Source organism: Oncorhynchus kisutch, linkage group LG18 (assembly GCF_002021735.2).
Source record: "Oncorhynchus kisutch isolate 150728-3 linkage group LG18, Okis_V2, whole genome shotgun sequence".
NCBI classification, from domain to species: Eukaryota; Metazoa; Chordata; class Actinopteri; order Salmoniformes; family Salmonidae; genus Oncorhynchus; species Oncorhynchus kisutch.
This window is the reverse complement of record NC_034191.2, coordinates 25383776-25622986: the sequence shown is the minus strand read 5'-3', so window position 1 is coordinate 25622986 and position 239211 is coordinate 25383776. Positions and strand designations below refer to the sequence as shown.

Here is a 239211-nt window from a genome sequence, read left to right as displayed (position 1 = left end):
TCCACATGTGTAATGATAAAGATGATGCTCATGATGGGTTGAAAAGGGTTGATCATTTTGGAGATGAAATGCATAATGATGATTTATTGATCTTTCACTTTTCCAGTGACGAATGGGAGAGAGGGAGACAAGGGGAATGCAGCTATAAGCACCAAATCACCAAACAGCCCCCAATCTTCCCTCTCTCCTTTCGTCCTCTCTCTCCTTTCGTCCTCTCTCTCCTTTCCCCTCTCTCTCTCCTTTCCTCCCTCTCTCCTCTCACTCTAGCCCCTTCAGCGCCCTAGTTTAGCACGTCAAGGTTGGCTACAGATATGCTGCTCCGTGCCTTGGGGCTAGCAAATGGAAGGCAGGCTGTGGTTGCGGTATCAGGGTGGGGCATTGGTATTGTGGATTGGTACCGGATTGCTCGGGGAGTAGAGGTAGGGGGGTGGATAACTGCTCTCTATGGATGAAGGGGAATGGGTGACAAGTCATAGAGGGAGAAAGACAATGGAATGCATGTGTTTGTAAACCAAATACATATGTTTCTATTGTCTATATTTGTGATTTGTTTATGCAAAATGCTTTTCTTATTGATCCTGTACTACTGTTTTCAACGGTTGCCATGTTATTTTTCTCTTGACCAAAATAAAACCACGGCTCATTTTTCCAAGCTCTCTCATGTAGACTGTGCACGTGTGTTGATATTGACTGATGCAAGTGTTCATCTCCCTTGAGAGTGATATATGGTTGGTAACAGAACACCATCATGTGTTGTCTTCAAGTGTCACACCATTCTACCTCAGCCAACTTGGAACTCTACACATTGTTATTTGGAGCCACATGCACAGTTTGTCCCCTATCAGCATCATTGTTTTAGGCAACAAAGGGGATCATTTACTGGTGCTGTGGGCAGTTCTATTCTGAGCTAATGGGTTGCATAGTGAGAGGGAACCTGATCCTCCTTTGGGTGACTTGGAAAAGGGCCGCCTGACATTTTGCTGATGATAGGTAAGTCTGTGTTTTGTTGTAAGAGACACCCGGCTTCAGAGAAGTTGTCAAAACAAGAATGCTGTTCCTGGGCGATTACCCCTGATCCACCGTCTGCAGCACACACGCCATGGAACGGCCAGGGGAATGTTGATGGGAGAGAGAGTGGATGTGCAGACTGGATAAAGGCAGCAGAAATAATGAGTTCATTAGATCTCTCAGATCTCTCAGATGGAAATAAAATAGAAATAAAGAAATAGGCCTTCACCCTCATGTCTTTTTACAAAAAATATGAAAATTTTTAAGTAACTGAAAATACTGTAAAAGTGTTAGTATATTGTTGCATGACCACAGTTTGTGTTGGCTATGATGACACAGAAGAAACGTCAGCAACACAACAATTCAACCCATTTTGTGAAAGCAATGTGTGTATTTCTAGGGAGTGTGTGTTTATGGGGAGTCATGACCTTCAATATAGAGACCTTTCTTCTCAGTTCCATTATTGTCCCACACGAACCCACAGCAAGGGCAAGGCTGCAGTAGCCCATGGGCCTCATTGTCAGATGTATTTACCAGTATTTGAACAACTTGCTGGGAGGCTAAATTACACCCCACCCCCACCTAACCCCACGCCATATTCAACATGTAATAAAAGAAGTCCTCCTATTATCTGTGTATACAGTACATATGAAATACATTTACACTGTTAAACCTGCATTGGAGTGGCTACTTCTTTACTGAAAACTAACCATCTATGCTTACTTAGCCTTACTTCATTAACAGCTAGTACATTGTGAACAGTCAGTGGTCCACTGCTCTGGGAGTGTGAATGACAGTATTGTGTTTCACAATGTAAGTAAAGCCGCAGAGATTGAACAGCTGTCACTGCAGTGAAGTGATAAATTAAAGCACCTGTTATCCATAAAGAATTGAGGGTTACTGTAACATTTGATATATGCGTATCACCTACTCACAAAATTCCCTCATTGAGTGTGACATTTTTAAAGACGGCAGAGATGTATGACATTATTCTCATAATTATAGCCCATAATGTAAAAGGGCACTTTACCTCTTGCTGCCTACAGATGTAGGATCTTAATTTTAGCCAGTTTGCTACAGCAGGAAAATAATCCTGCAGCAACAGGAAATGTGGATTATAATTAATGGACATTTTTGTAGGGGAAGTGGAAATTTCAAACTTCAGAAACCTTTTTAAACCTCAAATACATTACAAGTTTTAAATGTCCTGCATTGCAGGAAAGTACTCCTGCAACAGGGTGATTAAGATCCTATTGTATACATTGGCTGAAAATCTGTTTTATGACAGTGGTATTGTATAATTGTTTTATTTTAGATGTCCATTAACGCAAAACTCCTTGATACAAACATGTGAAGTACCTTATTATTTAGGTCTACTAGCTTTATAGGCAGTTCACTGAAGGTTACTAGATCCCCTTTGATGCTATCTGGTATGTTTATTTGCCACCAAACACACAAGAAACCAAGTGTGAAGGAAGAGCATAATGATGATATGAAAATATTGTAGGTCACCTACTCAAGAGATTCTTGACCTCGGATAACTATTTTACATTCTATTATTCATAGCTATTTATTCTCCCTTGTTTCACTTTTATGTAACTTGAATATCAACAACAAGCAGTACCAATGTCATCACTGGATTTAGATACAGTATGCACTTTGCTGAATGGTGACCATAAAGACATGAGAGACTCACTCGAAATTACCTGAGACCACAACAATTAGAGAAGGTGTCATTGGTGAGATTCACAAGGACATGCCGTTCTGTAGAAAGGGCTTACATGGGATTTCTGGCCCCATCCCTTCCTGTTCCTGCCAAGAGAAGGAGCCATTTTTCCACTGACAGATGGAGGATTGGTACCTTCAGAGAGAGGTTGGCCTGAAAATGAATCCTGTCGGTGACAGGATAACAATGATGCATTGTTATTACACCCGTATTATTTATGTAGTAACATAAGTATTACACAAATGTATCACTTGTGGTGACACATTATGTTTGTGATGATACTTTAACTAAATAACCACTACACTATCAAAGGGATACATACAACTGCAGTAGTTCATGTCCAAACTATGAAGTACTTCCAGTTTTTTAATAAGGATCTCTATAATTGGCTTGATGACAGATATCGTTAACATACTCAAATTAAAATCAGTTTTAGTTGTTTCTTGTCTAGTCTCTAATTGGTATGGAGCTTATTGGCTTACAGTGCCTTCAAAAAGTATTTTCTGTGTTAGTCTGAATTAAAAATGGATGAAATAGATCATTTTTCTCAACCATCCACAATATGACAAAGTGAAAACGTGTTTTTAGAAATGTTTGCAATTGTATTGAAAATGACAAACTGAAATATATAATTTACACCCCTGAGTCAATGCTGTGTAGAAGCACCTTTGGTGGTGATTACAGCTTTCAGTTGTCTTAGGTTTATTTATTTATTTTTATTTTACCTTTATTTAACCAGGTAGGCAAGTTGAGAACAAGTTCTCATTTACAATTGCGACCTGGCCAAGATAAAGCAAAGCAGTTCGACAGATAAAACGACACAGAGTTACACATGGAGTAAAAACAAACATACAGTCAATAATACAGTATAAACAAGTCTATATACAATGTGAGCAAATGAGGTGAGAAGGGAGGTAAAGGCAAAAAAGGCCATGATGGCAGAGTAAATACAATATAGCAAGTAAAATACTGGAATGGTAGTTTTGCAATGGAAGAATGTGCAAAGTAGAAATAAAAATAATGGGGTGCAAAGGAGCAAAATAAATAAATAAATAAAAATTAAATACAGTTGGGAAAGAGGTAGTTGTTTGGGCTAAATTATAGGTGGGCTATGTACAGGTGCAGTAATCTGTGAGCTGCTCTGACAGTTGGTGCTTAAAGCTAGTGAGGGAGATAAGTGTTTCCAGTTTCAGAGATTTTTGTAATTCGTTCCAGTCATTGGCAGCAGAGAACTGGAAGGAGAGGCGGCCAAAGAAAGAATTGGTTTTGGGGGTGACTAGAGAGATATACCTGCTGGAGCGTGTGCTACAGGTGGAAGATGCTATGGTGACCAGCGAGCTGAGATAAGGGGGGACTTTACCTAGCAGGGTCTTGTAGATGACATGGAGCCAGTGGGTTTGGCGACGAGTATGAAGCGAGGGCCAGCCAACGAGAGCGTACAGGTCACAATGGTGGGTAGTATATGGGGCTTTGGTGATAAAACGGATTGCACTGTGATAGACTGCATCCAATTTGTTGAGTAGGGTATTGGAGGCTATTTTGTAAATGACATCGCCAAAGTCGAGGATTGGTAGGATGGTCAGTTTTACAAGGGTATGTTTGGCAGCATGAGTGAAGGATGCTTTGTTGCGAAATAGGAAGCCAATTCTAGATTTAACTTTGGATTGGAGATGTTTGATATGGGTCTGGAAGGAGAGTTTACGGTCTAACCAGACACCTAAGTATTTGTAGTTGTCCACGTATTCTAAGTCAGAGCCGTCCAGAGTAGTGATGTTGGACAGGCGGGTAGGTGCAGGTAGCGATCGGTTGAAGAGCATGCATTTAGTTTTACTTGTATTTAAGAGCAATTGGAGGCCACGGAAGGAGAGTTGTATGGCATTGAAGCTTGCCTGGAGGGTTGTTAACACAGTGTCCAAAGAAGGGCCGGAAGTATACAGAATGGTGTCGTCTGCGTAGAGGTGGATCAGGGACTCACCAGTAGCAAGAGCGACCTCATTGATGTATACAGAGAAGAGAGTCGGTCCAAGAATTGAACCCTGTGGCACCCCCATAGAGACTGCCAGAGGTCCGGACAGCAGACCCTCCGATTTGACACACTGAACTCTATCAGAGAAGTAGTTGGTGAACCAGGCGAGGCAATCATTTGAGAAACCAAGGCTGTCGAGTCTGCCGATGAGGATATGGTGATTGACAGAGTCGAAAGCCTTGGCCAGATCAATGAATACGGCTGCACAGTAATGTTTCTTATCGATGGCGGTTAAGATATCGTTTAGGACCTTGAGCGTGGCTGAGGTGCACCCATGACCAGCTCTGAAACCAGATTGCATAGCAGAGAAGGTATGGTGAGATTCGAAATGGTCGGTAATCTGTTTGTTGACTTGGCTTTCGAAGACCTTAGAAAGGCACGGTAGGATAGATATAGGTCTGTAGCAGTTTGGGTCAAGAGTGTCCCCCCCTTTGAAGAGGGGGATGACCGCAGCTGCTTTCCAATCTTTGGGAATCTCAGACGACACGAAAGAGAGGTTGAACAGGCTAGTAATAGGGGTGGCAACAATTTCGGCAGATAATTTTAGAAAGAAAGGGTCCAGATTGTCTAGCCCGGCTGATTTGTAGGGGTCCAGATTTTGCAGCTCTTTCAGAACATCAGCTGAATGGATTTGGGAGAAGGAGAAATGGGGAAGGCTTGGGCGAGTTGCTGTTGGGGGTGCAGTGCTGTTGTCCGGGGTAGGAGTAGCCAGGTGGAAAGCATGGCCAGCCGTAGAAAAATGCTTATTGAAATTCTCAATTATGGTGGATTTATCAGTGGTGACAGTGTTTCCTATCTTCAGTGCAGTGGGCAGCTGGGAGGAGGTGTTCTTATTCTCCATGGACTTTACAGTGTCCCAGAACTTTTTTGAGTTAGTGTTGCAGGAAGCAAATTTCTGCTTGAAAAAGCTAGCCTTGGCTTTTCTAACTGCCTGTGTATAATGGTTTCTAGCTTCCCTGAACAGCTGCATATCACGGGGGCTGTTCGATGCTAATGCAGAACGCCATAGGATGTTTTTGTGTTGGTTAAGGGCAGTCAGGTCTGGGGAGAACCAAGGGCTATATCTGTTCCTGGTTCTAAATTTCTTGAATGGGGCATGTTTATTTAAGATGGTTAGGAAGGCATTTAAAAAAAATATCCAGGCATCCTCTACTGACGGGATGAGATCAATATCCTTCCAGGATACCCCGGCCAGGTCGATTAGAAAGGCCTGCTCGCAGAAGTGTTTCAGGGAGCGTTTTACAGTGATGAGTGGAGGTCGTTTGACCGCTGACCCATTACGGATGCAGGCAATGAGGCAGTGATCGCTGAGATCTTGGTTGAAGACAGCAGAGGTGTATTTAGAGGGGAAGTTGGTTAGGATGATATCTATGAGGGTGCCCGTGTTTAAGGCTTTGGGGAGGTACCTGGTAGGTTCATTGATAATTTGTGTGAGATTGAGGGCATCAAGTTTAGATTGTAGGATGGCTGGGGTGTTAAGCATGTTCCAGTTTAGGTCGCCTAGCAGCACGAACTCTGAAGATAGATGGGGGGCAATCAGTTCACATATGGTGTCCAGAGCACAGCTGGGGGCAGAGGGTGGTCTATAGCAGGCGGCAACGGTGAGAGACTTGTTTTTAGAGAGGTGGATTTTTAAAAGTAGAAGTTCAAATTGTTTGGGTACATGTTAGTATAACCTTTGCACATCTGAATTTAGGGATATTCTTCCTTGAAGATTTTCTCAAGCTCTCTTAAATTAGATGGGGAGCGGTGGTGAAATAGCAAACTCCAAGTCTTTCCACAGATTTTCAATGGGATTCAAGTCTGGACATTGGCTGGGCCACTCAAGGACTTTAACATTCTTGTTTTGAAGTAATTTCAGCATTGCTTTGGCTGTATGCTTGGGGTCACTGTCCCGTTAGGAACGTAAATCTTTACCCCTCAGTCTAAGGTTGTTTGCACTCAGAAGCAGGTTCTCATCAAGGATCTTCCTGTATTTGGCTCCATTCATTGTTTTTGTCTCATCAGACCACATACTCTTTTGCCTTATGCTCTGGGTCTTTCAAGTGCCTTTTTGCAAACTCCAGGTATGCTGTCATGTGCATTTTTCTCAGGAGTGGCTTCCGTCTAATAAAGTGACCAGACCCCTCCTCTACTCTGTCCATCCCCTGTCTAAACTACTGTATGTAGCAGAAAAAAACAAATATTGCTAGATTAACAACCGGCATCATTAACAGGTTCAAAAGAAATTAGTGCAGAGCAGCCATGGCAGGCCCATTGAGCAGCCTGGTTGATAATGAGAAGGAGCTGGAGTAGACGAGCCCCTCAGGTGGTCTACTAACAGGATTGCTTCTCATCATCTGTAGGAAACAGAGGTCGCATCCACAGGCCATCTCTGTCTCGGACATCACATCAGCAATAAGCACCAGTAAACAGCCAAAGCCACTGAACAGGCAGCCTCACAAAGCTACATTCCTTTTCCTTGGGACTGGGTCAATTGTACTACTACAAATGAACAAGCTTTCAAACATATGCACATAGTTCCATACTAGAGCAGACTATTCTAAATCCAATGTAAGTGGCCTGCAGGTATGTTGACCCACAGGCCTAACTCCTCTTCCTATCCTTCCCTGATCTCACTTTAATGGAGTACTCATATGATACAAAAATAAATAGTGTACTAAATTAAATGAAAGCTAGACCATTTTAATTGGATTAAATCTCTTCTTTCGTCTCGAGAACAGTCTAGTGTAAGTAGCTGTTACTGAACAAAGGAATGCTGTTGACGAGAAATGCTGGAACAGTGTGTTGTGAGTGAATGAGAGAGACTGCACTTCCAGGAAGAGGACACGTCTTCCTACAGCACCGTCCTCCTCACCAAGTTGAGAGACAGAGATAAAAACTATCAACAGAAAATCTGACCCGCATTCATCCTTTTAAAATCCCTGATTTTAAGTAAATTATTCAACAATGTCCACCAGAACATATCCTGCTCCTTTTCAGTAGCTAGGATTTTATTAGGATCCCCATTAGCTGTTACTCTTCATGGTGTCCTCATGAAACAGGACATAATACAGAACAGTAATGGACAAAACAGCTCAAGGACAGAGGTACAGTTTAAGTGGGAAGTTTACATACACCTTTGCCAAATACATTTAAACTCAGTTTTTCACAATTCCTGACATTTAATCAGAGAACAAATTCCCTGTCTTAGGTCAGATAGGATCACCACTTTATTTAAAAAATGTGAAATGTCTGAATGTTAGTAGAGAGAATGATTTATTTCAGCTTTTATTTATTTCATCACATTCCCAGTAGGTCAGAAGTTTACATACACTCAATTAGTATTTGGTAGCATTGCCTTTAAATTATTTAACTTGGTTCAAACGTTTCGGGTAGCCTTCCACAAGCTTCCCACAATAAGTTGGGTGAATTTTGGCCCATTCCTCCTGACAGAGCTGGTGTAATCAAGTCAGGTTTGTAGGCTTCCTTGCTCGCACACACTTTTTCAGTTCTGCCCACAAATGTTCTATAGGATTGAGGTTAGGGCTTTGTGATGGCCACTCCAATACCTTGACTTTGTTGCCATTTTGCCACAACTTTGGAAGTATGCTTGGGGTCATTGTCCTTTCTAAGAACAATTTGCGACCAAGCTTTAACTTCCTGACTGATGTCTTGATATGTTGCTTCAACATATCCACGTAATTTTCCTCCCTCATGAAGCCATCTATTTTGTGAAGTGCACCAGTCCCTCCTGCAGCAAAGCACCCCCACAACATGATGCTGCCACCACCGTGCTTCACGGTTGGGATGGTGTTCTTCGGCTTGCAAGCCTCCCCCTTTTTCCTCCAAACACAACGAAGGTCATTATAGCCAAACATTTATATTTTTCTTTCTTCGGATCAGAGGACATTTCTCCAAAAAGTACGATCTTTGTCCCCATGTGCAGCTGCAAACCGTAGTCTGGCTTTTTAATGTCGGTTTTGGAGCAATGGCTTCTTCCTTGCTAAGTGGCCTTTCAGGTTATGTCAACATAGGACTCGTTTTCCTGTGGATATAGATACTTTTGTACCTGCTTCCTCCAGCATCTTCACAAGGTCCTTTGCTGTTGTTCTGGGATTGATTTTCACTTATCGCACCAAAGTACGCTCATCTCAAGGAGACAGAATGCGTCTCCTTCCTGAGCGGTATGACGGCTGCGTGGTCCCATGGTGTTTATACTTGCATACTATTGTATGTACAGATGAATGTGGTACCTTCAGGCATTTGGAAATTGCTCCCAAGGTTGAACCAGACTTGTGGAGGTCTACAATTTTTTTTCTGAGGTCTTGGCTGATTTCTTTTGATTTTCCCACGATGTCAAGCAAAGAAGCACTGAGTTTGAAGGTAGGCCTTGAAATACATCCACAGGTACACCTCCAATTGACTCAAATTATGTCAATTAGCCTATCAGATGCTTCTAAAGCCATGACATCATTTTCTGGAAATTTCCAAGCTGTTTAAAGGCACAGTCAACTTAGTGTATGTAAACTTCTGACCCACTGGAATTGTGATATAGTGAATTGTAAGTGAAATAATCTGTCTGTAAACCATTTTTGGAAAAATGACTTCTGTCAATTGCACAAAGTAGATGTCCTAACCGATTTGCCAAACTATAGTTTTGGAAGAAATTTGTGGAGTGGTTGAAAAACTAGTTTTAATGACTCCAACCTAAGTGTATGTAAACTTCTGACTTTAACTGTACATACATTTAATTTAGCAGGCTATATGCCTGGAGAGGGATAGGGTGTAAGGGGTGCGTATCTGGTGGCAGGGAAGTCAGACACAGGAGAGCAGAACTTGATCATAGCTGGAGCAGTTTAATAGTAAAACCAATGGCATAAGAAATACAAAGTATGGGTACAATATCCCGACGTGCACCAGTCAAACAAAATGTGCACAAGCACTTACAATAAACAATACCACACAAAGACATGGGGGGGGGGGGGGGGGGGGGACAGAGGCTTAAATACACAACACATAATGAGGGAAATGAGAACCAGGTGTGTGGGAAAACGAGACCCAACAAATGGAAAATTAAAAATGGATCGACGATGGCTAGAAGACAAGTGACGTCGACCGCCGAACACAGCCCGAACAAGGAGAGGCATCGACTTCCGAAGTCGTGACATAGGGGCTGGTACTGAATGTGTGGCTGCAGACAGATGCTGACAGACAGGTCCTCTGTTTGCAGTGAATGGCCTCTTGGGCAGGTCTGATGGTTTTGGAAGCTTATCAGACAGGGCCTACTCCTGGGCAGAGGCTGGGTGGGGAAAGGACCAGAGGCAGGTCAATGTAAAATGCACCAAATCCAGTTAGAATTCCCCATCAAAACACTTGTGATAATAATTGTTGATGTTAGAATTAAATATTGAATGATAGACTATTTCAACAAAATGCCAAAATGTAATGCCATCCCAAAATAGAGTAAAGAACAATTTAGAAAAAATGATTTTTTTCCATTTGTTTCACAAAGATATCATTACATATTTTACATGCATTTTACCAACCTAATGCTAGATGTGTGTATGATTAATTTAAACTCCATTTAAAAATAATGTTTTTTGAAAATTATTTCCCACAAACATATCATTTAAAAAACTCAAGAACCTCGAGTCAAGAACATTTTGAAGGCGTAATCCTGTGTACCTCTAGAAATACGTTTCTAGTCATGTTCCTAGTTTACCTTAATAAAAGTAACACTTATTTACGCACGCAATCTGTGCCTGTTTAACACTGGTGCGTAAAATGTTCTCCTTGTTAACCGGCTCTTCAGGTGCGCCTTCTTTAACTGCAAAATCCCCCTCCTTACTGTAAATGCTCTCACCTAGCGCCTAGGAGGACTGGCTATCTATCGCCTCTGCTCCTTTAAGGCAATGAGGAATTAAAGCGGCTGCAAAGGCAGGGGAGAGGGTTATTCTGTAGTGCTCTGAGGCAGCGAGGGTTAGCGCATGGACCAATGCGATTAAAAGGGCAGTGGGAAGATGCGCGTGCTTGCCTCTTGCTGGACGGAGAGAGGTGGTGAAGATGGTCTGACTTCAGCTCATCCGGATTGGGTTTTCATTCTTATTGAACTGAACATTGACTCTTTATTTTAAGTTATTTTATTTCTCACATTTTGATTTCAAACCTGATTTTATTTTTCAGTTTTCGTTTTAAGATGCGTTTTTGTGGATTCCACATCGTTATTGTTTAGGTGTCCCCGTTTCACACCCGGAGATTTATTTTAGTACCTACGGTTGCCCGCGTGCCACTACCCTGACTCAGCATCACACCTGGGCTGCAGGCGAGCACTGTAGCCCTCTCGAGCATCCCTTTGAAGAGCAGGGAAAGTAGCAATGCACGGAGGGCCAGCGTAGAGCTGCGTAGAGTCGGATATCACAGCTTTAACCAAGACAATCAGAGAGGCACATATCCTCCAAGCTCAAAGAGGGGTCTGAAAAGGGGAGAGGAAGAGTAGGCTACGAGAGCACCAGGGAGGGCGTTATAGAGAAAAAAAGGAGGAGACGGTAAAGACATTATTATCAGCAGAGAGTTGGACTGGTTACTACAAGCTAGTAGCAAATGTTTAACATTACACCTGCCACACAAAACATCATTATAGGAAAGCAGCTGTCAAAGTGTGCGGAGGAAGACGAGAAAGCATAGCTTGGGGGGATTGAACGGAGCAGGGCATGTGGATATTGGCTGTTATCTTTTTCCAGAGCATCTTAAATGGTAAGTTTAATTTGCTAATTTTAATGTTCATTAGTTATGTCAGTAATTCAGTGAGGAATGTAAAGTAGATGAGGGGGGTGGAGGTCACCTGTGTTACACATTTTATGGTTGCCAACAGTGCTAGGGAGAGAGGAACGGGAGTGAAATGTGCTTTAATCTATTTGAACTATACGCCACACCATTGGTCAATATTTGATAGATTCACATAAATTGTGTTAAGGCAATGAAGATATTTTTTATGATGCCTTCATTCTTCAATTGCATTTTTCATTGATTGCTGAGGAAATAAATGTATGTTCGTGAGAGGCTTGATAAAGTAAACGTGACCTTAAGGTTAAAACCTTAATTTTTGTCAGAGGCAATTACTATATCGAATTTAATCATTTTTTACATGCCTGGATGTTTATGCCGGTAGGCTATGTCAGTCAGTAGTAGCATGGGCCTCAATAATGACTGACGTATGTTATATACTGGAAATTTGGTTTAACCCCCTTCCCCTCCCCCATCCAAGCTATTTATTTAGGGTTGTATATTTTCAAATTCAATGTAAGGTATTCAAATTCGAAAGGATATTAGACACTTGTAAAAGCTTGATCATGTAGCCTATAATTTGACTCTATCCTTAGAGATGTATGATATTAGATTAACATAGTACATTGATTTTGAATAAATTCATTACTTTCCAGTAAAGTTTTCATTAAACAATGCGATACATTTCTAGCCCGTTTCACAGGTGTGTAGACAAATGAAGACGTGTAAAGAAACAATAATTGTGTACAAAGGAGATAAGAAAATGTTAAGCCACCAGAACCTGATAATGATGCAAAATGGAAAGGCACCCCTGTAGACACTGCAGACAAATATTTTTGTTGTTGTTGTAATTCCTTATTGAGATAATGCTGGTAAATAGATTTGAAAGAGCTTGCAGTCCATATATCATGTAACAGAAATAAAAAAAAACAATGATATTATAGAATATTACACACAGAATTATACTGTATCCTTTCATGTGATCAATTCATATTGATTTGCAACCTAAAGATTAAAAGGACCAATAAATGATAGAAAGACATTCTCTATGCATTCACTTAAAAGGTATGTGGGTGAGTATGTGTGTGTGTGTGTGTGTGTGTGTGTGTGTGTGTGTGTGTGTGTGTGTGTGTGTGTGTGTGTGTGTGTGTGTGTGTGTGTGTGTGTGTGTATGTGTGTGTGTGCGTGTGTGTGTGTATTTGTGTACTGTGTGTGCTTTCATAAATCTATGAATCTGCAATGTGAAGCTGATCGGTGAAAGCAGTAAATGTATACAATTTATTACTTACACAGGATCAAATAAACCATTATTTACTGGATATAAGGGGGTTATGAAAAGGCTGGGTGTGTATGGAAAGGGGGAGACTGAGAAAACACAGAGGTTGAAGAAGGGGGGGAAACGGAAAGAAAATATATCTTCTTACAAACTGTACAAGCTGACAAGATGGGGGCGTTGCAGATATTTTAAGTAAACAGGGTAGAACCTCTGGTTGTGGTTATGTCGTAGAGGGTCACTGAATTTACCGCATCAGGCAAAAAGGGGGAATTGGAGGTTTGGGATTAACCCATTGTAGCACATTGAGGGACATTCATTTTATACCAACGCAGATGTGACGATGTGAACCCAACCCACTTGACAAGAAAATCAGTGGTTCCTTTCTAGTTCCTTGTTTCACTCCACTCCCCTCCCCCAAAAATAATCTTAAATGATACATATTTGACTATCTTCCCTTTTTCCCTTGTAAGGCTATTCTCAGTCAGCTGCTTATTGACATCCAGGTTAGGCTATTCCATCTCTACTCCACATAAAATGGTATCTCCCTCACTCACACTGGCTTCTGTGGAAACTCATAAAATAACAATAAGGATTCATGATTAATCATTATAATTGTACAGTGACATTACATCAACTGTCAGGCCAGGCTGGATCCATATATAGTCTCCGAAGCCTTATATTGGCAACCTAATATAAGAATAGAATAGAGGGTACATGCAAACATGTATTTTATTATTTGGAAATGGCTTCACCCTTCTGTTTTGTTCTATTGTTATCTATGTTATGCCTTTTTGGACGATGGGTATAGAATGCAATTGGAGCTGGAATCTTGTTTTATTTTGCTGCACTGTATTTCATTGTATTCTGTGGTTGGATTTCTGAAGATAGCGATTATCATGATAATGATGAGGTCTGTATTGACTGAGCTGAGCTGACAATGGCAGAATGACGACCTTGTAGTTAATTGTTGCTTTTTAGAGTTAGGTTTGTCTATGGAGATCCTATTAAATTACTATTCTAAAAACCAAATTCGTATTCTAATTCCTAAATCTACAGGTCTATCACATGTTCACTGGCCTGTCTCTATGGAAACCTCCATTATGGGTGTCAGGAAAGTGTGAGTTTGACTAAATAAGGCCAGACACTGGGTGGGTGACCGGGAATTGCTTGTTAAGGGCCCAGCCACTTCCTGTGCCCTTATATGGCATATTCTGGCATAATGATAATTGAGGGAATTATACCTGAATTACACAATAAAAATACAGCTAAAATATATAATTTTTGAGGGAACTGGGCCAGTAGATTAGTTTTCTCTGTTGTAATTAGCCTCCAAATACAACATTCTACAGGTATGATATTTATAAGCCTGTATTCTGGCCTATTTAGACATTGTGCTCTCATATTAACTCCATTTATACATATTATCCTACGATATTGGGATTTTATTTTGAACCATTAAAGCATTTATAAAACATGAATTAATAATGCAATATGGAAATTACATTTTTTATTTATTTTGTGTACTGTGGGTTACCTTTTATAATTTTTATTCAAATTGAAATGTAATTAAGAGATAAAGTAGGCTATAATAGTTATGTTTAGATGGCTGAGGATTTTGCCCTCTAAAAGATGCCTTAAGGCAAAACCAATCCAAGCTCCAATTCTGTTTTTAAATACATTATGCGGTGAGGCAGCTCACACAGGGCCATTATTCATGTGTTGCACGTTTTGTCACAATTGTTTTGAACATTCATTTCAGGACGGATGCCCGACTGAGCATTCTGCTCAATGCATTGTCAATGAAGATTTAATCAAAAGTGCATTAAAGTGGCTTGGAAATACAATGACATTTCAAAAGGTGCCAAATAATTGGTAGGAAAACCCTTTGTTAGATTGAGTTTAGATGTAGTATAATGCTAGCTAGCTAACTAAGATTGAGGGGAGAGCACCGGATTTTAGCCAACTAACGTTAGCATTACTAGCTATTTTTTTTTTACCAACTTTGCTAGCTAATGATGATATTGCCATCTGTCTAAAGTAAAAATGACAACATGATAATCATGGCGAAGTTGTTTACTACTAAATATTTGCAATGTCAATGTATTTCCAGGCCACTATATTGTAATTTAGACAAAACAGTCATTCGCCTCCGTTCAGAATGACTGGGCAGCTTTTTGGGCACCACTATGGCGGAGGGCTGCTTGAGAATGTTCATAGCAATGGCAATTCTGAACGGAGGCGAATGACTGTTTTGTCTGAGGTGTAAACCATAGATTTCAGCACATTGATTGAGAGACAGACCTGAGCAAGGCCGTTTGAGATGGCCTATACCTTCTTTTGTCTTACACTAAGGTAAATAGGTCATGTACACTTCTCATGTACACATTTCTATCTCAATCAAAATGCCCTTCTTTCTCATTGTCGAGGGATGATTATGTACAAAATCCTTTTCAGAAAAGATAGTCCTCGTAGGGCATCTAAATAGCTGCCAACATCACTTAGCACGCCCAGTTAGCATGACAACACATTAGGACCCTGAGAAGGAAAATGCAATGGAGACTGGGGGCAGATTGATTTGACTTAACTTGGCTGAGAGGAGGAACCTGTGTTTCAGGGGAGTTAATATGCTGGGGGCAATTAAGGCAGCGCACTGATTTAGAGATCCATCTGTTCCAGTATAGTGAGGTGCTCCTCTTGTAAGACTTATGCCCTTGAATCCTCCATATCTATTTAAAGATCTTTAAGACTTACCGTCTTTTGGTAGCAGTGGCCTCATGCTGGCAATTGAGGAGGACTTAGATCTAAATCTAAATCAGTATTATTTGTTTAAACCTATTTCCAGTCAGGGAACAGGGTCGTTCCATTTGCTTTCAATCACTTTTTGACCGCACCGCTTTTCATTTGAACAAAATGTTCAATCCATATTTGGCCATGGTAGAAGTGGTAAGAAAGTGACTTTTCCAACTTGAATGACGTAACATTTATGAGACAGATGTGCAGATCATTTAAAAGCTTACAGACAGTTGTCAAACTATTTTACAATTTCTTGAAAAAAACATTTTCAGCCAAAACATGACACCCACACTAAAGAGTATGCTGTGTCTCAACCGATGGCGGACACAACACAGAGGATGTAAAATAGGGTCTAAACTACATTACCGATGTTAAAGGTTAAAGTTGAAAACAATTTTTACCAAGAAATTATATAACAGTTTGACAATCTTGTTTGTAATTGTATTTATTGAACCTTTATTTTACCAGGTAAGTTGACTGAGAACACATTCACATTTACAGCAACGAGCTGGGGAATAGTCACAGGGGACAGGAGGGGAAATTATAGCAAACTCAACTGTTTATCTTTTCCAGTGATGAAGATATGAGGGTCTCAAGGTTGGGTGGGGTATGCTTTAAGCACACTTACATGTTTGGTCAATCAGGTACAAAAAGTTACTTTCTGAACACTTCTACCATGGGCAAAAATGTATAAAAAGTTCATTTCAAATCAAATGGGGTGCGTTCAAAAAGTGATTGAAATCAAATGGAATGACCCAACAGTCAACTAGGTATCCGAGCAGGTACGGTTGACCTACCTATGAAAATGTGTATAGTAAGGCAATAAAATATAGTCACTCTGTATGCATTGATAGATACATATCTGAGAAGTAGATGTGAGTTCAGTTCAAACATGAATTCAGCACTTGTTTAAGGTCAATTGTTCTCTAGAGTAGTTCCCCTTTGAGAGGGTTTTTGCTGGTGAAAAGTGTGAATGGTTGCATTGTTGTTATTCCTGAGGAACTGTTACTAATGGTAATGTCTGATGATGGATACCCTGATGTGTAGTAATGGATCTCCCAGTTCACACATTCTGACTGCATAATGAAGATGCCTACTAAAGATGTTCAGCAACCGTCTTGCAGTCTAATTAGTAATGGGGCATGGGAGACTCACAGGGGTGGTGGTATGTTTCACTGAATGTAAAATCTAATTACAAATCAGACTCTGTATCCTTAAGGATTCTGCTGAATCAGAACAATATAATTGCATGAGCACCATGTAAATGTCTTTCACATTAATATGTTAACTATACTGTTTAGCATCGGCTGGGGAAAAAAGCTCACACAGATTTACGTGTTTGATCAACCGGGCAAAGACATGACATGTTATTTTATGTAATGTTATTTTAAAAGGCTGAGCACTTAGAAAAGTGGCATGGTGAAGGAACAATGAGACTAAAGCAGTTTTTAGAGAACACTGACAAAATAAATACATGCACTAACATTCTACCTATGTCTAATGCACATACTGTGTGTTGAATTAGGACTACTATATATGCGTGGTGTGTATATAGAGCTCAAGTATGATGTAGTGCAACTCATAAGAGTGCAGTGAACAGGACAGATGTTGGAAGAGTGGTTGATGTGGCTAATCAAATCAAATTGTGTTTGTCACATGCTTTGTAAACAACAGATATAGACTAACAGTGAAATGCTTACTTACGGGCCCTTTCCAACATTGCAGAGAGAAAATAGAAATAATAGAAAAGTAACAGCATGAGGAATAAATATACAAAGAGTAACGATAACTATTCACAAAGTCACAAAGATCACATATCATTTTTGAGGGACAGAACTAATCGGTCACTTAATCTAGAACCCAAATGCTCATGCTTTGAATTACACAGCCATGGGAATTAACTGGATGGATCCCTATATGCCCAATGCACATGTTTGCTCTGGTACTGTATGGATGGATTACCTTGGTGACTCTCACAGTGTGTGTCTGGATCTCTTTGAGCTTGGCAGGTTGCTTACATTCCATCTGCTTCCCTTTGTCTTATTGATCTACACTCTTTTACCTTTCTTAGTGTTGAATCTATGTCCTTATCACAGCTAAACTTCTCAATCAGTCATTCTGTAAGATGCAAATACTGTTTGTGTTCACAATATTCAAACTTCATATCTTGATTTCAGAATGCAGAGAAAGAGACACAAACCACAGTGTATGAATGAGCCTGCATTCAAATGAATTTGGATCCGTCACCAATTTGATGTTTTAATATGCAGAGTTGCACCTTTAAAAAGAGGTGGATCATATTTAAAGAGTCCCCAGGAATCAGTAACTTTGTGAATGTTGGCAAATGTCTCATTAGAGTGTTGCTAGCCTGAGCTTTATTATGTGTTGCTTTCCCTCTCTCTATCAGCCTTTCCCCAGAAGTGATTATGCTAATTGCTGTTTGATCAGATGATTAAATTATAATTCGATTAATCCGGAGTACTAAATGCTCTGAATACATTTGCTACTGCTTGGCTGGCTGGCTTTACAGAGCTAACGTTCCCTGTCACACGGCGAACACACAGGAGAAAGGGACAACCCTAGAGGAGAGAAGGAACATTACATTTTTTGGAGGGATGATGTGTAGTGAGGAAGGGGGATAACAAAGAAAGCAAGGGTAGTGACTGAGAAGAGAGAGGAGGGGGCAGGTTGGCTGTGGGGTTCTTTAGGGAACACATGCTGTGCTCCTTAGTGTTAAATAAATATGTTTGCTTTACGGATTGGATGTGATAAATGTTTAATATTTTTATAAAGATTGTCAAATAGGTCTGGAGTATATAAGTGAGTGTGGCACATAGCATATTTAAAGGGCCCTGGTTATGGTGCAGCTAATAAGATGACAGGAGCCAGCTGTTGTGACATTAGCACTGACACACTTCACAACGCCAGCTGTTCATGACTGAATTCTCTTTGACAACAGTGGAATGTGGATCAATGGAAGTAACAACAATATGTGATGACATCACTTCTGTTGGTTTCTCAATTAGTGTTACATCACTGTCTAACAATAAATGGGGCGTTTGCAACATACTTTACATTTGCTACATGATTTATGATCACCTGGGCATCACCTGTTCACCTATTTTAATTTTCACTAGAATTTCTCCTCTACACTGTAGTATGTGTACATTTGCCACCACTCTGGAAGATCCTGTTCCCATAGCGAGCATGCAGGTTGGCAATTATGTATATATGCATGACAACATCATTGATGTCCCTGCACCTTACTGTTTGGTGACATAATAAGGAGTGTTGACCAGTACATGCTATCCCCAGTATGTGAGGCTGATAATTTCTGACCAACAAGAAACACCTCACGGCCAGACCTGTCGTGTTGTAAGATGGGGACCCATTACAAAATACTATTTGAGTAACTGCTAATACTATCAATAGTGCATCATTTATATTCTGAGATATTGTTATTTTCAAAGTCACTGTTGTGTAGTTCTAAAATGTGGAGAATCAATTGTTTGGAATTGTAACAGTAATTGCTTATCTACCTAGCAACTGCTATGTTCTATTCTGATTGGTCAGATTTAGGTTAATTGTTGGAGGAGAACAGGAAGTAGTTGAGTTCATGGATGGCAGTAACTGTGGTCAGTCCATCATTAATTCTTCAGATGTGTAATCTGTCTCCTTCCAGAGTTTGTCTACATAGACAGTCATCCATCCATCCACCATCTAAATAACCATCAAACTGCACTATCAACAGTATGTAATAAACTTAATGACTCTAACTTTGTGTGAGGAAGCTAAGCAGGGTTGTCTGTCAAAATACTGTTGAGCCCATGTGCTCTTCTTGACCTGGGGATTGTTCAGTTCAGTTTAACGCTTGCTACGTTACGTGACGGTTTGTACTGAACGACACATTTCCCCAAAATGCTGCGTTCTTTAACAGCCTTTGAGGTACACTATATGTACAAATGTATGTTGACACCCCTTCAAATTTGCGGATTTGGCTATTTCAGCCATGCAGCCATGCAATCTCCATAGTCAAACATTGGTGTTAGAATGGCCTTACTGAAGAGCTCAGTGACTTTCAATGTGGCACCGTCATAGTGTGCCACCTTTCCAACAAGTCAGCTGCCCCGGTCAACTGTAAGTGCCGTTAGTGGAAACTTCTAGGAGCAACAACAGCTCAGCCACACAAGCTCAAAGGCCAAACAAGCGCAAAGAACGGGACCGCCAAGTACTGAACCGCATAGAGCGGTAAAATAGTCTGTCCTCAGCTGCAGCACTCACTGCCAAGTTTCAAACGGCCTCTGGAAGCCACGTCAGGACAATGACTGTTCGACAGGAGCTTCATGAAATGGGTTTCATGGCTGAGCAGCCGCACACAAGTATTTTATTTATTTATTTAACCTTTATTTAAATAGGCAAGTCAGGTAAGAACATATTCTTATTTACAATGACGGCCTACCCCGGCCAAACACTAACCCAGACGATGCTGGGCCAATTAGGCACCGACCTAACGGGACTCCCAATCACGGCTGTTTGTGATACAGCCTGGAATCAAACCAGAATCTGTAGTGACGCCTCTAGAACTGAGATGCAGTGCCTTTGACCACTGCACCACTCGGGAGACCGAGTGTCTAAGATCATCATGCGCAAACGTCGGCTGTAGTGGTGTAAAGCTTGCCGCCATTGGACTCTGGAGCATTCTCTGGAGTGATGAATCACCTGGCAGTCCCATGAACAAATCTGGGTTTGGCGGATGCCAGGGAGGCACTACCTGCCCCAATGCACCGTGCCAACTCTTTGGTGGAGGAGAAATAATGGTCTGGGGCTGTTTTTCATGGTTCGGGCTAGGCCCCTTAGTCCCAGTGAAGGAAAATCTTAACTATACAGCATACAATGACATTCTAGATGATTCTGTGCTTCCAACTTTGTTGCAACAGTTTGGGGAAGGCCCTTTCCTGTTTCAGCATGACAATACCCCAGTGCACAAAGCGAGGTCCATACAGAAATGGTTTGTCGCGATCGGTGTGGAAGGACTTGACTGGCCTGCACAGAGTCCTGACCTCAACCCCATCGAACATCTTTGGGATGAATTGGTAAGACAACTGCGAGCCAGGCCAAATCGCCCAACATCAGTGGGCAATTAGGCTGAATGGAAGCAAGTCCTGGCAGCAATGTTCCAACATCAGTCAGCTCTTGTGGCTGAATGGAAACAAGTCCCCGCAGCAATGTTCCAAGAGTGAAACAAGTGGAAAGCCTTCCCAGAAGAGTGGATGCTATTATATCAGCAAAGGGGGGACCAACTCCATATTAATGCCCATGTATTTGGAATGAGCTGTTTGACAAGTAGGTGTCCACATACTTTTGGTCATGTAGTGTGTGTTTGATCCCGTTTGGTCGGTGTGGCGAGGTGTGGCCTGATCAATATGGATGTGACCATTAGAAATGGCAAAAAACCTGCGCAGCACACCATACACAATCACCCTCTGGGCCACCATAATCACGCTGTCTTCAACTGGTTGTACAGTACCATTTCTGGTACAAAGGAATCCGACAAAGGATATAAGAAAGATTCAGCATACTATACTCAAAAGGTTCACAGCTCTTTCTTTATTCAACAGTCCAGTGTGACCATGTCCTTCTCATCTAAAATGTTGCCACCCAGCATTGGTCTACTTGGATGTCATTAATTCAAGATGGTCTAGCATCTTGGCATTATCCCTGTAGGTTTAAGCAGTGGTTTAGTTTAGTCTGCACACATTGACTTCCCCTTGCTCTCCCCTCTGCCGCTCACAGGCTTTGACAAGGGGATTAGCTTCAGCTTGCCATAAATACATCATGTTGTTTTAATTTCTGTTCATTTGTTTGTGGAAAGTCGACCCAATATGAAGAAAATGCTGCACTCGAAATTTCTTGAAAAATGTGCAAAAAAACCTTAGTATTCCCTCATTGGCACAGATAGATTGAATCAACCTAGAAAAGTCTGGGCACTGAGGAGGACAATCATTGAGCAATTTTAAGAACTTGGTATTCTCATAAGAGTAGTTATAACAACAATTGTTTTCTCCCATCCATTTGATTGAATATACAAAAGTGTTTGCTCGGTTAATGCCTGTAGACTACAGCAAAAGAGGACCGTGCAAGCCTTCATTATCATCGACGGGGATGTAGTGGAACAGGTTGAGAGCTTCAAGTTCCTTGGTGTCCACATCACCAACAAACTAACATGGTCCAAGCACACCAAGACAGTCGTGATGAGGGCACGACAAAACCTATTCCCCCTCAGGAGACTGAAAAGATTTGGCATGGGTTGTCAGATCCTACAGCTGCACCATCGAGAGCATCACACTTTTTTGTGAATTAAACTATGAGACACATAAACTGCGAAATACAACGTTATCAGAAGCCTGAACAGTGTTATGCGGATGGTCAGTGGTTGGTTATAAAGATAAAATACTTCATTGACATTTCTGATTAAAGGGAATTACTGTAAGGCTTTTAAGAGTATAGATTAACTGATTACTTTCAAATCCCTTCTTTCTTTACCAATGGTCTAAAAGCAGAAATGACTAATTCAGTTTAACTGGCAAAATTAAAAGATTTAAATAGCACTGGTTGCGTCACTGCCTGGTATGGCTACTGCTCGGCCTCCGACCGCAAGGCACTACAGAGGGTAGTGTGTACGGCCCAGTACATCACTGGGGCTAAGCTTCCTGACATCCAGGAACTCTATAACAGGCGGTGTCAGAGGAAGGCCCTAAAAATGGTCAAAGACTCCAGCCACCCTAGTCATAGACTGTTCTCTCTGCTACCGCACGGCAAGCGGTACCGGAGCGCCAACTCTAAGTCCAAGAGGCTTCTAAAAAGCTTCTACCCCCATGCCATAAGACTCCTGAACATCTAATCAAATGGCTACCCAGACTATTTGCATTGCCCCCCCCCCCTCTTTACACCAGTGCTACTCTCTGTTATTATCTATGCATGGTCACTTAAATAACTCTACCTACATGTACATATTATCTCAATTACCTCGACTAACCGGTTACTCTGTACCTGTACCCCCCTGTATATAGTCTCGCTATTGTTATTTTACTGCTGCTCTTTAATTACTTGTTACTTTTATTCATTTTTCTTATTCGTATTATTATTATTATTTCAACTGCATTGTTGGTTAGGGGCTTGTAAGTAAGCATTTCACTGTAACCTACACCTGTTGTATTTGGCGCATGTGACTAATAAAATGTGATTTGATTTGAAATAAACTCTTTCTCCACCCTCTAGTGTTCATATTGCGCAACGAAACAGTATTATTTTTACCCTGGTACTTTTTACTCAGCTGTAGGAGCAGCAGAGGGAGCTGCTATAGTTTGGTATATACTAGTCATCCCCGATCAGATTCTCTCCCTCCTGTTAGTTCATCAGCAGCATAATTCAGACATCAACGTCTGGAGCGCTGACATTCTCCCTACTGAGATATGCTGCTGCTGCCTCCTCTATTAATGAGACATCCACTCTCACCCGTTTAACGCATGAAAATAAGATCTAGAGGTACACCATGGGGCTACGCTTTACCATATCCTACTCCTCTGACATCATACAATGGATCTGTCTTTGCATATCACCCGTGAGCAGAGCAGAGCAGACAACGGCCCCTTCTGTCATGTCCTGGTTAATATTCATGAAAGCAAATTGGGAGACTGTCATTTGGCAAGTTCCTGTACAAGCCCTGTGTATAGCCTCTGGGCAGAAAGAGGAGAATGCTTACTCACATTGGATAACCCCCCTCATTGCCCCCTACCCTGTTTCCTTTCTTCCCCTGTCTCCTGTCTCTGCTCCTGGTCCCAGGCCACCCCCCAGGCATAGCACAGAGGGCTGCTTTAATTACCAAGGGTTCCTGGCTGACAGAGCCTGTCACAGTGCAGCAGCTGCCCGCCCCGCCCCACTCTGCCCCGTGTGCCTATGCCCACTGGCAGCCCTGACGACAGGCCACTGGCTCACCAGACGTGACATGGGTGCCCTATAAAATACTTGGACCCAGTTGATCAATCCACCCTCCCAGACTCTCTGGATTTCCATATTTTCTCTGTCTCTTTTTCTGCTCTCGATGTCTGTCTGTCAGATGAGCTCATGATAAAACGATGGTAAAATATGGAATAGCACCCATGAATGAAGCACAATTTAAACAGTAAACTTCCAAGCAAATGCACGACATAAACTGTACATGTGGCTGTATTCATTAAAGAAAGAGGCAGTAAGGGGTTAAAGCATGCATGTTGGTGTTTGTCCCATCAGCATCGATTACACGTTGAATTAAACGAAGCGCCTCGGTAGTCCTGAAAGCCCTCTGTGATGGCTGATTACACCTGCCTGTCAGCTGATGAATTCTACTGCCTTTGATTGATCAGCTTCACTCAAAGTGTGAATATTCATATTTATGTTCATTTTCATGGTAAATGTGTTATGTAAACATTTCCACACTGTACCTCTATGTTAATACAAGGGGCTGTTTTGTGTGCAGATAATAATCATGCTCAGCCTTCCATCCAAAAATATTCCATCTTGATGTTCGTCTAATCGCAACACAGCAGTTGCATAATGACAGCGTGATTGAGAGTTATTTTCATATTAAAATGCGAGAGGAGCCATTTGGTGCTATGGAATATTGATGCTAATTGGCATCATTTAAATATGGAAGTAAATGGATAATATAATAGATTACAAATGATTGTTGTTACTCTCAAGTGGTACACTTTCAGATTTACTGCTCAATGATGGTTTTCATTAGATGTTTTCATATTAGCAGTGTTGTTTTATTTTACCAATCTAGTGCTATGATACCACTTATTGAATGGAATGATTAAGATATCATTCTCTGTACATATACATTCATTATTTCATGCACTGCTCTGTTCAGTTGCTTAGGAATTAAACATGCATTTCACAGTAATTGTATACTGAGAATATTCCCAGGTGCATGTAGCTACAGTACAGTAGTTGCTAGATATGTGGACTTAACACCAGGCATCATTTGCCCCTGGCATAAACATTCTCCTTGTTTGTTTTTCATGGTTGGATGCCCATCTCTGGGCTATCTAACATCTACAACGTTTACAAATCTAGGAAATGTAAATCTGTTCGGGGATATGTTTGTGTGTATAAAATGTTCCTGATTTATATTCCCAACTGGAATCCTCCCCCCCTTCTCACTGAAAAAGACAGTGGCAATGAAGTGGCCTTGTCTTTTTTCTTCTCCCTCCAGCTTTGCTGATAGAAACAAAGCTTGGTTAATTATAGATGGATATAATACATTATTGAACAGTGTCACTTCTTTCGTCTTTATGGTTCAGCCCATGAAAAATTATGGCAATTACAAATGACCTCTGTGGTTATTTAGTAAGTGGTTAGGTTTGAGAGAGTTGTTCGGGCATGAGAAGCATGCCCCTTAGTGAGGCCTCTGAGGAGGTTGGATGAACCCTTTGTAGAGTAACTCATGTAGAGCTGCTCCGTTAGGAATGGGTGTAGCAGTGCAGTGACATGGTACTCAGTATGATTAGATCCACAAGGACCTTTGACTTCTCTGCAGTTGGTCTTATCAAAACAATCTTTGTTATGACTACACGGTGCTAAATTGAGTCGCTTTTATGAGATTCAAGTTGAATTAGTCGTGTGTACAGGATACACATGGTATACACCGTCCAACACAATGCTTACTTGCCCGTTCCTTCTTGACAATGTAACAACAATAAGAAATAATAAAATAGAATAAAATGAACATAAAGTAAATAAGGCTCAGTAGAATAGAGGAAATATGCCGGATGTGAAATATGCCATACTGGGCCCACTGTCGCTATTCCCATTTCTTTTCAGTACTCAGAATACAAGCTTTTCAAAATGTCACACTCCTTTGATGTACTTCTCTCCAGGCATTTACTATTGTGGCATTTTCTGCTTTCAGTGTATAGACTGCATGTGCAAAACATTATGAACACGTGCTCAGGTGGACCAGGTGGAAGCTATGATCCCTTATTGATTTCACTTGTTAAATCCACTTCTATCAGTGTAGATGAAGTGGCCAGTATCCCTGAATGGGCCAGTATCCCTGAATGGGCCAGTATCCCTGAATGGGCCAGTATCCCTGTGCAACGCTTTTGAGTCAAATTTAATAGAACGTTTTGTTGTTTGGGAATTGTATTGAACAGTGTTTTTTCTGTATGAAATGACTATAAAGGACTTCTTGTGTCGCTAGTGTTATAAATCTAATGGGTGCTGCATCTGTTTTCGTTCTCAGCAATTGGCTCAGATTGCTCTTGATAAACCGCCAAAGATCTGTAACACTGAAATATTTGAGACAGAGAATTTTAGAAGGCCGTCAAATATTATATTCAACATATCTTACGTTTTATCAATGCAATTGGTATTTTAATGTTTCTAAAATATGAACATCACCACCAATTATTGATTAATTATTTAAGACACCTACACATTGATGATTTCAGAGGATTTTTCATTAAAATGACTTGGCACACCTACAGGTTGGTTTTGATCTCTCCCTCATGTCTGAGGCTGTATTATCAATATGCCACAAGGAAGGGTTCTACTTCAGCCCCAGCTGCAAAAGGGAATGAATTACAATTTGATATGACTTTGATGTATTCTTTTCAATTGAGTCTTTAAAGCAGCTACACACCCACACATAGCAATAAGAATTTCACTCCATTTAAAAAGATTTAAACAGGCACAACCTTGATAGAACTAGTCTTTTTTTCTCTCAATCAATGTTATTTATTTGTTATTGGGCAAATCATGATGGGCTTCAATGTGTAACAGGTGCGTTTGTACTTCGTAACTCTCCTGCGTTGTGTTTTTAAAGAAAGTCCAGCCAGTGGTCCCAGGTGATTGGTGTTTATTCTAACAATAGACACAGGGAAGCCCATTAAATGTGTAGAACAACAATATGTTGATGGCTGTAGATTCATGATTCATCTGTTAGCATGGAAATAACTGTGAATTAGCAGAGAGCTAATCTGACCATTACAATAAGAGCATGCAAGCTAACTCACTCTTTCAACAATAACATAGAAAAGTACATCCCAGCATGCTAGCTAACTCACTCTTACAACAATAACATAGAAAAGTACATCCCAGCATGCTAGCTAACTCACTCTTACAACAATAACACATGTGTATATTATATTAGGAAATGTACACATTGGAAATATGGAAATAGATTACAGTATTTCAGAACGTGACCTACAGCTTGCATGTCAAAATCAGACTGGCAAGAATTGACGTTTCCAATCTCCCCCTTTCTGCAAGCGTAGCCAATGACATTACCACTTATTGACATCTGACTTAAACCAACCAATTAGAATACATAACATTAAATACACATTTCTGCAGTGGCAAGTGGAAACATAATTAACTGTGTTACAAATGGATAAGCCTAGGTCCATCATAGACAACATTCAAACCTTCCTGGAGCTATGTTGCAGATGCTAGTACCACAGAAACAAGCTAGAATCAATCAGAGATAGAGGGAGGGAGCGATAGAGAGAGAGAGAAATCAGTGTCCTGGGTAGACCTCTCTGCTGGAAGTCATGGGCGTCACGCAGCTAGACTCAGGATACCCCTAAGTGTCTGTGAAGCATGTGTGGGTGTGCGTCATGAGTCATCCCTATCGTCTGTCCTCTGTGTGTACGACTGCCATTGACAGATTGATCTATCTGAGGAGGCTAATGCTCAGCTAGCGCCTTCATCACCTACTAAGGAATGAGCTCAGTCACAGCCAGGGATTCTCTCAGGCCGACTCTCTGCCATAGAAATACAGTTATGGATGAGCCACAGGTTATACAGGATTGTGTTTTCTCCCAGTTCGTTCTTTTCGTTAATGCCTTCTACAGTAAATGGGGTCAATTGATAAGTCAGAGTGGCGACCATTTGATACCAACTTACTTCTGGACTGAACAGACTCTCAAATCAGGGTAGATCAATATGGAAGTTTCGATAGAAATGTATAAGTGCTGACAGATAATTAGTTCGTTCTACATGTTGGGATCTTTTGGTGTCTGTAAAATGTATTATGCGAGAAATGGCAGTGGAAATACATTTGTGCACAAATGTTGATATAATAATCATGATATCAAAGTAAACTTGGATGATATGGCGTGTGGTGCTTCCACTACGACTCGGAAAACCATGCAGTTTCTTAGGATACAGATTAAATAAGTTGTGATAAATTTCACAGCGTGGGGCCTCCCGGGTGGCGCAGTCGTTAAGGGCGCTGTACTGCAGTGCCAACTGTGCCATCAGAGACTCTGGGTTCGCGCCCAGGCTCTGTCGTAACCGGCCGCGGCCGTGACCGGGAGGTCCGTGGGGCGACGCACAATTGGCCTAGCGTCGTCCGGGTTAGGGAGGGCTTGGCCGGCAGGGATGTCCTTGTCTCATCGTGCACCAGCGACTCCTGTGGCGGGCCGGGCTCTGTGCGCGCTAACCAAGGTAGCCAGGTGCACGGTGTTTCCTCCGACACATTGGTGCGGCTGGCATCCGGGTTGGATGGCGCTGTGTTAAGACGCAGTACGGCTTGGTTGGGTTGTGTATCGGAGGACGCATGACTTTCAACCTTCGTCTCTCCCGAGTTGTAGCGATAAGACAAGATAGTAGCTACTAAAACAATTGGATACCAATTGGGGTAAAATAAAAAATAAAAACATTCACAGAGTGGTGAATGTTCATGGTGCTGAGGTTTATGCTCCTTTCATATCGAGGGTCATGGCATGATGATCAATGCTTGACTGCTGTTTGACCCCCCCACCCAAAAAATCTTGCTCTTATCCATAATAATATCATCATGTAGACTAGCCTACCTGCACAGCCTGTCCACACTGTATCTGAGAGCTGTTGACTAGAGAGCACGTACCAAGACCAGAGTAGCCACATTTGTGACAAAACTATCGGTAGAGTTGCAAATGTGACAGAACTATCGGTAGAGTTGCAAATGTGACAGAACTATCGGTAGCGTTGCAAATGTGACAGAACTATCGGTAGAGTTGCAAATGTGACAGAACTATCGGTAGAGTTGCAAATGTGACAGAACTATCGGTAGAGTTGCAAATGTGACAGAACTATCGGTAGAGTTGCAAATGTGACAGAACTATCGGTAGAGTTGTAAATGTGACAGAACTATCGGTAGAGTTGCAAATGTGACAGAACTATCGGTAGAGTTGCAAATGAGACAGAACTATCGGTAGAGTTGCAAATGTGACAGAACTATCGGTAGAGTTGCAAATGTGACAGAACTATCGGTAGAGTTGCAAATGAGACAGAACTATCGGTAGAGTTGCAAATGTGACAGAACTATCGGTAGAGTTGCAAATGAGACAGAACTATCGGTAGAGTTGCAAATGTGACAGAACTATCGGTAGAGTTGCAGATGTGACAGAACTATCGGTAGAGTTGCAAATGTGAAAGAACTATTGGTAGAGTTGCAAATGTGACAGAACTATCGGTAGAGTTGTAAATGTGACAGAACTATCGGTAGAGTTGCAAATGTGACAGAACTATCGGTGGAGTTGCAAATGAGACAGAACTATCGGTAGAGTTGCAAATGTGACAGAACTATCGGTAGAGTTGCAAATGTGACAGAACTATCGGTAGAGTTGCAAATGAGACAGAACTATCGGTAGAGTTGCAAATGTGACAGAACTATCGGTAGAGTTGCAAATGTGACAGAACTATCGGTAGAGTTGCAAATGAGACAGAACTATCGGTAGAGTTGCAAATGTGACAGAACTATCGGTAGAGTTGCAAATGTGACAGAACTATCGGTAGCGTTGCAAATGTGACAGAACTATCGGTAGAGTTGCAAATGTGACAGAACTATCGGTAGAGTTGCAAATGTGACAGAACTATCGGTAGAGTTGCAAATGTGACAGAACTATCGGTAGAGTTGTAAATGTGACAGAACTATCGGTAGAGTTGCAAATGTGACAGAACTATCGGTAGAGTTGCAAATGAGACAGAACTATCGGTAGAGTTGCAAATGTGACAGAACTATCGGTAGAGTTGCAAATGTGACAGAACTATCAGTAGAGTTGCAAATGTGACAGAACTATCGGTAGAGTTGCAAATGTGACAGAACTATCGGTAGAGTTGCAAATGAGACAGAACTATCGGTAGAGTTGCAAATGTGACAGAACTATCGGTAGAGTTGCAGATGTGACAGAACTATCGGTAGAGTTGCAAATGTGACAGAACTATCGGTAGAGTTGCAAATGTGACAGAACTATCGGTAGAGTTGTAAATGTGACAGAACTATCGGTAGAGTTGCAAATGTGACAGAACTATCGGTGGAGTTGCAAATGAGACAGAACTATCGGTAGAGTTGCAAATGTGACAGAACTATCGGTAGAGTTGCAAATGTGACAGAACTATCGGTAGAGTTGCAAATGAGACAGAACTATCGGTAGAGTTGCAAATGTGACAGAACTATCGGTAGAGTTGCAAATGTGACAGAACTATCGGTAGAGTTGCAAATGAGACAGAACTATCGGTAGAGTTGCAAATGTGACAGAACTATCGGTAGAGTTGCAAATGAGACAGAACTATCGGTAGAGTTGCAAATGTGACAGAACTATCGGTAGAGTTGCAAATGTGACAGAACTATCGGTAGAGTTGCAAATGAGACAGAACTATCGGTAGAGTTGCAAATGAGACAGGACTATCGGGAGAGTTGCAAATGAGACAGAACTATCGGTAGAGTTGCAAATGTGACAGAACTATCGGTAGAGTTGTAAATGTGACAGAAACACATTGAACGTTTTATTTTTATTAGGGACATGAAAAGTTAAGCCAAAAAGTACATTTTGTGTGCACTACTTGTCATCACATTGATTTGTATCCTCAACAAGTTTGTTTGTTGCGAACACAACACTGGTGGGAAAATGCACATTTTCTTTATGCGGATTTTAGAATATTCACCTGAAAATCTGGCGCCAATTGGATGGAAACCAAGCTATGGACACTGGATTCCCACATAATTACAAAAATTTGAATTGGTAGCCTACTTACACAATTTTCTGTCCGTTTGGTTTTTAGTTTTTATTTGTGTGTGTGTGCGTGCATGGTTGTGTGTTTGAGTGTATCTCTTTGCGGGTCAAAGCCCCTGGAGCAGAGAGAGGGTGGAAACCATTGCGATTTGAAACCTTGTTCGAAATTTATGAAGTGCTAAAATGTTTTATCCACAGGGAGGCCTAGATAGCTGTCACTGGTAAGCCATTTACTGCTAGGCACTGACACCAGACAGAGATCCAGAGGTAGGCAGCAGGCACAGGGCCATGCTCAGCCAGGGGAAATGATACACTGAGTGTACAAAACATTAAGAACACCTTCCTAATATTGAGTTGCACCAAGATTTGCCCTTAGAACAGCCTCAATTCGTCAGGGCATGGGCTCCACAAGGTGTCGAAAGCGTTCCACAGGGATTCTGGCCCATGTTGACTCCAATGCTTTTTCACAGTTGTGTCAAATTGGCTGGATATCCTTTGGGTGGTGGACCATTCTTTATACACATGGGAAACTATTGAGCATGAAAAACCCAGCAACCCTGGCACCTACTACCATACCCAGTTCAAAGGTAAATAAATCTTGACATATATTATTATTTTATCTTGCCCAGTCACCCTCTGTATGGCACACATACAGAATTCATGCCTCAATTGTCTCAAGGCTTAAAATACTTATTTAACATGTCTCCTCCCCTTCATCTACACTGATTGAAGTGGATTTCACAAGTGACATCAATATGTCATGAAAGAGCAGGTGTTCAGAATGTTTTGTACACTCAGTTTATACACCACTCAGAAATCAACCACCTAACGATTAGCACTGAGCCAGCCAACTGATGCTAATTGGTCCCACTTCGTGTTTCTCTCCCTTTCAAGGGAGCTACATAACGACACACACTTTTACATCATCAACACTCCTTTCCCGCTTGTTGCTCTCCTGCTCAACCAAAGCAGCATATATGTTCAATGCTGTGTATGAGCAAATGGCCTCACTTCAGGGCCTGTTAACTATAGATTTAAGAAGAAAGTTAAGCAAAGTTGCTATTCCTCAAAAAGGTTTTTGTTTCTTATGTTTCACCTTAGGCAAAAAGTTGCACAGACAGTGCTGTGGATCCCAACATTTCTGAATGGGAAGCCTTCCCTGCTCTGCTCTGTGTGCTTGGGCCACTGTTCTCTGTCTCTCTGTGACTTACCTGCTTGTGGTCTCAGTCAACCTTTACTGGAGCTCCATGGAATCCTGTCTACCTACAGCAATAGCCAGGCTAATGTCTGTCTGTCATGTTGATCCCACCCCCCTTAGACCACTGCACCACCCGGGAGGCCTTTACTCACAAACTTTATCTGAAAGTTTCAGTATTTATTATTTTAAACCCAAGAACATGTTTTAGAACAGTAATCTCAGTTGGAAATTTGCTAACATGATTGCCATTGCTAGTTAGATAGCTAGGTAAATCAGTTGCCTAGCAACAAACATCTTAAGAAGACATGTAAGAAGATATTTGAGGAGTTCGTAAGAAAATCATGAAATCTTAAGATATTGTTGAGGAATTGCACTTACAAATTATTTGATCAACTTCTTATCTTTTTTCTTAAGCAGCTTCTTAAGTTTTTGCATAAGAAGTGTTTTGTGAATCTGGGCACAGATCCATAACAAAGAATTCACTTGTCACTTCATCATGGCCAAGTAAACAACTACTGTCTTGATGTATTTAGAAGTAAACATACATATGGATCTCAATTTGACAAGTATTGTCGCAGCAAAATAATCCTGCAGCAACAGGATTTGAAAGATTAGTCACAATTGTAATACTGTTAATATAACCGTGTGCTATGAATTCCAAGGTTAGTACACATGGTTTTGAATTTATGTAAATCATGAAGCTCATCTGCATTTTCTCAGCGGGAAAATTATTAGCAACAAAAAAGTGATCAAATTAAGATCCTACTCCTGTAGTATACCCATTCAAGTCAGTTGTCTTGTCATCTAATGTTTTTGTACTCTTTGTTCTTCTCTCTTGCAGTTTTTAGTGAAGATCTACGTTCCAGCTTATATTTTGTCAATGCATCTCTGCAAGAGGTAGTGTTTGCCAGCACCACAGGGACCCTGGTGCCCTGTCCCGCTGCAGGGGTGCCCCCCGCCTCGCTGCGCTGGTACCTGGCCACCGGAGAAGAGATCTACGATGTGCCCGGGATCCGCCACGTGCACCCCAATGGCACCCTCCAGATCTTTAACTTCCTCCCCTCCAGCTTTAGTAAGCTGATCCATGACAATACCTACTATTGCACAGCTGAAAATCCTTCAGGGAAAATAAGAAGCCAAGATGTCCACATTAAGGCCGGTAAGTGTTTATTTTAAATAGTAGCTGTTGTTGTTGTCATTCCTTAATTTCTTCTTGTATGTATTAATTTGCCTTTGCCAAATGCCACCCCTCTTGCTATCCTCAGTATTTCGGGAACCCTACACGGTCCGGGTGGAGGACCAGAAAGCCATGAGAGGCAATGTAGCGGTCTTCAAGTGCATTATCCCTGCCTCCGTGGAGGCTTACGTCACTGTCGTATCGTGGGAGAAAGACACAGTCTCACTATCCTCAGGTAAGACAACATTCGTATATATCTTGGTCAGAATTTTGTTCAATTCCTTGCTTGGACTCTTCAAATCAGCTATTGGATTACAAGTTCAATGGAATGATTCGTAGGTGTAGCTAGCAAAATAAGATTTGTTTACACAGAGTTTACCCAAAGTTTCTGAATGGGAAGCCTTCCCTGCTCTGCTCTGTGTGCTTGGGCCACTGTTCTCTGTCTCTCTGTGACTTACCTGCTTGTGGTCTCAGTCAACCTTTACTGGAGCTCCATGGAATCCTGTCTACCTACAGCAATAGTCAGGCTAATGTCTGTCTGTCATGTTGATCCCACCCACCTCGATTGGAACCATTCATTGCACAGGTTGATATTGTACATTAAACGACAACTCTCCTGTTAGACCATTAACCAACCTCTGGGCAATTTTGCTTTATATTGTGGGACATGTTTTCATGACATTTTAAATGTGTTTGCTCAAGCACAAAGATCCCTTCTGTGATCCATGTCTGTGTGTACTGGTTGCTAGTCGAGGTCTTTACTGTTTCTGCTCCTGTACGGAGATATGATATGGTCTATAATGACTGCACATGAGTTTTGCAGATTCAGACAAGACTAAAAAAGGGTGCTAGCATCTGGGAAACCTAGAAGTCATCACTTTTTACTGTGTAACATGCATGGCCTTGAAAAGTAGTATGGAAAGCGGAATTTGGACTTTTCTCGTTTTAATTATGTGCTTAACTGTATAACACAGGGCAAGTTTATAATAGCTTGTGGGTTTTTAAGTGAGTTTAGGTCATGCAGTATTGTAGTCCTATGGAACCTTTATTTTTTACTACAAAACAGCCAGGGTGTTTTAAAGGTGAATGCGTAGGAGCACTGATGCTTTATCATCACCCAGTTCTTAGGAGTGCTTTTACATGCATTAAAAATCCCCTAGATGGGATTGTTCCCTGTTTATTCCAATAACTATCAAGCCACAGGAGGCTTGTCAGAAGCATCAGTATCATGGTCAGGATCAGTGCTCTTTCCTTGCTAAATATTTGACGATGTTCTGATACATGAGCAAATGCGCACCTTACACAGTTATGGAGAGGGTATGTTTACTGCGTATGTTTACAAAGTGCATTTAAAGTTGTGTGTGTTTTATTTCTTTACCAGGGGTTTGATCCCAGGTTGTGTGTGTGTGTGTGTGTGTGTGTGTGTGTGTGTGTGTGTGTGTGTGTGTGTGTGTGTGTGTGTGTGTGTGTGTGTGCGTGTGCGTGTGTGTGTGTGTTTGTAAATGTGTTAGCATGAGGTTCTCAACCAGGCCTGGAAACAGAGAAGTTTGACCTAACCTATTCTTCTCTGAGGGTTGCCAACCCTGCCCTCTAAATTTTTCATGAAAGAAGACTTTGTCTCGGTGGACACAAAATAAAGCTACCCAACCGCTGTGCTAAATGATTAATCTAAGGTTTTCGTTTGGGAACAGTTACATCAAGCACAGATCCTCAGTCAGACTTTCTATTGGAATTCAAAGACTAAAACACATTCCACACACAACAGATCCACCTCAACCAGGGCCTCTGATGGCAGTTATTATACATGTTGGTTTTTAATGTCATGTTTACAAACATCAGTATTAGCTTCCAAATAATAATAATTATTATAGATTTGGACATTTTATTCACTATACAATCATTTCTTTGTGGTTGTTCAGTCAAATATGTATGTATTTGATAGGTTATTGTATCATATAACCCCTTTAAAGTAGACACCTTAGCATAAGATTTTACCCTATAAATCATACATGTATGTACAAGGGACTGGTTTGCATTGCGTCTCATCTGAAACCTGTACATTTCCATTGATTCATGTCAGGGGAAAGAATATGTATAATTACAGACTAGGGCCGGTCTTAATTAATCAACTGTGATTGAAAAGTTAATTACAATATGAATGACCTCTTAAAAAAAGGACTGCTTAGTAGTCATTTGAAGTGGCCCTATTTTCAATCTGAATGAGCACCGCAACTCACAAGCCCTAATGTTGCCACTAACTTACCATTAACCTGTCATGCATTTTAAAATGTACCTCGCCGTGCGGCTTTTCAAATTCACAGCAGCCGCCTGGCTCCTCTCTGCTTTTGATAAACAATTGACAGAGCTAATAGGGAGATGAAAGAGAACAAAGCAGAGGAGTGGAGCATGCAGCGCGGCTGCCTTTTATATGGGACGCCTAATGCATCTCCAGCTTTTTTATGTATCAAGTGGTGGGGCTGTTGAATACGGGATGGGCTGGACATCTTTTTGTCTTCCGCATCTGCTTTGCCTTTGTCTCTCACCTTTCACATGTGATCCAATTTAATGAGTGGGCCTTGATGGAAAAAGGCTGATCAAAACCACCTCTCTAAGGGATGCATACAACATGTTGTCATACAGGTGTCTATTCCCCTTGGATGGGGTGATTTACAATGCATTTATGAGTCGTATGGTTATACAATAACAACTTCTTCCTCTCTTCTCTCTCACACTCTTCCTCTTTGTTTTGCTGGATGAGGCAGAGGTGGGGTTTGCTGCACAGTGAACCCGTCTCATTCAGACCCCGGCCCTGCATGTCCCTGCATTGGTCCTCTGGGTTTCAGTCTCCTCCAATGATGCTACACTCTGCACCTACTGGGAAACTTGTATTCATCCATGTGAGGTGGGACTTTCTCTTGAGCAAACAGCTTACTGTGTATACAGTATCTTACACATGTTGTTTGCTGGCATTTGCAAAAATATTTAAATGTTAATTTAAGTGTCGGGATGTTGCGATAGTGCTGCTGCATCACATTGCCCCAGACAGACAGAAAGACAGACAGACAGGTACAAGGCCTGTGTATGGGCGAGACGGCCAGTGTCTGCCTACTGCTGCTGGGAGGAAAAGTAGAGACTGGTCCTCTGGTGCCTGGAGATAGTGCTTTCTCATTAGAACAAACACACGTGCCTTTCATCTTTTCAAGCTGAAGATTAAGCTGGAGATGGTGCAAGGGAAGCTTTTCTCAAGCATTAAGGCACAGGCTTACTGCAATGCTGGAGGAGAGGGATGACTGTAAGCCTCTCCCTCCTCTTCTGTATCCTGTGTTTCTCCCTCTCCTTCTTTCTCCTCACTCTTTCTCTCTCTCCTCTCCTCACTCTTTCTCTCTCTCCTCTCTCTCTCATCACTCTTTCTCTCTCTCCTCTCTTTCTCTCTCTCCTCTCTTTCTCATCACCTCTTTCCCTTGCTCACTTATAAGGAATGTTGTTGAAAGATTTTTATTATTATTGGTGAATACATTGCATACTGAGCATCTTTCCTAGTTCCCAGTTTTGGTACAATACCATAATGGTATTACATGCAGTCATATACAGTACCAGTCAAAAGTTTGGACATTCAAGGGTTTTTATTTATTTTTTAAAAACTATTTTCTACATTGTAGAATAATAGTGTAGACATCAAAACTATTAAATAACACATATGGAATCATGTAGGAACCAAAAATGTTACGGCTTTCTTCTATATCCTCCTCTGACGAAGAGGTAGAACAAGGATCGGACCAAAATGCAGCGTGTCGATTGCGATTCATATTTAATGAAACAAAATAACACGAACTTACACGAACAAAACAATAAACGTAATGAAAACCGAAACAGCCTATCTAGTGCAAACTAACAGTGAGTACAAGTAAGACACTAAGGACAATCACCCACGACAAACTCAAAGAATATGGCTGCCTAAATATGGTTCCCAATCAGAGACAACGATAGCACCTGCCTCTAATTGAGAACCACTCCAGACAGCCATAGACCTTGCTAGATAACTCTACTAGCAACAATCCCAATACCACCACCAAAACCCCAAGACAAACACACCACAATTACAAAAACCCCATGCCACACCCTGGCCTGACCAAATACATAAAGATAAACACAAAATACTTTGACCAGGGCGTGACAGAACCCCCCCCCCTAAGGTGCGGACTCCCGAACGCACCTCAAAACAATAGGGAGGGTCCAGGTGGGCGTCTGTCCATGGTGGCGGCTCCGGCGCGGGACGTGGACCCCACTCCTTTAATGTCTTAGTCCCCTCTCCCTTCGTCCCTGGATAGTCCACCCTCGCCGCCGACCATGGCCTAGTAGTCCTCACCCAGAACCCCACTGGACTGAGGAGCAGATCGGGACTGAAGGACAGCTCGGGACTGAGGCAGCTCGGGACTGAGGGGAAGCTCGGGAATGAGAGAAAGCTCAGGAGTGAGAGGAAGCTCAGGCAGGTAGATATATCTACCAGATCCTGGTTGGCTGGCAGATCTGGAAGAGTCTGGTTGACTGGCAGATCTGGAAGAGTCTGGTTGACTGGCAGATCTGGAAGAGTCTGGTTGACTGGCAGATCTGGAAGAGTCTGGTTGACTGGCAGATCTGGAAGAGTCTGGTTGACTGGCAGATCTGGAAGAGTCTGGTTGACTGGCAGATCTGGAAGAGTCTGGTTGACTGGAAGAGTCTGGCTGAATGGCAGATCTGGCGGCGCTGGGCAGACTGGTGGCGCTGGGCAGACTGGCGGCGCTGGGCAGACTGGCGGCGCTGGGCAGACTGGCGGCGCTGGGCAGACTGGCGGCGCTGGGCAGACTGGCGGCGCTGGGCAGACTGGCAACGCTGGGCAGACTGGCGACGCTGGGCAGACTGGCGACGCTGGGCAGACTGGCGACGCTGGGCAGACTGGCGACGCTGGGCAGACTGGCGACGCTGGGCAGACTGGCGACGCTGGGCAGACTGGGGGCACTGGCGGCGCTGGGCAGACTGGCGGCACTGGCTGCTCCATATAGGCTGACAGCTCTGGCGGCTTCTTACAGACTGACAGCTCTGGCGGCTCCGTGCTGACTGGGAGCCCCTTGCAGACTGGCAGCCCCTTGCAGACTGGCAGCTCCTTGCAGACTGACAGCTCCTTGCAGACTGACAGCTCCGTGCAGACTGACAGCTCCGTGCAGACTGACAGCTCCGTGCAGACTGACAGCTCCGTGCAGACTGACAGCTCTGGCTGCTCTATGTAGACCGGCAGCTCCTTGATGACTGGCAGCTCTGGCTGCTCTAGGCAGACTGGCGACGCTGGGCAGACTGGGGGCACTGGCGGCACTGGGCAGACTGGCGGCACTGGCTGCTCCATATAGGCTGACAGCTCTGGCGGCTTCTTACAGACTGACAGCTCTGGCGGCTCCGTGCTGACTGGGAGCCCCTTGCAGACTGGCAGCCCCTTGCAGACTGGCAGCTCCTTGCAGACTGACAGCTCCGTGCAGACTGACAGCTCCGTGCAGACTGACAGCTCCGTGCAGACTGACAGCTCTGGCTGCTCCATGTAGACCGGCAGCTCCTTGATTGCTGGCAGCTCTGGCTGCTCTATGCAGACTGACATTCTGGCTGCTTCATGCAGACTGACAGCTCTGGCTGCTCCATGTAGACTGGCTGCTTCATGCAGACTGGCAGCTCGGGCTCCTTCATGTAGACTGACAGCTCTGGTTGCTCCATGCAGACTGACAGCTCTGGCTGCTCCATGCAGACTGACAGCTCTGGCTGCTTCATGCAGACTGGCTGCTTCATGCAGACTGGCAGCTCGGGCTGCTCCATGCAGACTGACAGCTCCTTGATGACTGGCAGCTCTGGCTGCTCTATGCAGACTGACATCTCTGGCTGCTTCATGCAGACTGACAGCTCTGGCTGCTTCATGCAGACTGGCTGCTCCATGTAGACTGGCTGCTTCATGCAGACTGGCAGCTCGGGCTGCTCCATGCAGACTGACATCTCTGGCTGCTTCATGTAGACTGACAGCTCTGGTTGCTCCATGTAGACTGGCAGCTTCATGCAGACTGGCAGCTCTGGTTGCTCCATGTAGACTGGCAGCTCCTTGCAGACTGGCAGCTCTGTCTGCGCTGAATAGGCGGGAGACTCCGGCAGCGCAGGAGAGGAGGAAGACTCTAACTGCGCTAAACAGGCGGGAGAATCCAGCAGCGCAGGAGAGGAGAGAGACTCTGGTTGCGCTGAACAGGCGAGGCGCACTGAAGGCCTGGTGCGTGGTGCTGGTACTGGTGTTACTGGACCGAGGACACGCACAGGAAGCCTGGTGCGGGGAGCTGCTACCGGAGGACTGGAGTGTGGAGGTGGCACAGGATGGGCTAGACCGTGAAGGCGTACTGGAGATCTTGAGAGCAGTGTTGGCACAGGACGTGCAAGGCTAGGGATGTGTACAGGAGGCCTGGTACGTGAGGCTGGTACCAACTTCACCAGCCGACTAACACGCACCTCAGGACGAGTATGGAGCGATAACCCAGGTGCCATCAAATCCCCGACACGTTCCGTCGGGCGAATTCCATGCAAAAAGCACCAACACAGCAACTCCCTCATTTCTCTCTCCTCCAATTTCCCCATTAACTCCTTCACGGTCTCTGTTTCACTCACCTCCAACACCGGCTCTGGTTCGGGTCTCCTCCTAGGCTCCTCACGATAAACAGGGAGAGTTGGCTCAGGTCTGACTCCTGACTCTGCCACACTCTCCCTGAGCCCCCCCCCCCAAGACATTTTTGGGGCTGATTCTCAGGCTTCCTTCCGAGTCGCCGTGCTGCCTCCTCATTACGGCGCCTCTTTGCTCTCGCCGCCTCCAGTTCCTCTTTGGGGCGGCGATATTCTCCAGGCTGAGCCCAGGGTCCTTCTCCGTTTAGGATTTCCTCCCATGTCCAGAACTCCTAATAGTGCCTCTCCTCTTTGGGCTGCTCCTGCCTGTTGACACGCTGCTTGGTCCGTTGGTGGTGGGTGATTCTGTTTCGGCTTTCTTCTATATCCTCCTCTGACGAAGAGGTAGAACAAGGATCGGACCAAAATGCAGCGTGTCGATTGCGATTCATATTTAATGAAACAAAATAACACGAACTTACACGAACAAAACAATAAACGTAATGAAAACCGAAACAGCCTATCTAGTGCAAACTAACAGAGAGTACAAGTAAGACACTAAGGACAATCACCCACGACAAACTCAAAGAATATGGCTGCCTAAATATGGTTCCCAATCAGAGACAACAATAAGCACCTGCCTCTAATTGAGAACCACTCCAGACAGCCATAGACCTTGCTAGATAACCCTACTAGCAACAATCCCAATACCACCACCAAAACCCCAAGACAAACACACCACAATTACAAAAACCCCATGCCACACCCTGGCCTGACCAAATACATAAAGATAAACACAAAATACTTTGACCAGGGCGTGACAAAAAAGGTGTAATACAAGAGATTCTTCAAAGTAGCCATCTTTTGCACACTCTTGGCATTGTCTCAACCAGCTTCATGAGGTAGTCACCTGGAAAGCATTTAAATTAACAGGTGTGCCTTGTTAAAAGTTAAAAGGTGGAATTTCTTTCCTTCTTAATGCATTTGAGCCAATCAGTTGTGTTGTGACAAGGTAGGGATGGTATACAGAAGACAGCCCTATTTGGTAATAGACCAAGTCCATATTATGGCAAGAACAGCTCAAATAAGCAAAGAGAAATGACAGTCCATCATTACTTTAAGACATGAAGGTCAGTCAATATGGGACATTTCAAGAACTTTGAATGTTTCTTCAAGTGCAGTCGCAAAAACAATCAAGCGCTATGATGAAACTGGCTCACATGAGGACCGCCACAGGAAAGGAAGACCCTGAATTACCTCTGCTGCAGAGGATAAGTTCATTTGCATTACCATGCTCAGAAATTGCAGTCCAAATAAATGCTTCACAGAGTTCAAGTTATATACACATCTCAACATCAACTTTTCAGAGGAGACTGCGTGAATCAGGCTTGAACCTTTATTTAACTAGGCAAGTCAGTTAAGAACAAATTCTTATTTACAATGACGGCCTAGGAACAGTGGGTTAACTGCCTTGTTCAGGGACAGAACGACAGATTTTTACCTTGTCAGCTCGGGGATTTAATCTAGCAACCTTTCGGTTAATGGCCCAACACTCTAACCACTAGGCTACCTGCCGCCCCAATTCATGGTCGAATTGCTGCAAAGAAACCACTACTAAAGGACACAATAAGAGGATGAGACTTGCTTGGGACAAGAAACATGAGCAAAGGACATTAGACCGGTGGAAATCTGTCCTTTGGTCTGATAAGCCGTGTCTTTGTGAGAGACAAGCATGGAGGAGGAGGTGTGATGGTTTGGGGGATGCTTTGCTGGTGACACTGACAGTGATTTATTTAGAATTCAAGGCACACTTAACCAGCATGGCTACCACAGAATTCTGCAGCGACACACCATCCCAACTGGTTTGCGCTTAGTGGGACTATCATTTGTTTTTCAACAGGACAATGACCCAACACATCTCCAGGCTGTGTAAGGGCTATTTGACCAAGAAGGAGAGTGGTGGAGTGCTGCATCAGATGACCTGACCTCAACTTTCACCTAACCTCAATCCAATTGAAATGGTTTGGGATGAGTTGGACTGCAGAGTGAAGGAAAAGTAGCCAACAAGTGCTCAACATATATGGGAACTCCTTCAAGACGAAGGTGAAGCTAGTTGAGAGAATTCCAAGAGTGTGCAAAGCTGTCATCAAGGAAAAGGGTGGCTATTTGAAGAATCTAAAATATATTTTGATTTGTTTAACACTTTTTTTGGTTACTACATGATGCCATATATGTTATTTCATAGTTTTGATGTATTCGCTATTATTCTACAATGTAGAAAATAGTAAAAATAAAGAAAATACTTGAATGAGTAGGTGTTTCCAAACTTTTGACTGGTACTGTATATACTGTATAATCTTCTGGATTTGACCTTCTATAACGGCTCAGGGGTCTTGGTGGTCAGAGAAAGGGGCCTTACAATTCTACTGATGCAGCCTTAAAGTCTCTATCCTGGATGATCAGTGAGTCTTCTTCCTTGACTGCCAGCCTGCCTTCCTCCGTTGCATAACACTTGGCAGAAGGCCCAAGTCAATTCCTGCTGGCTGCAAAACACTGTTTTCTATTTGATTTATGCAAATTTCGTCGTCCAAATGCTCGGAGCATTACCAGAGCCCCTGGATACATTTTTCCGTCACATTTATGTGGGCTGCTTCACAACTGTGTACTTTACACTAACTATTTAAATGCCTCGGCAATCTCTCACACTGCTCTTGACGCCACTCACCCTCATTCAAGGTCTTGAGCAGTGCTAATCAAAGCTTATCAAGGAATATGCCTGCTAATAGCATCAGTGTCTTAACCAGCCCATCTCCATAATGTCTGGGATGCCCTTACATAAACTAGAGTAGGGAAGGAAGGAAGCCATCATCACAGAGCAGGGATTCATCTAGACAGCTTCATGACGCCTCCCCATTTTTCACTGGGATTGACAGAGGGCACCTACAGGCAGGCAGAGACAGGACAGTTAAATCAACTCGGATCCAACCCAAAGTCAGGCCAACCTTGAAAAGAGGGCAGAAATAAGATATCACTGGTTCGCTTGGTCTGCCGAGGGGGAAGAAGAAGATGGAGAGGAGAGTGGGCGAGCCTGAAGCTTTCCTTGGTAAACAAAGGCGTCCACACTGCATTGTATAGGCCACATTGTTATGTCTCTCTCTCACGCTCTCTCTATCTCTCTCTCTCTCTCTCTCTCTCTCTCTCTCTCGCTCTCTCTCAGGAGGATGGAAAGCATGATCTCTATCTAACCACAGAACGATTGCGAGGCAGCCCTGGGCTGGTGTGTTTGTGCGTGTATGCGTGGTGCCTGCGTGTGCTATTCCTCCCACCCTGCAGTAAAGCCTTATGAAACAACACAGCACATAATTTTACTCCTGCTCCACCCAGAGCAGCAGCAACTGAAATGCTGACCCTCATCTTTCACTAGATCCCAGTTCATAGTCTACTCATGCACAGCTGCTGGAAAGCTGGGGAGATGGGGTATTGGGTGTGTGTGTGTATGCACGTCTGTGAGTGTGTGTGTGTGTTGAGAACGATACAATTCAGAAATATCAATACTTGTGTGCATTAATCACATGGCTGCCAGAGAGAATTATGGGAACATGAACTGAAGGATGCATTTGTGCATTTGCAGCATGAATGCTGTGTGAAGGGGAGTTTGGGGAATTGGGGTGAGGGGATAATGGATCCTTTTATATGTGAGTGGAGTGAGCAGAGGAGATGGTCTGGGGTTGGTTGTTGATCTAAATGTACATCACACAGTGCTATATTTGTTATATGGATGGACATGATTTGGAAAGGCACACACCTGTCTATATAATGTTCCACAGTTGTCAGAGCAAAAACCAAGCCATGCAGCCAAGGAAAAATCTGTTGAGCTTGATTGTGTGGAAGGGTGCCAAAAAATGTCTGCATCATTGAAGGTCCCCAAGAACACAGTGGCCTCCATCATTCTTAATTGAAAGAAGTTTGGAACCACCAAGACTCTTCCTAGAGTTGGCCGCCCGGCCAAACGGAGCAATCGGGGGAGAAGGGCGTTGGTCATGGAGGTGACCAAGAACCCAGAATCATTTTGACTGAGCCTCAGAGTTTCTCTGTGGAGATGGGAGCACTCCACCAATCAGGCCTTTATGTTACAGTTGCCAGACAGAAGACACTCTTCAGTAAAAGGCACATGACAGCCCACTTGGAGTTTGCCAAAAGGCACCTAAAGGACTCTCAGATCACGAGGAACAAGATTCTCTGGTCTGATGAAACCGAGATTGAACTCTTTGGACTGAATGCCAAGCATCACGTCTGGAGGAAACCTGGCACCATCCCTACGGTGAAGCATGGTGGTGGCAGCATCATACTTTGGGGATGTTTTTCAGCGGCAGGGACTGGGAGACTAGTCCGGATTGAGGGAAAGATGAACAGAACAAAGTACAGAGAGATCCTTGATGAAGACCTGCTCTAGAGCGCTCAGGATCTCAGACTGGGGCAAAGGTTCATCTTCCAACAGGACAACGACCCTAAGCACACATCCAAGACAATGCAGGAGTGGCTTCGGGACCTGACAAAGCTTGAGAGGTTCTGCAGAGAAGAATGGGAGAAACTCCCCAAATACAGTTGTGCCAAGCTTGTAGCGTCATACCCAAGAAGACTCGAGGCTGTAATTGCTGCCAAAAGTCCTTCAACAAAGTACTGAGTAATGGGTCTGAAAACGTATGTAAATGTGATATTTCCTTTTTTTATTTGTATAAATGTGCAAACATTTCTAATAAACTGTTTTTGCTTTGTCATTCTGGAGTATTGTGTGTATGACCCCAACCATGGCGGGAGGGATATAATTGTTTGTGTATTTTCACATTGTACGATGTGAGTATTTTCTCATTGTATGAGGTGCACCGTATACAGTAAGTAGTCAGAGTATTACTGCAGTATTACGGTTGTATAGCAATTTTCTATTGAGGCGGCCAAGCACCAGATTTCCTGCTGATTCATTACCGCAGTATTACTTCAGTATCATAGCAATTTTCCATTGAGGAGGCCGAGCACCAGATTTCCTGCTGATATGGTGCCTGCCTGCCAACCAGCCTATCAGAGCTATAGAAAACAACAACTGTTGATCACCGTTATAGCTCTGAGCAGGCATTCTTAATCACAGTTTACTGTTAAGTAAAAGCAATATGGCAGCCATTAGGCCGCTTAGGATGAAAATAATTAGGTGGCGATCTGTGGAGCGATAGGTACTAAGCATGGTTTAATCTTTAATACGCAGTGATGGGTTTATGGTATGTTGCAGTTTGGCATCAGTCGTCGGAACAGGAACGGGCCTTTCCAGTGCATTACACTGCTGTACAGGTGGACTGGACCTGGGCCAGCCTACACCATGGCAGCAGGCCAAGAAACAGATTAGTAATAAGCGCGGCGTGAAATAATTAAGGGCGGAACAACCAATTATTTTTTGTTTATAAACCACTCCTAGATTTGGGGTTGTGTTTACCCATAGTGCAGTGGGGCAGGCGTCCCCTGGTCGGGGTGTGTTGGTGGCGAGTTTTGTGGCGTGCACTTCCTATATGGTCTGGAGAACACTGGATAAACACAAAGAAGAGAGGCCAATTGATGTTCAATCAATCTCCTAGAATGCAACAGTCTCTGATCACATCTTAAAAGCCTTGAAAAAAAAGCACTTAAAGACAAAGCACCCACTGACTGACCAAATAGATTTTATTCTCTCTCCTTCATCCTTCCAATCTGAGATGAATGCATCTTCCTCTCAGGGTGGTCAATCTAGAAAATACAGTAAATCACATTTAGTCCTTTTAAATTTTCACACTAAATCTGTGAGCCATTCTGCCCATACTGGGGACCTTAGCGCTGATTGGAAACGCTCAAGACATTAAAGACACTGAAGTAAACTAATCAAGAGGAGTGTCAATGCATCTTGTGCAACAAAGACCTCATCTCAGACAACAAATGGCTTTGCAGTTTGGGTGTTGTTGGTGGATATCTAGATCTTTTTACAATTGCGTTCACTCAAAGCTGAGCTTGAATCATGCATTTTTTGAATATTAGATACAATCAGTTATTAGTGTTACTATACAGTGTGTCTACAGTGTAGCAGTGCTCCTCGTCCACTGCTGCCTGCCAGTATTATTATTTTAAGGCGACCCTCCATCTCTGTCTTGATGGATGAAACATCAGCCTTCATTTTCCCCTTTTCTACTGCCCAATATGGCAAACTCCTTCTTGTCCTTTCCCCCTCTCCCTTCCTCCGTCACACTAACCATAGGAACATGGACAAAGTGCCCCAGTGGCATGTCTTTGACCTCCCCTTCCCCCTTCAGCCTACACCACAGTATGTCTCCCCTGAGTGTGAGTATCAGAACTGCGGTATGTGGTAGGTTTGTGTGCATTGCTATCCATCCATCCATCCATCCATCCATCCATCCATCCATCCATCTATCCATCCATCTATCTATCTATCTATCTATCTATCTATCTATCTATCTATCTATCTATCTATCTATCTATCTATCTATCTATCTATCTATCTATCTATCTATCTATCTATCTATCTATCTATCTATCTATCTATCTATCTATCTATCTATCTATCTATCTATCTATCTATCTATCTATCTATCTATCTATCTATCTATCTATCTATCTATCTATCTATCTATCTATCTATCTATCTATCTATCTATCTATCTATCTATCTATCTATCTATCTATCTATCTATCTATCTATCTATCTATCTATCTATCTATCTATCTATCTATCTATCTATCTATCTATCTATCTATCTATCTATCTATCTATCTATCTATCTATCTATCTATCTATCTATCTATCTATCTATCTATCTACCTACCCACCCACCCACCCACCCATCCATCCATCCATTCATCCAGCCATCTATCTAGGACGGACAGACGGTTCCTCATCAGGAGGAATGGTGATAGCATGGTGATACGGTTTAGGGATTGGGCATTTTGAGTGCTTCTGGTGGCAGCAGGGTGGAGGTGTGGCTCTCTCCTGGCTGTCACAAAGATGCTTATGGTCTAGAAAATGGGTGGCCAACTCTCCTGTATAGCTAACTGGATGTGCAGGTTTTTGTTCCAGCCCTGCACTAATGAAACAAATCTGATTCAGCTTACCTGAAAAAACAAAAGTGAGGCTGGTAAAGTAGGGATGCGATTGATTTTGTGATGCACAGACGTCTGCCTTGGGGTTGGTAGGTGCACCCTTGACATTTTCCATTTTGTGCAAACCGTAGTGAAAGAGGAAGCAATTATCTGTCCCTGTCTTCCTTTGGTATTATGGAGCCTTTCATAGTGTTGTTGACTGTGACGTCACAAGGTGGCGGCCGTGGAGACTGACCTTTTGACAGACGCAGCCTGCAATCTTCACATCCGCGTAGGTGTTCAACCAGCCAATCAGAGCAGCTCCTGCTGCTGCACAGTCTTATCACCTGCCTACAGCTGCTGCTGCCCCTCTGATGGAGCAAGAAGGAGGAGGAGGGGGGGGGAGCAAGGGAGAGAAGGAGAGATGTTACTGCGGTTGAGAATGAGGATGATTTCCTCTGCCTGTACCAGCACATATCCATGTATTTTAAAGCACTGCATTCAAACTGAATGTTCATGGTACATTGCTTGTGTGATATAACTAGTGTGCTTAAACATATTTGAGGCGCTGTTTTTTTTAATACTGTTTGAGAAATGTTCAGTGCCTCAATCATGGTAGTTAAGTATGTCGGTAGAAAAATAGTTAAATTGGGTTTTAGAGCAAAAGCATGCTTTGTAGCCTTAGTAGAAATAATATATAGAAAAAAAGCTCAATCTGAATTGATTTTCCTGGTACTTTCTGCTGTACTTGAGTTACCATGGAAACCTGGTCATGTTCCCCTGGCCTCCTAGGGCAAGTATAATTGTTGTCTGTTTCTCAAAGCCAAATTCTCCAGCTCTCTCAAATGGTTCATCTACCGATGAAATAAAAAACATTCTCAAGGATATATATTTATATTCCTCCTGCTACAGTTGTAGCTTCATGAACCTGCCTACTTAGCATCTAGCCGTCTCTAACACCAAGCTTAGATTGTGTACTATGTGTACCAATGCTAGCAATAAAGTAATGCCTTCGCTTCTCCCATTTTCTATTTGAATATACATTTTTGCCTACTGCAAAGGACTGTTGCATTTATAATGTAAGTAGCTGCTTGTAGGGATGTACAGAAACTGCCATTACCAAGCCTCTCCCATACTGTCTTTACCTCACGCAGGCTTTATATTTCCTACCCAAATGAGAGGGGAGAGAGAGCTCTCGTTTTCCTACAGGAATAATTTGCTGAAATTGGGGCTGCGTCGCTGGGCTGTGAGTATGCTCCCTCAGCAAAAAGGCCTGGGAGGCTTCTAAACTTTTCAACTTTGTATCAAAGGGGACTCTGGGGTCACCTGTTTCCTCAATATTTCAAGTCAGATATTGTCCTGTCACTGTGTTGGACATATCCCAACTTTCTCTTACAGATCAATACTAATTAATAGTCCTAACTAGAGGGATATTGACTGGCCTATCCATGTACGTTATGGTACAGTGATCATATGTTACTCCCCTAGCACTTTGCTGTTTTGATAAAGACATTGTGTACTGTAGAAAAGCATGGGTCTAGTCTTAGCTGGACACCTGGTGTTTACCTGAAGAAAAGCATGGGTCTAGTCTTAGCTGGACACCTGGTGTTTACCTGTAGAAAAGCATGGGTCTAGTCTTAGCTGGACACCTGGTGTTTACCTGTAGAAAAGCATGGGTCTAGTCTTAGCTGGACACCTGGTGTTTACCTGTAGAAAAGCATGGGTCTAGTCTTAGCTGGACACCTGGTGTTTACCTGTAGAAAAGCATGGGTCTAGTCTTAGCTGGACACCTGGTGTTTACCTGTAGAAAAGCATGGGTCTAGTCTTAGCTGGACACCTGGTGTTTACCTGTAGAAAATCATGGGTCTAGTCTTAGCTGGACACCTGGTGTTTACCTGTAGAAAAGCATGGGTCTAGTCTTAGCTGGACACCTGGTGTTTACCTGTAGAAAAGCATGGGTCTAGTCTTAGCTGGACACCTGGTGTTTACCTGTAGAAAAGCATGGGTCTAGTCTTAGCTGGACACCTGGTGTTTACCTGTAGAAAAGCATGGGTCTAGTCTTAGCTGGACACCTGGTGTTTACCTGTAGAAAAGCATGGGTCTAGTCTTAGCTGGACACCTGGTGTTTACCTGTAGAAAAGCATGGGTCTAGTCTTAGCTGGACACCTGGTGTTTACCTGTAGAAAAGCATGGGTCTAGTCTTAGCTGGACACCTGGTGTTTACCTGTAGAAAATCATGGGTCTAGTCTTAGCTGGACACCTGGTGTTTACCTGTAGAAAAGCATGGGTCTAGTCTTAGCTGGACACCTGGTGTTTACCTGTAGAAAAGCATGGGTCTAGTCTTAGCTGGACACCTGGTGTTTACCTGTAGAAAAGCATGGGTCTAGTCTTAGCTGGACACCTGGTGTTTACCTGTAGAAAAGCATGGGTCTAGTCTTAGCTGGACACCTGGTGTTTACCTGTAGAAAAGCATGGGTCTAGTCTTAGCTGGACACCTGGTGTTTACCTGTAGAAAAGCATGGGTCTAGTCTTAGCTGGACACCTGGTGTTTACCTGTAGAAAAGCATGGGTCTAGTCTTAGCTGGACACCTGGTGTTTACCTGTAGAAAAGCATGGGTCTAGTCTTAGCTGGACACCTGGTGTTTACCTGTAGAAAAGCATGGGTCTAGTCTTAGCTGGACACCTGGTGTTTACCTGTAGAAAAGCATGGGTCTAGTCTTAGCTGGACACCTGGTGTTTACCTGTAGAAAAGCACGGGTCTAGTCTTAGCTGGACATCTGGTGTTTCACTGCACACCATCCATCAAAGTCTCCATGGCCAAAATCATATTTTGACAAATGCTCCTTTAAAGATTGAGAGAAAGACTTGCCTAATAATCTTTGATTACTCATATTTTTTTATTTATTGTTGGGGGCAGGCTTTTTGATCATTATTTGTAAAAAAGAAAAAAAGACAAATAATTATATAAAAAGCCTGTTATTATTCTTAAATATATTTCATTTGTCAATAAGCAATTCAGCACATTTTATGTAAAAAAAAAATGTTCTCTCACTGTCAACTGCGTTTATTTTCAGCTAACTTAACATGTTGAAATATTTGTATGAAAACAAGATTCAACAACTGAGACATAAACTGAACATGTTCCACAGACATGTGACTAAAATAAATGAAATACTTTATCCCTGAACAAAGTGGGGGTCACTATCAAAAGTAACAGTCAGTATCTGGTGTGGCCACCAGCTGCATTAAGTACTGCAGTGCATCTTCTCCTCATGGACTGCACCAGATTTGCCCGTTCTTGCTGTGAGATGTTACCCCACTCTTCCACCAAGGCACCTGCAAGTTCCCGGACATTTCTGGGCGGAATGGCCCTAGCCCTCACCCTCCGATCCAACAGGTCAAAGACCTGCTCATTGGGATTGAGATCCGGGCTCTTCACTGGCCATGGCAGAACACTGACATTCTTGTCTTGCAGGAAATCACGCACAGAACAAGCAGTATGGCTGGTGGCATTGTCATGCTGGAGGGTCATATCAGGATGAGCCTGCAGGAAGGGTACCACATGAGGGAGGAGGATGTCTTCCCTGTAACGCGCAGCATTGAGATTGTCTGCAATGACAACAAGCTCAGTCCGATGATGCTGTGACACACCGCCCCAGACCATGACGGACTCTCCACCTCCAAATGGATCCCTCTCCAGAGTACAGGCCTCGTGTAACGCTCATTTCTTCGACGATAAACGCGAATCCGACCATCACCCCTGGTGAGACAAAAGCGCGACTCGTCAGTGGAGAGCACTTTTTGCCAGTCCTGTCTGGTCCAGCGACGGTGGGTTTGTGCCCATAGGCAACATTGTTGCCGGCGATGTCTGGTGTGGACCTGCTTTTCAACAGTCCTACAAGCCCTCATTCCAGCCTCTCTCAGCCTTTCGCGGACAGTCTGAACACTGATGGAGAGATTGTGCGTTCCTGGTGTAACTCGGTCAGTTGTTGTTGCCATCCTGTACCTGTCCCGCAGGTGTGATGTTCGGATGTACCGATCCTGTGCAGCTGTTGTTACACGTGGTCTGCCACTGCGAGGACGATCAGCTGCCCGTAATGTCTCAATGTAGCGCTGTATTAGGCATCTCACTGTACGGACATCGAAATGTATTGCCCTGGCCACATCTGCAGTCCTCATGCCTCCTTGCAGCATGCCTAAGGCACGTTCACGCAGATGAGCAGGGACCCTGGGCATCTTTCTTTTGGTGTTTTTCAGAGTCAATAGAAAGGCATCTTTTGTGTCTTAAGTTTTCATAACTGTGACCTTAATTGCCTACTGTCTGTAAGCTGTTAGTGTCTTAACAACCGTTCCACAGGTTCATGTTCATTCATTGTTTATGGTTCATTGAACAAGCATGGGAAACAGTGTTTAAACCCTTTACAATGAAGATCTGTGGAGTTACTTGGATTTTTACTAATTATCTTTGAAAGACAGGGTCCTGAAAAAGGGACGCTTCTTTTTTTTCTGAGTTTATGTACACTGAGTGTAGGAACACCTTCCTAATATTGAGCTACACCCCCTTTTGCCCCCAGAACAGCCTCAATTATTCGGGAAATGGACTCTACAAGGTGGTGAAAGCGTTCCACAGGGATGCTGGCCCATGTTGACCCCAATGCTTCCTACAGTTGTGTCAAATTGGCTGGATGTCCTTTGGGTGGTGGACCATTCTTGCTAAACATGGGAAACGTGAAAAACCAAGCAGCGTTGCAGTTCTTGACACACAAACCGGTGCGCCTGGCACCTACTACCATACCCTGTTCAAAGGCACTTAAATCTTTTGTCTTGCCCATTCACCCCCTGAATGGCATACATACATAATCCATCTCTCAATTGTCTCAAATTTAAAATTCCTTCTTTAACCTGTCTTCTCCCCTTCATCTATACTGATTGACATCAATAAGGGATCATAGCTTTCACCTTGTCAATCTGTCATGGAAATAGTTCCTAATGTTTTGCACACTCAGTATGTGTTTACCATTTTCTTCTCTTCCCCCTCTCCCTGACTCTATTCCTGTCACCTCTTTCTCTCTCTCCCACTTTCCCTCTGAAATTCACTATTAGAACAAGTAAAAGTGATCCTTTGAAACAACTATTGTGAATGTCTGGCGTACAGATATAGGCTGCATAACTAGCAGTTCTTCTGAAGTGGGAGAAATCTATTTGCTTGTGGAAGCTGCTTGCATAATCCTTTAGTTACACTTGCCAGCTGTGAGCAAAGATATGGCACTTTGGGATTTTGCATGAATATCATTGGGAGGACAAAGAAATGAAAGTGATAAGCATGCGTGCGCAGAGTCCTTTGCATAAACCAGGCTAACCCATAATCTAAGTTCTTTAAAATGACATTGAAATATAAGTGAAAGGAAACATTAATGAGCACATGCTGTTTTAAGACAATTATAGGAAAGTTGGTGACAAGGCTGAAAATAAACCAAGCATTTCAGATATATAAAATAAAACACATTAAAGCTTTCTTTAAATCTAGATTTTGAGCAGCAGTTTTTGAGCAATCAATTTCTATTTAAATTGTGTTATGAATGACACATATGGTCTCGTGTTTTTATTTTATTTTAAGTGGCCCCCTTCGGACGGTTTTACAACAACACATGGATTTGTATATGTGTCTGTATGACCTGTCATTCAATACATCTGTCGGTTTCTCCCCTTTTCTCCTGTGTTTGTTTGCTCAGACTCTTATGCCCTGGCGCCTGTATTCCAAGCCCAGTGTGTGCTCTGTGTGCTTGGGTGTAAGGGACAGATGCTGAAAGCCAGTCCAATATGTAAGCATGCTACATATTCCACATACCAAGACCAGTCATACCAGATGGCTGCAATAAAATTAACCATAGAATATAGTGAGAAATCAAATGTACCCCTAATTTATTTATTTTTACTTTTTGGGGGGACTTCCACATACACGTCCCGTCTTTACAACATGGCTGTCATCCCTGTCTTTGGCCTGTTTCTGTCTGTCAGGCACAAATAACATTAACATTTCATTACCAGTGTGATACAATAGTAATGTATATATAAAAAAAGGGAATTTCAGCATCCTGGAGGGTTGAAATATTCATGCCAGTGTGAGGTAAATGGCTCCAAATCTGAAAGAAGGATGAAAAAAGGAAATGAGATGAAGGAGACAAGAAGAAATTGCTTGCAAAGCTGTGCTCTTAACGTCAGGGGTGCATAATCAATGAAGTGAAGTGTGTGTTGTACCCCAAGCATTGAAACTGCTTCACACAAGCCCATCCTATTTTTACAGGGAAGACTGGTCTGTTGCTATGCTCTTTGAGAAGGTCTCCTGCAGTTTGGAAGAAAAAAAGAGAAGAACATTCGCCGTTGACATCACACCTCGTAGTGGACAGACACCAAGGGAGAGAGCGGTCTAAATTAGAGGCTCTGTGCTGGCTGGAGGTTTTGTTGATAATTGATGATTTGTTCCATTATGCACTCTGAAAATGACAGAGTTGACACCTGCAGAAACAGACTACTGGATTGATTCATTTATATTGTAGCAAAGGTGTTAATGCATAGAAGAGAGCAGAGAAATCAGACATAGCACTATACTGTATTTAAGCAATAGTGTGCCAAGCTTTTAGCGTCATACCCAAGAAGACTCAATGCTGTATTCGCTGCCAAAGGTGCTTCAACAAAGTACTGAATAAAAGGTCTGAAAACTTATGTAAATGTGATATTTCAGCTTTTTTATTTGTAATAAATTTGCAAAACTGTATAAAAGCCTGTTTTTGCTTTGTCATTATGGGGTATTGTGTGTAGATTGATGAGGGGGAAAAAAACTATTTAATACATTATAGAACAAGGCTGTAACGTAACAAAATGTGGAAAAAGCCAAGGGGTCTGAATACTTTCCAAATGCCCTGTAATCTATACAAAGTATTTAAAACATAATCATTTTTTGTTGTTGTGTTTATTCTTAATACAGGATAGTGACCTATTAACAGTGTATATTATATTTGACACTTGTTTACTGTATCAATCAAAATAGTTTGTCAGGATACAATATGCATTTCAGATGGCCAGTTCCAGATGTTGTGCATTACTCCTTGGATTAGAGGCATCATCTTGGATTAGCCAATCCACGGTTGGGTTCTTGAGGTGCAGTAGGAGTAATGAGAATGATTGATGTGCTGCTCTGTTGGATTACTTGATCCCAGTTTAAACCCCAAACCAGGTTGACTTTATGGGAATCAGGGGCGCTGCTGTGGTTGTTCTACCCGAGTTCCATTGTGGCAATGTCATAGAGTGTAGTTGGACTGCACACATAATGTAATCAGTATCCATGCAGTGAAAGATGTACAGTAAACATTGGAATCAAGAAGGTTAAACCTCTTAAGGATCTGCCCCTTTTTTTCAATTTTAGCCTAAAATGACATACCCAAATCTAACTGCCTGTAGTTTAGGCCCTGAAGCAAAAATATGCATATTCTTGTTACCATTTGAGAGGAAACACTTTGAAGTTTGTGGAAATGTGAAAGGAATGTAGGAGAATATAACACAGTAGATCTGGTAAACGATAATACCAAATAAATCCAACCGTTCATTTGTATTTTTTTGTACCATCATCTTTGAAATGCAAGAAAGGCCACAATGTGTTATTCCAGCCCAGTTGCGATTTAGATTTTGGCCACTAGATGGCAGCATTGTATGTGCAAAGTTTTAGACTGATCCAATGAACCATTGCATATGTGTTCAAAATGTTGTATCAAGACTGCCCAAATGTGCCTAATTTGTTTATTAATAACTTTTCATTTTCAAAATTGTGCACTCTCCTCAAACAATAGCATTCTATTATTTCACTGTAACAGCTAGTGTAAATTGGACACTGCAGTTAGATTGACAAGAATTTAAGCTTTCTGCCAATATCAGATATGTCTATGTCCTGGGAAATGTTCTTGTTACTTACAGCCTCATGCTAATCGCATTAGGCTACGTTAGCTCAACCATCCTGTGGAAGGGACACCAATCCCGAAGAAGTTTAATCAAAGTGAACAGAAGTCTGTTGCTAGGATGAATAGTTCTCAATATCCCAACTGTTCAATGCTATACTGTGTAACACAAAAGGCTTGATATGTATATGCATTCATGGCCTATTTACTGTAGGTGCCTGTTGTGTACAACTGTGCATGAATGCTGGTGTGGATGTACACTACCGTTCAAAAGTTTGGGGTCACTTAGAAATGTCATTGTTTTTTGGTCTAAAGGCCAGTTTTATTGCTTCTTTAATCAGAACTACAGTTTTAAACTGTGCTAACATAATTGCAAATGTTTTTTCTAATGATCAATTAGCCTTTTAAAATTATAAACTTGGATTAGCTAACACAATGTGCCATTGGAACACAGGAGTGATGGTTGCTGATATTGGGCCTCTGTTCACCTATGTAGATATTCCATAAAAAAATCTGCAGTTTCCAGCTACAATAATCATTTACAACATTAACAACATATGCATTTTATTTCTGATCAAATTGATGTTATTTTAATGGACAAAAATGTGGTTTTCTTTCAAAACAAGGACATTTCTAAGTGACCCCAAACTTCTGAATATTGAATATTTGTGTGCATGAGAAGTTGGAAGGTAAGAATGTGTGTGCATATGAGAGAAATGAAGGGAGAAAGAAGGAGTTAAACAGTGTGTGTGTACGAGGCAGGTGATCAGGCTCCCAGTACAGACAGCTCCAGCTAGCTGCTGGTAATAATGGTTATTTTCTCATCTAATTTGCTCAGAATTTGTGTTCGGGCCTCTTGCAGATGGTTTGTGGAAGGTTACCACTTTTAATTGGGGAGGCAGGGCGAGGCTGTTGTGGTGTTGCTGTAGTGGTGTTGCTGTAGTGTAGTGGAAGCCTGGGAACAGAACAGCCATGTCTGCTGCTCTGCTCCGGGGCCAGACAGGGAGGCAGGGAGCAGGCAGCTAACCAGGACAGCCAGTCTCTTATCAGCAGAGCTGTTAGGGCCACTGTCAGAATACAAATAGCGTCTAGCGAGGAGGACTATGGATTAGGCTGTTCTATTACACAGTGTTTGTCATGCTGCTTCAGAGGGAGGGGAGGGATGCGGTGTGTCTGTCTGTGTGGAGGGAAGGAAGGCATCAAGCTGCATGTGTTTGACATGCATGGCGGCCCACACCTACACTTACGGGGTTGCAGGTAGCCAAACAGATAGAGCATTGGACCAGTAACTGAAAGGTTGCTGGTTCGAATACCTGAGCCAACAAGGTGAAAAACTGTCAATGTGCCCTTGAGCAAGACACTCAACCCTAATTTGCTCCAAGGGCGCTGTACTACTATGTCTGACCTTGTAAAACAACACATTTCATGTGACTATATATGGTGCATTCAGAAAGTATTCAGACCCCATGACTCTTTCCACATTTTGGAACGTTACAGCCTTGTTCTGAAACGGATTCAGTTGCTTATTTTCCTCATCAATCCCAACACAATACCCCATATTGACACAGCACAAACAGGTCTTTAGACATTTTTGCAAAGATAATACAAAAATAATTGTATAAATTTTAGAGTAAGGCTGTAACGTAATAAAATGTGGAAAAAGTCAAGGGGTCTGAATACTTTAGGAATGCACTGTATATATACACTACAAAGGTATGTGGACACCTGCTCGTCGAACATCTCATTCCAATATCAAGGGCGTTAATATGGAGTTTGTCCCCCCGTTGCTGCTATAACAGCCTCCACTCTTCTGTGAAGGCTTTCCACTAGATGTTGGAACAATGCTATGGGGACTTGCTTCCAGTCAGCCACAAGAGCATTAATTAGGTCCTGCCCTGATGTTTGGCGATTAGGCCTTACTCGCATTCGGCGTTCCAAGGGTTTGCAAAGCTGTCATCAAAACAAAGGGTGGCTACTTGAAAACATTCTCAAATATAAAATATATTTTGATTTGTTTAACACTTTTTTTGGTTACTACATGATTCCATATGTGTTTTTTCATAGTTTTGTTGTCTTCACTATTATTCTACAATGTAGAAGACAGTAAAAATAAAGAAAAACCCTTGGATGAGTAGGTGTGTCCAAACTTTTGACTGGTACTATATATATTATATATTTTTGGGGAGGATCAGCAATGTAAGATGCTATTATAAATGACAGTGTATGATTTTCATATCATGATAACCCTGCAGGATTTATTTCCTAGCCATTTGCATCAGTAGGTTTTTGTCTGTCAGCCATTTGTCTTTTTATGGTAGCAAAGAAAATGATCTGAAAATGAAATATGACATGTCATTTTGGGATGTTGCTGCGTATTTCACAAAGGGTCTCTTGATAGTAGTTTGCAGTGGTGTGTGTGTGTTTTTGTGTGTGTCACTCTCTCTACATGTATTTCTAGTTGCGTTTGTCACTCTTTTCCTGGGGAGGGTGTGTGTCATGTCTGATTATAGTTAACCCCTGTGAAGCGGCTGGTGCATCACTCCCTTCTGTCCCCCATCTCTCCATCCCTCCCACCCTACCTCACTCCTACTGGTTTTCAGACAGGCAGCACAGGAGAATATTCCCCCTCAAGGTATCCCACCCTGGCTCTCCCACGGGTGGCGTCTCCTTGGAAACCGAGTCAGGGTTGACTGTGGAGCACAGATGGATCGCTGCCCTTTATCAGGTTACACCATTGGCCAATTCAAAAATAACCAGCCTGCCTCTGTGATGCTACGACGAACCCCTCTTCCCTTGTCCTACCCACCTGGCACGTGTAGACATTGGGTTGAGCCAGGCTGAACCAGGCAGGTGCTCAGGCTGTGTGGTGCTGAGGATGTGTGTGTGGCTCAGTGATGGAGGAGGATATCTCCTAGTGAATAAGATGGAGTGAAGAGCAAGTCTACTCCAATATCTTCTTCCCTTACTGTGACCTTGGGAGAGAATCAAAATGGAGACCACCATTTTCTCACTCTGTATAAACTGTCTGCTAGATGTAACGGCTACCGTGATAATATCTTACCACTTTAGTACACAATGTACGTGTAACAAGGTAGGTGGTATTCACAGGACACAACCTTCTGTACAGTGCATTGGGAATGTATTCAGAACCTTTGACTTTTTCCACATTTAGTTATCTTACAGCCTTATTATAAAATTGATTAGATCGTTTTTTCCCCTCATCAATCTTCACACAATCCCCCATAATGACAATGCAATAACTGATTTTTAGAAATGTCTGCAAATGTATTAAAAATATAAAACTTAAATATCACATTTACATAAGTATTCAGACACTTTACTCAGAACTTTGTTGAAGCACCTTTGGCAGTGATTTACAGCCTTGAGTCTTCTTGGCTATGATGGTACAAGATTGGCACACCTGTATTTGGGGAGTTTCTCCCATTCTTCTCTGCAGATCCTCTCAAGCTCTGTCAGGTTGGATGGGGAGTGTCGCTGCACAGCTATTTTCACGTCTCTCCAGAGATGTTCGATCGGGTTCAAGTACAGGCTCTGGCTGGGCTACTCAACGACATTCAGAGACTTGTCTTGAAACCACTCCTGCGTTGTCTTGGCTGTGCGCTTAGGGTCGTTGTCCTGTTGGAAGGTGAACCTTCGCCTTAGTCTGAGGTCCTGAGCGCTCTGTAGCAGGTTTTCATCAAAGATCTCTCTGTACTTTGCTTCGTTCTTCTTTCCCTCGATTCTGACTAGACTCTCAGTCCCTGCCGCTGAAAAACATCACCACAGCATGATTCTGCCACCACCATGCCTCACTGTAGGAATGGTGTTTGGTTTCCTCCAGATGTGACACTTATCCATCAAGCCAAAGAGTTCAATCTTGGTTTCATCAGAGCAGATTATCTTGTTTGTCATGGTCAGAGTACTTTAGGCCAGTCTACCATAATGGTCTGATTGGTGGATTGCTGCAGAGATGGTTGTCATTCTGGAAGTTTCTCCCATCTCCACAGAGGAAATATAGACCAAGGCCCTTCTCCCTCGATTGTTCAGTTAGGCTGGGCGGCCAGCTCTAGCAAGAGCCTTGGTGGTTCCAAACTTCTTCCATTTAAGAATGATGGAGGCCACTGGGATCTTGGTGACCTTCAATGCTGCAGAACATTTTTGGTTCCCTTCCCCAGATCTGTGCCTCAACACAATCCTGTCTTAGAAGTGACTATTCCTTCGACCTCATGGCTGGTTTTTGCTCTGATATGCACTGTCAACTGTGGGATCTCATATAGACAGGTGTGTGCCTTTCTAAATCATGTCCAATCAATTGAATTTACCACAGATGGACCCAAATCAAGTTGTAGAAACATCTCAAGGATGATCAATGGAAACAGGATGCAACTGAGCTCAATTTTGAGTCTCATAGCAAATACTTATGTAAATAAGGTATTTCTGTTTATTATTTTTAATATATTTGCTAAAAATAAAAATAAAATGTAATTATGGGGTATTGCGTATAGATTTCTGAGGATTTTTAAAAATGTAATACATTTTAGAATAAGGCTGTAACGTGACAAAATGTGGAAAAATTCAAGGGGTCTGAATACTTTCCGAAGGCACTGTACGTACACACAGTACATACTGTTTACATGTTCACAACTGCCTCATTTGAAATAACTGGTGCCTGAGAGAGAGAATAGATATGTACTACAAACATGTTGTTTTAGAGTAGACCTTAGAAGACTCCCAGAGATCATTATGCAGTTTTTGTCTGTCTGACACACACTGTTTTTGTTACTTTGTGTGACTTGACATCCTGTCCATCATTAAAGGCAAACTGAAAGTGAAGATGAGGCCCTTTTCCTTTGTATTGTCTGTTAACCCAAACGGAACTTTTCTGCATTTCATCCCTACGTCTTCATTAGTATGGTGAGACACCGACTCGGTGGGCCTCACCTCACCCTGACCTCAGTCCTAGGGACCACCACAGCTAGTCAGTTAGAGATTGATGTCTTGGCCTTCAGTCACAGTCAGGCCGTCAGTCAGGCGGACACACACAGTGACAGGCCTCTACAGTAATTACCCCTGTCAGGCCTCATCCACACAGAATGTACTGCCATGTGGTAATCCTGGGAGCATATGGAGACGAGAGGAATTAGCGCTCCACAAGAAAATAAAGAAATTAAAGCGCCCAATAAGGGAACATTAAGGCCTAATTGTCTGACCCGTGTGTGGTGAGTCTTGAAACAGATTCAGCTTTTTACCACCAACGTCTGTTAGCACTCATCTCTAAATCATCTAATAACAACAACAACATCAATAACAACTCAGTTGTTGGTAGAATTAGAGCTGGTATCACCTTTATAGATGTAGTATTCTCAATACCCCAGTGTACCTAAGATGGAAGCCAAGCCATTTGATTGCGGAGGGAAAAAGTCCTCCATACTGTCAGCATCACATCTTAGGTTTGGATTGGCCTACCCCCAGAGAGAATTTGTAAATCGATCAACCAGCCACAGAGCCTGCACTTACAACAATTTTCGTTCCCTGTCGATCCAGTTCTTTCTCCTTTTTTTGGCACCAGGGTATCTTTTCCAGGCGGATTTGCATCAATAAACCTGGGTAAGCAAAGATTTGAATGCCTAATTGGGCTGTAATGAGCTGTCGCATTACGCAGAGTGCTGAGGTTCAAGCTTATTAGTTGCTTGGTTGCCCATAACATTTTCTTTCTTCCTTCAGTTCTCCAATGTTACAAAATTGTCAATGTCAATGAGATTTTTCTCCGTCCCTCCTCTTCATTTAATTTTTTTATTAGTGCTCTAAAAATAGACTTCTATTATCTACAAGGCCTGGGCCCTCTACTCGATTGTGTCAGCAATCAGTATGGTGGACACATGACTCAGATATCACAATAGATTACACGCTAACACTAGCTAGTTTTAGCTAATGCTAGCCCTACAGAGTTGTCCCCTGGTTAACATTAGGGTACGTGCTAGGCGAATTTAGATTGGAGGGAAAGGGTTTTATCTGTGAATAATCACCCATCTCCATACATATTTTTGGTCTTTATACTAAAGTATTATGGTTTGAAGCTGTGAGATTATGCATAAAGCCTGTGTCACTGTCTGGTACTTCAATAGTAGCCTAGCCTAATACTAGCACACAGTGTATTATGCCTGAAGCATCATAATATATTAGTTAACCTGAGGGAAGTATGGAGAAGTCGGGTGGAAGCTGTCCAATTTTCCCTTTTCTTTAATTTAAAAGCCTCTTAATTTGAATGTGCTGCAATTTCGAGGGACTAGGATGAATCATATCCAATTACTATACCAAACAGTGAGATTGGATATATTTTATAAGACGTGATCTACAGAATGTGTACAGGCAACTAGCAGCAATAATATATCAAGCTTAGCCTTGAGCTGATTCCAGGTAATTCAGAGGTTACGACCCCATTCACTTCTCTTGAGAGAAAATGAAAAAATGAGTGAAGACTGAGGATAAAATCCAACAGAGAATATATCCTAAATGTATGTAAGGCTCTGAGTAAGATATTAGGCCTGGATCTTTCCGGTCTCTCTTCCTGGGCCTATGGTTCCTGTACAGTGTTAGATGTGCCAAATGATAACAAAAGGGAAGGCAAATTAGTTCTGGCTGAGAAAAGAGGTACTCATTTAAGCATCTGTTTGTTTTCTCAAAGATTCCAACCAAGAAGCTGAGTCTCTCGGGGCAGCAGCAAGTCCCTCAAGAGGCCAGTAATTAACACTGAAGGGGGAGAGGAGGCGGGGGGCAGTGAAATGCTGCGTTTTATTTTCTAATTGATACACCGTAAAAGACTGTGCCCCGAGGTGACTGTTGACATTGCGTTCCAAGCCGTCGCACTGTAGCACTAGCTCCCCATTATTCTAATGTATTTATATATCACAGCTAAATGGAAGGCCCTGTTACAGATTCATCTACATAAAAGAGTACTGTAGCGCCGGAGGGCATGAACAGATGAGAGCGTTTAGTAAAGCCCCCGTCCCCCTTACCAAACCTTCTCCCCCTGCATAGCCTACCCTCTGCCGACTACTCTGTTAACTTGTCACTTGTCATCGCCAAGAAGCAAGGTACCAAATGCCACGCTGTTTGTGGTTACATACACACGCACACACTTCCCTCTGCAGTAAAATGACAGAGAGCTATTCCCTCTGCAAACGGGTCTCAGATGATGAAAGAGTTTTCCCCTCTGATTTATGCTGTGTGGCGGGTGGATGTGATCACAGGGACACCGTGTTCATGTCTCTCTCTCTCTCTTCTCTCTCTCCATCTCTCTGCATAATGTAGTCTGTTTCATTCCCCCTACGATGGGGAACACTCTGGGTGTACTGAAGCAAACACGTTTCCAGCTGATGGCTAATTCTCCTGTGTCTGTGTGACGCCCCAGCTGTTTCATCACCGCCCGTCTTCCTGTGGGGCTGTCACCATCACAAGGAAACCCCAGCACCTGACGTCACCACATTCTAATCCACAGCTGATTGACAGTGGCATTTCCATTTTCCCCATTAGTTTGGATATGGATGGCGCTCTAACAAGGGTGGCAGCCTGTAGTGTGTCTGTGTGTGTTTGTCCATGTGTGTGTGTAGGGTTATATTGAAATGGATGAGATGGACCATAACTGTCTTCAAAGAGGCCATTCGTCCCAATTGACCAGATGCTGCCCATTCGTTGCAAGCCTCTAATGCATGTTAATGACAGTCCATGTTATTAAGCCTGATGTCTGAGTGCTCTGGCCTTAGGACAAGGTTGCCTGAGCTTTTGTCCTGAATGTATATACACATGTATGAGGAGACCGATAAAATATTGTACCAGTCAAAAGTTTGGACACCTACTCATTCCGGGGTGTTTCTTTCTTTTTTATTATTTACTACATTGTAGAATAATAGTGAAGACATCAAAACTATGAAATAACACATATGGAATAATGTAGTAAGCAAAAAACAAATCGAAACATATGTTATATTTGAGATTCTTCAAATTTGCCACCCTTTGCCTTGATGACAGCTTTGCACACTCTTGGCATTCTCTCAACTAGCTTCATGAGGTAGTCACCTGGAATGCATTTTAATTAGGTGTTAATTTGTGGAATTTCTTTCCTTCTTAATGCGTTTGAGACAATCAGTTGTGTTGTGACAAGGTAGGAGCAGTATACGGAAGACAGCCCTATTTGGTAAAATACCAAGTCCATATTATGTCAAGAACAGTTAAAATAAGCAAAGATAAATTACAGTCCATCATTACTTTAAGACATAAAGGTCAGTCAATCTGTAAAATTTGATGAGACTGGCTCTCATGAGGACCGCCACAGGAAAGGAAGAACCAGAGTTACCTATGTTACCAGCCTCAGAAATTGCAGCCCAAATAAATGCTTCACAGAGTTCAAGTAACGGTTCATAATCAGATTACTTTAACGTCTGGCAATTTGGGCTGGGCCCAGCTGTGGTTACATTGGAGGACCTGCAGCATATGTGACTGAAGTTTGTTCATTCTCTTAACCCTATGACCCACCTGCCCTGGATGGGCCGGGGCCAATTTTGTCCCCTGTGTATGAAAGCTCCTAGTTTGCAGAAGGTGACTTGAAGGGAGGGCTAGTGTGTCAGTGTGTCAGACAAGCTGATGACTTACATATACTCTGCTCCATTTATGCATCCACTCCCACTCCCTCTCCCTCTCCCCCTCACTTTTCTCTCTCTCTCACCCCTCCCCTTCTGCCTCTCTCTCTCCTCCGTTTCTCTCGCTCGCTCTCTTGCTCTGCCTACTGTCTAGCTCTGTGACGGTAATTAGTGTTGAAAAGGACATTTTCAGCAAAAGCTTTCAAATGCTATTTAGTTCTCCCCTTGAGCTAGAAAGCCCGCCTCACCCCATACACCCCTCCTTGTTACTGTCTTATGATCGCTGTGCATCTTATAATCGCTGTGCATCTTGATGCTTGCGCCTTTGGTTATTTGCATGCAGAAAATATATCAGCTTAGATATTTTCTCCCGTTTTTTTACTCTCTTTTCCCATAAAATGTGAGCTTTACGTTTGGATGTGTTTTAGACTGAATCGAGCCTTAAGCTGAGTTATGTGTGCACGTTTGTGTGTGTCTATATTATAAGTGTGTGTTTGTGTTGTGAGGGAGAGGGCTGGAACAGTTTGGCACCTCCCAGCTGGACCTGCCAGAGCCTCATAGTGCTGACGCAGTGTGAAGGTCATCCACACCACAGGGGGCAGCGTCCACACTTCAGAAACCCCGCAAGGCTGTTTTCACTCCCCCTCTGCTTCGCTATGGGCGTCTGCTGACCTCTCTCTGGGTCACAGGGGTGACACTTCTCCGTGTCACAGCCCAGAAGCATCAACACTCCCTCCCTCCCTTCCCCACCTGACCTGATACCCTATGTACAGTAAGGACAATTCACAATAGATGGGTTGTATCAGTGTTGTCTTTCTCTGTGTGTTAATGCTGGGCTGGACCTGTACTGTACATTCAATACATTGGCTTTCCTCTGGTGGAACACAGTGGGTACCTCTGATGGGTGGCATGCTTCCAATTGGGTTTACTGGGCTGTCACTCAACCAGATCTAAAGTTATCCCTGCCCCTCAGTACTGGCCTTAATTTCCTGGCACAGTGGAAACAAACAGAGCCACACTGACTCTGTCTGACTGACTCCCATTCAATGAGATATCCACTTGAGTGTGGCTGAGTGTTCTGGTTAGTGTTTTGTTTTTCAAACAGATTGTTTTCATTGGAGTCTACTTACAGTACTCTGCATTTGTAAATAAACTCCTGTAAAATAGATAATGTTAGCGACTTAGTGATACACCACAAGGTCATGTACAGTGCTTTTTGTACCCAAATGTAGCCTAGTTACCCCATAGATATTGTAGAAGACAAATTTCGACATCATCTCATATGTCAGCATTACAAACACACTGCACATGTTAACATGGTATTATTGGATCTGACTTTTTAAATATTTCCTGTATATATTATTCTTACTTACTTTATTGTGTATTTCATATTTCCTATTTTAATTTATTTGTTTTTCTTTTTTTTGTATACATTGTTATTGGTTATTGGATTGTTGGGTTTTGAGTTTGCAAGAAAGGCATTTCATTGTACTGGACGCCTTGCCTGGAGCTCCGAACCGTGGACCGTCGCTGGAGGTTCCGGACCGTTGACCGTCGCTGGAGGTTCCGGACCGTTGACCGTCGCTGGAGGTTCCGGACCGTGGACCGTCGCTGGAGGTTCCGGACCGTTGACTGTCGCTGTAGGTTCCGGACCGTTGGCCATCGCTGGAGGTTCCGGACCGTTGACCGTCGCTGGAGGTTCCGGACCGTGGACCGTCGCGGGAGGTTTCCGGACCGTGGACCGTCGCGGGAGGTTCCGGACCGTGGACCGTCGCGGGTGGTTCCGGACCGTGGACCGTCGCGGGTGGTTCCGGATCGTGGACCGTCGCGGGTGGTTCCGGACTGTGAAACGTAGCCGGAAGCTCTGGACTGGGAACCGTCGCCGGAAGCTCTGGACTGTGAATGCGCACTGGAGGCCTAGTGCATGGAGCCGGTACAGGTGGTACCAGACTGGTGACACACACTTCAGGGCGAGTGCGAGGAGCAGGGACAGGACGTATCGGACTGGGGAGACGCACTGGAGGCCTGATGCGTGGATTCGGCACAGGTGGCACCAGACTGGTGACACACACTTCAGCACGCCTGTACGGCAGCATTCTCATCGCTACCACCTCTCTCCGGAATCTTTCCTCAAATTCCTCCTCCGACTCCCGAACAGGCTCTGGCACTCTTCGCTGCTCGGCCGCCAGCTCGTGTCCTCTTAAGTCCAAAACTTCCTTACCTCATTTTAACGCTGCTTGGTCCTTTGTGGTGGGATATTCTGTCACGGTCTTGGAAATGAGCGGACCAAGGCGTGAGTATAGTTCCATATTATATATTTAAGTGAAACTAACAAAACAAAATAACAACACTTACAGACCGTGAGGACGTGGTGCCCAAACACACTAACACAAACAATATCCCACAAATGCAGGTGGGGAAAAAGTCTACCTAAATATGATCCCCAATTAGAGGCAACGGTTACCAGCTGCCTCCAATTGGGAACCACACAAACCACCAACCTAGAAATCTATAAACTAGATAACCCCCCCCAGTCACGCTCTGACCTAAACACCATAGAGAACCGAGGGCTCTCTATGGTCAGGGCGTGACAGTACTTGTGCATGTGATATTAAAGCTTGAAACTTGAAACACTGTCTGTAGCATCTCAGTGAGGCAGAGCTGGTTAATGTGACAGTCTCTCTCACAGGACTGCAGTTACCCAGGAGAAGATGATGGCGTCTTTGTCTGGGCTTTTCTACCTGGGTGAACAGGGCGGATCTCCAGTCTCCCAGTCCCCCCATCTGGCACATGTCTGTGATAGGCCTCTTAGAGCTGAGAGAGGTGTACACCACTGCTCTCTGCTCCTGTCAACACTTTGTTCCACACCGCTCAGCATCGCTCTGCCCCGCACCGCCTGTGACTCCCTGCCGTTGTCACAGTAACCATCTCACCTTCCTTCCGCAGTCACACCTAATGAGATGAGTGTGTCTGCTGGAGGACACAGAGAGAAAGAGAGGGGGGAAGAGGGAGGGAGGGAGATGGAGCGAGGGGGATTGGAGAGCAGAGGCAGAGAGAGAGAGAATGAGGGAGAGAGAGAGGTGGAGGGAGGGAGGGAAATGGAGAGCTAGGGGAGAGGCAGAGGCAGAGAGATCGAGAGGAATATATCACAGAAAAACTGAAAAAGATTGCATTCTGCAGTATGGCTGAATTTATGTTGTTTTTTATCCCCCATACTACATCAGATTCTTCACTTCCCTGTCAGTTGACCAAAGAATCCTTCTAAAAAAGGAACAGCTGAGAGAGAGAGAGAATTAACCACGCCAGTACTATTTATGACCTGACAATAGGGAACAGTGTCTATCACCACCTGTGTATGTCCATAGACATCCAATAACGCTTTTGTTAATGGATAATTACCCTGGACTAAGGAAATTGTGATTACAATCAGAGATTAACATTCAATTAAAGGTAAACGTTCCCGGCACTGTTGCTTTCGGGTGCATTCTGCTCAATTCATACTCAATGAGTTGAATGTAATAACTTTTATCACCTGCTACTAGTGCTTGAGGTAGGCTTGTACAATGATGTGCTCTCCAAGTGTGATGTTCAATAGCACATGTAGGAGACCTATTAGACCAGGGCTCTCTAACTCTGTTCCTGCAGAGCTACCGTCCTGCGGGTTTTCTTTCCAACACTTGTTCCTGCAGAGCTACCGTCCTGTGGGTTTTCTCTCCATCCTTGTTCCTGCAGAGCTACCGTCCTGTGGGTTTTCTCTCCATCCTTGTTCCTGCAGAGCTACCGTCCTGTGGGTTTTCTCTCCATCCTTGTTCCTGCAGAGCTACCGTCCTGTAGGTTCCTCCAACCCTGTTCCTGCAGAGCTACCTGTCCTGTAGGTTCTCTCTCCAAACCTGTTCATTCAGAGCTACTGTCCCGTAGGTTCTCTCTCCAACCCTGTTCCTGCAGAGCTACCCGTCCTGTAGGTTCTCTCTCCAACCCTGTTCATTCAGAGCTACCGTCCTGTGGGTTTTCTCTCCAACTCTGTTCCTGCAGAGCTACCGTCCTGTAGGTTTTCACTCCAATCCTGTTCCTGCAGAGCTACCCGTCCTGTAGGTTTTCTCTCCAATCCTGTTCCTGCAGAGCTACCCGTCATGTAGGTTTTCTCTCCAATCCTGTTCCTGCAGAGCTACCGTCCTGTGGGTTTTCACTCCAACACTGTTCCTACAGAGCTACCGTCCTGTAGGTTTTCACTCCAACCCTGTTCCTGCAGAGCTACCGTCCTGTAGGTTTTCACTCCAACCCTGTTCCTGCAGAGCTACCGTCCTGTAGGTTTTCACTCCAACCCTGTTCCTGCAGAGCTACCGTCCTGTAGGTTTTCACTCCAACCCTGTTCCTGCAGAGCTACCGTCCTGTAGGTTTTCACTCCAACCCTGTTCCTGCAGAACTACCGTCCTGTAGGTTTTCACTCCAACACTGTTCCTACAGAGCTACCGTCCTGTAGGTTTTCACTCCAACCCTGTTCCTGCAGAGCTACCGTCCTATAGGTTTTCACTCCAACACTGTTCCTCTAGGTTTTCACTCCAACCCTGTTCCTGCAGAACTACCATCCTGTAGTTTTTCGCTCCAACCCTAATCTACCCCACCTGAGTCTAGTAATCAGCTGAATCAGGTTAGCTGAAACTGGGGTAGGGGTGAAAACTTACAGGAGGGTAGGCCTCCAGGAACATGGTTGGATTTAATACCTACAGGAGGGTGGCTCTCCAGGTACACGGTTGGATTGAAAACCTAAAGGAGGGCAGGTCTCCAGGAACAGGGTTGGAGTGAAAATGTACAGGAGTGTTGCTCTCCAGGAACAGGGTTGGAGAGACCTGTACTAGACCTACAGTACAACTGTTGCCAATTGCTCCAGACCTGTTGCCCTGCTGTGTGTGAGCATCTGTTCCTCAACATTACAAGAATGTTTTAACTCCTGTATGTCTGTAGTGGTGCCATAAAAGCCCCATCCAGAGCCATGAATCAAGCCTCCAGGGCCAGACCAGATTGCCAATTATGCACATGAATAGAGCCACCAAACACAAATGAGAGCAGGTGATGATGGGAATTTGAGTGAAAAAAGCTTCCCCAACATCATGGCTGTAGTTTGTATTTGATTATATTTATATACCTGTCTTGACCGGAGGTACATGTAAAATGTTCTGTGCTTTTATGCCTCGGTCCTGTGTGTGTGTATATACATATATTACCGGCGTTCTGTCATCTCTCTGTGAAACAGTCAGCAGTCTTTAATGCTGTTTTATTGGCTTTCATCAACATTTAACCCAGGTTTAATTAAGGCCAGTTTACATGGCCACTAATTGTTTGTGTGATTAACGTCACATTTGGACAGCCTTAACCCTGTGTTATGACTGACCCAGGGTGGCCTGCTGAATTGGCAGGGTGGGACTGTTGCCATTGCCAATATGAGGCTGCTGGATGGCTTGTGGAAGGGTCACATTGACTATCTGTGTGTATCTGGGTTGCGACTTGAACCGCATAGGTGTTTACTTTATACATTTTTATTTTATTTTTTATTTTACCTTTATTTTACTAGGCAAGTCAGTTAAGAACAAATTCTTATTTTCAATGACGGCCTAGGAACAGTCGGTTAATAAGGTATGGTTATATAATACTGAGAAGCAATCAGAAGAACAGTCAGACGTCAGTACTGTACATGAACAGTCCTCTTCTGTAGAACATCAAATTGACAGATCTCAGATCTCCTCAATCCACTAACTTCTCTGACTAGATCAGTCCCTGTGTAGGGTGTTCAGTAATCAAGTGACAATATTAACAGTCGTCTGCTGTTTCCTACGTGAACATCACACTGAGCAGCGCTCAGATTTATTCCAGTTTTTCCGTCAACTTAATTAGTCACATCTGAGTTTAATTACATCGAGTGGAGGAAGTCGTAATCTCAAGTAGATCAAATTAAGCTCTATGCAAATCCTGAAGTGTCTCGTTTCTGTCTCTGTGGTGACAATCTATCTTTGCAGCATGAGTCCAATGACGCTTCTCTGCTGTTAAAATCGGATCTTAACACTGGAAATCACCCTATTAGAATTGTTAAGTGAGTGGCTGCCTACTTCCTCTATGAGAAGGGACTAATGTTGTGTTTGTGATATTTTGGCTAGAGAAAAGGAAAGTGTGGATATATGTAAGACATACACCAGGGATCATTGACTAGATTCAGCCGTGAAACAATTGTTTTCTTGAGCGGACGGTCGGGGTTTCGGTACGTTATTACAAGTAGTTTGTAGACAGCAAACATTTCAAGAACTTTTAAAGTTTCTTCAAGTGCAGTCGCAAAAACCATCAAGCGCTATGATGAAACTGGCTCTCCACAGGAAAGAAAGTCCCAGAGTTACCTCTGCTGCAGAGGATAAGTTCATTGGAGTTAACTGCACCTCAAATTGCAGCCAAAAATAAATGCTTCAAAGAGTTCAAGTAACAGACCCATCTCAACATCAACTGTTCAGAGAAACTGCATGAATCAGGCCGTCATGGTATAATTGCTGCAAAGAAACCACTACTAAAGGCCACCAATAATAAGAAGAGACTTGCTTGGGCCAAGAAACACGAGCAATGGACATTAGACAAGGGAAATCTGTCCTTTGGTATGATGAGTCCAAATTTGTGACCACAGAGTGAAGGAAAAGAAGCCAACAAGTGCTCAGCATATGTGGGAACCCCTTCAAGACCGTTGGAAAAGCATTCTAGGTGAAGCTGGTTGAGAGAATGCCAAGAGTGTGCAAAGCTGTCGTCAAGTCAAAGGGTGGCTACTTTGAAGAATCTAAAATGTAAAATATTTTTTTATTTGTTTAACACTTTTTTTTTGTCATTTCATAGTTTTGATGTCTTCACTATTATTCTACAATGTAGAAAATAGTCAAAAGAAAGAAAAACCATTGAATGAGTAGGTGTGTCCAAACTTTTGACTGGTACTGTAAAAATATTTTTGCACGGAAAACTTGGAGGGACAAATAAAACCACCCACGGGCCGCCAGTTGGGGAACCCTGACATATGGTATGCCTAAGTTGGTGTTTCAGAACTGCTTTAGGGTACATATAACAGGGATATTAGTAATAGCCTGCCTGTAGAAAATTAATAAGACAATATATAGGCCAAATGGCAATATGAGTGGAGCGAGAAAAATGTTTGTGGCTACTCAATCCAATGAGAAGATAATACAATGATAACATCATAACAACCGGCCTACATATGGTTGCTTTACATCAATTTCCATCATAGTTACAGACATTAAAGACGTCTTACAGTCACCATAGCCATGAAGGTTGGCACTGTTACTCACACTGTCCAAACACTTTTCCTTCACTGAAAGTGTCAGACAGGCCAGTGGTGTACACCTTTGGGGTATGGACACAAATCCTGGGAGGATTCGTGTGGATTTCTAGACCAGCTTTATCTATCATGTCATTGTAGACTAGCAGTTAAAAGCATTGGGCCAGTAACCGAAAGGTCGCTGGTTCAAATCCCCGAGCCGACTTGGTGAAAAAGCTGTCTGTGCCCTAATTGCTCCAGGGTCCCGGTCAATAATGGCTGATCCCCGGCTGTGACCCCGCTCTCCGAGGGTGTCTCAGGGGGAGTGGCATATGCAAAACCTGATTTCCAATTCACATGCTTATAATACACGTGTGAAATAGGACAAATGTAAGCACCCACCTAATTAATAATATTATTATGTTTCTAAGCACATGGGCTTTGGCCCCCTCCACATGTAGAAATGCAAAATAAAGTCCCTAAGGCTGTGTATACACAGGCAGCCCAATTCAGATATTTTTACATCTGATACACACTCTACCTGTCTGCTCTTTTCCCTAATGTGCAAACAGGAATCTGATCTTTTGACTTATTCCATATATATCTTTTGACTTATGACCGATTTATACCACCTCCAATTATGGATCTTAATCCTGATGCAAACCTGATCCTCCGTATTCATCACGTCTGGACGCTCAGATCAGATACATTTGCTCTGAAGTGGATTTTTTGCACATGACCTGCTCCTAACCATGACAACCACCCCCAAATTTTAAGTAACAGTGACAGGAAATGAGCAGTACATCTACAGTTGAAGTCGGAAGTTTCCATAAACTTAGGTTGGAGTCATTAAAACTCATTTTTCAACCACTCCACAAATTTCTTGTAAACACACTATAGTTTTGGCAAGTCGGTTACTTTTTTGCATGAGACAAGTAATTTTTCCAACAATTGTTTACAGACAGATTATATCACGTATAATTCACTGTATCACAATTCCAGTGGGTCAGAAGTTTACATACACTAAGTTGACTGTGCCTTTAATCAGCTTGGACATTTCCAGAAAATGATGTCATGGCTTTAGAAGCTTCTGATAGGCTAATTGACATCATTTGAGTCAATTGGAGGTGTACCTGTGGATGTGTTTCAAGGTCTACCTTCAAACTCAGTGCCTCTTTGCTTGACATCATGGGAAAATCAAAAGAAATCAGCCAAGACCCCAGAAAAAAATTGTAGACCTCCATAAGTCTGGTTCATACTTGGGAGCAATTTCCAAACCCTGTTCATCTGTACAAAAAATAGTATGCAAGTATAAACACCATGGAACCACACAGCCGTCATACCGCTCAGGAAGGAGACGTGTTCTGTCTCCTAGAGATGAACGTACTTTGGTGCGAAAAATGCAAATCAATCCCAGAACAACAGCAAAGGACTTTGTGAAGAAGTTGGAGGAAACAGGTACAAAAGTATCTATATCCACTGTAAAGCGAGTCCAATATCGACATAACCTGAAAGGCCGCTCAGCAAGGAAGAAGCCACTGCTCCAAAACCGCCATAAAAAAAGTCAGACTACGGTTTGCAGCTGCACATGGAGACAAAGATTGTACTTTTTGGAGAAATGTATTTTGGTCTGATGAAAGAAAAATAGAACCGTTTGGCCATAATGACCATCGTTATGTTTGGAGGAAAAAGGGGGAGGCTTGCAAGCTGAAGAATACCATCCCAACTGTGAAGCACGGGGGTGGCAGCATCATGTTGTGGGGGTGCTTTGCTGCAATCAGAAATAAAAAGATTGGATATAGAAAGAAAATCTGATTTAGGGTTCTTAGCACCACCAACTGGATTGGAGTGTGGACCTTGTTCATCTTTCAATTACCCACGTGGGCTAGTATGTCAATGAGTAGATGGGAGAGGCGGGACTTGCAGCGCGACTAAAGTAGAACCAAGTCATATTTTAACGCCTGTCTACGCACATGCCCATTGACAAGCGCGAGCAGTTTGGATGAAATGATTGACAAACATGTATGTTTACATTTTATTTTACAAATGTGTAGAGTGGCTGTGTAAACACAGCCTAGGAGTCTAAGTCCACCCAACCGTACATGACAGTGGGGAATGGGGACATATGCACATTCAGTAAGTAGCCTTCCCTCAGTTAGATCTTTGTGATTCACTGATACAAACCCGATCCTCCATATGCAGACTCCTTCTGGATGCTCAGATCAGATTTCTTTGCTCTGAAGTGTTTTTTGTGGTTGTGTTTTTTGCACATGACCGCGCCAATACCATGACAACCACCCCACAGGAAATGAGCATTGCATTTTTGTGCAAATCTGCACAAATATTAATTGGATCACATTTAATACTGAGTGTGGACAGCCAGAATTTTTTTCTGATAATGAAAGAAAATCAGATCTGGGTACTTAGGGTGACTGTGGAAACAGCCTTAGACGGCTGTGTGAGTAAAAATGTTAATTGGTTGCACCGGTGCGAGCTGCACATTCTACCTGGTCACCTCAACAAAATGTCAACATTTTTGGGGCGGATAAAACCATGATTTGGTAAAACAGTAAAGTGCATTATCCTCATAATTCTTGTAATGAAAGTGTCTGCCCTGCCACTGTGCCTGTTTAGCTGGGGCCAGCTGCTGTAATGAGCAAGCCTCTCATACTTTCTCTCTACCCTCATTCCCCTGAAAAATGCATTGTGATTGTTGTCGTGACGTGACTATCATTAATGTGATGACAGCTATTTATCGAATAATTACACACTACGTTTAATTATTACTCGATTAAATTCATAATGTAACAATGAACTCATTAGGAATTTGGGGTACCACGGGAACAGTGGTTTACCGAGTTACTATCTCTGGACTTAAACTCTAAAGATGATCTAAATATCTCTTACATTAATTATTACCTCAAGAATCTCATTCTGAATGTTGCATAATCCTTGGATATCTGCACGAACCCTAACCTAAGTAATGAATCAGCAATACACAAATTGGCTTAATTTTTTATTTACTAACTAGCTAAATCATCACACAGAATACATAAACACACACACACAGCATAGGTTATTGATGAAATACATAATACAATGAAACCAGGTCCCTAGCGGACTAACAAAAGCATGACCATTTGGTTACGTATTCTGGAAGGAGAGACAAAGCGAGTCAACTTATCATACATACACTTGCAAACTACGCTCACCATAACCAGAATCCTTAGCACCATAACAACCGCTCATTCGGATACTCATATATTTACTCGTAGATGTCTTTCTCTGTCGTCTCTCTGTTGAAACCACTCAATCCATCTATGGGAAGTGGTTCAATATAGGTCTCTGGTTGTCCACCAGAGGTCACAATGTCCTTAGATGTAGGCTTCTTCTGTTCTGGAGTGTTCACTAGAATAGCTACTTCAGATGTACCACACGGTGTTCAGAGGGATATATTCTTTCTTCTCGTCTTTGGTCAAATGTCCTAGACTGATTAACATGCACAGCTGCAAACGGTGCATGTTTTGGTCTGGTTTGCAACATTTCTAACCATTTCAACATGTGGACCACGGCCTCACGTTCTTTGGTCTCAATGGTTGATTAGTCAGGGTACAACTAGAACCACTTTACACATCGGCAGCAACCCAGCATGTTTTGGTCTAATGTAAATTTTGTTAGTGAGTCCTTTTAAGCACTCTGGTTTGTGGTTCCATCATGTTGACATGAACTCTGAGCTCACTTGGGCGTGGCTACTGACTGGGCACAAGTTTATATGAAAAACCATTATCTAATTTCGAAGGCTAAAATCACACTGCCATCTTCACAAAAGTATTGTCATACTTAATTTTATATTTTATACAACATGGTATAGGTTATGGTACAGTATAACTAAACAACTGTATCTCTGAGGGTGTACATATTCTAGTTGTCAGGTTTGCATCTAAATGTTGTGATATCACAAAATAATAAACACTTTGACAGGATTGATCTTTAAATCCCCACTGAACATTTCCCAAATTCTTTATGTTAGAAATATTGTTTCATTATCGACTTTTGGATATTGGAGTTTTCGTGGTAAAGTCTCTGTGTAACAAAGGATTTTCAGCCTTCCATTTCTGCAGAACAGGCCATAAAACAGGCCAAACTCCCCCCTCAGCTCTCCTGTGGGAGAGAGGGGGGTCTGGATATCCTCAAACATGTGCCTAGTTGATGGGTCCTTTTTATCCTCACAGAGGAGAGAGAGAGTGAAAAACTCAACTTTAGTCAAAGATGGTCTCCGCTTTCTGTTTGTATAAAAACATTTTCAATATTGAGATCAAAGCACACTGTTTTACAATCGAGGTATCTGATAGGGCTTAGAAATGCGCATCGACCATTGCCTCATTGGCCTACTACGAATACCAAGTTTGTTTTAGGACATTACATTTACTGTTAGATAAGTACATGGCTACTGGCAGTAGGTTTTATATTTTGAGTCAACGATTTAGCTAATGTATTTTGAGTTTCCATTTCCTCAGGTGGTGAATTAACAACAATGGAATTAGGCCTATATGTAATGTTAGTGCACATAAAGATAAAGGAAAATTAATTGAACAAACAAATGTGATAATTCTGGAGCCCTATTTTGACAGTAAAATATAACAAAATTGTCAACACAAAATTCATGTAAATCACTAGATTAGGTTGCATATAAAAATATCTTCAATCATGCATTCCTGCATGGACATGTTATATGAAACGTATTTATTGAATACAATCTCAGTAGTCTATTACACTTCTTAATAAAACATTGTGAATTACTTGATGATGACTATTAGTGTGATTACTCCTATTCGTTCAATTGCATGATCCAATTTTTTTTTTCATGGCTGGTGCAACTAACTGAAAAAGTTAGTGGCACCAGTGCCACCCGGGGAAAACATTAGTCTGGAGCAGAGGTCGACCGATTATGATTTTTCAACGCCGATACCAATACCGATTATTGGAGGGCCCAAAAATGCCAATACCGATTAATCGGCCGATTTAAAATGTTTTATTTGATTTGTAATAATGACAATTACAACAATACTGAATGAACACTTATTTTAACTTAATATAATACATAAATAAAATCAATTTAGCCTCAAATAAATAATTAAACATGTTCAATTTGGTTTAAATAATGCAAAAACAAAGTGTTGGAGAAGAAAGTAAAAGTGCAATATGTGCCATGTAAGAAAGCTAACGTTTAAGTTCCTTGCTCAGAACATGAGAACATATGAAAGCTGGTGGTTCCTTTTAACATGAGTCTTCAATATTCCCAGGTAAGAAGTTTTAGGTTGTAGTTATTATAGGAATTATAGGACTATTTCCCTCTATACCATTTGTATTTCATTAACCTTTGACTATTGGATGTTCATATAGGCTCTTTAGTATTGCCAATGTAACAGTATAGCTTCCGTCCCTCTCCTCGCCCCTACCTGGGTTCGAACCAGGAACACAATGACAACAGCCACCATCGAAGCAGTGTTACCCATCGCTCCACAAAAGCTGTGGCCCTTGCAGAGCAAGGGGAAGAACTACTCCAAGTCTCAGAGCGAGTGACGTTTGAAACACTATTAGCGCACACCCCGCTAACTAGCTAGCCATTTCACATCGGTTACACCAGCCATTCGGCTGATAGGCTTGAAGTCATAAACAGCGCTGTGCTTGCGAAAGTGCTGTTTGAATGAATGCTTATGAGCCCGCTGCTGCCTACCATCGCTCAGTCAGACTGCTCTATCAAATCATAGACTTAATTATAACATAACACACAGAAATACGAGCCTTTGGTCATTAATATGGTCAAATCCGGAAACTATAATTTTGAAAACAAAACATTATTATTTCAGTGAAATACGGAACTGTTCTGTATTTTCTCTAACGGGTGGCATCCCTAAGTCTAAATATTCCTATTACATTGCACTACCTTCAATGTTATGTCATAATTACAAAAAATTCAGGCAAATTAGTTCTCAATGAGCCAGGCTGCCCAAACTGTTGCATATACCCTGACTCTGCATGCAATGAACGCAAGAGAAGTGACACAATTTCACCTGGTTAATATTGCCTGCTAACCTGGATTTCTTTTAGCTAAATATGCAGGTTTAAAAATATATACTTCTACTTCTGTGTATTGATTTTAAGAAAGGCATTTGGTGTTTATGGTTAGGTACAGTCGTCCAACGCAAATGCGCTTTTGTTAAATCATCCCCCAGCGTTGCATCGATTATATGCAAAGCATGACATGCTAGATAAACTAGTAATATCATCAACCATGTGTAGTTATAACTAGTGATTATGATTGATTGATTGTTTTTTATAAATAAGTTTAATGCTAGCTAGCAACTTACCTTGGCTTCTACTGCATTCGCGTAACAGGCAGTCTCCTTGTGGAGTGCAATGAGAGGCAGGTGGTTTTAGCGTTGGACTAGTTAACTGTAAGGTTGCAATATTGGATCCCCAGAGCTGACAAGGTGAAAATCGTTTGTTCTGCCCCTGAACAAGGCAGTTAACCCACCGTTCCTAGGCCGTTATTGAAAATAAGAATGTGTTCTTAACTGACTTGCCTAGTAGTTAAATAAAATAAAAAATAAATAAAAAATGTTTTTTTTAAATCTGCAAAATCGAGCCCATTCACTGCTCAATAGGGACGCATTGGAACGCAGAGCTTTCAAAACATGAGTCACTTCCGGATTGGATTTTTCTCAGGCTTTCGCCTGCAATATCAGTTCTGTTATACTCACAGACAATATTTTTACAGTTTTGGAAACTTTAGAGTGTTTTCTATCCTAATGTCAGCGCCGTGTGTATAGGTGGCAGGGAAGTCAGGCGCAGGAGAGTCAAAATGGAGTGTAAATGGAGTCTTTTAATAAATGTCCACGGAACATGCTCCATAACACTTACAGTACAGACATGAACAAACATGGGTACGAGGACCCATCGCGCACCAACACAACAAATAAACAACACTGACAATAAAACAATCTCTGACAAAGACATGAGGGGAAACAGAGGGTTAAATACACAACAGGTAATGAATGGGATTGAAAACAGGTGTGTGGGAAGACAAGACAAAACCAATGGCTAGAAGACCGGTGACGTCGAACGCCGTGCGCCACCCGAACAAGGAGAGGCAACGACTTCGGCAGACATCATAAAAAGATCTTTATAAAATAATTGTGATTGGTTTATTTGATTTATTGATTGATTTGAGGCCTTAAATGATTACAGGGAGCTCTTATTCACTCCCCACCACTTCAGCTGCTGGCTGTATGTTTGTTGTCATGCAGTACTTTGACAATTTACGCAACAGCTGGGCATTGTTCATGCAGTCACTAGCTCTGATCTGAGGATGATCCCTTAACAGTAAATGTTGCATTAGACCAACTGTGGAGGCCCAGAGCTCTGGAGGAGGCCTCCTGCTTGTGGACCGAAACACAAATTCATGAATGGACCCTCCACAGCCAATCACCATCATCCCATAGATTAAATCATGTTGGGTTTTGGTGAGGTGATGTTCTTCTCATGTCAAATCTGCTCAAAGACTCCTCCCAGTGAAGTTTGCTGGGTTATTCATGCCTTGGCAGAAGACATGATGCCATATTGGGTGGCTTCCATAACAGATTAAGGAGTTCTAATTTGTATCATAATCTCACATTACAGAATACAGCTCGCTGTACCCATCTCAGGCAGTCAGACACTGGGGAAGGACTGAGAAGAGGAGAGAGGCAGAGGGAGAGAGGGAGGTGAGGAGGAGAGAGAGGGGGAGGGAGGAAGGGGAGAGGGACTGGTTTCCTCATAGACAGCTGGTGATGAGGATGTGTTACTCCCTGTAGCATGCCTCCTCTAGTCTGGCCGCTAAATATGTGATGATGAGGAATCACCAGAGATACTGTATGAGATGCATCAAAACAGAGCAAAGTTGCACCTATGGCACCAATTTAAGGTTGGTTTTACATTTCCCAGCACAATGGTTAAATTTAGGATTTGGGGATGATAAACTGATCCTAGATCTGTGCATAAGATATATACAAATACAGGGAGATAAGGAGATGGCAGTCATGGACTTTCACATTGTGACACATAGAGCCATCATTTCTCACAGTGACATATTGACCTTTGCTGACAAGAATGATTACAAACAAAACAATTCACTATTGGAGCAAATGTTATGCAGCATCCATACTCATTTTGTTCTGTCTCACTATATTCAATATATCTCTACGTTGTGTTGGTTCTGTCATTGGCATCAAGTAAGTAAACACAGCGTAGCATTTGAAGTTAAGGAACAAATGTGTTGAGGCCAGAGAGAAAAGCTAGCAGCAGACGATGCTCCAGAAGCAGCATACAGACAGTAATAATGACTCCTCGTCTGTTTTCCCCCTCAGACTGAGCTAATATATTTTTGCTGGGTAATGATACCGAGACGGGAGAGCATATTCCCAGTAATTGATCCTGCTGGCTACCGCCGAGCTCTAACGAGCTAAACGAGGAGGAACACCCTCCCAGCCAAGAGCAGAGTTTTTATAGAGGAGAGAAAGAGAGAGAGAAAGAGAGAGAGAGAGAGAGAGAGAGAGAGATAGAGAGAGAGAGAGAGAGAAGCAAATGAATGCATGCAAGTCAGCTTCATGGAGAAATACAATTTCTAATACAAAGACGTTCCCGGGGTTTATCCATGGTCTCTATGACGGCGGCATGCTGTAGCAGATCAAAGAGAGGAGTGTAAAATGGTTGGAGAGAGGGCTGCTTGAGCATTCTCTCCTTTTTCTTGTGCTGGAGAGAGAGAGGGAGCGAGGGAGCATGTGGATAGAGCATTCCTTCTTTCATCTCTGACAACATCCACTGGGGTTTGGGATATTGTGAATTTTGGAGTGAAATATTTCAAAGGGGTCGCAGAACTGAAGATTCATCTCTCCTCTACCATGTTGTCTCTATGCTGCTGGGTAGAAATCTAAGGGTTACTGCACCTGTTGTCTTGTCTTCTTTTCTGATCAAAATGCCTTTCATTTTCACATGGTAATACAGTCCGACATTGATTAACCAGGATGACACCCAGACCGATAATTGCTGCGTCTGCCTCTGAAAACTACAGCGCCCTGAATCGTCTCAGGGCCGGGTTTAGGTTCTGAAGAATTGTTTAATGTTAGGCTACCTATTTATTTTTCTGTCTTCTATGCAACGGTTTGTGAACCTGCCTCCAGATATTATACATTCAAATGCATCTAGACAGTGGAACCTCATACAGCACATACCGTTTTTGTCCATTTGACTTAATTCACATTCTGTATTACGAACTGTTCACAAGAAATAAGTAGTTATAGTTATTGCTGTTGTTGATTAGCGCTGACTACACAATCGCAACAGCTAGACATTATAGGTTAATTGCTGGAGTATTAAATGAACCCATTAAACCCCTTCTTTTCTTTTCCATGCATACCTTGGAATTCTTCTGGAATTAGGTAAGCCATATACATATATTTTACTGTGTTAAATTATAATAATAATACAAAAAAAGTTATAGTTTTGAAACTAAAATATTGTAGTGTAGGCAGCAGATTCAAATTGTTGTCAGGTGCTTCATCAGCATCTCTAACCAGTTCTATCTATACAACTAATGTCAAATAGCAAGTAAGAGACAAATGACCAGAAGTCATCGCGGCATAAGAATGTCTGGATGGTTTAAGAGGAGTGTATGTAGGATAAAAGCCTAGGGTGTGTTGTTGTGTGATGCCTGAAACCGAGACAACCGAGAGAGGCTGCTGAATGCTGAATATTCATGGGGCGTGCTCGCGGGGGCCCAGAGATAAGACGTTTATGTTCTGCCAGCAGGGAAAAAAGGACAATGGGCGCCGCGGAGAGGTGTAGACATCAGTGGTTTAATGGCTTGAATCTAACTCGGGCCAATTAAAAGGCATGCAGCGTGCGCAGGGGTGGGCGGCCATTCATTTCAGGGGAAATTGAGGTTGAAATGAGCCATTGTTCGGACACGTGGCCACAGCATTGCATACTGAGTGCCAGCCCTGCAGTGACACTCTAAAGGGTAGATAGAGGAGAGAGAGAAGAGGATTGCTGTCATGGGTGGAGATTAGGAACAGTGAATGCAGTGTGTGGAGAGATAGAGGAAGAGTGAGAGAGAGAAATGGAGAGAGAGAGAGACATCCACACACATACAAAGACAGAGAGGGGAAAGAGAGAGATCGAGAGGCAGAGAGAGAAAGACACACTGGGAGAGTTAGATAAAATGCTATGCCTTTGATTTATTCTCTCTGGCTGTAGATGTCTCCCTGTCTTTGTGGATAGGAATTGTCTGGCTGTATTTTCTGCCTATTTCTGTGTGGATAGGGCCAGGGGTTGCCTGGTAGAGTTGGAGTTGCTTTCCCCAGGTGTGACGTCAGCTGGACAGACACTACACACTGCAGAAGTGCTGACTGAGGCCATAGACACACACACACACACACACACACACACACACACACACACACACACACACACACACACACATACACACACGCACGCCTGACAAAACAGCACTATGAGATGATACATCACAGCTTGTCAGGCGTGTGTGTGTATGTGCGTGCGTGCGCGCGTGCGTGTGTGTGCGTGCGTGTGTGTGTGTGTGTGTGTGTGTGTGTGTGTGTGTGTGTGTGTGTGTGTGTGTGTGTGTGGGCATGCCATTACAGGACAGAGATTTGAGAAAATCCTCACTGATGCAATCACTTTATGAACATTATCATCTCATCTCATCATCTGTAGTTTCAAATGTAGTCACACAGCGTAAAGCCCCCCTTTCTGTTGAGCTTTCAATATTGTCTTTTGATGGTTTGATACTGTAACCCAGAGAGGCGTTCTGCCTGCATGGCTGCTGAATGTGTCCACATGTGACCTTTGGTTAATGTCACACGTCACAGGCTTTCATGTCACCCCAACACAACATGACAGGACTTTTTTCCAACCCCCATTTTCCTCCCCTGAAACAGAGGCATCATTAGAGCTATTTTAGTGTAGAGCAGGCAAGGCGGACCACATTAATTGTCCCTGTGAGTGGTCTGGATGGACGAAGGGCAGTCAGCTGCAAAGGAGAGGCAGGGGCAGGGCGTTGGGGTGTAGGAGGCGGGTTCCCTAAGGGTGGGAGAGGGGGGCAAATGAGCGAGGGATGCTAGATGTGTGCGCTTATATGTATGGACAGGAAGGTTCCTACTCTACACTACCTTTTATAGAATCAGCATGCTAAGGTGTTCTGAAAACCCACATTGGGTGTATTTTATTGATTTGAGGTTTTGACGTCAGACATGTTTTGTGGATGCACATCCGTTTCAATATCTTTCTGGGTATTCATGTCGAAAAATGCTCACATCCCAGTCAAATTTCACACACAAAAGAGGAAAAGGCTTCTTTTATCACCAAGTGCACATCTCTCTCTGGGTGTTGGTGTACCAAAGTGATCACAGATTTCCCATTCCTACTGAACTTTACCACAAACATCAGCACCAAGATAATACTCTAACTCATAAGAGCTTAGGAGAAAAGGAGGGAGGAAGAAAAAGGAAAGAGAGGATGCAGAGAGGCCGGAGGCCGGAGAAAGAAGAGGCATGGTGAGTATGACCGTATCAGTACGGTGTTGTGAGGAATGACAGAACAGGAGATTCTGCAGGAGGGGCAGTGTCGGGCTGCATCCTAAATTAAACACTATTCCCTATATAGAGTACTACTTTTGGCTAGGGCTCATTTGGGACGAAACCTCAGACAGAGACAGGGCCCTAAGATGGACGGACCCTGGGCCCCTGGGTGTTTAACGAGCTCAGCCTTACGAAGCCATGTGTGTCATCTGATTACTGTAGCATTCTCTGTCTCTCCCTCTTTTGTTCACTCTCTCATTCTCTCTCTTGTTCGTTCTCTCTCTCTCTTCTCTTTCTCTCCTTCTCTCTTTCCCCCCTCACCCTCTCTCTCTCAGATAAGTTATATCCTCAGGTCTATTTCTATGTTGGTCTATATTGTTGTTCAGTATTAGATAATAGATATGATCATTTGTATTTATTTATTTATTTTTAGCTGTTGGCTGATATTTTTTTAGCTGTTGGCTAAATGTGTTAAAAGTGGGACAAGAAATGTGGGCTATTTAAGTCTAGTTTTCTTCAAGATACAGAAGTTGTCCGCAGTATTGCAACACTACAATATCACAATCATACTCAGTATTGACCTAAAGTGAAACCAGCCTTTTCCACAAACGTTTAAAAGTGCACGCATCAGTAACTATATATGCTCTCATAATGGAGCTGGAAAGAATAGCAGCTGTTTTATGGGCTCCTGACCAATTGTGCTATTTTGTGTGTTTTTTGCAGATTTTAACCTTATTTGTACATAATGTTTCCCCCATCGTTTCCTATAACCAAAAATTACTTCTAGACATCAGAACAGTGATCACTAACCTCGATTTGGATGTGGAGTTCTACTTCAATGAGACGACGGCGAAGGACAAACTGCTCATCCCAGACCAGGCCCACTCGAAAAAGACTGCGTTATAGAGTCCGGTGTGCGGGATACCTCACAAGACTACATCGGCTAGTGGATAAACTGCCTCTGCACGTCCGTCAATAGAACACTAATCACTGGAGAATCAACTGGAATAACCCTGTTCAAGTTCTTGAGATCAACGTCATTTGAAGAACTGTAATATCCTACGTTTCTCCAAGTCGTGGCTTAACAAGGACATGGAAAATATAAATCTGGTTTTTCTGTACATCGGCAGGACAGAACGGCAGCGTCGGGTAAACACAAGGGGGGTGGTGTGTGTCTTTGTTAACAACAGCTGGTGTACGGTCTCTAATATTAAGGACGTCTCCAGGTTCTACTCGCCTGAGTTAGAATACCTCATGATATGCCATATTTTTGTAGCTGCCAAATTACCACCACAAGTTGATGCTGGCACTTAGTGCATGTCAGAGGCAAAACCAAGCCATGAGGTTGAAGGAATTGTCCGTAGAGCTCAGAAACAGGATTGTGTCAAGGCACAGATCTGGGGAAGGGTACCAAAACATTTTTGCAGCCTTGAAGGTCCCCAAGACCACAGTGGCCTCCATCATTCTTAAATGAAATAAGTTTGGAACCACCAAGACTCTTTCTAAAGCTGGCCACCCGGCAAAATTGAGCAATCGGGGGAGAAGGGTCTTGGTCAGGGCCTTGACCAAGAACCTGATGGTCACTCTAACAAAGCTCCAGAGTTCCTCTGTGGAGATGGGAGAAACTTCCAAAAGGACAACAATCTCTGCAGCACTCCACCAATCAGGCCTTCATGGTATAGTGGCCAGACAGAAGCCACTCCTCAGTGAATGGCACATGACAGCCCGCTTGTCGTCCCAGCGTGTTTTCTGTGTGTTACCATCTCTCTAGTTCTTGTTTTCTAGTCTTCCCGGACCTTTTCTGCCTAACCCTGAGCCTACCTGCCCGTTCTGTCCCTTTTTGACTCTGACTTGGACTACAAACCTCTGCCTGCCCTCGACCTTGCCTGCCCCTTTGTCATAATAAATATCCTGAGAACCGAACCATCCGCCTCCTGTGTCTGCATCTGGGTCATATCGTGGTAGTATGAATTGGCCACGACTGACCCAGCAGACTCAGACCAGCTCCACATCACTGTCCCCCTGCAAGGAGCCACAATTGGAAGACACAAGGAACTACTTCAGAACCTTATGGAGGGACTCCATACCTTGGAGGAATGCCGTGACTATATGCTCAAGTCATTACTGGAGCAAGCCACAACGGAAACCTCCCGGGCACCCAGTAACCTTGCTACTAGCAATGCTTACCTTCTCTGGAGCACTATACTACAGCCCTCTTCGTTTCCTTCAGATCGGACAAAGATAGCGTATCTTATAATGCTGATAGGACTATTTCTGGAAGGGCTACGGCGGTGTGGGATCAACAATCCGACATTTGCCTTAGTCTGGAGGATTTTGTGGCGGAGTTAAGGAAGGGGTTCGATTTCCCGGTGTCTGGGAGACAGGCAGCTTGGAAGCTTCTTTGTCTGCGTCAAGACTCCCGCAGTGTGGCAGACTACACGGTAGACTTTCGCACGCTGGCTGCCGAGAGTGCCTGGAACCAGGAGTCCCTGTTCAACGCCTTCCTTCATGGATTATCGGAGGAAATCAAAGGCGATCTTGTAGCCTTGACTATAAGGATCGATGGACGCCTACGGGAACACAGGAGGGAGAGGAGGTTTATTTTCAGCCACACTCGCTCGTCCATGGTTTCAACCTTGGACCATTGTCTCCTAGTGAATGTTTACGAAAGCAGAGCTCCAACAGTTGCCTGTATTATGGTACTACTGGACATTACATATCCATCTATCCAGTAAAAGACCAGGCTCATCATTAGGTACGGTTACGCTGGTGGGCCATAAAGGGAGTCTCCAAACTCCCATTACTCGTATTCCTCTCCACACGATCCTGTTTTGGTGACTGGTCAAAATCTCAGGTGCTCATTGACGCTGGGACTGATGACTGCTTCATGGACGCTACCCTGGTATCTGAGCTGGGTATCTCCAATCAACTTCTCTCCATTCCCATGGACGCCAAAGCTTTGGACAGACGCTCCATTGGCAGGGTCACTCGCAGTACGGTTCCATACAGTTTCTACTAATTGAATCTCCTCATACACCTGTGGTTTTGAGATTTTCATGGCTCCAGAGTCACAACATCCTGATCGACTGGACTACTGGGTTGGAGCTCGTTCTGCCTTGCACATTGCCTTAAGTCAGTGTGCAAAACCTTGCGCCCGTGTATCAACTACCGGGGCCTCAATGACATCACTGTAAAAATTGTTACCCGCTACCACTCCTCTCCTCGGCTTTTGAGCCTATCTAGGGGGCGACCATCTTTTCAAAGTTGGACCTTCGGAGTGCCTATCACCTGGTTCAGATACTGGAAGAAGATGAGTGGACACCACGAGTACCTGGTTATGCCATTTGGTCTGACCAACGCTACCGCAGTGTTCCAGGCTCTGGTCAACGATGTGCTCCGTGACATGTTGAGCCGGTTTATGTTTGTCTATCTCGACGACATCCTTGTCTTTTCCTTGTCGGCTTAAGAATATGTTCTTCATGTTCAACAAGTCCTCGAGCGCCTCCTGGAGAACCAGCTGTTTGTAAAAGCGGAGAAATGTGAGTTCCATTGTTCAACTATGTTCTTTCTGGGATACGTCATCGCTGCAGAGGATATTCAGATGGATCCTGACAAGGTGAGAGTGGTGGTGGATGCCAACCGGTTTATTGAGGGCTACAGCACCCTGGCCTCCCCCTCTCTGCACTCACCTCTCCCAAGGTTCCGTGTATGCGGTCCCCAGCTGCTGACTGGGCATTTCTGGATATGAAGCACCATTTCATCACAGCCCCCATCCTAATCCATCCGGACCAGCCCCGTCAGTTCATGGTGGTAGTTGATGCATTGGACATTGGAGTGCGGGCCGTCCTGTCCCAGCGCTATGTCCAGGACCAAAAGCTGCATCCCTGCGCTTTCCTTTCCCATCATCTCAATTCTGCTGAGAGGAACTATGAAGTGGAAAACTTCATAGTGGAACTATGAAGGGGAACTTCTGGCAGTCAAGATGGAGCTGGAGGAGTGGAGGCACAGGCTTGAAGGGGTGGAACATCCATTCTTAGTGTGGACCGGCCATAAGATTTGGAATATCTCCGCACCGCCAAGCGCCTCAACTCAAGGCAGGCTCATTGGGCTCTGTTATTCACTCAATTTATTTTTACCATTGCCTATCGTCCTGTGTCCAAGAATGTGAAGCCTGACGCTCTCTCCCGCCTGTATAGTTCCGCTACTACACCCTCTGACCATCCTCCTTACCTCCTGTCTAGCAGCTACACTAGTATGGGGTATTGAGAGCTGGGTCCGCAAGGAGCAGCATTCCCAGCCGGACCCCGGAGTGAGGGGGGAGGGGGGGCCCAGCCTACCGGATGTTCGTCCCAGATTCGGCCTGGGTCCCGGTCCTGGAATGGACCCTGGCTTTCATTTTTGGTGGACCACCATGGTTCAGGTGTCTCCACATTTTTTGCTGCCTGCACTGTGTGTGCACAGAGAAAAACTTTGTGGCAAGCTACAGCTGGTCTCCTTCAACCACTCCCTGTTCCTAATTTCCCCTGAAATTTGTCACTGGTCTCCCTCCGTCAGATGGAAACACCACCATACTTACTGTGGTGGATAGGTTTTCCAAAGCTGCACATTTTATTCCCCTTCCCAAGTTTCCCTCAGCCAAGGAGACAACCCAGCTTATGGTGCAGCACGTCTTCCGGATCCATGGACATCCGGACAACATGGTCTCCGATCGGGGTCCTCAGTTCTCGTCCAGGTTCTGGAAGGCATTTTGCACCCTCATTCGGTCATCGGCCAGTCTGTCCTCCAGGTTTCATCCCCAGTCCAACAGTCAATTGGAGCAAGCCAATCAGGACCTGGAGACTACTCTTCACTGCTTCTTCTCTGCCAACCCCACCACCTGGAGCCAGCAACTTGTGTGTGGGGGGGGGGGGGGGGTACCCCCGCAACTCCCTTCCCTGCTCAGCCACTGGACTCTCGGCCTCCAAATGTTCCTTGGGTTACCAGCCCCCGCTCTTCCCAGAGCAAGAGGTCAGCATACCCTCGGTCCAGATGTTCGTCCACCGCTGTCGGCGTACATGGAAGAGAGTCCTGTCTGCTCTTCTTAAGACCATCTCCAGGTATCAGAAACAGGTGGATTGCCACCGGACCCCGGCTCCCCGCTATCGGCCCGGGCAGAGGGTATGGCTGTCCACCCGTTTTATTGGTCCATTCCCCATCTCTAAAGTCTTTAGCCTCTCTGCTGTTTGTCTTCTGTTGCCCCGTACCCTCCGTATACATCCTACTTTCCATGTGTCTAGGAGTAAACCTTTGTCTCACAACCCTTTGTCTCCTGTTTCCAGGCCCACCCCTAATCCCGTCTCATCGACGGCCATCCGGTGTACACGGTGAAGCGCCTCCTGAACGTTCCCCCTCGGGGCAGGGGATTCCAGTACCTGGTTGACTGGGAGGGTTATGGCCCGGAGGAGAGGTGCTGGGTCCCTCTAGGAACATCCTGGACCCAGCCCTCATCACTGAGTTCCGCCGCCGACACCCCGGTCAACCAGGTATGTGCCCAGATAGGATTCCAGGAGTTTGGGTACTGTCACATCCTGATCTGTTTCACCTGTCTTGTGCTTGTCTCCACCCCCCACCAGGTGTCTCCTATTTCTCCCCATTGTCCCCTGTGTATTAATACCTGCATTTTCTGTTTGTCTGTTGCCAGTTCGTCTTGTCTCGTCAAGTCGTCCCAGTGTGTTTTCTGTGTGTTACCTTCTCTCTAGTTCTTGTTTTCTAGTCTTTCCAATTCCGACCTTCCTGTCTGCCCTGACCCTGAGCCTGGCTGCCATCCTGTCCCTTTTTTACTCTGCCTTGGACTACAAACCTCTGCCTGCCCTCGATCTTCCCTTTTGTCATAAAAAATATTTTGACAACTGAACCATCCTCCTCCTGTGTGCATCTGGGTCATATCCAGAGTCGTGATACTCAGACCTTGAGAAACATGATTCTCTGGTCTGATGAAACCAAGACTTAACTCTTTGGCCTAAATGCCAAGTGTCACATCTGGAGGAAACCTGGAACCATCCCTATGGTGAAGCATGATGGTGACAGCATCTTGATGTGGGGATGTTTTTCAGCGGCAGGGACTGGGAGACTAGTCAGGATCGAGGGAAAGATGAACGGAGCAAAGTACAGAGAGATCCTTGATGAAAACTGCTCCAGAGCACTCAGGACCTCAGACTGGGGCGAAGGTTCACCTTCCAACAGGACAACGACCCTAAGCACACAGCCAAGAAAACGCAGGAGTTGCTTCGGGACAAGTGGCCCAGCCAGAGTGGCCCAGCCAGAGCCCGGACTTGAACCGATCTAACATCTCGGGAGAAACCTGAAAATAGCTGTGCAGCGACGCTTCCCATCCATCCCGACAGGGCTTGAGAGGAGCTGCAGAGATGAATGGGAGAGACGCCCCAAATACAGGTGTGCCAAGCTTGTAGTGTCATACCCAAGAAGACTCGAGGCTGTAATCGCTGCCTAAGGTGCTTCAGCTAAGTACTGAGTAAAGGGTCTGAATACTTATGTAAATGTGATATTTCAGATTATTTCTAATAAATTTGCCCAAATTTCTAATAACCTGTGGTTGCTTTGTCAGAAATGGCTATTGTGTGTAGATTAATCAGGAAATGTATTTAATCCATTTTAGAATAAGGCTGTAACATAACGAAATGTGGAGAAAGTCAAGGGGTCTGAATACTTTACAAATGCACTTTAGATACACTTTCACACTCTTCACATACGCTGCTACTAATGTGTTTATTATATATCTTGATTGCCTAGTCACTTTTACCCTGACCTACATGCACATTGACTCGGTACCAGTACTCCTTGTATATAGCCTCGCTATTTTATTGTGTTACCATTTCCTCTTTTATTCATTTTTGCTATTTTTTCTTACTTTCTAACTGCATTGTTGGGAAAGGGCTGGTAAGTTAGCATATCACAATAAAGTCTACACCTGTTGTATTCGGCGCATGTGACAAATAAGATTTGATTCAGTGATCTGACAAACCATGCATAATTTATGAAATGCATTGTCAATACTTTGATGGCTTTTTCCCCCTCTGTGCTGTAATCGATTGACAGATTTATTACCACTATTTCATGTTGTTTCATGTGGGCTGTTTATTGCAAACTATTTCCAAAGCTGATACTAGCCAGGCCAGTGTATAGCAGTGATTGCACCCCCCAGTGTTGAAGTACGGCAGCTCAAGGCAGCATACAGAAGCTCTCAATCATGACGGGGGACTGCCTGATACACAGCGCCCTGAGGAATAATGGTTATTTTGCATGTGTGTGTGTATGTGTGCATGCGTGTGTTTACTGCAGAGTACAGTATTTGACTCCATTTTTGTGTAAAGTACTTCAGTAAAAATACTTGAACGTACTACTTAAGTAGTTTTTTCGGGGTATCTGTATTTTACTTTTTACTTTTTTTTACAACTTTTACTTTTACTTCACTACATTCCTAAAGAAAATAATCTACATTTTACTCTATACATTTTCCCTGGCACCCAAAAGTATTTGTTACATTTTGAATGCTTAGCAGGACATGAAAATGGTCCAATTCATGCACTTATCAAGAGAACATCCCTGGTCATCCCTTCTGCCTCTGATCTGGCAGACTCACTAAACACGCATGCTTCATTTGTAAATTATGATTGAGTGTTGGAGTGTGCCCTGGCTATCCATAAATAAATAAAAAACTAAGAAATGGTGCCATCTGGTTTGCTTAATATGAGGAATTTTAAATGATTTATACTTTTACTTGTACTTTTGATATTTTAGCAATTACATTTCCTTTTGATAGTTAAGTGTATTTTACTCAAGTAGTATTTTACTGGGTGACTTTCTCTTTTACTTGAGTCATTTTCTATTAAGGTATCTTTACTTTTACTCACGTATGACAATTGGGTACTTTTTCCACCACTAATTCTTTTTGGGGGATGGGGTGCTTGCTGGAAGTGAGAGAGAGAACAGTTTCCCTGACAACGTCAGTAGTTGTCAACACCTCCGTCTTAATAGTGACAAATGGTACTTATTACATCAGCGTTAATTTCCCCCCATCTCCTTCAGATGAAGATACTTAGCCTGCACTGATCAAATTGTGTCAGCATAATTACTGAGAACAGACCCTATTAAAAGCCAGGGCTTCAGATTCAGTGTCGAGCCTCATGGCTAGGCCTATCATTCAGCTGCATCTCTGGGAGGCTGATGTACACAACCCGTATACTAATGTCCTTAAGTCCAGAACTCTACTCACTCAGACAGAAATACTGGTGCCCCGTTAATAATTTCATAGTGATAAGCATTCACACTACCTTACAATGCAGTGTCTTTGTAAACAAATTACTGCAGTAACAAAAAGCTCCTATCTACTGTAAATACTGCAGTGCAGTTCCATTGAATTGAGCCCTATGTCTATTACCCCCCTGCCTGATAGGAGCTTTTTCCCATGGTCAAATAAATTCACATGATGGTTTTGGGTGCTGATAAAAACCTACTTCTCTTACCAAGTAGACTCCCTTCACAGGGGCTTCCAGTTGTGTGTGGGAGCAGTAATTTGTATACAAAGACACTGCATTGTAAGGTAGTGTGAATGCTTATCACTATGAAATTATTAACGGGGCACCAGTCCCTTCTTGGACAAAATTGGTATTCTGTGACTTGACTTATGAGTTATTTACAATAACTTTGTAAGACTCAAATTTGAATAATAGCAATACATTGATTTAATCTGAAGGTATGAATTCTTTAAGAATATATTGTAGTTATTTTCCAGAATAAAAGACAAACACACGTTTTTTTATACAATCAACATTTAATAACGCTAATCAAAACATTTACAGAAATAATGAGGGATCATAAAAATGTAGGAAATAGAATGAAAGACAAGAAAGAGAACAAGATATCTGAATATTAAAGATGTGATACTCAGTCTGTGAACAGTCTGTTGTCCCTGGCTCTAGTTAGGCCACATGGAGGTGTCCTTAGTTGAGGGGTTTCTTTGTGGTGGTTTATTGCTCCTTTCCTCTGAGTTTGGAAGGCCCCTCATGTGCTGCTCCTCTGGGTTGTGTCCCAGGTTACCCAACATGTACTTTTTCCTTGACTTATCAGTTCACTTATTCTTGCCATTAAAGGTGAAGGTCCAGGCCCTGTTGTCAGCCTACTGGCCTACTGTCCAGGCCCTGTTGTCAGCCTACTGGCCTACTGTCCAGGCCCTGTTGTCAGCCTACTGGCCTACTGTCCATGCCCTGTTGTCAGCCTACTGGCCTACTGTCCAGGCCCTGTTGTCAGCCTACTGGCCTACTGTCCAGGCCCTGTTGTCAGCCTACTGACAAATGTCAGCAGTTTGACATTCTACAATGGGTGGTCCCTAAAACACAGTGTGCTGAAAGATCGACAGACGAATGGTAGATGCACATTTAAGTACTACTTAAGTCGTACTTTAAAGTATTTTTACTGAAGTAGGCTTTTTACTTTCAGTAGGCTGTCAACAGGGCCTGGACCTTGGAGGTTCTTCTCCCTCCTTGATAGAAGTCCAGTTTGAGACGTCCAGCTTGAGACGTCCAGCAGGATAAGAGGCTAAAAGAGTGAGGGGGAGACGTCAGAGCCCTTTTGTAGTCCTGTGAGGTCACATGGTATCACACCTAGGTGTGAAGGCCCACTTTATGACCCTTTGACTTGGATAGAGAGAGCGAGCGCTTGGAGGAACTCAGTAGTCCATAACAGATCAGCATTATAGACAGTAAAAGGATGTTCAACATTGTTCAACATATGACATTAAAACAGCACAACGCTACATCATGAACATTTCTATAGCAGGTTCAATTTATTTCCAGCCTCACTTTTGTTTTTCGAAATAGAGGCCAAAACAAACGCTAAAATGATTCACTTTTAATTTCATTAAATTTTAATTTAAAGCTTAAACCTAGCTTTAAAATAACCTCAATTACCATAAGCAATTTCATCAGCTTTATATATGTGGAATTGGTGTTGCCAGTAGCTCAGTGGAGAATACTGTTGTTTCTCTCTGGTTGGGCACTGCATGGAGAGAGAATGAAATTCACAAATTAGTGTCGTCTGATGGGATGGAAATGTGTTAATTGCTGTTTTTAAGCTGCTCCAATAATAAGGTTATGATGGCAGACTGCTCATGGCACATTATTTAGCCCAGAGCCCATATAAACCCACAGAACTGTTGGTTGGTGAAAATAGAGTGCTAAATGTAATTACTCATTTTACAATCTGTGGATATTCTACATCGTCAAATATACATTTAGTGCCAGTGGAAGTGTTTAAAGCTGTGGTGTTAGTTATCTGGTTTAATGTGAAACGTACAGGGTTTCCTGTGGCATTTGGCTGTCCTCTTTCTTGTAGCCTACACAGAATGTTGCTCTCCAATACAAAGACATTTCAGACAAGAGGTAATCATTTGACAGAGAGAAGTGTGAATGTTGTTGTCTCTGGCTGGAGCAAACACCAGCCTTTGTCCTCCCAGTTGATTGGTTTTGCTTGCAGTGTGCTGTCTGTTTGTGCTGAAGCTAACATTAGCCAGCCCACCAGGCATCTCTCAGGGATAACTGACTGCCATGAAGAAGATTACAACCACATACAAAAATCGCACCTCACAGCTAAAATCCCACCATGCTCAGTCCAACAGTTTTCTCACTGTTGGCTAGAGGTGCTGATACAAGGAGCCAGCTGTAGTAGAGTACATCTAAGGGTGGCTAGCCTGTCTCTCTCTCTCTCTGCACTGTACTGACCTTGGCTTCTGGTTGCGTGGAAGCAGCACGGAGCCTCTGTTGTTGTCAGAGCAGAGGGAAGAAAGAAATAAAAGAGAACTCTGAGTACCTTTCATCAGGCCAGGAGTCAGAGAGAAAGAATAGCACTTCCTCATTATGCAGTATCGTGTGGAGATGAGAGCGGTTGGGTGGTTGGTGCGTGGTCGCGGAATGGCAGTAGGGAGAACACCTCCACAATGGCACCAGGTATGCAGAGAGCACATGGAGGGAAGGTAGATTAATTATTCATTCAAGTACAATACAGTAGCTCCCTGCCTGCCTGCTGTCTCTGTGCCCAGCCAGGCCCAAACTAAAGGCTCACACACACATTGCACTGAATGTGCATCTACCATTCGTCTGTCGATCTTTCAGCGCACTGTGTTTTAGGGACCACCCACTGTAGAACGTCAAACTGCCTACATTTTTCCATGCGATTCTACATGTAAAATCAGTACACACTTGGTTCACAAATTACATTGAGGTGCTAAGTACTCTCAGCCAGAAAACGCTATTGGTCTGTCTGAGCCCTAAGGCTGTGTGTTTATAGGATCCACAGTACTGAACAACTCAGGTCCCTGAGGTTTTGCAGGCTGGAGCTCTGTTGATGTTTTTGAAGAAGCTAGTATAGTCCAATAATCTCCTGTATAGGTCTTGTATTACGAATACGGGTTGAAGGCAACTTGAAGAAGGAGTTTGAAATACTAACAAGCTGCATTTGAACTTTTGTTCAGTTCAGTCAGTTATTGATGTGTAAAGCTAATTCAAGCTAATTCAGGACAACCATTGTTGGTTGTGTTTAGGTACTGTACAGGTCATTCTATACTCTACTACACTGTTCATATGTGTTAGTGGCTACCAGAATTTTTTTATACGCTCCTTCACAATCCAAACTAGCATTTTAATTGCCGCCTGTCTCTCATCGTGTAGTGAGCAAGGCTGGGAGGTCAACCTCTTCAAGAGTCCACTGGGATATGTGCCAATAGTGCTCACTGAAATGTTTTTTATTGTTGTATAATCTAGCCATAATTGGTACTAGCATATCAGACCTACTGTATAGCATATGCTTTTGTTTGCTATTTTAAGAGGTTTTCTTCTGTAAAATACTGTACATTCATTCTATATGCTATTTCAGATAAAGTCCTATCCTTCAAATATAGTCCTGAATCACAGGTTCAAACCAGAACTTTGATCAAAACTAAAGAGAGTAGAAAACAACTCTGCATGATTTATTCAAATGACATATTTCACATGTAAGATTTGTGTTTAAATATGCATAGTTCATCTCATGACAGCTGGGCATTTTTTGCATGGATTGATTCAACCCACCTGAATGATTTATGATGAATAAAAAGGCATCTTTAATTTACTGAGGAGAGGTAAATAACACCAGTCACTCATTGCAAAATGGAGGACGCTTTCTTTACAGGCCAATCACAACAAGCCATCAAATAATTCCTCTAAAATCACTTCTTGGTTTTACAGATCTTTGATCTTTGAGAGGATTAGGGTTGAGTGACGGATCAAAGGAGTTACTATGTGTCCTTAAGTGGTGTTTTGATGTAGCACAAAGGAGAAGAGGGGAGATGGTGACACGCTTCGTCACCCTTCCACACACATTCATTATTAACGCTCCACAGTGCGCTGAGTCCCTACCCTACACGTGGGTCGGTGTGGTGTGGCTGGGCCAGCTGTCTAGCGGGCTGGGCTCTGTGTACTGGAAGAGATAGGATTATTATATATACAGTATGGCTTGCAAACCCCTCTAACCTCAAATAACAGGAGTCAAGACACATACTGTACAGGTAGCTGAATAGGGAGAGAGGACAGAAAGAGGACAGACAGAGGACAGAGAGAGGACAGAAAGAAGTGGGAAGGATGTTAAAATGGGATGAGGGACTGAACGATGGATGAAGGAGAGGAAGGTCCAGAGAGAGGGCAGAGTATGTTTTATATTATCCAGGGTGTGAGGAATGGGCTGTTGGTAAATGTAGCCGACGTACACTATGACAGCCATGATGGAGCCATGTTGTCAGCCAGCCGGGTGTCCATGCATCCACCCTACTGCGCTATTGGCTGAGGAGGAGCTCCCTGACTCCCTGTCCTTGCATGGTGAGGTCAGCAGCCCAGTGACCTGACCTCAATTATACCAGATTAGAGATCAGATCCCCGGCACGCTGACCTCGGAGCAGCCACCAATTAAACTCCGAACATGCCCTCAGAAAAGAACATCCTGTCCAAGAGGACAAGGAGAGAGTGTGGAGGAGCAGGCGGAGCCAAGATCCCTGTCATTACAATGTCCACACCTATTTCCCATACATTTTTCCCCTTGAGGTTTTCGACAATGCTTTTGGGCATTGTAGCATTTTGTACTGCTATTTCCATGTCTTTGACTACAGATCTGTATTTGTGTCTTAGCATATTGCTTTAGTCTCCCTATCACACATTAGCTGTTGGCGAAGTTGAATACACAGCTGTGTGTAGATTCACTCTCCCAATAAGATTAGAGCTAACCCACTGGGCACACACTGGTTGAATCAACGTTGTTTCCATGTCATTTAAATGAAATTACGTTGATCCAATGTGGAATAGATGTAGAATTGATTTCTGTGCCCATTGGGAAGCCACATGGCCAGAATAATCCTATCCGTCATCTCTCTATGGAACTGGGAAATACAGTCACCAGAGGAGCCAGAACCCCCTTCCCTTAAAAAGGAGGATGCACATTCTCATCTACAAGTCGTGTCTTATTTAGCATTCTTAGTATGTGAGTCTTATTTAGCATTCTTAGTATGTGAGTCTTATTTAGCATTCTTAGTATGCAAGTCTTATTTAGCATTCTTAGTATTCAAGTCTTATTTAGCATTCTTAGTATGCAAGTCTTATTTAGCATTCTTAGTATGCAAGTCTTATTTAGCATTCTTAGTATGCAAGTCTTATTTAGCATTCTTAGTATGCAAGTCTTATTTAGCATTCTTAGTATGCAAGTCTTATTTAGCATTCTTAGTATGCAAGTCTTATTTAGCATTCTTAGTATGCAAGTCTTATTTTGCATTCTTAGTATGCAAGTCTTATTTAGCATTCTTAGTATGCAAGTCTTATTTAGCATTCTTAGTATGCAAGTCTTATTTAGCATTCTTAGTATGCAAGTCTTATTTAGCATTCTTAGTATGCAAGTCTTATTTAGCATTCTTAGTATGCGAGTCGGGAGAAATTCGATTTAGTCCCGGGCAAAGTGAGGGTGATTAGATTAAGTGTGTTTCTCGAGAACGAAGGGAGAGCTAGCTCCTTCAGATCAGCAGGGCTGGGAAGGAAATGTGTGGAGCTGGGCTGAGCTGGGCTGGGCTGGACAGGGCTGGGAAGGGCAGGGTTGGGCACAGCAGGGCTGGGCTGGACAGAGCTGGGAAGGGCAGGGTTAGGCACGGCAGGGTTGGGCTGGACAGGGCTGGGAAGGGCAGGGCAGGGTTGGGCACAGCAGGGCTGGGCTGGACAGAGCTGGGAAGGGCAGGGCTGGGCACGGCAGGGCTGGGCTGGACAGGCCTGGGAAGGGCAGGGTTGGGCACAGCAGGGCTGGGCTGGGAAGACCAGGGCAGGGCAGCATTCCTGGCTCTTTTGATGCTCTGCCTTTATCACAAACACCAGGCTGCCTGTTTCAATGATTTCACCTCAGGTTCAGAAGCTTAATCTATACATACAAATATGCTGAGTATATAAAACATTAAGGATGCCTGCTCTTTCCATGACATAGACTGACCAGGTCCAGGTGAAAGCTATGACCCCTTATTGATGTCAAATCCACTTCAATCAGTGTAGATGAAGGGGAGGAGACCAGTTAAATAAGGATTTTTAAACCTTGAGACAATTGAGACATGGATTGTGTATGTGTGCCATTCAAGACAAAATATTTAAGTGCCTTTGAATGGGGTATGGTTGTAGGTGCCAGGAGCACCGGTTTGTGTCAAGAACTGCAGCGCTGTGTTTTTTTACGCAGCATTAACAGTTTCCTGTGCGCATCAAGAATGGTCCACCACTCAAAGGACATCCAGCCAACTTGACACAACTGTGGGAAGCATTGGTGTCAACATGGGCCAGAATCCCAACTCAATATTACGAAGGTGGTCCTAATGTTTGGTATACTCTGTGTATACTCGGTGTATAACAGTACTGTATGTCTGGAGGATCTGATACAGGCTAACATTGATAGGGACAGAGTATTGAGTACTGTGAAATCAAAAGCCAGATGGTGGAGAAGGAGTCAGAGGCAAGGAGAGAGAAAGACTAATAGAAAGGAGAGCGAGATAGGAGAGAGAAAGGGTAATAGAAAGGGTAATAGAAAGGAGAGCAAGATAGGAGAGAGAAAGACAAATAGAAAGGAGAGCGAGATAGGAGAGAGAAAGACTAATAGAAAGGAGAGCGAGATAGGAGAGAGAAAGACTAATAGAAAGGAGAGCGAGATAGGAGAGAGAAAGACTAATAGAAAGGAGGGCGAGATAGGAGAGAGAAAGACTAATAGAAAGGAGAGCGAGATAGGAGAAAGACAATAGATAGGAGGGCGAGATAGGAGAGAGAAAGACTAATAGAAAGGAGGGCGAGATAGGAGAGAGAAAGACTAATAGAAAGGAGAGCGAGATAGGAGAGAAAAAGACTAATAGAAAGGAGGGCGAGATAGGAGAGAGAAAGACTAATAGAAAGGAGAGCGAGATAGGAGAGAGAAAGACAATAGATAGGAGGGCGAGATAGGAGAGAGAAAGACTAATAGAAAGGAGAGCGAGATAGGAGAGAGAAAGACTAATAGAAAGGAGGGCGAGATAGGAGAGAGAAAGACAATAGATAGGAGGGCGAGATAGGAGAGAGAAAGACTAATAGAAAGGAGAGCGAGATAGGAGAAAGACAATAGATAGGAGGGCGAGATAGGAGAGAGAAAGACTAATAGAAAGGAGAGCGAGATAGGAGAGAGAAAGACTAATAGAAAGGAGGGCGAGATAGGAGAGAGAAAGACAATAGATAGGAGGGCGAGATAGGAGAGAGAAAGACTAATAGAAAGGAGAGCGAGATAGGAGAGAGAAAGACAATAGATAGGAGGGCGAGATAGGAGGGAGAAAGACTAATAGATAGGAGGGCGAGATAGGAGAGAGAAAGACTAATAGAAAGGAGAGCGAGATAGGAGAGAGAAAGACTAATAGAAAGGAGAGCGAGATAGGAGAGAGAAAGACTAATAGAAAGGAGGGCGAGATAGGAGGGAGAAAGACTAATAGAAAGGAGGGCGAGATAGGAGAGAGAAAGACTAATAGAAAGGAGAGCGAGATAGGAGAGAGAAAGACTAATAGAAAGGAGGGCGATATAGGAGGGAGAAAGACAATAGATTTTCTTTCATTTAGATCTTCTGCTGCAGACTGCTGAGCCCCTGTCTTCTCTCTAGCATCCCCTCTTCCTGCTCTTCAGTCTGTCATAACACAATAACAGAGGTCTGACAGCTTAAAAGACACTGGAGGAGCATGGAGGTGCTTGGGGAGAAAATTGCTGCAGAACACAGGCTGCTCAGCGGCTAGAGAGAAATACCATTTTGTCTCGCACAAGATGGATTCCACTGTGAGATTGCAGGGTACCAAAGACACAATCAAAATGGAGAACCTTTAAAAAAGCTTTTTTTATTTGTATTTTTACATAATTGCTATTGGCCTATGTTGGTGATATCAAATACTCTGATACAAATCACACCATTTTATATTTTCCCTTTGATTGCACAATGTATTGTGACAATATTGAATATTGAAGAAGTAAATCATACATATCATTTATGAATATCAATATGAAAGAGATATAATTTTGATATATCTGATCTCCTCAACCTTTAAATAAATGCCTGGCAACACACACACACACACACACACACACACACACACACACACACACACACACACACACACACACACACACACACACACACACACACACACACACACACACACACACACACACACCACCACCCTCCCTCTACAGATCGCACTGCTGGTTGCCCGTCACACAACTGCATTTAAATCAGGAGCTAGAAACCCCTTCAGGATATCAAATCCATGGACTCTGGTGTCTATCCTAACTAGGTCAACTCTTACAATAGCTGCAGAGTCTTTCTCCCTCTCCTCCCTCTCCTTATTTTTACTACCTTTCAATAGTGGATTTGTATTTTTTATTTATTTGTATGAACAATAGATAATGAATTAATTATTAAATATGCCAATATTAAATGCAGGTAAAATATTTCTTTATCCGGTCCTTTTGTATTTTTTACCAATTGATACTTGTCATTGATTCTCTGTAGATTTCAGGCCAGAATGGTGCATGACGTTTTACAATCCATTTTGATCAGGCTTTATCTAAAGACACCTTCCTCATTGTCAGAGACAAGGCACAGCCCTGCTACTGTAGCTGGTTTTAACTGAAGCTGCCCCTGGCTGGTGTTCCTTGGGGCCTAAATGCTCACTAAGCTGTCTCTGTCTTAGCATGCTTGCCACAGCACAGTGAAGACAATCTCCTGTAAATTGCTTTTTCGATCAGTTTTGACATCAATCTGCTCTCCTGGGGATAACGCATGCATATGATTGCGAGAGGAAGGTATCATTCCTTATGGATGTTGACAACCCCACTCAGTCGGGTTTGATCCCCAGAATTAACATAATATTATTGCACAGACTGAACTGCTAGTGACACCCAAAGAGGATTTGGTTGCTGTAGCAGAGGTTTAGACCAAATAGATTGCTGGAGCTAGGGAGGGCAGAGGCCAAATGTAAAGGTTATCTCAGGTAAAAGGTCTTGGTATGAAATGTTTAAGGATATGTATAATATAACTTATCTAGATAATTCAGTACTGTTTGTGAATGCCATGGATTATGCGGGACCGGGTGTCTTTTCCAGCTGGATGGCGTACTACAGTAGCTTCCTATGAGCTGATTGGCTCCTGTAATTTTTATGTGAATAATCCCTCCTTTCTTTCTCTCTCTTTTTCTCTTCCAGGACCTAGATTTCTCATCACAACCACAGGAGCCTTGTATATTCTGGACGTCCAGAATGAGGATGGATTGTATAACTACCGCTGCACCACACGGCATCGCTACACGGGCGAGACCAGGCAAAGCAACAGCGCCCGGCTTTTTGTGTCAGGTCAGTCTGTGCTGCCCTAAATACCTAAATATAACGGTACCCCAGAAACATCTAGATATCTGTACAGTACACCATGTTGCAGTAATACATCAGAAAACTCTGCATCTTCATACACTGCAAAGTCCACAATACAGTGAATGCTATCGTAACACTCTCTATTCTTATCATAACAACTTCTCTCTCTTATCTCTCATAAGATCCCACCAACTCAGAGCCGGGGATTCTGGATGGCTTTGACCGTCGGGAGGTCATGGCGTCCCATCGGGTGGAACTGCCCTGTAAGGCGTCAGGCCATCCCATGCCCAAGTACCGCTGGCTGAAGGACAACAGCCCCCTGGAGCCCGACACACGTTTCCGCCAGAGTGTCACGGGCCTGCTGATAGAGAGCGCCCAGCCCACTGACTCTGGCACCTACGTGTGTGAAGTGTGGAACAGCTATGGCAACGCTGAGGTGGTGGGCCGGCTTTTGGTCAAGCGTGAGTCCAAACACCACATCACACTCACACATCAGGAGCTATCCCAGCCTGGGTGCCATGATGTCTCTGCATTAGCTGCTCTAGCCCTGTCACTTTGTTGATCTATTTCTTTGATAATGTTCTCACAACAAAATAGTTGTGTCACGGTATAAGAATGTCATAGGCCACTAGTTTGGTTTGTGGTTTTTGATGTGTGTTCTGTGTTTTCTCTGGTGTCCAGAGCCCCTGAAGGCGGTGGTCAGCCCACGAAAGGTGAAGGGCAGCGTGGGTAGTAAGGTGTCCTTGCATTGCAGTGTCAGTGGCTCTGATGAGTATGAGCTGTCGTGGTATCGTAACGGAGAGATCATCTACCCTGGCAACAACGTGCGGATCACAGGCATCAGCAGGGAGAACCTGATCATGGAGGGCATGGCCAAGAGCGATGGCGGGGCCTACCAATGTTTCGCCAGGAAGAACAAAATGTCTGCTCAGGATTTTGTTCAGGTCATTTTGGAGGGTGAGATACAGTACAGGTTTCTTATAAAGATCAATGCTACTATGGCAGTTATTTGATATATTGGTGTTCTTATAATAAGACAGTAGTTAAAATATACAACCATGTGTTTTCTTTCTTCATGTGTACTGTACTGCTTGGAAGTTGACTATGGCATGGGTGGTTACGGTTTTATGTTGTGTGTATGTTTTGTGTCCATGTACTGTACCAGTCAAACATTTAGTCACACCTACTCTTTCCCGGTTTTATCTTTAGTTTGACTATTTTCTACATTGTAGAATAATAGTGAAGGCATCAAAACTATGAAATAACACATATGGAATCATGTAGTAATGTAGCCACCCTTTGCCTTGATGACAGCTTTGCACACTCTTGGCATTCTCTCAACTAGCTTCATGAGGTAGTCACCTGGAATGCATTTCAAATAACAGGTGTGCCTTATTCATTTGTGGAATTTCCTTCTTAATGCGTTTGAGCCAATCAGTTGTGTTGTGACAAGGTAGGGATGGTATACAGAAGATAGCCCTATTTGGTAAAAGTCCAAGTCCATATTATGGCAAGAACAGTTCAAATAAGCAAAGAGAAATTACACTCTATTACTTTAAGACATGAAGGTCAGTCAATCCGGAAAATTTGATGAAACTGGCTCTCATGAGGACAGCCACAGGAAGGAAGAACCAGAGTTACCTCTGCTGCAGAGGATACGTTCACTAGAGTTACCAGCCTCATAAATTGCAGCCCAAATAAAAGCTTCACAGAGTTCAAGTAACAGAAACATCTCAACATAAACTGTTCAGAGGAGACTACGTGAATCAGGCCTTCATGGTAGAATTGCTGCAAAGAGACCACTACTAAAGGACACCAATAAGAAGAAGAGACTTGCTTGGGTCAAGAAACACAAGCAATAGACATTAGACCGGTGGAAATCTGTCCTTTGGTCTGATGAGTCCAAATTTGAGATTTTTGGTTCCAATGGCTGTGTCTTTGTGAGACACAGAGTAGTTGAACGGATGATCTCCACATGTGTGGTTCCCACCGTGAAGCATGGAGGAGGAGGTGTGATGGTGTGGGGGTGCTTTGCTGGTGACACTGTCTGTGATTTATTTATAATTCAAGGCACACTTAACCAGCATGGCTACCACAGAATTCTGCAGCGATACGCCATCCTGATCTGGTTTGCGCTTAGTGGGACTATCATTTGTTTTTCAACAGGACAATGACCCAGCACATCTCCAGGCTGTGTAAGGGCTATTTGACCAAGAAGGAGAGTGGTGGAGTGCTGCGTCAGATGACCTGGCCTCCACAATCACCCAACCTCAACCCAATTGAGATGGTTTGGGATGAGTTGGACCGCAGACTGAAGGAAAAGCAGCCAACAATTGCTCAGCATATGTGGGAACTCCTTCAAGACTGTTGGAAAAGCATTCCAGGTGAAGCTGGTTGAGAGAATGCCAAGAGTGTGCAAAGTTGTCATCAAGGCAAAGGGTGGCTACTTTGAGGAATATAAAATATAAAATACATTTTGATTTGTTTAACACTTTTTTGGTTACTACATGATTCCATATGTGTTATTTCATAGTTTTGATGTCTTCGCCATTTTTCTACAATGTAGAAAATAGTAGAAATAAAGAAAAACCCTTGAATGAGTAGGTGTGTCCAAGCTTTTGACTGGTACTGTATGTGTAGTTGCAGCAGCAGTGATTTAGCAGAAAGGGATTTTGGCCCTGGATCGATACAGGGCCAGTGTTGTGCTCCTGCAGAACAGCAACTGTTATTAGGGTTACTACCCCAGTCAGCTTTAAACTGAGCCTGGTTGCTTGGGCAACTGTCTCGCATGGCCACGGAACTGTATAAGGAGGATATTGATGATCTATAATGATGTAGAACATGCTAGGGTTATCAGAGAGCAACAGCAGGCCACTCTAAAATAGGGCTGTTTTCTATCATTAAGAATTGTTCTTGGTTTTGTGTTGCACATTATTTTCACACTTGTAAGGAATTATTTGAATTGTTTTATGTGAGCGATACCTTAGCTGACTAATGTCAGTATAGAATACGTTTACAATGTTCATACAGTACATGATGCAGAGATTTGTCAGGTTTTTCTGTCCAAGCCTCTTGTTGTAGTCATATTAACCATTACCCATGGTCTCCCCCTCTCTCTCCCCTTTCAGACGGCACTCCGAAGATTCTGTCCTCCTTCAGTGAGAAGGTGGTCAACCCCAACGAGCCGGTCTTCTTGGTGTGTAACGTCAAAGGCACTCCCCCTCCCTCCTGCACCTGGAACCTGGACGACGACCCGGTCATCAAGGACAGTCACCACCACCCTGGCCACTACGAGACCCACGAGGGCCACGTGGTCAGCCAGCTGAACATCACCCACACCAAGGAGGTGGACGGAGGGGTGTACCGCTGCACCTGCAGGAACTCGGCCGGGGCGGTCTACCACCAGGCTCGAATAAACGTAAGAGGTGCTTGTCAGATCAGCTCCTCCAAAACAACAAAAGCATACACCTAACTCATTTTTGTTTGGTTTCCAAGTTAAATGCCTGTTTCTTTTAGGTTTTTGTTCTATTCTCCCTCCTTTGCTAAGTGCCTACATATTCCTAACCTTTTTATTTGAGCTCATTTTCTTTCTTTCTTTATTTCTTTCTTCCTTTTTTTCCTCAGTTTCAGTTTCAGCTTTGGACTCCATTGTTTAGTTTCTCCTAATTTCCTACATGTTTAAAAAAAAAAACATTTTTTATCCCCTTGTGAATTTCTCTTGTCACATTGCCCCTCTTTGTATGATTGTGATACTCCAGCTCTATAGCTTTTTCTATTCTAACACTGCTATTTCTAGTCACCCATATGTTGTTGGCCTGTTTGCATGTCAGTCCCTCATACTGTCAAAGACAATGCCAGGTCACAACCAATCATGTTTTGTCAGTGTGCGTTTGTGTATGTGTGATCCATCCATAACATGTCTGTTCTATTGATTGTGTCTCATTTGTTGGACAGGGACGTTCTGCTTGCTATAATACCTCTCTTCCTGTCTTTAATAGTAATCTGATCCTCTACACAGATGCAGAGATGTTGCAGAGATGATTCCCTTCAGCTGATTTACACTGCTGTTCCATGTGTAGATGTTTGAACACATTTGACCAATGTATTTTATTTGTAGGCCTTACTGACAGGCAGGTTTTCAGCCCAGTGTGGTGTATACTGGTAAACGCTGTACTGCATGTTTTTATGCTGGTGGTGTTTTTATCTTAAGACTGTTAAAGGGATTATAGTTCTCTCTCTCTTTTGTTTCCTTGGTTAGTTTCTTACTTACTTTTTTGTTGTTGAATGTATAGTTTATTTATTCAACGAGACAGTTAGTTTCAAGTGGCTCTTGGATTTGTAATGCAGATAACTCATACAGTGAATATTGTCCACTAAAATGTTCTGTCTTTCAGCTGTCAGCCAACCCTACCTTGTCCTTGTCTAATTTGGTCCTGATTTCACAGCCCTCTCTTCAGAGTCTACCATGAGGTCCTGTGGTAAAAACAAACACATTTGGGTGTGCTGTCAATACATACGGCTTGATGTTGCTGACTGTCATTTCACAATCCTCTCACCCATAAATGTGTTTATAGAGAGCTCTCTCTCCCTCTCTGTATTTTTAGGGGCTGCCAGCATCCGTCCAATGAAAAACATCACAGCCATCGCAGGGCGGGACGCGTACGTCCACTGTCGCGTCATTGGCTACCCATACTATTCCATCAAGTGGTATAAGAACTCCCACCTGCTCCCCTTTAACCACCGGCAGCGGGCCTTCGAGAACAACGGCACTCTGAAGCTGTCCAACGTGCAGGAGCTGGACCAGGGAGAGTACAACTGCAGGGTATTGGTCAAACCTCATCAAGAGACCAATCAGAGCGTCCATCTCAATGTCAAAGGTAGGAAGAGCCTGACTCATGCACTGTGACAGTACACAGTAAATAAGGTATTTTTTTCTAATATCCACACTAGCATACCACAATTTGGAAAGTGTAAAGGAAGTCACACTGCTTTCTTAGCGAATACCACTTCCTCTCGATTCAACCCATACCCGGCACAAACTTGGTACCTCTGTCTTGCTAGCACACATGACCACCCTACTGAAGCATCTTACCAGTCGGCACCACGTGAAAAACTAGCTACTCACTGGCGCAAGTGGGGACACTTCAGGCTGAGGAGTAGGTTACACACATCACCATGTGCTACATAAGCATTCTAAGAGGTATGAGAGTGTGGACAGTAGAACATGGCAATGCTGTAGGCAGAGATAGGAAGTGACCTCGAAGGTCATACTCCCATTGGCCAGAGACATCATAAGCTACAGAAAAAATGCCTGACATTCACCACTGCTATGACCACTGCTTCTTTGGTATGTGAGACTAAACTAGAGTCATTAGTATGACTGCACATACAGTAGTGATTGAGCTTGATTACCAGAGACCCAGAATACGTAATGGGAATGTTAACGAGTGATTCCCCATGCCTCATATCCATGTCATGAATGATGCAGCCACTGCTTAAAACATTTCCAGGAGATGAGGCTGGGGTGGGGCGGGGGAAAGGGGGACCACATGATATAAAGCAACACTTCCCCGCTACAAGTATCTTAGTTAATTTGCTCTGCTCAAGCTTCAAATTCTGAAAGCGGCTGGGGAGATCCCAGGAGTCCATTATCACTACTTTGTTGTGAATTAAATCAGTGCTCAAGTGCTGCTTATTTCAGTGTTATTTTAACTCATTGATTCTCAAATGCAGCTGACTTGCGAGATGGCTGGAGAGTCCCCTGAGAAGGTGCCACAGTGGACTTACTGAGCAGGATCTCACATCTAGGTCGTTATGTAGTCTAGCATGGGGCCTGATTCTTCATTCATTTGTATAACATGTTGTTTTCTCCCTTCTTGAGGGTCGTTTCTAGACAGACTGATGTGGGATGAGTCACCAAAATACAGAATCACCCCTTCAAGTGTTTATGGAATAGTACACCTGTTCTTGGTACTGTTTGCTCCGACTCAGAGTACAGAATGTTCGGCTAGACTGGAGGAATGACTAAGGTGGAATTACGTGATGATTCACTCTCAGTCCTTCTGAGTTCAGAGTCTATTCAACGATTTCCAATGACCAAAGGGATTGATAGAATATTGAAGTATGACACACAGGAGATTGTACCGGTATAGTTTGAGTTTGAGTTTATTTTATTTTTACAGGGACAGTGCACATTAATCAACGTTTCAGTAAAAGTGCCAGTTTTAGCCAGCCGGCTAATTTTCAACCGCAGTCCCTGGGCAGGTTATTAAAAACAATTACAATATAGACAATGGCAACATAGGACAAGCAAGACATAGCATACAGACAGAGCAACATAGGACAAGCAAGACGTAGCATACAGACAGAGCAACATAGGACAAGCAAGACGTAGCATACAGACAGAGCAACATAGAACAAAAAGCAGCAAGACAAAATTCATAAAAGCAACAAAGTGTTTCCACACCTCACAAGTTACAGACAACAGACATGGAAAGCGGCAACACACAGCTAGGGACCAAGTTCACAAATCTGATTGACCTTTAGCCATGTCTTCAAGCATTTTGTGAAAGTGTGATATGTGGTGTAGTTATGTGTGTCTGATGACAGTGTATTCCAGACATGGGAAGCTCTCACAGAGAAAGCGGATTTACTAAAGGTGCTTTTCCTTAAGGGAACTATACAGTCACCTCTCATGGCAGACCTTGTGGATCTGCTGCCATATGTTTGGGTTTTCTGTTTAACAAAAATACTGAGTGGAGGGGGAGCCAGGCCATTTATAGGATCTTGAATACAAGACATGCATCGGTGTATTGCACAAGATTTTCCCAACTCAGGAGCTCATGTTTTCTGAGGATGTAACAGTGATGATGGCTATTGGGCTTCCTATCAAGCACTTTGAGAGCATGTTTGTAGACTGACTGAATAGGTCTTAATGTTGTACAGCAAGCTTGGGCCCAACTAGTCAAGCAGTATGTTAAGTGGGGGAGTATCATAGATTTGAAGTACAGTTTTGCTACCTCTGTAGTCAAACAATTTCTTATAAATCGGAAATTAGCTTGGTTGAATTTTTCACATGCTTTTTAAAAGAGAGGTTGGAATCAAGTATGATGCCAAGATATTTAAAATCAGATACCACCTGGAGCTTCTCCCCTGACACATAGACATCTGGCTCAGTAGCATCTGTTGCCCTCTTTGTGAAGAACATGCAAACAGTTTTTTTAACATTGAGATGCAAACACGAGTCACTGAGCCACTTTGTAACCTGGACCATTACAGTAGTGAGTTCTTGTGCAGCTTGTTGTTTGCTCTTTGCATGCACATATATCACTGTATCATCTGCATACATTTGAACTTCAGACCCAGTACAGACAGAAGGCAGATCATTTATGTACATGTTGAACAGGAGGGGCCCCGTATTGGCCCTTGGGGCACGCCCACATCATAGCTAAGAGTGGGAGACAGCTCATTGCTCACTCTGACACACAGTTCTGCCTTCAAGGTATAATTTCATCCATCTCAAGGCATCAGGGGAAAAGTTGAACTTGGACAATTTTGTGATGAGAATCTCATGGTTAACAGTATCAAAAGCCTTCCTTAAGTCCAGAAATACAGCCCCAACAACGCTCCCTTTGTCCATCTTGGACTTCACATTTTCCGGAAAAAAGCAGTTGGCTTTGTATTGTCTCTCAGCCTAATGTGGTTATGGTCACCTCTCTCCCTCTTCCCCTCCAGTTCCACCGTACATCCAGCCCTTTGCATTCCAGCGGTTCTCCATTGGTCAACGCGTCTTCATCCCCTGCGTGGTAATGTCAGGTGACCAGCCCCTGGACATCACATGGCAGAAGGACGGGCGGCCAATCCCTGCCAGTCTGGGGGTTACCATCGACAACATAGAGTTCACCAGCTCACTGCGGATTTCCAACCTGTCCCCAGACCACAACGGAAACTACACCTGCATTGCACGCAACGAGGCTGCAGCCGTTGAGCACCAGAGTCAGCTCATTGTCAGGGGTGAGAGGAGGCTAGCACGTTGTTCCTCTGTCTCTGTCCTCTGTCTTAGGTTCCCTCCTCTCGCTCCCTGACTCGTACTGTCTTTCTTTCTCTCTCTGTTTCTGTTTCTTTCTCTGCTCCTCTCTCCGTTGCTTCTCATCTGTCTTTATACTGTGATTTCTCTCCAATGCTCTCTTTTTCTCTTCTACTATCTTTCTGTCTCAGAAGTACTAGTAAGTCAGTTTGTGTGTTGTTCCCTCTGCTCCTCCAGTTCCTCCTCAGTTTGTGGTGCAGCCCACAGACCAGGATGGGATCTATGGCAAAACTGTGACCCTCAACTGCTCTGCTGAGGGTTATCCACGCCCCACCCTTGTATGGAAACACTCCAAAGGTAAACAGATACGTAAATCAAGCATCAGAAGACTGTCGGTAGCATGAATTAAATGGTTATACAAACGTATTAATGGACATTGTTTGGGGATGTAACGGCAGCTCTTTTGGAGGGATTAACGGTAGTAGTAGTTGAAGCCATATGGGTTCCATCTGTTTCGTCCACAGCCCGTGTATGATGTGGTTCAACAACTGCAGGTGTACACACACACTGTCACAGGTCGCAGGTGTACAGCCACTGTCGGTTGTGAGGTGGGGGAGCTACCAGTGAGGTGTGAGAGAGCAGGTGAACAAAGTGCCACAGCACTTGACCTGGATAGCTGAAGAGGGGACCCAGGTGTTTGCTGCTTCGCCCATAACCTGGGATGAAAGCTTCCCACAATGGAGAGACAACAACCAATCCAACCAATTGGGTGGTGTGGGGGCCGTGTGAGGGGCATCAAAGGCGTGGAGACAGGGCCAGACAGACAGCAGCCAGGCTTTGATGGGATTTGTTTGTGACTTTGGCTCCCTGGGACCGAGAGGAGATTGGGTTTGATGTGAGAGAGATGCTCCTCAATGTCTTAGACCTCCTGTCTGATTAAAAATGTCTGGCAGAACCTTGGTCTGTCGCCACGGCGATGGCAGAGTGAAGCCTCGGCTGGGGCCTTTATCTGAGATGTACACCTAATTTGTAAGTGCGTGTGTTGCTGTATGTTGTGGTTCTGGATAATGCTTTTTATTCTCCCAGTCAGGTGCTAGCAGAGCAGAGCCACAGAGAGATAGAACAGTGAAGAAGGAAAGGTCAGCTGGTATTAGCATAACTGCTAGCTCCCTCTGGATATGCAAAATCCATCATTCAAGAGCACGTCCTCCTCTCTTGCTATCTCTCTCTCTCCCTTCTCGTCTACAAGGCAGCAGAGTGGGAATAGTACTGCCACTTGACCCCTCGCTAACCATAGGCACTTGACTGGATTTTTAATTAAGGACCAAAACCCACAGTTCACTAAATGTCCTTATCTTTACACGCGAACTTTATCGCATGCTAATATCTGGCCCAGTTCAGACATATGTTTAATACTCTATGAGCGAGCCTGGATGTGTTGCTCTAACATAGGTAGACCACTTACAGCTCTGAGTGGATTTCCATTTCCAGGCAGCTCGTTGACCTGAACATTTTCAGTATTAAACATTTCCTACAGTACTGAAGTTTGACCTTTTTGAATGAAACTGTCCAACATTACCTCCAACAGAAACATGGATGATTATAGAAAATACCTTGTTCCCTAATATGTGAAAAGTATAAGGCTGTATACTAGTATGCTGAGGAATACCTCACCACCAGGGAGATATGCCCAACAAATGAAGAATATTTGACCTACAAAAAGCATGTATATACTAATACTAATCTTTGTGTTTCACCAAGACAAAACCAATGCTTTGGAGATTAGGTTGTATTTACCCCAAAATATATGTACAATACAATGTTCCGTCTTTGATGTGTAGATTTGTAAATGTACATGCTTACATGTTCAATGTTGTTCACATGAAGGATACCAAACCTGGCTTAAAGACAGAAAATCAAGGAAAAACAAAGGAAAATAAGAGTACTTTTTTGTGTAAAGGAAACTGCTCTGCATTTTATTGACTGATTCCTTGTTTCAAGGCCAAGTTGCAGTCTTGTTGTTTTCTTCCTCAGCAATCTGCTCTGGTGTTGAACATGAGCACTATCTCTTTAACGATTACCTCATTTTAGTGGCTACATCCTCCACAGCAGCTGCTGAGGTTTAGGGGCAGTGTTAAGAGACATGTTTACTGTCCTTAAATCCCTAAAGCTTTGTCACTAAAGCGTTACACACACTGTACAAGTCAAATAAGGATGCGCATCTGTCAATAGTCTTGACCCAAAACATGAGCATTAAAAACAAAAACAGTAGTAGCTTTGGATTTAAATTAGTAAGGGGAAATTGTAGCACACCATCCCCATGTTAACCTTACATTGCTTATGCCAAATACAATGTTTCAGTTTAAGGATTAGAGTATGTTGTAGACTTACACGTCCTTTACAAATATGTACACAATTTTTCAAGGTGCTAAATGCATTTAAAATGTGGATCTCAGGTTATATCATCCATGACTCGTGGCCCTGTCCCTCCTGTCTCTTCCCTAGGTAACGGGGTTCCCCAGTTCCAGCCTATCGCCCTGAACTCTGGCTCCCGTATCCAGCTGCTGGTCAACGGCTCTCTGCTCATCAAACACGTGCTGGAGGAGGACAGCGGCTACTACCTGTGTAAGGTCAGCAACGACGTGGGAGCTGACGTCAGCAAATCCATGTACCTCACCATCAAAAGTAAGACTCCAAAAACAATGTAATGTTTCTTTCTGACTACCTTATTAGACTAACTCTGTTTGGTATTGTTGGGTGAAGCATCAAATGACAAGTGTGTATCGCATCTGTGAGTTTGGGTCAGAGCAAATGAGGGGAATATAAGGGTAAAATCTTGATCCCACAGTTTAGTCACTGTTCCTTTGGCCCTGGGTGGGTGGGTGTGTGTGTGCGTGAGCAGCTAAGGACTTATGTCCCGTCCATTACACCCTGAACTCTTCATTCAAGCGGAGTCTGCCAATTGCAAAAGAGAGGGACAGAGCACTACACCACTACACCACTGTGCTCTCTTGTTCTCTGGCCTGCTTTCTCTATCTCACTCTTTCCCCCTCTCTGATTCTCTCTCTCTCTCTCTCTCTCTTTCTCTGATAATGATTATGTTGCCCTACTTGTCTTACATCACCTACATCAGATTTAAAATGACATATAGCACCTTCATAAGGTCACCAGTGTGCCATCTCTCAATCTGTATTTCCCTGAAGTCACAGAAATGTGACCACCCTATATGTTATCTTCTGGTATTAGCCCTGTCCCTGGCTGCATATTGATTTGTATTACAGTGTTCTCCTATAGCCTTGTAGACATCATGTTTAACCGACAAGGGGGAGAGGGCCTGCCTTGCCAGGTCTATTTTAATCAGTACCAGCAGCAGTCTAATGTAACTGTAGCATCACTAATCACTTGCTGGTTACAAAACCAACCCGAGACAGAGCCAAGTCCTGGGCCATGGCCAGGCTAAGCATCATTAATGTCAGTGGGACTTGGAGAGGAACTGGGACACAGTTCAGTGACATAAGGTCACTCATTAGATGCTGTGTCATTTCAAAGGTTTAGACATTGAACAATTGACCTTAGGGTTCCTCAGATGGCCCTTAGGCTACTGTAGTAACTGTACATTGAATCAGTGGGTTAACTGCCTGTTCAGGGGCAGAACGACAGATTTGTACCTTGTCAGCTCGGGGGTTTGAACTTGCAACCTTCCGGTTACTAGTCCAACGCTCTAACCACTAGGCAGGAAGTTACTAGTCCAACGCTCTAACCACTCATTCAGGCAGGAAGTGGAGAAAAAAGGGGCCTAGCCCTAAGAAGTTAATGACCCTGGTCACCAGTCTCCTGGCACTGCTAGTCTGGCTTCGCTGCATGGGGGAATTATTCTCATTTGATGGTGCTCAGATGTGAGTAGAGCTTATTTTCTGTTGCTGTTCTTATCAAGCTGTTGCAGTAGACCCCCCGCTAAGCTGCTCTCTCTGTCAGAGCCAAAGGCAGCTCCCTCCTGGCATTGACTGCTGCACAAATATGCAAACAGACACACACAAACCCACGCAAAGATGGTAACACACACGTGCGCTCCTACAGTACACACAAGCCCTCATTTACACACACACGTGCGCACACATTTTCTCTATCATGCATCCATTCAGATTCACATAATGTAAATAAATACACACTCTCACACACATCAGTAACCATAAACACACATCCCATCATCAATACACGCAGACGTGCACAGACGTTTAGGTTCATTCCATACCATTGCGTTTTATATACTCTACACTGATTTGTGCAAACAAGCATGAACCATCTATTTAAACAAACAGTCTCTGATCATGGTGTGGCTAAGACACTGAGAGGATGCAACAGACATTGGCTGTATGCTAGCCAGCATGGCTACGATGCTCTGGCCTACCCCACCCAGTGTACTGTACAGTATGAGCTTGTCATAGTTAATGAGGCTAACATGGAAGTGCTTATGTAGCACTCTGTGTTTCCATCAGTACATTAGCTCACTGGAGGCCGTGGTTGCCATGCAGTGGCTGGACCTGTGAGACAACACATTTACACACCCAATCAGCAACTGGCTGGGCCCGGGCACCATTATTATTTTTTTTATTTTTTTTACATTACCACCCAGGTCATTGGTCAGCATGCCATAAACAGTAGCTATGCAGTTGGTTAATGCCTAATTATCACTGACAAACAGTTGGCTGTACACCATAGCCAGGCCCAACAACAGCAAGACGCTTCCAGTCACAAGAAAGCCTCTTCCTCTCCTCTTTGCCTTCTTTTCCCAGGAGGTATTTGTCTCCTGACATGTGAGAGAGTAATTGTGCAGGAGAACAGGGCATTAGAGTGGCTCCACTCAACTTGTCATCCCTGTACTGTATGGCCTGTAAGAAGAACACTGGGCCGGCCTGAGGAGTGTGTGTGTGTAGTATAAATCTCTGTGTGTGGGTGTATTATAGGCTATATGCATTTCATTGTGTGTGTGTGTGTGTGTGTTTGGGGGGTATAGCCCAGTGAGGCATTGCATGGCATGGTGGCCTACTTTCCCAGCATGCCCGGCGAGGAGAGGAGATGATAAAATGAGGGTTGAAGCGTATTATCCTCACACAGCGCCGTCGCCCCAGCCTCAGCCCCAGATCAGCTTCCACCCTGACACTGAGACCAGCACGCCCCAGGACACACGATATCATTGGGAATGTACAGGGGGAGGAGGGGAGAGCAAGAGATTAGCTTTTAATGTATCAGTCTCATAGCGTTTCATAGCCTACTGTCAGTGTGTGTATGTGTGAGCTGACTACATTGTACTGTACTATAGGTCTATGCAGGATGGAGGAGTTAGGTTGAGAGCTGCTCCTTATCACCAGATTCCATAAGCCTTCAAAAGCTTAATCAGGAAGACGGAGGGAGATTTAGGGCTGTTACAGTAAGGGGTGTTACAGTAATATTAATTGTAAAGGGGACCCACTGTGAGCGTGTCTCTGTGTAGTGAGGTGTATAGATTCCCTACTTTATAGATTCTTGCTCGTTCTCTCCTATAGCCTACTCTCATTTCCTGTTTAGTTTTACTCAAATCTCTCAAGACTATTTAAATTTAATGATGATTGACATCTTAGAAATGAGAACATTCTGATTATCCAGAAAGCCCAGAGTTGTGATGTATTTGGGGCTTTTGTTAGTGGTATCCATCATGCTACTGGGGGGTTGGAAGCTCAGTCATTACATGATGGTACAGCTGTACTCTTGTCACTCATCAAAATATCACATTTCATGCCTTATAAACCCTGAACTGTGCACTCGTAGACTCAAGATGCTTTCTGTAAAAGTGTACTTATTCGCTTGAGTGGATTGAAAAAGAACACCATTAGTGTCTCAGTATGCACTGCTGCCTGTCTGTCCTAACTATTCTGCTGCCTGTCTGCCCTAACTATTCTACTGCCTGTCTGCCCTAACTATTCTGCTGCCTGTCTGCCCTAACTATTCTGCTGCCTGTCTGTCCTAACTATTCTGCTGCCTGTCTGCCCTAACTATTCTACTGCCTGTCTGCCCTAACTATTCTGCTGCCTGTCTGCCCTAACTATTCTGCTGCCTGTCTGCCCTAACTATTCTGCTGCCTGTCTGCCCTAACTATTCTACTGCCTGTCTGCCCTAACTATTCTGCTGCCTGTCTGCCCTAACTATTCTGCTGCCTGTCTGCCCTAACTATTCTGCTGCCTGTCTGCCCTAACTATTCTGCTGCCTGTCTGCCCTAACTATTCTGCTGCCTGTCTGCCCTAACTATTCTGCTGCCTGTCTGCCCTAACTATTCTGCTGCCTGTCTGCCCTAACTATTCTGCTGCCTGTCTGCCCTAACTATTCTGCTGCCTGTCTGCCCTAACTATTCTGCTGCCTGTCTGCTCCTAACTATTCTGCTGCCTGTTTGCCTTAACTATTCTGCTGCCTGTTTGCCTTAACTATTCTGCTGCCTGTTTGCCCTAACTATTCTGTGTGCATGTGTGCATGTGTACATGCGTGTGTGTGTCCCAGGCCGTTGAAGCTCTTCAGTGAGTTTCTGCTTCATTTAAACCCGTCAATACTTCAATTAGAGACAGACTAAGTAAGGGCCCAGGGGAACAGTTATTTGCATGTGGTGTTCTACCTTATTTTCAGTCCCTCTCTTACAGAGAAAGGGTTCAGATCAGAAAGATAAAACAACAGATGCTTTTACTACTGCTGTGCAGCTAACACATTTTACTCAAAGTGTGTACACCCTAGCCAACTAGAAATCCTACAGTAAGATGTTTTCATTTTATTTGATATACCAATGTTTTGGGGATTTCTTGTCAAAAAATGTAACTCTATAATGGTCTGTTCAATTTCAAGACTGGCTATCATTGCAATTCACACCTTTTAATAATGCTACTGGATGATTGTTTACTCAATCAGTTGTAGTCCATCTCCATCCAAGATGGCAACCTCCTCCTCAGTCTCCCTCTGCCCAATGACACACAGCCAGACCTGACTGGGACCTGACAGACAGATAGGAATTGAAACCTCCTCCTCAGTCTCCCTCCTCCCCAGTCTCCCTCTGCCCAGTGACACACAGCCAGACCTGACAGACAGATAGGAATAGAAACCTCCTCCTCAGTCTCCCTCCTCCTCAGTCTCCCTCTGCCCAGTGACACACAGCCAGACCTGACAGACAGATAGGAATAGAAACCTCCTCCTCAGTCTCCCTCCTCCTCGGTCTCCCTCTGCCCAGTGACACACAGCCAGACCTGACTGGGACCTGACAGACAGATAGGACTTGAAACCTCCTCCTCAGTGTCCCTCCTCCTCAGTCTCCCTCTGCCCAGTGACACACAGCCAGACCTGACAGACAGATAGGAATAGAAACCTCCTCCTCAGTCTCCCTCCTCCTCAGTCTCCCTCTGCCCAGTGACACACAGCCAGACCTGACAGACAGATAGGAATAGAAACCTCCCCCCCCCCTCTCGCTCTCTCTTTCTCTCTTGCTCTCTCTCTGTCTCTCCCTCCCTCTCTCTGTCTCTCCCTCCCTCTCTCTGTCTCTCCCTCCCTCTCTCTGTCTCTCCCTCCCTCTCTCTGTCTCTCCCTCCCTCCCTCTGTCTCTCCCTCCCTCTCTCTGTCTCTCCCTCCTGCACATTATTACCAGGCTCTGTTACATCGCTGGATATTAAAAAATATACATCAACCAAGCAATTATGGGCCATCAAAAAGAATACTGGTAGCCTGGGGGGCTACTGAGGGTTGTGTTGTGAATGTAGGGAGGAGAGAGGAGTCTGGCTGGGAGCAGCCTTTTGTTGTCCCCACAACCTTCTTTAACAAGTCTCAGGTTGTTGTGAGGATGGTTTAAGATGGAGAACACCTTGAGCTGCCTGTTTGTTCTATGTCATCTTTGACACCTGAGGCCTTTACTGGATCAGTATTGGGAGTGTCACAGCAAACTGAGTATGACACTGTGGAAGCACACAGCACAGAGCAGCCAGTCTCTGTAGCTTTAACAAGCAGCCAGAGCAGACAGACATTTCCCTGAAATTTGATCAGGTGGAACTGTGCTGATCACACAGTGGAGGAGCTGGGTTCTGTACCAGAGCCACGTGTGTGATGACAATAGCAGATCCTATGCCTGTGTTGTTTGAAAGGTACGTCAGCATTAGGATTCTTCTTCTATTCTGCGTCCCCCCCTCCTCCTCTAGCTCCCCCTCTTCCCTCCTCTCCTCAAAGGCGGAGCGCTCATCAAGGCATGCCCTCCGTCTCGCGGGGCCAGGAGTAGGAAAACATCAGGCAGGTCTCCTGCTGACGCCGCCTGCCACGGCGCTGCCTGCTGCCTCAGATGTACGGAGAAACTACCCCTGTTAAGGAGCAATAACATTTAGAGAAGGCTGAGGAGGATATTTTAATGTGCCTCACTTAAAATTCATAGTTGTCATGCAAAATAAATCAGCGTTCTTTGGCGTAGTTTGAGAGTGAATAAGAGATGAGGCTTAAATGTTGGCAGACCTTAGTGTGACACATTCAATCATGTCAGAGAGGGGCTGTCAGCTAGCGGAGCCACACCCCCTCCTACACACACACACACACATACACACACATACACACACACACACACACACACAAACCCCTCCTCTGCACCGTGAACCTCAAACGGGGTGGTGCAGAGAGAACGAGGGAGATGGAGAGAGTGTGTCACCTGGGATTATGTGTGGCTTGTTTTTGCTGCATGTGTTTCTCTGTTTTTCAGAATTTGTGTGGGTGTGTATGTGTGTTCCGTGTGAGTGTTGCCTTCTTGTGTAGATGTGTGTGTGTTCTGTGTTGGTGTGTGACTGTGTGTGTAGAAGACAGAGGAGAGGTCGAGGTTCTGAGTGTGTGTGGAGGGGTAGTGAGACAGCAGTGGGGCCAGAGGAGTAGTCTTGTCTGCTGTGTATGAATAATCAAAGTGGGCTCTCATCATTAAATCATAGCCATCCTGGTGGGATAGGAGAGAGAGGAGAGAGATCACAGTTACACTGCTGCAGGGGAACATCCTCTCAGACAGTGTTTCTGAGACTTGTCATGAGTCCTCTCTGCTCGTACTACCCACTTAGTTCCTGGAGAAACAGCTCCTTTAACAGACACAGACAGACACACACAGACAGACAGACACACGGAGGAGAATGGCTAGAGCACCAGCCCCCAGACGTATCCCATTGTCTTAGTCAGTAGGATGTACTGTATATATGATCTTGTTAAACACGTACAGTAGACATGCCGTATGTACCTACACATTCATATACAGTACATTATTTTGTCTGCCTTGAAGTCCATTCCTCTCTGAAACATCAGCAACAGTGCACTGTACATACAGTATGTGCGGCATTTGTATGAGATATCAGTACAGCAGGTTATATCATCAAGGTTTTCAATGTAACTGTGATCTACACAAACCTATGTGAGACAGTACAGGACTGTGTTGTGTGTCTGTACTGTAGTAGAGGACACCTGCAGCTGTTTATAGCAGAACTGGGGTATTTCCCCAAATACACACACACACAGACACACACACACACACACACAGCACCGCTGCTAATAAGCGTGGTGCGTCGTAGTGCCGCAATGCCAGACGAGCTCTACACACACCGCGGGGAGTTCAGACTAGTCACAGCTTTCCTCTGCTCTGTAGCACCCTGTCTCTGTCTCTGTTTCTGTCTCTGTCTCTGTCTCTGCCTGAGACGCCCTACCTCAGGAACAACACGTAAACAGTTGTTGTCTGTTTGATTGCTGAAGGCCTGTTTTTGAACCATTAGTGGTCAATGCATTGTGGGAACCAGGGAGATCTAGATAGGAGTTCATGACTTTCCATAGTTGACTATTCTCAGCCGTGATGTTGGGAATGAGTACTCCTTTAGGCTTTAGGGTGGCAGAGGACAGTTAAAGGAGAATGTATGAGCCTCTGTTAAGTTAGACGTTCCAACCTCTGCTTCACTCTCTCCCTTTTTCGCTTTCTCTCCTCTCACCCTCTCTCTCAGTTCCGGCCATGATCACGTCGTACCCCAACACCACCATGGCCACGGTGGGCCAGCAGAAAGAGATGAGCTGCACGGCCCATGGGGAGAAGCCCATCATGGTGCGCTGGGAAAAGGAGGAACGCATCATCAACCCAGAGACCAGCCGCTACACCGTCGTGGTCAAAGAGGTGGCTGACGAGGTCATCTCCACTCTGAAGGTGCGCCTGAGGCCTCCACCTCAAATGGGGGTGATGTGTATTATTAGTGTAGTACGTTCTCAATATAGCATGAATGATCGTAGTAGTGTTTGTGCTTGCAGTGATTGACATTGGACATTTTGTGTAGCCTATAAAATAACCAGAGGTTATGATCTGTTGAATACCAAACTGTTTTGGTGTATTATGGAGATGTTGCCTGGTTGAAAACTATGTTGACCTCTCCTCAGATTTTGCCCACTGTTCGGGAAGATTCTGGATTCTTCTCCTGCCATGCCATCAACTCCTATGGTGAAGACAGAGGGATCATTCAGTTAACAGTACAAGGTAAACTCCTGGCTTCAGCTCCTGCTTCTTAAGCTGTTTCTCCATTGTGGTACCTTTTTGTTGCTACTGTAAGTTTCTCCTGACCACATCAGCTAATATCTCTCGGCCTTAGTTAACTTGAGCCTGCAGTTTGTTTCCTCCTGGTCAGGTCAACTAAGTGAACAGATAAACCTCTCTATCTAATCTGTGTGTGTGTGTGTGTGTGTGTGTGTGTGTGGTTTTAAACCCTTTTAGAACCTCCGGACCCTCCCGAGGTGGAGATCCGAGAGGTCAGAGACCGGACCATTGCCCTCCGCTGGACCATGGGCTTTGACGGAAACAGCCCCATCACAGGATATGACATCGAGTGCAAGAACAAGTCAGGTAGGGCTGGCACAAAGGCCTATGGAATAATGTGAGAAATCCACATGAAATTGCATATGACATAGTTATAACTAAATCGTTTTTTTGCATTAGCTAACTTGTTTGTTGTTGGTTGTCATGTCATACAGATATGCTAATAGGTTCATTGTGTTTGGCCCCCCCTAGCCTCGTGGAATTCAGCCCAGATAACCAAAGATGTGTCCCCCCAGCTGAACCAGGCCACCATTATAGAGCTGCACCCCTCCTCCACCTACAACATCCGCATATTCGCCAAGAACAACATCGGCAAGAGCGACACTAGCAACGAGCTCACCATCACCACTGACGAAGCAGGTCGGCCCACACAGATCTGTCCTTCACTGGGTCAAAACATAATGTAGTTATGTTCCAAACCAGTTTGACACATATTCTGTTGGTCTTCAGATTTTTAGCAAAGGATGCGTGTTGTTTTCAATTATGATATTTTCTTGAATACAGTAAAGGTCCATCGCTCGTTTATAACTAGAGCAAAGAGATTCCTAGCGTTGTAGCACCATCTAGTGAGATATTTACTCAAAATAATTAATGTCTGAATTGACTCAGTCAATGATGGTGGGTTATAAAAATGATTAAAAAAGGACCTTTACCATTGCATTTTTGTTTCACAGTTCTGGTCTACTTAAGGGGTGGCTCTCCCATAGGCATCAATGCGATAGCAGGTCTGGTCGACTTAGTTCACGCGCCACGCACCAACCAGAAAAAAGGAGCCTATGAAATGTCTTGCTTTCTCAATCATCTCTGCAACAGTCAACTGAATGTCTCATAAGAGTATTTTGTGTTAATATTACACCTGTTCCACAGCCCCCGATGGCCCTCCACAAGAAGTACAACTGGAGGCCACCTCTCCACAAAGCATCAAAGTCACCTGGAAGGTACTGTGTCCTCATGGTGTTAAACAGAGCTATTTTCCTGTTTCTATCGATGTCTATGTACAGTCTGATCGTATGATATGACAATAGTAATGCAGAGCATTTGACCAAACGTGTTACCCTAATTATAAGCAAAAGGATGGCAGCATTTGAACATATTTTGCAGCATTTTAACATATTGTCGTTGTCCCCCATCCTCTTCCTCCTCCTCAGGCCCCCCACAAGCACCTTCAGAATGGGGTGATCCGGGGCTACCAGGTGGGTTACAGAGAGTACAGCTCTGGAGGCAGCTTCCAGTTTAACATCATCAGCATGGACACCACAGGGGAGAGCAGCGAGAGCATCACCCTGGACAACCTGAGGAAGTTCACTGAGTATGGGGTGGTGGTGCAGGCAGCTAACCGTGCTGGCACCGGCCCCTCCTCTCAGGAGGTCATCACCAAAACACTGGAGGATGGTTAGTACAGATCAGGGGGTTAAGGGGTGGGGTTGGGTAGGGATGTGTGTTTGTGTTTAGTTTACTTCTTAATAGCATGAGAATGTTGCAGTGTGAAAATGTAATTGCCGTAGGTAGACTACCATATTCTGGATCAATTACCTCAAACCAAAAGATGTGAAATCACTAATACAGTAAGAAGCCAGTAGGAGGAGATATTGCAGCCTAGTCTGAACAAAAATATAAACGCAACGTGCAACAATGTCAAAGATTTTACTGAGTTAACATTCATTTCGGCACTAATCTATGGATTTCACATGACTGGGAATACAGATATGCATCTTTTGGTCACAGATACCTTAAAAAAAGAAGGGCGTGGATCAGAAAACCAGTCAGTATCTCATGTGACCACCATTTGCCTCATGCAGTGCGACACATTGCATAGATTTGATCAGGTTGTTGTTGCCTGTGGAATGCTGTCCCACTCCTCTTCAATGGCTGTGCGAAGTTGCTGGATATTGGCGGGAACTGGAATACGCTGTCGTACACGTCGATCCAGAGCATCCCAAACATGCTCAATGGGTGACATGTCTGGTGAGTATGCAGGCCATGGAAGAACTGGGACATTTTCAGCTTCCAGCAATTGTGTACAGATTCTTACGACATGGGGCCGTGCATTATAATGCTGAAACATGAGGTGATGGCAGCGGATTAATGGCACGACAATGAGCCTCAGGATCTCGTCACTGTATATCTGTGCATTGAAATTGCCATCAATAAAATGCAATTGTGTTCGTTGTCCGTAGCCCATATCACATCCCCACTGCCACCATGGGGCACTCTGTTCATAAAGTTGACATCAACAAACCTATCCCTCACACAACACAATACACGCTGTCTGCCATCTACCCCGTACAGTTGAAACTGGGATTAATCCGGGAAGAACACACTTCTACAGCATGCCAGTGGCCATCGAAGGTGAGCATTTGCCCACTGAAGTCGGTTACGATGCCGAACTGCAGTCAGGTCAAGACCCTGGTTAGTACGAAAAGCATGCAGATGAGCTTCCCTGAAATGGTTTCAGACAGTTTGCGTAGTTTTTATTCGGATGTTCAAACCCACAGTTTCATCAACTGTCCGGGTAGCTGGTCTCAGACGATCCTGCAGGAAGCCTGATGTGGTTACATGTGGTCTGCGGTTGTAAGGTCAATTGGACGTTCTGCCAAAATCTCTAAAACTAGGTTGGAGTTGGGTTATGGTGGATAAATGGACATTCAATTCTCTTGCAACAGCTCTGGTGGACATTCCTGCAGCCAATTGCACACTCCCTCAAAACTTGAGACATATGTGGCATTGTGTTGTGTGACGACACTGCACATTTTAGAGTGGATTTTATTGTCCCCAGCAAAAGGTGCACCTGTATAATGATCATGCTGTTTATCAGCTTCTTAATATGCCACATCTGTCAGGTGGATGGATTATCTTGGCAAAGGAAAAATGCTCACCAACAGGGATATAAACACATTTTTGCACAACATTTGAGAGAAATAAGCTTTTTGTCCATATGGAACATTTTATTTTTATTTTTATTTCAGCTCATGAAACATGGGACCAACACCTTACATGTTGCATATATATATTTGTTCAGTGTACCATTGTCTACACATGTCCTAACTTCGGTTCCCCTCCTGTCCCTTGACAGTCCCCTCGCGTCCCCCTGAGAATGTCCTGGCCATGGCCAAGTCCCCAGAAGTAATCTCTCTGTCCTGGTTGACCCTGCCCAAAGAGGCCCTCAATGGAAACCTGCAGGGCTACAGAGTCATCTACTGGGCCAACCTGCCAGACGGAGGTAGGGGCTTGTTAACACGCGCTCAGAATACTTAGCGGACCACTGGTGGTGTGAGCACTATGATCATCATGGTTTTAGCCCATTCTTTCATTTTCTATTTTAACTGCTATGTAGCATGCCATTCATCTTGTACTTGACAGATTTGTGCCACTAGGTGAGGCTATGGTTTAGTTTGTAGTTTTCTCAACAGGCAACACTAGATCATGGGTGTGCCTTGTGGAATGTTTGCAATATCTCAGCAACGATGCCATTTTCTCCTCAATTTCATTCTGCGAGTGTTGATTCAAGTTAGTTCTAATTAGTTCCCTTCTAGATTTACTTACAAATCAACTATCCAATGAGTATTATATCTCAATAGACACATATCCATTTAAATTGGGTTCCTGTTCTGTATATAATGTAGTTAATTAGTTGTTTAGTAGCTTCATTCTAGATGAGTTGGGTTATTTGGATGGAGGTACCACAGGGCGTGAGAGGGGGCAGCACCCAGAGCTAACACTCTGCTCCCAGGCCCTGTGGATGGGATCCAGCCTGCAGCCTCTCGGGGCTCCATCAATAATTCACAAGATGCAGTAACTCACTGAGGGTCACTGCTTCAGTTATGTCTACAAGGACACTCAGTCAAGGACACAGGAGACACAGCAGACAGAGCACTACTGCCAGTACTCAGTCATTACTATATCACAGATACTACCTCGGTCAAAAATCACAGTAGCTTACTGTGTATGTGCATCGTCTTGTATGGTAGTTTGCAGTGTGGTCCTAGGCAGTGGTGTAAAGTACTTCATTAAAAATACTTTAAAATACTACTTAAGTCGTTTTTGGGGGTATCTATACTTTTACTCAAGTACTATTTTACTGGGTTACTTTCACTTTTACTTGAGTCATTTTATATTAAGGTATCTTTACTTTTACTCATGTATGACAATTGAGTACTTATTCCGCCTCTGGTTCTAGGTTTATTGTATTATTGTGGTCACTGTAGTTATTTTCTCATAATGCTGTCACACTGGATCATAGACTTAATTTGATATGGCATGAGAGTGAGTGATAAAAGGTTGTTTGTAACCGTTGTGTGACATTGACAGAGTTGGGAGAGATCAGGAACGTGACCACCTCCTACCCCTCTCTGGAACTGGATGGTCTGGAGAAATACACCAACTACAGCATCCAGGTTCTGGCCTTCACCCGGGCCGGGGACGGGGTGCGCAGTGAGCAGATCTTCACCCGGACCAAGGAAGACGGTGAGATACAAATCCTGGCTTGAGATACACTTGGCATAGATGTGGATCATTGCTTTCACATTGACATCAAAGCATGATTCCTGCATAAGTTCAAGCTATGCACGTAATAAAGAACTATCTGCAATAAGGCCATATAAGCCCATCTTCACTGTTTCTATTCATATATACAGTATATATGTATGTTTAGCATAATATGCCCCTCCTTCCTCCCTCTAGTCCCTGGGCCTCCAGCGGGGGTTAAGAGTGCAGCCGCCACCAGCTCCGTGGTGTTTGTGTCCTGGCTCCCTCCTCTCAAACTCAACGGCATCATCAGGAAGTACATTGTCTTCTGTTCCAACCTGCACCCCACGGTACGGAGCTCTATTATTATTAACACAGCTCTCACAGCAGCCTTGAATGCCCATTACAACACTGCCTCCAGTCCTCCCATTCTGGGCTGTATTAGAAAGTCCTGTAGGGAGAGAGAAAGCTCATGGAGATTACTCCTCTGTTCAAGTTGTATGATAAATGCATAGACGTGTAACCCCCTTCCCTTTCTCCCTCCCTCTCTCCAGGTGATGAGTGAGTTTGAGGCTTCTCCTGATGTGTATTTCTACAGAGTGCCAAACCTGGCCCGCAACAGGAAGTACAGCATCTGGGTGGTTGCCGTGACAGCCGCTGGGCGAGGCAACAGCAGTGAGACCATCACAGTGGAACCTCGGGCCAAAGGTACGGGCTGCCTGTGTAACAGCGTAACTATTGAACGTTGGGAATCAAAACAGATGTTTCTGAAATATTAGTGATTGCAGTATGATTTTGATTGATATGACATCTAGGATATTGCTTGCATTCTGTTATTATTCATCATTGTTATCCATTGGAATAGAATGGTAAAGTCACAGGGATGCATGTGTGTAACCCCCCTAGCTCCTGCCAGGATCCTGACGTTCAACGGAACAGTGACTACACCCTGGATGAAGGACATCATTCTGCCCTGCAAGGCGGTCGGAGATCCACCACCCACCATCAAGTGGCTGAAGGGAAAGTAAGTCAAGCCATAGAGCTGTATAGAGATCACAACGTTGTATCTGTACCATTATGGCATCTGTGACATCATTGGCAGCGCCATTGAGGCTATTTACATCTTCTTCTTTTGATGTATGAAAAAAGTCTAATATTGGTGACTTACCGCCATTTGCAGTGCTGGAGTCTTGAACCAAATATTGTCATTCATTTATTATGGCCACTAAATGGCGGTCATATAGCTTTAAGCCATTTACAAACTAGGGCGGTCGTATAGCTTTAAGACATTTACAAACTATGCAAACCAATTTGAAGAGGAAGACAATGCTCTGATCATTGGCTGATCGCTCCCAACCCATAGGAATCCCCACCCAGTTGACTACTTTAAAATGATGGAAGCCTTCAATGGCAAATGTCATTGCAAAATCAGGTAATTTCCAAGAAATGATCTCTATACATCTCTATGGTCAAGGCCTATCTGTCACATGATTCAGCACAATGCAGGTATGTCAAAATCGTAATTACGTTTTTACGTACTGTACTGAACATCATCTGGTCAACTCTACCTCTCAACAGCAATGGTACACCTGCCCCTGTTCTGATTGATGGACGCCGCAGTGTCCATAGCAACGGTAGCTTCATCATCCGAACGGTGAAAGCAGAGGACTCTGGGAACTACAGCTGTGTGGCCAGCAACAACTGGGGCTCTGATGAGATCACGCTCAACCTGCAGGTTCAAGGTAAGACAGAGAGAGATGCCCAAGGATAATTGTCCAAAATTGTCCAATACTAATTTGTATTTGCCTTTCTACCTAGCTCTTCTGAGGACACTTTGTGGCTAGTTTGATGTAGCACAGATGCTTTGTTGTCATGGATTTTGTTAGAAATATAATTCCTTTTGTTCTACAGTTCCTCCAGACCAACCACGCCTCACAGTTACCAAGACAACCACCACATCAATCACTCTGTCCTGGATACCTGGGGACAACGGAGGAAGCTCCATCAGAGGTGAGTGACATTAGGCCATTTAGACACAGCAGAGACACCTCTACAAGGCATAGACCTCCTTTCCAATACCCCAGTGACACTTCAACAAGACAAATATCCCCATTCACACCCACTAACTAATGACATTTCAACAAGAGATAAAGTAGACCTCCATTCAGACACACTAACCAATGACATTTCAACAAGAGAAAAAGTAGACCTCCATTCGGGCACTCCAACGACACCTCAAAAATTCACTGGTAACTACTAAGACACACCAATGGCACTTCAGTAACAGGGCTGGTACCCTATTAGGACATTGGGTGAACAAAATAATCTTACAAGTCCCCCCACTTCTCATTATCTTAGACAGGCTTAGTAATTGCGCTGAGTGAGGTGCTAAAACAGTGGAGAGGGAATAGATTAAAAAGGAACAAAGAAGATTAGGTGAGTTAAAGTGGAAGATTAAACCACTCAGTCAAGAAGAAAGCCCAATCACAGAAGGAGTAGCACTGGTGATTTATCATAGCTGGTCATCACTGGAACACAACATTGCGCTTCTGGCCTCTCAGGCTTTTTAACAGAGATCATAAGGGATGTCCAGGGTGATTTCCTATGGTATTTGTCAAAGTATAGTATATTGTCTAGTCATTGCACTTCCCCCAATACTGTGCCTTATTTCCTTTTATTTGTGTAGAGTAAATATTGGCTATGATCATGTGCTGTTGTCCTGCCTTGTTACATGTAATGTTAATCAGTTTCATTGGCATGTTTATAAGTCTTTAGCCCATACCTGAGCTCAAATACTTCCACTCTGCTGTGCCAGCACTGTGAGAGATTATCTGGGTAATGTAGTTATTAGGTTATTAGATTAACTTGGAGTGTGTTGGGAGAGATTTTACAGTTATGCTCTCTCTCTCTCTCTCTCTCTCTCTCTCTCTCTCTCTCTCTCTCTCTCTAGGCTACATCCTGCAGTACTCAGAGGACAACAGTGAGCAGTGGGGCAGCTTTCCCATTAGCCCTAGCGAGCGCTCGTACCGTCTGGAGAACCTGAAGTGTGGCACTTGGTACAAGTTCACACTGACTGCTCAGAATGGAGTGGGCCCCGGACGCATCAGTGAGATCATTGAAGCAAAAACGCACGGAAAAGGTAGAGTCTCTATTGCAGGGATGGGCTATAGGTAGAGTCTCTATTGCAAGGATGGGCTATAGGTAGAGTCTCTATTGCAGGGATGGGCTATAGGTAGAGTCTCTATAGCAGGGATGGACTGTAGGTAGAGTCTATATTGCAGGGATGGGGTATAGGTAGAGTCTCTATAGCAGGGATGGGCTATAGGTAGAGTCTCTATTGCAGGGATGGGCTATAGGTAGAGTCTTTATAGCAGGGATGGGCTATAGGTAGAGTCTATATTGCAGGGATGGGGTATAGGTAGAGTCTCTATAGCAGGGATTGGCTATAGGTAGAGTCTCTATTGCAGGGATGGGCTATAGGTAGAGTCTTTATTGCAGGGATGGGCTATAGGTAGAGTCTCTATTGCAAGGATGGGCTATAGGTAGAGTCTCTATTGCAGAGATGGACTATAGGTAGAGTCTTTATAGCAGGGATGGGCTTTAAGTAGAGTCTCTACACGAGGGATGGGCTATAGGTAGAGTCTTTATAGGAGGGATGGGCTATAGGTAGAGTCTCTATTGCAGGGATGGGCTATAGGTAGAGTCTCTATTGCAGGGATGGGCTTCATGTAGAGTCTTTATAGCAGGGATGGGCTATAGGTAGAGTCTATATTGCAGGGATGGGGTATAGGTAGAGTCTCTATAGCAGGGATTGGCTATAGGTAGAGTCTCTATTGCAGGGATGGGCTATAGGTAGTCTTTATAGCAGGGATGGGCTATAGGTAGAGTCTCTATTGCAGGGATGGGGTATAGGTAGAGTCTCTATTGCAGGGATGGGCTATAGGTAGAGTCTCTATTGCAGGGATGGGCTATAGGTATAGTCTTTATAGCAGGGATGGGCTATAGGTAGAGTCTCTATTGCAGGGATAGGCTATAGGTAGAGTCTCTATTGCAGGGATGGGCTATAGGTAGAGTCTATATTGCAGGGATGGACTATAGGTAGAGTCTTTATAGCAGGGATGGGCTATAGGTAGAGTCTCTATTGCAAGGATGGGCTATAGGTAGAGTCTTTATAGCAGGGATGGGCTTTAAGTAGAGTCTCTACACGAGGGATGGGCTATAGGTAGAGTCTTTATAGGAGGGATGGGCTATAGGTAGAGTCTCTATTGCAGGGATGGGCTATAGGTAGAGTCTCTATTGCAGGGATGGGCTTCATGTAGAGTCTCTATAGCAGGGATGGGCTATAGGTAGAGTCTCTATTGCAGGGATGGGCTATAGGTAGAGTCTTTATAGCAGGGATGGGCTATAGGTAGAGTCTCTATTGCAGGGATGGACTATAGGTAGAGTCTCTATTGCAAGGATGGGGTATAGGTAGAGTCTTTATAGGAGGGATGGGCTATAGGTATAATCTCTATTGCAGGGATGGACTATAGGTAGAGTCTCTATTGCAGGGATGGACTATAGGTAGAGTCTCTATTGCAGGGATGGGCTATAGGTAGAGTCTCTATTGCAGGATGGACTATAGGTAGAGTCTCTATTGCAGGGATGGAGTATAGGTTGAGTCTCTATTGCAGGGATGGGCTATAGGTAGAGTCTCTATTGCAGGGATGGGCTTTATGTAGAGTCTCTATAGCAGGGATGGGCTATAGGTAGATTCTCTATTGCAGGGATGGGGTATAGGTAGAGTCTCTATAGCAGGGATGGGCTATAGGTAGAGTCTCTATTGCAGGGATGGACTATAGGTAGAGTCTTTATAGCAGGGATGGGCTTTAAGTAGAGTCTCTACACGAGGGATGGGCTATAGGTAGAGTCTTTATAGGAGGGATGGGCTATAGGTAGAGTCTCTATAGCAGGGATGGGCTATAGGTAGAGTCTCTATTGCAGGGATGGGGTATAGGTAGAGTCTCTATAGCAGGGATGGGCTTTATGTAGAGTCTCTATTGCAGGGATGGGCTATAGGTAGAGTCTCTATTGCAGGGATGGGCTATAGGTAGAGTCTCTATAGCAGGGATGGGCTATAGGTAGAGTCTCTATTGCAGGGATGGGCTATAGGTAGAGTCTCTATAGCAGGGGTGGGGTATAGGTAGAGTCTTTATAGCAGGGATGGGCTATAGGTAGAGTCTCTATTGCAGGGATGGGGTATAGGTAGAGTCTCTATAGCAGGGATGGGCTATAGGTAGAGTCTCTATTGCAGGGATGGGCTATAGGTAGAGTCTCTATAGCAGGGATGGGCTGTAAAGTATAGTCTTTATAGCAGGGATGGGCTATAGGTAGAGTCTCTATTGCAGGGATGGACTATAGGTAGAGTCTCTATTGCAGGGATGGGGTATAGGTAGAGTCTCTATTGCAGGGATGGGGTATAGGTAGAGTCTCTATAGCAGGGATGGGCTATAGGTAGAGTCTCTATTGCAGGGATGGACTATAGGTAGAGTCTCTATTGCAGGGATGGGGGTATAGGTAGAGTCTCTATGGCAGGGATGGGGTATAGGTAGAGTCTCTATAGCAGGGATGGGCTATAGGTAGAGTCTCTATTGCAGGGATGGGCTATAGGTAGAGTCTTTATAGCAGGGATGGGCTATAGGTAGAGTCTCTATTGCAGGGATGGGCTATAGGTAGAGTCTCTATTGCAGGGATGGACTATAGGTAGAGTCTTTATAGCAGGGATGGGCTATAGGTAGAGTCTTTATAGCAGGGATGGGCTATAGGTAGAGTCTCTATTGCAGGGATGGGCTATAGGTAGAGTCTCTATTGCAGGGATGGACTATAGGTAGAGTCTTTATAGCAGGGATGGGCTATAGGTAGAGTCTCTATTGCAGGGATGGGCTATAGGTAGAGTCTCTATTGCAGGGATGGACTATAGGTAGAGTCTTTATAGCAGGGATGGGCTTTAAGTAGAGTCTCTACACGAGGGATGGGCTATAGGTAGACTCTTTATAGGAGGGATGGGCTATAGGTAGAGTCTCTATTGCAGGGATGGGCTATAGGTAGAGTCTCTATTGCAGGGATGGACTATAGGTAGACTCTTTATAGGAGGGATGGGCTATAGGTATAGTCTCTATTGCAGGGATGGGCTATAGGTAGAGTCTCTATTGCAGGGATGGACTATAGGTAGAGTCTTTATAGCAGGGATGGGCTATAGGTAGAGTCTCTATTGCAGGGATGGACTATAGGTAGAGTCTCTATTGCAGGGATGGACTATAGGTAGAGTCTCTATTGCAGGGATGGACTATAGGTAGAGTCTCTATTGCAGGGATGGGCTATAGGAAGAGTCTCTATTGCAGGGATGGGGTATAGGTAGAGTCTTTATAGGAGATATGGGCTATAGGTAGAATCTCTATTGCAGGGATGGACTATAGGTAGAGTCTCTATTGCAGGAATGGACTATAGGTAGAGTCTCTATTGCAGGGATGGAGTATAGGTTGAGTCTCTATTGCAGGGATGGGCTATAGGTAGAGTCTCTATTGCAGGGATGGGCTTCATGTAGAGTCTCTATAGCAGGGATGGGCTGTAAAGTATAGTCTCTATAGCAGGGATGGGCTGTAAAGTATAGTCTCTATAGCAGGGATGGGCTTTATGTAGAGTCTCTATAGCAGGGATGGGCTATAGGTAGAGTCTCTATAGCAGGGATGGGCTTCATGTAGAGTCTCTATAGCCGGGACGGGCTGTAAGTAGAGTCTCTATAGCAGGGACGGGCTGTAAGTAGAGTCTCTATAGCAGGGATGGGCTGTAAGTAGAGTCTCTATAGAAGGGATGGGCTATAGATAGAGTCTCTATAGCAGGGATGGGCTATAGGTAGAGTCTCTATAGCAGGGATGGGCTGTAAGTAGAGTCTCTATAGAAGGGATGGGCTATAGGTAGAGTCTCTATAGCAGGGATGGGCTATAGGTAGAGTCTCTATTGCAGGGATGGGCTATAGGAAGAGTCTCTATTGCAGGGATGGGGTATAGGTAGAGTCTTTATAGGAGATATGGGCTATAGGTAGAATCTCTATTGCAGGGATGGACTATAGGTGGAGTCTCTATTGCAGGAATGGACTATAGGTAGAGTCTCTATTGCAGGGATGGAGTATAGGTTGAGTCTCTATTGCAGGGATGGAGTATAGGTTGAGTCTCTATTGCAGGGATGGGCTATAGGTAGAGTCTCTATTGCAGGGATGGGCTTCATGTAGAGTCTCTATAGCAGGGATGGGCTGTAAAGTATAGTCTCTATAGCAGGGATGGGCTGTAAAGTATAGTCTCTATAGCAGGGATGGGCTTTATGTAGAGTCTCTATAGCAGGGATGGGCTATAGGTAGAGTCTCTATAGCAGGGATGGGCTTCATGTAGAGTCTCTATAGCCGGGACGGGCTGTAAGTAGAGTCTCTATAGCAGGGACGGGCTGTAAGTAGAGTCTCTATAGCAGGGATGGGCTGTAAGTAGAGTCTCTATAGCAGGGATGGGCTGTAAGTAGAGTCTCTATAGAAGGGATGGGCTATAGGTAGAGTCTCTATAGCAGGGATGGGCTATAGGTAGAGTCTCTATAGCAGGGATGGGCTGTAAGTAGAGTCTCTATAGAAGGGATGGGCTATAGGTAGAGTCTCTATAGCAGGGATGGGCTATAGGTAGAGTCTCTATATTAGGGATGGGCTGTAAAGTAGAGTCTCTATAGCAGGGATGGGCAATAGGTATTTTTTATTTATTTAACTAGGCAAGTCAGTTAAGAGCAAATTCTTATTTATAATGACGACCTACCGGGGAACAGTGGGTTAACTGCCTTGTTCAGGGGCAGGACGACAGATTTTTACCTTGTCAGCTCAGGGATTCGATACAACAACCTTTCGGCTACTGACCCAACGCTCTAACCATTAGCCTACCTGCCTCCCCAAGTAGAGTCTCGATAGCAGGGATGGGCTACTGGCCCTCGGATACATTTTTTATTTAGTTTTTTAAAACTCAGTCGGAGTCTCAATTTACAGTTGCAAGTTAGAATAGTAGAATACACAAGGTGCAATAAAACATGTGTTATGTCAGTCACTGATAGTCACTCAATTAGCCCATATCAGCTAACATTTTTTAGATTGGTAAGTTAGTCTAGCGGACAGCAATCTAAACTTAGTAATCATGGATGAATATACCGGCCCCATTGATTTTGTTTGTCAGTCTCACTCAGGTATCATATTAAAAACTGCAAACATTTCTCTCCACCCTATGGCAAACTGTAAAACGACAAACTTTTCCCCCCGTCCAATGTCAAAATGAGTAGAATTGGATGAATTTACCATTTTCTCTATGCCCCATGGCAAAATGTGTAGAATTACACGACATTAACTCTAAAACGTAAAACATTTTTCTCTGAGGTCAAGTGTGGGGCTGCTAAAATATTTTGCTTGCACCCACCACCCCCATCACCTCTGCTCTATAGCATCTCCACCCCACCACTGTCCCCTTAGAACTAACTCTAACTCAAGTCCTATCTAAAGAATTTACCAATCAATTCCTTGAACTTGCTCAATTATTGTGAACTGATTTGGTTCATGAATAAAATGTTACTGGCATCCTTAAAAGTCTACATCTGGTCTCTTCACCCCTCTTTTTTTCCAGAGCCCCAGTTTGCCAAAGAACACGAGCTGTTTGCCAGCATCAATTCCACCCGGGTCAGGCTCAATCTAATTGGGTGGAACAATGGCGGCTGCCCAATCACCTCATTCACCCTGGAGTACCGTCCGGTGGACACGGCAATGTGGACCATGGCCCAGCGCACCTCACTAACCAAGAGCTACATCCTGTACGACCTGGCGGAAGCCACCTGGTACGAGCTGCAGATGAAGGTGGTCAACAGCGCTGGCTTCGCCGAGAAGAAGATCACGTTCGCCACGCTCAACGCCGATGGAAGTGAGTTCAGTTCAGTGGTCCTCTAGGATGACAATATTGTTTCCTAAACCATGATAGTTTCATTTACAAAAGAAGTCCTTCCAAAGAAACATATTTGACTACGATTCTTAGTCCTCCCAAGTCCCAGCCCTGGTGATAAATAGTCATGCCTAATACTCGGGATGGTTCCTCTCCCCGCAGGTACTATCCCTCCTCTGTTGAAGACAGTGGACCCCATCACAGACAACATGTCAGGCAACGAGGGGCTGAAGATGATGGTGACCATCACCTGTATCCTGGTGGCTGCTGTCATGGTCTTCATCCTCCTGATGGTGCTGAAGAGGAGGAGGAGGGAGCAGAGGCTCAAGAGGCTACGTGGTGAGTCAGAACATAAAGACACTCACATGCACACGCACCCACACACACACAATAGAAACAAGGCAAACAATAACACACAAGCACTTTTTAGAGATTGATGCTCAAGAAAGTGAGGATCAATTAACTTGAGCAGAATAGAATTGTGAGTTTGTGACTATTGACTTTCATTATGTAATTAAGAGGCTATGAGTTTAGCTAACACTGTAGAACGGTCTGATCAGATCTAGTGTTCCACTATTCATTTGCCAACACTCTAATGTTCTAGTTTTGCACATCTATGAAATTGGCTTGGTGCCTATGATTGTAATATGTTATCTTTTGTCAACCACAACTCAGCATTGTTACTAACTTATTGTATGCTGACTTCACAGATGCAAAAAGCCTGGCAGAAATGCTGATGAGGTACGTGAAGAGGAATAAAACTACAGATAGGAATCATAAAATACTTTAAAGTAATTGTCCAGTGTTTTCATATTTTTTAAAAATGTCATTAGTGTGTTTAAAAGCAGCTTTTTTGTGTTGGAATGATATGGGCGTACCTCAACAACGGAATGGTGTGGGTATATACCAGTCATTAAAAATATTGACGGGAGTAGACCGATGATTGGCCAGCTCATCCTCCTCAGGAGTATGACATCATACTCTATTAGGAAATAAAATGTATTTTTCAGTTTGAGGTAGAGTTTTTGTGGTCAATTTATGCTTTGGCCACAAATACGAGTATAGGATGAGTCAACAAATCAAATCCAATTTTATTGGTCGCATACACATGGTTAGCAGATGTTATTGTGAGTGTAGCGAAATGCTTCTGCTTCTAGATCCGACAGTGCAGCAGTATCTAACAGGTAATATCTAACAATTCCACAACAAAACCTAATGTCTAACAAATTCCACAACAAAACCTAATACACACAATCTAGTAAATTAATGGGATAAGAATATATAAATATCAAATAATGGATGAGCAGTGACAGAGCGGCTAAGATGCAATAGATAGTAAAGAATAGATAGTGTAGGATACAGTATACAGTATATACATATGAGATAAGTAATGCGAGATATGTATACATTCTTAAAGTGGCATTATTAAAGTGACTAGTGTTCCATTTATTAAAGTGGACATTGATATCAAGTCTGTAGGTAGGCAGCCGCCTCTCTGTGCTAGTGATGGCTGTTTAACAATCTGATGGCCTTGAGATAGAAGCTGTTTTTCAATCTTGGTATGAGTTAACATAATATGAACTTTTAAAAGAGAGATTCTCACTGGACAGTTACTTTAAAACTATGACAGAAAACGTACAAACAATACAACAAAAGCCCCTAACTGACATTTCTATCTCCTAGTAAAAACACACGGACACCAGACACATCGAACAAGCAGCAAGCCATGAGAATGCACATCGACATCCCCCGAGCCCAGCTGCTCATCGAAGAGAGAGATACTATGGAGACTATCGGTGAGACAAGTCTGCCACGCCAGTTTATCCCTTGCACGTTATATTTGATCATCTTTTCTAATAACTCATTGTCTTCCTCCCTGTTTTCTGTCTCTCAGACGACAGGTCGACAGTGCTGCTGACTGATAATGACTTCGGGGAGACGTCCAAACAGAAGTCGTCCACTGTCACGCACACAGTCCACTACCAGTCCCTGTCGCAGGCCACCGGCCCACTGGTGGACGTCTCCGATGCCCGGCCTGGAACCAGTAAGAGCTTAACCCATTTAATCACCTCTATATCCCACCCCTCACCACCTTTACTCTGTCGTCCCCTGGAAGAATAGGGGTAATTCATTACTGTTTATTTGTTTGTAGTTATGTGAAATAAGAGAATGCTCTCTCTCAATACTCATATGTTCTGATATAGTTCAATTCAATCCAAGCATCTGCTGTAACTTTAAATCATTGTCCATATTTATTTATCTCTCAGGTGCCTGTAACTGGACCCCAGTCCTCCAATCAGTGTTTAGACTCTAGTTTTTATTAACAACAGCTCTAACAATTAACCTCCAGGTATTCACATACCCTGATCTCAAATCCATTTTAAGCAAACTAGAATTTTCAGCTTATCATAGTTGCAACCCTCAGATGCACTCACATAGCCCACAGCCCAGAGCAGTGTGAGCCAAGCCAGTGGCTGCACAGTGGCTTATGGAGGCTCTGTTGCTGTTGAGCTTCAGTGGAGCTGAACTGATGAAGAGAGGAGAGGCATCTGGCTCCACCTGACAGCTCACCTGATTGGGCTCATTGAGGCTGGCCGGGCAGCACTGTGGGCCTAAACCTTATCTGCTGACTCAGCCATATCTATCCAGAGTGTTGGGAAAACACTGCCTGGTGCTCCAGTCTCCAGCCCACTGATGGAATTACTCCACTCTGACCTACTACTATTACCACTGCTATTCTTCTCTGGCTTCTCCAGGCCGGATCTAATCATGGCCATTCTAAAGGGTCATTCTGATTTGGTGCCATTGATGCATAGCACAGTAGGTTAAATGTCTGGGTCAGACCGAATATGATACTATTTTTTCTTTGGGGAATATTATATCTACTGTGAAAGGTTAGGATGATAGTTTCAAAACTATTAATTATTATTGATCAATAGATGTTTCTGTAATTGGATACACAGAAAATTAATACTCAATGTATGCTATTTACTGTCTAGTAGCACTTCAGTGGTATGTATGAAATGGCATCCTATTCCATTGGGACCCTGGTAGTGCACTACATAGGGAATAGGGTGCCAATTCTGACACTGCCTAGGCCTCTCATCAGTAATGACTTTGGCCCTTTCACCCCCAGACCCCACAGCACGCCGCACTGCCAAAGCAGGCCCTGCAGCCAGCAGGAACCGATACGCCAGCCAGTGGACCCTGAACCCCCCCCAACCACCCACCTCCTCCCACACCCTGAGCACAGACTGGAGACTGCCCACACCTCGGGCCGCCGGCTCTGTGGACAAGGAGAGCGATAGCTACAGCGTCAGCCCATCGCAGGACACAGGTACTGGACTGACCCTATGTCTCACATACAACATTAGTCTGCAGCAAAGGGGAGACCACTACTACTGTACGTGGAAGGGTCAGAGTGCTCACGGTATGTTTTAAGATATTTCCTATATATCTTAGGAAATGTAAGCTATATGCTTGTACTATAATGGATGTTGCTTCTTTGTGTGTGTGTGTGTGTGTGTGTGTGTGTGTGTGTGTGTGTGTGTGTGTGTGTGTGTGTGTGTGTGTGTGTGTGTGTGTGTGTGTGTGTGTGTGTGTGTGTGTGTGTGTGTGTGACTACGCAGACCGCGCACGGAGCAGCATGGTGTCGACAGAGAGCGCGTCGTCCACGTACGAGGAGCTGGCCCGAGCCTACGAGCACGCCAAGATGGAGGAACACCTGCGGCACGCCAAGTTCACCATCACAGAATGCTTCATCTCCGACACCTCCTCAGAGCAAATGACTGCCGGCACCAATGACTACACAGACAGCCTGACGTCCAGCACGCCGTCCGAGTCAGGCATCTGCAGGTTCACCGCCTCCCCGCCCAAGCCTCAGGACGTCAGCCGGGTTATGAACATGGCAGCACCCAAGGCCCACAGACCGGGTATACAGAACACACATGCACAGTACAGTTCAAACCTCATTGAAACTTCATTATTTTCCTCATTACTCTAGATCAGTGTTTTCTACCTCCGGTCCTCCAGTACCCCCAACAGTACATATTTTTGTTGTGGCCCTGGACAAGCACACCTGATTCTACTCATCAAGCCCTTGACAAGTTGAGTTAAGTGTTCTGCCCCAATTAGACCTTGGACCACTGCATTACTACTATAAATTCCACAGCTCTCTAGGCCTGTTCAAAGTTCAAAGTTTCATAGCTTTCATTTAACACAGCATATTACAAAACGCCTATTGCAAAATAATGATCATGATCATAAGGTACACTTCCTCAGATAACACCTCTGGAATGCTGTTAACGCTTGATGAAGTACAAACACCATTAAAACCCCCGTAATAACCCTCTCACAGTGCTGTATTCATCTTCGGTGCTCTGCAGCAATTTCTGCACATGGAGGATCTGTCTGTCTGTCTGTCCGTCCATCCGTCTGTCAGTCTATCCGTCTATCCGTCTGTCCCTCTGTCTGACACTGTCCTCCCCCAGGTGGGCCTCATATGACCTGCTGCTACTCAACTCCTATTCCTATTGGTTCCACTGTCTGGCGCAGCTTGTGGACAGACCAAACAGAATGGGTTGAAATACATAGACATGAGGAAATGCACATTTTTCAAAAACCTTTTGTAAAAAATACACACACACACACAGATTGTATATAGTACATTTAGCAAGTCCTGGCCTGCCATGTTTTCAGTCTGGGCTGGGTGCATGAAGACTAGCTTGGTGTGGATGTTGTCGGATGGCAGGATCTAGGTTGGGCTGAGTTAGACAAGGTAGACAGGTTTTGGCTATCTGAGCTGGGTCTTGAGTTTCCGTCCCTCATTATGTTTTCATGGTGCGCACACGAGCCAGCTGCCCACAGTCATCAGCCAGCGGGAGGCTTAAACCGTCAGCTGAGGGCAAGTAGAAGCTATCTGTCAAGCCAATCTAAAGCTATTGTCTGTCAATAAAAAACAGCCCTTTAATGCCACAATGGAGATGTTCAGCACGATATCAGTCTTTCAGACACAGAGCCTGTTGTAGCGTCGTGCTAACGTAGACACGCTTTACAAGTTTCTACAATAAGTCCCTGTTGAAGACTGTTGTTGCCAGTCTGGCTTAGCATCAGCCAGCTCTGTTGTGGCACACAGTGTGGAATTCCCCCATGCTAGTTTGAACACAGTTCATTTTTATGGTGTTTTTGCCTTAACGAGTGTCACATAGTAGCATCAGAATCCTCAAGAAAAAAAGGCAACATTTTCAATATAAAACATACATGTCGATGCTGGCATACAATAGTGATGGCATACAATAGTGATGGCATACAATAGTGATGGCATACAATAGTGATGGCATACAATAGTGATGGCATACAATAGTGATGGCATACAGAAGTGATGGCATACAATAGTGATGGCATACAGAAGTGATGGCATACAATAGTGATGGCATACAATAGTGATGGCATACAATAGTGATGGCATACAATAGTGATGGCATACAATAGTGATGGCATACAGAAGTGATGGCATACAATAGTGATGGCATACAGAAGTGATGGCATACAATAGTGATGGCATACAGAAGTGATGGCATACAATAGTGATGGCATACAATAGTGATGGCATACAATAGTGATGGCATACAGAAGTGATGGCATACAATAGTGATGGCATACAGAAGTGATGGCATACAATAGTGATGGCATACAATAGTGATGGCATACAGAAGTGCTTGATGGATATCTGTCTGTCTGTCTGACTGTCTGTCTGACTGACAGTGGCCCACTGCCCCCCCCCCCCCTTCTGTAGTAATGTACCTTTGCCCTGAGTTGACCCTGTGACCTCCTCTGTCAGTAACACAGTGACACGGAGGAGGGGACAGCCCTATCTCCTGTTACTCTGACACATTTCAATCACAATCACACACCTGGTACTGATACACTGGGTCAACCTGGGGTCATGACTTTGACCTGAAGTGCGTCCACTTCTTGTGGGATTTGGCAAGCTCATTTCTTCATGTGAGTGTGTGACCATAGTCATTGGAGCAAGCTGGATGGAAACATTGGGCAGTGATCCGTGTGACATCTCATAAACAGTCTGTCCTGTACAATTACTGTAGGAAGCCAATTATAGAGGAAGATCTTGAGGTTCTCAGCTCATAAACATTTACTGCAACACTGTTTCTTGTGTCATGGGCCTTTAAACAAGCGAAAGTGTCTATGTGTATTTGTGTGTTTGTGTGTGGGCGTGTGTGCATGTGTGTTCGCGCGATGTGTCTGTCTGTTTACTAGTGTGTGGGTAGCTGTGGAAGCTCATTAGAAGGACAGATTACAGAAAATGAGAACAGCTCCTTCCCCAGCAGCACAGATTGACTTGGTCACACAGAATGTTAAAACACTCATATAGAGTGCCTTTGAAAAGTATTCAGACCCTTTGACTTTTTCCACATTTTGTTAGGTTACAGCATTATTCTAAAATGAATTAAATTGTTATTTTTCCTCTTCAATCTACACACATTACCCCATAATGACAAAGAAAAAACTGTTATTTTGCTCATTTATATATATAAAAGATTGGCACACCTGTATTTGTGGAGTTTCTCCCATTCTTCTCTGAAGATCCTCTCAAGCTCTGTCAGGTTGGATGGGGAGCATTGCTTGCCAGATATTTTCAGGTCACTCCAGAGATGTTAGATCGGGTTCAAGTCCGGGCTCTGGCTGGGCTACTCAAGGACATTCAGAGACTTGTCCAGAAGCCACTCCTGTGTTGTCTTGGCTGTGTGCTTAGGGTCGTTGTCTTGTTGGAAGGTGAACCCTCGCCCCAGTCTGAGGTCCTGAGTGCTTTAGAGCAGGTTTTCATCAAGGATCTCTCTCTCTGTACTTAGTCTCCTAGTCCCTGGACGCTGAAAAACATCCCCACAGCATGATTCTGCCACCACCATTCTTCACCATAGGGATGGTGCCAGGTTTCCTCCAGACATGACGCTTGGCATTCAGGCCAAAGAGTTCAATCTTGGTTTCATCAGAACAGAGAATCTTGTTTCTCATGGTCTGAAAGTCTTAAGGTGCCTTTTGGCAAATACCAAGTGGGCTGTCATGTACCTTTTACTGAGGAGTTGCTTCCGTCTGGCCACTCTATCATAAAGGCCTGATTGGTGGAGTGCTGCAGAGATGGTTGTCCTTCTGGAAGGTTCTCCCGTCTCCACAGAGGTACTGTAGAGCTCGGTGTCTTGGTCACCTCCCTGACCAGGGCCCTTCTCCCCCGATTGTTCCATTTGGCTGGGCAGCTAGCTCTAGGAAGAGTCTTGGTGGTTCCAAACTTCTTCCATTTAAGAAGGATGGAGGCCACTGATTTCTTGGGGACCTAACATGCTGCAGAAATGTTTTGGTTCCCTTCCCCATAAATGTTTTGATACCCTCCCCTAGATCTTTGCCTCGACACAATCCTGTCTCGGAGCTCTACGGACATTTCCTTCAACCTAATGGCTTGGTTTTTGCTCTGACATGCACTGGCAACTGTTGGACTTTATACAGTGGTAGAACAAGTATTTGAACCTTTTGGAATTATTACCTGGTCTTCTGTATAAATTGGTCATAAAATTTGATCTGATCTTCATCTAAGTCACAACAATAGACAAACACAGTCTGCTTAAACTAATAACATACAAACAATTGTAGGTTTTCATGTCTTTATTGAACACACCGTGTAAACATTCACAGTGAAGGGAGGAAAAAGTATGTGAACCCTTGGTTTTAATAACTGGTTGACCCTCCTTTGGCAGCATTAACCTCAACCAAACGTTTTCTGTAGTTGAGGATCAGACCTGCAGAAGGAATTTTGGAACATTCCTCTACAAAATTGTTTCAGTTCAGCAATATTCTTGGGATGTCTGGTGTGAACTGCTCTCTTGAGGTCATGCCACAGCATCTCAATCGGGTTGAAGTCAGGACTTTGACTGGGCCACTCCAGAAGGCGTATTTTCTTCTGTTGAAGCCATTCTGTTGTTGATTTACTTCTGTGTTTTGGGTCACTGTCCTGTTCACCATACTTTACAGTTGGGATAAAGTTTTGATGTTGGTGAGCTGTGCCTTTTTTTCTCCACACATAGTGTTGTGTGTTCCTTCCAAACAACTCAACTTTAATTTCATCTGTACACAGAATATTTTGCCAGGAGCGCTGTGGAACATCCAGGTGCTCTTTTGCGTCCTCCCATGAACACCATTCTTGTTTAGTGTTTAAGTATCGTAGACTCGTCAGCAGAGATGTTAGCATGTTCCAGAGATTTCTTTGTCTTTAGCTGACACTCGAGGATTCTTCTTAACCTCATTGAGCGTTCTGTGCTGTGCTCTTGCAGTCATCTTTGCAGGACGGCCACTGCTAGCGAGAGTAGCAACAGTACTGAGCTTTCTCCATTTATAGACAGTTTGTCTTACCGTGGACTGATGAACATCATGACTTTTAGAGTTACTTTTGTAACCCTTTCCAGCTTTATGTAAGTCAACAACTCTTAATCTTGGGTCTTCTGAGATATCTTTTTTTCGAGGCATGGTTCACATCAGGCAATGCTTCTTGTGAATAGCAAAACTCAAATAAGTTTTTTTATAGGGCAGGGCTGCTCTAACCAACATCTCCAATCTCAAGTCATTAGCCTAGGGGTTCACATACTTTTTCCAAACTACACTGTAAATGTTTAAATGATGTATTCAATATAGACAAGAAAAATACTATAATTTGTGTGTCATTAGTTTAAACAGACTGCTGTTGTGACTTAGATGAAGATCAGATCTAATTTTATGTCAAATTTATGCAGAAATCCAGGTAATTCCAAAGGGTTCACATAATTTTTATTGCCACTGTATAGACAGGTGTGTGCCTTTCCAAATCATGTCCAATCAGTTGAATTTACCACAGGTGGACTCCAATGAAGTTGTAGAAACATCTCAAGGATGATCAATGGAAACAGGATGCACCTGAGCTCAATTTCATGTCTCATAGCAAAGGGTCTGAATACTTATGTAAATAAGTAAAAATGAAAAAAATACGAGAGAAAATTCTAATAACCTGTTTACTCTTTGTCATTATGGGATATTGTGTGTAGATTGCTGAGGATTATTATTTTTTAATCCATTTTAAAATAAGGCTGAAACGTAACAAAATGTGGAAAAAGTCAGAGTCTGAATACTTTCTGAAGGCACTGTTCATCAAACCCCCCAGCTAGAGACTTATTGCACGGCTGGCAATCATTATTGTGTAGCTGATACAAGTTGTGCCATTACCCACATACTGCAATTTACGGCCTGATGGATTTCAGCTAAGTCAATTCCTAATGAGCTCCCAAAGAAAAGCTTCAATCTATATTTAATTCAATTAAAGCTGGTCACCATTTATCATCTTTACTTGTTTTAATAAAGCCTGTAATATAAACAGTAAATTATGCATGCTCTCCATGAACTCTGGAATTCAGTCACTAAGGTCACATGTAGGATACAATCTACATAGACGAGCCGGTCCTCCTCTGTGTGATGAGGTGGTGATGGTGGCGGCGGTGGTGGTGGTGGGAGATAGTGATTTGGCATTGAAAAGTCCAGTCACTGAAGCCTGCTGATCTCTGTGACCTCAGAAAGATTCATATTGAAGACGTCCATTAGAACAGTAATGGAACAGTACACGTCTCCCCACCACTCCTAATCAAGTGTAAAATCTTCACTACGACTCATACATCTCTGGCTACTGGACACATCTTTGTGTGGAGCTAATTTCCTAAATTAAATACGTAGTTTATTCAGTGGACGAGATACATTTACAGCAGACGTGATTGTATCATCATCCCCTGAACCGTGTCCAGGGATTCATTCACTGTTTGCATGGGGGAATACTGTGTAGAGAAGCCCAAGTCTTTTAAAGTGCTGCAGTGTCATTAACTAAATGTAGACTTGGGTTACATCACAGGCTTGGTTTATTCTGGCTCCTGGACAGCAAAGATTCTGTCTCCGAATGAGATTTGAAGCAGGTTTCTGCTTCAGTTAACCCCAGGTACAGATGAGGAGAGTTTGAGAGTGGGCAGTGCACGGCTGTTTGACGTAATAGTCCTGAAGAAATGGAAAGGTGATTTGAATATGAATCTGACAGGTTAATGCAGCAATATCAAAGGATAATAAATCCCGCCATCAAACCATGAAAAATGATATCGTCCTGAAATCCTTATAGAATCTGTATCCTTCCAACTCAATACGAAAGATTACATTACATTATCCAAACTCAAATCGTATTTCCTCAACTCATTTGATTTCCTATCAAATGCCATATATCCTGACAGTAAGTAGATACCGTATGAAAATACCCATATGGAATAGAAAATAACGAATAGAAAGTAATCAAGTAATGCTGACATTGAGAACTGTCCTCCCAGCTCAGTATGTAGTGAGTGCACCCCTCTAACCTTCCTGACTGGGTACCCCTCTAACCTTCCTGACTGGGTACCCCTCTAACCTTCCTGACTGGGTACACCTTTAACCTTCATGACTGGGTACCCCTTTAACCTTCCTGACTGGGTACCCCTTTAACCTTCCTGCCTGGGTACCCCTCTAACCTTCCTGACTGGGTACCCCTTTAACCTTCCTGACTGGGTACCCCTCTAACCTTCCTGACTGGGTACCCCTCTAACCTTCCTGCCTGGGTACCCCTCTAACCTTCCTGACTGGGTACCCCTCTAACCTTCCTGACTGGGTACCCCTCTAACCTTCCTGACTGGGTACCCCTATAACCTTCCTGACTGGGTACCCCTTTAACCTTCCTGCCTGGGTACCCCTCTAACCTTCCTGACTGGGTACCCCTTTAACCTTCCTGACTGGGTACCCCTTTAACCTTCCTGACTGGGCACCCCTTTAACCTTCCTGACTGGGTACCCCTTTAACCTTCCTGACTGGGTACCCCTTTAACCTTCCTGACTGGGTACCCCTCTAACCTTCCTGACTGGGTACCCCTCTAACCTTCCTGACTGGGCACACCTCTAACCTTCCTGACTGGGCACCCCTCTAACTTTCCTGACTGGGTACCACTCTAACCTTCCTGACTGGTACCCCTCTAACCTTCCTGACTGGGTACCACTCTAACCTTCCTGACTGGTACCCCTCTAACCTTCCTGCCTGGGTACCCCTCTAACCTTCCTGACTGGGAACCCCTCTAACCTTCCTGACTGGGTACCACTTTAACCTTCCTGACTGGGTACCACTCTAACCTTCCTGACTAGGTACCCCTCTAACCTTCCTGACTGGGCACCCCTCTAACCTTCCTGACTGGGTACCCCTCTAACCTTCCTGACTGGGCACCCCTCTAACCTTCCTGACTTGGTACCACTCTAACCTTCCTGACTGGGTACCCCTCTAACCTTCCTGACTGGGCACCCCTCTAACCTTCCTGACTGGGTATCACTGTAACCTTCCTGACTGGTACCCCTCTAACCTTCCTGACTGGGTACCACTCTAACCTTCCTGACTGGGTACCACTCTAACCTTCCTGACTGGGTACCCCTCTAACCTTCCTGACTAGGTACCCCTCTATCCTTCCTGACTGGATGCCCCTTTAACCTTCCTGACTGGTACCCCTTTAACCTTCCTGACTGGTACCCCTTTAACCTTCCTGACTTGATGCCCCTTTAACCTTCCTGACTGGTACCCCTTTAACCTTCCTGACTGGTACCCCTTTAACGTTCCAGACTGGTACCCCTTTAACCTTCCTGACTGGTACCCCTTTAACCTTCCTGACTGGTACCCCTTTAACCTTCCTGACTGGATGCCCCTTTAACCTTCCAGACTGGTACCCCTTTAACCTTCCTGACTGGTACCCCTCTAACAGTCCTGACTGGATGCCCCTTTAACCTTCCTGACTGGTACCCCTTTAACCTTCCTGACTGGATACCCCTCTAACAGTCCTGACTGGATGCCCCTTTAACCTTCCTGACTGGGTACCCCTGTAACCGCCTCTCTGGTCTCATCCCTCAGGAGGAGAGCTGGTGCACTTGCCCCCGTACCTACGAATGGACTTCCTGTTAAACCGTGGCTCTGCATCGGGAGGCCGGGGGTCCAATGGTGGTAACGGAGGAAGAGAAGGAGGAGGAGGGGAGACAGGGGCGTTGGGTCAGGCGTGTTTGGAGCCCCAGAAGAGCCGCACACTGAAACGGCCCCCGCTCCTGGAACCCACTCCCATGGAGGTGCCCACATCCAGGGAGGTGCAGCAGTGGCAGCCAGGGACTGCCTCCACCCTGCCCCAGCGTGAGCCCACTGGCCGTGAGGCCACCGGAGACCTGGCCCAGGCCCCGGCTGCCAAGCTCAGCAGCTCACAGGAGTCCCTGCTAGACTCCAGAGGACACTTAAAACAGAGCAACAACCCCTACGCAAAGTCCTACACACTGGTATAACACAAGGAGTTACATTACACACTCCGGGACTTAGACTGTAAACTGTACTGCAGCTCTACACAGAGAGCTGGCACGGAACAATGATGATGATGGACACTTTTCAACAACGACTAATATATATTTCTGACTCCAAGTGGATGCGTTACTTTGGTTCTTTCTGTATTTCTTTCTCTTGCTTTCTTTCGTTCTTTCTCTTCTCTATTCCTTTCTTTTATTCTTTTGTTCTTGCTCCCTTCTTTCCTCTTCTGGCTCTCTGATTTCTCAGTTTTATTTTCTATTTGAGTATTCTTTTATTCTAAACACCATATGAAAATTGCCAAAATAATGTATTTAAATTTGACAGAGAAAAAATACTATTGAATTTATATCAATGATAATTATAGTCATTATTATTATTATATATAAAAATGTAAAAATGTCTAAAAACAAGAAGAAGAAGAGGAGGAGGACTCTGGAGCACTCTGCAGGAGGATATTGCTTTCTTCATTGATTTATTTTGTTTGTCGCAGTGTGATCAAATCGATGATTGGATAGCTGGCGGTTTTTCAATAATGAGAGAAGCCAAGGAAAATAACTGCATTAAAGCTGAACCTGTCTGTCCATGCCTTCGACTCAATCTACTCAGATAGATTGTTACTACATTCTTCAACCTTTCCAATGACTGCATGGGGACTGATCTATGACAATTTACAGGAATGGCTGGAAAATCCAAAAGAGAATTTTGTCACACTATGAAAATGATACAATGTGAATATATATAAAAGAGATCACTTTTATTTGTGGATATTACAGGGAAAATGATTTGGTTAATAAAGTCCTTAGTCATGTTTGCACACGTGGGTTTGATTTGAGATTTGGACAATACTGCTTATTCTCTTTCTTCCTCCATCTCTAACCCTCTCAGCCACCACAGAGCCTAGCATACCGATCACTCCATAGCCTGTGTGTTGTGTAACACAAGCACCCTTCACTATGTAGACACTGCAATAATTGATTTGGGTGTATACATGATAAATGACTCTGAACAGGTCACCTGGATCGGATGTCTCACATTATATTAGCTAGTAGAGGGCAGGCAGGGTATAGACATCACTGCTCCCTATCAGACCTCAGGGGTATCTGACTCCATTGATCCGCTCCCCCTTAGTGCAGAGGGCTCTCCGGATAAATAGGTATGATTTATCCACACTAGTGACGACTTATTGGTATGTGGATAACTGTGGCAATCCAATACATGCATCACCTGAAAGCCCAGATCTAATGTTAACGCTGCAGTGAAGGGTATTAACTAGAAATATCTGTCAGCATTGTGACCTTATTTCAGGGAGATGACAAACTAGTGAAAGATGAGACTTCCTGTGTCTTAGTTAATGTTTTGGGGTCATTTAAGTCCGTTAGCACTGGTTGTATCTAACTGAGTGTTGGGCTCTTTTCATTTGACTTCTCAACATGGCTCTCACTGGGTTTTATCTGACTTCTCAACATGGCTCTCACTGGGTTTGATCTGACTTCTCAACATGGCTCTCACTGGGTTTGATCTGACTTCTCAACATGGTCTCACTGAGTTGGCCTGGAGTTGTCACCCCCAACAGGGGGCGCTGTGTAGTCACTCAACACAGCACCTCTGTGACAATAAATGAGGAGAAATTGGTTTTGCTTTAGAGAGGGCTGTACAGTATTTAAACACATTTTGACATTCTTATGGGAAGCTTCAAGGTCAGGACAAGAACACGCGGTTGTCTATCCATCCGTTTGGAGCGTCGCTAGACTCTACCACACAGAACCCAATCAATTATTCATCCCCACACCGACACTGGGTCCCAGATCAGGTTCACATTGTCACACACCGATCACCCTATGCCGGAGTATGGGGCACCACACACACACATACACAGCACTATGCCTCTACAGGGAGTAGTAGTGACATCTTAATGAATCTACTACCTCTCTGGAAAGTTAGGGTTTGTTTCCTGCCCAAATGGGTGTACTCGTAGACAGACCATATATAATGTAGCACTGGAGATCTGATGATATTCTCCACTGAGCCTGAGTCGTCACATCACAGCTATGGGGCTTACGTAATGACAGATATGGGCACTTGGTGTGGGAAAATATGTTGTGTTTAGAAAAACATAGGAGCCTTTTATTGAGCCTTTTGTGTGTCCCACATCTTCAGTACATGATGACATATTCCTAATTGACTTGATATCATGTATATACTGTACATACTAACATGATGTAACTGGGGAGAAGATTATCCTCTCTTGACGTGGGAAGTGTGGTTATAACTCATCTTTTCTACATATCGTCGCTGTCTGATGAAAACTACATTTTGTTTTACATGTATTAAAAGCAGTAACCCGTCAATGTACTCTGAACATTTTATAACACTAGGACCATGCAAATGTATTCAAAATATTCTAAATAGTTTCTGATGTTTTATAATTGTATGTTCGTTAAAGGGAAATAAGGGTAATTTCTTTCAATTTCCTATCAAATTTCTGTTTTGGAGAGTAGAGGTTTTCATCAGACATCAACAATATGCTCCTTTGTACAGTATATGCTTTGTGACAGCGATAAGTAAGTGTCATGTACAGTAGTGAATTTAATATACGAGTGCTGATTTCACTCTCATACAGTAAGTATAGAATGGAGGAATAGAGTGCTTCTGTTCCTCTGACCGGAGCCCATTATTCCACCTCCCAATGCGCACAACGGAGAGAGAAGCTCCAAATCTAATCAGATTTTAGAGACACGATGACCTTCCCCTGGGGAAAGAAGACGTGAATGCCTCACCTTGTCGTTAAATCAGAGCCTGCATCCAAATGTAAAAAGGGTGTTACTTATAGTATAAGCTAATGAGCTCATTCAGTAAGGGTCATTGGGGTTCGTAAGTGATAGCATACAGTTGAAGTCGGAAGTTTACATACACTTAGGTTGGAGTCATTTAAAACTCATTTTTCAACCACTCCACACATTTCTTGTTAACAAACTATAGTTTTGGCAAGTCGGAAGGGACATCTACTTTGTGCATGACACAAGTCATTTTGTTGTTTACAGACAGATTATTTCACCTATAATTCACTGTATCATAATTCCAGTGGGTCAGAAGTTTACATACACTATGTTGACTGTGCCTTTAAACAGCTTGGGGGAAAAAAATGATGTCATGGCTTTAGAAGCTGCTGATAGAATAATTGACATAATTTGAGTCAATTGGAGGTGTACCTGTGGATGTAATTCAAGGCCTACCTTCAACCTCAGTGCCTCATTGCTTGACATCGTGGGAAAATCAAAAGAAATCAGCCAAGACTTCAGAAAGAAAATTGTAGACCTCCACAAGTCTGGTTCATCCTTCGGAGCAATTTCCAAACACCTGAAGGTACCACGTTTATCTGTACAAACAATAGTACGCAAGTATAAACACCATGGGACCACGCTCAGGAAGGAGACATGTTCTGTCTCCTAGAGATGAATGTACTTTGGTGAGAAAAGTGCAAATCAATCCCAGAATAACAGCAAAAGACTGTGTGAAGATGCTGCAGGATACAGGTACAAAAGTTTCTATATCCACAGTAAAACGAGTCCTATATTGACATAACCTGAAAGGCCGCTCAGCAAGGAAGAAGCCACTGCTCCAAAACCGCCATAAAAAAGCCAGACTATGGTTTGCAACTGCACATGGGGTCAAAGATCGTACATTTTGGAGAAATATCCTCTGGTCTGATGAATCAAAAACAGAACTGTTTGGCCATAATGACCATCGTTATGTTTGGAGGGAAAGGGGGAGTCTTGCAAACCGAAGAACACCATCCCAACTGTGAAGCACGGGGGTGGCAGCATCATGTTGTGGGGGTGCTTTGCTGCAGGAGGGACTGGTGCACTTCACAAAATAGATGGCATCATGAGGTAGGAAAATTATGTGGATATATTGAAGCAACATCTGAAGAAATCAGTTGAAGCTTGGTCACAAATGGGTCTTCCAAATGGACAATGACCTCAAGCGTACTTCCAAAGTTGTGGCAAAATGGCTTAAGGACAACAAAGTTAAGATATTGGAGTGGCCATCACAAAGCGCTGACCTCAGGCTCATGGAAATTTGTTGGCAGAACTGAAAAAGTGTTTGACCCAAGTTAAACCATTTAAAGGCAATGCTACCAAATACTAATTGAGTGTATGTGAACTTCTGACCCACTGGGAATGTGATGAATGAAATAAAAGCTGAAATAAATCGTTCTCTCTACTATTCTTCTGACATTTAAGATTCTTAAAATAAAGTGGTCATCCTACTGACCTAAGACAGATAATTATTCTAGGATTAAATGTCAGGAATTGTGAAAAACTGGGTTTAAATGTATTTGGTTAAGGTGTATGTAAACTTCTGACTTCAACTGTAGGTTTGTAGCACAGTGTTGAAGGATCATGCAGCCTCACAGTGAGTGAATGTACAGTAGAGGAGGGGTTTCATTAACTGACATTCTGAAGTTGTGTGTGTGCGAGCTGATTCAGAGATAATGCAAGTCAGAGATAATGCACTGAGGACGCTTCTATTGGTTAGGGAGGCTCTGAGGGGATTGTGCTGCAGTGTCAGTTTAGGCAGGTTTGGAATAGACCACCACTCTCCACTAAGCCTCATAATGAGGTGCCAGAAGAACATGCATCAGACGGGGGCAATTTGGAGCTCATAAAATACTGGGCATCTCCCTGGAGGTAATCCTGTGCTACTTTCATCTGTCAGCCCTTGTCCTACTCACAAGATCAGTCTTCCCACAATTTCCTTCTGACGTTCTCTCCCTTTCTCTTCACTCTTCTCTCTCCTCGCTCTATCGATCCTGAAGCTGTCTTGTCCTTGTCCTAACTGAAGGATCTGATTTGTGCCCCTGGATGCTTCTGACAAGAAATGGTCTCTCGAACATTTATCATCAAACTGGACTAGGTGGGAGACTTGGTTGGGTTGGCATCCTCCTGGCGAGGGGGTGGATTTATCATCTTTATGCCACATAACTGTATTCATCTCCTGGCCCCCCCATCCCAACTTCCTCTGAAGTAGGCCTACAAACCAAATGAACCATGGCGGCGGTCTGAGGTTTACACACAACCCGCAAGTGCAAGCTACAAGTTTATTAACTGTTCTCTTAAATCAGCCAGACAGAATTCTCCACTATGATCGGCTAGAGCAATATGCAGCTCATTGATTGTGAGATATTGATTGGTCCAGGGTAGACCGGTCTTGATTGACGGGTGACTTTCTTGAATCCTCTTTATTAATTCCTTTTAATAACTATCCATACAGTATGGGGGCTATACAGTACCAGAGGGACTGCAAATTAATCAAATGTGTGGTCATATGTAGTGGTGGTGAGGGATGTCATTAGGACCGTTCACAACCTACCTCATACCTTATAGTACCTCATGTTCAGCTCATTATCAGTATCTTATAGAACCCCATCAGTATCGTATAGTACCTCATTATCAGTATCTTATAGTACCTCATTATCAGTATCTTATAGTACCTCATTATCAGTATTGTGTAGTACCTCATTATCAGTATATTTTAGTACCTCATCAGTATTGTATAGTACCTCATTATCAGTATCTTATAGTACCTCATCAGTATCGTATAGTACCACGTTATCAGTATCTTATAGTTCCTCATTATTAGTATCTTAAATTTCCTCATTATCCGTATCTTATAGTACCTCATTATCAGTATCGTATAGTTCCTCCTTATCAGTATCTTATAGTACCTCATTATCATTATATTATAGTACCTCATTATCACATGTAAGATGTTCTATTCTTCTGTGAGTAGTGCCTCTATTCTACAAGATTTATCAATGTTATTTGTGGTTCCTATTCACTGATCGTTGAAGGTGTGTCCATGTAGATTCAAGGCATGTTTTGGGTCAGTTCAGTACTTCTCTGTATATAGGACATCCTTAGTGACTGTTATACAGTCCTTGTCAAACAAATGAGTGTCTGGGGTAAAACATGTAAGTAGACCAGTCTGCCTGGTGTTGGTCAAACAATTTTAGATTGCCTGCTGCTAGTCACCCCTGGGAGGATGTTTCTACACTAACATTAAGGACACTTAACACTCTGTCTGACCTATACAGCAGTACTTCCAAAGAATTTCTATGCTCTTGGGGATTCTCCCCAATTTTCCTTAACTCTGAAATATATTTAGCATTTTGATCATTAAGAAGAGGGCATTCATTACACTTATGTGTGTTTTACTTGGTAAATTGGTCCCTTTACTTGAGCGAGGCCATAGAAGCCGAAACCATCAGAGATGGTCAGGTTGCTGTTGCAAATTTAGTCTGAGCATGATGACTGTTACAGTAACAACACATCTATTCCGATCTTCATGTTCACATGATCTGACTAAATCCAGCTATTACCACCAGGATGAACAACAAAAGTGGTGTTATACACATGTACTGTAGATGTTCAACCTTGAGACAGTCTGGCCTGCTACGAGAATTGGCCTTTTTCTTTGTTTGCTGACCCCCTTTGGAGAAAATCTGGCAATTTGGAGAGATTACACACCTGAAATATGCGTAGGGGATTTTTTCACCATTGTAATGACCACAAAATGCTGCAATACATGCTTTTTTTCACACAACAGGGAAATCCATGTTGTAGACATTCGTACAGTGTCTTTTCATTCTATACCTTCTAATCTTTAAGATACAGTTCTTGTTTCTAATTGGAAATACACATTAATGCATGTAGGAATTCCAAAAAGATAGGGGGAGCAACGTGAAACGCTGTAAAATCAATTTAAAAAATGTCAGGATGAACAAACCTGAGAACTATGTCTATAACGGGATGGTGAACAGTTGTGACCCATTACAGTGGTTAGAAATACTCAGTAGTTCAGGGGGTGGCCCAGAATGAGTGAGGCTACTGGAGAAACTTAGCTGCTGGCTGCACCAATCATTTCTAGGCGGAAGAAAAGAGAGTTCTCAATGACTTACAGTATGGAAACACAGCGGGTTGAATGAGATTATATTATAATGGGGATCACTGTCCTTTCAAAAACACTGAGCCATAGTTTATTCATGTTTGACCTTGAAATTAATTTATACCTTTTGAAATGAATAGGTCAATTTTCGTGAGGTTTAATCAAATTCATTGACAAGTTCACTGTTAGATTATTTGTCTTGGTGGATCTCCTTCAGGGTGTTAGTATTGATTTTAGATCTATTAGTCCAATATCATTCTGTTTAAGTAGCCTGTTTTGAGAACGTTCAACCTTCTCTAAATGCAAAGTTGATCATTCTCCACATAGAGAGCAATACCTGTGGTGTGAGAGCTAATCTGAAGGTAACACAGACAAAGGCATTGTTTGTTAAGTAGTACATGTACCTCCATCCCAGAGGAACTCCCTGGCCACCATTCACATTGATTTCAGGCCAAGTAAGTAAAATGACAACCATTGCCAAGCACCCACATCCAGACTTGCAATGCACTACGTCACGTTATTATAGTCCATCTCTGACAGGCCAGCTTGAAAACTGAATCCTGGCTGATTCCATTATGGCCCCTAGCCCTAACCCTAACCCTAGCTTCATGTCCACATCCTGGTTCAACCATAACCCTAGCCTCAACCACAACCCTAACCTTAGCATCATGTCCACATCCTGGTTCAACTGTAACCTTCAACCCTGGCCCTGACCCTAACCCTAGCTTCATGTGTTCTGTGAACACGGTGGGTTACTGGCACCGGCCCAGTTTGATAGTGACGCTGAGATTCAATCAAAGTTTTAATCAGGCTTTCAGAGTAACAGCAGGATGCAGCTTTGTTCAGCACTGTAAAAAAATGCAAACAAATGCATTCAGAATCAAGTTTCTGTTCAAGCTATCAGCATTCAATTTCCACTGTCCCCAAGGATAAGCGTTTGCTATGTAGAGGATCTAAGGAAACTCAGAAAAAGTTTCCTGCTCTCGGATTGATCAAAAGTGACTTGAGTGGAGCTGAAGAACAAAAAAGCTGAGGATCAGTGAAGGTAGACTTCCTTCAATTTTGTGGAAGCTATTAATGTAGCGCTGAAGTTCAAATATAATCCCCATGTGGAATTTTCCCATTAGTATATAACATGGAGCTATATCTTGAGTGATGAACCTCTCAACACAATCAAACATTTTTTTTCACAAATATTATTTTCTAGTGAACTAAGTCCATATCATTGAAACTATTATTATACTGTAGTAGCTGAAAATATAAATTATAATGAATGAAATCTACAGTAGGCTTTGGCTACAATCAATATTTTTTCCCGCTGCTGTCTAAACCTGTACATTCTCTCAACAGAGGAAACGTTAAAGTACAAACCAACAAATCAAGAGATGGGGGAAGTGCGTGGATCGCTGCTGTCTGGAGAACCTAAGCTCTCATTATGGAAGGATACCCCTCGACAGGAACTCAGGAAGTGATCTGCACATTATTTGCTTTTATTTTCTGGAAATGTATTTAGAAGATGTAGGTCGGTGCAGCGATGCAAGGCACAATAACTGAACTGTCAGTTCCCATAACAATATGGATGATTAATTATTACCAGTAACTGTGAAATGAATTTGTGCATTTGTCCAGTCTAGAATAGAATAGGAGGAATGGTAGTGTACATACATTATAGTGTTGCTTTAAAATGGAAGTACAGTACAGGGGAAATATTTTTTATGGAGTACACTCATCCATGAGTGATATTATTCCTCTATGGAGGATATATTATATTTCACTGCCATGACAACCATAGAAATCTGTTTCTATGATGACAAGAACATGCCCTTGAAAGGTTTTCTATCAAAAGAGTAGACATACAGTATCAGTATTCAGATGGGCTCTCCCTCTGTTAAAATATTGAGTGTATTATGTGTGAAAGTGTCCCCCTAACACATCATACAGTACATGTCTATGTGTAACACCACAAGTCCATTATACTCTATGTTTCTCAAAACAGGTGTTGTTTTTCCCCTCAAGATTGTGAAACGAGATTAAGTTTCTTCATCTGAGAGATGCTGCTGATTTTAGGGCCTGCATCCAACTGTAATGTCTGGGTTGTGAAGCCTGTGCCGGCTGGCTGACCCCGTGGTGCTTCAATCTATCTCCAATTCATAGGTGAGAGAAGGGCGCCAGCCTGGGCCTCTCCAGTGAGGTATCTGCGGCCCAGTGGCGATGCTAATGACACAGTTCCCCCATCCCAATCCTCATCCCGACCTGTCAGCCTCCACTTTCTCCCTCCAACATCATCCCACCAGGAAGGAGAGGATTGCTGTTCCAGGTACTTGTCTCAAAAGCCGTGTTCAAACCTGGTGCTAACATCCTTTTTCCTGATCTTGTCCATACTCTGATTGTGCCCACATTTTTGGACAGATGTAGAGGATTAAAAGACACATTGTGATCTGATTGTGATCGGATGTTTCTGACCACCTCCGGAGGTAGCCAGGCGGCAGGTAGTCTCAAGGTTAGAGCATTGGGCCAGAAACCAGAAGGTCGCTGGTTTGAAACCCTGAGCCGACAAGGTGAAAAATCCGTCACTGTGCAAGGCCAAATCCAATTACTCTGGGGGCGCAGGACAATGGTGACCTCGGCTGTAACCCCACTCCCTGCAGGTGTCTCAGGAGGCGTTGGGATATGCAAGAAACACATTTCCATGACACACTTGTATAAGTGTGAAACAGGACAAATACAAGCACCCCACAAATGATTAATTAACCTAAAAGTGTAAATGGATCTGGACAGTGAAGCCATTTAAATCATCATTATACCACTTAGGACATCAATATGTGTCTTAATATAAATAAATACATGTTTGCAAACGGAGGGCGTATCATTCATTCTGGTCACAATGCAGACACAGTGGATGGACAAGCGATACATTTTATTACCATATGTAAATGCAAATTGGGTAAAATCAGAATGTGGACAAAGGGCGCATGTTAGCACCAGGTATAAACAGGGCTAAAGTGAGTGGGGGAAATATTACAGCCTGGGCTCAGCTGGAACACACACACCCGAACACCTAGAGGACACTTTTTTTAATCACGTCTCAGGAGAAGTATTATCCTCAGCAAGTGGCACTTTAGTTCATCCTAGAAGGGTGGGTTATGACACTCTAGTTCATCCTAGCAGGGTGGGTTATGGCACTCTAGTTCATCCTAGCAGGGTGGGTTATGGCACTCTAGTTCATCCTAGCAGGGTGGGTTATGGCACTCTAGTTCATCCTAGAAGGGTGAGTTATGGCACTCTAGTTCATCCTAGAAGGGTGGGTTATGGCACTCTAGTTCATCCTAGAAGGGTGGGTTATGGCACTCTAGTTCATCCTAGCAGGGTGGGTTGAGACACTCTAGTTCATCCTAGCAGGGTGGGTTGAGACACTCTAGTTCATCCTAGAAGGGTGGGTTATGGCATTCTGGTTCATCCTAGCAGGGTGGGTTATGGCACTCTAGTTCATCCTAGCAGGGTGGGTTATGGCACTCTAGTTCATCCTAGCAGGGTGGGTTATGGCACTCTAGTTCATCCTAGCAGGGTGGGTTATGGCACTCTAGTTCATCCTAGCAGGGTGGGTTCTGGCACTCTAGTTCATCCTAGCAGGGTGGGTTATGGCACTCTAGTTCATCCTAGCAGGGTGGGTTATGGCACTCTAGTTCATCCTAGCGGGGTGGGTTATGTCACTCTAGTTCATCCTAGCAGGGTGGGTTATGGCACTCTAGTTCATCCTAGAAGAGTGGGTTATGGCACTCTAGTTCATCCTAGCAGGGTGGGTTATGGCACTCTAGTTCATCCTAGAAGGGTGAGTTATGGCACTCTAGTTCATCCTAGAAGGGTGGGTTATGGCACTCTAGTTCATCCTAGAAGGGTGGGTTATGGCACTCTAGTTCATCCTAGCAGGGTGGGTTGAGACACTCTAGTTCATCCTAGCAGGGTGGGTTGAGACACTCTAGTTCATCCTAGAAGGGTGGGTTATGGCATTCTGGTTCATCCTAGCAGGGTGGGTTATGGCACTCTAGTTCATCCTAGCAGGGTGGGTTATGGCACTCTAGTTCATCCTAGCAGGGTGGGTTATGGCACTCTAGTTCATCCTAGCAGGGTGGGTTATGGCACTCTAGTTCATCCTAGCAGGGTGGGTTCTGGCACTCTAGTTCATCCTAGCAGGGTGGGTTATGGCACTCTAGTTCATCCTAGCAGGGTGGGTTATGGCACTCTAGTTCATCCTAGCGGGGTGGGTTATGTCACTCTAGTTCATCCTAGCAGGGTGGGTTATGGCACTCTAGTTCATCCTAGCAGGGTGGGTTATGGCACTCTAGTTCATCCTAGCAGGGTGGGTTATGGCACTCTAGTTCATCCTAGAAGAGTGGGTTATGGCACTCTATTTCATCCTAGCAGGGTGGGTTATGTCACTCTAGTTCATCCTAGCAGGGTGGGTTATGGCACTCTAGTTCATCCTAGCAGAGTGGGTTGAGACACTCTAGTTCATCCTAGAAGGGTGAGTTATGGCACTCTAGTTCATCCTAGCAGAGTGGGTTGAGACACTCTAGTTCATCCTAGAAGGGTAAGTTATGGCACTCTAGTTCATCCTAGAAGGGTGGGTTATGGCACTCTGGTTCAAGGAATGACCTTCACAAGAGCTCTGAAGGCCATTGTTCGCTTACTTTTTATTTAAAACTGCACAGATATAGACGTTACTATTATAGTAAATCTCTGGCAAACTGTCATTCTCACTGTTTCAATATCTGGAAAGCATCTTGATGAGGTAAACGTAATTCTCCACACTTGCGTTGTTTCTGACTAAGACTTTGCTGCCAATATGGCCATCAAGGATATCAAGGGAATGGGCCAAGCAGCAGTTCAATATTCTCAGGTTTACACGGCTATTGAGTCAATCACTACGAAAGATCAATGAGGTTCAAAGGTCACTACGGGCCTTAATAAAGTCCAATTGGGCTGCACCCAGAGGCCTGCTAATCCCTATAATGATGCTGTAGTCTCAGGCTCAGGCACCTCACTGGCCACGTCAGGTCACTTCACTATACCAGTCTGGTACAAATACCCTTAAAGGGGCGGTGCAGTCAAAACGTGGTTTCCTGTGTTTTATATCTATTTCCAAACTATGAGGTAGGAATAATACTGTGAAATTACAAAAATTATGATAATTCCGTTTTAGTGTAAGAGCTGTTTGGAAAGACTGCCTGAAATGTCTGCTTGTTTTGCATGGGTGGGGTTTTAGAACTGGTATAAGTTCATAGACCTATAACATAGAGAGTTTGTTCTCCTCTGCTAATAACAGCTAGATCTTTTTTTATCTTTTTTTTTTTACAAGTCCTTCACATTAGGTTTTTCCAATTAGGCCCCCCACTCAACCACTCCCAGACAGTCGCAAGATTCTTACTCTGTTTATTTTTGACAATCTTTAATGAAAACAATCAGAGTATGTTACTTCATTGTTACCCAGAAAAAAGGTACTTGAGATAAAAAAGAAACAAGAAAAATCTAAATACCCCATAACATCAGAGATCCACCATATGTGACAGCAGGTTTCTGCATATGCTTTCACATTGACATCAAAGCATAATTCCCTCAAAAGTTCAAGCTATGCACGTAATACAGAACTGTCTGCAATAAGGCCATATAAGCCCATCTTCACTGTTTCTATTCATATATACAGTATATATGTATGTTTAACATAATATGCCCCTCCTTCCTCCCTCTTAGTCCCTGGGCCTCCAGCGGGGGTTAAGAGTGCAGCCGCCACCAGCTCCGTGGTGTTTGTGTCCTGGCTCCCTCCTCTCAAACTCAACGGCATCATCAGGAAGTACATTGTCTTCTGTTCCAACCTGCACCCCACGGTACGGAGCTCTATTATTATTAACACAGCTCTCACAGCAGCCTTGAATGCCCATTACAACACTGCCTCCAGTCCTCCCATTCTGGGCTGTATTAGAAAGTCCTGTAGGGAGAGAGAAAGCTCATGAAGATTACTCCTCTGTTCAAGTTGTATGATAAATGCATAGACGTGTAACCCCCTTCCCTTTCTCCCTCCCACTCTCCAGGTGATGAGTGAGTTTGAGGCTTCTCCTGATGTGTATTTCTACAGAGTGCCAAACCTGGCCCGCAACAGGAAGTACAGCATCTGGGTGGTTGCCGTGACAGCTGCTGGGCGAGGCAACAGCAGTGAGACCATCACAGTGGAACCTCGGGCCAAAGGTACGGGCTGCCTGTGTAACAGCGTAACTATTGAACGTTGGGAATCAAAACTGATGTTTCTGAAATATTAGTGATTGCAGTATGATTTTGATTGATATGACATCTAGGATATTGCTTGCATTCTGTTATTATTCATCATTGTTATCCATTGGAATAGAATGGTAAGTCACAGGGATGCATGTGTGTAACCCCCCTAGCTCCTGCCAGGATCCTGACGTTCAACGGAACAGTGACTACACCCTGGATGAAGGACATCATTCTGCCCTGCAAGGCGGTCGGAGATCCACCACCCACCATCAAGTGGCTGAAGGGAAAGTAAGTCAAGCCATAGAGCTGTATAAAGATTGCAACGTTGTATCTGTGCCATTATTGCGTCTGTGACGGCATTGGCAGCGCCATTGAGGCTATTTACATTTGAAAGGAGTTCATTTTCTTCTTCTTTTGATGTTTGAAAAAGTGTCAAGCTAATATTGGTGACTTACCGCCACTTACCGACTTACCGGAGTGTTGAACCAAATATTGGGTCATTCATTAGTTGTGGCCACTAGATGGCGGTTAAGCCATTTACAAACTAGGAAAACCAATTTGAAGAAGAAGAAGACAATGCTCTGATCATTGGCTAATTGTGCCCAACTCATAGGAATCTCCACCCAGTTGACTACTTTAAAATGATGGAATCCCTCAATGGCAATGTCCATGCAAAACCAGGTTATTTCCAAGTAATGATCTCTATACATCTCTATGGTCATGGCCAATCTGTCACATGATTCAACACAATGCAGGTATGTCAAAATTGTAATCATGGTTTTACTATGAAAACATTCTCTCAACAGCAATGGTACCCCTGCCACTGTTCTGATTGATGGACACTGCAGTGTCCATAGCAACGGCAGCTTAGCAACGGCAGCTTCATCATCTTCATCACCTTATTCTAAAATTTATTAAATCGTTTTTTCCCCCATCAATCTACACACAATACCCCATAATGATAAAGCAAAAACATTAAAAGAAAAAAATGAAATATGACATTTACATAACTATTCAGAGTCTTTCCTCAGTACTTTGCTGAATCACCTTCGGCAGCGATTACAGCCTCGAGTCTTCTTGGGTATGACGCTACAAGATTGGCACACCTGTTTTTGTGGAGTTTCTCCTATACTTCTCTGCAGATCCTCTCAAGCTCTGTCAAGTTGGATGGAGAGTGGCACTGCACAGCTATTTTCAGGTCTCTCCAGAGATGTTGATCGGATTCAAGTCCGGGCTCTGGCTGGGCCATTCAAGGACATTCAGAGACTTGTCCCAAAGCCACTCCGGCATTGTCTTGGCTGTGTCCTTAGGGTCGTTGTCCTGTTGGAAGGTGAACCTTTGCCCCATTCTGAGGTCCTGAGTGCTCTGGAGCAGGTTTTCATCAATGATCTCTCTGTACTTTGTCCATTCATCTTTCCCTCAATTCTGACTAGTCTCCCAGTCCCTGCTGCTGAAAAACATCCCCACCGCATGATGCTGCCACCACCATGCTTCACCGTAGGGATGGTATTGGCCAGGTGATGAGCGGTGCCTTGTTTTCACCAGATGTGACGCTTGGCATTCAGGCCAAAGAGTTCAATCTCTTTCATCAGACTAGAGAATCTTGTTGCTCATGGTCTGAGAGTCCTTTAGGTGCCTTTTGGCAAACTCCAAGCAGGCTGTCATGTGCCTTTTTACTGAGGAGTGGCTTCCATCTGGCCACTCTACCATAAAGGCCTGATTGGTGGAGTGCTGCAGAGATGGTTGTCCTTCTGGAAGTGTCTCCCATCTCCACAGAGGAACTCTGGAGCGCTGTCAGAGTGATCATCGGGTTCTTGGGCACCTCCCTGACCCTTCTCCCCCGATTATACAGTTTGGCCGGGCGGCCAGGTCTAGGAAGAGTCTTGGTGGTTCCAAACTTCTTCCATTTAAGAATGATGGAGGCCACTGTGTTCTTGGGGACCTTCAATGTTGCAGTACTATTTTCGTACCCTTCTCTAGATCTATGCATCGACACAATCCTGTCTCGGAGCTCTACTGACAATTCCTTCGGCCTCATGGCTTGGTTGTTGCTCTGACATGCACTGTCAACTGTGGGACCTTATATTAGACAGGTGTGGCCCTTTCCAAATAATTTGCAATCAATTTAATTAACCACAGGTGGTCTCCAATGAAGTTGTAGAAACACCTCAAGGATTATCAATGGAAACAGGATGCACCTGAGCTCAATTTAGAGTCTCATAGCCAAAGGTCTGAATACTTAGGGAGTTAAGGTATTTGTGTTTTTTATTTTAAATACATTTGGGAAAAAACATGATGTGACTATAATGATGATTTGAAAGAAGATGCATGAATGGCATGAGCTCTGCTTAGATTCTTGTGCAGGCTACACACACTTCATCAGTCTCTCATTGACATTTTGACAAGCACTTAATGCCTTGAATTATGCCTCAAATAATGCCTCAAATTCCCCAGCAGCATCCACCTTATGTGACTGTAACCCCCCTAGAAAATCCATGTCTTTTGCGGCTAATGGCCTTTGTGCCCTGGGCTGAATATAATAACTATTATTCCCTTCTACCGGCTGCATGCTCTGAAGCAGCTCTCACTCACATGGCTCTCTCCGATATATACATTCTTATTAGCCAATTCCCGCCATGTGATCTGGTCCTCCTCACAGCCATCTCAGCTCTGAAGTAGGCTATAAGTGAAGACAGACACAGCGTGTCCTTATCAAATTCTGAGGCGCATATTGACAATGTCAGAAGAACTGTCCACATTTTACTTTTCGTCAGCCAACAAGATGAGTAGGCCTAACAAACAGCAAAAGCACTAGCCTATGTCAATCTACTATCCCCCATAGTTCAAAAATTGACCTATTCTACTGTACGAGAAATAAATACTCCATACATAGTCTGGGACAGTTGTGGGATGCGATAGATCCCAAATTAATACAATCACTCGCATCCCCAAAAATATTTTAAAAGCAACAAGGCTGATTAAACAGAACATTTAGCTTAAAATGTTTATGAACTATTTGGCAATTTCTTCACATTATACATACAGCAATGGGAACATGGCAGTCGGCTATAAGCACAATTGTTCCAAAATGCAATCAATTAGAAAACATTCTCAAAAGTGACCGCAAATGCGCTATGCATGTAATGCTATATTATGATGCATTATAAAGGTGCATTTTAATGCTGAAAATGATCTTCCCCAAACTTGAAACTCACACACTGCCTACTTATGCCAGTTAGACTCTACACATTAATGTGATTCATTTTAAGAAGTTATTTGACCACTTTAGTTGTGATACAAACATTATCAAAACATATAGGCCTATGGGCTAGGCTACATGAGGTGTGTGACTATGATATGAACAATTTGCTGTTTCTTGCCTTACTGCACACAAGCTGGGCATCATTCCCAAGTGATAATAGGTTAAAATTCTCACCCATCAGACTATTCTTGATTTAATCTTGTCTTTACTTAGGCTATACTAAATAATATATGCAAAATTAATTTTGATTTACAATGGACCATTATCATGCATGGAACAGTGGCAGGGGATAAATATACATGTAATCTATGTATTTAAATAGTGAATGGAGGACACTTTTCCCTGGTTCATTTTCATGCCATCCAGATAGGCTATACTCCTGTTGTAAAGCAAAGCAATGAGCTTAATATTAGGAAAGTTGAGAAATAAATATAGTAGGCCTAGCCTATACTGTAGAAAGCTGATGGTATCCTCCTCTCTTTAATAGAGGCTATCAAAACTCTGTTTTCCCACTCTATTGCATAGCCTATAGAAATGTTCTGCAACATGATTTCATCAGCTCTCATGAAGTGTTTATTGGATTTTTTATTACACTTTCATTGATGTCAGAGTGATTAGAGGGACAATAGAGTGCTGAGTACCAGGCAGTTAGTTTGGTAGGCTACTAATGACGAGCAGCAGCATCAGAGCTTGGAGAAGCCCATTTACCGTGACTAAACAGTCAAGTGGAATTTGACTGCAGTCATGACTAGTGACTGCCATTGTGGCAATATAGTCACCCTTACAACCCTACTCATGCATCCTTATTATTTAGCAAACTTGTTTACATTTGTTGTATGACATGACAATATAGCTTTTTGGCCACGCCCAACAGTGATGGGTTTGGCATCGAAATAAGGATGCATAAGCAGAAAAGAACCCCATACCTATTTTGGTAGTGGATCTTTGATGTTGTGGAGCTATTTTGCTTCCACTGGTCCTAGGGCCTTTGTTAAAGTCAATGGCATCATGAACTCTACCCAGTACCAGGAAATGTTTTCCAAAAAGCTGCTTACCTCTGCCAGGAGGCTGAAACTTGGCTGCAAGTGGATCTTCCAGCAATACAATAATTCCAAGGACACATCAAAATCCACAAAGAAATGGTTACTTGACCACAAAATCCCAATTTTGCATTGGCCATCTCAGTCTATGGAAGTGAACCCAATTGAAGTCCTGTGGTTTGAATTGAAGAGGGCAGTTCATTAGCACAGACGAAGGATATCAAGGATCTGGAAACATTCTGTATGGAGGAATAGTCTAAGATCCCTCCCAATGTGTTCTCGAATCTCATCAAACATTTTAGAAAAAGGCTCAGTGTCATTAAGAGGCATTGAGATTTTTTGAGATTTGTTTTACTATGTTAAACAAAATCTCTTTCTCTGAGCTTTTGCATTAGTACAAAATTATATAAGTTCACAATTTGTTTCAGCATACAATATACAGTGGCTTGCAAAAGTATTCAACCCCTTGGCATTTTTCCTATTTTGTTACTACCTGGAATTAAAATATTTTTTGGGCGGGGGTTTGCATCATTTGATTTACACAACATGCCTACCACTTTGAAGATGCAAAATATTTTTTATTGTGAAACAAACAAGAAATAAGACAAAAAAACAGAAAACTTGAGCATGCATAACTATTCACCCCCCCCCAAAAGTCAACCCTTCGTAGAGACACCTTTTGCAGCAATTACAGCTGCAAGTCTCTTGGGGTATGTGTCTATAAGCTTGGCACATCTAGCTACTGAGATTTTTGCCCATTCTTCAAGGCAAAACTGCTGCAGCTCCTTCAATTTGGATGGGTTCCATTGTGTTTCCCCTTAAACCACTCGAATGTTGCTTTAGCAGTATGCTTAGGGTCATTGTCCTGCTGGAAGGTGAACCTCCATCCCAAATCTCTGGAAGACTGAAACAGGTTTCCCTCAAGAATTTCCCTGTATTTAGCGCCATCCATCATTCCTTCAATTCTGACCAGTTTCCCAGTCCCTGCTGATGAAATAAATCCCCGATATTCTCGGGGTGATGAGAGGTGTTGGGTTTGCGCCAGACATAGTGTTTCCTTGATGCTCAATTTTAGTCTTATCTGACCAGAGTACCTTCTTCTATATGTTTGGAGAGTCTCCCACATGCCTTTTGGCGAGCACCAAATGTGTTTGCTTATTTTTCTCTGGATACTCTTCCATAAAGCCTAGCTCTGTGGAGTGTATGGCTTAAAGTGGTCCTATGGACAGATAATCCAATCTCCGCTGTGGAGCTTTGCAGCTCCTTCAGCGTTATCTTTGGTCTCATTGTTGCCTCTCTGATTAATGCCCTCCTTTCCTGGTCTGTGAGTTTTGGTGGGTGGCCCTCTCTTGGCAGTTTTGTTGTGGTGCCATATTCTTTCCATTTCTTAATAATGGATTTAATGGTGCTCCGTGGGATGTTCAAAGTTTCTGATATTTTTTTTATAACCCAACCCTGATCTGTAATTCTCCACAACTTTGTCCTTGACCTGTTTGGAGCCCTTGTGTGTAGTGCCGCTTGCTTGGTGGTGCCCCTTGCCTGGTGGTGTTGCAGACTCTGGGGCCTTTCAGAACAGGTGTATATATACTGAGATCATGTGACAGATCATGTGACACTTAGATTGCACACAGGTGGACTTTATTTAACTAATTATGTGACTTCTGAAGGTAATTGGTTGCACCAGATCTTATTTAGGGTCTTCATAGCAAAGGGGGTGAATACATATGTGCGCTCCACATTTCCGTATTTATTTATAAAAAAATAAATAATTTCACTTCACCAATTTGGACTATTTTGTGTATGTCCATTACATGAAATCCAAATAAAAAGCTATTTAAATTACAGGTTGTAATGCAACAAAATAGGAAAAACACCAAGGGGGGAGAATACTTCTGCAAGGCACTGCATCTCAGTATTTGTATTATTTATTTGATAGTCTTTTTTGCTCATCTTTATCAAGGGATCCAATAAATTATTGGGATTTGGAAGGCAGCGTAGCGATGACCCTTCTAAAACATTCAGTAGCCAATCAAATATTCATCACAGTGTTCAGGGAAAAACTCCCAGGACTCCTAGGATTATTGCTCATTGGGATGGTAACACTGTAGAGGAGGGGAGGGAAGGCAACATAGAAGTGGTGCACCTCATTCTGAAGAATATGCTTTTTTTTAAACTTCCAGAAGAATATGACCGAGTCCCCATGGGTATGCTAATGCCATCCATCAAAGATAGTCTAGAGGCTTACAATAACAACATGCCATGCATGATACATACCTGCAGGTAATTTACCCGCTTTCTAATATTTTGACATATGCACTTGTCCACAGAGAATGTTTATTTAAATTCAATGTACATTGTTACACAGTAGATCATAGCCTGAGGGTGCCATGCGGATAAGAAAAATGCATTTATATTATAATGTGGTGAAATCATCTTCTATTCTACATGGAGAAACGCTGATAAATACAGATGGGATGGTGGAGGTAAAAAGCTGAATAAATACATTAATACATTCCCTAACACATTACACAAGCTACACACCATGGATGGACAAAATGGCGGGACAGAAAACCGATCTTCAGAACCTTGCCATTTATTGGTACAGCAATCAAATAATAGGTTACGTATGCAGTTTCACAGACATGTCAGTGATCGACAGGCTTCTGCCTTTCTTTTTCCCCCCCGACCCCACCCCTGGAGTTCGTATGGTATGAATATGTATACATGCAAATGCCAACACGCCAAGCCGCCCCTGCCAGGTCTCCACAGCTACAGGGAAACCCTGCGGTCACTATGACTTGTCGTCAGTCTTCTTCTTGGTCTGAAACTTCCGGAACTGTGATTGGATGGCGACGGCCGCCTTCTCAGTCTCCGGGGCGTCCATGTCGATGTCAAAGTCCTCTGCTGGGACTTCCTGGGACTTCTTGGATGCATCTGGAGGAAGAGAAAATTAGGCTTGTGACTCACTGGGCTCCACAGAGTGGTGCTCCACTAGTACTCTGGGTTCCTGCAACTAGGAGACCCTCTGAATACACAATACATTATACAAGATACACAGGTACAGTAGAATCCTACGTTTAGTTTAGCTGTGTAGTGCTAGGGCAAAAAACTAAATGTGCACCCAGGGGGGGGCCCCAAGACCGAGTTTGGGAGACCCTGATCTAAAGCACAATAATGCATACCAAAAGAAAGGGTACCACAATTGCATTAATTGAAAACAACATGGTCCAGAAGATTATAATTTCCCCTGTAGCTCTCAGGCCTTCATTATGGAAGGGATGGCCATGAAATTCCAGGGGGTGAACAGACAGTGGTTTTCCATGCCTGAGGACAAGGAATACATTGATCTGCTGTAGCTAATCCCCTGTTCTCTCTATAGACAGACTCAGCTCACACTCCAACCAGTGGTGTGAGCCAATCATCTCACAACAGGAAATGTTAAAATGGATAAGTAGTGACTTTCTGTGCCAAAGTATTGAGCAGTTTATGAATTAAAAGTTAACATTTTTAAATATACACTATCATTCAAAAGTTTGACCATTAAAATAACATCAAATTGATCAGAAATACAGGGTACACATTGTTCATGTTGTAAATTACTTTTGTAGCTGGAAACGGCAGATTTAAAAATAAATATCTATATAGGCATACAGAGGCCCATTATCAGCAACCATCACTCCTGTGTTCCAATGGCACATTGTGTTAACTAATCCAAGTTTATCATTTTAAAAAGCTAATTGATCATTAGAAAACCCTTTTTCAATTATGTTAGCACAGCAGAAAACTGAAGTTCTGATTAAAGAAGCAATAAAACTGGCCTTCTTTAGACCAGTTGAGTATCTGGAGCATCAGCATGTGTGGGTTCGATTACAGGCTCAAAATAACCAGAAACAAATAACTTTCTTCTGAAACTCGTCAGTCTATTCTTGTTCTGAGAAATTAAGGCTATTCCATGCGAGAAATTGCCAAGAAATTGAAGATCTCAACGCTGTGTACTACTCCCTTCACAAAACAGTGCAAATTGTCTCTAACCAGAATAGAAAGAGGAGTGGGAGGCCCCGGTGCACAACTGAGCAAGAGGACAAGTACATTAGAGTGTTTAGTTTGAGAAACAGATGCCTCACAAGTCCTCAACTGGCATCTCATTAAATAGTACCCACAAAACACCAGGCTCAAAGTCAACAGTGAAGAGGCGACTCCAGGATGCTGGCCTTCTAGCCTGAGTTCCTCTGTCCGGTGTCTGTGTTCTTTTGCCCATCTTAATCTTCTCTTTTTATTGGCCAGTCTGAGATGTCTTTTTCTTTGCAACTCCGCCTAGAAGGCCAGCATCCCGGAGTTGCCTCTTCACTGTTGACGTTGAGACTGGTGTTTTGTGGGTACTACAATATGGATTGATTAAGATTTTCTTTGGTGAACAACTTTATATTTAGTTTGTAATTTTTTCAATGGCCATTACACAGGTATAGGTATAATATTCAGACTAATATCAAATAATATATTCAGTTATCATAATTTCTGTTCATATGTTCCCATATATATTTTTCTACAAATTTTATAATAATACAATACATTCGGGTAACTTGCACCTTCCCATCTGCCACAGCAGACACTGCTAGTACTCAATTACAGTAGCTACACACTCTCTAATGAGTGTGACTCTCTAATGCGTTAAAGAAGTCGCCGGCTTCTGGGACTGCCTTGCAGGTGTAGCATAACACCAGGTTAAGCTCATGCGCATAACAGTGGATATACGGTATATCACTTCTGGGTGATTGGCATGGAAATGGGCCTGTACACCAACAACTGCCCTGCTCATGACAGACGCACCATCATAGGCCTGAGCCACACACTGCAGATTCTCAAGGCCATTTGACACCAGCATTTGCTCTATTGCTTCAGACTATGCATCAAAACCATTCAGCTTTTTTGGCTCCAGGAAACGTTCCTTAATGCAGGGATCGGCAACAGGGTGATTTCTTTGGGCCTCCAAAAGTTTTTAGTAGGAATTCAGCCATTTAGGAAATCTGTTCCCAAGGATTCCCATGAATAAAAAAGAGACATACAGTAACATCGTTTCTCAATGTAATTAAGGTATGAAGTTATTGTTATTTCCATATGCAATCTCTTTTTGGGCTTAGTTGTGCAGTGTACAAACGATTATAATTATGTTCCGGCCCCCCAACCATCTAATCTGACAAAAATCAGCCCACGCCCGAAGTCAAACGTCGCAACACGATCTAAACCTCTCTGGTGACAAACGTTTTGCTGGTCTCTATTCGCCCACATGGCTTCCACCGAAAATATTGTGAAGATTGCCCATTATTTTGTTTTTGAAAGGACCCAAGAAATCTAGGCAGAACCTATTCATGTAAAAAACTTACTTTGTAGGCTAACTCATCTGAGTTGCTAGCTAGCTAACTAACTGTGCACACTGTTTGGCTAAGTGAGGTAAATGTCATCAGATAGCTAGCTAATAGGAAGTTAGCTATCTTGATGTAATCATTGTAAATTAAAAACAGTCTCTAAATACATTCATAGATAACAGCCAGGGTGTGAGTCACCTAAATCATCTTCTTCCCTACCAGTTGCCACTGGCTGCTGCTGTTCTAAGTGCTCCACTGGCCTTTTGATTTCATCTGTCCTCCTACTTGGCTCATCTGTAAGGTAGCAAGGTCGAGGTGCAACATGTAATTAGTTTGTTTTAAAGTTACTGTATATTGACACGACCAGGGCAACTCAACTGTAATGAAAAATTAAAGTGTGCATAACAGAGCGACACAACTCTAGATTACATAACATTTGAGAACACATAAAGTAAAGGACAATTCCACCACTTTAAACTGTTATTATGCTGTTAGTATATTAGAATACAATAAACTATCAAAATAAAGAAAGTCGCACACTCCATGTGTAATCTCCCAGCAATTTAATGGGTATTTACCAATGTTTCGGCATCACTGTTTCTTATTTTTATTTTACCTTTATTTAACCAGGTAAGCAAGTTGAGAACAAGTTCTCATTTACAACTGCGACCTGGCCAAGATAAAGCAAAGCAGTGCGACAAAAACAACAACACATGTAATAAACAAGAGTACAGTCAACACAATAGAAAAAAAGAAAGTCTATATACAGTGTGTGCAAATGGCATGTGGAGGTATGGCAATAAATAGGCCATAGTAGCAAAGTAATTACAATTTAGCAGATTAACACTGGAGTGATAGATGAGCAGATGATGATGAGCAGATGATGGTGTGTAAGTAGTGATACTGGTGTGCAAAAGAGCAGAATATTAAATAAAAACAATATGGGGATGAGGTAGGTAGATTGAGTGGACTATTTACAGGTGGACTATGTACAGCTGCAGCGATCGGTTAGCTGCTCAGATAGCTGATGTTTAAAGTTAGTGAGGGAAATGTAAGTATCCAGCTTCAGCGATTTTTGCAATTCGTTCCAGTTACTGGTAGCAGAGAACTGGAAGGAAAGGCGGCCAAATGAGGTGTTGGCTTTGGGGATGAGAAGTGAGATATACAGTGCCTTGCAAAAGTATTCGGCCCCCTTGAACTTTGCGACCTTTTGACACATTTCAGGCTTCAAACATAAAGATATAAAACTGTATTTTTTTGTGAAGAATCAACAACAAGTGGGACACAATCATGAAGTGGAACGACATTTATTGGATATTTCAAACTTTTTTAACAAATCAAAAACTGAAAAATTGGGCATGCAAAATTATTCAGCCCCTTTACTTTCAGTGCAGCAAACTCTCTCCAGAAGTTCAGTGAGGATCTCTGAATGATCCAATGTTGACCTAAATGACTAATGATGATAAATACAATCCACCTGTGTGTAATCAAGTCTCCGTATAAATGCACCTGCACTGTGATAGTCTCAGAGGTCCGTTAAAAGCGCAGAGAGCATCATGAAGAACAAGGAACACACCAGGCAGGTCCGAGATACTGTTGTGAAGAAGTTTAAAGCCGGATTTGGATACAAAAAAGATTTGCCAAGCTTTAAACATCCCAAGGAGCACTGTGCAAGCGATAATATTGAAATGGAAGGAGTATCAGACCACTGCAAATCTACCAAGACCTGGCCGTCCCTCTAAACTTTCAGCTCATACAAGGAGAAGACTGATCAGAGATGCAGCCAAGAGGCCCATGATCACTCTGGATGAACTGCAGAGATCTACAGCTGAGGTGGGAGACTCTGTCCATAGGACAACAATCAGTCGTATATTGCACAAATCTGGCCTTTATGGAAGAGTGGCAAGAAGAAAGCCATTTCTTAAAGATATCCATAAAAAGTGTCGTTTAAAGTTTGCCACAAGCCACCTGGGAGACACACCAAACATGTGGAAGAAGGTGCTCTGGTCAGATGAAACCAAAATTGAACTTTTTGGCAACAATGCAAAATGTTATGTTTGGCGTAAAAGCAACACAGCTCATCACCCTGAACACACCATACCCACTGTCAAACATGTTGGTGGCAGCATCATGGTTTGGGCCTGCTTTTCTTCAGCAGGGACAGGGAAGATGGTTAAAATTGATGGGAAGATGGATGGAGCCAAATACAGGACCATTCTGGAAGAAAACCTGATGGAGTCTGCAAAAGACCTGAGACTGGGACGGAGATTTGTCTTCCTACAAGACAATGATCCAAAACATAAAGCAAAATCTACAATGGAATGGTTCAAAAATAAACATATCCAGGTGTTAGAATGGCCAAGTCAAAGTCCAGACCTGAATCCAATCGAGAATCTGTGGAAAGAACTGAAAACTGCTGTTCACAAATGCTCTCCATCCAACCTCACTGAGCTCGAGCTGTTTTGCAAGGAGGAATGGGAAAAAAATTCAGTCTCTCGATGTGCAAAACTGATAGAGACATACCCCAAGCGACTTACAGCTGTAATCGCAGCAAAAGGTGGCGCTACAAATTATTAACTTAAGGGGGCTGAATAATTTTGCACGCCCAATTTTTCAGTTTTTGATTTGTTAAAAAAGTTTGAAATATCCAATAAATGTTGTTCCACTTCATGATGGTGTCCCACTTGTTGTTGATTCTTCAAAAAAAATACAGTTTTATATCTTCATGTTTGAAGCCTGAAATGTGGCAAAAGGTCGCAAAGTTCAAGGGGGCCGAATACTTTCGCAAGGCACTGTATATACAGAGAAAAGAGTCGGCCCGAGAATTAAACCCTGTGGCACCCCCATAGAGACCGCCAGAGGTCCGGACAACAGGCCCTCTGATTTTACACACTGAACTCTATCTGCGAAGTAGTTGGTGAACCATGCGAGGCAGTCATTTGAGAAATCAAGGCTATTGAGTCTGTCAATAAGAATGCAGTGATTGACAGAGTCGAAAGCCTTGGCCAGGTCGATGAAGACGGCTGCATAGTACTTTTATCGATGGCGGATATGATATCGTTTAGTACCTTCAGCGTGGCTGAGGTGCACCCGTGACCAGCTCGAGAAACCGGATTGCACAGAGGAGAAGGTACGGTGGGATTCAAAATGGTCAGTGATCTGTTTATTAACTTGGCTTACAAAAACTTTAGAAGGGCAGGGCAGGAAGGATATAGGTCTGTAACAGTTTGAGTCGCGGAAGCTTTCCAATCTTTAGGGATCTCAGACGAAATGAAAGAGAGTTTGAATAGGGGTTGCAACAATGGCGGCGGATCATTTTAGAATGAGAGGGTCCAGATTGTCTTGCCCAGCTCATTTGTATGGGTCCAGGTTTTGCAGCTCTTTCAGAACATCTGCGATCTGGATTTGGGTGAAGGAGAAGCTGGGGAGTCTCGGGCAAGTAGCTGCAAGGGGTGCGGAGCTGTTGACCCGGGGTAGGAGTAGTCAGGAGGAAAGCATGGCCAGCCGTAGAGAAATGCTTATTGAAATGTTCGATTATCATGGATTTATCGGTGGTGACCATGTCGCCTAGCCTCAGTGCAGTGGGCAGCTGGGAGGAGGTGCTCTTGATCTCCATGGACTTTACAGTGTCCCAAAACTTTTTGGAGTTAGAGCTACAGGATGCAAATTTATGTTTGAAAAAGCTAGCCTTTGCTTTCCTGACTGACTGTGTGTTTTGGTTCCTGACATCCCTGAACAGTTGCATATTGTGGGGACTATTCGATTCTAGTACAGTCCGCCACAGGATGTTTTTGTGCTGGCCAAGGGCAGTCAGGTCTGGAGTGAACCAAGGGGTATATCTGTTCTTAGTTCTTCATTTTTTGAAAGGGGCATGCGTATATAAGATGGTAAGGAAATTACTTTTAAAGAACGACAAGGCATCCTCGACTGATGGGATGAGGTCAATATTCCTCCAGGATACTTGGGCCAGGTCGATTAGAAAGGCCTGCTCGCAGAAGTGTTTCAGGGAGCGTTTGACAGTGATGAGGGGTTACCGCGGACCCATAGCGGATGCAGGCAATGAGGCAGTGATAGTTGTGATCCTGATTGAAAACAGCAGAGGTGTATATGGAGGGCAAGTTGGTCAGGATAATATCTATGAGGGTGCCCATGTTTATGGATTTAGGGTTGTACCTGGTGGTTTCCTTGATAATTTGTGTGATATTGATTTGTGTGAGATTGCATCTAGCTTAGATTGTAGGATTGCTGGGGTGTTAAGCATATCCCAGTTTAGGTCACCTAACAGAACGAACTCTGAAGACAGATGGGGGCAATCAATTCACATATGGTGTCCAGGGCACAGCTGGGAGCTGAGGGGGGTCCATAACAGGCGGCAACAATGAGAGACTTATTTCTGGAGAAATTCATTTATAAAATTAGAAGCTCGAACTGTTTGGGCATAGACCTGGTAAGTATGACAGAACTTTGCAATCTATCTCTACAGTAGATTACAACTCCTCCCCCTTTGGCAGTTCTATCTTGACGGAAAATGTTGTAGTTGGGTATGTAAATTGTTGGTGGCCTTCCTAAGCCAGGATTCAGACATGGCAAGGACATCGGGGTTGGCGGAGTGTGCTAAAGCAGTGAGTAAAACAAACTTATGGAGGAGGCTTCTGATGTTAACATGCATGAAACCAAGGCTTTTTCAATTACAGAAGTCAACAAATGAGAGTACCTGGGGACATGCAGGGCCTAGGTTAGCCTCCACATCACCTGAGGAACAGAGGCGGAGTAGGATGAGCGTACGGCTAAAGGCTAGCAAAACTGGTCGTCTGGTGCATTGGGGACAGAGAATAAAAGGAGCAGATTTATGGGCGTGGTAGAATAGATTCAGGGCATAATGTGCAGACAGGGGTATGGTGGGGTGCGGGCACAGTGGAGGTAAGCCCAGGCACTACCTGGGTGATGATAAGAGAGGTTGCATCTCTGGACATGCTGGTTATACTGGGTGAGGTCACCGCAGGTGGGACAAAGGAGGTATCTAAGCCATGTACAGTGGGACTAGGGGCTCGCAGTAAACTAAAACAATGATAATTATCCGAAACAACAGTATACAAGGCATATTGACATTTGAGAGAGACATAAAGCGAGGCATAAAGCAATCACAGGTGTTGATTGGGAGAGCTAGCTAAGTCAACAACGGGTAAGACAACAACAGCTAATCAGCTAAGTCAACAACAACAGGTAAAATGGCGATGAATGGGCAGAGAGGGTCGGTTAACTACACACAAGGCCTGAGTTCAGGGCTAGGGCCGACAGATAAACAAAGATAAACAAAGTGGAGTACCGTGATAAATGAACAGTCCAGCAGGCATCAGCTATGTAGCCAAGTGATCATAGGGTCCAGTGTACAGCAATAGATGAAACAGGGAAGCAACTAGGTAGTCGTTACTACGCGGGAGACACGGCGTTTAAAGTTAGCAGTCCGGGGTAAGTAGAAGCGTCTGACCCGTCGTCCGGCGAAGGCCGGTTGAAGGCACAGCTGATGGAATTACGTCTGCGGACCAGTCGTGGTGGTACGGCGGGGCGCCATGTCGACGAAGGGACCGGGCCAGATGGCGAAAGAGATATTGTAGTTGTGGGAGTTTAGTTTACTAGCCGGGAGATGCGCCTGGCTCAGGGCTAGCTTCGGCACTGGGTCACTAAGTTGAAGATAGCTATGATGATCAATGGTCGGCAGGAATCTGGCGTTGTAGTGGAGAAAAACAGTCCGGGGGTGGCAGGTATTATCCAGGCAAAAAAAAACGGCTGGTGCCTGAGCAGAGGGTAAAGGCCGCTAGCAGTGGCTAACAATGACTAAATGGCTAGTAACTTAGCTAATTAGCTGGCTACCTTCTGATGAAAGTTTTGGCTATAGGGTCTAAAAAGAATAGTGGATCCGTGTCACATTGAGTGAGGCGGGTTACCGGAAAGTGTTTTTAATTTAAAAATGGAAAAAAAGCCTTCCTCAGACCTGATTAAACATGGAGTGTGCGACTTTCTTTATTTTGATAGTTTTTAGTTTATTCGCCATTAGTCAGCATCTCCACACAAACTATTATTCTGGGTGTGTGTCAGCTCATGTTTTTTTATCTACTAGTATATTAGAATACAACATTTATTATGAAATGTACAGGCAAATCACTACGGAATCATCGTCTCTCATGATTGAAGCCTGCTCTATCTTTGGTACTACCATTAGCAAAAAATAACAGACAAATACAGCCTTAGCAACTGTCCAAGCAACTATTCAAAAACACTGTAGGCCTATTGGAACTAATAAATAAAACAATTGGCTATTTGGAAAGGGTGCAATAGCTGCCGGAGCTGTAAATTCGACAGTGATTGTGGTAGTGGTTTTGGCGAATGGAATCATGGCAGTTTGAGCCTTGAAGAACTATAAATATAAAGCTATAGGTTTTTGAGCATCTATTTAAAATATTTACAGATGTATTAGACAAAGACAACCAGAGCAACATACAGCAGGGAGTTCCAATATGATCTGAAAACTTGACAAGTTATATCACTAAATACTTCATAACAACAACCCAAATGTTAAAAGTGACGGAGTTGCCCTTTAAGGGCATATGTATTATCCATGTTTGGTTCAACTACAATCTAACCACAAAGATGGCCATCTATTCCACTCTCTTTCTGTCTGCCCTCCCCCTTTCCTTCTAAGTTCAAGAGGAGTGCACAGTGCTATGAAATGCTTACTTGCAGGTTCACCTCTTGAAAATGCAACAACAATAGAAAAAGTAAGTAGCTAAGTGGATAAAAAGAGTAATAAAAACAAAAGGTCAATTAAATAAATTCACAGATTTAATAATGAGCAGTTATTTTTACAAAGTTACATAACCTATATGGAAATAAGACATAAGCCAATCATGTTAACCTGTAGAATGGAATAGGTTATAAGACCTCTATGATTCATTTCGTCACTTCTACCACCTCAACATTGCCAATTTAAAACAGGGTTAAATATCTAGTTGTACTAAAGTTCAGCTTCCCTCCACAGGGGTGCACTGTGTCACTGTCAGAAAAACATTCACTGTGCTTAAGTCAGAAAAACAGAAAAAATCTGAAAAACATTCTCTCATCTCTTCGGTCTCAGCTTGCTAGCCAGCTACTAGTAGCTACTGAGGTAGCTGGAAATATACACTTTTCCTAATATCATGATTTATATCAACATCCTTAGCTTGCCCATTCACTATATATACTGTTACATAACACTGGCCGACAATCAATAGCTTATGGATGCTGAGCACTAACACTAGCTTATTAGCATTAGCCAACCCTTATGCTGAGGGACACTAGATAGCTAGCTAGTTAGCTACCATCAACCCTGCACAAACCTGAGACTAACTCGTGCTGTTGCTGCACTTTGACTTTCTGGCTGTTCTGCCCTCTCCACCTCATTCACTGCTGCATGCTTGTGTTCAATCTGCTCACTTTTTTTTGCCTCTCTTTCAGAAGAAGTTCTGAATATCCATATTTGCTCTGTGAAATGCTGCAGGCTCTGAATGTGTGACAGGCGTTTTGTTGAGTGATGACTTCAAAGACACTACTGTAGGAAGATAGACAGAAACTGCTTCTCCAATAGAAATCCAAGATCACACTTGTAGGCGATGTCAAGATCATGCGCAGAAACACATCATGAAGTCTAACGTTCGGCTCAAGCAGAACTGAGCATTTGCAGGCTGTCAAATCAAAGGCACTTCGATATGAAGCTTGTCACTTTTACGAGGTTGGAGTAATACAATGTTCAACTACATAAGTCATTGGCTCGAATCTGGGTTGTGCATTTAGATTTTAAGAAAATTAACAACTAAGGAAGCACTTCCATCATTGAGTGGTCTGCTTGGTCTGTTTTGCAAGCGTTCCTGGAAGTCTCGCAATGTTGCAATTCTGGGTTTAGAAACTCTGTGATGACTTGACATCTAACCGGCACTGTAGGGGTGGGGGAGGGGTCAAGGGACGTGAGCCGTCCACTGCGTTGTGAAATCTCGACCAATCATAGCAGGCACCGGCGCATCACTCCAGGTGCTTCTTGCAGTGCCTGCTATTGCCTAGCGCAGTATATTGTATTGTTTATTTTTTTTCATCAAAATTATTCAATAAAAAATAAATACAAAAATACTGCATAGTGCAAGTGATGTGGGGTTATGGAAAATCATGTCAGACATACAGCCTGAAACAAAAACATTTATAAAATAAATCATCAAAAGGTTTGGGGCTGGACCAAAAACACAGAGGCCTATCATCGTCAATGGCTTCAACCCCTGCATTAACTGGTATTGAATTTTCCTAAGCTCTAATGTGTGCTGTATTCATCTCCCAGCATTAGCTATTGAACTGCGGCCTCCCTGGTTTCGACAACGAGATATCCTGACGTGTGTAATAATGGGTTTATTAAGATATACAGTGCCTTGCGAAAGTATTCGGCCCCCTTGAACTTTGCGACATTTTGCCACATTTCAGGCTTCAAACATAAAGATATAAAACTGTATTTTTTTGTTTTGTGAAGAATCAACAACAAGTGGGACACAATCATGAAGTGGAACGACATTTATCAGATATTTCAAACTTTTTTAACAAATCAAAAACTGAAAAATTGGGCGTGCAAAATTATTCAGCCCCCTTAAGTTAATACTTTGTAGCGCCACCTTTTGCTGTGATTACAGCTGTAAGTCGCTTGGGGTATGTCTCTATCAGTTTTGCACATCGAGAGACTGACAGTTTTTCCCATTCCTCCTTGCAAAACAGCTCGAGCTCAGTGAGGTTGGATGGAGAGCATTTGTGAACAGCAGTTTTCAGTTCTTTCCACAGATTCTCGATTGGATTCAGGTCTGGACTTTGACTTGGCCATTCTAACACCTGGATATGTTTATTTTTGAACCATTCCATTGTAGATTTTGCTTTTTGTTTTGGATCATTGTCTTGTTGGAAGACAAATCTCCGTCCCAGTCTCAGGTCTTTTGCAGACTCCATCAGGTTTTCTTCCAGAATGGTCCTGTATTTGGCTCCATCCATCTTCCCATCAATTTTAACCATCTTCCCTGTCCCTGCTGAAGAAAAGCAGGCCCAAACCATGATGCTGCCACCACCATGTTTGACAGTGGGGATGGTGTGTTCAGGGTGATGGGCAGTGTTGCTTTTACGCCAAACATAACGTTTTGCATTGTTGCCAAAAAGTTCAATTTTGGTTTCATCTGACCAGAGCACCTTCTTCCACATGTTTGGTGTGTCTCCCAGGTGGCTTGTGGCAAACTTTAAACGACACTTTTTATGGATATCTTTAAGAAATGGCTTTCTTCTTGCCACTCTTCCATAAAGGCCAGATTTGTGCAATATACGACTGATTGTTGTCCTATGGACAGAGTCTCCCACCTCAGCTGTAGATCTCTGCAGTTCATCCAGAGTGATCATGGGCCTCTTGGCTGCATCTCTGATCAGTCTTCTCCTTGTATGAGCTGAAAGTTTAGAGGGACGGCCAGGTCTTGGTAGATTTGCAGTGGTCTGATACTCCTTCCATTTCAATATTATCGCTTGCACAGTGCTCCTTGGGATGTTTAAAGCTTGGGAAATCTTTTTGTATCCAAATCCGGCTTTAAACTTCTTCACAACAGTATCTCGGACCTGCCTGGTGTGTTCCTTGTTCTTCATGATGCTCTCTGCGCTTTTAACGGACCTCTGAGACTATCACAGTGCAGGTGCATTTATACGGAGACTTGATTACACACAGGTGGATTGTATTTATCATCATTAGTCATTTAGGTCAACATTGGATCATTCAGAGATCCTCACTGAACTTCTGGAGAGAGTTTGCTGCACTGGAAGTAAAGGGGCTGAATAATTTTGCACGCCCAATTTTTCAGTTTTTGATTTGTTAAAAAAGTTTGAAATATCCAATAAATGTCGTTCCACTTCATGATTGTGTCCCACTTGTTGTTGATTCTTCACAAAAAAATACAGTTTTATATCTTCATGTTTGAAGCCTGAAATGTGGCAAAAGGTCGCAAAGTTCAAGGGGGCCGAATACTTTCGCAAGGCACTGTACATTAGGAATTTCCATAAATATTGGTGATATTTATATTGGTGATATAAGCTTTGTGCTGTGAAGGACAGAGAGGTGTTTCCAACCACAACGCCTTCCTTTTTACTTTCAGGACTCAAGGCTGATGATGGGCTAAGTTTGATAGCTTATTACAATCTCATAATCTAAACTAGAAATGTCTACATTCAAAATGTTTTAATAAAGAGTTGAGGTTCTTGCATGGTAGTTTTGGGGGGATTCTTCATCAAGCTGAAAAATAAATATTTCTGGCCCGAATGACAATGATGGATCATGTTCCCTGGGGTAACTTTAGGAGTCATCTTTTCACCATACAGGACAAATGATCTAAGTTATTACTCGTGGCACCACTTTCAACAGCCATGTCCTTGCTCTTATGTGAATGTAATGCCCGGTGTCAGGGTGACACTGAATAGTCTTTAGAATACTTTTGCTGCAGGATATTTTTTTACTGTATATGTTTATGGCAGCTGGATGGTGGTAACAACTGTTATCAAAGATTATGACATCATGCCACAGTGAATTGTTTCACCCTGTCTCAACGCATGGGTTCCTTGGCCGACTTCAACATACTGTACTGTAACAAAATGGAGCTGGATGGATTTTTTGCCATATAACAAATAGTATTTTCCAAAGTCATAGGAATGTGAAATAGTTCTTCATAAAAGAGAAAGGACAAAAACACGATTGTAGACCTCAGGCAATGAACCCAGGTCCCATTACCTGAACGATATGTGCTCAATGCACAGGCAATAAAATTCACATTTCATTATTACCTACACATGTTACCATCACAAAAGCCTCGCTCCTAATATAATATAATAACAAATTGACAGGTGTGTCTGTGGACTTCCTATTTCCATTCCCATAGGACCATAATTTGGAAAGGAAAAGACAGCCTCATCAAAGCGAACCATGGGGCCTTCTCTCACTCCTCTTTAATCAGAGGAAGTGTGTGTGTGTGTGTGTGTGTGTGTGTGTGTGTGTGTGTGTGTGTGTGTGTGTGTGTGTGTGTGTGTGTGTGTGTGTGTGTGAGTCCCACATGGGGCTTTACGTGGCTGTGTGTGTGAAGGTCAGGTAAACACAACTAACGCTAACTCCACCTCTGCGTCTCCCCATCCACCTGAGGTCCCCGCAAAATCAATAGGTTGAGCCCTTATTGATTGCTTGCCTTTTGTGTTTTAGTATGTATGTATACATACATAGACATGTCATAGAGACAGGTAAAGTGAACTTCAATATCAGTGGAGGCTGCTGAGGGGAGGACAGCTCCTAATAATGTCTGGAACGGCGCTAATGGAATGGCATCAAACACATGGAAACCATGCGTTTGATTTATTTGATACCACTCCACTGATACGGCTTCAGCCATTACCATGAGCCCGTCCTCCCCAAATAAGGTGCCAACAACCTCCTGTGTTCAATATGTACGTTTATTACTCTTTTTGTTTTTAAACAACCATTATTTGTGGCTTTTATTTTTTTGATTTGTGTGTAATAATGGGTTTATTCAGATATACATTTGGACTTTCCATAGATATTGGTGACATTTAACAGAACAATGTGAATTTATTCTGGGTATAATTGAGTGCAGTAGTGCTAATTATGAGAGCATAATAAAATGGGTCATCAGGCCTCACAACGAAAGCTAGTCCAATGCTAATTATAGTACATGATGACTTTGATCTCAAAGGTGAGGGAGTTGGATTATGCTGTGCCTCATTTGAATACAAATGTATCTGCACAGTTCTCCATTTGGGGATACCTCACACATTTTATGGACTGTTATAAACTCTGTGAACTATGTCATTTGTACATGATATGTATTTTGTACATGATCTAACCATGCCATCTCTCACCCCCAGCTAGTTCTATGAGAGGGACAGTCTATGTGGTGAATAGGACTTCATACAGCCAGGGAAAATATGGTCTCAGTGTATGACAGCTGGGATTCAATCAACCACTCTGTCCAAACTCATATTACAGATTAACTGTAAATGTTTTAGGTAGATATATTAATATTGTGGTTATGTGAATGAGCAATTCCATTCCATCTCTCCGTAGAGACGGTCATCATGCAAAGAGCCTTGGCTTCGACAACGATGTTCTTCAGAAATGCAGAGTACAGAATGAATAGGGTGTACCAGTTAATATGAATACATATCTCTCGCTCTGTTGGTGTCCTTGGTTTCTGAAAGGCCTTCCTCTATTGGCTAGGTATGTCGAGTGGGAGACAGAGTCAATAGCACCGTTGGACTATCTCCTCTGCAGCCTAAGAGCTTTGCCTATGTATTGAGTGGGAATCCAGGATGCTGGGGAAGCATTTTTGAAATGTCAAGGTCAGACAACAAAGGATTTCAGTCTTTTGTGTTGTTGTGTCCATGTGTGTTTGTGTGTGTGTGTGTGTGTGTTTTCCATCACTTTCTTTAATTAAGTGAACAAAGACAGCGGGCCTAAATCCTAAAGCACAATAATATTGTTTGACAATAACATTGTTTGCCTGTATACTGTACCAAGTCGCTTTTTCTTCTCAATCAAGAGCTGGAGGTGATTTGGATTTCAGCAATAGCTGGTGTTGAATAATGTATGACAGCATTCTATAGCAGGGTTTCTCTTTACATTCCACCATACATCGTTGGACCACAGACAAAGGTTGAATTGATAAGTTTATGTCACCTCTTATTTTTTTTATTTTTTTTATTTCACCTTTATTTAACCAGGTAGGCTAGTTGAGAACAAGTTCTCATTTGCAACTGCGACCTGGCCAAGATAAAGCATAGCAGTGTGAGCATACAACAAAGAGTTACACATGGAGTAAACAATTAACAAGTCAATAACACAGTAGAAAACAAAGGGGGGGGTCTATATACAATGTGTGCAAAAGGCATGAGGAGGTAGGCAAATAATTACAATTTTGCAGATTAACACTGGAGTGATAAATGATCAGATGGTCATGTACAGGTAGAGATATTGGTGTGCAGAAGAGCAGAAAAGTAAATAAATAAAAACAGTATGGGGATGAGGTAGGTGAAAAGGGTGGGCTATTTACCAATAGACTATGTACAGCTGCAGCGATCGGTTAGCTGCTCAGATAGCTGATGTTTGAAGTTGGTGAGGGAGATAAAAGTCTCCAACTTCAGCGATTTTTGCAATTCGTTCCAGTCACAGGCAGCAGAGTACTGGAACGAAAGGCGGCCAAATGAGGTGTTGGCTTTAGGGATGATCAGTGAGATACACCTGCTGGAGCGCGTGCTACGGATGGGTGTTGCCATCGTGACCAGTGAGCTGAGATAAGGCGGAGCTTTATATAGCATAGACTTGTAGATGACCTGGAGCCAGTGGGTCTGGCGACGAATATGTAGCGAGGGCCAGCCGACTAGAGCATTCAAGTCGCAGTGGTGGGTGGTATAAGGTGCTTTAGTGACAAAACGGATGGCACTGTGATAGACTGCATCCAGTTTGCTGAGTAGAGTGTTGGAAGCCATTTTGTAGATGACATCGCCGAAGTCGAGGATCGGTAGGATAGTCAGTTTTACTAGGGTAAGCTTGGCGGCGTGAGTGAAGGAGGCTTTGTTGCGGAATAGAAAGCCGACTCTTGATTTGATTTTCGATTGGAGATGTTTGATATGAGTCTGGAAGGAGAGTTTGCAGTCTAGCCAGACACCTATGAGAGGTCTTATGTCTTTTCAACTCCCACTGTTGATCTCTACACTGTCACTTCACCAATCATGACCTGTAAGTGTATTTTTGTATTTTTCTTGCTCTCACCTTTGCTTGTTATAATTGTGTCACTAATTCCTCATTATGGACGTTGTATTTCTTGCTCCACTTTTGTAAAGCAGGGCTACCTTGCAAAATATACATTGTTCTCAATGGGACTTCCTTGTATAAATAAAGGTTAAATCAAGTAATCATGTAATATCTGCATTCTACTGATAGATCCGTCATAATTCCAGTATCAACACATATCAACATATTTGGCTTCAGTTTGAAGACCACTCATTTTCACTTCCATTTTCCAAGTTTCTGTACTTACTTCACCAGTGAACTAACACTTATAATATCTGTGGTCATCTGTTAAGCCATCTGAATTAAGCACATCCCATGCTTATCTGATGAAATAGGGACAGCTTATTCCCTATGATATCATCCTGAATCAGGATCTAATGTCTTGTCAGCTGGACATGTCCTCCACGTGTGATAGGGAGCATATAAAACTATGAGAATTCAGAAAGGCAATTTTCAGGGTTGCCATCAAATCCCTTGGACGACGGGCAGCGGGAGAAATTAGCTTTCCCTGCTAAAGCTGTTATTTCCCCCAGGTTTGGACTGAAACAGACAATACATTTATACAGTGCCTTGCGAAAGTATTCGGCCCCCTTGAACTTTGCGACCTTTTGCCACATTTCAGGCTTCAAACATAAAGATAGAAAACTGTATTTTTTTGTGAAGAATCAACAACAAGTGGGACACAATCATGAAGTGGAACGACATTTATTGGATATTTCAAACTTTTTTAACAAATCAAAAACTGAAAAATTGGGCGTGCAAAATTATTCAGCCCCTTTACTTTCAGTGCAGCAAACTCTCTCCAGAAGTTCAGTGAGGATCTCTGAATGATCCAATGTTGACCTAAATGACTAACGATGATAAATACAATCCACCTGTGTGTAATCAAGTCTCCGTATAAATGCACCTGCACTGTGATAGTCTCAGAGGTCCGTTAAAAGCGCAGAGAGCATCATGAAGAACAAGGAACACACCAGGCAGGTCCGAGATACTGTTGTGAAGAAGTTTAAAGCCGGATTTGGATACAAAAAGATTTCCCAAGCTTTAAACATCCCAAGGAGCACTGTGCAAGCGATAATATTGAAATGGAAGGAGTATCAGACCACTGCAAATCTACCAAGACCTGGCCGTCCCTCTAAACTTTCAGCTCATACAAGGAGAAGACTGATCAGAGATGCAGCCAAGAGGCCCATGATCACTCTGGATGAACTGCAGAGATCTACAGCTGAGGTGGGAGACTCTGTCCATAGGACAACAATCAGTTGTATATTGCACAAATCTGGCCTTTATGGAAGAGTGGCAAGAAGAAAGCCATTTCTTAAAGATATCCATAAAAAGTGTTGTTTAAAGTTTGCCACAAGCCACCTGGGAGACACACCAAACATGTGGAAGAAGGTGCTCTGGTCAGATGAAACCAAAATTGAACTTTTTGGCAACAATGCAAAACGTTATGTTTGGCGTAAAAGCAACACAGCTCATCCCCCTGAACACACCATCCCCACTGTCAAACATGGTGGTGGCAGCATCATGGTTTGGGCCTGCTTTTCTTCAGCAGGGACAGGGAAGATGGTTAAAATTGATGGGAAGATGGATGGAGCCAAATACAGGACCATTCTGGAAGAAAACCTGATGGAGTCTGCAAAAGACCTGAGACTGGGACGGAGATTTGACTTCCAACAAGACAATGATCCAAAACATAAAGCAAAATCTACAATGGAATGGTTCAAAAATAAACATATCCAGGTGTTAGAATGGCCAAGTCAAAGTCCAGACCTGAATCCAATCGAGAATCTGTGGAAAGAACTGAAAACTGCTGTTCACAAATGCTCTCCATCCAACCTCACTGAGCTCGAGCTGTTTTGCAAGGAGGAATGGGGAAAAATGTCAGTCTCTCGATGTGCAAAACTGATAGAGACATACCCCAAGCGACTTACAACTGTAATCGCAGCAAAAGGTGGCGCTACAAAGTATTAACTTAAGGGGGCTGAATAATTTTGCACGCCCAATTTTTCAGTTTTTGATTTGTTAAAAAAGTTTGAAATATCCAATAAATGTCGTTCCACTTCATGATTGTGTCCCACTTGTTGTTGATTCTTCACAAAAAAAATACAGTTTTATATCTTTATGTTTGAAGCCTGAAATGTGGCAAAAGGTCGCAAAGTTCAAGGGGGCCGAATACTTTCGCAAGGCACTGTATATCTCTGGTTCAAACAGACAGTCCTCAGAGCTTTGGGTTTAAAATAATTCTAAGGGTTATCCATTGCCTAAAGGTTTCTTTTTTTATCAAATGGAGTCAGGCCATTGAAGTTGAATAGTGTCACAGAAATTCTGTGATTTGTTAAAGAAAGATTAGGAATATTGAATTGTTGTTGAAATACACAGTGTACAGTGCCTTCAGAAAGTATTCACACCCCTTGACCTTTTCAACATTTCGTGGGTTACAGCCTGAATTGTGTCACTGGCCTACACACAATACCCCGTAATGTCAAAGTGGAATTATGTTTCTCAACATTTTTACAAATTAATATAAAATGTAAAGCTGAAATGTCTTGAGTCAATAAGTATTCAACCCCTTTGTTATGGCAAGCCTAAATAAGTTCAGGAGAAAACAATTACCTTAACAAGTTACAGTGCATTCGGAAAGTATTCAGACCCCATGACTTTTTCCACATTTTGTTACGTTACAGCCTTATTCTAAAATGGATTAAATAACAAAAACATCCTCAGCAATCTACACACAATACCCCATAATGACAAAGTGAAAAGAGGTTTTTAGAAATTTGTGCAAGTTTTTATTTATTTAAAAGAACTGTATACTTATTTACATAAGTATTCAGACACTTTGCAATGTGACTCGAAATTGAGCTCAGGTGCATCCTGTTTCCATTGATCATCCTTGAGATGTTTCTACAACTTGATTGGAGTCCACCTGTGGTCAATTCAATTGATTGGACATGATTTTGAAAGGCAAACAACTGTCTATATCAGGTCCAGTAGTTGACAGTGCATGTCACAGCAAAAACCAAGCCAAAAGGTCGAAGGATTGTCCATAGAGCTCCGAGACAGCATTGTGTTGACGCACAGATCAGGGGAAAGGTACCAAAACAATTCTGCAGCATTGAAGGTCCCCAATAACTCTGTGGCCTCCATCATTCTTAAATGGAAGAAGTTTGTTACCACCAAGCCTCTTCCTAGAGCTGGCTGCCTGGCCAAACTGAGCAATTGGGGGTGAAGGGCCTTGGTCAGGGAGGTGACCAAGAACCCAATGGTCACACTGAAAGAGCACCAGAGTTCCTCTGTGGAGATGAGAGAACCTTCCAGAAGGACAACCTTCTCTACAATACTCTACCAGGCCGCTGTGGTAGATTGGCCAGACGGAAGTCACTCCTCAGTAAAAGGCACATGACAGCACACTTGGAGTTTGACAAAAGGCACCTAAAGACTCTCAGACCATGATAAACAAGATTATCTTGTCTGATAAAACCAAGATTGAACTATTTGGCCTGAATGCCAAGCGTCACATCTGGAGGAAACCTGGCACCATCCCTACAGCAAAGCATGGAGTTTAGCAGCATCATGCTGTAGGGATTTTTTTCAGCGGCAGGGACTGGGAGACTCGTCAAGAGAAGGATGAACGGAGCAAAGTACAGATATATCCTTGATGAAAACCTACTCTAGAGCACTCAGGACCTCAGAATGGGGCGAAGGTTCACCTTCCAACAGGACAACGACCCTAAGCACACAGCCAAGACAACGCAAGAGTGGCTTCGGGACAAGTCTCTGAATGTTCTCGAGTGGCCCAGCCAGAGCCCGGACTTAAACCCAATCTAACATCGCTGGAGATCTGAAAATAGTTGTGCAGTGACGCTCCCCATCCAACCTGACAGAACTTGAGAGGATCTGTAGAGAAGAATGGGAGAAACTCTCCAAATACAGTTGTGTCAAGTTTGTAGTGTTACACCCAAGAAGACTTGAGGCTGTAATCGCTGTCAAAGTTGCTTCAACACTGTACTGAGTAAAGGGTCGGAATACTTATGTATGTTGTTTTTTTTATATACATTTGCAGAAATGTTTAAAAAACAGTTTTTGTGTTGTCATAATGGGGTATTGTGTGTAGATTGATGAGGGGGAAAAACTATTTGAAACATTTTAGAAGAAGACTGTAATGTAACAAAATGTGGAAAAAGTCAAGGGGTCAGAATACTTTCCCAATGCACTGAACATAATAAGTTGCATGGACTCACTCTGTGTGCAATAATAGTATTTAACATTTTTGAATGACTCATCTCTGTACCCCACACATACAGATAATTGTAAGGTCCCTCAGTCGAGAGTGAATTTTAAACACAGATTCAACCACAAAGACCAGGGAGGTTTTCCAATGCCTATTTAAGAAGGGCACTTTCACGCCTTGGTCTTAGTGTTTTGTGTTTTCGTTATATATTTGGTCAGGCCAGGGTGTGACAGGGGTTTACGTGTTGTATTTCGTATTGGGGTTTGTTGTATTTGGGATCGCGGCTGATTAGGGGTGTTGTATAGGCTTGGCTGCCTGAGGCGGTTCTCAATCAGCTGTCAGGTGATTCTCGTTGCCTCTGATTGGGAACCGTATTTAGGTAGCCTGAGTTTCGCTTTGTCTTTCGTGGGTGATTGTTCCTGTCTCTGTGTAGTTTCACCAGATAGGCTGTAATTAGGTTTCACGTTCCGTTTGTTGTTTTGTATTTATTCGTTATTTCATGTACCGTCACTTTTTTTTCATTAAAAACATGAGTAACCACCACGCTGCATTTTGGTCCGACTCTCTTTCAACAAACGAAGAACGCCGTTACAGAATCACCCACCACACACGGACCGAGCGGCGTGGTTACAGGCAGCGACCGCAGGAAAAGCGAAAGGAGGACGTTATGGAGTATACGAAGTGGGAAGAAATCGACAGGTGGGCGGCCGACCCAGAGAGAGTGCAGGAGCCCGCATGGGATTCGCTTGAGCAGTGCGAGGAAGGCTATAGGCGAATGGAGTCGAAAAGGAAACAGACACGGCGGCACAGAGCGAAACCCGAGAGTCACCCCAAAAAATGTATTGGGGGGGGGGCTCAGAGGGAGAGTGGCTGAGTCAGGAGATGGACCTGAGCCAACTCTCCTTGTTTATCGTGAGGAGCCAAGGAGGAGACCAGAACCAGAGCCGGTGTTAGAGGTGAGCGAAGATGAGACTGTGAAGGAGTTAATGGGGAAAGTGGAGTGGAGAGTAATGAGGGAGTTGCTAGCTTGGTGCTATAGATATCATATTCGTCCGACGGATCGTGTCGGGGATTTGATGGCACCTGAGTTAGCGCTCCATACTCGTCCTGAGGTGCGTGTTAGTCGGCTGGTGAAGTTGGTGCCAGCCTCACGCACCAGGCCTCCTGTGCACATCCCTAGCCTTGCACATCCTGTGCCACCTCCACACTCCAGTCCTCCGGTAGCAGCTCCCCGCACCAGGCTTCCTGTGCGTGTCCTCGCTCCAGTATCACCAGTGCCCGCACCACGCATCAGGCCTACAGTGCGCCTCGCCTCTCCTGCTCTGTCGGAGTCTCCCGCCTGTTCAGCGCAGCCAGCGTTTTCCTCCTCTCCTGCGCTGTCGGAGTCTCCCGCCTGTTTAGCGCTATCAGAGCCTTTCTTCTCTACAGCGCTGCCGGAGCCTCCTGCCTGTTTGAAGCAGCCTGAGCTGCCAGTCTGCAGGGTGCTGTCAGCCTGCATGGAGCAGTTAGAGCTGTCAGTCTGCATGAAGCAGTCAGAGCTGCCAGTCTGCAAGGAGCTGCCAGTCTGCAGGGAGTTGTCAGCCTGCAAGGAACTGTCAGTCTGCAAGGAGCTGTCAGTCTGCAAGGAGCTGTCAGTCTGCAAGGAGCTGCCAGTCTGCAAGGAGCTGCCAGTCTGCAAGGAGCTGTCAGTCTGCAAGGAGCTGTCAGTCTGCAAGGAGCTGTCAGTCTGCAAGGAGCTGCCAGTCTGCAAGGAGCTGCCAGTCTGCAGGGAGCTGTCAGTCTGCAAGGAGCTGTCAGTCTGCAAGGAGCTGCCAGTCTTGAAGGAGCTGTCAGTCTGCATGAAGCAGCCAGAGCTGTCAGTCTGCAAGGAGCTGCCAGTCTGTAAGGAGCTGCCAGTCTGCAAGGAGCTGCCAGTCTGCAAGGAGCTGTCAGTCTGCAAGGAGCTGCCAGTCTGCAAGGAGCTGCCAGTCTGCAAGGAGTTGTCAGCCTGCAAGGAGCTGCCAGTCTGCAGGGAGCTGTCAGTCTGCAAGGAGCTGTCAGTCTGCAAGGAGCTGCCAGTCTTGAAGGAGCTGTCAGTCTGCATGAAGCAGCCAGAGCTGTCAGTCTGCAAGGAGCTGCCAGTCTGTAAGGAGCTGCCAGTCTGCAAGGAGCTGCCAGTCTGCAAGGAGCTGCCAGTCTGCAAGGAGCAGCCAGTCTGCAAGGAGCTGCCAGTCTGCAAGGAGCTGTCAGTCTGCAAGGAGCTGTCAGCCTGCATGGAGCAGTCAGAGCTGTCAGTCTGCAGGGAGCTGCCAGTCTGCAGGGAGCTGCCAGTCTGCAGGGAGCTGTCAGTCTGCAAGGAGCTGTCAGCCTGCATGGAGCAGTCAGAGCTGCCAGTCTGCAAGGAGCTGTCAGTCTGCATGAAGCAGCCAGAGCTGTCAGTCTCCAAGGAGCTGCCAGTCTGCAAGGAGCTGCCAGTCTGCAAGGAGCTGCCAGTCTGCAGGGAGCTGTCAGTCTGCAAGGAGCTGTCAGTCTGCAAGGATTGCCAGTCTGCAAGGAGCTGCCAGTCTGCAAGGAGCTGCCAGTCTGCAAGGAGCTGCCAGTCTGCAAGGAGCTGTCAGTCTGCAAGGAGCTGTCAGCCTGCATGGAGCAGTCAGAGCTTCCAGTCTGCAGGGAGCTGTCAGTCTGCAAGGAGCTGTCAGTCTGCAAGGAGCTGTCAGCCTGCATGAAGCAGTCAGAGCTGTCAGTCTGCATAGAGCAGCTAGATCCGCCAGTCAACCAGAATCTTCCAGATCTGCTAGTCAACCTGAATCTTCCAGATCCGCCAGCCAGCCAGGATCTACCGGAGCCTACTACCTACCTGAGCTTCATCTCAGTACTGGGCTTCCTCTCAGTACTGGGCTTCCCCTCTGTTCCGGGCTGCCCCTCAGTTCCGGGCTGCCCCTCAGTCCCGAGCTGCCCCTCAGTCCCGAGCTGCCTCAGTCCCGAGCTGCCCCTCAGTCCCGAGCTGCCCCTCAGTCCCGAGATGCCCCTCAGTCACGAGCTGCTCCTCAGTTCTGTGGGGTTCTGGGTGAGGACTATTAGGCCATGGTCGGCGGCGAGGGTGGATTATCCCAGGACGCGAAGGGGAGGAACGAGGACATTAATGAAGTGGGGTCCACGTCCCGAGCCGGAGCCGCCACCAATGACAGACGCCCACCCGGACCCTCCCTTTGGTTTTGAGGTGCGTCCGGGAGTCCGCACCTTGGGGGGGGGGTTCTGTCACGCCTTGGTCTTAGTGTTTTGTGTTTTCGTTATATATTTGGTCAGGCCAGGGTGTGACAGGGGTTTACGTGTTGTATTTCGTATTGGGGTTTGTTGTATTTGGGATCGCGACTGATTAGGGGTGTTGTATAGGCTTGGCTGCCTGAGGCGGTTCTCAATCAGCTGTCAGGTGATTCTCGTTGCCTCTGATTGGGAACCGTATTTAGGTAGCCTGAGTTTCGCTTTGTCTTTCGTGGGTGATTGTTCCTGTCTCTGTGTAGTTTCACCAGATAGGCTGTAATTAGGTTTCACGTTCCGTTTGTTGTTTTGTATTTATTCGTTATTTCATGTACCATCACTTTTTTTTCATTAAAAACATGAGTAACCACCACGCTGCATTTCGGTCCGACTCTCTTTCAACAAACGAAGAACGCCGTTACAGGCACCTATTGGTAGATGAGTAAAACATTTTTTATATATATATTGAATATCCCTTTGAGCATGGGGAAGTTATTAATTACACTTTGGATGCTGTATCAATACACCCAGTCACTACAAAGATACAGGCGTCCTTCCTAACTCAGTTGCCGGAGAGGATAGAAACCACTCAGGGATTTCACCATGAGGCCAATGGTGACTTTAAAACAGTTACAGAGTTTAATGGCTGTGATAGGAGAAAACTGAGGATGCATCAACAACATTGTATACTGAAAAATGTAAACGCAACATGTAAAGTGTTGAGTTTATCTCCCATTTTATGAGCTGAAATAAAAGATCCCAGAAATTGTTATTGAGCATTTCTCATTTGCCAAGATAATCCATCCACCTGACAGGTGTGGCATATCAAGAAACTGATTAAATAGCATGATCATTACAGAGGTGCACCTTGTGCTGGGGACAATAAAATACCATTCTAAAATGTGCTGTTTTGTCACACAACACAATGCCACAGATGTCTCAAGTTTTGAGGGAACATGCTTTATGACTGCAATCATTTCCAACAGAGCTGTTGCCAGAGAGTTGAATGTTAATTTCTCTACCATAAGCCACCTCCAACGTTGTTCTAGGGCATTTGGCAGTACGTCCGACCGGCCTCACGTCCAACCGGCCTCACAACTGCAGACCACGCGTAACCATGCCACCCAGACAGCTGGTCTGAGACAGCTGATGAAACTGATGAGTATTTCTGTCTGTAATAAAGCCCTTTTTGGGGGAAAAACTCATTCTGATTGGCTGGGCCTAGCTCCCCAGTGGGTGGGCATGGCTCCCATGTGGGTGGGCCTATACCCTCACAGGCCCACACATGGCTGTACCCCTGCCCAGTCACGTGAAATCCATAGATTAGGGCTCTGATTCAGAGGGGTTGGGTTAAATGCGGAAGACACATTTCAGTTGAATACATTCAGTTGAACAACTGACTAGGTATCCCCTTTGCCTAATACATTTATTTCAATTGACTGATTTCCTTATAGGAACTGTAACTGAGTAAAATCGTTGAAATTGTTGCATGTCGTGTTTATATTTTTGCTCAGTAGTTACTCCACAACACTAACCTAAATGACTGTACAAAATAAAATATTCCAAAACATACATCCTGTTTGCACCAAGGCACTAAAGCAATACTGCAAAAAATGTGGCAAAGCAATACACTTTTTTTTTCAAATCCAATACAACACATTACTGAGTACCATTCTCCATATTTTCAAGCATAGTGGTGGCTGCATCATGTTATGGGTATGCTTGTAATCGTTAAGGACTGGGGAGTTTTTCATGATAAAAAAATTAATGGAATGAAGCTGCCTTCTACAAAGTATTAACTCAGGGGTGTGAATACTTATGTTAATGAGATATTTCATTTTCAATAAACATTTCTAAAAACATGTTTTCACTTTGTCATTATAGGGTATTGTGTGTAGATGGCTGAGATGGATATGTTTTATTTAATCAATTTTGAATTCAAGCTATAACAACAAAATGTGTAATTAGTCAAGGGGTATGAATTCTTTCTGAAGGCATTGAAGAGAATCTTCTACATGTCAAGTCAGCTTTGACATTGGACTTTGAACTCCCTCTGTGACGGTCATAACAGGGTTCGACGGACAGCCCTTTGGCCGCTCCTGTTCCTGTCTACGTGCGTCCTTCAGCCCTCATCACCGTCAACTATATGATATCACCAGGAAGAGAGAGAAGGGCAGAAAGTGGGCCTTTTAAAGCTTGTTTAAGGTGCATTGGGCCAGCGTGCCAGTTATGCTCTATCCACCTCTCCCTCTCTGTCCACGTCAGCATGCAGCTTTTGCTGCAACCCTGTGGCCAACTGCTCTCTTTTTTTGCAGAAGGGCACAAAAGTCCATGTTTTAAAATGCTTACCAGGCTCTGGCTTCATTTAGTGGCCATAACGCAGATCAGCAGTGTTTCATTGGGAACTTAGTCCCGTGGGGAAACATTGAGTGACTGAACGAGCAGCACTTTTTCTCTGCTGCTAGTGTTGTTGGTGGTGTGGTGCCTCAGTAAGTTACTGGCAAGGAAACTCAATGTGACTTCCTATAACTTTGGTTCTCCATGCTAATGGCCAGATGGAGCATATCTAACCATAGAAGAAGACTCCTGACATATTGAAACTTACAATAAGATGCTGTTGTTGACAAATTTGTAATAACAAAAAGAAAATACATAACACTGACAGGTTAAAGGCCTTACAAGGACATATACAGTTGAAGTCGAAAGTTTATATACACTTAGGCTGGGGTCATTAAAACTCGTTTTTCAACCACTCCACAAATTTCTTGTTAACAAACTACAGTTTTGGCAAGGCGGTTAGGTCATCTACTTTGTGTATGACACAAGCAATTTCTCCAACAATTGTTCACAGGTAGATTATTTCACTTATAATTCACTGTATCACAATTCCAGTGGGTCAGAAGTTTACATACACTAAATTGACTGTGCCTTTAAACAGCTTGGAAAATTCCAGAAAATGATGTCATGGCTTTAGAAGCTTCTGATAGGCTAATTTACATAATTTGAGTCAATTGAAGGTGTACCTGTGGATGTATTGCAAGGCCTACCTTCAAACTCAGTGCCTTTTTGCTTGACATCATGGAAAAATCTAAAGAAATCCGCCAAGACCTCAGAAAAAAAATTGTGGACCTCCACAAGTCTGATTCATCCTTGGGAGCAATTTCCAAATGCCTGAATGTACCACAATCATCTGTACAAACAATAGTATGCAAGTATAAACACCATGGGACCACGCAGCCGTCATACCGCTCAGGAAGGAGATGCGTTCTGTCTCCTAGAAATGAACGTACTTTGCTGCGAAAAGTGCAAATCAATCCCAGAACAACAGCAAAGGACCTTGTGAAGATGCTGGAGGAAACAGGTACAAAAGTATCTATATCCACATTAAAACGAGTCCTATATCGACATAACCTGAAAGGCCGCTCAGAAAGGAAGAAGCCACTGCTCCAAAACCAGATTATGGTTTGCAACTGAACCTGGGGACAAACATCGTACTTTTTGGAGAAATGTCCTCTGGTCTGATGAAACAAAAATAGAACTGTTCGGCCATAATGACCATCGTTATGTTTGGAGGAAAAAGGGTGAGGCTTGCAAGTCCGAAGAATCATGTTGTGGGGGTGCTTTGCTGCAGGAGGGACCGGTGCACTTCAAATAGATGGCATCATTATGTGGATATATTGAAGCAATATCTGAAGACATCAGTCATGAAGTTAAAGCTTGGTCGCAAATGGGTCTTCCAAATGGACAATGACCCCACGCATACTTCCAAAGTTGTGGCAAAATGGCTTAAAAGGACAACAAAGTCAAGGTATTGGAGTGGCCATCAGAAAGCCCTGACCTCAATCCTATAGAAAATTTGCAGGCAGAACTTAAAAAGCGTGTGCGAGCAAGGAGGCCTATAAATCTGACTCAGTTACACCAGTTCTGTCAGGAGGAATGGGCCAAAATTCACCAACTTATTGTGGGAAGCTTGTGGAAGGCTACCCGAAACGTTTGACCCAAGTTAAACAATTTAAAGGCAATGCTATCAAATACTCATTTAGTGTATGTATACTTTAGTGTATGTATAAATCATTCTCTCTACTAGTATTCTGACATTTCACATTTTTAAATAAAGTGGTGATCCCAACTGACCTAAGACAGGGAATTTTTACTAGGATTAAATGTAAGGAATTGTGAAAAACTGAGTTTAAATGTACTTGGCTAAGGTGTATGTAAACTTCTGACTTCAACTGTAGTAAGTCCTCTGTTCCATATTGCAAGACTTATTAAATATTTATAATTACTGGTACTTTAAAATTGTTTCGGTTACCTTGTCCTCCAGAAGTTTTGCTGTTTCCGCCCGCTGTACCAGATCCTTGTCTCTGTAAAACACACAATGGACATAACAAATATTAGGTTTAGGACTTCCAATCTGTATTGATAGTATTTTTTAGAAGAGTTGTTCAAGGAAAACCCCCTCTAGACTCCATCAGGAAAATGTGACAATTCCCATGATCCTCTGGGTTTCAGACACTACCATCACAGTCCTCTGAAATATCATGGGTACACTATAATTAATGTCTTTCCATATCTGATGCAAAATAACAGTATGAGTCACCTACAGTGTGAAATCACAGCTCATCTTGCCTACATTCTGATGGATGCTGATTTGAATCCCTTTCCGTTCCAAAAGCGCTACCTTTCGCCACATTAACTTGCAAATCAGCTCCATGCTCTGGGGAAATACAGCAGCGGTGTGTAAAAGGTATCTTCATCTGCTCTGATTTGGATAGCGAGAGCGTTCTGGGTAGCGAGGCTCCATAACGAGGTGAACTGGGTTCAAACACAATGTGCCTTTTGAGCTTCTGAGTGCAGGTACAGTCCAGATAGCGCTACAGATGTAGGATCTTAATTTGAGCCCATTTGCTACAGTAAGAAAATTAACAGGAAATCAAAATTATTATGTGGATTATAACTAATGGACTTTTTTTCATAAGGGAAAATCAAGTCAAATTTCTGTGGAAATTACAAACGTAAGAAGCCTTTTTCTAAACCTCAAATACACTACACATTTTACATTTCCTGCATTGCAGGAGCTCAGGTTGATCAAAGTAAGATCCTGCATCAGATTCCCTAAAAGACCCAGGCACGATAAAAGCAGATATTACATTAGAGAGGAGTACAGGAGTGACAATCGCTTTCACAATGGAGAGATTAGGGATGCTATTCTTAGAATCATATTATACTCATCCTTTTAATATGCAGCAGTGGTGCAAGTGAGAGAAGGGATATCACAGGTGAATGACAAAGGAGGAGACTCTTACAAACTAAGGCATTAGGGTTGTTAACAGCAGCAGGCATGTTCTGGTGAGACGTTTCAAATCATTTCAATGTAAATAAATAGTGTAATAGAAAGTGGCAAATGTTTCTATGAATGATGTGTCACAAGATGTTTTCCAAAGTGTCAACGATGGGTGTATCTCAAGCTAGCAACATACTACAGTAGCTATGCATCTAACCAACCCCATTTAGCATTCGGTCTGACTAAGGGACATTTTCTTAATTTATTGCAATGAAAGGTTAAGCATCAACGGACTGTAAATATATATATATATGTTTACGGTATAGTACACTGAAAAAGATCATGCTGTACTACCAAGGCTCATTTACCACAATGAAGGATGTTAAATGCAACAATTAAAGGTGATTACATCAGATGATCTTGTCGTTTCCTACTCCACCATATCTAACCATGCTAATTCAACACTAAGCATCTCTCCTGTAATTGATGTCCCTGCGCCTGTGCTCAGGACTGTGTTGGTGTCGTCATTTATCTTTAGAGCCACAACAAATAATAGCTAGAGGGATTCAATGGAGAGGAGCACGAAGGAACCAAGTTCCAATACTCAGGTCACTGCCGCAAACATTACCAAACCATTCATTCAATATGTACATAATTTACAAGCAACCACCCTGGAGAAACTTCCCTCTACATAACTTTCATAAGGACTACAACAACTCAAAACAAAATGAGCCACTGCTCATGGTCGACCACAATTGAATTATTCCACCTGAAATATTAAAAGGGCTAGGCCTATCGTGTATTATATGAGTCCTTGCATTACAACAACATTATCTATTTGAAATGGTTTCTCTCATGCATTAGCTACCCAATGGTGTCATAAAGGTATTTCAGATCTTGCAAAGTCACCTTCCTCATCACCATATATCCCAGAATCCCAGTTTGTCTCCCCTCCAGACAAAGAGGTTGTCAGCTCATGTTTCCCTATGGCTAATCAGGGCTGTCTGATGAAGGGAATTTCTCCTCATGAACATAAGTAGAGGGGGAAGGAGAGGGGGATCGATACCTCCTGCAGTTCCAAGACTAGCACAGACAAATATTGGCAAGGAGAAGATGTGCTCAATTGGGTGGGACTGCAGCATCTATGCTTTCCTCCTCTCTCTGCAGGGTTTTCAACTGATGATCCAGAATCTGAGCCATAATGGCAGTGTCTTAAGTTAGCCACTGACTGATATTTGTGCTGGGCATGTTTTAAAGCTTGGTACTGAAAAAAACAGTCAAATCTGGATGGATCAATATATATATATATATTATATGATTCTTTGTGTCCCATTAAACATCCATGTGTGTATCAATGAAACATCCATGTGTGTAATCAATGAAACATCCATGTGTGTATCAATGAAACATCCATGTGTGTATCCATGAAACATCCATGTGTGTAGCCATGAAACATCCATGAAACATCCATGTGTGTATCCATGAAACATCCATGTGTGTATCCATGAAACATCCATGAAACATCCATGTGTGTATCCATGAAACATCCATGAAACATTTCATGAGGATTTTTCTTTCCAATTCCAAACAAATCAGAGGAAATTCTATTGGATGGGGAGTTTACACTGCAACACAAACACAGGAGGAAATAGTTTATGTCACTATCTTGTATTCTGGACTCTAGTGATTCCCTCATAGAGCTTTTCTCACCAGTACTTTTACCCCTATAACCCATTCCCTTTCGCCCACAGGTTCCCCATTTGGTCATGTCAGAGAGGCTTCCATGCTTTAATAGCCGAGGAGGTGAGGAGGCACAGTGCTACATGTTCTCCTTCTGCACATCTCTTCCTGCATCAGTAATGGAATGCTTTCAATCAATTTCCAACAGTGTGCGCAGTGCTTTGATGCTGAAGGGAGGGGGAGTTGGAGTGGAGGCGGTGGGTGGGTGGGAAGAAGGGGAAGGATGGAGGGGAGGGGGGAATGGGGCGATTGAAACGTCCTTACAAGCCTAACAACCCAGCCTTATGGGGAAGCAGTCTAATTCAAGAAAAGTCTCTTATGCAATTTTGGATTTTATAAGACCTTATTATTCTACTGGCTGTGAAATATGCAAATGTGAAATCACTGTTGTTGTTTACCTGTAAAAACACTTCCCAGCTCTCACCCGGGACACAATCTCTCATTACCAAGTCACAATACGAGGAGCTGCAACTCCTGTCTCAAAACAGTTATCATAATAGACGGATAGGCTGATGTTTCTTATGAAGTCAGAGTTGAGAGGCTCCCTCCTGCCTTCCTCCCTGCAGCTCCAAACAATCCCCAGTAGATAGGGAGGCTGTTTTGTTCTCGGTGGCTGCTAATCCCAGTTCAAAGGGAAGAGCCGTGTCTCTGCATCAGGGCTCTGTAATGCCCATGAAATGAACTGATGCCTGCCTGACTGCCCTGTCTGTATGCCTGGGCTACGCTAACGTGGCTGTCATCACTAGAATCAGCAGCACTCTGATTAGGAGAAGAGAGCACTGCAAAGGCGCCCACGCACAAAAAACACACACAGAAAAACAGATGAAAAGGCACTGAAGCTGGAGGCAGGAGGCAGCCCTTCAGCTCGATTACAACAGAGTATCTGTGTTATTGGAGCAGTGAGGTTGCAGCAACATTGCAGAATCATTGCAAGAACTTTGGGGTAATCTATGCAGGAGCTGCGAAGGCATTCAAAGATGGTTAACCTAAAGGCAACTCATTCACAAAGACCCTGTGGTTTGTATGACATTTCAGCAACATTGTAGCCATTGTGGTTTCTTAACCAAGACTGTGGAACAGCACAGCGCACCTCCCTTAAACATAGGGATAAATAATGGAGTTATGCATCCTCGGACAACACAGCACAGGGCTTCAGATCACTCCAGAGGTGATGAGAGACTAATGAAAGACGGGAGAGTAAATACCATTAGGGCTGAGGATGAGCCAATTGCAGCAACAGCGGCTCGGTGAATGTGATTACTGATGGGGAAAGGGCTATCCTCAGTCTGCAGATTTACAAAAGTATGCACACACACACACACTCTAATACACATACACACATGCACAGCGATATCCTCTGTATGATGTCACACACACACACTCTAATACACATACACACATGCACAGCGATATCCTCTGTATGATGTCACACACACACACTCTAATACACATACACACATGCACAGCGATATCCTCCGTATGATGTCACACACACACACACACAAAACTATACTACAGTTAGAGATACGGGGGAGAGCGAGCTGGGTAGAAACCCATCAAGTGCAAAGAGACACTAATTACATTGCAATGACAGGGAAGAGAGGGATACACAGACACACATCCATACACAAACACGTACACAAATGAACGTGCACACTCACGGCAAATTCCATGGTGTGCTGCAGCAGCATTCACACCTCTGGGCTGTCAATTACTTCAAGGAAATAAACGCACACACAGAAAGAAACAATTCCCCTGACAGGCAAAAGGCAGGTGCAGGAATTAATGTACACATGATCAGAACATTTTAAATATGTTTCCTCCGACTGGGCTGTGGTCTTCGAAAGGGCAGTCAGAATAGAGCTTTACACAGAGAATCTTTTTACATGATGTCAACCTCCTTTCTGCTGAGAGCTTAATATTTTGTCAACATCTCCTCTGCAGTAGTGTACGTGTTGCAGATTCTAAAAGGTCCTCTACCTTTTCTCAGCTGGACTAGGTCTGGGAATCCCATAGAACCTATTCTTTCTGTCACTCTGCTGTTACCTGGTGATGTAGTGGAAGAGGAGGATGGCTCTGACTGGGTCCATAATAGCCGGTGAGGAATGGTGTCTAGACTGGTTACACTCCTTCATCACAATTAATTATACTCTTGCCTCAGTCCCACCTCCACGATGACTCTCCACCTGGCTAACATCCGCTGGACAGTAGCCTCACTTGACCAACACAGACATAGTGGTTGGGAGGTTGAGACTACTGACAGAAGTGGACAGTTATGAGAATGCCAGTATGCTGGTTTAGAGATAGGTCTGGCTACAGTTTCAAAAAATACATACAAAATGTAGCTGTGGAAAACCAGTTTAATCCTCCAGACACCTTATCCTCCTACCTAACATTTCAGCAATCATCATAGTTTGCTACTCCCCGTGTTGGCTGTGAAACGAGAGGGCTTCACATGGGGAGGTTCCTGATTTGTTGATCTCTCTTTGTGAGAGAGGCTGTTACATAAACCATGCTGTCATCATGCAGTTCAGGCATGGGGTGGAACATCATCATGTCAGTAATAGGTCTTCACAATGGTTTTTGGTTCTCTATTTTGTATTCATGCATGTAACCAGAGAGGTAGAACTCTCTGCTCTTACTGGGGCTTGAGCTGAACAAATGATTACCATGAAATGTAATCAGTGTTCATTCATTTCATGCTAGAGAGGCCTCATGGGAGGTGGTGAATGGAAGGCTGTATCATATCTCCTAATATCAACAAGGCAGGCTGGAGGTTTTCTTGTAATTAGGTACCCTTTGGGGAGAGGTAGAGCGGGACAATAAGACAACGTCTCGCTTAAGTTGAAGGGAGAGTGGCAGATTTGGGTGTCATAAATATCAGCTGTTTGACATTGATTGGCGAAGGCTCAGCCAAGGCGCAGTCTGCCGGCATCCCGGGTGGCACGCTGCTCAGCTGTGTTCCCTAGGTGGTTCTATTTCATGGTAGTAAAGACTCCTGCCGCATTCTGAAGTGAACTGTTCTTTCGGTCCACGTCAAGAGTAACCACCCCACTTCTCTCTCTTACATCCACCCACACATATACATATGTCATATCTAAATTTGAGCCAGTTTCACACAGCAAGAAAATAATCCTGCAGCAACAGGAAATGTCAATTGCTATGCGGATTAAAATGAATGGACATTTTTTGAAGGGGTTGATAAAATGTTTTTCCCGGAAAATCATGTCTGAAATTAAAGTGGAAATTACAAACTTTTGGAGTCTTTTAAAACCTCTAATAGACTACAAATTTGCATTTCCTGCTGTGCATGAAAATTCCTGCAACAAAAGGATGATCAAATTAAGATACGGCATCTGTACACACAGACAACCTCTTTGTGTCACATTCTGACCTTAGTTCTTTTATTTATGTCTTTGTTTTAGTATGGTCAGGGCGTGAGTTGGGTGGGTTGTCTATGTTCGTTTTTCTATGTTGTGTTTTGAGTTTGGCCTGGTATGGTTCTCAATCAGAGGCAGGTGTTGTTAGTTGTCTCTGATTGAGAATCATACTTAGGTAGCCTTTTTTCACCTGTGTTGCGTGGGTGTTTATTTTCCTGTTTAGTGTTTTTTGTCATTCACCTTACGCGACTGTTCGTTGGTCGTTTATTGTTTTGTTCAAGTGTTACTTCATTAAAAGATATGAACACTTACCATGCTGCGCTTTGGTCCTCACCTTCTTCCACCGACGACCGTTACACTTTGGCTGGCTTCGGGAGTTATCTCAACAAGTGATGCACACACTTTCAAACAAAGAGCATAGACTTGCAACAGTTAAAACATGTCCCTTCCTACCTTAAACTGAAGGGGGGTTGCAGAATGTTTGTGCAGAAATTATGTGTATTACGCACCCACAGAGCTGACCCCTCATAAGGGAAAAACACAAACAAACACACACACACACTCAGACGTCATACCTTTACTATTTCATACTGATTTAACATGATTGTGAATTGTGATTCACAATTTCTAAAACATAATTGGTAAGTACTCTTCACCCGTACATGGTCAGGAAAGCCATACAAAGGTAGCTATCCCTTCAAAAAAGCATTTGTTTTCCTTCTTACACACAACTGCTACAGTAAGAATGCCAATTACAATGTGCAGGGAGAGAAAAAACAGGTTAACACACTTCTTCAAATTATTTCTTCAAACTTGCGTTTGTTACACAGCTTAATGAGCCTTGAAATTGGTGAGATTACCTTTTTGTACATTTATTTCAATAGTGAGCGTCTCCAGTCTCTGTGGGATTGGTTTCCCCCTGGACGATGACGACTATATACAGTATGTTGCGTGCGTGCAGCTGCAGATCACGTGAGGGAGCATAGCATTGCAGTGCTACAGAAAGTAAGTAACCACTGGTCTGAGAAATAGGTGAGGGATTCCCCCTGATCACAATGCAGTTGAGGGTGCCATTAGCCAGCTGATTTACTTCAGGAGCTACATGGTGCGTTGAAGTCCTTGCAAAAAAGATGAAGGTGTCACTTTGGAGGTGTGACTCAGGGTCAGATTACTATTTTCAAGACCTGCTACTACGCCTGCAACGCTTGATTCGACTTCTTCAATGAAAACCGTTCCTGGTAAACTATCCTGTCCTTTAGAGATGCTGTTTAGACCGAGACAATGAGGACATTCCCACAGTCCATCCCCATGTTTACCACTACAATATGACAACACAGACGATCTGGAAGCCTCCTGGGCTTACTGGATGTGAAAATCAATAGCCTTTTTCCCCTGACAGACCCCTTTTAGTTTGCTAATCTGTAATGCCTGATGCATAAACACAGTTGGCATTATGAAGAGATGGATATTTTATGGATGTTTGGTCAATGTTACTGGATCAGCTAACACCCACCACTTTGAGTCGCTTTCAGTCCCAGAGAAGCACTCATTCAGAGTTGGACCGACAGACATTCTGTCACACGTCATCGCCACCAAACTCATGTGACTCTTCCCTCATCCCTCACCGTAACCGGACGACCCAGATAAGCGTTCTGCCTGTCTTTGTGGGCCACGCAGCAGGAGAATAGCTTGCAAATTAAACAAAAAGAGCAAGGTGTTAAATTTAGGCCCCTAATTATGTGAAATTGTGAATCCGTCCTCCAACATGTGCTGCCCCTTGAAGATGGCTGGCCTCGGAAGCATCCCACATAGTGTCCCCAGGGGAGAAGATAGCCCTCTCTATGAACTAAGAATGCTAGAAGAAGAAGATGATCTCATGAATCTACAGTAAAATGGTTACATTCCAGCAAATGTTTACATCCTTCTCAAACTCTTGCAATCCTTGAAAGATGTAATTTTGTTGTTACTATTTGTCAAGTCTGGAAACAAGATAACTATTTGTCATACTATTGTGGTTATACTAATAATACCTACTGTATAATGCTAGCAAATTCAAAACCTCAGTGGGTGGGCTGAAAATGGCACATCTTCTATCCAAATGCACAGCAAATCTAGTGGCAAGGGTGGAATTACTCAAATAAATAAATAATCCCACACAGCCGTTTGTAGTGCTATTTTAAGGCTTTTGGCAGCTTGAGTGGTCTGAAAGAGTTCCATGCAGCACTCAATGTCTATTAAGAATTTAAAGAGAAGAATTAGGTCACAGAAAATTCAAGAAGAAGAAACACAAGGCTCGATCGCTTCCTCTCCCTCTTGTTCAGTCTGATGGCTTGTAGATAGAAACGGTCTCTGAGACTGTTGGTATCAGGCTCATGCTCAGATACCATCTGCCCAACAGTAAGGGAGTGAACAGATCGTGGCTGGGGTGTGTGGGGTCCTTAATGATGCTGCGGGCCTTCCTCAGGCACCGTTTCAAGTAGATGTCCTGGATGGGTGAGAGCAATTGATGTACTGGGCCTTGCGGTTGTGGACGGAGCAATTTCCGTACCAGGCCATGAAGCAACCGGTCAGGACGCTCTCGATGGTTCAGTGGTAGTATTTGGATAGGACCCGGGGTGGGATGCCAAATTTCTTCAGCCGCCCTAAGGTTCTATCAGAGTACCAAACGTGTATGTGTATGCACAGCAGTGTTCTGGAATATTGAACCATTGGCATTCATACTTTTCAAATTCTCAGCGCAGATCATGCAATTTCTCCAACTGTCAACACATTCAAATGAACAGACAACGTGTACCGGAGACAAGTTGGTTGGGAATTGTGGGGAGGTGCGTTCCCCGCGGATGGTTTTCTCAGAACCGCGTAGCTATGTCATAATGGGAAGCCGGACTATCGCGTCTCAGTGTCTGTGGACTATTATTTATGCATAAGAAAGTAGAAGCGCTGTTGCGACCTCTCGAGGACAGTGGTGGTGTTGTTGGTCCATATCAAGTCCTTGGTGATGTGGATGCCGAGGAACTTAAAACTGCTGACTCTTCCTACTGCAGTCCCGTTGATGTGGATTGGGGCATGTTCCCTCCTCTGCTTCCTGAAATCAACAATCAACTCCCTTGTTTTGCTGATGTTGAGGGAGAAGTTGTTGTCCTGGCACCACAATGCCAGTTCACTTACCTCCTGTGAGTCTAACTGTGGATCACCCCGAGAGAGACAGTCAACTCCACATCCTGAGCTGGATGGGTAAAGAGCTCAATTAAATTCCCATTGACGCCTACTGTACAAACTCAGAGTGGTAACTACCGTGGAATAAGAAGTTCAGTTCAGCAGGGCTCTTGAAACAAGCCATGAGGGGAAACCTTGCAAACCATAAAGATTGTTTGGGCCACTATAACAAAAACAAATCATCAATTTTCCAAACAATGACTGGTTATAAATCTAGACAGGAAATGACTTTTTGATGTTTGACAATCTACTTTGTATGTATAGTGTTCTGACAGATCACAATTACAGAGGGGCTTTATAATGCACAAGGGGAAGTGACAGTCTGTCAAACATTAAATTGTGTTGAGCTGTACTGAGAAAACTAGAAATGTCTCACTTCCATCACTTCCTTTGATTAATGATAAATCTGTAGTGTTCCCAAGGTATACAGGTTGCATTAATATTCACTCCAACCCTTACAGTACCGTTGTCTCATTGGACTATGTAGCCACCTACAAAATAATGCCTCAAAGGTTTTTCTGTGACATCCAGAGAGGACGTTATCAGGCTCCTGGCTCAGATGGTCTATTAATCCGAGGGGGGATTCTGACAGTCACTTTGAGAAATGCCGATGTCAGAGCGGGATTGCAAGAAAGGTTAGAATGGACCTCGCCGAAGACAAGAGACAAAGCTGTTCTAAGGATCTAAGGTCCTTGGATTTCCCTGACGCAAATCACATCATCACTTCTAAGACTCTAATTTCACTTCTGTTAGTCCAAACAGTGGAGTGAGTTATTCTACTTCTTGGAAGAATTCACTTGTCTCCATATGGTGAGCATTACGCTCCCCGCGATATGCAATTTTTCAGGGAAGTCAGGAACACATATACATAGTCAGTTAGGAAAGCAAAAGCTAGCTTCTTCAAACAGAAATTTGCATCCTGCAGCACAAATTTCCAAAAGTTTAGGGACACTGTGAAGTCCATGGAGAAAAAGATCACCTCCTCCCAGCTGCCCACTGCACTGAGGCTAGGAAACACTGTCACCACCGATAAATCCACGATAATCTAGAATTTCAATAAGCAAGCTATAGCTGGCCATGCTTTCCACCTGGCTACACCAACCCCGGCCAACAACAGCTCTGCCCCTCTCGCAGCAACTGGCCCAAGGCCCCCCCCCCCCTCTCCTTCACCCAAATCCAGACAGCGGATGTTCTGATAGAGCTGCAAAATCTTGATTCCTACAAATCAGCTGGGCAAGACAATCTGGACCCTCTCTTCCTAAAATGATCCGCGCCATTGTTGCAACCCCTATTACAACACTCACCTGTAGCACGCGCTCCAGCAGGTATATTTCACTGGCCATCCCCAAACCCAACACCTATTTGGCCGCCTTTCCTTCCAGTTGTCTGCTGCCAATGACTAGAATGAATTGCAAAAAATCACTGAAGTTGGAGACTTATATATATCTCCCTCACTAACTTTAATCATCAGCTGTCAGAGCAGCTTACCGTTGCCCCAGCTGTACACAGCCCATCTGTAAACAGCCCATCCGTAAACAGCCCATCCAACCAACTACCTATCTCATCCCCATATTTGTTTTTGTTTTTCTGCTCTTTTGCACAGTATTTCCACTTGCAAATCCTCATCTGCACACCTATCACTCCAGTGTTAATTGCTAAATTGTAATTACTTCGCCACTATGGCCTATTTATTGCCTTGCCTCCTTACTTCATTTGCACACTGCAAACAGATTTTTCTATTGTCTTATTGACTGTACGTTTGTTTATCCCATGTGTAACTCTGTGTTGTTGTTTTAGTCGCACTGCTTTGCTTTATCTTGGCCAGGTCGCAGTTGTAAATGAGAGCTTGTTCTCAGCTGGCCTACCTGGTTAAATAAAGGTGAAATAAAAGTTAGAGAACGTAGCACGTCTGATGCGATCAAAATTCCAACAGGGATCTCTTCTGTTCGCATCCAAGGGACAGGTAACTCCCAAATTAATTAAGAGTTGAGAGAGATTGAATGACAGATGTTGACTGTCAGCAGAAGAGATTATTTATGGCCGCCTGTCAGGCAGTCCCCTGGAACAACACCACAGGAAATGCCTCAAATCTCCAACCACATCGTAGCCTGTGTTCCTTTACTCAATCTTCGTCTATTGCTAATTCATCCAGATCATTTCAGTCCTGGCAGCAGATTTCTCTTCCACTTTAATGAGTTTAGAAATGAGCACACCAGTGTTGCTCCATTTACCAGTAATGGGTGTTGAAAATGCCATCAATAATACTAACTCTAGCCACCCAACCAGGCCGGCTGAGACTGCACCAGCGACCGTTTGGAGACGTCTCACGCAACATTCTTTTTCACCTCAGTAACCTTGCCTAAAGGTAGTTTTAGGGGAGATGAGAGGCCCTCAAGAAAAACAGCACAATTGCATGACCGATTCCACAGCCGTAGTAGACACCAACATTAACCCTCGTCTGTGCTGCATTTTCCAGCTCTATACCTAATTTCTGTGCTACCCTGATATCGGTGGAAAATTGCCAGTAGATTTAGGGATGGATTCTAAATCTTCTGAGGGGAAGGTCGGTCTGGAACTCAAGCTGTGCTCCCTCGTCAGAGTCATTACCAGTCGAGCTCAGATAATTTACCACACCATCCGTTACACCATTTACCAGTGTCTTTAAATTAAGCTGGTTGTCAACTCGCAATCAGAATAGAATGAATAAAACCCTATTTAAGATTATCTCTCTGACTTTACACTTGAGTTTTAAAATAACTCAGTAGATGCTTTTTAGGCCACTGAGACACAAACAACCCAATGAAGTTCCACCTCTCTGCTGTCAGATTAAGTTAGCCCATTTGAATGGAGATTACTCCCCATCCATAAAAAGCAAACAGCTTTACTTTCCAATATGCAACTCCTTTTAAAATGCCCAAATCCTCTCAGGCACATCATTCATCATTGTGAATTCAGTGTTGAGTAACGTCCGTAAAATGGATACAAGAGAATTAACAAAACTTCAAATGACATGTTTCCCATAAGAACTTTAGGCTAGCTTCAATCCCTTTCCCTGAAAATACCAAAGCGATACTGGGACATTTTCAAATCTCTTGAACATATTTAGGGAAAATTGAAAAAAGTGGGTTACATCAAATGCACTTGCATTGTTATTTCAATGAGAACTACAGAATTGCAAAGGATGCTAGCCAAGTTTTGTTTCTGCCTTGCAACCTATACTGTTGTTTGGAAGATCTGATAAAAAAAATCCTGCACGGCATGTGAAGCAAAGAGAACATCTTGATCTGGGCTTGATGTTTTAACAAAGAATGAAAATACAATTCCTGATACCAGTATATGCACATCCAATTAACAGGAACATATGTATACTCATAATTTACTATTCCCAATCACACCCAAACAGAAGATTATTTTTAAATGATTTTTTAAATGTATAGTTTAAATGCCGGCCAGAGCTTCTACAGAACTGTACATTCTGATGTTCCCGAATGTTGTTTGTCTCCATTACATATTACATTGGTCCGGAGACCCTTTTCTGCCCCAAATCCGTGGAGTGTACTGCTGTAATGAATTCCGGGAGGAAAAAGATGTTGTGGATGGCAAGAACTGTCGCTCTGCTAATTCAGCCCCCCCCCATCGCCACCCACCCACTCATCTTGTGTGGCGAGAGACCAGCATACACACGGAGGGCAATGCAGTATTGCTGACACAGCTGAAACGGCTATATGATTCACATGCATGTGGTGAGAAGAAATGACTTTGTGGAATTCCATGATAGCTGTTTTCATTCTGCAGTGTTTCATACTGTCAGAAGGATACACACTAGTTAAGCAATCCATTGTTGTCAAAACCTTTCAAAACTGTTAGTCCTCACATCTACCATGATTTAGGTTTCACAGTAATTCATGTCACACATACTGTAAAGCACTCACATTAAACACCATACTGGAACACCATAACATTGTAATAACAGCCACGCCCATTGTTTCCTGATTCATGCATTTACAATACAAAGAGTATCAAAGTCCTCCCACATGGATGCTAATGTGAGCGATTCCCATTCAGTGTTCTGCTAACCATTTACCCCCATAGAAATCCCATTACAATGAAAGACACATTTACATACTTGTTATGATCTACTTGCTGACTGAGTCTCACCCATCATCCGATGGACATAGTGGTGTTGTTGACCTCCATTGCATTTCTCCTAAGCAACAGGCTTAATAAATAAAGTCAATTTGTTTTATTGATTTAATATACCAATAGGCATTGCCTCTGCCAGAGGACTATTATAAAACTGTGTGCAGGGCTGGAAACATGTATTGGCAGCATGATAGTAATCAAACAAATACCACTCACATTATAAGGACTATTTATTTTCCTTAAAATACTTAACCTCTCAAAGCTCAGTATGTTGGTAAGTGTTGAACACAGACAGAAGTGATTTATGATCTTCTAATTGGAGCAAATAGACAGTTAGATCTTCTTCCTGTTAATAAAGGTCTAGGTCAGTGGTTCCCAAACGTTTTATTGTCCCCCACCACTTCAAACATTCAACCTCCAGCTGTGTACCCCCTCTAGCACCAGGGTCAGCGCACTCTCAAATGTTTTTTTGCCATCATTGTAAGACTGACACACACACACACACACACACACACACACACACACACACACACACACACACACACACACACACACACACACACACACACACACACACACACACACACACACACACACACTATACAATACATTTATTAAACATAAAAATGAGTGTGAGTTTGTCACAACCCGGCTCGTGGGAAGTGACAAAGAGCTCTTATAGGACCAGGGCACAAATAATAATAATCAATATTTTTGCTCTTTATTTAACCATCTTACATATAAAACCTTATTTGTTAATTGAAAACTCACCACAGGTTAATGAGAAGGGTGTGCTTGAAAGGATGCACATATCTCGGCAATGTTGGGTTGTATTGGAGAGAGTCTCAGTCTTAAATAATTTTCCACACATAATCTGTGTCTGTATTTAGTTTCCATGCTAGTGAGGGCCGAGAATCCACTCTCACATAGGTGCGTGGTTGCAAAGGGCATCAGTGTCTTAACAGCACGATTTGCCAAGGCAGGATACTCTGAGCACAGCCTATCCAGAAATCTGGCAGTGGCTTCTGATTCAATTCAATTTTGACAGAACCGCTTGATGAAATTTCGATGAGGCTCTCTTGTTCAGATATCGGTAAGTGGACTGGAGGCAGGGCATGAAAGGGATAACGAATCCAGTTGTTTGTGTCATCTGTTTTGGGAAAGTACCTGCGTAATTGCGTACCCAAGTCACGCAGGTGCTTCGCTATATCACATTTAACATTGTCCGTAAGCTTGAGTTCATTTGTACCCAAAAAAATCATACAATGAGCGAAAGACCTGTGTGATGTCCTTTTTAATGCAGACAGTGTAGAGCTCCAACTTCTTAATCATAGCCTCAATTTTGTCCCACACATTGAATATAGTTGCAGAGTCCCTGTAATCCTAGATTCAGATCATTCAGGTGAGAAAAACCATCACCCATATAGGCCAGTCATGTGAGAAACTCGTCATCATGCAAGCGGTCAGACAAGTGAAAATTATGGTCAGAAAACTTTAAGCTCATTTCTCTCTCTCTCTCTCAAAAAAAGGTATATATTTTGCCCAAAAGGGTGACTTTTTTTGTGCATTGAAACATCCCTGCTAGGGAGAAATGCAGGTTTTAACTAATTAAACAACAAAGAATATGATCTACATGATCAGTCTCGGTGTGTAAAATAAAAAGTGATTAATGTGAACCTAACTCACAGCTTTAAAAAATGCATAGAAAGCAATCCAATGTTATTTGTTGCCTAGACTTTACTGCAAATATATTATAATCCCCCCTCACTCGTGTTACTGTCAAGTTCAACACAACAAAAACAATATATTTGGGCTACACTGCACATTATTACAGTGTACACTTTCTGCCTTTGGACATCTATTCTAAAATGTGCCAGCAGAGCATGATACCCTTTGTTGGCATAATTGATCTCTTTCAGGCAGAGAGTACACCTGACATACCCCTTTTAATCCACCTACATTGTACTCCCTCCTCTGTTTAATATAACAGACATACATTCATTATTAATTTTGATTGCCTATCCTGACGTGAAGTTAATTCTATAGAAGGTTTTTGACTCTGTGTGCCACAAAGTATTTGACTCCTAGTTCAAATCAAATCAAATCAAATAGTTTCAAAATTAAGGAAATTAGATGGGGGGGATTTCGGCCAGGCCATTTTCTTGCCTACCGAAATTCTCTCCCCCCCCTTCTATTTTGGAACTGCAAGGCCTGGCACACTTCATAATCATTTTGGTCAGACCAGTTCTACAAAGTATGGGAACCTTATCTAAATTACCTAGATCCTGAGGTATCAGCTATTATGCTGCAAGGATTCTCTTAGAATGGCGGGGATCTATGTATTTCAGAACTACAGTGTATGTTCCATGTGTGGAACCAAACTTCTTGGTTTAAACTGAGCTTTTTTGTTTAATTTCTGTTTGTAAGGTTGTTTAAAATGTATGTATTGAGAGACACAATGATGGGGATGGGGTGAGAGAAGCACCGAGCGGGAAGAGGGAAATGGTGTACGTATGTATGGGTGTGTGTATGTATGTATGTGTGTATGTATGTATGTATGTATGTATGTATGTATATACAGTGCCTTGCGAAAGTATTCGGCCCCCTTGAACTTTGCGACCTTTTGCCACATTTCAGGCTTCAAACATAAAGATATAAAACTGTATTTTTTGTGAAGAATCAACAACAAGTGGGACACAATCATGAAGTGGAACGACATTTATTGGATATTTCAAACTTTTTTAACAAATCAAAAACTGAAAAATTGGGCGTGCAAAATTATTCAGCCCCTTTACTTTCAGTGCAGCAAACTCTCTCCAGAAGTTCAGTGAGGATCTCTGAATGATCCAATGTTGACCTAAATGACTAATGATGATAAATACAATCCACCTGTGTGTAATCAAGTCTCCGTATAAATGCACCTGCACTGTGATCGTCTCAGAGGTCCGTTAAAAGCGCAGAGAGCATCATGAAGAACAAGGAACACACCAGGCAGGTCCGAGATACTGTTGTGAAGAAGTTTAAAGCCGGATTTGGATACAAAAAGATTTCCCAAGCTTTAAACATCCCAAGGAGCACTGTGCAAGCGATAATATTGAAATGGAAGGAGTATCAGACCACTTCAAATCTACCAAGACCTGGCCGTCCCTCTAAACTTTCAGCTCATACAAGGAGAAGACTGATCAGAGATGCAGCCAAGAGGCCCATGATCACTCTGGATGAACTGCAGAGATCTACAGCTGAGGTGGGAGACTCTGTCCATAGGACAACAATCAGTCGTATATTGCACAAATCTGGCCTTTATGGAAGAGTGGCAAGAAGAAAGCCATTTCTTAAAGATATCCATAAAAAGTGTCGTTTAAAGTTTGCCACAAGCCACCTGGGAGACACACCAAACATGTGGAAGAAGGTGCTCTGGTCAGATGAAACCAAAATTGAACTTTTTGGCAACAATGCTAAACGTTATGTTTGGCGTAAAAGCAACACAGCCCATCACCCTGAACACACCATCCCCACTGTCAAACATGGTGGTGGCAGCATCATGGTTTGGGCCTGCTTTTCTTCAGCAGGGACAGGGAAGATGGTTAAAATTGATGGGAAGATGGATGGAGCCAAATACAGGACCATTCTGGAAGAAAACCTGATGGAGTCTGCAAAAGACCTGAGACTGGGACGGAGATTTGTCTTCCAACAAGACAATGATCCAAAACATAAAGCAAAATCTACAATGGAATGGTTCAAAAATAAACATATCCAGGTGTTAGAATGGCCAAGTCAAAGTCCAGACCTGAATCCAATCGAGAATCTGTGGAAAGAACTGAAAACTGCTGTTCACAAATGCTCTCCATCCAACCTCACTGAGCTCAAGCTGTTTTGCAAGGAGGAATGGGAAAAAATGTCAGTCTCTCGATGTGCAAAACTGATAGACATACCCCAAGCGACTTACAGCTGTAATCGCAGCAAAAGGTGGCGCTACAAAGTATTAACTTAAGGGGGCTGAATAATTTTGCACGCCCAATTTTTAAGTTTTGATTTGTTAAAAAAGTTTGAAATATCCAATAAATGACGTTCCACTTCATGATTGTGTCCCACTTGTTGTTGATTCTTCACAAAAAAATACAGTTTTATATCTTTATGTTTGAAGCCTGAAATGTGGCAAAAGGTCGCAAAGTTCAAGGGGGCCGAATACTTTCGCAAGGCACTGTATATGTGTATATGCATGTATATATATATATTTGTTTTCTTGTTGCTTTGTCTCTGTTGTTGTATCTCTTAATATGGGTGAAAATTGTGAAATTCCAATAAAAAATACTGTTAAATAATAATTTTGGTAGCTAAACTGACAAGTGAAGAGCAGAAATCTCAGCTTGCAAGCAAGTCGCAGCAATGAAGAATTGAGTGTGTGCGTTCAAGCGAGGGGGGGGGGATTCTGTCAGGGGGGGAGATTTTCGGCACAACAACGGCAAGGAGTCATATACCAGTTAATACTATAGCGAAATAATTTGGTTATTAACATTAGCTTATCTGATGTTGTAACGTTAGCTAGCTAACGTTAGCTGTCTGACCTTATTTGCCAGCTAATTTTAACACCATAAATTATTTGATCAGTTAAGTTGGCTAATGTTGCTCAACATTTCTCTGGGTAGCTAACAGAGTATTCTATTTAGCTACTGTAGCAATATACTTAAAATGTTTAAATGCTAACAATACTTGTTCCACCACACTTTCCCCCTCACCTTAAACTTTCCAAATGCCAGTTGTTTTTCGTTTACAGCTCATGAAGTACGGTTCATCTCCTTCTCCTTCGCCTGTAGTCAGGCTTCTCAGCTACCTCTAAGTTATCGTTCAGTGGACTCGCTGCTGTAGCTGGTACACTGCCATTCCACCCTCCGCTTTCTCAGTGTTCGCTGATGCTGTAACTGACACATTGGTTGTCTCTTCTCTCTTCAGTCACGTGCTGCATTCATTGTTATGTGAATGATTGGCTGAACCTTGGATACAGCCAGTATTGCTCCAAAGGCGCATCACTCGTTCGCTTGCAGCCAGTAGTCATCCAAAGCCCCCCCCCCCCCCCCCCCCCCCGCCCAAACTTTTGTCATCGGATTTTCACGAATCACCTAGGTCACCTATTTTGGATTCATAACTGCGAATTACGCCGAAATGTGACTAGTTTGCATCCCTGTTATCATTGCATAGTGCAGAAAATACACGAGAGTTCAGGGGCCTTGCTTTAACAAAGTTAACCATTTTCACTGCAGTGTTTATTTTTTAGGGGAATCACATTTTTATTTGGCGTACCCAAGACGGCATTGCGTGGCATACCCCGGGGGGTAACCCCAGTTTGGGGTCAGGGTAAATATGTATTCTGATATTCTGAGATGTTGCTCTTTATCCCGGCAGCGGGACGTTGCCATTTGGACAGGCTAAGCCTATCTAACCCGTGTGTCATTAGAGAAGGAAGATCCCTCAGCTTGCCCTGCTTCCCTGTTGTACACACTGTCCCGAGTATCAGTCTGGCAATGTGGGAGGCCACACAATACAACAGCAGAGCATCTATTCTATACAATCCACAAAAGTCCCCTAATCCAGGCCTGCAACAAAAGTATCCCCTAAAGCAGCTTAATATTGTAGAGTAGAGAGACGCGGAAGCCCTCCAGTGTCTTGAAGGCAATCAATCTGGAGAGATTGGGATGTTCTGCTTATCCTTTAACTCTGGCCTGGTCCATAATTGCAGATTTGTACCCTAAGATACAGCCAGTACTTTGAAGATTAAATAACTGCCTTCTGAACTCTTGGTAAAGCCTTCGACTACCAGCATTCTCCTACTTGAATCGATTACAGTGCAAACCCTTGAACTAGGAGGAAAAGTGTTCAGAGAAAATCTGAAAAAGTGCCTTCAAATCTGATATCTCTGTGCCAAATCTGATATCCCTGTACTCTTTTCCACACAAAAGAATAGCTTTACTGATCACAGCGGAACGTCTCTACCCTAACTGAGCCAAACAGACCCATTCAGTACAGACCCCCCCCCCCCCCCCCCAGCCCAGTTATTAAAAACGATACATCAAACTGTAGCAGGAAAGTAACAAATTGCAAACTGCAAGACAATAAAACAGTTGATCTACAGTAGCTCATGGCAGGATGTGTCCAATCTGATTGCTACTAGCCTGCCCGGTTGCTCTGCAAGGTCTCTTGAGTAGCATAAAGCAATCCAATCTGGGGAATGGGAGTGCAATGATGTGTGAAGATGCCAGTACAGAATTAGAGGGGAGAGGAAGATAGAAAAGCACAGTCTGAAATCAGGAGGATGGAAATTATTGGGGGGCTGTCATAATCAGATTAAAACTCTATGGGTCCTCTGTGGTTCTATCCATACAGAAACTATTCACACCTCTTGACTTTTTCCACATTTTGTTGTGTTCTAGCCTGAATTTAAAATAGATTACAATTAGATTTGTTGTCACTGGCCTTCAAACAATTAGAGGTCGACCGATTAATCGGAATGGCCGAATTGAGTGTGTGCGTTCGCTGATGCTGTAACAATTTGAGGCAAAATTGATTTTTATTGATGTATTATGTTAAGTTAAAATAAGTGGTCATTTAGTATTGTTGTAATTGTCATTATTACCAATATTTTATTTTTTATTTTCTTGAATCGGCCGATTAATCGTTATCGGCTTTTTTTGGTCCTCCAATAATCGGTATCGGCGGTGAAAAAATCATAATCGGTCGGCCTCTACAAACAATACCCCATAATGTCAAATTGGTACTGTGATTTTTTACATTTTTATAAATAATAACATATTAAGTCTTGAGTCAATAAGTACTCAACCCCTTTGTTATGGCAAGCTTAAATAGGTTCAGGAGTAAAAATGTGCTTAACAAGTCACACAATAAGCTGCATGGCCTCTGTGTGCAATAATAGTGTTTAACATTTTTTTTTTTATCTCTGTACCCCACACAATTATCTGTAAGGTCCATTAGTCGAGCAGTGAATTTCAAACACAGATTCAACCACAAAAACCAGGGAGGTTTTCCAATGCCTCCCAATGCTATCCCTTGATTAATTACACTTTGGATGGTGTATCAATACACCCAGTCACTACAAAGATAAAGACGTCCTTCCTAACTCAGTTGCCGGAGATGAACGAAACCCCTCAGGGATTTCACCATGAGGCCAATGGTGACTTTAAAACAGTTATACAAAGTGTTATTTTTGGGGTAAATCCAATAAACACATTACTGAGTACCACTCTTCATATTTACAAGCATAGTGGTGGCTGCATCATATTATGGGTATGCTTGTAATCGTTAAAGACTGGTGAGTTTTTCAGGATAAAAAAGAAACGGAATGGAGCTAACCACAGGCAAAATCCTAGAGGAAAACCTGGTTCAGACTGCTTTCCACCAGACACTGGGAGATTAAAACACCTTTCAGCAGATCAATAACTTAAAACACAAGGCCAAATCTACACTGGAGCTGCTTACAAAGAAGACAGTGAATGTTCATGAGTGGCCGAGTAACAGTTTGACTTAAATCGACTTGAAAATCTATGACAAGACCTGGAAATGGTTGTCTAGCAATGATCAAAAACCTATTTGAGAGCTTGAAGAATTTTGAGAATAATCATGAGAAAATATTGCACAATCCAGCTGTGGAAAGCTCTTAGAGACATACCCAGAAAGACTCATATCTGCAATCGCAGGGGTGTGAATACCCCCTGTCAATTAGATATTTCTGTATTTCATTTTCAATAAATTTGCACAAATTTAAAAAAACTTGTTTTCACTTTGTCAATATGGGGTATTGTGTGTAGATGTGGGAGAAAAAACACAACACAATGTGGAATAAGTCAAGGGTTATGAATACTTTCTGAAGGCACTGTATGAACCGTAATGTGATTTTGGTCATGAATAGATAGGGAGGTGGGTATCTAGATGGGTTCATGAACTGAGTGAAATTCTATTTTTCCTTGCTGAAAGATTCTATTTGGCATGTCTGCCATCATGCAAACTGATAGTATCTGCAGAAAGGGAGGATGCTTTTATAGATGGACCTATATAAGTGATTCACTTGTTTTTCAAGCAAAGCCAAGCGATTCTAGTAAACCCGCCACGTCTTCTAGCTAAGGTCTCTTAAATTCAGTCCTAGCCTGGTCACATTGTCTGTAGATTTAGGGGTAGTGAATATCGCACGACACCTCTGTCATCCAAGTTTAAATGTTTTGGGGTTATTGAAGACAAGTGTCAAATTCCTATTGTCCCTTAAAGTGGATTTAAACGGCTTTTTCGATGAATGAACATCAAGGACACTTGGATTTACTCTGAAATAGGAAATAAGGAGAGGAAAATGCAAATTGGTGGAACACGGCATATGTTCTCTCACTGCAGTCCTCAAAATAATTGGCAGCTTTCTTTAGATATTAAGAACTCTTAATACTCCAAGGAGCTGGAACATGTGGTAATGACCTGGCAGGATGGATCTGGGCTGAGCGTATGCTAATTTACTGTCAAGTAATTAGCTTCCCTATCCATTCTACAGCTGGTGAGACTTGTTAAAAAGTGTTGCAGGTCGTAAAAATTTGAGGTGAGAAAAACCCCCACATAAGAACACACCCAGTTCCTGCACATACTGTACACTGATTTCAGTATCGAACACGTCTGTGTTGCGGCATTAGGTTAGAGCACTGTGATACAAGACCTCTTTGATCTTAATAAGCATATACTAAGATGTGAAGGGGAGGTGCTGAGGTAAGATGAATAAGATCCAAGAATATCCTGCAGTTCATTTGAACGTTCTGTTCCGAATAGGAAATGAGTTGGAACCCTGTATGCAGGAGGATAACACCCATGACCACTGACACTGATGACTTGACAGTAAGATGTTACGATTCATGGTGCTACTGTACATATATGTTGCAATGATATTGAATTACAGGCAAATGTGCATTGATGTCTTAATGTGATTCAAAACGGACGGGAAATGAGTCTAGTAAGAAGTTTATCCTCCCTGAAGTAATGTTGGATTAATTTCTAAAAGAGCTTTGTCATTACACACAAACGAGGAGACGATGGTATCTATCTTCATCATAAAATGGGGGCCACAAAAGATAGGAACATGATTACTAAGGCCAAGCAACAGGTCGTATAGGATGTTCAGGTATGATTGATTGGCCAATTGCTTGAGTGGGGCTGTGTGTTGCACATCAACCTACACAGCCACCATAAAGTTTTTTTTTGTGTCAGTAATTTACAGTACACATAGTCTCCACTCTAGGTCAGGACTCCAACCCTGTTCCTGGAGAGCTACCGTCCTGTAGGTTTTTGCTCCAACCCTAATCTAGCGCACCTGATTATAGTTAGAACTCGGGTTGGACTGAAAACCTACAGGAGGGTAGCTCTCCGGGAACAGGGTTGGAGAGCCCTGCTCTAGGTAATGGAAAGACAGGGAGTATCGGGAAAGTAGCTACATCAGCATTTCCCAATAATAGTCCTCCATCACCCCAGAGAATGCTAGTTTTCAGACAGCTTGTCTTTTCATAATTGTATTATTTTGACAAGTGTAAAGCTCTTGACATTCAGGTTATTCAGCTAAATGTTTAATCCCTGATAACTGAAAAGTAGATTCACTAGACTAAAAGCCTGGCTAAGAAATATATTTTTTGACAGCCTTTCACATGCTGTCAAAACAATAGCCCAGAGTTGTGCACTTTTGTGCTGAGAGGAAGTACGTGTGGTCGATGGAAGGGAAGGAGGAGGGGGAGAGTGCAAAGTGCTGCATTACTGACCAGTGCTAGGCTATTCCATCCAGAACGTGCTGGCTGCTCTGCTTCAATTACTGGCTTCATGCCACACTTGGTGGGGGAGAGGCAGCTGACTTTGATTGAGAAAAACTCTGCTCTCTATGAGCTTGACAAAACACATCAACTAAGCAGAAAAACCTCTTTGAATTCTGTACACCAACCGCACTGGACGTATCCTCACCGAAATTACACTTCTCTGAATCAGCGGGAGATGGGAGGCTCAGGTTGCCTTGTATATCTTACAAGGGACGTTTAATTTCCCGTAGTTCAGGGCTGGCAAGCTTCCAATCATTTTAATTAATTCTTTCAACACCCATTATAAATCCTGTTGTGTAATATAAACATTTAATTTTCATTGTGGTGAACAAAACTAAATAAACAACTATAGCCTAAGCACAATGAGGTAAATTCCTTTAATTTCCTTTCCAAATCTAAATTTTGAAACCAAACTAACAGTAAGAAATTAGAAATGAAGAGCACTAGACTGTAAATCAATATGCACTTGAATAACTTCTGCTTAATCTCATGTAAACTTGGAGCAGCTTCCTGTCCCAGGGCATTGTTAGACTGGAAGCCTACCTTAGCATGTGTCTTAAGTAGAGGTCGACCGATTAATCGGAATGGCCGATTAATTAGGGCCGATTTCAAGGTTTCATGACAATCAGTAATCGGCATTTTTGGACACCGATTACATTGCACTCCACGAGGAGACTGCGTGGCAGGCTGACTACCTGTTGTGCGAGTGCAGCAAGGAGCCAAGGTAAGGTGCTAGCTAGCATTAAACTTATCTTATAAAAAACAATCAATCTTAACATAATCACTAGTTAACTACACATGGTTTATGATATTACTAGTTTATCTAGCGTGTCCTGCGTTGCATATATTCGATGCGGTGCCTGTTAATTTGTCATTGAATCACAGCCTACTTCACCAAACGGGTGATTTAACAAGCGCATTCGCGAAAAAAGCGCTGTCGTTGCACCAATGTGTACATAAAAATAAACATCAATGCCTTTCTTAAAATCAATACACAAGTATATATTTTTAAACCTGTATATTTAGTTCATATTGCCTGCTAACATTAATTTATTTTAACTAGGGAAATTGTGTCACTTTTCTTGCGTTCTGTGCAAGCAGAGTCAGGGTATATGCAGCAGTTTGGGCCGCCTGGCTCATTGGGAACTGTGTGAAGACCATTTCTTCATAACAAAGACCGTAATTAATTTGCCAGAATTTTACATAATTATGACATAACATTGAATGTTGTGCATTGTAACAGCAATATTCAGACTTATGGATGCCACCCGTTAGATTAAATACAGAACAGTTCCGTATTTCACTGAAAGAATAAACGTTTTGTTTTCGAAATGATAGTTTCTGGATTTGACCATATTAATGACCTAAGGCTCGTATTTCTGTGTGTTATTATATTATAATTAAGTCTATGATTTGATAGAGCAGTCTGACTGAGTGGTGGTAGGCAACAGCAGGCTCATCAGCATTCGTGAATTTGCCAGCAGCTCTTCGCTGTACTTCAAGCATTGCGCTGTTTATGACTTCAAGCCTATCAACTCCCGAGATTAGGCTGGCAATACTAAAGTACCTATTAGAACATCCAATAGTCAAAGGTATATGAAATACAAATAGTATAGAGAGAAATAGTCCTATAATAACTACAACCTAAAACTTCTTACCTGGGAATATTGAAGACTCAACAACCAGCTTTCATATGTTCTCATGTTCTGAGCAAGGAACTTAAACGTTAGCTTTTTTACATGACACATAAGGCACTTTTACTTTCTTCTCCAACACTTTGCTTTTGCATTATTTAAACCAAATTGAACATGTTTCATTATTTATTTGAGACTAAATTGATTTTATTGATGTATTATATTATGTTAAAATAAGGGTTCATTCAGTATTGTTGTAATTGTCATTATTACCAATGTATATATAAAAATCGGCCGATGTCGGCTTTTTTGGGGTCCTCCAATAATCGGTATCGGTATTGAAAAATCATAATCGGTAGACCTCTAGTCTTAAGAGAGGATCCACAGTGTCTGGAGAGGTTAACAGTCTGCTGCTGATGCAGATTTTCAGGGATCACAGTGCACACACACGGGCGGACACACATACACAGTTGGGCACAGGTGTGCACACACGCACGGGCACACACGCCCAGCGGGTTTCTTTCACAACTCAGATGGTATTTTCAGCACAAAATGTCCGTAAAGTGACAGTGTCATCCTCGCTTCAGTCTACCCCAGAGTCAGTGTGCTACCAGCCTAAATGTGTGAGTAAACTCAAATGCTAACTTGTCACTCATGTTCTGAAGACAGCATGTCACAGTAAGAGCACAAAGCCTGTTAATTCCCTGGGTGGTAGAAAAGCCTTCTTTAATCTTTCACATATTATTTCACATATTTTTCCACAATTGTGACAGCAGAATTGAGAGCTGAACATCTGACTTTACAGACAATAAGCTGACAGACAATTCATAATACTTGTGTCCCAATTCAAACTAACAAAATGTCAGATACTTGGATGGGATATGTCTATAGCTTATTACAGTATGTAAAGAGTATATGGGTGGACAAAGCATGGAAAACACCATTACAACACGGATACTCAACATTAGGTCAGCAAATATGTGCAATGCATGCTGTCAGTCAAATTACTTAAAGGCCCAGTGCAGTCAAAAACATGATTTATCTGTGTTTTATATATATTTACACACTATGAGTTTGGAATAATACTGTGAAATTGTGAAAATTATGATAATGCCCTTTCAATGTAAGGGCTGTTTTCAGCCTGTTTTGGTGGGATGGAGTTTTGACATCACCAGGCAGTAAATTAGTTAACAGACCAATAAGAAAGAGAGTTCCAAGCCTCTCTGCTAGTATTCCGTTTCCCCCTGCCCATTCAGACCACTCCCAGACAGTCCTAGTAAAATTATTTATTGAGAAATTGCTCTAGCTAAGAAGCTATTTTGGTTTATTTTTGACCATTTCTGGTGAGCGATTAACCGACATTTAGTTTTTTGGGTGGTTATTAAACAACTAAATGACTGACATCTGTTCAATTACTTTAATTCCATTAAGTTCTGTTTTTTTGTGAGCTCTAGAGAGAAATCAAATCATTCACGACAGAAATCAAGTCAAGAACTATGTGGGACGCTGGACTGAAGGGAGTTTTCATTAAGCAAATATTCAACCTAGTTCAGCTCAGAAACGTGGTAATTAACTAATTAACCAGTTTTTCAGTCTTGGACGGAGATAGATCAGAGAGAAAGAGACAAAGCGAGAGCTTTCATTCTCGCCCAAATCTGTCCAAAATAAGCCCAATGCGTTTCTATAGGCTTATTTTGGACCTAAATTTGTTGCCTGCCTTCCCGTCTTTGGGACAACGACTCCCATTTTTAGGGCGGCGACATGAGCATCCCATCATTATATACAGATCTCTGGACGGATACACTTTTATGCCTGCTATATTAGGTTAGAAACACACAGACCGCATGAGAGAGGAATGTACACAACACAACAACGAGAGGGACAGAGACAGTTTGTGAAAGTATGCCTTGTCTACTTTGAAGAATTAGTTTTAAAAATTACATCTGACAGCTCTGCAGCATAGGCTAATTAGGCAGGCTAGATAAATAGGATGACTAAAGACAGTGCAGTATGGGGAGCACATAGATAACGTTAGGTTTCGCTGGCAGACTGCTACTGCCTGAACAGAGATGAGATGACTTTAATGAATTTTTTGATAATAAAGTAATCAAATAAAAATTAAGTAATATACACAACTGAAATATTTTATTATTTTATAGTAATTTCCTATTTTCCTATGGATGTCTACCCAATGTAGACCTAACAGAGACAATGGAATATTTTCAAAGTTTTGGCAATTGAATGCTACCTAAAAAAAAAGCTATATTTCATGCCTTTGATGTAAAAAAAAAAAAATGTTATACCGAAATCAAAAACCGTAATTATTTTTGCATAATTCAACCGAAACAACCTCAGAAAGCACTAATCGCTCAACAGTATTGAGCAATTTAAGGGGTGGCAGCATTGAATTAGTAACCAAAAGGATGCAAGATCGAATCCCCAGAACTGTCGTTCTGCCCCTGACCAAGGCAGTAAACCCACTGTTCCTAGGCTGTCATTGAAAATAAGAATTTGTTCTTAACTGACTTGCCTAGTTAAAGGTTAAAACATTTTTTATTGAAAACAATCACAGTAAAGTAATTCATTGTTACCCAGAAATAATTTGATATTGAGATAAAAACAGCTGCATTGGACCTTTAACACTGTAATGTGGACAGTGCCAAAGTGTATGGCATTATGAAACTATATTAACACTAAAGTTTATGACATTGTCACATATAGGCAAGCTATTAACACCATAGCTGCAAAAGGGATTGGTGACCTCCACCAATGTGTGAATATTCAATAACGAACTTTGAAACTCTGCCTGATAAAATGTTCTTGCTCTGACAGCAAAAATGGCTATTAATATCCCCCTCCAACCACTTTGAAATTAATCAAGCCAGAACATCTGTGACTAAGGATCAGAGGCCAGTTAGCTGTGGGAAAACCTAACAGCAGTTTCCCATTCCAAGCTGTAAACCCCTGTGAAGTTAGAAGTGCTCTAGTTGCCTATGACCTTGCTGTATATTGAGTAGCCAGTAACCAGTAACCATCTCAGTAATCACCTAACATATAGACTGCCAGTGGTACAGTAGCTTATATGAATTGAGAGGAAAAGATAATTTGTTCTCGAATGAATGATAATAAACATATTAATGGCAGTCATCAAGTTATTTGTTCCTCAAGGAAATGAAGACATGTTTACATGGTTCTATAGCATATTGGCCATTGCAATTCATGGTGAGGAATCATTGACATTTTATCTTAATAAAAGTTATTCTTCATAAGACATTTTGAACTGTGATATTCTCAATACACTCATTACCCTAAGAATGGAAATGAATTACTATACTCTAGGCACCCAGAATTCACCTGTCCATGCAACAATTACTTAAAACCTGTTCCAATTGGTACAGTTCCCGCGTATATGTCACATTTAATCGAAAAACAATTAGGCTTCTGACATATCTATTGTAAAGTCATAAACAAGAGTTTCGTGGTCATATTGCAACTAAGTACCCATGAATGAAGGGTAGGCTCAAGTTTTTTAGTCCACTCGTAAACCCATTTAAACATTTGTAAACGGCAGTTGAGTTGAGGATAGTACAGACTTTTATGGTGCAGCATCCAATTCTGCAAACGTGAATCATGTCAGTTCGCAGCATCAGTGGATTCAAGGTAAATAAACCACATAATTTGGTAGTACTGTAGCAATCAGTCAATTATGGAGCATGGGGAATATTGAAAGATACCTATTTTATGTATTTCAATTGATCCAGAACTAGGCTATTCACGCAAGAGCTGTGCTCGTGTGTAAATACTTCTCCATTCTAAAAATGTTCATTCAAAAAAAAAAATTATCCTACCTCACTCATGATGTACAGTAGTAATCTCGAGGTTGCTCTCGGTTTCCAACGCTTGAGTTCACCTATTAGGAGTTAACTGTCGTCTTTTTCGCAATGGCTCACCACGGACAGAGAAGCTTTATAAAATATTATGCCGAAGTCCTCAGTGTCATCACGTTCCCACTAAACCAATAGGAATGCCTTCGGCAAATTTGTCTCACAAGTCACCACCCAACTTCTTGAAATATTCATAGACTGTGAAAGCTTTTTATTATTATTATAATACAAAAAACAGGGCTTCTGATTCTTTCTGACAAACGTTAGGTCATGAATTAAAACAGCGGGAGGCATTTTATGAATGTTTTCTTTTTTTTAAATGGAAGTCATTATTTCATCATTGAACATCGCATCATACGCAGCGCGCAGGAACGACAATGTATATGACTATAATTGACACATACAATACCAGTCAAAAGTTTGGACACACATACTCATTCAAGGGTTTTTCTTTATTTTACCATGTTCTAAATTGTAGAATAATAGTGAAGACATCAACACTATGAAATAACACATATGGAGTCATGTAGTAACCAAAAAAGTGTTCCACCCAAAGTAGCCACCCTTTGCCTTGATGACAGTTTTGATCACACTTGGCATTCTCTCAACCAGCTTCATGAGGTAGTCAACTGGAATGCTTTTCAAACAGTCTTGAAGGAGTTCCCACATATGCTGAGCACTTGTTGGCTACTTTTCTTTCACTCTGCAGTCCAACTCATCCCAAACCATCTCAATTGGGTTGAGGTTGGGTGATTGTGGAGACCAGGTCATCTGATGCAGCACTCCATCACTCTCCGTTTTGGTCAAATAGCCCTTACACAGCCTGGAGGTATGTTTTGGACTGATCAGACCAAAGGACAGATTTCCACCAGTCTAATGTCCATTGCACATGTTTATTTCCTGTGGTGATCCTCATGAGAGCTAGTTTCATCATAGTGCTTGATGGATTTTGCGACTGCACCTGAAGAAACTTTCAAAGATCTTAAAATGTTCCGCATTGACTGACCTTCATGTCTTAAAGTAATGATGGACTGTCCTTTCTCTTTGCTTATTTGAGCTGGTCTTGGCATAATATGGACTTGGTCTTTTACCAAATAGGGCTATCTTCTGTATACCAACCCTACCTTGTCACAACACAACTGATTGGCTCAAACGCATTAAAAAGGAAAGCAATTCCACCTTTTAACTTTTAACAAGGCACACCTGTTAATTGAAATGCATTCCAGGTGACTACCTCATGAAGCTGGTTGAGAGAATTTCAAGAGTGTGCAAAGCTGTCATCAAGGCAAAGGGTGGCTACTTTGAAGAATCTCAAATATAAAATATTGTTTTATTTGTTTAACACTTTTTGGGTTACTACATGATTAAATGTGTCTTATTTCATAGTTTTGATGTCTTCACTATTATTCTACAGTGTAGAAAATAGTCTAAATAAAGAAAAACCCTGCCATGAGTACATGAATAGGTGTCCAAACCTTTGACTGGTACTGTATGTAGGCTAGTACTTTTTACACTTTTACTTTGATTTCAAGACTAGGCTATAGGTTGTGTTGAGAGGTTTGAACACTTGCATCAGAGAGCTAATAAGAGTAATCTGCATGATCTCACCACGCGTGAGTGTTTGAGTTTTATGGCTTTACAGAATCTCTGAGGTGAACTCAGACATAAAACTGTATTTGCCTTTTTTGTTTAGAATCAACTAGAATTCCTTTGGCAAATCTTCAGTCGCAGGGTTTAGATTGAATTGGTAGAGTCAGAGAGACAATTGTTTTAAAAGGGATCTTTCTTCAGGACAGTTTTCTTGGTGTTACAAGGATATGGTAATTCATATTATGACTAGCTATATTGACTGTTTGACAATCAAGACATTTCCCCAAACAATTCTGCTAAGGGATTGAAAAACTCTGCTGTTAATTTATCATATTATTATGATTGTTAGTAGGCTAGACCTCAACGCCATTGCATGCCATTGCATATAGGCCTATTGGCATGAAAGCATCCACTATTAGTTCACCCCCACCCCCCACCCTCCTTTATAATCATTATAATTTGCTTCAAAGCTGTAAATGTTTATTTCTGAACATAATGGACAGGAATTAAGCAATGGCAAATTCCATTCACTCAATAGGGAAGGAAAGATTTCAAACACATTTAGCATGCTCCCATTCACACTCATCTCTTTGTATCTTTTTCTTTAACAGAAATAATATTGGACAAGGAGGAATTGCGGATGAGCGATATTCTCAGTGCCTTTGTAGTTGGTTTTCACTGTAAGGGTGTACAGCAGAGCAGGCTGGTGGGAGGAGCTATAAGAGTATGGGCTCATTGTAATGGCTGGAATGGAATAAATGGAACCGTATCAAATACATCAAACATATGGGAACCGTATGTTTGACTCAGTTCCATTAATTCCTTTCCAGCCATTACAATGAGTCTGTCCTCCTATAGATACTGTAGCATCCTGAGACCGGGACTGTCATCAGAGTGCCAGTGAAGTCCCTGAAGAGTGATGACAGATGGAAGGGAGAATGATTACAAATGTAGCCTAGGCCTCTTGTCTGTGTCCTTCTGATGAGGGCATCACCTCATCCAGAGGAAATATCTATCCATTTCCATCTAGTGAGACCCATATGGGCTCCCGAATGGCGCAGCGGTCTAAGGCACTGCATCTCAGCGCTAGAGGTGTCACTACAGACCCTGGTTTGATTTCAAGCTATCACAACTGGCTGTGCTTGGGAGTCCCATAGGGTGGAGCACAATTGTCCCAGCGTCGTTAGGGTTTGGCCGGTGTAGGCTGTCATTGTAAATATGCATATCGTCCTCATTATCAGAGAAGCCAAAGGACATTCATATTCACTATGTGCCAATGAGAAACCCCAGTTCTCAAAGGTACTAAATGTCTTGTACCCCACAATGAGTTTATGATGATAATGTAGGAGGCTTTGCTCTTCATTAATCATTTTGCATACTTATCCTTCATATCTCACCTTCGTGTTTGTAAACATGAAGTGTGACCTCCATAGTGTATTTTAAGGGCTAGCATTGTATTTGATTGTATTTGCTTAGTTAGTTCTGAGCATTGCTCATCCCTCAGTGGGCTGCATAGAGTGTCTATTTCAGAGGTGTGTGTGTACATATGTGTGTGTGTGTGCGTGCGCGTGTGGGCGCTGTACGTGCGTGTGAGCACGGCTCCTCTCATTCCCAGGTAAGATAAAAGCATTGGTCCCAAGTCAGGTGCTCCTGGCTCAGACACGGTTCAGAATCTCCTCTTTAATACCGGAGCCAGAGGAAGCTGTTAGACCATAAATAGACAGCTTCTCTTTTTATCTCCAGCAGAAAGAACCTTACGCTGCAGAAGAGTGGAGGAACAGAGGAACAAAGACAAGAGCTAACTGAGAGAGGCAGCAAGTAGCCTAGCAGTTAAGCGTGTTGGGCCAGTACCGAAAAATTGCTGGTTCAAATCCCCGAGCCAACTTCGTATAAATTCTGTCCATATGCCTTTGAGCAAGATACTTACATTCCTGAAATGTAACTGCATGCCCTTGTGGGATGTTATTGCAAAATACAATCTCCTGGTCTAACCAGCCTCATGCATGTATGAGCTAAGTTTAAATTCTGTAGAAAACAGTTGAATGAACACCACCCATATGCTGTTTTATTACTATCATAATTGGTCATAGCTTGTCTATACAGCGGGAACCTGTCATTCAGGCTAGGTGGGGCACTTTAGCTAAAAAATATAGATTTTTTAAAATTAGATTTTTATCTTCTGTTTTGCAAGTTAATTTGGCATTAATTCGTATCACATATCAGTTAGCCAACAATGTAAAAACACATTTATTGACTGAATAAAGCCGCATACAAACATGGTCTCTTTCTTGCTTTCGTGAGTAAGGCAGCTCCAAAATGTAGGTGTTTCAGCCTAACTCAGTGCTTTCTATGGTAGAGGGGCAGCCAGCAGAAAATACAGACCGTAGGCATTGGCCATCTTCTCTAGTTGTGCCGTGATTGGCTCAGTGTTCTGTCACTCATGGGGATACTACGTCCCCCGCAAAATCTACAGGAAGAGCAGGGCAGTTCAAGCCCCCTTGAGTGCTGCCATAGATTTACATCACAAGTTCCCATCCAAGAAGGCCCAAGGTCATTTCTCCACATATAAAATGACGTCAAATAACGTTATATCTACCGTAGCTTTGATTGGATGGATCATGTCAACATCATACTTTCAAAATCTTAGCTAGCTAGCTAGACAAGCAGTCATCATTTACATTTGTATTTATTTCACCTTTGTTTAACCAGGTTGGCCAGTTGAGAACAAGTTCTCATTTCCAACTGCGACCTGGCCAAGATTAAGCAAAGCAGTGAGACAAAAACAACAACACAGAGTTACACATGGGATAAACAAACATACAGTCAATAACACAATAGAAAAATCTATATACAATGGACTACATCCATTGATGAGTAGAGTGTTGGAGGCATTTTGTAAATGACATCGCCGAAGTCAAGGATCGGTAGGATAGTCAGTTTTACGAGGGTATGTTTGGCAGCATGAGTGAAGGAGGCTTTGTTGCGAAATAGGAAGCCAATTCTAGATTTCATTTTGGATTGGAGATGTCTGGAAGGAGAGTTTACAGTCTAACCAGACACCTAGTATTTGTAGTTGTCCACATATTCAGAACCGTCCAGAGTAGTGATGCTAGTCGGGCAGGCGGGTGTGGGAAGCAATCGATTGAAGAGCATGCATTTAGTTTTACTAGCATTTAAGTGCAGTTGGAGACCATAGAAGGAGTGTTGTATGGCATTGAAGCTCATCTGGAGGTTTGTTAACACAGTGTCCAAAGAATGGCCAAACGTATACAGAATGGTGATGTCTGCGTAGAGGTGGATCAGAGAATCACCAGCAGCAAGAACGACGTCATTGATATATACAGAGAAAAGAGTCGGCCCAAGAATTGAACCCTGTGGCACCCCCATAGAGATTGACAGAGGTCCAGACAACACACCCTCCGATTTGACACACTGAACTCTATCTGAGAAGTAGGTGCACCAGGCGAGGCAGTCATTTGAGACACCAAGGCTGTTGAGTCTGCCGATTAGAATGCGGTGATTGACAGTCGAAAGCCTTGGCCAGGTCGATGAAGATGGCTCCACAGTACTGTCTTTTATCGATGGCATTTATGATATCGTTTAGGACCTTGAGTGTGGCTGAGGGACACCCATGACCAGCTCGGAAACCAGATTGCATAGCGGAGAAGGTACTGTGGGTTTCTAAATGGTCGGTGATCTGTTTGTTAACTTGGCTTTCGAAGACTTTAGCAAGGCAGGGCAGGATGGATATAGGTCTGTAACAGTTTGGGTCTAGAGTGTCTCCCCCTTTGAAGAGGGGGATGACCGCGGCAGCTTTCCAATTTTTAGGGATCTCAGACAACATGAAAGAGAGGTTGAACAGGCTAGGAATAGGGGCTGCAACAATTGCGGCAGATAATTTTAGAAGGGTCCAGATTGTCCAGATTGTCTAGCCCAGATGGTCCAGATTGTCTAGCCCAGCTGATTTGTGTCGGTCCAGATTTTGCAGCTCTATCAGAACATCAGCTATCTGGATTTGGGTGAAGGAGAAGCGGATGGGGCTTGAGCAAGTTGCTGCGGGGGGTGCAGGGCTGTTGACCAGGGTAGGGGTAGCCAGGTGGAAAGCATGGCCAGCTGTAGAAAAATGCTTATTGAAATTCTTGATTGTTGTAGATTTATCGGTGGTGACAGTGTTTCCTAGCCTCAGTGCAGTGGGCAGCTGGGAAGGAGGTGCTCTTATTCTCCATGGTGTCCCAGAACTTTGCAGAATTTGTGCTACAAGATGCAAATTTCTGTTTCTGAAATTTCTGAAAAAGCTAGCCTTTGCTTTCCAAACTGACTGTGTATATTGGTTCCTAACTTCCCTGAAAAGTTTCATATCACGGGGGCTATTCGATGCTAATGCAGTATGCCACAGGAGGTTTCTGTGCTGGTCAAGGGCAGTCAAGTTTGGAGTGAACCATGGGCTATATCTGTTCTTAGTTCTACATTTATTAAATGGTGCATGCTTATTTAAGATGGTGAGGAAAGCACTTTTAAAGAATAACCAGGCATCCTCTACTGACGGGATGAGGTCAAAATCCTTCCAGGATACCAGGGCCAGGTCGATTAGAAAGGCCTGCTCGCTGAAGTGTTTTAGGGAGCGTTTGACAGTGATGAGGGGTGGTCGTTTGACCGCAGACACATTACGGACCCATCATAATGAATCACGTCGACAATCTACTGGCAAATCCTTTTCAATCCTTGACATATGAAGAGAAATTATAGATAAAACGTATCGGTGCTCATCGGCCATTAGACATAAATATTACACAACAAGTTGGAAATCGCAAATTCAACAATGAGTGGTTTGGAAGGAGTCAGCGGCTAACTGCAAAAGTTGCAAAGCAATCACTATTTTGTTTCCCCTGCCTGCTATTCGGTGGAGAGGATGTGTGGTCCAAGTCTGGTTTTAAGGATTTAAAACATCTGTCTGAAAGGGTCTATTTTCCAAGCTTAAAATAATAAACATTTATATGCAACACCATGGGCCAGAAAAGGTTGAATACATTGGCCATGCTGTCAATCCAGCAAGACGTTCTGCCACGTTCAAAACAACTGGAAACTCGGAACTAGGCAATCTCAGACTTCAGTGAGTTCAAGACAACTGGAAACTCGGAAAAACAAGCTCTGACTGGGAAAATTAGTTTTGAACGGTCATCCAACTCAGAATTAATACTAATCATACTAAGTAATACTAAGTGTATGTTGTGTAGTAAGCTGTTAATAGCCCATGTGCCTCACCATATTAATTTGGTTCCGATCCCCCTCTGAAATTAGCCTACTGTTCTGACATGGTGGTGCACATGTAGCTTATAGCCTGTTTTAGAAAAATGTCATCATCAAATATTGTAAGAGCTTACTTTGTCTGCTTATATGCCCCCTTTATTTATCCTACGGTTCTGACTTAGTGTACAGGGAGACTACTGTAAGAACGGCCCATGTTCTGAATTATGTTACTGTACATTTCAAAAGTGATGAACCAATAGCTATATTGACTACATACATTTTAGCTCGCTCATTAATGTCTTAACGATGGATTACCTCTTATCTGCTCATCATTCCCTTTTGTCATAGTTTGTACATCTCAATTGTTATAGGCCTATTGCTTCTATAGGACAATCTCATTAGTATCTTTTTCATAAATTTAGGCGATGTTGGAATTATTTAATTGTTTTTCTTACTTTGTGTATTATAATTAGCTTATGTTATTTTCTTGACGAGGAAGAGATACTATATAATGTTGTGTCTGTAACCATGTTTGCCAGTGACAGTCTCTTCTCATTCAAATATTTGTTTTCAACTAAATGCTCCATAATAGACCCATGTAATTCCAGTTGATGTTGCGAGGGTTGTTTTGTTTGCACAATCTACTGTCTGTGCGTCGGTATATTGTATATAAAAGTGGACCCTCGTGATTGTATTTTCCTTAATTTTTAGACCACATAGGCCTAATAAATTACTGCAAATGGTAGGCTAACCGCGTGTCTCTCTCTCTCTGTGTGGTGACCTAAAGAACAGTAAAGTTAAGGCCTCAACATCTTGCTGAATTTATCTAAACTAACATCTTCCTGAATTTCTTTCGGTGTCCATTTTGAAAGTGCTGAATGAATAGGCCTACCTCTTCGCAGCTTGTTTGCTTGCACTTGCTTATACTTAGAGTTAAGTGTTAATGATATAAGAATAAACATTATGAATTCACTGAATATAAATGTAATAATGTTTGTGTATGGTTCAAAACTCAAAACTCATTTTGGCATTCGTTATTATCGAAGGAGAATGCGATTCTTAACGACTTACACAAATTCACAAGGAGTCAGTAGTAACCAAATTTGTTTAGGCAAGTCAGCCATATTAGGTATGGTTTTTAAAAAGGCAGAAAATTAGGCTGAATGAACTGTTTCGCTGCCAGTCAAGGGTCCGCTGATAGCCAGGTGCAGCGGAGGTAAGGATTCACTCCATGGTGCTGAAAAGAAAGCTCTACTGTTGGCACAGCTTTCTGTAGGGCCTAACAGTTTGTGGTTAATGTTTGTCACCGTTATAGTGCAATTAAAGTATTATTTAGTGGTGTGTTGTGTAGTGGCTTTTCCCCAGGAAGATGTACATGCTAAAATCACCACTCTGTCTGTGAACTAAATACTACAGTAATAATACTAATACTACACATGCAAAGTGTGGCACAGAGGATGATAACAACACCATTGTATTGTGTTGTAGTGAGCCAAACTCTGCATGCTGACAGCTGATGTAGAGCACTCCTTTCGTGGTAGCAGACCCTTTTATCTATTCCATAAATATGGCATGCGCTGTGGGTCTTCTCCAACCCCTTTAGGAATCTAAATATGCAAACAGTCCATCTATTTAAATTACAAGAAAAACACTACACATGGAATGATGGGAAAGAAAACTGGTGAAAACAAGGATACGAGGCTAATATTATCTTAATTGTGTGGCACTGCTATTATGTGCTAATGTTATTACTATGTGAAAACATTGTTTTAGCAGCACATGATATTTAATTTGAAAGGTGTAAGAATCTATCATTCATATAGTGTAAAATTCCCACAATAAATCAGGAGCGATAAAATAATGAGATTTGGTGAGACCAGTTCAGCACTTCAGTGTCACATTTGTCATAAGGATCAGACCAAGGCACAGCGTGGTATGCGTACATTCTCTTTTTAATGAATGAACAAAAACAAACAACCAAACGAAACGTGAAGCTATACAAACTAGTGCTGACAGGCATCTAAACATAGACAAGATCCCACAACTAACAATGGGGAAATGGCTACCTAAATATGATCCCCAATCAGAGATAACGATAAACAGCTGTCTCTGATTGGGAACCATATCAGGCCAACATAGACATACAAAACCCCTAGACATACAACAACTAGAGTACTCACCCTAGTCACATCCTGACCTAACCAAAATATATAGAAAAACAGAGAATCTAAGGGCGTGACATTCAGAACCTATTTCTGGCACATGAAATGTGTGACTTGAATGTCTTTCAAATCTCATACAGAAGTAGAATCAGTCATAGACTGTTCTCTCTGCTACCGCACAGCAAGCGGTACCGATGCACCAAGTCTGGAACCAACAGGACCCTGAACAGCTTCTACCCCCAAGCCATAAATAGTTATATAGTGTCTATAGCCAAGTTATCATTACTCATTGTGTATTTATTTTATTAATTTTTTCTCTCTGCATTGTTGGGAAGGGACCCATTATTTACTAAGCATGTGACAAATACAATTTTATTTTATTTGAATTTTAGCCAGTTTGCCACAGCAGGAAAATGATCATGCAGCAACAGGAAATGTTAATTATTACATGGATTATATTCAATGGACATTTTTGTAGGGGCTGATACATTTTTCATATGCGAAAATCAAGTCTGAAATTTCTGGTGGAAATTAAAAACTTCAGAAGGCTTTTTCAAACCAAATATACCACACGTTTTTGATTTCCTGCATTTCAGAAAATGTATCCTGCAACAGGATGATCAAATTAAGATCCTACGTATGTAGTTATTGACAAAGAAGATAGTTCAATCAGTGACATCATTAGGGGAATGCTCTTGGCTTTTCTCACAGATAAATACTTGTCTTTGATTAACCAAAATGTTATCTTCCTTTAATTCATTCATTTAGATTAGTTTATCATGGAAATGTATCTCCACTGCAAATATGGTGGGGACATTTGGTCTATAGCAATGAAATTACCTAGCTAGATCATCGATCGTGGAATGGATCATAATGGTTTGTTGTTGTTTTTCTCATCATAATGAGAGTTTAATTTGTTGGCTTAATTGCTTTGGTTTTACTTATATGGCAATATTCAATATTCATTCTAGATCTAATGTAATGCTGATGTTTAAAGGTCAAGGGGTAGATTAGTTACTGCTACATGCAAATATTTATTTAATTGATAATCACATTTAAATGCTTTTTTGTTGTTGTACGTCAATTATTTTAATACATTTTTTATTTAACCTTTATTTAACTAGGCAAGTCAGTTAATTAAGAACAAATTCTTATTTACAATGATGGCCTACCCCGGCCAAATCCTAACCCGGACGACGCTGGGCCAATTGTGCGCCGACCTGTGGGACTCTCAATTACGTCCGGTTGTGATACAGCCTGGGATCGAACCAGGGTCTGTGGTGACGCCTTTAGCACTGAGATGCAGTGCCTTAGAACACTGATTGATATAATTCTGAACATGTAAGGAAAAACATCTCCATATGGATTGACACACAGTGATGTACACAGTCCAGGCCTTATTGCTATCTCTGTCGTCCTCAATATCAGGACAGTTAGACCGGTATTAGCTGAGCTTGGTTATATGTCCATGCACTTTCTCTCCATGCCTTCCACATAACCTTGAGGATGGTATGTGGGTGTTTGTGTGTGTTTATGTGCATGTGTCTGTGTCTGTGTCTGTGCATGTCTTGTGTGTGTGCCTTAACCTTTACCCTCCCTACATAACCTCTCTCCTCTCTGTATGCTGCCCTGTATCCAGAGATCCTACATCCAACACTGGTGTGCCTATCTGTGCACTCTCCAAGTTAACAATGTGACAAAAGAGCCTGGGGACATTCTTAGTGTTTTCATGACTATGGCAGGAAACTTAATTTAATCCTGTGAGCATGGGCACTGCCAGCAACCCCGAGACAGCATAATGAAACCTCACACAGGGAAAGCCTGACAGCCCTCCCTGGGCAATGCTGGGCCCAGAACTATTTTAAGGCTCTGTGGGCTGTCTGCTGTCTCTGTCGTTCGCTCTTCCTCTGCCTCCCTTCATCCTAGCCTGTTGTGTCCCCTAATTGCTAGTCGTGTTCCTCACTGTTGTTCAGTCAGATAGACCCCATTTGGTCAGTGAAGCCCAAGCGTTTATTGGCGAAGTCCCTTCTCTGGAGAATCCTCTTCATCAGAATGTGCACAGTGATTGACTTAACAACTGTTCTTTGGCGCTCTAAGTGGATGGGTGCATCTGCTCCCATCCAAGTAAAAGTAGGGTGGCTTTAATGCAATGCAATTTGTCTTCCCTCCTGAGTTCATAATCAATACCAATTTTATCACAAGTGGAGCCGTGCCAAGCTTATTTGCACTGTCAGCAGTTGTATATTGATTGATGTGTCCAGAAATATTGTCATAAGCGGTGTATTTCCCCCATCCAGCTGGCTTTCATTAAGTCATTCCATGCAAAAACCCTCAAATTGTAATTTCATGTCAGTTTCATATAGGAAATGCATTGATATCAGGGATTATTATTATTGTCATGTGTGTGTGTCACGCCTGCTCCCGGTCCCCCTCCCTGGCGCTCGAAGGAGCCAGGCTCCCCAGAATTACACACTTCTGCCACCATCATTACGCACAGGTTCCGTCCCCGTCATGGCATCAGCAATTATCGGACTCACCTGGACTCAATCACCTGTGTCATTACCTCTCCTATATCTGTCTATTCCCAAACTCTGTTCCCTGCTTCAGGATTAATGTTCATATGTCGTTATGTTTCCCGGTGCTGACGCTGTTCCTGTCCTGTTTGATGTCTGTTCTACATTAAATGTTCAACTCTGTGTAACTGCTTCTCTTCTCCAGCGTAGGTCCTTACAGTGTGTATGTCATGCGTATTGTTAACGGGGTCAATAGACATTTTCTGATTGCATTTGAGTGATGATATTGAATCGCCTGATACATCCAATGGGAACTCAGGTCAACAAAAACCCGAACAAAAGCATGCAAACAACAATTTAGAGAGACATGATATCTAACAGAGAAACTCAAAACATATCTTGAAGATATTTCAGAATCTGAATGCAGCTCGACCCACAGGGCACACCCTGGTTGAATCAATGTCGCTTCCACGTCATTTCAATTACCAACACGCATGCCCCGCCCACCTGAGGATCTGTCTTTTTCAGACATCTATTTCCTGTGTCACTTAAATCTCGCTGGATCGATTGCTTTAATTTTACACCTGCAACTCTCAAACTCGCTCGCTTGTCGTTTTTTCCAAGTTAACGTTCCAACCACGGAAATGTTGGTAATGACAATATTATCTATAAGCCAGAATGTTCAATACAATTATATTTGACATGACTTACATTACCGGTTGTACATGATGTTGGTCCTTTAGGCTTTAGGAGGTGGAGATCGGGTATCCACAGGAAACTGTTGTTTACCCAACTTTTTGTGGCGCTTGTAGTTTCTGTCGCATGTATTTTTTTAATCTCTTCTTGACTCATTGCGCTTGATGAACAATATGTAAAAAACAGCTGAATGTAACCGAACGTAGACCACCGAAACAAGCTTCCTTGCAATCAGCTGGATGTGTTTGCCTTTTGGTCAGGCCATATTGTGCAAGTGTATGTCACATGCAAATTGCATTGCATTGCAAATAAAAACCGTAAATACAATCTGATATACAGACCAGCATAGTGAAAGTCGGGTTAATAACACCACTCTGTGGAAATTTGGTCTAAATTTTCGAGCAGCAGAAGGACAAATCACACAGACAAACGGTAGAGCAAGTTTAAATAAGGAACATTTACATAATTTTGCACACAAATGCCTCAGGCTGTACAGTATATATTCATTGTGTATTACAACTTAATTAATCAGACAAGGCTCAATGGAATACATTGTCTTTCCTTTGAATCTATAAGAACAATAAAGCTTCATCAGGAATTTAACGCACCGTCTCTACACTTACAGTACCAGTCAAAGTTTTGGACACAGACTCATTCAAGGGTTTTTCTTTATTTTTACTATTTTCTACATTGTTGAATAATAGTGAAGACATCAAAACTATGAAATAACACATATGGACTCATGTAGCAACCAAAATAGTGTTAAACAAAAAAAACAAAAATAGATTGGAGATTCTTCAAAGTAGCCACCATTTGCCTTGATGACAGCTTTGCACATTCTTGGCAATCAATCAACCAGCTTCATGAGGAAGTCACCTGGAATGTTTTTCCAACAGTCTTGAAGGAGTTCCCACATATGCGTACAGCGTAAATTGAGACGCCTTGAGGTAAGTGGGTGATAGTTCTGGTTGGTTAAAGTTTAATTCATGGAATAGGGGTGTGGTATATTGTATAGATTAAATGTATGCCTACATTCAGATATAGATATCTCTGTTCAAAATCACTTGTCCTTCCATTTCCTGACCAGTTGTCTGTGACAGGGATGTTGTTCAATATGCCAATTTGTAAGCAAGTTCTCTGCATTTGAGGCTACTAAGCCCATGAAACTAGTCTGCAAAAATCTTGATACAGTTGGAGTAGGATGTTTACATACACCTTAGCCAAATACAGTTAAACTCAGTTTTTCACAATTCCTGACATACGATCTTTGTCCCCATGTGCAGTTGCAAACTATAGTCTGACTTTTCTTTTATAGAGGTTTTGGAGCAGTGGCTCCTTCCTTGCTGAGCGGCCTTTCAGGTTATGTCGATATAGGACTCGTTATACTATGGATATAGATACTTTTGTACCTGTTTCCTCCAGCATCTTCACAAGGTCCTTTGCTGTTGTTCTGGGATTGATTTGCATTTTTCGCACTAAAGTATGTTCATCTCTAGGAGAAAGAACACGTCTCCTTCCTGAGCGGTATGACGGCTGCATGGTCCCATGGTATTTATACTTACGTACTATTGTATGTACAGATGAACATGGTACCTTCAGGCATTTGGAAATTGCTCCCAAGGATGAACCAGACTTGTGGAGGTCTACAATTGTTTTTCTGAGGTCTTGGCTGATTCCTTTTGATTTTCCCATGATGTCAAGCAAAGAGGCACTGAGTTTGAAGGTAGGCCTGAAATACATACACAGGTACACCTCCAATTGACTCAAATGATGTCAATTAGCCTACCAGAAGCTTCCAAAGCCATGACATCATTTTCTGGAAATTTCAAAGCTGTTTAAAGGCACAGTCAACTTAGTGTATGTAAACTTCTGACCCACTGGAATTGTGATACAGTGAATTATAAGTGAAATAATCTGTCTGTAAACAATTGTTGGAAATATTACTTGTGTCATGAACAAAGTAGATGTCCTAACTGACTTGCCAACACTATAGTTTGTTAACAAGAAATTTGTGGAGTGGTTGAAAAACAAGTTTTAATGACTCCAAGTGTATGTAAACGTCGACTTCAACTGTATATTTAGCAAGCTCAGACTCCATGTCATCATATAAGACCTTATGTGCCTTGCTACTCTATTAAAGCTTCTCTTTCGCACAGGTAGATGTTCATTTTCCTTTTTGACAATGTACCTCTTCAGTGTCATTCTGTCGATTTTTTTCATCCCTTCCTGCTGCTCGAATGGACTTCTTCCCTTCTCTCACTTCCTTGGCTGCACTCTCAAGAACATTAAGGGGGGATAGACCCCTGCTTGTTTTACGTTTGTATACACCAGGCATGATTAAGTCTACTCTGTAACAATAAAAATGCACTTGAGTTCATATGCATGAGACATTACAAAACTACTATTCATATTATGCATAAAACTGACCAAATGTAATCATAAAGTGTGGCCATTGGCTCAACTTACCCCATGGCAAACATTTTGACTATATTAGTCAACACAGCTACAAGGATGCACTTTAATGCTCGGTTTAGGACCTCATATTGTAGATTACAGAGACCCCAAATGATGTATAAAACAATCTTAAATCTACCTTGTCACACCCTGATCTCTTTTACCTGTCCTTGTGCTTGTCTCCACCCCCCTCCAGGTGGCACCCATCTTCCCCACTTATCCTCTGGGTATTTATACCTGTGTTTTCTGTCTGTCTGTTGCCAGTTCATCTTGTTTGTTCAAGCCTACCAACAGTTTGTGTCTCAGCGCCTTCTTTTTCCAGTTTCTCTTTTCTCACCCTCCTGGTTTTGATCCTTGCCTGACCTGATTCCGAGCCCGCCTGCCTGACCACTCTGCCTGACCCTGAGCCTGACTGCCGTCCTTTAGCTTTGCTCCACCCCTTGATTACTGAACTCTGCCTGCCTATCGTCCTGTACCTTTGCTCCTACTCTGGGTAATCGACCCCTGCCTGCCTTGACCTGTCGTTTGTTTGCCCCTGGTGTTACAATAAACATTGTTACTTCACACAGTCTGCGCTTGGGTCTTACCGTATCCAGATTACCTACTTTGTTTGTTTTTACCTACCTTGGTTTCTTCCTCCAGAGACTTGATGAAATGATGACATCTTCCTAAATATTTGGTCACATATATTTTGTGTATGGTTTCCTAGAAACAAGGGGTGGTTCAACTTACCCTACTCTCCCCTATTGTTCTCCCTCCCCGAAACAGTCCTATCTGGTGCAATGACACAAAGACAGAAGACAACCACCCACAAAACCCAACACAACACAGGCTACCTAAATATGGTTCCCAGTCAGAGACAATGACTAACACCTGCCTCTGATTGAGAACCATATCAGGCCATGCATAGAAACGGACAAACTAGACACACAACATAGAATGCCCACCCAGCTCACATCCTGACCAACACTAAAACAAGGAAAACACAAAAGAACTATGGTCAGAACGTGACTCCGACCGCACAACCTAAACCTATAGGGGAGGGTCTGGGTGGGCATCTGTCCGCGGTGGCGGCTCTGGAGCTGGACCCCACCATTGTCTTTGTCCACCTCCTTAGCGTCCTTTGAGTGGTGACCCTCACCGTCGACCTTGGCCTAGGAACCCTAACAAAGGGCCCCACTGGACTGAGGAGCGCCTCTGGACTGAGGGGTGCCTCATGACTGAGGAAACTCCTCCGGACTGAGGGACAGCTCCGGACCGAAGGGCAGCCCATGACCGAAGGGCAGCTCATGACCGAAGGGTAGCTCAGGACCGAGGGGTAGCTCAGGACCGAGGGGTAGCTCAGGACCGAGAGATAGCTCAGGCTGGTTGACGGCTCTAGCGGCTCTGGACAGGCTGGAGACTCTAGCGGCTCTGGACAGGCGGGAGACTCTAGCAGCTCTGGACAGGCGGGAGACTCTCGCAGCTCTGGACAGGCGGGAGACTCTCGCAGCTCTGGACAGGCGGGAGACTCTAGCAGCTCTGGACAGGCGGGAGACTCTAGCAGCTCTGGACAGGCGGGAAACTCTAGCAACTCTGGACAGGCGGGAGACTCTAGTAGCTCTGGACAGGCGAGGCTCACTGTAGGCCTGGTACGTGGTGCCGGCACTGGTGGTACTGGGCCGAGGACACGCACCTCAGGGTGAGTGCGGGGAGGAGGAACAGGGAGTACTGGGCTCTGGACACGCACTGGAAGCCTGGTGCGGGAGGGTGCCACCGGAGGGCTGGTGCATGTAGGTGGCACTGGATAGACCTGACCGTGCAGGTGCACTGGAGCTCTTGAGCACCGAGCCTGCCCACCCTTACCTGGCTCGATGCCCACTCTAGCCCGGCTGATACGAGGAGCTGGAATGTACCGCACAGGGCTATGCACCTGCACTGGAGACACTGTGCGCTCCACAGCATAACACGGTGCCTGCCCAGTCCCTCTCGCTCTCCTGTAAGCACAGGAAGTCAGAACGTGACACGTGCAAATACTTTTCAGACTACGTTTCTTTTCAGGACTGGGTTTTATTTGAACGTCACCACCCACCAGCATGGCATTGTTTATTAATCAGAAACACATGCAAAGTTCCTCCTCTTGTGACTGAGTCAAATATTTTTATAAATAAACCAAGATTGACCACAACCTGTCGTTT

At 43.1% G+C, this 239211-nt stretch overlaps 1 protein-coding gene across 3 annotated transcripts; it reads left to right on the top strand.

Moving 5' to 3' along the window:
* Window positions 1-10693: 10693 nt before the first annotated feature.
* Window positions 10694-145859, top strand: LOC109909172 (Down syndrome cell adhesion molecule homolog). Of its 3 annotated transcripts, none has more exons than XM_031796261.1 (33): window positions 10694-11495; window positions 32675-32992; window positions 33099-33245; window positions 100097-100243; window positions 100441-100719; window positions 100940-101215; window positions 103387-103683; window positions 104863-105135; window positions 107993-108271; window positions 108522-108641; window positions 110790-110969; window positions 118292-118488; window positions 118716-118812; window positions 119047-119175; window positions 119341-119508; window positions 120016-120086; window positions 120297-120540; window positions 122222-122368; window positions 123457-123612; window positions 123829-123962; window positions 124167-124320; window positions 124519-124636; window positions 125191-125354; window positions 125524-125622; window positions 126563-126751; window positions 132291-132581; window positions 132762-132938; window positions 133310-133340; window positions 134283-134395; window positions 134494-134643; window positions 135736-136029; window positions 136229-136531; window positions 144585-145859. In XM_031796261.1, the coding sequence occupies exons 1-33, from the start codon at window positions 11453-11455 to the stop codon at window positions 144998-145000; spliced, it is 6201 nt and encodes a 2066-aa protein (XP_031652121.1). In that variant the 5' UTR covers window positions 10694-11452; the 3' UTR covers window positions 145001-145859. The 3 variants fall into 3 exon arrangements, with proteins under 3 accessions (XP_031652121.1, XP_020363756.2, XP_031652122.1); XM_020508167.2 differs by having other exon boundaries at window positions 135736-135936; window positions 144585-145841; XM_031796262.1 differs by lacking the exons at window positions 107993-108271; window positions 108522-108641; window positions 110790-110969; ... (20 more) ...; window positions 136229-136531; window positions 144585-145859 and having other exon boundaries at window positions 103387-103676; window positions 104863-105000.
* Window positions 145860-239211: the final 93352 nt, after the last annotated feature.

What these genes read in the sequence shown, in the direction of transcription:
- LOC109909172 (XM_031796261.1), top strand. Translation starts at nt 11,453, where the DNA reads ATGTGGATATTGGCTGTTATCTTTTTCCAGAGCATCTTAAATG. An exon ending in GCATCAAAGTCACCTGGAAG is followed by an intron (nt 120,087 to 120,296) that starts GTACTGTGTCCT and finishes CCTCCTCCTCAG; the next exon opens with GCCCCCCACAAGCACCTTCA. An exon ending in CACCAAAACACTGGAGGATG is followed by an intron (nt 120,541 to 122,221) that starts GTTAGTACAGAT and finishes GTCCCTTGACAG; the next exon opens with TCCCCTCGCGTCCCCCTGAG.